At 46.2% G+C, this 288,358-nt stretch overlaps 2 protein-coding genes and 1 pseudogene across 9 annotated transcripts; 2 read left to right on the top strand and 1 right to left on the bottom strand.

Moving 5' to 3' along the window:
• The first annotated feature begins 56,388 nt into the window (after positions 1-56,388).
• Positions 56,389-57,503, top strand: LOC101418640 (acidic leucine-rich nuclear phosphoprotein 32 family member E pseudogene; annotated as a pseudogene).
• A 79,013-nt stretch (positions 57,504-136,516) lies between these two features.
• Positions 136,517-224,476, top strand: TP53BP2 (tumor protein p53 binding protein 2). 7 transcript variants are annotated; one of them, XM_071207765.1, is made up of 20 exons: positions 136,520-136,586; positions 147,499-147,651; positions 148,592-148,678; positions 156,441-156,588; positions 173,299-173,415; positions 177,705-177,787; positions 181,825-181,926; positions 184,038-184,212; positions 184,883-185,064; positions 185,415-185,579; positions 185,894-186,122; positions 187,430-187,540; positions 188,701-188,846; positions 189,415-189,877; positions 191,287-192,059; positions 193,500-193,637; positions 194,349-194,482; positions 199,512-199,678; positions 211,524-211,723; positions 214,066-214,773. In XM_071207765.1, exons 2-20 carry the CDS (start codon positions 147,601-147,603, stop codon positions 214,105-214,107), a joined length of 3,513 nt encoding a protein of 1,170 aa, XP_071063866.1. In that variant the 5' UTR covers positions 136,520-136,586; positions 147,499-147,600; the 3' UTR covers positions 214,108-214,773. The 7 variants fall into 7 exon arrangements, with proteins under 7 accessions (XP_058131252.1, XP_071063866.1, XP_004483967.2 ...); XM_058275267.2 differs by lacking the exon at positions 136,520-136,586 and having other exon boundaries at positions 147,542-147,651; XM_058275268.2 differs by lacking the exons at positions 136,520-136,586; positions 214,066-214,773 and adding an exon at positions 224,369-224,476 and having other exon boundaries at positions 147,558-147,651.
• On the bottom strand, positions 218,195-274,542 carry CAPN2 (calpain 2). 2 transcript variants are annotated; one of them, XM_012521764.4, is made up of 21 exons: positions 274,206-274,542; positions 268,884-268,953; positions 244,301-244,419; positions 240,945-241,078; positions 239,306-239,474; positions 238,264-238,347; positions 237,213-237,298; positions 235,936-236,010; positions 235,063-235,223; positions 233,564-233,733; positions 232,039-232,050; positions 230,373-230,584; positions 228,453-228,489; positions 227,409-227,474; positions 226,190-226,247; positions 224,385-224,449; positions 223,143-223,214; positions 222,425-222,503; positions 221,015-221,131; positions 220,732-220,790; positions 218,195-219,133 (listed from the first exon to the last, which is right to left on the bottom strand). In XM_012521764.4, the coding sequence occupies exons 1-21, from the start codon at positions 274,440-274,442 to the stop codon at positions 219,110-219,112; spliced, it is 2,106 nt and encodes a 701-aa protein (XP_012377218.1). In that variant the 5' UTR covers positions 274,443-274,542; the 3' UTR covers positions 218,195-219,109. The 2 variants fall into 2 exon arrangements, with proteins under 2 accessions (XP_012377218.1, XP_004483964.1); XM_004483907.5 differs by having other exon boundaries at positions 223,143-223,211.
• Positions 274,543-288,358: the final 13,816 nt, after the last annotated feature.

Genomic DNA, 288,358 nt, shown 5'->3' with positions numbered 1-288,358 from the left:
AGTGTCCATCAACTGATGAATGGATAAACAAAATGTGGTATATGCATATGATGGAATACTATACAGCTGTAAGAAGAAATGAAATTGGGACAGATATTACAACATGGATAATTATGCTGAGTGAAATAAGCCAGACACAAAAGGACAAATATTGTATGGTATGACAGGATAATGTGTGAATTTGGCCAGGTAATGGTGCCCAATTGTTTTGTCAAGCAAGAACTGGGCTGATTGTAATTGAAAGGCATTTCATGGATTTTAATCATCAGTGAGTTGCAGTCGACTGAGGAGCTTGCTGGCAGCAATGAGTGATGTCATATCCAGTCAGTTAAAGGCCTTAAAGAGGAAGTGATTTCAGTGTTTAGAGAGAATTCCCATCTCTACTTCAGACAACCAGCATCTCCTGGGGAATTCATTGAGAACCTTCATTGTTCCTGGTTTGTGCCTGCCCTGAAGAACTTGGACTTTGCATCCCCATGGTTGTGTGAGATAATATTATAAAATCTTATACTATTTACAGTTATATCCTGGAGGTACTGTTTTCCCAGAGAACTCTGACTAATACAGCTTGGTAATGGGAGTGGTTTTTGAGAAGCAGAATTTTAGAAATTGGGTTTCTGGCATTGTTCTGGGATTTTTGCAATAGGCTCTCTACTCTGATTAGATTCAAAGACATTAATGCCACTGTTTCCAGTAATCAAGAGGCCACTGACAGTACATGGTGTGAGTTGGCAATAAAGATATACAAAATATCACCACTGTATATGTCTACTTTCATGCTTTTAAGAGGTAAGGATCTGGGTGAGAATTTTTTTTTAACACTTTAACAGAGTTTTGTGGTGTTAAAGGAACAATGATGTTGGATGGCTGTTCCTAAATATGCTGGATAGAGTTAAAAAAGAAATGGATGAGCTGAAGGGTTCAAATTTTCAACTTAAATTTGTCACAAATGTGAAAATATGTATTCTCTGAAAGAAAATCCTGTTTCCTACAGCCACAGACTTGAGAGCCCTGAAAACCAAACTCAGAGTCTTATTATGTAAGTAGCAGCATTACAACAGAAACTAAACTCTCAGTCTTGCAGGGTGTCTTGCTATTAAAGTGAGGGCATTAATTGGAAAGGAGTGAAGTCCTGAGGATTGGAATAAAGACATATGGGCTGATGATGATATTGATGGGGACACTGAAACCCTAAATTCTGCTGAGACTTTGCTAGCTAACCCTGTAATGATCTACTCTGAGGAGACTAGCCAATGTTAAGCTTGCATCTGCCCCAGGGAGTCCAGGCCTCCTCCCTGCCCAGAGGAAACCATCACCCAATATGCCTCCACCCAAAGAGATTAATCCTGACTCACTGTCGCAAATAAATGCCTTGAAGCAATTAAACTGAAAAAGACCTCCAATTCTTCTCCTTACCCACACCCACCACTCCTCATCTCTTCCAAACCTATAATTAGACTAAAATCACAACAAGCCCCCAAAAGTGAAGTACAAATTGTGACCCATGAGGAAGTACACTATACTCTAAAAGAACTGGGGAAGTGGATGTGGCTCAAGTGATTGGGCTCCTGTCTACCACATGGGGAGTCCCAGGTTCAGTTCCCAGGGCAAAGGTGAAGCTGGCCCATGCTGTGGTGAGTTGGCCTGTGCTGTGGACAGCTGGCCGATGCTGTGAACTGATGCAACAAAAAAAGAGAAACAGAGGAAAGACAATGAGAGACAACAAACCAGGGAGCTGAGGTGGCTCAAATGATTGTGTGCCTCTCTCCCATGTTGGAAGTCCCAGAATTGGTTCCCAGTGCTTCCTAAGAGAAGACAAGCAGATACAGAGGAATGTGCAGTGAATGGGCACAGATTGCAGACAGCAAGCACAGGTGGTGATGGTGCAAATAAATAAAAATAAAAATAATAAATTCATAAAAAAAGAACTGTATGAAGTTTTCAATTTATATTGACATCAATCAGGCAAATAAGTGTGGGAATGGATATAAAGGTATGGGATAGTTCTGGAAAGAATAAAAAGTTAGATCAGGATGAATTCATTTATCTAAGCAGAGATTCTGGATTCAATGTTGTAGCTTGAGGGGTTAGAAAGAGCTCTAACCAGTTGTTTGGATGGCTGGCTAAATGTGGATGAAAAGATGCTCTACAATGCCTGAGGCTGAGATGCCCAATTTACCCTGGTCTACTGTAGATGAGGGGATCCAAAGGCTTAGAGAGATTGGAAAGCTAGAATGGATTCACCACTTAAGACCTGCCCAGCCACCCCAGGAATGTCCAGAGGACACAGCTTTTATAGGACTGCGAGGAATAAATTTGTGAGATTAACTCCATCTTCCCTGAAGAGCTCTGTGGTTGCTCTTCTCTGTAGGTCAGATATTACTGTGGGAGCTGCTATCATGGAACTAGCAGCCGTGAGCACTATGGGCATGATCGGATCCCAGGCTAGCAGAAGCCAAGTAGCACTTGCTCACCAAAGACAAGGTGGGCGTGGCTACCACAATGAAAGGCAGACTCAAAGTAGCTATCAAAAAAGACTGAGTCACATAGACCTATGGTGTTGGCTATTAGATCAAGGGGTACATAGCAATAAAATAGATGGGCAGTTTACTAAATTCCTGCTTGATCTATACAAGCAGAGGAGTTCTAGGTCAAGTCACAAAACCTTACCTTGAATTAGAGAAACAAAGAGTCATGGCCCTTTAATCAATTCCCAGACTTTAGACAGTTTACACACATAGAATTCCTTGAATGAGGGGAAGGCAGGTCCCCTTGGGGAAGGATCCTGTTACACTGCCAAAACTTTATACTGTTAATCTTCCTCCCAGATTTACCCAAAGAGACCTATGGCCTTTTAACAGGGTAGCAGTGCACTGTAGAAAAAGAATTGATTAGCATTTCAGGTATTATTAGACACTGGCTCAGAAATGACATTCCAGGAAACCAAAACGTCACTGTGGTCCACCGTTCAGAGTATGGGTTTATGGAAGTCAGGTGATTGATAGTTTTAGCTCAGGTCCATCTCACAGTGGGTCTGATGGATCCTCAGACCCATTCTGTGGTTATTGTCCAAGTTCCAGACTGTATCATTTGAATAGACACACTCAATAACTGGCAGAATACCCACACTGGATCCCTAACTTGTGGAGTGAGGGTTATTATGGTAGGGAAGACCCAAGTAGAAGTCTGTAGAACTGCTCCTGCCTCACAAAATATTAAGTCAAAAGCAATACTGGATTCTTGGAGGGATTGCAGAGATCAGTGTCACCATCAAGGATTTGAAGGATGCAGGGCTGGTGTTTCCCACCTCATCCCCACTCAACACTCTTATTTGGGCCTGTGCAGAAAACAGATGGATCTTAGAGGATGACAGTAGATTATCATAAACTTAACCAGGTGATGCCTCCAATTGTAGCTGTTGCTCCAGATGTGATATCATTGCTTGAGCAAATCAACACATCCCCTGGTACGTGGTATGCAGCTATTGATCTGGCAAATGCTTTTTTCTCAATTGCCATTAGTAAAGACCACCAGAAGCCATTTACTTTCAACTGGCAAGGCCAGCAAAATACTTTCACTGTCCTGTCTCAGGGGTATAACAACTCCCCATCCTTATGTCATAATATTGTTTGCAGGGATATTGATAATCTTTCCCTTACACAAGGGATGACGATATAATGCTGATAAGATTTAGTGAGCAAGAAGTAGCAATGACTCTAGACTTATTGGTAAGGCATTTGCATGAGAGAGGGTGGAACATAAATCCAACTAAAATACAAGGTCCTTCCACCTCAGAGAAATTTCTGGGTGTACAGTGGTGTGGGGCATGTTGATATATCCCCTCTAAAATGAAGGATAAACTGTTCCATCTGGCCCCACCTATGATCAAAAAAGAGGCACACACTTAGTTGGTTTCTTCAGATTTTGAGACAACATATTCCTCATTTGGGTGTGCTACTCTAGCCCATTTACCAAATGACCAGAAATGCTGCTGGTTTTGAATGGGACAAAAGGAACAAGAGGAGGCCCTGTGACAGGTCCAATCTGCTGTGCCAGCTGCACTGCCACTTGGGTCGTATGACCCAGCAGAGCCAATGTTCTGGAAGTGTCAGTGGCCAATAGAGATGCTGTCTGGAGCCTCTGGTAGGCGCTATAGGAGAGTCATAATGCAAACCCTTAGAATTGTGGAGCAAAACCCTGCCACCCTCTGCAGATAACTACTCTTCTTTTGAGAAACAGCTTTTGGCCTGCTACTGGGCCTCAGTAGAGAACGCTTAACCATGCCCCATGCTCTTACAATAAGAGCGGAGTTACCTATCATGAGCTAGGTATTGTCTGACTCACCTGCCATAAAGTTGAGCATGCACAGCAGCACTCCATCATGAAGTGGAAGTGGTGTATATGAGATAGGGCTCAAGCAGGTCCTGAAGGCACAAGGAAGTTAAATAGTAAGTGGCCCAAATGCCCATGGTCACCACTCTTGCCATTACCTTCTCTTTCCCTGCCCACAGCTATGGCTTCTTGGGAGGTTCCTTACAATCAGTTGACTGAGGAAGAGAAAACTTGGCCCTGGTTTAAAGACAGTTCTATATGACATGAAGGTCCTACCTGAAAGTGGACAGCTGCAACACTCCCACCCCTTTCTGGAACATCCCTGAAGGATAGTGTTGAAGGCAAATTCTCCCAGTGGGCAGAACTTCAAGTAGTTCATCTGATTGTTCATTTTGCTTGGAAGGAGAAATGGTTGGAGGTGCTTTTGTACATGGATCCATGGGCTGTTGCCAATGGTTTGGCTGAGGGCCAGGTATTTGGAAGGTGCAAGATTGGAAAATTGGTAACAAAGGGTCTAAAGAAGAGGTATGTGGATAGATGTTTCTGAGTGGGTAAAAAACATTAAAATATTTTTGTTCCATGTGAATGCTCACCAACGGGTGACTTCAGCAGAGGAAGATTTTAATAACCAAGTGGATAAGGAGACCCACTTTGTGGCTAGCATTCAGCTTCTTTCATTAGCCACTCTTGTCATTGCCCAGTGGACTCATAAACAAAGTGGCCATGGAGGTAGGGATGGAGGTTATGCATGGCCTCAGCAACATGGACCTCCCCTCACCAAGGCTGTCCTGGTTACACCATTGCTGAGTGCCCAATCTGCTAGCATCAGAGACCCACACTCAGCCCCCAATATGGCACCATTCCCTGAGGTGATCAGCCAGCTACCCAGTGGCAAGGTTGATTACATTGGACCACTCCGTTATGAAAGGGGCAATGATTTATTCAAAGTGGAATGGACACATACTCTGGATATAAGTTTGCCTTCCCTGAATGCAATCCTTCTCACAAAACTACCATCCATGGACTTACTGAAAGTCTTATTCCACACAGCATTGCTTCTGACCAAGGAACCCAATTCACAGCAAATATTGTGTGGGAATGGACACACGCTCATGGAACTCACTGGTCTTACCCTGGTCCCCATCATCCTTTAGCAGTTGTATAGATAGAACAATGGAATGGCCTTTTGAAGTCTCAATTTTGGTGCCAACTAGGTAGCAATAACTTGCAGGGCTGGGGAAATGTTCCCCAGGAGGTTGTATATGCTGTAAACCAGCATCTGCTCTGTGGTGCTCTTTCTCCCATAGCCAGTATTCAAGGGTCCAGGAATCAATGAGGTGGAAATGGGAATGACACCACTCACTATTAGCCCTAGTTGTCCACCAGGAAAATTTTTGCTTCCAGTCCCTGCAACCATAAGCTCTGCTGCTCTACAGGTCTTAAGTTCCAAAAGGAGGAGTGCTTCTGCCAGGGAACACAACAATGATTCCATTGAACTGAAGTTAAGACTGCCGCTTGGCCACTTTGGGCCTCTCATTCCTCTAAATCAATAGGCAAAGAAGTGAATTACTGTACTGGCTGGGGTGATTGATCCTGATGATCAATAGAAATAAGAGTACTCCTACAAAAATAGAAGTAAAGAAGAATTTGCCTGGAATACAGGTGATCCCCTAAGGCTTCTCTTAGTACTGCCATGCCCTGTGATTAAGGTCAATTGCAACAACCCAACCCAGCAGGACTAACAATGACCCAGAATCTTCAGGAATGACATTTTGGTCATCCCACCAGGCAAAGATGCTTGCTGAAGGTAAAGGGAACATGAAATGGGTACATGGAAGAAGGTAGTGATATATATGAACTTTGACCTCATGACCAGTAACAGAAATGAGGACTATAATGGTCATGAATATTTCTTCCTTGTTTTGTTATGAGTTGTTGTTTGTATATATACATAAAATTTCTTCTCTAACTTTTCCCCTTATCATAAGACATAAGTTGTATTAGTTTAATGTTGTAGTATTTTAGATTGTCAAGTTTTTTGTTTTTTTTTTAGGAAGTACTAGGGATTGAACCCAGGACCTCATACATGAGAAGCAGGAGCTCAACACTGAGCTACATCCACTCCCCAGGATGTAAAAAAAAAAAAAAAAAAGTTTAATACTGAATATTTTCCAAGGACTTACACCTTATTCTGATTCTGGAAGGATTTAGTGTACTCCCAGTTGTATGCAGGACATTTGAATATTGTTTGGTGGTTATGTATAAGTACATCTGTTATTGTTTTTATTTAGAGACTAAGTAGGGTTTAAGGTGATATGTATGGCAGAAATGTTGACAAGGAGTGGATGTGATGGTTAAACTAATGTGTCAACTTGGCCAGGTAGTGGTGCCCATTTGTTTGGTCAAGGAAGCTCTGGGATAATTATAATGCAAGGGCATTTCATGGGCTTTAATCATCAGTGAGTTGATTGCACAGATGACTGGTTACATCTACAATCAACTGAGGAGCTTAGCTGTCAGCAATGAGTGACATCTCATCCAATCAGTTGAGGGCCTTAAACGGGGAAGTAATTTCAGCATTCAGAGAGAATTCCCACCTCTCCTTCACACAGTCAGCATCTCCTGGGGAACTCATGGAAGACCTTCACTGGAATCTCTGGTTTGCAGCCTTCCCAGGGGAACTTGGACTTTTGCTTCCCCACAGCTGTGTGAGACAATTTCACAAAATCTCATACTATTTACAGATATCTCCTGTTGGTTCTGCTTCCATAGAGAACCCTGACTAATACAGCTAGTGATGCTGAACATTTTTCATGTACCTTTTGGCCATTTGTATTTCCTCTTTGTGAAATGTCTATTCAAGTCTTTTGCCCATATTTTAATTGGGTTGTTTGTCTTTTTATCATTGAGTTCTATGATCTCTTTACATAACATGGATAACAAACATTTATCAGAAATATTTGGTTTCCAAATATTTTTACTTTCTTGACAAAATATTTTGAAGAACAAATTGTTTAATTTCTCTCTTTTGTCTTTTGTTACCCCTGCTTTGGGTATAAAGTTTAAAAAACTACCTCTTACCACAAGATCCTGAGGATCTTTCCTTACTTTTTCCTCCAAGTGTTTTATTGTATTGTAGCTTTTATATTTATGTCATTGATCCATTCTGAGTTAGTTTTTTTATATGGTGTGAGATAGGGGTAATCTTTCTTTCTTTTGGATATGGATATACAGTTCTCCCAGCACAATCTGTTGAATAGACTGTTCTGGCCCAGATATGTGGACTTGACAGCTTTGTCAAAAATCACTTGACTATAGATTTGAGGGTATATTTCTGAGTTCTTGATTCAATTCTATTCATCAATCTGTCTATTTTTATGCCAGTTTCATGCTGTTTTTACTACTGTACCTAAGTAATATGGTTTAAAGTCAGAAGTGAGAATCCTCCAACTTCATTTTCTTTATTTAAAGACATTTTTTTGCTATTTGAGGTCCCTTAACCTTCCAAATAAATTTGATAACTGGCTTTTCTGTTTTATTGGGATTTGCATTGGAATTGTGGTGAATCTTTAAATCAGTTTGGGTAGAATTGATGCCTTAATGATATTTGGTCATCCAATCCATGAACAAATAATGTCCTTCCATTTATTTAGGTATTCTTTTCGTTTCTTTTAACAATGTTTGTAGGTTTTGGAATACAGTTCCTTTATGTCTTTGTTTAAGCTTATTCCTAAATATTTGATACTTTAGTAGCTCTTATAAATGGAAAATTGTTGCCATACAGCTGTTAATGGTCCTTTTATGATCTCTCTTATTCTGTGGAGTCAATGGTAATGTTCCCTCTCTTATTTCTGATTTTATTTATTTACATCTTCTCTCTTTTTTCTTTGTCGGTTTAGCTAAGGGTTTGTTGATTTTGTTGATCTTCTCAAAGAACCAACTTTTTGTTCTGTTGATTTTTTTCTATTGTTTTATTTTTCTCAATTTCATGTATTTCTGCTCTGATCTTTACCATTTCTTTCCTTTAAGTTGGTTTGGGATAAGTTTGCTGTTCTTTTTCTAGTTCTTCCAGGTGTGCAGTTAGGTCTTTGGTTTTAAGCTCTTTCTTCTTTTTTAATGGAAGCATTGAGAGATATAAATTTCCCTCTCAGCAATGTCTTTGCTGTACGCTACAGGTTTTGAAATGTGTTCTCATTTTCATTTGTCTCAAGATATTTTCTGATTTCTCTTACAATTTCTTTTTTGATTCACTGATTATTTGAGTGTGTTGTTTAATCTCCATATATTTATGAATTTTCCCATTTTCCATCTATTACTGATTTCTAACTTCATGCCAGTTTGATCAGAGAACATGGGTTGTAGAAACCTTTACAATTTATTGAGACCTGTCTTGTGACCCAAGATATGGTCTCTCCTGGAGAAAGGTAGATGAGCACTTCAAAAGAATATAAATCCTGCTGTTTGGGGCTGCAATGCTCTATAGATGTCTGCTAGGTCTAGTTCATTTATTACATTATTCAAGCTCTCTGTTTCCTTATTTACCCTAAGTGCAGATGTTTTATCCAGTGCTGAGAGTGGTGTTTTGAAGTCTCTAACTATAATTATGGAGACAATTTTTTTCTCCTTTCAGTTTTGCCAGAGTTTGCCTCATTTATCTTGGGGCACCTAGTTTAGGTGCATAAATATTTATTATACTAATTTATTCTTGATGAATTGCCCCTTTCATTAATAGATAATGAACTTCTTTATCCCTTATAAGAGTTTTGAATTTAAAATCTATTTTGTCTAATATTAATGTTGCTACTCCAGTTCTTTTTTGGTTACTAATTGTGTGCAACCTGATTGTGTCCTTACATCTGAGGTAAGTCCCTTGTATACAGCATATAGATGGTTTGTATGTTTTTTTAAATCCATTCTGTCAATCTATGCCTTTTGATTGGGGAATACAATCCATTAATGTTCAATGTTACTATTGTAATGCCTTATTTCCTTCACCCATTTTATCTTTTGGATTTCCATGGTCATATCTTACTATTCTGTCTTTTTACCCTTTAAGTTACCCTACTAATAATCTTCATTGCTACATTCATTTCCAAGTCTCTCATCTTTGATTTTTCCTTTTCTTTTGCTTATAAATCTAGTCTTTTCATACCATACTGGTCTTTTTATAACATAGAAAAGTAGATACCTTCATTCCAAAACACCCGATTATACTGAGCATTTGCTAAGAAATTACCAAGCAAACAAGTGTGGTCTTCTTAGATTTTGTTTGTAAAAGTAGGCCAGACATATCTTTGAAGAGTCACTGGAATGGCTGCCAGATATTAGGCTTGCTTACTTTTATGACAACAATAACCATCATGAATTTTTGAACCCTGGTAATGTGCTCTGTAGAATATAGACTAAGATGCAAAGGAAAGAGGCCTTTCAGTCAATCTATTCTTTAAGCTTTTGGCTCATAAATTACAGTTTGATACTGGCCAACTAAAATCCCTCTGGTTAAAGTATAGGAAGATAATGGATGGCAATTACTTCAGAAGTCTAACTCTAAAGGAAAGCTAATAATCTTTCATAGGAAACAAATTAACAAAATGTAAAGAATGAGAATATTTCCTCTTCCCAAAGGCCTCCACATGCCATCTTTCTGGAAGGGAAGTCAGAGATGAAAGGAGGGAGTTTCAGGAAGATGGCATTGGAGAAGGCATGCAGAGTTCAACTTTCTTGTAAAATTAATGGAGAAAGGGGTGAAAGTTGTCTGAGGAATCTCCTTTGGGGATCAACAGACCAGGATAGTGCTGCCCAACCCACAGGGGGGTGAGGGGCAGAAAATGAAGAACCCAAAATGATGACTGTGAGTTACCAAAAGCCCATGCAGCCAGGAGGGGTACCCAGCCCCCACCCCAAGGGATGCAGGCTGAATAAAACCCCTGGCCCACTGCAGCTGACTGAGAGGGGAACAGAGATCTTTCTCCTTGGGAAAGGGAGGGTACAGCGGAAGGTGGAGAGTGGTCAGTGAATTTGGCTAGCAGAGACTGCTTTGAATCTGGGTGCTGGCCAGACCAAAAAAACACCAGGAAGCAGAGGTCGAAACACCTCTGTGGAAAGGCTTGTGAATGAGTGCCGTCTGCTGGTCAGTCAGAAAACTGAAAGGAGTAAAATTGCTTTGAGATTGCTCTTAGTCCCAACTCCTGGAAAAAAGTCTACAATCACTTAGTGCGTGTGGCCCTATTTTGCTAACTTAAACTCAGCAATTTTTAGACTCTGAAAAAGTTGAACCAAAAACTAAAGAAGAGCTGTGAAACAAAACAAATCAAAACAAAAACCACTGGGCAAGAGAGAGAAATTGACTATCAGAGTAAACTCACCAACATATTCAGATGTCTAGATAGAAGAAAAAAATTACAAGTCATACTAAGAAACAGGAAGAGATTGCCCAGCCAAAGAAACAAACCAAATATCCTGATGAGATACAGGAGTTAAGACAACTAATCAACAATAATCACACAAATCTCCTAGAGCAATTCTAAGAATTGAAGGGAAATATGACTAAAGAGATAAAGGATATTAAGAAGAAACTGGGTGAGTATAAAGAACAGTTTGAAAGCATGCAAAGAAAAGTAACAGAGCTTATGGGAATGAAATATACAATGAATGAGATTTAATATATTAGAGGCACATATTAGCAGATTTGAATTAATGTAAGTCAGAATTAGTAATATTGAGGACAGAACATCTGAACTTGAAAAGACAGAAGAACAGAAAGAGCAAAGAATGGAAATTGAATGACAACATGAAACTCACAAACATGTGCATTATTGGTGTCCCAGAAGGAGAGGAGAGAGGAAAAGGGGCAGAAAGAATATTTGAGGAAATATAGACCAAAACTTCCCAACCCTTAAGAAAGACATAAGGGCTAGAGACATAGAGAAGACTGTAGAAGTGAAGATTATTAGGAAGGTGTATTAGTTGGGGTTCTCCAGGGAAACAATCAATAGGAGATATCTGTAAATAGTAGGAGATTTTATAAAATTCTCTCACATGACCATGGGGATGCACAAGTCCAGATTCTGCAAGCAGTTTGCAAACCAGGGACTCCTATGAAAGTCTGATGAACGTCCTTTATGAATTCCTGGGAGATGTTGGCTGTCCAAAGACAAGCTGGGAAATTCTCCCTGAATGCTGAAATCACTTCCTCTTTTAAGAAGTTCAACTGACTGGGTAAAACATCACTCATTGCTGATGGCAATCTCCCTGGTTGATTATAGATGTAAACAGCCATCTATGTAGTAAACGCACTGATGACTAAAGCCCATCAATGTCCTTGTATGTGATTATCCCAGTGCTTGTTTGACCAAACAACTGGGTTCAATTACCTGGCTGAGTTGACACATTAGCCTAACCATCACAGAAGGGTAAATTAAAAAGTAAAAAGACAGACAATGCTAAGATATAACAAAGGAAAGCGAAAGGATAAAATGGATGAAGTAAGTAATGTCTTTATAGTAATAACATTGAAAATTAATGGCTTGAAATTCCCAATCAAAAGACTTAGACTAATAGAATGTGTTGTGGGAAACTGGCTTACCTGTTCCTTATTGTAAATGTTATACCTGTTCTATTGTAGATGTTGCAGTTGTTCCCTATTATAGATGATGTTGCAGTTCTAATAGCAAACAGTTGCTCAGTAGTTTCCAATAAATACGAGATGGAAACTAGGGTCGAGGCTCTCAGTTCCAGAAGCTGTGAGTCCCCTGGTCCCTTCTTTGTCTCCTCTCTCGTGTCTCTCTCTCTGTCCATTATTTTGTAAAGGTTTGTGTTGCCTTCCCTTCGAACCAACCTATTGTGAGCTGATCGCAGCAAGAATGGATTTTAAAAAATATATATGAGCCATCTATATGCTGTCTGTAAGAGACTCACCTCAGATTTAAGGACACAATTAGGTTGAAAGTGAAAGGTTGGAAAAAGATTTTCCAAGCAACTAATAATATAAAAGATACGGATTAGCTATATTAATATCAGACAAAATAGATTTTAAATGCAAAACTCTTATATAGGATGATGAAGGTCATTAAATATTAATAAAAAGGGCAGTTCACCAGGAAGAAATAAGTATAATAAATATTTATGCACCTCATCCAGGTGCTCCAAAATACATGAGGCACACCCTGGCAAAACTGAAGGGAGAAACAGATGTCTCTACAATAATAGGTGGAGACTTCAATACACCACTCTCAGCATTGAATAGAACACCTGGACAGAGGATAAACAAAGAAACAGAGAACTTGAATAATACGATAAATGAATTAGACTTAGAGATTTTATAGAGCATATCACCCAAAACCAGCAGACTTTACATTCTTTTCAAGTTTTCATGGATTCTTCCCTATGACAGACCATATGTTGGGTCACAAGACAGGTCTTTATGATGTTAAAAAAATTGAAATTATACAAAACAATTTCTCTGATCATATTGAAATGAAAGTGTAAATCAATAATGGATGGAAAAGTGAAAATTCATAAATATATGAAGATTAAAAACACATTCTTAAGTAACCAGTGGGTCAAAGAAGAAATTGCAAGAGAATTCAGTAAATATCTTAAGACAAAAGAAAATGAGAACACAACATATCAAAATCTATGGGACACTAAAAACACTGCTGAGAGGGAAAATTATACCCCTTAATGCTTACATTCAAAATGAAGGAAGAGCTAAAATCGATGACCTAATTGCACACCCGAGGGAACTAGAAAAAGAAGAGCAAACTAATCCTTAACCAAGTTGAAGGAAAGAAATAATAAAGATCAGAGCAGAAATAAATGAATTTGATAACAACAACAACAAAATACTGAGAGAATCAAGAAATCCAAAAGTTGTTTCTTTGAGAAGATCAACAAAACTGACAAACCCTTAGCTACACTGACAAAGATAAAAGAGAGAAGGTACAAATAAATGAGTGGGGGTCATTGCCATTGATGCCACAGAAATAAGGGAGATTATAGAGGATTCTATGAACAACTTGGCAATGTAGATGAAATGGATAAATTCTTAGAAACACACAACCAACACTGACTATAGAAGACATAGAAGATCTGAACAAACAAATCACGTGTAAAGAGATTGAAAATGTCATCAAAAACCTCTTCAAAATGAAATGCCCAACACCAGCTGGCTTCACAGGTATATTCTACTAATCATTCAAAGACAATCTAATACCAATCTTTCTCAAGGTCTTCCAAATATTTGAATAGGAAGGAGTGCTACCAAATATTCTATGAAGCCAACATCACCCTAATACCAAAGCCAGAAAAAATTACTATGAAAAAAGAAAAGACCAATTTCTGTAATGAATGGCGATGCAAAAAATCCTCAACAAAATACTTACACACTGAATCCAAAAACACATTAAAAGAATTAGGTACCACAATCAAGTGGGTTTTATCCCAGGTGGGAAAGCCTCTTTCAACACAAGAAAATCAATTCATATAATAAACCACATTAATTAATTTAAGAAGAAAAATCACATGGTTCTCTTGATCAATGCAGAAAAGGCATTCAACAAAATTCAGCATCCTTTCTTAATAAAAAACATATTGAAAGATGGGAACAAAAGGAAAATTACTCAATATGATAAATGGCCTATATAAAAAACCCATAGTCAACATCATACTCAATGGGGAAAAGTTGAAAACTTTTCCTCTAAGATTAGGAACAAGATGAGAATGCCCACTGTCACCACTGTTATTCAATATTGTGCTAAAAATGCTAGCTAGAACAATTAGACAAGAAAAAAAAAAAGGCATCCAAATAGGAAAAGAGGAAGTAGAACTCTCAATATTTGTAGATGACATGATCCCATATTTAGAAAAATTTGAAATGTCTACAACAAAGCCACTTGAGGTAATGAGTTTGGCAAAGTGGCAGGATACAAGATCAACATACAAAAATCAGTTATGTTTCAGGATACTAGTATTGAACAATCTGAGGAGGAAATCAGAAAAAAAGTCCATTTACAATAGCAGCAAGGAGACTCAAATACCTAGGAATCAATTTAACCAAAGATGTATAGGACCTATATTCAGAAAACTACGAAAAATACTAAAAGAAATTGATGAAGACCTAAACAAATGGAAAGACATTCCATGTTCATGGATTGGAAGACAAAATATCATGCATTTGTCAATTCTACTCAAAATGATTTATAGATTCAATGCAATACCAAGCAAAATTCCAACAGCTGACTTTATAGAAAGAGAAAAGGCAATTACAAATTTATTTGGAAAGGTAAGTTCACCTGGATAGCCAAAAGCATTCTAAAAGGAAGAGTGATGCCAGAGAACTTTCACTGCTTGACCTTGGAAAATATTAAAAAGTTACAGGGAAGTGGACTTGGCCCAGTGGATAGGGCATCCATCTGCCACATGGGAGGTCCGCGGTTCAAACCCCGGGCCTCCTTGACCCGTGTGGAGCTGGCCCACATACAGTGCTGCTGCGCGCAAGGAGTGCCATGCCATGCAGGGGTGTCCCCTGCATAGGGGAGCCCCATGTGCAAGGAGTGCGCCCCATAAGGAGAGCCACCCAGTGCGAAAGAAAGAAAGTGCAGCCTGCCCAGGAATGGCACCACACACATGGAGAGTTGATGCAGCAAGATGATGTAACAAAAAACCTCACAGATTCCTGTGCCACTGACAACAACAGAAGTGGACAAAAACAAGAACACACAGCAAATGGACACAGAGAACAGACAACTGGGGGTGGAGGGGAGAGGGGAGAGAAATAAATAAAAAATGAATCTTTAAAAAAAATTACAATGGTCAAAACAGGTATTGGCATAAAGATAGACACATTGAAAAACGGAATAGAATTAAGAGTCCAGAAATAAACCCTTACCTCTATAACCAACTGATTTTTCACAAATCTACCAAGTCTACATTATTGGGACAAAACAGTTTCTTCAGCAAATGGTGCTGGAAGAACTGGATATCCGTAGCTAAAGAAGGAAAGAGGACCCCTATCTCACTCTCCATAAAAGAATCAACTCAAGTGGATCAAAGACCTAAATACAAAAGCCAGGGCCATAAAACTACTAGAAGAAAATATCAGGGAACATCTTCAAGATCTTATGGTAGGTAGTGGTTTCTTGGATTTTATATCCAAAGCATGAGCAGCAAAAGAAAAAAATAGATAAATGGGACCTCCTCCAAATTAAACACTTTTGTACTTCAAAAGACTTTGCAAAAGGGTGAAAAGTGAGCTGACACAATGGAAGAAAATATATGGAAATCACATATCCGATAAGGGCTTAATATCAACAATATATAAAGAGATGCTACAACTCAACAATAAAAAGACAAACAACCCAATTAAAAAATGGGCAAGAGACTTGATAGACATTTGTCCAAAGAAGAAATCAAATGTGAAAAATACACAAGAAAAAAAAGTTCAACATCACAAGCAATCGCTAGTCAATGCAAATCAAAACTACAATGAGATATCATTTCTCACCTATTGAATGGCCACTATTAAAAACACAGAAAACTACAAGTGTTGGAGAGGATGTGGAAAGACAGGAATGCTTATCTTTGTTGGTGGGAATGTAGAATGGTACAACCATTGTGGAGGACTGTTAGACAGTTCCTAAGAAATTTGAATACAGATTCGTCACATGACCCACAATACCATGACTAGGTATATATCCAGAAGAACTGAATGTAGTGACATGAACAGACATCTGCACACCGATGTTCATAGTGGCATTATTCATGATTGCTAAAAGATGGAAGCAACCCAGGTGTCCATCAAGCAATGAATGCATACACATGATGGAATATTATGTAGCAGTAAGAAGAAATGCAGGCATGGAGCATATGAAAACATGGATGAACCTGGAGGACATTATGATGAGTGAAGCAAGCCAGATGCAGAAGGACAAAGAATGTATGATTGCACTATCATAAACTAAATACATTGTGTAATATAGGTCACCAGAAAATAGAAGGAGAGTAGAGAATGGAAAGCTGAGAGTTAATCTGTGCAGAATAAGTAAAAAAGGTTGTTTGTTAATCTTTGGAAATGAACAGAAAAAGTGAAAGCACACATAGTATTTGTACCTCTTAGTGCTAATACATGGGTATGACAGTGGTTGAAAGTAAAAGTCTAAGGTCATGTATACTACTAGAAGGAAAGCTAAAAACTGTAACATGGAACTGTATGGCATACCAAAGCCTCGTGTGAAATTTGAATATGGGTAATCTTGCATATATAAAACTGCTTTTCTTTGAAACTGAACAAATTTTGTTAATATCACAAGACATTTTTATCAGGCAAAAAACCCATTATGCTCAATGTAAGAAACCAAACACAAAGTACTATTTATTGTATGATTCCATTTATATAAAATGTAAATATAAATCAATTTCTGATGATGGAATTAGACTAGTGATTATATAGGGCTGGGGAAGGATAGAGGGACTGATAGGTGACTGCTAAGGGGTGAGGAGTTTTTATTTTAGTAATAAAATTGTTGTAAAATTTTTGTAGTGATGAATGCACAACACTGATTATACTAAAAGCCATTGATTGTACACTTTGGATAGATTGTATGGTATGTGAATACATCTCAATAAAGCTGCTTTTAAAAAATCAGAAGCACATAAAATCATGTGCAAAAAAAGAAAATCATTTGTGTAATAAACCCCATTAATAAATTGAAGATGAAAAATCACAGAATCCTCTCTATTGATGTAGAAAAGACATTTGACAAAATATAACATCTTTTATTGGTAAAAACACCCAAAAGGTAGGAATAGAAGGAAGCTTTCTCAAAATGGTAAAGAACATTAATGAAAAACCTACAGCTAGCATTGTGCTCAACAGCAAAAGACTGAAATCTTTCCCATCGAGATCAGGAAAGACAATAGTGCTCACTGTCACCATTGTTATTCAGCATTGTGCAAGAGGTTCTAGCTAGAGCAAATAGGCTAGATGAAGAAATAAAAGGCACCCAAATAGGAAAGGAAGAAGTAACATTTCATTATTAGCTGATGATATGAGCCTATATCTAGAAAATCTGAAAAATCCACAACAAAGATACTAGAACCAATAGACAAATTCAGCAAAGTGTTAGGATTCAAGATTAATATGCAAAAATCAGTAGTACTTCTATACACTACTGAATAGCAATCTGAGGAGGAAATCAGAAAAAAAATTTCATTTATAATAGTGACTAAAATATCAAATATTTAGGAATAGACTTAAACAAGGACCTGTACACAGAAAATGGCAAAACATTGCTAAAAGAAACCAAAAAGGATTTAAAATAATTGGAAGGATTTTCTGTGTCCATGGACTGGAGGATTAAATATCATTAAGACGTCAGCTTTACCCAACCTGATTTACAGATTCAACACAATCCCAACAAAAATCCTGGGAGCAGATGTGGCTCAAGTGGTCGCGTACCCACCTTCCACATGAGAGGTCCTGGGGTCAGTTCCAGATGCCTCCTGAAAACACAAAAACAACAAGCAAAACAAATGAGAAAAACCAACTCAGGGAAGCTGATGTGGCTCAGTGGTTGAGCACCAGCTTTCCACACTCGAGGTCCTGGGTTCAATTTCCAGGCCCTGGTACCTCAAAAACAAAAGAAAACAAACAAACAAAAACCAACCAACCAAACAACAAAAACTACAAAACCCAAGAGTCTTTTTTGTAGAAATGAAAAAGCTAGACCTATAAAACTCCTAGAAAAAAAATGTAGGAAAATATCATCAAGATCTTGTGGTGTACAGTAGTTTCTTAAAACTTCCACCCAAAACACAAGCAACAAAAGAAAAAAATAGATAAATGGGATATCTTCAAAATTAAACACTTTTGTTCTTCAAAAGATTTGTCAAGGAAGTAAAATGGCAGCCTACTCAATGGGAAAACATATTTGGACACCACATATCTGATAAAGGGTTTGATAGTCATGTTATATAAAGAGATCATACAACTCAATGATAAAAGCATAAGCAACCCAGTTAAAAGATGGCAAAAGACTTGAATAGACATTTCTCCCAATGGTCAAAATGCACATAAAAAAATGCTTAGCCTCACTAGCTATTAATATTAGGGAAATGCAGATCAAAATCACAAGGAGATACTATTTCACACTTTATAGAATGGCCATTATTTTAAAAATACACAAAACTACAAGTGCTGGAAAGGATGTGGAGAAACAGGAACACTCCTTCACTGTTGGTGGAAATGTAGAATGGTGCATCCTCTGTGGAAGTACATTTGGCAGTAACTCAAGAAGATGAATACAGAATTGCCGTTTGATCCAGTAATCCCCTTACTAGGAATATATTCAGAAGAAATTGAAAGCAAAGATGTAAACTGACATTTTCACATCAATGCTCATAGCAGCATTATTCACAATTGCTAAAATATGGAATCAGCCCAAGTGTCCATCAATCAATGAATGGATAGCAAAATGTGGTATATACACACAATGTAATACCATTCAGCTGTAAGAAGAAATGAAATCAGGATGCATATGACAACATGGATGAACCTAGAGGATATTATGTTGAGTGATATAAACCAGAGACAAAAGGACAAATATTGTTTGGTCTCAATAATATGAACTAAATCTGTTGAGTTAACTCATAGAGGTAAACTCTAGAGCATAGGTTGCTAGAAAATAGAAAGTGGGTTGAGAATGTGAGATGATGCTTAATGTGTGCAGCATTATTAATAAGATTAATTGTAAAAGTGTGTAAGTAAATAGAGTCGAGAGTAACACATTATAGTGAGTATAACTAACCCTGCTGATTTATAAATGTGACTGTGACTGCACGGGGTAGTCTGTGAAAGTAAATGGCAATTGAAAGGAAACTAGAGAATAGTGTAGGGAATGTGTAACAGTGATCTTGGTGGTAGATGAATTGTGGTCAATAGTATAAATAGGGAAGTGGATTTGGCTCAATGGATAGGGCGTCTGCCTACCATGTGGGAGGTCCAAGTTCAAAACCAGGGCCTCCTGAGCCGTGTGGGGCTGGCCCACGCGCAGTGCCGATGCGCGCAAGGAGTGCCCTGCCATGCAGGGGTGTTCCCCGCGTGGGGAAGCCCCACGCACAAGGAATGTGCCCCATAAGGAGAGCCACCCAGCATGAAAAAAGTGCAGCCTGCCCAGGAGTGACACTGCACACAGGGAGAGCTGATGCAAAAAGATGACGCAACAAAAAGAGACATGGACTCCAGGTGCCACTGACAAGAATACAGGTGGACACAGAAGAACATGCAGCAAATGGACACAGAGAGCAGACAACTGGGGGGGGGGGGGAAAGGGGAGAGAAATAAAAAAATAAATCTTAAAAAAATAGTATAAATACAGGAAATCTCTTCTTTCATAAAGTTTTAAGAATATGGTGATATACAGGAAAATAAAAACTGATGTAAATTATGGATGATAGCTAACAGAAATAATGTAATATTTTGCAGCAATGGCAAGAAGATATTTTTTCAATACTAAGAGACAACCATAAGGGGCATAAGAGGGTATGGGATTTTTCCTTTTGGAGTAATGAAAAGTTCTAAAATTGACTGAGGTGATGACAATACAACTTTATGATGAAAATGAGAACCACTGTGTGCACATTTTGAATGGATTGTTCAAACCATGGGACTGAATAATGCAGGAAATCCAGTGGTGCATGATGGACTGTGGTTAACAGGACAAATATGAGAACATTTTCTCCTGAATGATAGCAAATATATAATACAAATATGCACTGTTAATAATTAGGAGGGTTGGGGGGAAATACACCAAATGTAAGCTATGGGTTATAGTTAGCAGTAATATTTTGACAATGTTCTTTCATTGTTTGCAACAAATGTTTCACAACAATGCAAGATGGTGGTGGTGAGGTGTAGCAGTTTGGTATTATTTATGAATTCCAAAAATAGATATTGGATTATGTTTGTAAACTGGTCTGTTCCTTTGGGTATTTTAGATTGTATTGGATTCAGAGGTTTCATTCTTACTTGATTAAACTATGATTAAAGCTTTGATTGGGCCACAGCAGTAGGATGTTGAGTCCCCTCCCTCTTGGTGAGTGGGGACGCAGAGAAAATGACAAAGCAGATGAGTTAGTTGGAGTTTTTAGCTGGAGCCCTGGCAAGTAAACACACAGGAGAACACGGAGGAATAGAGTCAGCTCCATAGACACAGCAGAGGCCCTGGGAAGAGAGATGAGCCTAATACCTATAGCTGCCATTGAGCCCAGAGGGAAATGAGCCACCAGGGAGAGAGGTGAGCCTTATACCAGTCTATAGCTGAGACTGGAAGGAGCTGGGATCACAGAGCCTTCAGAAAAACAAGAAAGAAGGCTGGACCACAGACATTGCCTGCCATCTTGCTCTAGCATGTGGCCAATGATTTTGAGTGAGAAAGTACCTCTTATGGTACCTTGGGCTGGAATCTTTAGGACCTTGTGACTGTAATCTACCCTGTGGCAGTTTGATAAGGTTTATGAATTCCAAAAATAGATATTGGATTATGTTTGTAAACTGGTCTGTACCTGGGCATGATTAAGTTATGATTAGGGCTTTGATTGTGCCATGTCAGTAGGGTGTTGAGTCCCCACCAATATCCCCACCTCTTAGTGGGTAGGGACTCACAAATAAAAGGCATGGCAAAGGACAGAGTTGGAGTTTTGATGCTGGAATTTTTTTTATGATTATTAAAAAATTTTTATTATTGTTTAAAAGCTATTCAATATTTTCTGTATTAACCATTTTCAAGTATACATTCACTGATATTAATTCCATTTCTTGTGGTCAAGGACATCCTGCTGAAGAAATGAGATATGAAAACAAGCTTCAAATGGTTGGCTAGACCTGTGCAGAAGAAGCATCTGGCTGTCCTAGTGTGGAGCTACTTTTCCCTTTTTTAAAAATGTTACATTAAAAAAAAATGAGGTCCCCATATAGCCCCCACCACCCTCACCCCACTCCTCCCACATCAACAACCTCTTTCATCATCGTGGCACATTCATTGCATTTGGTGAATACATTTTGGAGCACTGCTGCACCACAGGGATAGTGGTTTATATTGTAGTTTACACTCTCCCCCAGTCCACCCAGTGGACCATGGCAAAACCTACAATGTCCAGCAACTTCCCTGCAGTACCACCCAGGATAACTCCAAGTCCTCAAAATGCCCCCACATCACATCTCTTCTTCCTTTTCCCTACCCTCAGCAGCTACCATGGCCAATTTCTCCACACTAATGCTACATTTTCTTTCATTACTAATCACAATAGTCCCAGAATAGAATATCAGTAAGTCCACTCTAATCCATACTCTATTTCTCCATCCTGTGGACCCTGGGATGGTTATGTCCTCTCCACCTCTATATCTAGAGGGGGCTTAGATTCCACATGGATGATGGATGCAATTCTCCTGCTTGCAGTTGTAAGCACTTTTGGCTCACTGGTGTGATGGTTGACCTTCTTCATCTCCCTGTTAGCTGACTGGAGGAAGTTCATTAAACCAGAGGGTAGGAGTTGCAGGTCTGTTGAGGCTCAGGGCCTGGCTATCACATGGACAGTCCAGAGATTAAGTCCCCTGAGCATACACCAAACCCCATCGCTAACTACAGGTCTGGTAAAAGTAACAAGAGAGGCTTGTGAGCAAAGATCACATCTGAGTTCTCCATCACACTCAGGAACACAAACTCCAAAGTAGGGCCAACTGACATGGCACTGAACTCCATTTGTCATGACCATAGAAGAACCAAATACCTGGGCTTGTATCTACTTTAGCTATCTCTGGGACCCTGCTGAGGTGTGTGTAAGAGCGACCCCTCTGATGACCTCCTGACTCTTTTTTGGAGACTCATAGCCATATAAACTCATTTGTTCTTTCCATTTCCCCTTTTTATTCAAGGTCAAAAAAGCATTTTTGACGCCTGATATTATATGTAGGCTGAGATATTCTGCTGGTCTGAGTTGACCGTTTTATTCAAGGTCATTTTCTAGTTACATCACCAGCTGGTACTTGGTAGTAATCCCTCAGCACCAGGGAGGCTCATCCCCAGGAGTCATGTCCCATGCTGGGGGGATGGTAATGCATTTACATGCTGAGTTTGGCTTTGAGACTGGCCACATTTGAGCAACATGGAGGCTCTCAGGAGGTCATTCTTAGGCACCCTGCAGCTCTAGGCCTAGTTCTTATTTCAGGTGCACATACTTATTTCATTAGTATCAGAGGCTCATTGTTGGACCATCCTTCTTTATTGGTCTTAGCCATTGCACTTGGGGGATTGTTGCTGTTCCATTGGGGAATGTGATAGAAACCTGCCCCCAGCTAGGAACTCAGCACTCTCTCAGTTGTCGTTTTTAACTGTAACCACTATGAAAATATCCAAACATTTTTATGTACTCTGTATACATGCCCTGGAGAACTCCTTTACAATCATGTGTCCCCTATCAATAACTTCTCACACCAGTATTCCTCCCCTGCCATAGTTGCACCTCTCTGTGATCCAAAACTTCTTCGAAAATGAAACCTAATATATTGCCAGGTTCCATTAATAGTAAAATGGAATATAGTGATGGGTTTAAAGGTTAGATATAGAATACATACTAATTTAGAAAAATTAAAGTAAAAATAAATTGGGGTATCAAAAAATTTAAAAATGAAAAAGTTTCATTTTTGATGTTTTGTCTTTTATCACTGCTATAAGTGTTGTCCTGTATGTACAGTGGAAAGGCAATTTCTTCCATTTCTTTCTCAGTGTCTACATCCTTTCTTTTCTTTTTTTTTCTCTAATTATTAAGTTTGTCTTCACAAAGTTTTAGATCACAGTAATTCATATATACAATATATGGTACTCCCACATATCCAGCATCGAACACTTTGTCCCTTCTCCAACAATGATCTTTTTACATGTTCATATTATTTTTGCTGCAACTAATATACAGATATTGAGACAATAGCTTTCAAACATGGTTACACTTGGGTATACATTATGGTTTACATTTTAGCCTAGATGCTTTTATACATTTTTGGTGTACTTTAACATGTCCTATACCCATCTTTGCATAATCTTGTGGAACACTTCCATTGCCCCACAGTTACACTGATTCCATCTATTCAATACCTCTTTCCCCCTCCCCTCAGGGCCCACAGTGACAATCAATCTTCATTACTTGAAGGACCATATTCAGAGATACTTGCAACGATGTTGAGGGCTTGACATGTTCAACTGCCCTAACCCAGTGGGAGACACCAATTCCATATATCTGAGAACATCAGTCCTCCCCAGGATGTGGGCATACCTTCACTCTCATTGTATGGGTATCCATCCAATGATATAACCCACTATGACAAAAAGAGCACTCACACACTTCCTAGAAGCCTGCCCTGTGTCAAATTCTCCCCTTTAAGTATCTTAAACAGGTAACCTTCTTTATTATATTTTCAAAAAAGTTTTCTCAACATTATACTTTCAACCACATACCTGCCAATCTCTATGTTGAAATATTCCCCTACTCTCCCCCTATTTCTTGAGCCATCTTACCCATCCTCCCATCCTTATCCCCCCTCAGCCTGCAAAACTCCATCAAAGGTATCCCTATGTCCCCATTTTATCCCTTCCCTGTACAAATACTTACCTCCAGTTTATCATAGATTTCACCCAGGTAGGTGTCAACTCGCAACCTTCCTCTATGCCCCAAATTCCTTTAAACCTATCATCCAGTCTCTAGCTCTCTGAGACAGCTTGGTTTACTTATTTCATATCAGTGAGGTAATGTAGTATTTGTCCTTCAATGCCTGGGTTGCTTCACTCAACATAAGGTTCTCAAGATTCATCCATGTTATCACATGTGTTTGTACTGTATTTGTTATTATGGCTGAGTAGTATTCCATTGTACATATATACCACATTTTATTTATCCATTCATCTATTGTTGGGCTTTTGGGTTGATTCAAACTTTTGGCAATAGTGAATAGTGCTGCTATGAACATTAGTGTGCATATATCAGTTTGTGTCCTTGTTTTCAGTTCTACTGGGTATATGCCCAGCAGTGGAATTGCTGGGTCATATGGCAAACCTATAATTAGGTTTTTGAGAAACTACCAAACTGTCCTCCAGAATGGTTGTATCCTTCTGTATTCCCACCAACAATGGGTGAGTTTTCCCATTCCTCCACATCCTCTCCAGCACTTGGAGTCTTCTGATTTTTTCATAGCTGCCAGTCTTATGGGGGTAAGATGGTATCTCATTGTAGTTTTGATTTGCATTTCCCTAATAGCTAATAATTTTGAGCATTTTTTCATGTGCTTTTTAGCCATTTGTATTTCTTCTTTGGAGAAGTGTCTGTTCAAATCTGTTCCCCATTTTTTAAATGGGTCATTTGTCTTTTTATTGTCAAGATATAGGAGTTCTTTATATATGGAAGATATAAGTTTCCTATCAGATATATGGTTACCAAATATTTTCTCCCATTGTCTAGGCTCTCTTTTCACTTTCTTGACAAACTCCTTTGAGGTGCAGAAGGCTTTATTTTTGAGGAATTCCCATTTATCTATTTGTTCTTTTGCTACTCGTGCTTTTGGTGTGAAGTTCATGAAGCCATTTCCTATTACAAGGTCCTTTAGATGCTTCCCTACGCTGCTTTCCAAAGTCTTTAAAGTCTTGGCTCTTATATTTAGGTCTTTGATCCATCTTGAGTTCATTTTTGTATAAGGTGTGAGTTGGTAATCCTCTTTCATTCTTTTACATATGGATATCCAGTTCTCCAGGCACCATTTGTTGAAGAGGACATTCTCTCCCAGTTGAGTGGGTTTGGTGGCCTTGTTGAATATTATGTGACTGTATATATGAGGATCTCTATCAGGACTCTCATTTTGGTTCCATTGGTCTATGCGTCTATCCTTGTGCCAATACCGTGCTGTTTTCACTATTGTTGCTTTGTACTATGTTTTGAAGTCAGGTAGTGTGAATACTCCAATTTCATTTTTCTTTTTCAGTATGGCTTTGGCTATTCAGGGCCTCATTCCTTTCCAAGTAAATTTCATAGCTAGTTTTTCTAGTTCCTTAAGAATGCTGTGTTGATTTTTATTGGGATTGCATTCAAGTGTAGATCAGTTTTGGTAGGATAGACATCTTAATAATATTTAGTCTTCCTATCCATGAACAGGGAATATTCTTCCATTTATTTAAGTCTTCTTTGATTTCCTTGAACAGTGTTGTGTAGTTTTCTGTGTATAAGTTTTTTACATCTTTAGTTAAATTTATTCTTAGGTATTTGATTTTTTAATTTACTATTGTAAATGGTATTTGTTTCTTGATTTCCTCCTGAGATTGCTCATTACTGGTGTACAGAAACGCTATTGATTTTTGTGCATTGATCTTATAATCTGTGACTTTACTGAACTCATTTATGAGTTCTAGAAGCTTTCTTGAAGACTTCTCAGGATTTTCCATGCATAGGATCATGTCATCTGCAAATAATGAAATTTTGACTTCTTCCTTTCCAAGTTGGATGCCTTTTATGTCTGTTTCTTCCCTCAGAGCTCAAGCAAGTACTTCTAAGACAATGTTAAATAGAAGGGGTGATAGTGGGTGTCCTTGTCTTGTTCCTGATCTCAGAGGGAAAGATTTTAGGATTTCACCATTGTAAATGATGTTAGCTATGGTTTTTTCATATATACCCTTTATCATGTTCAGAAAATTTCCTTGTATTCCAATCTTTTGCAGTGTTTTTATCAAGAAAGGGTGCTGTATTTTGTCAAATGCTTTTTCTGCATCTATAGATATGATCATGTGATTTTTTTCCTTCAATCTATTTATATGGTGTATTACATTAATTGATTTTCTTATGTTGAACCATCCTTGCATACCAGAAATGAATCCTACTTGGTCGTGGTGTATAATTCTTTCATTGAGTTGTTGAATATGATTAGCAAGTATTTTGTTGAGGATTTTTGCATCTAGGTTCATTAGAGAGATTGGTCTGTAATTTTCCTTTCTTATGGTGTCTTTGTTTGGCTTTGGTACTAGGGTAATATTGGCATCATAGAATGAGTTAGGCAATGTGCCTTCTGTTTCAATTTTTTGGAAGAGTTTCAGCAAGATTGGTGTTAGTTCTTTCCAGAATGTTTTGTAGAATTCACCTGTGAAGCCATCTGGCCCAGGCTCTTCTTTTTTGGGAGATTTTTAATGACTGAGTCTTTTTCTTTACTCACGATTGGTTTGTTGAGTTTGTCAATTTCTTCTTTCCTCAATGTGGGCTGCTTATGTGTTTCTAGGAATTTGTCCATTTCCTCTAAATTATCCTTCTTGTTGGAATATAGTTTTTCAAAGTATCCTCTTATGATAGTCTTTATTTCTGTGGGGTCAGTGGTGATATCTCCTTTCTTATTTCTTATTTTGTGTATTTGCATCTTCTCTCTTTTTTTCTTTGTTAGTCTAGCTAAGGGTTTGTCAATTTTATTGATCTTCTCAAAGAACCAGCTCTTGGTTTTGTTTATTTTTCAAGTGCTTTCTTATTTTCTATTTTATTTAGTTCTGCTCTTATCTTTGTTATTTCTTTCTTTCTTTTTCCTTTGCGGTTACTTTGTGCTTTGTTTTACTAATTTCTCCAAGTGTGCAGTTAGTTCTTCAATTTTTGCTCTTTCTTCTTTTTTCTTTTTTGATGTATGAATTTATGGCTATAAATTTCCCACTCAGTACTGCTTTTGCTGCATCCCATAAGTTTTGATATGTTGTGTTATCATTTTCATTAGTTTCAAGGTAGTTATTGATTTCTTTTGAGATTTCCTCTTTAACCCACTGTTTTTCTAAGAGTGTGTTGTTTAATTTCCATATCTTGGTGTGAAATCTGGGCCTCTGGCCCTTGCAGATTTCTAGCTTCACTCCACTGTGGTCAGAGAAATTATTTTGTATGCTTTTGATCTTTCTGAATTCATTGAGACTTCCTTTGTGGTCTAGCATATGGTCTATCTTGGAGAATGATCCATGTGCGCTTGAGAAAAATGTATATCCTGCTGTATTTGGGTGTAATGTTCTGTATATATCTATTAGGTCCAGCTCCTCTAATATTCTGTTGAAAGTTTTTGTTTCTTTATTGATTCTCTTTTTAATGTTCTGTCCAAAGTTGATAGTGATGTATTAATTCCCCCATTATAATTGTAGTGGGATCTATTCTTTCACTTAGTTTTTCCAGTGTTTGCCTCATGTATTTGGAGGTGCCCTTATAAGGAGCATAAATGTTTATGATTGTTCATTCTGCTTGAAAGATTATCCCTTTCACTAGTATGTAGTGTCCATCTTTGTCTCTCACAATTGTTTTGCATTTAAAGTCTATTTTGTCTGATATTAATATAGCTACTCCTGCCTTTTTTTGGTTATTGTTTGCTTGTAAGATTGTTTTCCAGCCATTCACTTTCAACCTCCTTGAATCCCTGGGTGTAAGATGTGTTTCTTATAGACAGCATATAGATGGGTCATATTTCCTTATCCAACCTTCCATTCTGAGTCTTTTGACAGGTGGGTTTAATCCATTGCCATTCAGTGTTATTACTTTCAAGGAATTACTTATATTAGCCATATTTTCTTTGGATTTGTGTTTGTCATATTTTGTTTGATTTTTTTTCTCTTTTTGTCTTTTTAGTTGCTCTTGCACTCTTCTCCAACTCTGCCTCTCCTATTTTTTTCTTTCTTCCTGCAGAACTCCCTTTAATATTTCTTGAAGGGCAGGGTTCTTGTTGGCATACTCTCTTAGTTTCTGTTTATCTGTGAATATTTTGAAATCTCCATCATTTTTGAATGCTAGCTTAGCTGGATAGAGTATTCTTGGTTGGAAATTTTTTCTTTTAGAACCTTGACTATGTCATACCACTGCCTTCTTGTATCCATGGTTTCAGAAGAGAAATCAGCACTTAATCTTATGGAGCCCCTTTGTATGTGATGGTTTTCTGTTCTCTTGCTGCTTTTAGAATTTTCTCTTTGTCTTGAGCATTGGATAATTTGACAAGTGTATGTCTTGGGGTAGGCTTGTTGGGATTTATGCTGTTTGGGGTGTGTTGTACTTCCTGGACATGTACATCATCTCTCTCAGTAGATTTGGGAAGTTTTCAGCCATTATTTCCTCCAACATCCCTTCTGTCTCCTTTCCCTTCTTTTCTCCTTCTGGGATGCCTATAATGCGTATGTTTGTGCATTTTGCATTGTCTTTCAGGTCCCTAAGTCCCAGCTGGATTTTTTCTATTTTTTTATTGATCAGTTCTTCTGTCTGTTTGATTTCAGATGTACTGTCTTCCACATCACTAATTCTCTCCTCTGCCTCTTCTAATCTGGTGTTATTTGCTGAGAGTGTATTTTTGATTTCTTGAATTGTGCTGCTCATCACCATCATATCTGTTATCTTTTTTTAATGATTGCAATTTCATCTGTATTCTCTCCAAGTGTTTTCTTCATATTCTTAATCTCTTCCTTCACTTCATCAACTTGGTCACTAATATACGTTTTGAGAGCTTTAATTACTTGTTTGATGTTCTGCTCTTACTGGTTTTTAGTTTGTTCATTGGATTGGGCCCTGTTTTCCTGATTATTGGTTTGGTTTGTAGTTTTTTGTTGCTGTCTGGTCATCATCATTTTATTTTGATGGGTTTAATCAGTTCCTTAGCTTCTTTGTCTAGTCTTGAGGTTTAATCAGTTGTTTTCACATATGTGTTATGTCTTCTCTTTGTCACTTTGTTCTTCTTATCCTATTTTCTTGTTGCTGGTTAAGTTCACTTGAAGGAAAATATGAGGGCCAGGGAAAGCAAAATGAGTAAGAAATGAAAATGTATATTATTAGTTTTGATAGTAAATGTTAACAGAGGAACCATGTGAGATCTAGGAGAATGGATATTAGACTCATGCAAGCTGTGTAGAGTTATAATAGTAAGTAAAGTAGAGTACCTATAATGAGACAGTCAACTGAATATGATGAAGAATATAGTATGAATTAAAAGGCCAGTGTTTTCAGGAGAGAGGGAAAGAGAAAAGAAAGACAATAATATAAAGAGTGAATTAAAGACAGAATACAGAATAAAGGTATTAGAAATAAAAAGCCAGAAAATTTGGGGGCCAAACAAAGAGACATGGAATGTAAGAAAAACAATAAATGATGGAGGATAGAAAGACGTAGAGGAAAGGGGATAGTGTTGGTAGCCAAAATCAATACACAAAGAAAAGAGGAAATGGAGGATGAGGAAATACAGCAAATGTGCAACACTTCCTGCAGCACCTAATATAAAAAATAAAATATAAAGAAGAGAAAGGAAGAAAAAGAAAAAAGGGGGGGGCAGGACAAAAAGGGGGGAGGAGCAAGCAAGAAAAAGAGAAAAAAAGAAAGAAAAGAAAAGAAAAGAAAAAGGTCCTTTTGGGAGTAAAGAGGAAGGAAAAACCAGAAGACAAACCAATGACAACAATAACAAAAAAAAAAAAAAAAAAAAAAAAACCCAAAGTTTCAAGCTAGGAATCCTCTTTGCAGTTAAATAAAATGTTTAGGAATCTAACATTCCCCCTTTCTCCCTTCCTCACTTCCCTCTCTCCCACAGGAGCAGGAAAGCTGCATGAGGGGTCCAATGGCAGATTCAAGAGGGTCCTTGGTGAACCAGCTCAACACAGAAGACAATGACTCTTTATTTAGTGAGGGAGCACCTATACCTCACCAGGAACCCCAGATATGCTATTGGAAGCTTGGAAAGCACGTCCTATGGTCCCTTTCCCTTAAGGTGTGCTAGGGGAGGGCTAATTGATATTCTGACTCCTTCTCCCAGACCAAGTTTCCTATCCCAGGGCATTTAGGTAAACTGGGCTTTTTCAGCAGATTTGCCTCTTCTTTCTTCCCAGGCTCTCCCCAAGCCAGCTGGTATGCTCCATCAAGCTCAAAAAAAAAAAAAAAGGTGGGGGGACCAGAAAATTGAACCCACTCACCTAGCCCCTCTGCATCTCCCACCAAATCTCTCATACTCACAGTGTCAGTCCAAAACTGGAAGGCTAGGGCAATCATGGACCTCAGGGAGTGCTGGATTCAGGAATGGGAAGTCTGGGATACTGCAGACTCAAGATATGTGGGTCTGTGGAGCGTGGGCTATGGGGGCTTAGGGGACACGGACCCCAGAACCATGCATCCAGGAAACACGGGGCTTGGGAATGCTGCCACACAAGCAACAGTTTTCAGGGAATGCCAGGCCTAGGGGAAGGGTCCTGCCCACAACTTCTGATCTCTGTGTCAGAAACCCAAAATTCTACCTCTAGCAAGCACCACTTCTGTCACTGTCTCTCCAAATCGATGTCCAGACACCTCCTGCCCTGCAAGCCCCCCAAACAGCCCACCTGGCAGGACTCTGACCCTACTCAGCTGCTTCTTTGCAGGAGAGATTATGAGGTGCACGCACTCAGATGCCATCTTGCCCCGCCTCCTGATGCTGGAATTTTGAACTGGAGCCGAGGAAGTGAACACACAGGAGAACAGAGGAATAGAGATGGCTCCTTAGACATGGTGGAGGCACTGGGGAGAGAGACAGAGCTATTTGTTTGATAGTCTACAGTTGGCCTTGTGGAGAAGAGCACAGCAGGTGAGCCTGGAGAGAGAGGGAACCCTGGGAAGAGAGGAACCCAAGAAGCCTGAACTTTTGGCAGATGGCAGTGGCCATCTTGCCCCAGCATGTGGCAATAGACTTTGGTGAGGGAAGTAAAGTATGCTTTATGGCCTGGTAACTGTAGGCTTCTACCCCAAATTAATAACCTTTAAACAAGCCAACAGATTTCTGGTATTTTGCATCAGCAACCCTTTGGCTGACTAATACATAGGGAGATACATGGGAACCTTGTATGATGCTATGCATGTTTGTTTTGTAAAGTCACAACTTTTACTCATTTTTTATGTGTGTTCATGTATGAATGATATACTTCAATAAAATTTCATTAAAAATAATCAATACTATAAAATATAAAAATACATTCAATGAAAAGATGAAAGACCATAAGAAGGAAGTTCCAACCTCAGCAAACCACAAAATCATCCCCAAATATAGGCAATTGGTATATGAAAAATTCCATTTCTGTTTGATCATTTTCAAGGATCATTTTCTTTCCTTTTTAACATAATTTTTCAAAGTTAGTTACCCTTTCTCATGAAAGTTCCCTGTAATATAAAAAGTTATCCCAGGAAGTGTACTTGGCCCAATGTATAGGGCGTCCGCCTACCACATGGGAGGTCCGCGGTTCAAACCCCGGGCCTCCTTGACCCGTGTGGAGCTGGCCCATGCACAGTGCTGATGCGCACAAGGAGTGCCCTGCCACGCAGGGGTGTCCCGGTGTAGGGGAGCCCTACGTGCAAGGAGTGCGCCCCGTAAGGAGAGCCGCCCAATGCGAAAGAAAGTGCAGCCTGCCCAGGAATGGCACTGCACACACGGAGAGCTGACACAACAAGATGATGCAACAAAAAAAATCACAGATTCCTGGTGCTGCTGATTAGGATAGAAGCGGTCACAGAAGAACACAGCGAATGGACACAGAGAGCAGACAACTGGGGGGAGGAGGGGAAGGGAGAGAAATAAATAAATAAATAAATCCTTTAAAAAAAAGTTATCCCAAGAAAGGGCATATGTCAAGCACTTCATCACCTTACATCTTAGAGTCTAGTTACTCAGAACAGATGAAAGGTTGATGGGCTCCAGTAGAGCTCACTTTTCACCTGCAAAATTGACTGCCTAGATAAATCTTTACCCAGAGAAGAAGGATCACCTTGTTACAAAAGCAAAATTATTTAATAGAGCATACCAGGGCTCTCTGTACCTCAGTTTCCTCGTCTATCCCTTACAAAATCGCATGAATGCCCTAGTGCTGATTTTAAAGTGTACTAAAAATATTAAGAGAAGCTCCAAAATGAAAAATTGAACACAGCAGAAGTAGCACAACCTGCAGCTGCCCCCTTTAAAATTAATTTCCCTATTAAATCATTTAAAAACTGGATGGGTTCTACAAATTTCCACTGAGCTTAATCCTTTGTACAAGTAAGAAATACAGCAATGAATTTAGGTGTAACCAAATTCTTAAGTACCTGCCTAAGTGTCTAAGATAGTGTTTCAGTTTCCTAGGCTGTTCAAGCAAATATCATGCAATGGTTTGGCTTAAACAATGAGAATTTATTTGCTCACAGTTTTGAGAGTGGGAAAAGGTCCAAATCAAGGCAATTTGTTCTTCCCAAAGACTGTGGTGCTCTGGGGCTGGCTACTAGTGATCCTTGTTTCCTCTGTCACATGGCAAGGCACATGGCAGTGCCTCCTGATCTCTTTGTTCTCTTCCAGCTTCTGTTTCAGCTTCTTGTTTCCTGCGGCTTTCTCTCTATGTGTCTGAATTTCATTCTCTTATAAAGGATCATAGTAACGGATAAACATCCCTCCTGATTAAGATGGGACACAACTTAACCGAAGAACCTCATCGAAACATCCAACTTACACTGAGTTCACACTCACAAGAATGGATTAAATTTAAGAACGTGTTTTTCTGGGGTATGTACAGTTCCAAACCACCACATTCTACCCTCTGGACCCCAAAAAGACATGTTCTTTCTATATGCAAAGTGCATTCATTGCATCACAATATCCAAAATTCTTAAGTCCTCTCAGAAACAATGCTTAGTACAAAGTCTCATAAAAATCAGTTATGGGTGTGGTCTTTCCTGGGGAACAATCCCCCCTCAGGCTGTGGACCTGTGAAACCTAGAGAACAAGTTATCTGCTTTTGATATAAAATGGAGGGACAAGCATAGGATAAACATTCCCATTCCCAAAGGGAGAAACTGGAGGAAAAACAGGGGTCACAAGTTCCAAACCATTCCAAAACCTAACTGGGCATACACCATGAGAGTTCAAGGTCTGAGAGTCATCTGTGGAAGGATGTTTTGTCTTCTTCTAAGCACTTCCTGAGCAACCATGCTCTGCCCGAACACTGGGGAGCAGGTCCCATTCACTCCCAGCATCGAGAAGGTGGCAGGGCTTTTTCAATCACGAGGGCACAGGTTCCACCCTCTCTGAGCACTGGGTGGTAGCCTTCTTCCGTCTGTAAGTGCCAGGAAGACTCACCCTTCCTAGATACATGGGTGGGCCTACTGCTCAGTCCAGACTTCAGCTTCCATGGTTCTGCTCTTGAAGTCATTTTTCCTTCAATTTGTCCCTTTTCTGTCCCTTTTTGTCCAGGCTGGTAGTGGTTCCATTCATACAAATTATGCAAAAAAAAAAACCTTGTTGGTTTTGTATGTATCCACAGGGTCCACACCATCAAACAACAGGACTTTCCATAGCTTCTTCCTGGATAAATGTACCTCCATTCCTGTCTTGCATGGGAATTGCTGACTGGTTCCATGCTCAGTTAAACCCTCCCCTATTCTCTGGTGACTATATTTCTGGAAACTCAGAATTTTTGAATCTATTAATTTCTGGTTTCTTTGTGCCCAGGATTTAGTTCTCAGGTTATCCCTTTCCTATTTCCTTTCACTATAGGCTGCAAGGAGTAACCAGGCTGTCCTTTCCACTTTTAGCTTAGTGTAGAAATCTGCTCCAGTTCAACCCCTTCGAGTTCTGCCTTCCATGTGACGTCAGAACTCAAATTCCCCAAGTCCTCTGCCATTTTAAAACAAGGATCGCCTTCCGTCCAGTTTCCAATAACACGTTCATCATTTCCATCTAAGGCCTCATCAGAAGGATCTTTATCATCCATTTCTATAAACAATCTCTTCAAAGCAATCTAGGCCTTTTCTATCAAGCACCTCACAATTCTTTCAGCCTTTATCCATTACCCAATTCCAAAGCCATTTCCACATTGTTTTGATATTTGCAATATCAACACCCCAGTCTCCCCATACCAAAATCTGTTTTAGTTTTCTAGATTGCTCAAGCAAATACCATGCAATGGGTTAGCTTAAACAATGAGAATTTATTTTTTCATGGTTTTGAGGCTGGGAAAATATCCAAAACAAGGCATCATCAAGGCATGCTTTCCTCCCCAAAACTCCGGCATTCTGGGACTGGCGGCCAGTGATCCTTGGTTCCTCTGTCACATGACAAGGCACAGGGCAGCATCTCCTGATCTCTTTCTCCTCTTTCACGTTCCATTTCAGCTTCTTGCTTCCTCTGCTTCTTTCTCTGTATTGTCATTTCATTCTCTTATAAAGGATTACCTAACATGAAAGACCCATCCCGACTGAGGCGAGCCACACCTTGACTGAAGTAGCCTCATCAGAAGGTCTTACTTACAAGGGCTCACACCCACAGGATTAAATTTAAGAAAAGGTTTTTCTGGGGCACATACAGCTTCAAACCACCACAGATGATAATGAGTTCTGCCTTGAGAATCTTTAAGAAAAGAAAATTCAGTTTCCGAAATAGTCTGGACTTCAAGTGAAGCAGTTACTCAAGAGAGGTAAATTAAATAATTTCTAAAAGTTTTCTTCAGCCATGGGCTTTTGAATTCTCTTGTTTCCTCCCCCGCCCTCATTTCAAAGATAATCAGGAAGCTTCTAAGATAAAGCTATTGCATTCAAGTCCTAGTTGATTGGCTCAAGAGGAACAATTATACCTCCTAAAAATAAAAAGAACCTAAGCTAAGAAAATGAAAAGGTTTATAAAGGTGGTGGTCAGTAGTTCTTTCCTGGTCTCCTTTCATCACTGTGTGATTTACTTTCATAGTAGCCTGTCCCTGCAAACTAGATGACTCAGGGGCCTGATCATGGGTTACAGAACATTTCACTTGTGGTCTCCTGTCTTGCCTATGAAGAAATTGATACTTAGTCACTACAGAGACATGTTACTCACCAGATATTATTCTCCATAGTAACCTCCTGACCCTTGCCCATCAACAAAAAGAAAATTGATGTCATTCTGCTTTTACCTACACAGAAAGAAAAAGAAGAAGGAAAAACAGGATCTTGATTTTAGGGGATTGTAGCTTATTTTCGATGGTCAGGTATGAAAGTTGTTTCATATTTTGCCACATTGGTTTCTAAAACTGCAACATGGGAATTGATAATCATAACTGCCCTTTACCTCCTTCCCAATAATGCAATAATTAGTCCCAATAGAAGTTTAAGGGAATGAATTACTTGGCATCATGGCAGAGTGTTCTATAATTGCAAAGTATTATAAGTATTACCATACAGTTTTTCCCTGAGATGGCTAATTAGGAGAAGTCCAACATTCTCAGAGGCATTCTCTAATTAGGTCAGCTTGTCTTTACCAAGAATCTGATCGTCTGTCCCACCAGTTGTAATCTCAGCGACTTTCACACTAATGCCCACACACTCCTAGATTTCCAACATGCCTCTGAGAGATGTTCTCATCAGTATCCTCAGTACTGACCGCCTTGGCCTGACCTCCCTGTCTTTCTGCATATAGCACATTTTACCTGCCCAATTTGTGACTTGCCCTCCTGATTCCTGATTTAATCTTTTTTTTTATGGTACCAGGGAATGAACCTGGGACCTTGAATGTGGGAAGCCAGTGCTCAACCACTGAGCCACATCAGCTCCCCTGAGTTGGTTTTTTCATTTGTTTACTTGTTGGTTTTTGTTTCTAGGAGGCACTTGGGACTGAACCTAGGACCTCCTATGTGGGAAGCAGGCGCTCAACCGCTTGAACTACATCCACTCCCCGTGACTTATTCTTTTTTTAAAAATCAAATTAATTAATTAATTAATTTTTTAGATTTATTTATTTATTTCTCTCCCCTCCCCCCCACCCCGCTTATCTGTTCTCTGTGTCTATTTGCTGCATGTTCTTTGTCCACTTCTGTTGTTGTCAGCAGCACGGGAATCTGTGTTTCTTTTTGTTGCGTCATTTTGTTGCATCAGCTCTCTGTGTGTGCGGCACCATTCCTGGGCAGGCTGCACTTTCTTTCATGCTGGGCAACTCTCCTTACGGGGCGCGTGGGGCTCCCCTATGTGGGGACACCCCTGCATGGTATGGCACTCCTTGCGCGCATCAGCACTGCACGTGGGCCAGCTCCACACGGGTCAAGGAGGCCCGGAGTTTGAACCCGGGACCTCCCATGTGGTAGACGGACGCCCTAACCACTGGACCAAGTCCCCTGCCCCGTGATTTATTCTTGACCCCTGGTAATAGCAGGCTCCTTAACATTTGCTCTGCTTGCATAGATCCTTGCCTTCTGGCTAATTCTTAACTATGACGACTGGGCTCCTGGACTAGGCCAAGCCTTGAAGTTTGGGGAGGATGGAGACATTCTTAGATTGAAATGGCCCAGCCCAGAATTCATGACTAATTCACAGACAAACCAAGAATTCTGTGACCACACAGATGTCCACACTTATGATTTGTTGTAAAGCCTTAGATATTCCAAACTCAGGTTCATATATCACAGTTTCAGGGCACAAACAAAAGGCAGATGTTTCAAATATAAGCCACAAAACACAGAGGAGAGCCATCACAATGCACACTGGATCACAAAGCAAAAGGTATATAGTCACAGAACTGCTGCTAGGCAGTTCACCCATGGCCCAAGGACAACAAGCTGGCAGACCATTGAACACTAGGGCATGGAGAGGCTACAAGAGGTGTGTGTATTCTGGGAAGGCCTTTATCACTTACAAGCACAAATGCAAAGTATATAAAATTACTTCCATTCCATGAAGAAACTATTATTTTAACTGTTCAGATATGTAAGTGCATTTAAAACAATAAAAGTAATTTTGACAATCAAAAGCTAGTGTGGAATACTGAAAGGAATGCTAGGTGGAGGGTTTGAAGGACTGGTTTGAGAACTTGTTCATGCACTGATCAGCTGGTCTTAAGTTTCTTTGTCTATAAATAATAAGGAAGGCATTTTAAAGCACATTTATAGTCATTCCCACCTCTGAATGCGTCTTTGACTCTGAGGTGGAATCATAGACTGGAAAGGACCTTACAAATACTTAATGCAAATTAATTAATTAAGAAACAAAACAAAGCAAAAAAAAAAAATGACAACGCAACAACTAACCATTCAGGGGCAGAGAACATCGCATCTCCAGAAACAGCCCATGCCCTTTCCAAACAGCTTTTATCATAAGAAAAGTCTTACTTAACTTGAAATGCCACCCTCTTCTCTGCAGTTTCTGCCATTAGTTCAAATTCTAGCTGGACAACATAGTCCAAATTTAATCACCCACGCATAGGACAGCCTATTAAATTTCCCCGCCTATATTCTCTGTCTCAAGAAGAGCAGCATTACAACCGTCATCCATGTGGAATCTAAGCCCCCTCTTGATGTAGAGGGGGACTGGACATAACCATCCAGGGTCCACAGGATGGAGGAATAGAGTATGGATTAGAGTGGACTTACTGGTGTTCTGCTGGGGAACTGTTGTGATTAGTAAGGGAAGAAATTGTAGTAGTGATGTGGAGAGGGTGGCCACGGTGGCTGCTGATGGTAGGGAGAGGGAAGAAGAGATATGGTGTGGGGGCATTTTCAGGATTTGGAGTTGTCCTAGGTGGTGCTGCAGGGACAGATGCTGGACATTGTGTGTCCTGTCGTGGCCCACCGGGTAGACTGAGGGAGAGCGTGGACTACAATGTGGACCACTGTCCATGTGGTGCAGCGGTGCTCCAGAACGTATTCGCCGGGTGCAGTGGATGTGCCGCAGTGATGCAAGAGGTGGTTGATGTGGGAAGGGTGGAGTGGGTGGGGTGGGGGTATATGGGGACTTCATATATTTTGAATGTAACATTTAAAAGAAAATAAAGAATTAAAAAAAAAAGAGCAGCATTAGTTGCTTCTCATATTCCTTACATACCGAAGTTTTCAAGTCCCACCTCCACCCATTTACTCTTGTCTGGTTGTGTTCTATGCTATCACCATTCTTCTTAATACAGGGTGGGGGTACCCACAGACAAATATGAAGTGGAGAAAGACATCACATTCCCTTCTCTGTTCTGAACATTATACTTCTGTTAATGCAGCCCATGTATGTATTAACATTTCTGGACTGTCATATATCATATCATATCATATCATATCATATCATATCATATCATATCATATCATATCATATCATATCATATCATATCATATCATATCATATCATATCACTGAATTACATCAATCTTAACTGCTAGGTACAGTCCATAGGTTTCATTTGTTATATTTTGTCCATACACCTCCCCTATTATTAACACGATGTATTAGTATCATACATTTGTTATAGTTCATGAAAGAACTCTCTTGTATTTGTAGTGGTAACCATAGTCCATAATCCACCACATGGTTTACTGTGTTATATAGTCCCATGCCTTGTACAATGCATCCAAAGTGTACACTCAGTGGCTCTGACATTCATCAGATTTGTGCAGTTATTGCCTCAGTAAGTTTTTGAACATTTTCATTAATCTAAAAAAATCCCATACTCACTATTATTGACTTTTAACATTGATATAGTACCTTCTTTGACACTAATGCAAGAATATCACAATATTGCTGCCATGTTACATTAGTTGTATTTTTCTCATACATCGCCATACTCTTACCACCTTGTAATAGTGACCTACACTTGTTCTAGTTCACAGAAGAACATCTTGTGTTTGTACTATCAACCACAATCCTCAGCCATCACCAGGTTCACTGTTATTCAGTCCCTAGATTATTCTCTAGCTTTCTTTCAATTGGCATTTACATCTCTAAACTACCTCTTTCAGCCACAATCCCATTTACAAATCAGTCATGTTAGTTATACTCACTATAATTTGTTACTATCAACTCCTTCCACTTTTATACTTTCATAGTCAAACTAATTAAAAATTCTACACACAGTAAACATCAATACCCCTTGTCACTATCATCCTATCTCCGGGTAAATGATAATATAGGTTTTAATGCCATGTGTTTATTCTTTGTATTTAGTTCATGTTAGTGAGACCACATGTATTAGTCAGGGTTATCTATGGAAACAGAACTGAGAGGAGATATCTGTAAATAATAAGAGATTTTATAAAATTGTCTCACATGACTGTGGGGATGCACAAGTCCAAATTCTGTAGGGCAGGCTTCAAACCAGGGGCTCCGATGAAGGTCTTTGATGAGTCCTGCAGGAATTGTGGGCTGTCTAAAGTAGAGATGGGAATTCTCTTTCTGAATGCTGTAATCACTTTCCCTATTAAAGCCTTTAAGTGATTGGATGAGATGGCACCCATTGCTGATGGCTGATGGTTGATGGTAGATGTAAGCAGTCATCTAAGCAATCAACTCACTGATGATTAAAGTCCATGAAATGACCTTTTATTACAATTAGTCCAGTGCTTGTTTGACCAAATAATAGGGCACCATTACCTGGCAGAGTTGACACATTAGTCTAACCACCACAGTCCATCCCTTGTCAACTTGAGAGCCATACACATTACCTCAAACCATACTTAGTCTCTAAATAAAAACAATTACAATATTCAACTGTCCTGCATACAATTGGGAACAAACTAAATCCCTCCAGAATAAAGTGTAAATCCTTAAGTAATAATCACTCTTAAACTTGATCTCCTTAAATACTATGACAAAAAAACTAATACAATTTATGTCATATGATATAGGGAAAAATTAGGGAAGACAACAAAGATACTCATTTTATGTACTTATACAAACATACTCTTAACAAAACAAGGAAGAGATATTCTTTGTTTCTTCCTTGTTTTGACAAGGACCATTACAATCCTCTTTTCTGTAACTGTTCATGTGATTGAAATTCTTATTTATCATTACCTTCTTTCACTACCCATTTCATGTTCCCTTTATCCTCAGTAAACACCTCAGCAAGCTGTAGTTCTTTGCCCAGTGGGGTGACCTGAACATCCATTCCTAAAGATTCTGGGCCATTGTTAGTCCTGCCTGGATTGGGTTGTTGCAGTTTTCCATTGACTTTAATCACAGGGCATGGTAGTACTAAGGGAAGCCCTATGGGATCTCCTGTATTCCAGGCAAACTCTTCTTTACCTCCATTATACAGTAACAGTCCCATTCCCCCTTGATCATCAGGACCAATCACCAAGCCATTTCAGTAATTCACTTCTTTACCTGTTGATTCAGAGGCCCAAGAAGCCCAAAAGTGCAGTCTGAACTTCTAGTTCATTGGAAGCATTGTTGTGGTCCTTGGTGGAAGCATTCCTCCTTTTAGAACTAAGACCTATAGACCAGCAGAGCTTGAGGTTGCAGAAACAGGAAGCAAAACTTCTCCTAGTGGATCACTAGGGGTAACAGTGAGTGATTCCACTCCTGTTACCACCCTTTGATTCTTGGGCCTGTGAAACCTGGCTATGGGAGGAATAGCACCATAGAGTAGACACTGATTTAGACCATACACAACCTCCTGGAGAACATTTCCCCAACCCTGCAAGGTATTGCCACCTAGTTGGCCCCAAAATTGAACTTTCAAAAGGTCATTACATTGTTCTATCAATCCAGCTGCTCAGGGCGATGGGGAACATGGTAAGAACAGTGTATTCCATGAGCTTGTGCCCATCTCCATACGTCATTTGCTGTGAAGAGGGTTCCTTGATGAGAAACAATGCTGTGTGGAATACCACAGCAGTGGATAAGACATTCTTTAAGTCCACAGATCGTAGTTTTGGAAGAAGCTTGGCATGCAGGGAACACAAACCCATATCCAGAGTATGTGTCTCTTCCTATTAGAGCAAATTGCTGCCCCTTCCATGGTGAAAGTGGTCCAAAGTAATCAACCTGCCACCAGGTAAGAGGCTGATCATCTTGGGGAATAGTGCCATATCGGGGGCTGAGGGTGGGTCTCTGCTGCTGGAGATTGGGCACTCAGCAGTGACTGTAGCCAGGACAGCTTTGGTGAAGGGAAGTGCATGTTGCTGAGCCCATGCACAGCCTCCATCCCTACCTCCATGACCACTTTGCTCATGAGCCCATTGGGCAATACCAGGAGTGGCTGGGGAGAGGCTGAGTGTTAGCCAGAGTAGGTCATCTTATCTGCTTGTTTATTAAACTCTTTCTCTGTCGAGGTCACCCTCTGGCAAGCATTGAGGTGGGACACAAATATTTTTATGATTTTGCCCACTCAGGTCTATCCACATACTTCTTCCCACACATCTTTGTCACCAAATTCCAATCATTTTCCTTCCACATCCCTGACCATCCAGCAAACCATTGGCAACAGCCCATGAATCAGTGTGAAAATGCACCTCCAGCTATTTTTTCCTTCCAAGCAAAATGAACAACCAGGTGGTGCACTGCTCAAAGTTCTCCCCACTGGGAGGATTTGCCCTCACATTGTCCCCCTTCAGGGACATTCCAGAAAAGGGCTGCGTTGCTTCAGCTGTCCTCTTTCAGGTGGTACCCAATCCAAGTTTTCTCTTCCCCAGTCAACTGACTATAAGGAACTCCCCAAGAAGCCATAGCTGTGGGCAGGGAAAGGGACAGTAATTTTGCAGGAGTAGTTACCATAGGCATTTGGGCCACTTCCTCATGTCACTTATTTGTGCCTTCAGGACCTGCTTGAGCCCTAGCTCGTATATACCACTTCCACTTTATTATGGAGTGCTGCTGTGCCAGCCCAACTTATGCTTTGGTGGGTGAGACAATACCCAGCTCATGATAGGCTCAGGTCTCATGGTACTTGGAGGCCCATGATTGAGTGTTCAGTCTCTCCTAAGGCCCAGTAGCAGACCAAAAGCTGTTTCTCAAAAGGAAAGTAGTTACCTGCAGAGGATGGCAGGGCTTTGCTCCAAAATCCTAAGGGTCTGCATTGTGATTCTCCTATAGGGGCCTGCCAGAGGCTCCAGACAACATCTGTAATTTGCCACTGACACTTCCAGCACCATTGGATCTGCTGGATCATATGGCCCAAGTGGTAGTACAGCTTGCACAGCAGCCTGGACCTGGCACAGAGCCTCCTCTTTTTCTGGTCTCCACTCAAAACTAGCAGCTTTTCTGGTCACTTTGTAAATGGGCCAGAGTAGCACACCCAAGTGAGGAATGTGTTGTCCCCAAAATCTGAAGAAACCAATTTAAGCATTGTGCCTCTATTTTGGTCATAGGAATGGCCAGATTCAACAGCTTATCCTTCACTCTTGAAGGGGTATCTCAACATGTCCCATACCACTGGACACCTAGAAATTTCACTGAGGTGGAAGACCCCTGTATTTTTGTTGGATTTATCTCCCATCCTTTCTCATGCAAATGCCTTACCAGTAAGTCTAGAGTCATTGCTACTTCTTGTTCACTAAGTCCTGTGAGCATAATATCATCAATATAATGGACCAGTGTGATGTCTTGTGGGATGGAGAGAGAATCAAGGTCCCTGCAAGCAGTATTATGACATAGGGCTGGAGAGTTGATATACCCCTGAAGCAGGACACTGAAGGTATATTGTTTCTGGTGGCTGTTACCAATGGCAATTGAGAAAAAAGCATTTGCCAGACCAATAGCTGCATACCAAGTACCAGGGGATGTGGTGATTTGCTCAAGCAATGATACCACATCTGGAACAGCAGCTGCAATTGGAGTCACCACCTGATTAAGTTTACAATAATCCACTCTCATCTTCCAAGATACATCTGTTTTCTGCACCTGCCAATTAGGAGAGCTGAGTGGGGATGTGGTGGGAATGCATTCTGGGACTGGAAAAATAACTGCAGAAGGGGTCTGGGGACCCCCTGGGCTGACTGTTAAATGGACCTGAGCTAAAACTCCATTGATCTTTAGACATCCATAAGCCCCTACTGTGACCTGTGGAACACAGTGATGTTTTGGGTTTCCTGGAATCAATGTCACTTCTGAGCCAGTGTCTAATAATCCCTGAAAAGTCTGATCATTACTTTTCCCCCAATGCGCAGTTACTCTGGTAAAAGTCTGTAGGGCTCTTTGGGGAAAGCCGGGAGGAAGATTAACAGTGTAAATTTTTGACTGTGTAGCAGGATCCTTCCCCAAGGGGACCTGCCTTCCCTTCACTCAGGGGTATCTGGGTCTATAAATTGTCTAAAGTTTGGGACTTGATTAAGGAGCCAGGCCTCTTTGTTTCTCTAATTCAAGTTAGGGTTTTGTTCACTTGACATTATCTTCTGCTTGTAGAGATTATGTAGGAATTTAGTAGACTGCCCATCTATTTCACTTCTAGGTACCCTATGATCTATTAGCCAATGCAACTCAGACTCTTGAGATTGCTACTTTGGGTCTGCCTTTCATTGTGGTAGCCACGCCCACCTTGTCTTTGGTGAGCAAGTGCTACTTGGCTTCTGCTAGCCTGGGGTCCGATCATGCCCATAGTGCTTACGGCTTCTAGTTCCATGATAGCAGCCCCCACAGTAACATCTGACCTACAGAGAAGAGCAACCACAGAGCCCTTCAGGGAAGATGGCATTAATCTCACAAATTTATTCCTCACAGTCCTCTGGACATTCCTGGGGTGGCTGGGCAGGTCTTAAATGGTGAATTCATTCTAGCATTCCAGTCTCTCTAAGTCTTCGAATCCCCTCATCTACAGTTTTCCAGGGTAAATTGGGTTTCCTGACCTCAGGATTGTAGGGCATCTTTTAGTCCATGTTTCAACCACCTACCCGAACAAATGGTTAGAGCTCTTTTTAACCCCTCAAGCTACAACTGAATCTCTGCTTAGTGGGCCCACATCAATAAATTCATCCTGTTACAACTTTACGTTCCTTCTACCATTATCCCATACCCTTAACAATTCCCACACATATTTCCCTGATTTTTGTCTATAAAAATTAGAAAACTCATTTCAGTTCTTTTACAATATAGCGTACTTCCTCATGGGTCACACTTTGCAGTTCACCTTTGGAAGCTTGTTGTGATTTTAGTTGAGTTACAGGTCTGGAAGAGAAGAGGGGTGGTGGGGATGGGTAAGGAGAAGAATTAGAAGTGTTTTTCAAGTTAATTACTTCAGGGCATTCTTTTGTAGTTTCATCTGGTGAGATAGGATTTATCTATTTGGGTGGGAATTGGATGGCAGACATCTCAGGGCAAGGTAGAGGTGGGTGATGCTTTCTTCTGGGCAGGGAGGAGACGAAGAGTTCCTGGTGTGGGCTGGAGATTGGCAGTGCAGGCTTGAGGTTGGTGGTACCTGCCTCAGGAAAGGGAGGAGGTCTGGACTCCCAGGGACAAGCTGGAGGTTGGCTGATGCAAGGCTGGGATTGGGTGGTCTCCACAGGGCAGACCACTACAGGTTTATCTGGAAAAGTCTCAGGAGAATTTAGAGTTTCAGCATCCCCACTGATACTATCATCAGCTCATGTGTCTCCATCCCAATCCTCAGGGTTCCACTCCTTTCTGTTAATGCCTCACTTAAACAGCAGTCACCCTGCAAAGTTGAGATTTTAGTTTCCATTATAATTCTGAGACTCTGCGTCTGGTTTTCAGAGATTTCAAGATTGTGGTTGCACAAAATAAGATTATCTTTTGGAGCACACATAGAAACTTTCACATCACTCATGCCATGCCATACTTAAGTTGCAAATTTGAAGCCTTCAGCTGATCTGTTTATTTTATAACTGTATCCAGCATATTTAGGAACAGTCAACACCTTTACATGTTTTAACTTCAAAAACCTGTTAAGGTGTTGAAACTACTCTCACCCAGATCCTTGTCTCTAATAAGCAAGGAAGTAGTCATATCCAGTGGTGCTATTTTGTGTATCTCTATTGCCAACTCATGCCATGGACTGTCAGTGGCCTCTTGAGTATTGGAAAGAGAGTCATTAGTGCCATTGAATCTAATCAGAGTAGAGAGCCTATTGCAAAATCCCAGAACAATTTCAGAAATCTCATTTTCAAGATTCTCTTTCTCAAGAACCACTCCCAGTACCAAGCTGTATTAGTCAGTGTTCTCTAGGGAAACAGTACCAATAGAAGATATCTATAAATAGCATGAGATTTTATAAAATTTTCTCACATGATCATGGTGAAGCAAAAGTCCAAATTCCATAGGGCAGGCTGCAAACCAGGGGTTCCAGTGAAGGTCCTCCATGAGTTCCCAAGAGATACTGGCTGTGTGCAGTAGAGATGGGCATTCTCTTTGAATGCTGAAGTTACTTTCCCCTTTAAGGCCTGCAAGTAATTGGATAAGACATCATTCCTTGCTCCCAGCAAGCTCTGCAGTTGATTGTAGATGTAACCAGCAACCTAAGCCATTAACTCACTGATGATTAAAGTCCATGAAATGCCCTTTTATTACAGTTAGCTCATCCCTTGCTTAATCAAACAACTGGGCACCATTACTGGCCCGAGTTGACACATTAGCTTAACCATCACACTAGCTATTAGGGAAATGCAGATCAAAACCACAATATCATACCTTTTTGCACCTTATACATTGGCCATACACAAAACAAAACAAAACAAAAAACAGAAAACAAGAATTGAAGAGGATGTGGAGAAATAGGAACATTCCTTCAGTGTTGGTGGGATTGTAGAATGGTGCAGCTTCTGTGGAAGACAGTTTGGCAGTTCCTCAAGAAGCTGAATATAGAACTGCCGTATGATCCAGCAATCCCATTACTAGGAATGTATTCAGAAGAACTGAAAGCAAGGACGTGAGCTGACATTTGCACACCAATGTTTATAGCAGCATTATTCACAACTGTGAAAATATGGAACCAGCCCAACTGTTCATCAAATAATGAAAGAATATGCAAAATGTGGTATATACATAAAATGAAATACTATTCACCTATAAGAAGAAATGAAATCAGGATGCATATGACAACATGGATGACCATAGAAGATATTTTGTTGAGTGAAATAAGCCAGATGCAAAAATATTGTATGGTCTCACTGATATAAGCTAAATATGATGATTAAACTCATGGAGATAAACTCTTAAGTATAGGTTACTAGGAGATAGAATGGGGGCTGAGAATGGGAGCTGATGCTTAATATACATAGAGTTTTTAATAAGGTTTATTGTGAAAGTGTGGAAATGAATAGATTTGATGGTAACACATTACAGTGAGTATAAACAACAGTGCTGATTTACAACATGACTGTGGCTGGAAGTGGTAGTGTGTGGACGTGAACATCAATGGAACGGAAGCTAGGCAATAATCTAGGGAATGTGTAACATCGTGATTTCAGCAGTGGATGAAGATTGCAATTAATGGTGTAAATATAAGAATGCTTTTCTTTCACATAGTGTTAAGAATACGGCCATACATGGGAGAATTACAACTAATATAACTTTGGACAATAGTTAACAGTAATATTGTAATATTTTTGCTGCAATAGCAAAGAAGATATTATATCAGTTCTAAGTGACAACAATTGTTGAGTATAAGGGAGTATGGATTTTTCCTTTTGGAGTAATGAAAACATTCTAAAATTGACTGAGGTGATGGCAGCACAACTGCGTGATGAAAATGAGAGCCACTGAGTGTACACTTTGAATTGACTGTACAAAGCAGGGTACTGTATGACACAGAAAATACAGTTGTGGGAGTTGGATTGTGGTTAATATAACAAATATAAGGACATTCTCTCATGAACTATAACAAATATGTGATACTAATACAGGAAATTAATAATCAGGTGGGTTGGGGGTGGGTAAATACGCCAAATGTAGTTTTTGTTTTGTTGTTTTTTTTTTATGGTGCCGGGGGCCAGGGATTGATCCCAGGACCTTGTATGTGGGAAGCTGGTGCTCAGCCACTGAGCTATATTGACTACCCTGAGCTGGTTTTTTCATTTGTTTTGCTTGTTTTTTGTTGTTTTTTTAGGAGGCACCTGGAACTGCACCTGGGACCTCCCAAGTGGAGAGCAGGTACACAACCACTTAAGCCACATCTGCTCCCTGAAATAATATTTTGATGATGCTCTTTCATAGTTTGTAACAAATATTTCACAACTATGCAAGGTATTGGTGGTGGGAGGATGTATAGGAGCCCTGCATAATGATATGCATGTTTGTTTGTTAACATCTTTGATTATATACTTATTATTTATTGATGTTCAGGTATGAATGATATATGTCAATAAAATTTTATTTAAAAAAAGGAAATTAGCTGGACTCCTATTGATTGGATGAGAGTTTATCCATCTTACAGGGGTGGTATAGGGCAGGTGGACTTTATTTTGTATTGGGTCAAACATAATATACTAGGGACTTGATTGGCTATCTGGGTCAGAAGCCTTGGTGGGGATTTCAAATTTCAAAAGGTCAAGAGGAAACTCTTGAGAGAATTCAAAGGGAAGTAGGGCACACATTTCTTGACTCCGAAGGGTCCCCAGGGATTTCTTTATGTAATTTCATCACATCAATGGATTTGCTGTTTGAATCAGTTACCAAGTACATTTTGTTAGATTGTTTGAAAAAGGAAGGCTTCAAATAACACAAAACCAGAACCAGAAAAACAGCATTTCCCCTTGTCATGTTTAACTCTGCATTGATAGTCAGGTTTACCCAGGGAGATGGGATCCCTGGACATGCCCCCTTTTCCTTCTCCGCTTTCATTCCCCTTTTGTTTTTCTCAGCCATTCAAATAATGGGCTCTCCACAAGACTACTCTTTTCAAAGATTTGGCTCAGAATTCATTGTCTTAACTTGGTTTCCTTATTTACTCCTGCTTTAGGGTTGTCTGTTAATTCTTACATAAATTCTATGATTCCCAAGTCCTAAAAGATCTTTTTTGTCTGTTTCTCATATCACTGGATTTAGAAGAGATCTTTGATCTTTTAGTTCCAGCTCTTATTTCATCTTACAAACAAATTTACTATTTTCTCCTCATATTTGACTGGCCTCTTCTTCAGTGCTGTAATAGGTGTTTGATAAATATTTGTTAAAATTTGAATGGAAATTAAACCAGAAAGCTAGAGTACCATGAGTGCATTATCTATGAGCTGTTGATAATTCTAAAACGACAGCTAAAAAGTGGACATATGAGAGGACCACAAAGAGTCCATTATGTGGTTTTCACAGCCTGGTTCATCTGATTTTGCATGGTATTTAGATTTTGTTTCCCTTGGTAACTACATGTCATACCTATAAAGACCATGTATTTCTAAAATCAGATAGTGAGAGCTTTGCCAGTAATTTTAGAAAATCACATGGCCCATTTAAGAACATTCCAAAGCTCAACTACTGAAAATATGTAATAAAAATATTTTGCTAGTATACTTGTAAAAATGTTTTACAAGTATCCTCTTGAAAGGCAGAATAAAATGACTTCATAAAAATACTGAGGATGATGATACTGATGAGAATGCAACCTTATACCACATCTGTCAGACAATATTCTATTGGTCATTTAGATGTTTAACAAACATGGGGTTTGCATTTGTGGATTTGGAGGGCTGCTCCAGGTGAAAAAGTTGGAGAGTGGTAAAATTCTTTAAAGGAAGATGAAAGCAAAACCTACGAAAATGGAGTATAGAAACAGTTTCCATTCCCTTCAAATCAGAATTGTTCAGAGAACTCATTGTAGCTGCGGTGGTTGCTTCTTGGAATAGCCTTGGGGAAAGTAGCATTCAACACTTTTTATGAGTGATTTTGAGCCCTATTTTCACCCCCTTCTGAATAGGGGGAGGTGGTGGTAGAAATAATGGCCTAATGGACACGAATGCCCTTCAGATTGGATCCTCCTTGTGTCTCTGCCATGCACCAAACTGTTCTGTCCAAACGGACTTTTAAGTGTTCAGAGGGAAGATCAAGATGGAGCTGGAGTAGCTCAGGTAGGGCATAGCTCTCTTGCAAAATAGAGAAGTGGTCCAAACCACCCCAGGGAGTCACTTTGAGGACCTGCAGACCAGGAGAGTGCCACACCTATTGTCCCATCCGGGAGGGACTTGGGGGGAGGGACTGGGGATGGAGAGAGACAGAGGGGTCAAAGGGAAAACTGAGTTGATGTCCTTGCAGCTGGGAATGCCCACCCCTGATGCGAACAGCCTGGGGAAAACCTGTGGCTGAGAAGCCAATGGAGAGGAGAAAGGACAAATTCTTCCCTGGGAGGAGGGACATTGTGGTGGAGGTTGAGTGTGGTTTCTCTTTGGTGAATGTAAGCACCATAACTCCCTGGTTTAGATGAGCTGGAAATTGAAAGCTTCATCTCCATGGAAGGGAATGTCAAGGAGTGCCACCTGCTGGCCAGCTGGGAAAGTGAAAGAAGACAGGCTTATCTCCCCCATTTCTTTCCCAGGAAACGAAGATCTGGGTTGAACCCCATTAGCAGCTCCCTGCCCCTGGTTTGATTACTTAAATAGGGCAATCTTAAAGTTTTAGAAAAAATTAAACTAAAAATCAAAGAACAGCAGTGAAAAAGAAAACTACTAGGCAAGAGAGAGAAATTGATCAACAGAACACAATCATGAACATAATGAGATGTCTAGACATCAACAAAATAACAAGCCACTTTAAGAAACTGGAAGATATCGCCCAGCCAAAGTAACAAACCAAGAATCAAGATGAGACTTTGGATTTAAGACAACCAATCAATGATGTTCACACAAACCTCCTTAATCAATTTAAGGAGAAAAAGGAAAATATGACTAAAGAGATAAAGGATATTAAGGTGACACTGTGTGAGCATAAAGAACAATTTGAAAGCCTGAAAAAAAAATAACCTCTTTTCTGTTTATTATTGATTTCCAGTTTTCCTGATTTGGGATGCAATGTTCTGTATGTCTATTAGTTTTAGCCCATTTATCATACAAGTTCTCTGTTCCCTTGTTAATCTTCTGTCTAGTTGTTTTTCTAATGATGTGAGTGGTGTGTTGAAGTCCCCAACTAGTATTGTAGAGATGTCCATTTCTCCCTTCAGTTTTCCTACAGTTTGCCTTATGTGTTTTGGGGCACCCTAGTTATGTGCATAGATACTTATGACTATTTCTTCCTGACGGATTGTCCCTTATTATTAATACATAATGGGCTTCTGCATCTCTTATGACATTTTTGCATTTAAAGTCTGTTTTGTTCTATATTAGTGTAACTACCCCTGCTTTTTTTTGGTTACTGTTTGCATAGAGTGTCTTTTTACAACTTTTCACTTTCGTGGATTTATATCCCTGGATCTAAGGTGAGTCTCTTGTAGGCATCATATGGATGGCTTATTATTATTTTTTAATGCATTCTGTTAGCCCAGATCTTTTGATTGGGGAGTTTAATCCATTTACATTCAAATATTACTGTAAGTGCATTATTTACTTCCACCACTTTATTCATTGGATTTCATATGCCATATCTTACTTTCATCTGTCTTTTATGCTTTTGTTTATCCTTTCTGCTAATCTTGCATTTTATACTCTCCTCCAAGCCTCTCTTTCCTGTCTTTTTCTTTCAGGCTGTAGGGTTCCTTAATACTTCAGGCAAAGTTGGATCATGAACTCTCTTAGTTTCTGTTTCTTTGTGAATGTTTTAAACTTATCTTTATATTTAAGGATAATTTTGCTGAATAAAAAATTCCTGCCTGGCAATTTTTCTCTTTCAGTGTCCTAATTGTATCATACTTCTGTCTTCTCATCTCCATGATTTCTAATGAGAAATGCACGCCATGTCTTAATGGGCATCCCCTGTATGTGAAGGTATGCTTCTCCCTTGCTGCTTTCAGAATTTTCTCTATCTTTGATGTTTGACTTTCTTAGTAATATGTGTCTTAGGGTAGGTCTATCAACACTTATTCTGATTGGTGTATGCTGCACTTCTTGGGCATGTAAATGCATTTTTTTCCCATGAGAATTAGGAAGTGTTCAGTCATTATTTCCTCAAATACTCTTTCTGCCCCTTTTCCCTTTTCTTCTTCCTCTGGAAGTCCCATGACATGTATGTTGTTGCTCTTTGTATTATTCACTTCCCTTGAGCCCCTGCCCAAATTTTCCCTCTTTTTCTCTCTCTTCCATTTCCACTGTTCTGTCTTCTGTATCGCTTATTCTATCTTCTCTCATTTTGAGTCTGCTGTTGTACGCCTGTCCTATGTTTTTTTTTTATTGACTTTGTAATAATATTACATTAAAAATATATATGTGAGGTCCCATTCAACCCCACTCCCCCACCCCCCCTCTCCCCCCCCCCAACAACACTCATTCCCATCATCATGACACATCCATTGGATTTGGTAAGTACATCTTTGGGCACCTCTGCACCTCATAGACAATGGTTCACATCATGGCCCATACTCTCCTCCATTCCATCCAGTGGGCCCTGTGAGGATTTACAATGTCCGGTGATTACCTCTGAAGCACCATCCAGGGCAGCTCCATGTCCCAAAGACGCCTCCACCGTGTCTTTCATTCCCACAAGCCCTGCTATTTTTCTACTCAGGTTTTCAAATTCTTCTTTCTGCTCACCCAGTGTCCTCTTGGTGTCCTTAGCCATACTGTCTTTCAACTATTTTATTTGCATTAGGGTATTTGTATGAACCTCATTGATTGGTTTTCTTACATCCTGTGTCTCATCTGGGGCTTTGATATATTCCTTTGTTTGGACCATATCTTTCATTTTCTTAGTATAGCTTGTAATTTTTTGCTGATGTAGGCATCTGATTATAAATAGTGAATTTTCTCTGATGCTCAATTTCTCTCTCTTTCATAGAGATTTACTAGTGGAAGCCTGTGTCTTACTAATGTTCTTTGATTCTTGGTTTAACCTCTTCTAGGTCTTTAAAATTTAAGTCCCTGTTAGTTGTGCAAACAGGACCATGGATCCAGTAATGGGTTACAGACCCGTTTCCGAGGGCCTTGGGGAGGGAAGTTATAAAGGCCGGGAAAGCTTCTCTTACTTATTTACGTTTAGTTTACTCTCATGCACTTTCTTGGCCCACCAGAAGATGATGCTCTTTGGCAGCCCTCTCAGTTCAAAGCCTGGCTGGAGTGTGTTTTGATGAGCATAAGGAGTGCCCTGCCACGCAGGGGTGTCCCCGTGTAGGGGAGCCCCACACGCAAGGAGTGCACCCGTAAGGAGAGCTGCCCAGCGCGAAAGAAAGTGCAGCCTGCCCAGGAATGGTGCCACACACACGGAGAGCTGACACAAGATGACGCACCAAAAAGAAATACAGATTCCTGTGCCGCTGACAACAACAGAAGTGGACAAAAGAACATGCAGCAAATAGACACAGAGGGGGGAGGGGGGAGGGGAGAGAAATAAATAAATAATCTTAAAAAAAAAGAATAACGTTCTGCAGAGATTCAATTGCCTTTCATTGAGGAGTTCTCACATAGGGGGACCCCTTCCTAGCTTGGGCCTTTTAAATTGTGAGATCTCAACACTCTTTTCCCACTGACCTTTATGAATGTTGATTTTGGCTTTCTCTCCTCTCTCTAGATTTCTGTTTTTCTGCCTCCTTACAGTTTTTCTTTTTGAAATCTGTCTTTGTCTTTTGTTCACTATTTAATATATATAGGCAGGAATAGGGGGCCTGAAAGGGGAGAGAGAGGTTGACAAGCACCTGGGTAAGCAGGCCTTGCTGCAAAGAGCGGCAAAGTGCTGCCAGCACCACAGCTCTGTCGTCCTCCAGTTCTCAGCGTGGTTGTTCCTCCTCAGTCATAGCAGGATCCGAATAAAAAAGTATTTCAAATACCCGTGATTTCTCCCTGTAATGCAGCCGGACCCAATAATGCTTGTTAGTACCTGCCACCAGATCTGCCAAGTGTCCGCATGCAGCTGGGTTCTCAGACATGTTCAAACAAGACCCTACACTGCAGAGACATTGCGTGAACACGGCAGTGGGGAGAATCAGGAGAAGCCAGGCCTGTCAGCCTCATGGCATCGTCCCTCAGCCTTTATTCCATGTCAGGGAGTGGATGTGGCTCAGTGGCTGAGCACCTGCTTCTCATGTATGAGGGCCTGGGTTCAATCCCCGGTACTTCCTAAAAAAACCACAACATTCCATGTAACTGTAGAGTCCATCTGTTAGTCCATCTGCTTAAATTAGAAAAGAAAAATCCATGCACTGATTTAAAACAAAAAAAGAAAACAACAAAAACTTCCTTTCTGGCTGAACAGAAACATGCAGTTAATTCTTGGCACTTGATAAATGCAGTAGTTTATCTGTATATCTAGTAGCTTTTCCTTGCTTTGTTTTTTCTTTACCAGTATTCTGCCTAACATTTGCTTCTGTGAGGGTTTTATTGCTTAACAAGTACCTGTGGTTGCGAAAATAGTATAGCAAAAAAAGAAAAATCTCTGGTTATTGATGTACTAAATTTGCATATGTCTTTTAAACAGCTCTAGTTTCACATGACCACGGAATTATCAGGAAAAGTGTAAAAATTCAAAAGTGAAGTAAAAAATTTTATCAGTTAAAAAAAAGTTTTCTCCATATTGCCTTTCTCTATTTTCTTTTTACTTCATTACTGAGAAAAGTAGTTTACAGTGTTTGACACATAGCAGGCACTTGGTATTTTTAGAATATTGAATGAATAAAAGTGTGGTAAGGGATCTTCTTTCCTTGAAAAGTAGACATTGAAAAGGAAGGAGGGGGAGAAGCTGTGGCTCAAAAAGTTGAGTGCCCGCCTCCCACACGGGTGGTCCCACCTTCCATTCTCCCTGCCTCCTGAAAAAACAAAAACAAACAAAACGAATGAGGAAAAAACCCAACTCGGAGATGCTGATGTGGCCAGTCCTTTGTGCCCCCTTGTCTTGAAACTGGGCCTGTGACTGCTTGACCAACGGAATGGAGTGGAGGTGAAGTCCCAGCCTCTGGGCCACACCTTGAGAACCAGGCGGCTCCACTTCCTGTGTCTTGGCCGCTCGCTCCTGGAACCCGGCCACCCGTGGTAAGGAAGCCCAGGCCACGGGGAGAGGCATGTCTGAACGTCCCAGACTAAGGTCCCAGCCGACGGCCAGCGTCAGCCACCAGACACTGAGTGAAGATGATGCCAGAGGATCACAGGCCCTTGTCGTTGAATCTTTCCAACGGAGGCTCCAGGCGTTAAGGGGAGAGACAAGCCCTTCCCACCGCGTCCTGCCTGAGTTTCTGACAGAGCTGGTTAGTGCCGTAGGTGTTTTATGACACTGAATTTTGAGATGGTTTGTTACACGGTCTTAGATAACTGGAACTGAACTGTTTTAGCTTATATTCTAATTCCACTTCCCTTTAATCCTGGTCGGCAGTTATTACTTTAAAAAAAAAAATACATTTAAAATTAATTTTAAAGAGATATTTAGATTACATAAAATGTTACATAAAAAATATAGGGGATTCCCATATGCCCTGCTCCCCGCACCACCCACCTTTGCCCCCATTAACAACATCCTTCATTAGTGAGGTGCATTTATTGCAATTGATGAATGCATTTTGGAGCATTGCCACTAAGCATGGATTATAGTTTACAATGTAGTTTACACTCTCTCCTATGCAATTCTGGAGGCTATGGAAGGATATATAATGGCCTGTATCTGTTGTTGCAATGTCATTCAGGACAATTCCATGTCCTGAAAATGCCCCCATATTATACCTCTTTTTCTCTCTCCCTGACTTCAGCGCCTCCAGTGGCCACAGTCTCTACATCAATGACATAATTTCTTCCATTGTTAAAATCACAATAAGTCTAGAGTAGAATACCAGTAAACCCACTGTAGTCCATATGTTATTCCCAATCCTGAGGATTCTGGGATGGTGATGCCCACTCCACCTCTAATTAAGAGGGGGCTTCAGTCCCATATGGCTGATGGATGGTTTTCTCCTGTCCACAGTTATAGATGCTCTTGACTCCCTGGCACAGTGGTTGTCCATTCTCACCTCCTTGTTAGTTGTCCTGGGTGAGTCCAATGAACTGGAGAGTAGGTGTTGTGACTCTTCTGAGATTCAGGGCCCAGCTGGCACATGGACAGCCCAGAGATTCAAGTCTTTTGGACGTGCATTTCCCGACTCCAGCACCAACTGTAGGTTCAAATGGAAGTTATGACTTCCTTAACTTCCCTGTAGTCTTCACACACTCCATATCTTTGGATCAATTTTGGGTCTAGGCAGGAGTCACAAACCCAAATCACCACAGGAATGTATAGGGCAAAGGGCATAAAGGATGTGGACTAGCAAATTCCAATGGAGCTTTCTGAAATGATTGGAAATTTTCCAAATCTGTCACCTGATACACTGTGCAGCATGTGAAATATGGCTAGTACAACTGAGGAACTGAATTTTTAATTTTTTAAATATTATTTAATTTTAATTTTAAGAGCCACATATGGCTAGTGGCTATCATATAGACCAATGCAGTTTTAAGTAGAAGGGGGTAAACTATTTGTATAAAGGATAACATCTGCCTAATTACATTGCCTTAACATTTTTAGATCAATGTTTTACTGCAGACTTCCGGGAAGAAGGTGGACTCTCTTCTCTCCCACAAGAATAGCTAGAGGACAGACAGAAAGAGCCTGGAAAATAATCTTCTAAGGTTTAAGACACAAAAGGAAGGCTGGACACTGCCCAAAAGATATGGGGCAAAGAAAAAGAATCATGACAGCAAAACTGTGAGTTAAAAACCTGCAGCTGCAGCTGTTACCTTCCTTTCCCACCCTATAGAAACTTCTGCATTCTCAGGCCCAGGGGCCAGTGCCTACAGACAAAGGGAGCCCCAGGGATCCGCCTCATCAGGAAAGGTGGGAAAGAGGGACACAGCTAAGGCTGACTCAGCTTCTGACCCACACACTTGATCTGCTGAGTCCCAGGAGCCTTCCGGGCTGGGCGGGGCTGTGCCATTGTTTGCCTTGCGGTCAGCAAGGGACTAAAGATACACGACGCTCTCCGTCTCCCTTCCTACTGACTGCCACTGGTTGTTGAGGAGGCAGAGTGAGGTGGAATTATTTTCTACCTGGGAAAAAGGAGGAGGCTGCCAGCAAAGTCTGGAGAACTGCCCCTGAGAAAGTTTGAAATACAAGCTCTGAGCCTCCAGGCAGGATCCCCTACCTCACTGATCTGGTCTCTGTTGCAGAGACCACACCCCGACCAGGCACTGAATTGAGAGGACTGCCAACAAGCACCATCCACTGGTGGACCAAGGAAGTGCACGTGAGGAAATTCAAAGTAAATATGAGAGTTTCTGAGCAGCCATTGAAGGGGAAGGAACTGCAGGTGTGCGTGCGCGGGTGTGTGGACAAGGAGGTGGGGGCAGCCGAGTTAGAGTCCCAACTCCTTGGACTCCATTTGCTATTCTCTCCTTTCTTCCCACACCTATCTGTTGGTGGTGGGCGTTCTATTTGCGTTTCTTTTCATTCATTCCAGATCTTTTTAAATTTTAGGGTTGGGGGTAGTGGGAAAGACAGGAAAAGGGAAGGGAGGAGAGTAGTGGCAGAAGGGGAGGAGGAGGACATGGAGATGAAGAAGAGGATTAACCTGGAGTTAAGGAACAGAGCTCCGGAAGAGGTCACAGAGTTAGTCCTTGATAATTGCCAGTGTGTCAGTGGGGAAACTGAGGCCTGAATGATACTTTTAAAGAACCAGAGTTCCTGAGTATGGGTAATGTGGAACTGAGTCCACTGGCTCGGCTTCCCAGCTTAAATAAACTTCAAAAGTTGGAACTTAGTGACAATATAATTTCTGGAGGCTTGGAAGTCCTGGCTGAGAAATGTCCAAATCTTACCTACCTCAGTCTGAATGGAAACAAAATCAAAGATCTCAGCACAGTAGAAGCTCTGCAAAATCTTAAAAATTTGAAAAGTCTCGACTTGTTTAACTGTGAGATCACAAACCTGGAAGATTATAGGGAAAGGATTTTTGAACTACTACAGCCAATCACATACTTAGACGGATTTGATCAGGAGGATAATGAAGCTCCAGACTCTGAAGAGGAGGAGGAGGAGGATGGAGATGAAGATGATGAAGAGGAAGAGGAAGATGAGGCTGGTCCTTCTGAAGGGTATGAAGAAGAGGAGGATGAAGATGAGGAGGATGAAGATGAGGATGAAGATGAAGCAGCCTCAGAATTGGGAGAGGGAGAAGAAGAAGCGGGCCTCTCATACTTAATGAAAGAAGAAATTCAGGATGAAGAAGATGATGATGACTATGTTGAAGAAAGAGAAGAAGAGGAAGAAGAGGAAGAAGAAGGTCTTCGAGGAGAGAAGAGGAAACGAGATGCTGAAGATGATGGAGAGGAAGATGACTAGATCATTCTAAGACTAGATTTCCTAATGTTAATGGGTTTGCAATAGAGTGATCACAGCTTCTTTGTTTCTTCATGTACGATAGCTATCCCTACCGAAGATAACGTGTAACTTTTTATAGGAAAAGTATGGTTTTAGTATTTTTGCCTTTTTATCATTCCAAATAAGATTTATTAGTCTGTTCATGATCATATTGTGTGTAGAGAAAAATTTTCATTGACCCCATTGTGAAATTCCCTAGTAATTATTTAGAATCTTAATTTTTCTAATTCAAGTTCATTGTATTAGTCATTTTTAGCCCATAAAATTGTTAGCTTTTGCATAGGTTTAGTTGGTGTATTTCATTCTTTAGGTTCTAAAGTTATTTATAAACTAATTGAAATCACAGTAGGCTTTAATATGAAATGGCAATAGTCTCTTGAATGTTAAGTTGTTAGTTGGTTTTTTTTCCTTAGAGGTGACCCAGAAACCTTTAGTTCAAAAATAATGACTTTTTTTTTTTTTGCTAAGAATAGTTGGATACATTTTGTCACATGTGTAACTTGCTAAGAAGCAGAACCGTAAAGATTCCATTCAGCAATAGAATTCATGGATTTTATGGAGGCTTCTGAAACCTCTGTTCAGCCAGGTAACTGATAAGATTTTATATTTGAAGGAAAAATTGCTTATGCTAAGTTCAGAGACAAGCAGGTGAGTGCTTTTTTCTTCAAGCTGCAGATCATGACATGTCAGGGTTTTGTTTTGTCTTTAGGTGTGTATTCTTTTTCCTCTCTGCAATTCCTTTATGATCACCTTCCTTTCTTATTTCACCCCTCCCTCCATATCTCAAAAATATAGAATAAAAAGGGAAAACTTGTGGATACCAGGAAAACTTTTAGTCTTATACCACAACCACTTTTTCAGACCTATCTCCATTTTAAACAACCAAGCGAAATAAATTGAATCTTTTCTCAGATATGAATATTATCCATTCAGTTTTATGCAACAGGTTCTGCTTCATGGTTAATGTAAATTTCTCTTGGTTGACAACATGTATAAACAGTATACATGCTGAAGAGAAAGAAGTGGGGGAGGCTTTCGGAAGTGGCTTTATTGCTCTTCAAAAGTCAGAACTGCTTGTTGATAATTAATGAGACATTAAAGTCAATATTTTAAAATTGACTTCCTAAAGGATTTGGATACCACTTTGCAAAGTATTTTTAATTTTCAATTTTTCTTTCTATAGTTATAAAGCATTACCAGATAGTATAGCATTTTATTGGAATATAGTAGGCAGTTGGAAAATTATTTGAAGCTAAATCAATATTAAAATTAAGATTTGTTTTCAAATGGATGTCCAGTAAAAACAGAAAAACATTTGGGATGGGATAAGTGTGTGTATGTGTTCCTTGTATGGCTACTAAATGAAGTATAATAAGTAGAGGGAAAAAAAAGTAAATACGAGAGGCTTTTTCTGTACTTTACAGCCTCCCTCCCCAAGGCCCTAAGAAGTGGGTCTGTAACCCATTACTGGGTCTAGAGCCTGGATTTGAGTAACTCACAGAGAAAACCTAAAGACCCAGAACAGGTTGACCAAGAATCAAAAACAACAGTAACACACGTCCTCTGCCAATAAATCCCTAAGAAAAAGAGAGAAATTGAGCATTTGAGTAAATGCACCATCCTAATCAGATGCTTAGACATCAGCAAAAAATTACCAGCCATACTAAGAAAATGGAAGAAATGGACTACCAAAGGAACATATCAAAGTCCCAGAAGAGATACAGGATTAGTGACAACTAATCAAAGAAAAGCACATAAATTTCCAAAATCAAATAAATGAGTAGAAAGACAATATGGCTAAAGAGTTAAAGGGTGGGGAATAGATGTAGCTCAGTGGTTGAGCACTTGCTTCCCATGTATGAGGTCCTGAGTTCAATCCTCAGTACCTCCAAAAATTTTTTTTAATTAAAAAAATTTAAAATGAGATAAAGGACATCAAGACACTGAGCAAGCACAAAGAAGAATTTGAAAACCTGAATAGAAAAGTAACAGAGATCATGGGACTGAAAGACATGATAAGTGAGATTAAAAAAAAAAGCCGTTAGAGGCATACAACAGCAATCTCAAAATGATAGAAGAAAGAATAAGTGATGCAGAAGACAGAACAGCTTAACTAGAAGACGGAATAGAAGAGAGATAAAAGAATGGAAAATATTGAACAGGGGCTCAGGGAATTGAATGACAACATGGAATGCAACAACATACATGTCATGGGAGTTCCAGAAGGAGAAGAGAAAGGAAAAGGGGCAGAAAGAGTATTTGAGGAAATAATGGCTGGAAATTTCCCAACTCTCATGAAAGAAATGAACTTACATGTCCAAGAGGCACAGCATACCCTTATCAGAATAAATGTGAATAGATCTACTCCAAGACACTTACTACTCAGAATGTCAACATCTAAGATAAGGAGAAAATTCTGAGAGCAGCAAAGGAGAAGCAAACCATCACATTCAAGGGATGCCCAGTAAGACTTAGTGTAGATTTATCATCAGAAACCATGGAGGTGAGACAACACCGGTCTGATACAATTAGGACTCTGAAAGAGAAAAACTGCCAGTCAAGAATTCTTTATACAGCAGAAGTGTCCCTCAAATACGAAGGGGTGTTTAAAATAGTAACAAACAAACAGAAACTAAGTGAATTTGTAAAAAAGAATCCACATTTATAGGAAATATTAAAGGAAGCCTTAGAGCCTGAAAGAAAAAGACAGGAAAGAGAGACTTGGAGGAGAATATAGAAGAAAAACTGGCAGAAAGGATAACCAAAAGAGTAAAAAGACCAACAAAAATGAGATATGACATATGAAAACCAAATGATAAAATGTTGGAAGTAAATAACACATTTACAATAATATCATTGAATGTGACTGGATTAAACTCCTCAATCAAAAGATATAGGCTGAGAGAATGAATTTTTAAAAAATGAAACCATGAGCCATCCATATTCTGCCTACAAGAGACACACCTTAGATTCAGGGATACAAACAGACTGTGAGTGAAAGTTTGGAAAAAGCTACTCCACACAAATAGTAATGAACAAAGATCAGGGGGAGATACTAATAATGGACAAAATAGACTTTAAATGCAAAAAGTAATAAGAGATTCAGAAGGCCATTATATATTAATACAAGGGACAATCCACCAGGAAGAAATAACAATCATAAATATCTATGCACCTAACCAGGGTGCCCCAAAATATATGAGGCAAACACTGGTGAAACTGAAAAGAGAAATAGACATCTCTACAATAATATTTGGAGACTTCAACACATCATCCACATCATTAGATAGAACAACTAGACAGAAGATCAAGAAGGAAACAGATAACTTGAACAATATCATAAACACGCTAGACCTAACAGACATATACAGAACGTTGCACCCAGGCTCAGTGGGTTACACATTCTTCTCAAGTGTCCATGGACCTTTCTCCAGGATAGACCACCTATTAGGTCACAGTGCAGGTCTCAATAAATATAAAAAGTTTGAAATTATACAAAGCACCTTCACAGATCATAAAGGAATGAAACTAGAAATCAATAATAGACAGGAAAGAGGTAAATTTGCAAATGTGTGGAGGCTGAACAACACACTCCTGAATAAGCAGTGGGTCAGAGAAGAAACTGCAAGTGAAATCAGTAAATATATTGAGACGAATGAAACAAGAACACAACTTATCAAAACTTATGGGATACAGCAAAGGGAGTCTTTTTTTTTTTTTTTTGCAAAGAATATATGCATTTATTTTTTTTTTATTAATTTTTTTATTTTTTATTGACTTTGTAATAATATTACATTAAAAATATATATGTGAGGTCCCATTCAACCCCACCCCCCCACCCCCCCTCTCCCCCCCCCCAACAACACTCGTTCCCATCATCATGACACATCCATTGGATTTGGTAAGTACATCTTTGGGCACCTCTGCACCTCATATACATTGGTTCACATCATGGCCCATACTCTCCTCTATTCCATCATGTAGGCCCTGTGAGGATTTACAATGTCCGGTGATTACCTCTGAAGCACCATCCAGGGCAGCTCCATGTCCCGAAGACGCCTCCACCTCTCATCTCTTCCTGCCTTTCCCCATACCCTTTGTCCATTATGTCCACTTTTCCCAATCCAATGCCACCTCTTCTATGTGGACACTGGATTGGTTGTGTCCATTGCACCTTTATGTCAAGAGGAGGCTCAGATTCCACCTGGATGCTGGATGCAATCCTCCCATTTTCAGTTGTAATCACTCTAGGCTCCATGGTGTGGTGGTTGTCCTTCTTCACCTCCATCTTAGCTGAGTGTGGTAAGTCCAATAAATCAGATTGTAGGTGCTGGAGTCTGTTGAGGCTCAGGATCTGGCTATCACATTGTCAGTCCAGAGATTCAAATCCCCTAAATATATCTTAAACCCCAACATTAACTGCACCTCCAGCACATTAGCATGAAAGTCTTATGAAGGGAGATCCCATCTGAGTCCAGATTCATCACACATAAACACCATTTCCAAAGAGGGGCCATCTGCCCTGGTAGTTAACCCCATCGGCCATGACCATAACTCCCATGGGTCTCTTTAGCAGCAAAGGGAGTCTTGAGAGGGAAATTTATGGCCCTACACACTTACATTAAAAAAGAAGAAAGAGCTAAAATTAAAGATCTAACTGAACAACTGAAGAAACTAGGAAAAGAACAACAAACCAATCCCAAAGCAACAAAAGGAAAGAAATAATAAAGATTACAGCAGAAATAAATGAAATTGTGAACCGAAAAAGAAATAAAGAAAATCAATAAAACTAAAAGCTAGTTCTTGGAGAAGATCAATAAAATTTACAACCCCCTACATAGACTAACAAAAAAAAAAAGAAAGAAGATGCAAATAAATAAAATCAGAAATGAAAGGGGCAAAGTTACTACTGACCCCATAGAAATAAAAAGTATCATAATAGAATATTAAGAGAATATTCTGTATGCCAACAAACTAGACAACCTACATGAAATGGACAAATTCTTAGAAATGCACAACCTACCCTGATGCTACAAGAAATACAAGAACTTAAAACCAACCACATTTAAAGAGATTGAATCAGTCACTAAACATTTCCCAACAAAGAAAAGTCCAGGACCAGATGGCTTCATGGGAGAATTCTACCAAACATTTCAAGAAGAATTAACACCAATCCTTTAAACTCTTCCAAAAAATTGAAGAGGAGGGAAAGTTACCAAACACATTTTATGAAGCCAGCATTACCCTACGCAAAAGCCAGACAAAGACCCTACAAGGAAAGAAAAATACAGACCAATCTCTCTAATGATCATAGATGCAAAAATTCTCAAGAAAATACTTGCAAATAGAATCTGATGGCATATCAAAAGACTTATACATCACGACCAAGTGGGATTTATTCCTGCTATGCAAGGCTGGTTCAACATGAGAAAATTAATCAACATAATACACTACATTAACAAATTGAAGGAAAAAACCACATGATTTTCTCAATTGATGCAGAAGAGGCATTTGACAAAATTCAGCATCCTTTCTTGAAAAAAACTTCAAAAGATAGGAATAGATGGAAAATTCCTCAATATGGTAAATAGCATATGTGAAAAACCCACAGCCAGCATTGTACTCAATGGGGAAAGGTTGAGAGTTTTCCCTCTAAGATCAGGAACAAGACAAGGATGCCCACTGTCACCAGTATTATTCAACATTTTGCTAAAGTTCTTCCTAGAGCAACTAGGGAAGAAAAAAATAATAAAAGGCATCCAAATAGGAAAAGGGGGAGTAAAACTCTCACTATTTGTGGATGACATGATCCTATAGTTAGAAAACTCTGAAACATCCATGACAAAGCTACTTCAGCTTTGAAAGGAAGCCGACTCAGTGGGCGAAAATATTTGGAAATCACCTCTCTGATAAGGGTTTAATATCCATGATATATAAAGAGATGCTACAACTCAACAATAAAAAGAAAAGCAACTCAATGAAAAAGTGGGCAAAAGACTTGAATAGACATTTGTTCAAAGAAGAAATATAAATGGCAAAAAAAACATGAAAAAATGTTCAACGTTACAAGGGATTAGGGAAACGCAAATCAAAGCTATAATGAGATATCAATTTACACCTATTTGAATGGCCACTATTAAAAAGACAGAGAACTACAAGTTTTGGAGAAGATGTGGAGAAAGGAACACTTATTCACTGTTGGTGGGAATGTAGAATGGTACAGCTACTGTGGAGGACTGTTTGGCAGTTCCTAAAAAGTTGAATATAGATTTGCCACATGACGTGGTGGTACCACTACTGAGTATATACCCAGAAAAACTGAGAGCAGTGACATGAACAGACATCTACACACCATTGTTCATAGTGGCATTATTCACAATTGCCAAAAGTTGGAAACAGTCCAGGTGTCCATCAACTAATGAATGAATAAACATATTGTGGTACGTACACAATGGAATATTATGCAGCAGTAAGAAGAAATGAAGTTGTGAAGTATATGACAACATGGATGAACCTGGAGGACATTAGGTTGAATGAAGCAAGCCAGACACGAAAGGACAAATATGACATAACTGTACTATTATGAACTAAATATATTACGTAAACTCATGGAATTAATAATTAGAGTATGGGTTACCAGGAATTAGAATGAGGGTAGAGAATGGAAAACTGAGGGTTAATCTGTGCAGAATTGGTTAAAAAAGGTTGCTTGTAAATCTTTGGAAATGAATAGAAATGGTGAAAGCACATCATAGTGTGTGTAACTAGCAGAGCTATTACCTGGCTATGACAGCAGTTGAAAGGAAAAGTCTAAGGTCATGGATATTACTAGAACGAAAGCCAAAAAGTATATCATGGGACCGAATAACAGTGAAACCTCATGTAAAATATGAATATGGGTGATATTGTATATTTAAGCCTGTTTTTGCAAAGTATAAATACAAATATACTAGAAAGAAAGAAACAATAGCATCTATGTATGGCAGGAAAAACAGAGAGAGATTGAGAGGTGATAAATTTTGTTTTTTGTTTTATTATTATTATTATTTGGAATAATGAAAATGCTCTAATAATGGTTGAAGTGATGAATGCATAACTATGTGATTATCCCAAATACCATTGATTGTACACTTTGGGTGGATTTATGCTTTATTAATATGTATCAATAAAACTGATTTTTTTGAAGTTTATTAGAAAAAATATATATATATGTATTGCTGTGTTTCTGGAGAAGCATTAGAGAATGAGTTGGAACGAAAGGATGGTTTGCAGTCTTTTAAGTAATGATCTTTCTTTGGCAATTATTCGATAATTTCATTTGATAATCAGCTGTTAGTTTTCATCCACATTGACTGTTGGGTTTGAAAGTGATGACAAGTACACAGGTAACCAAAGTAAAGAGCTTATTTAAAGAATCTTTATCCTCATTGCAGAACACAGGTAAGGTGTGGGATGAACCTCATTCCTTTGTCTGAGACAGTTTTGTTGATCTTGGCAGCAATCCGTACATCTGCTGTTACCATCTCTTTCTTTCTTTTTTTTAAAAAAGACTTCTTTCATTTATTTATTCCTCCCCCCCCCCCTTGCTGTTTGCAGTTGCCGTCTGCTCTGTGTCCACTTGCTATGTGCTCTCAGCGTCCACTCCTCCACTCCTTAGGAGACAGTGGCACCTTCCATGTGGGAGAGAGGTGCTCAGTCGCTTGAGCCGCCTCAGTCCCTTGTTTGTCGTGTCTCTCACTGTCTTTCCTCTTGTTGTCTCTTTTGTTGCATCACCTTGTTGCATCAGCTCGCTGTGCCTGCTTGTCATGCCAGCTTGCCTTCCCCAAGAGGCACCAGGAACCAAAACCAGGACCTCCCATGTTGCAGGCAGAAGCCCAGTTGCTTGAGCCACATCCACTTCCCAGCCATCACTTTCGTGGCAAGTTTCCGGATCTGTCTGAGAGCCCAGGGGGTCTCCTGTAGCCCACTCCACGGATGCACTCGTGAATGTTGACGGTGTACCCTCAGGTCGCCTCTGTGATGGCGAGACGGCCCTTCTTGTCACCCCTCTAGTGGGAGCTATTCTGCTGGGATCAGGTTGGAAAGGAAGAACATGAAGGGTTGCTTTTGTCCTGAATCGTCTTCATTCAGATGCAGTGTTATTTATTATTTTCTGCAATGGCATTTTCAGAGCAAAGATGATAAAGAGAAATATTAAATTGATTGAGGGTGAGAGAAGATGGCATGACCAAGAACCTGGCAAAGATGTAGAGGAAGCAGTAGGGTTCACTGACGTCAGTGAAGAGCCAGATAAGCCAGTGAAGACGCTTTTGTGTGCATCCACTGACGCCGACGCTGGCAACAAACAGTGGGAGTCCAAGTCCCCTTCAGTTTTCCTTCTTGTTTCAGCTGACCTCTGGTAATTGACTGGGGTCTAATTTTCAGATTTGGCCACCAGGTGGCATTTAATTCCCTTGGGTATGCCTGGGACAAGTATAAGTGTCCATTTGGACTGCCCTGGGTGCCAAAAGTGGAACATCAGTATTCCTGCCCTAGCTATTCTTTCCTCTGCCAATACTGACCCATTACTGTGCACATCTCGTCTTCCTCGTTCTGTCGTAATGCCTGCCAGACGGGTAAGCGCTCCTCTGTGAATTAAAACACCCATCCGCATAAAACCTAAGGAGTGTTTGGTTTTAAACTGTTTCCATTCCTCCAGGTTCACTTTTTTGCTTTGATAATGTCTCTCCATAGACTTTACAATTGTAACATTTGTTTATCTACCATTTGGTTCCTGCTTTTAATTCAATGTTATTTCAAATGTTAGAACTGTTTAGTCTACATACTTTCATTTCAGAAAGTAAACTAGTGTTTCAATGTGCTATGCATTTTTCCATTAACTTAAATATGACTGATAAGAATATAAGGTTTTAGAAAGTAGACTTAGAGGTTCAAACAATAAGAATGATTTTATAATTCTTGTTATACATTCCCAGATTGCTTTACAGAAAAAAAATTTAATGGTCACTTTTCCCTAAAATTTCTAACCAGTATCTGCCCCTCACCCCCACAATAAAACAATGAGTTACTGGTTGGTGGTGCTGATGTTCTGATAATATGAAACACCTCTGTCACCCTATGCTCTTCTTGTACCATTGATACCCTTCTCTATTCAATTGATACGTGAACCTGTTCCTTCTAAAAGAGTTGGTAGGATGGGATCTTTATTTCAGTAGATGTGAATCAAGAATGTTTGGGAAAGGTGTCCACATGCCATCCAAATGAGCAGAATCATTTTAAAAGTTCCAGTTTTAACAGTTTTCATTTTTGATAGCATGATATCCTCCCCGCCTCCCCGAGATGGATCCTCGTGTTTGCTCATTGTTTTTGCTCAATGTCTGCTCATTGTTTGTCTGCTTGTTGTCTGCTCGTTTCTTCTTTAGGAGGCACCAGGAACCAAACCTGGGACCTCCCACGTGGGTGGGAGGTGGGTGCCCAACTGTTTGAACCACATCCACTCCCAGGCTGTTTTTGTTTTTGCTCTCTGTCTGCTCGTTGTCTTGCTTGTTGTCTGCTTGTTGTTTTTGCTCATTGTCTGCTTGTTGTTTTTGCTCATTGTTTGTCTTCTTTAGGAGACACTGGGAACCAAACCTGGGACCTCCCATATGAGAAGCAGGTGCCCAACTGTCCGAGCCACATCTGTTTTCCTAGTATAATGTTTTTTGATATTGCCCCAATCTATATTTCTTTCTTTAGTCACAGGCCTCAAGCCCACTTCCACCTCCCCTGGTGATTAACTGTTTGAATTTGCTCATGTGAAAACTATTTAACTCTGACAACTTGTCAAGGGAAATCAGAGATGCGACTTTATCATCTTTAATATTGCATTGGTAGGTTATGTTTTTTGCGCTTATATTTCCAATTTGTTATTTTCATTAAAAAATTGTGAAGAAGCTGTTTTAAAAGTAAATGTTTACTTTAAAATTTGTTTTAAATAGGTTAATAAAATCCAAAAGTTTCAAGAGAGCATAAATGAAAAGTATTCCCCCTTCCCTGAGTCTCTCGGTTCCTTTCCTCAGAGGTAGCTATTGCTATAATTTTTTTCCACATGCTCCCAGACATACTCAATGTATAAACAATGGGTATATTTAATTCCGTGTGTGTGCTTTTGTTTTTAAACACCAAGAGTGACTACGTTTGCACTATTTTAGTATATTGCCTTTTTTTGTTGTTGTTTCTTTTCTTTCTCTCTTTTTTTTTTTGCTTATCAAGATATAGAAACTTTTTCCTTGTTTTTTTTTTTTTTTATATATGTGAGGTCCCATTCAACCCCACCCCCCCAGCAACACTCCCTCCCATCATCATGACACATCCATTGGATTTGTTTTTCCTTGTTTTAACAGTTGTGTAGTATTTCATGGCATAGGTATACCATAATTTATTAAACAGTCCCTTTTAGATGGGATTTAGATTTATTTCTAAACTTCTGTTGGTACAAATAGTAATACAGCAAATGTCCTGGTATATACATCATTGTGTGAATATGTCTGTAGGGTAAATGTCTAGAAGAAGAATTGCTGGCTCAAAGGGTATCAGAATTTGAAATCTGATAGCAATTACAACAGAATTTTTAATTTGCATTTTTAATATTGTAAGTAAGGTTAAGCATTGTTTGACATGGTTGTTTTTGTTTGTTTTTTAAATTTCTCTCCTCTTCCCCCCGCACCAGTTGTCTGCTCTCTGTGTCCATTCGCTGTGTGTTCTTCTGTGTCCGCTGTATTCTTGTCAGTGAGGCAGTGTCATCTTGCGGCTTCAGCTCTCCGTGTGTGCAGCACCACTCCTGGGCAGACTGTACTTTTTTTGTGCGGGTGGCTCTCCTTACGGGGTGCACTCCTTGCATGTGAGGCTCCCCTATGCGGGGACACCCCTGCATGGCATGGCACTCCTTGCACGCATCAGCGCTGCACATGGGCCAGCTCCACACGAGTCAAGGAGACCCGGGGTTTGAACCCTGGACCTCCCATGTGGTAGGTGAACTCTATCCATTGAGCCAAATCCGCTTCCCTGCTTGGTATGTTAAGAAAGCATCTGCTTTTATTTTCTCTTCTGCAAAATGTCTATTGATGTTCATTGTGCTTTGTTGGTTTTTAAAATTGACTTATAGGAATTCTTTTTGTTAAAGAAATAGATCTTTGTCATATGTGTTATAAATACTTTTGGTAGTTTTTCATTTTGTCTTTGCTTATTATATTTTCCTATAGAATTTAAACATATGTAAAATTAAATGTGTGAAATTGAAATACATGCATAATACATATATACCCATGTGCATGGTCTGTGTGTATAATGAGGTTCTTTTTATCATAGTCCCTATTCAAATCCTACATCGAAAATTTCTTCTCACCTCCCACTACCTACGGGGTCTCCTTTCTTCCATAGAAAACCTTGTTCCTTAAAACGTCGATGTATTACACATTGCTCTATCCTACCACACACACAACACCAGTAACAACAACACAGCCACCAAGTAAAGTTCGATGTTTCTTTGCTGTTCTTTTTGTCCTTAGAATATGTCCCACTAATGATACACTGTGCTAGAAAGTTATTTGAATAAGTTATTTTCTCTGTGTGGTCATGGAACCAAATTTTTAAATGTAAATTTAATTTAGCGATCTTTTTAAAAATGGCCTCTGAATTTTGTGTCACATTCAAGGTAGTTTTCCCCACTAGGATCACATAGAACTTTCCCCATGTTTCAAGTACTTTTAGTTTTTTTAACATCCAACTCATGCAAGGACTACAAAATCTCATAGACTAATAACAAAGGGAAAAAATAATTATTAACTATGGCAGATTGAATTATGTATCCCCAAAAAGCTCGTTCTTCACCTTAATTCATTCCTGTGGATGCAAAACCTTTTGATGAGGTTATTTTTAGTTAAATTGTGGCCAGCTGGAACAGGCTGGTTCTGATCCTGTTGTTGGAGGCCTTGTAGAGAAAGCCACAGGGGAAAGCCAGCAGCTGGAAGCCAATGAAACCCAGAAGAGAAAGGGGAGGACATCACAGAGACAGAAAGCCACGGCCCCGCAGGGTCACGGGCAGCCACCCCAAACAGTGCAGGCTCCAGGGAAAGCATCGCCCTGCTGATGCCTCGGTCTTGGATTTCTAGCCTCCCAGGAGTGAGCCCGTTTATTCCTGTCCTTAGGCCGACCCATCGCACATTATTTGTTTCAGCAGCTGGGAAGCTCAAACACTAACCGTTACAGAACAAGAACCAACAAGGCAGGCCTCCAGTCCTGACGGAGGCGGCTGGTGATGGCATTAACAGAGCAGGGATGCAGGGATGGGGAAGTGGAGGGGGTCCCGCTTGGGAGCAGGAGCATGGGGGGTGGGGGTGGGGGCTCCGTCCAGGAATGGGTCAGGAGACAGTGCCAGGCCAGGGGAGGTAAGGACCCAGGGCTCCGGCAGCCTGGGAGGCGCTGCTCCATCGGTCACCTGAGCAGTGCCCCCCTGGCCTGCTTCCCGCGTCTGAAGGCGGGAGCCTGCGGACCCCGCGTCCCCCGGGCAGGGGTTCTAATGCCGTCCTACAGGGAATGAACGAATGACCAGACGCTGGTCTGAGGTGCTCGTGATGCTGCCTTCTTTCTCCACTGAGGCTCTTCCCGCGTGCCAGCCGTGTGGCTTGCTGTCACAGTCCAGACGTGGACTCATGATGTGCTCTGCAGTACCATTATGGTCAGAGAGACGGGTTGAGGAAAAGAAAAGTCCGTCCCTTAAAGGACAGTTTTTGCGGACATTTTAAAAATGTCCATTCCTGTGCTAGCCATACGGCAGATCAGTTTTTACATGTGTGTCTTTGTGTGTATGGTTTTTTTAGTAAAATCTGTGTTGACGTGTAACATACATACAGAAGTGCACAGATCGCGAGTGCGCGCCCTTGGAGGCCCACCCAGGTGAAGAGGGCAGCACCAGCTCCAGAGCCTTCCGTCATGCCCCCCCATCCCGACAGGACGTTCTCTCTGTGTCTGCAGGCTTGTAATCAACATTATGTTGTGGCGTGGGGCAGTAGTTGATCATGCTCATTCCTGCATTACAGCAAGGGAATATTCCATAAAGATTTTTTAATTTTTTCTTCCTTTCTACTGTTGCTGGACATTTGGTCTTTTACAGTTTTTAACTACAAATAGTATTGCTGTGAGTATTCTTATACATGTCTTTTGTGTACAAGATAGAAATTATGTTTGTGTTTCTCTTGGGTATATACCTTGGAGAGGAATTGCTGGGTTTTGGGATTTATATGTGTTCAGATTTGGAAGAAATTATCACAAGTTTTCCTAAGTGTCTGTCAACAGGTGTTCGTTTTTCTTCTAATTCATACTGATAGATGCAGTGAAAATGGTATTGTCAAAAACTGATTATTCCCTGGGAAACACTCTTTTAAAAACTCTTCTAGGTCAAAACCACGGTGGCCGTGTGTTCTGGTTTGGTGCTCTGGGATCTTGCTCGTTCTTTCCACGTGCTGCTGAATTGGCTTCTGGCCGCCGGGGGTCTCCAGCCGCCTCCTCTGCTCGTTCCTGACCTTAATTTCCACCCAGGAATGAAGACAGGCCCTCGCCCTGCGGCTACCAACCTTCTTCTGGGACATGAGTTTTAGGGTTTTTGAAAATCTGGGAGGCAAGTACTGAAATGGGTCTCTTGGACTCGTTAGTCCGACTAAGCAATTATATTTTAAAGAGGCCTACGTTTAAGTGTGTATGAAATACATTTCATTTATGTGAACGATGCACTTCATTTGGTATGGAGAGTGTTTGCTTGGGCTGACAACTGATACCTGTTCAAATGGAGTTCTGGTTTGTGCAAGAAGATTGCAAACAGCATTCTGATGTGCTCACCTAACAAACATATTATTTTTGTGATTAAAATCTTTTTTCTTTAATTGAGTTTAAGTAGCTGGATGATTTATCCATGGACTTATCTCCTAAAAGGCTGATTCTCTGCTCTGACTGGTAACAACTCTCTAAAGACTCTGAAAACTGACACCAAAGTGAGAGGTTCATTGATTCAGCCATCCATTCAACAAAATACTTGGGATTTATTACAGCCCATGTACTGTGCCTCAAGGCAGGTAAGGAAACAAAGTTTTACTCAACTTGAATTCTCCTGTCTAGAAAGGGGTTAAGCCAAGTACAGAGAAAGGAAAACAGAGTTAGAGTGGTAAGTGCCTGCCGAAGAAGAAGCAAGTGCCATGAAGCTCCAGGCGAGGGGGCTGCGGTCGGCTTGGAGAATTGGGAAGGAATTTGTGGAGGAGGTAGCATCTCAGCAGGGTCTGCAAGACTGGGGGAGGATTTATGAAGTTGAGGGAAGGAATTCCTGTCGTACCTCTCGGGGCCAGGAGGTGCTGGGAGCGCCCAGTGCTGAATATCTGATGGGCAGAGCCAAAGACAAGATCAAGGTGGAGCCCGAGCCGAGAACGGGAAAGTCTTCCCCCGGAGGGGAGGCTCGACAAGGGGAGACGAGGACGCTGGCTGGTGGTGGTCAGGGAGAGCCTGCATGGGACTGCCCCCTGGGCAAGAGGCTTCGGGGGCTGTTGTGACCAGCCTGCGGGCTGCACAGAGTCCTAAACACGCGTGAACTCGCTGGCTGACTGCTCGAGGGGAAGGAGAGGGAGGGAACGTGTGAGCCAAGGCCTGGGCTTGCCTGGGGAACCGCAGGTAGACGAGTTTGGTAGCGATGGTGAGAACCGGAAGACAGCACGTGCGGGAGATAACGGGGGTGAGACCGTGCGAGCCCTTGAGCACCAGGCCAAGAACTTCGGGTATTTTTTCCTGAAGGCAATAAGATTCCTTTCATGCTGCACCTGATCTGTGCCAGGAAGACCATTCTGGCAGCTGTGAAACAAATAATGCGCTCTGTCGCCCTGCCTTTGGCTGTTTTGGAAGGGCCTCGTGGCCTTAAGTACTCGCTGTGGCCCCTGCCTGCTGCTGTCACCCCTCTTAGGATGGGCATAGCACGTTTTGTAGCTCCTCGGTGTCTACCCACCAGCCCCAAAGCGAAGGGAGAGGGAGGAAAGGCTGGAGTGTCCAGGGGAAAGAGCTCCCAGGCGCCTGAAGGAAGGCTTGAGCCAGGAGGGGCTTGAGCCACGTCCTGGCTGAGTCGGGAGGCACCAGGGTGTGTTGCTTGGATGTAAGGAAGAGTCATAGAGAAAGCCCAAAGCAGGCCCAGGAAGAAACAGACGGACAGCAAACCCGAAGAGCAAGCCGAGGATGGAAGACCAGGTCTGATGAGACAGTGAGCCTGGGAGGGTGCGGGAGGTGTGGGGAGGGGGCCTATGGAAATCCCTATATTTTTTGTGTAACATTTATTTTATCTAAGTATCTTTTATTTGTTTACTCATTTATTTTTTCAAAGATTTATTTTTTATTTATTTCTCTCCCTTCCCTGTTGTCTTCTCTCTGTGTCCATTCGCTGTGCATTCCTTCCACTTTGTCCACTTGCATTCTTGTCAGTGACACCGGGAATCTGAGTCTCTTTTTTGTTGCGTCATCTTGCTGCATCGGCTCTCTGCGTGTGCGGCACCATTCCTGGGCAGGCTGCACTTTCTTTCGTGCTGGGCGGCTCTCCTTACAGGGCGCACTCCTTGCGCGTGGGGCTTCCCTACGCAGGGGACACCCCTGTGTGGCAGGGCACTCCTTGCGTGCATCAGCACTGCACGTGGGCCAGCTCCACACGGGTCAAGGAGGCCCGGGGTTTGAACCGTGGACCTCCTATGTGGTAGGTGGATGCTCTATCAGTTGAGCCAAATCCGCTTCCCTAAGTATATTTTAAAAAAATAAAAAATATCTATTAAATAAAAAAAGAGTCAGCCTGGTAGGTTGAGTGCAGGGCAGATAAGAGCTGACTTGGACAGCCTGGGATTTTTGTCTGCAACTTTTTGCTTATCCCTGTGCTTTGTTGCAGAGACTATGTTTGATGAACTGAGCCTCCAATTTTGGGTCATGATGCAGAGATATGTAAAGATGGGTGGTAGAGCAGGAGGAGAGAAAGAATGTATGTGTGTGTTGTCATGTAAATTTATTGTTGGTAGAAGGAAAAAAAGCCGATTTTTCCAAGCACGGCCTTCACATTACAGTGTCGTGATAACACCCTGAGTCTTCTAGGCTTCCTGATGGAGGGATGTCACTGCGGGGAAGGTCGAGTAGAGCCCAGGTCACACGCAGGGGCCCATGCGGCATCTCTGAGAGGCTCCTGAGCTCGGGGATGGGTTTGGCTGCTGGTTTTTCAGATCCACACCCTTGATTTTCTCTGCCCACTCAGTGATAGACTTCCGCTTGCTAGGGTGCCAGCAGACTGACACAGTCCTTAGAACCGTAGCAGAATGATCTGCAGTGGGTTTCCCGGCCTCCCACCAGTGCCATCTGGTAGAAAGTCTCCCAACTGACCACATCACTAATCATAAGGTGGTTTCCTAAGCATAGACTCTGGACAAGGAAAGTATTTAGAGCTTCTGTGGGGAATACCTACCTTTTATGGTAGGTCGATCTAGGTACCCTAAAGAAGATACATTCTCACTCTTTTTTTAAAGATTTATTTTATTTATCTCCACGCCAACCCTTGTTGTTTGCGGTCACTGTCTGCTCTCTGGGTTCATTTGCTGTGTGCTCCCTGTGTCTGCTCATCTTCTCTTTAGGAGGCACCAGGAACGGAATCCAAGACCTCCCATGTGGAAGAGAGGTGCTCAATCACCTGAGCCAGCCCAGCTCTCTGGTTTGTTGTGCCTCTTATTGTCTTCCTTTGAGTCTCTTTTGTTGCATCATCAAAGCAGGTGGCTCAAGCTGTTGAGCACCTGCTTGTCACACGGGAGGTCCTTGGTTCGGTTCCTTGTGCCTCCTAAAAACAACAACACAAACCACAAACAAACGACTAAAAAAACAACTCAGGGGGCTGATGTGGCTCAATGGTTGAGCACCAGCTTCCCCCATACGAGGTCCAGGGTTCAATCCCTGGCCCCGTACCTCAAAAAAAAAAAAAAAATTAATGGGAAGAAACTGGTAGTCATGGAACCTGGAGGAGAAAGGAGATGACGTCGTCTTGTGCATTGCCATGTGACAGAAAAGTCTAGGAGCCCCAAGGATGGCAGCAGCCAGCCCCAAGCTGCCGCAGTCTCCTAGGAGAACGCATTGCCTTCCTGATGGCTTGATTTTGGGCTTCTCCTTTCCTCAAACCCATGAGTCAGTTAATTCCCATTGTTTAAGTCGGCCCATTGTGTGGTATTTCTTAGCAGCCAGGAAACTAAGACACCTACGTTCCTGTAAAGCCTGATGAACAATCCCTTCTCATCAGAGGATCATTCTCCAGTTAAGACTATTTGACTGGTGACCCTAGGTACAGGGTCATAGACAGGCCAAACACCATTGACAACTGTGGTCTCCCCAGATCCATTTTTTCTTCCTAGCTCACCTCCTCTATGAAACATACTTTCTTTAGATGTCTTTAAAATCAGTGACTAAAGCTACAATCAAGGGTTATTCCTGTTGGCCTGGCAGGTAAGACAGAGTCAAACTTGCCAATATTTGAGGGGTGGATTACTAGCTCAGCTAATTGTATTTATTAAATCAAGGTGTTGGGAAGGACTCCGAATGTTTTCCAAGTTGACTAGTCTGTTATTTATTTTAGGAAGTCAACATGCTCTCCTTTTCCAGCAACCCTGACTACTCTCTTCTCTACATCTACAGTAAGAAGGGTAAGCTATAGAGATGAAGCACTCTATAGTATCAACAAACTCCTACAACACACCTTGTATTTCACTCCACTGATTCCCAATTTCTTAATCCGCAGAAGGAATAGGTAGGTAGCTTTGATGCAAAGAGTGGGTCAGGACAGTTCCCTTGACCGTTGCTTCCATAGAGAAATTTTTGACTCACATTGCTCTGGTCCTGCTCAGGGGACTCCTGATTAATTATTTACCTCTGAAACTCTACCCCAGCACTCCACCATGTTGCAGGATCTTTTTGTATGTGTGTGGGAATATGTTTTCCTGAGGAAAACTTGAGATGGTAGGGATCCCCTTTTTTTTAGCAAATTTTTTTCGTCTTTAAAAAAAAAAGATCACACAAATCATTACATTAAAAAACATAAAAGGTTCCCATTTACCCCACTCCCCACTCCCTCCCCACCCCCACTCCTCCCACATCAGCATCCCCTCTCATCAGTGTGGCACATTCATTGCATTTGGTGAGTACATCCTGGAGCACTGCCACACTGCATGGACCATAGTTTACATTGTAGGTCACACTCTACCCCAGTCCATCCATTGGGTTATGGCAGGATATACAATGTCCTGCATCTGTCCCTGCAATATCATTCGGGACAATTCCAAGTCCCAAAAATGCCCCCATATTGCACCTCTTCCTCCCTCTCCCTGCCCTCAGCAACTCCCATGGCCACCATCTCCGCATCAAATAATACAGTTTCTTCCATTGCTAGAGTCACAACAGTTCTATAGTAGAATACCAGCAAGTCCACTCCAATCCATATTTTATTCCTCTATCCTGTGGACCCTGGGATGGTGATGTCCACTCCACCTCTAAATCAAAAGCGGGCTTAGATCCCACATGGCTGATAGATGTGATTCTCCTGCTTGCAGTTGTAGACACTCTTGGTTCCCTGGTGTGGTGGTTGACCATTCTCACCTCCCCATCAGCTGACCTGATTGTGATGGAGTTGGACTCAGATGTGACTTCTCTACACATGCCTCTTCTGTCACTTTTACTGAAACTGTGGTTGGTGCTGGGGTTGGTGTTTGCTCAGGAGACTTGAATCTCTGGACTGGCCATGTGCCAGCTGGGCCCTGAGCCTCAGCAGAGTTGCAACACCTACTCTTTAGTTTGGTGAAATTACCCAGGGATCCTCTTTTGATCCCACTTCAAATCCCTCACGGGTGCCAGAGAGTGAAGCTGTGCTGTTTGGAGCCTGAGGCAGATGGTCTTTCAAGTGGAAATCCCAGGGGGGGGAGTAGAGGCAGCTTGTGTGAAGGCCTGGGGGATTGCTAGCAGGTCAGTACAGAGGGCGAGGGCCAGGTAAGATGAGTCCTCTCAGGAGACATAGCACACGAGTGGAGAGGGTAGGTTTTGTCACACAGTGTGTACTTACTTCAGAGTTAACTTGTTAGCATTGATCCACATGATGTAGGCAAAGCATTTGACTCTGGTTTCTGCAAAATAAACATGGAAAACCCCATGTTTACAAGGATGAGGTAAGAGATGAAGGGCCATTGACCCAAGGGGAATAGTGCCAACCTGTCTTTCCCTCGGTGTCGTATCACTTTCCTGCTACCAAGCCCCCAAGCGGGTCAGGATTACATGGCAGAGAGAGTAGGACTTAGAATCTTGCAGACCTGGGTTTTAAATACAGCACCTCCACTTATGTGACTCACATTCCTTTATTTCTTGGAATTTTGTGTTTTTTTCCTCTAATATAGAGACATAATAACTACTTCATAGAATTGTTGTGAGAATTCAATAAAATAATATTGCAAAAGTGCTAAAAAAATTGTTTTGAGTACTCAAATGATAGCCCTCATTATTCGGAGGGCCTAATGATGTTAGCTTGTTCTTTAGTCAGCCAGGAGAAAAGACATCTGACAAGTACTGAGGTTTCATCTTTGGTTCTTGCTATTGAAATCTTGGATCCTAGACTTTTAAAATTTATTATCACATATTGAAATGAAATGATAATACTATAATTTTGTTAGAAGCTCAGAAAATGAATACTTTTTGTTCTTGTTGTTGTTTGTTTAAAGCTTGCATCTTTTTACCCAGGTAGTACACCCTATAGTGGTCCTAGTAGATTGCTAGGTAAATGAGCTTTGCAGAATCCCTCTGGGCAGAGACAGTGGCAACTCCAGACAAAGACCGTGGAGATGATGTGACCACTGGAGGAAAGCCTCCAATGGAGCTTTGTGTACATATGAATTTTTAAAAATTTAAACATTTTAATTTTTGCAATTGTGGTAACATATAAAGCATAAAACTTCCCATTTTCACCACTTTTAAGCATTCAATTCAGTGGCATTAATAACATTCACAGTGTTGGGTAACCATCATTTCCAACAGAAACTCTGTACTCGTTAAATATTAACTCCTTATTCCCCCCCGCGTCCCACAACCTCTAATCTATTTTCTGTGTCTATGAATTTGCATATCCTAGTTATTTCATCTAAGTGAAATCATGCAATATGTGTCCTTTAGTGTGTGGTTTACGTCACACAACCTGCTGTCCTTGAGGTTCATCCACGTCACAGCCTGTACCAGAACTTCCTTTCACGAGTGAATGATACTCCATTGTGGGCACACCGCATTTCGTTTATCCATGCGTCTGTCGGTGGACACCTTTCGGCTGTTGTGAATAATGCTGCTATTATTATACGTGGCGGGCATGTGAAGTTTTAAGAGCTGTTGCTTACCCACTGGGATTTTTTTCTGCACTCCCACTCCTTTACATAAATAACAATTGGCTTATATAACTTAATGTTTTATGACAAAAGGCAATGGGATGTAGGACATAGAATATGAAATTAATGATTACAGTATATGATTCTGTGATTCGTATACATAAATAGTGTTGATGTTCATGTAAATACCGGTCCAAGGATTAAACAAATTACATATTTACCTCTACTTTTCCCTGTTTCTGCTAAGGACTCTTTGAAACCTTGCTTTTCTCTTGTGCTCTTCCCTCTTTGTTCCTTTCACAGTCGAAAGATGCCATCCATTGTCTAATCTCCCCCGGCAGGGTTTCCACCGTTTCCCGTCTCTCGCTGCCAGCCTGAGTGGCGTCCTCTCGCCTCTGTGGATTGGTGTGGATTTTCCCCAAAGCAGAGCCTGAGACAAGGACCCCGGTCAGGTGTGGAAGAGACGAGTAGAGAGAGTGACACAGGAAAGGAGGAAAAGCCAAGGCCGGATGCATTATGAGGCGGTCGTTTGGGCAATGGAGGCGTGATACCACCGGGAGCTTTTAAGAAGGGTAGAGAACGCCTCCCAGAATTGTTTAACTGGAGAGCAGAAGACAGAAACATTTGTTTCACACTCTATCGGTGATTACTGAGGGCAACCCTGAACTTATGAGCTGTACTTGCCCTGGGTCCACAGGCTCTCACAGAATTAGAGAAGGGGCAGTCGGCTGAAAGACCACTCGTCTTATTGCCTGCCTGCTGCGGCAAATAGCCCACACGGGCTGGCTTCGCCAACAGGAATGGAGAGGCATTTCAGAGGCTGGAAGGCTTCTTCCTCCTGGGTCAGTAGCATTCTGGCCAGCCGGCAGTCCTGGGGTTCCTTGGCTCTCCTGCCCACGTCCTTGACTTTCTTGTCTGGGTTCTATTGACTTCTGGCTTCCAACTCCCCCTGACCCTTTTTTTTTTTTAAGTGTAAAAAAGCCCCAGTAATAGGGAGTGTGCCAGTTTGAAATTATTTTATGAATCCTGAAGAGAGAAAGATTATGTTTTTGAACTAGTTTATTCCTGAGGGTGTGATACCCTTTGATTGTATTCAATTCAGTTGAGGGTTCTTTGATTAGATTACTTGATAAGATCCATGTAGGGCTTTTTATTTTTTCATGTTCTTAATTCAGGTATTTAATGCTTTTTTTTTTTTTCATTTTTTAATTTTTAAAAGCTTTGCATATATAAATGACATAAAAATAATGATAATAGGTTGGGTTGGGAGAAAGATACACCAAATGTGAGATACTTTGGTTAGTAGTAATATTTTGAGGATGTTCATTCATCATTAGTTAAAATGTTGCACAACAATCAAGGTATTGGTGGTGGGGTAAGTTATGAGAGACTTGTATGATGTTATGTACGTTTGTTTTGTAAGTACACAACTATTAATATACCCTTATTGTTTATGTATGATTATGTATGAATGATATGTATTAATACATTGTTTTTTAAAAGATACTTTGATTACATAGGTGTTACAGAGAATATATAGGGGATTCCCATATGCCCCACTCCCCACACCTCCCACATTTTCCCACATTAGCAACTTCTTTCATCAGTGTGGTACATTCCTTGCAATTGATAAACTCATTTTGGAGCATTGCCACTAAGCATGGATTATAGTTTACATTGTAGTTTACGCTCTCGCCCGTTCGACTCTGTAGATTATGGCCGGATATATAATGGCCTGTATCTGTTGTTGTAATGTCATTCGGATGATGCCCAAGTCCTGAAAATTCCCCCTATTACACTTGCTTTTCCCCTCTCCCTATCCCAGAACATCCATGGGTCACTGCCTCCACAGCAATGGCATTTCTTACATTGCTAGAATCCCGTAAGTCTATACTAGAACACTAGTAGGTTTATTTCAGTTTTGTTTCTCAATCCTGAGGACTCTGGGATGGGGATGCCCCCTCCACCGTTAACTGAAGGGGGATTCGATCCCATACATCCGAGGGATGGGACTCTCCTGCTTGCAGTTGTAGGTACTCTTGGTTCCTTGGTATGTTGTTTGTCCATCATCTCCTCTCGGTTAGTTTTCCTGGGTGAGTTCATTGAACTAGAGAGTAGGTGTTGCAACTACACTGAGATTCAGGGCTCAGCTGGCACATGGACAGCCCAGATTTAAGTCTCTTGGATGAACACCTACCAACTCTAGTACTAATTATAGGTTCAAATAGAAGGACAGAAGAGTCATGCATAGGGAAACCACTTGAGCCTCATCCACTCCCCCCACCCCAAATTTTTGATTTAACATTTATGCAATCTAAACCTTCTTTAAAAATTTTAAATGCACCTCAAAGGAGTTTGTCAAGAAAGTAAAAAGGGAACCCACACAATGGGAGAAAATATTTGGCAACCATATATCTGATAAGAGACTTATAACTTGCATATATAAAGAACTCATAGATCTCGAAAACAAAAAGATAAACAACCCATTTAAAAAATGGGAAAAAGATTTAAACAGACACTTCTCCAAAGAAGAAATACAAATGGCTAAAAAGCACATGAAAAAATGCTCCAAATCCCTAGCTATCAGGGAAATGCAAATCAAAACTACAATGAGATACCATCTTACTCCCATAAGATTGGCAGCCATGAAAAAAACAGTAGAATACAAATGTTGGAGAGGATGTGAAGAAAGGGGAACACTCATCCATTGCTGGTGGGAATGCAGAAGGATCCAACCATTCTGGAGGACAGTTTGGCAGTTTCTCAAAAAATTATCCATAGATTTGCCATATGACCCAGCAATACCACTGCTGGGTATATACCCATCAGATCTGAAAACAAGGACACAAACCGATATATGTACACCAATGTTCATAGCAGCATTGTTCACCATCGCCAAAAGTTGGAATCAATCCAAAAGTCCATCAACAGATGAGTGGATCAATAAAATGTGGTATATACACACAATGGAATACTACTCAGCTGTAAGAACCAATACACTACAATCGCACGTGATAACATGGATGAACCTTGAGAATCTTATGTTGAGTGAAACAACCCAGGCATTGAAGGACAAATACTATATGACCTCAATGATATGAAATAAGTTAACTGCCTCAGAGAGCTAGAGTCTGGAAAAGTGGCTTACTGGAAATCGGGGGGTGGAGGAAGGATGTGAGTTAATGTCTGTAGGGGTGGAATCTGTGATGAGCTGGGGGTAAGTATGAGCACAAAGAAGGGACAAAATGGGGGCAAGGGGTTACCTTCGGGTGGGGTTTTCTGGGTTTGAGGGGGGCTGGGGATGGGAAGAGGGGTAATATGGTCCAAGAAATAGGTGGGAGGGAGGGGCAACATACAAACATGGGAGAGTGCCAGAAGTTCATTGAGAACTAAATGTTGAGTAAAACGTATCAAAGTATAAGTAGGAAGGTTACCTGGTTAGGACGCTCAGGGGGTATGGTCTGATGCGGGACGGACTCCGGAGGGAATAGCTGAAGGCTCATTTTGCCAAGGTGGGTTCTACCATTGGGTGGGGTGGACCCATATCCTGGGGAAGACTAATGCCGTCGAATAGAGAGAACTGTATCTCTCGTGAGAAAGGACGGCTCCCAGGGCATTAGATTGGCAGGCGTTGTGGGCCCTAAGGGGAGGGGAAAATGGACGTGCAATGGATGGAACAAAGGTAAATAAGGGGGCAAAAGAGGAGTTATGTGAGAGTACACGAGGATGAATATAAAACAGCTAATATTACACCAAAAACATATAGAGGACGACAGACTAATAATGAAAACCATAAGACAAAACATAGGATAACTAAAAAATTTAGAAAACTGTACAACCTAAAGTATGGACCACATAGTAAGCACAAATGTTACCTTGTTTGAAAACTATAGTTTCGGAATCTGTACATCAGTTTCAGGAAATAGGATATGAATAAGTTAAAAGATTATTGCTGTGGAAGGGAAAAGGTTTTATGGTGGATCTGGGGAAATACTGTATATTGTATATATGAATTTTGGTGATCTAAGACTCTTCTGAAGCTGACATTATGTTGGGATTCACTTTACGGGAAGTTTTGGATCACAGAGTGGTTCAACAATGGCAGCGGAGGAATACTGATATGGGATGTTATTGACAGGATATATATGGTTGACAGGGAGTTATACAGGGCATATGCCCAGGGTATATGGTAATGTCTATATATACTCATAGTGGAAACAATTAAAAACAACAGCTGGGGGGGTACTGGGCTCCTGGCCGGGGGGTCACTGTTGTGGGCCCTGGGAGAGCAGCGGCAATCCTCCAGTTGCAACGGCAAGAACCAGGAAGGAAGGAGGGCCCAACAGTGGGCTCTTGATACTAATGGCTACACTTTTGAGCCTATGCACCTGCAATAAGAACAAGGCCTAGAGTAGCATTGTGCCTGGGGGTTTCCTCCTGACAGCCTTCATGTTACTCAAATGTGGCCACTCTCACAGCCAAACTCAGCGTGTAGATGTGATGCATTCCCCCCAGCGTGGGACACGACACCTGGGGATGAGCCTCCCTGGCACCGAGGGATCACTACCACATACCAGCTGAAGAAGCAACTAGAAAATGACCTTGAATTAAAGATTCAATGCGGAACAGCAGAATATACCTGTCTACATATAATAACATGACTTCGGGAAGCGGTTTGACCTAATGTAAGGGGGAAATGGAAAGGAGAAATGAGATTATAAGGCTGTGAGTCTCTAAAAAAGAGTCTGGAGGTTGTCAGAAGGAATAGCCCTATGTACAACTGAACAGAGTCTAAGAGACAGATAAGGTAGATACAACCCCAGGTATTGGTTCTTTTGAGGGATAAAGAGACCCACGGGTTCTATGGTCATGGCAGAAGGGGTTCACTGCCATGACAGATGGCCCTTCTTTGGAGCTGGTGTTTCTGCGTGATGGAAATGGACTCAGAGGGGATCTCTTTTCACAAGACTTGCATGCTACTTTATTGGAATTGTAGTTGGTGCTGGGTTTAAGATATATGTAGGGGATTTGAATCTCTGGACTGATAATATGACACCCAGGCCCAGAGCCTCAACAGACTTCAGCTCCTACACTTTGACTTATTGGACTTACTCCACTCAGCTAACATGGAGTTGAAGAAGGTCAACCACCACAACATGGAGCCTAGAGTGTCTACAACTAGAAGCGGGAAGAGTGCATCCAGTACCCATGTGCAATCTAAGCCCTCACTTGACATAGGTGTGCAATGGACACAACCAATCCAATGTCCACAGAGAAAATGTGGAATGGGTGTGGGAACGGTAGCCATGGGGGCTGCTGGGTGCGGGGAACGGGAGGAAGAGATGAGATGTGGAGGCGTTTTCGGGACGTGGAGTTGTCCTGGATAGTGCTTCACGGACAATTACGGGACACTGTAGATCCCCCCAGGGCCCACTGGATGGAACGTGAGAGAGTCTGGGCTATGATGTGGACCATTGACTATGGGGTGCAGTGATGCTCAGAGATGAACTTACCAGGTGCAATGGATGTATCACGATGATGGGAGAGAGTGTTGCTGTGGGGGGAGTGGGGGGCGGGGGCGGTGGGGTTGAATGGGACCTCATATATTTTTTTAATGTAATTTAAAATAATAATAATAAATAAATATTTAAAAAAAAGAAAAAAAATTTAAAAAAAAATTTTTAAGGAATTTTTAACAAAGATCGTTCAACTGTCAGCTCTATTAGTTTTCTTTTGCTGTATAACAAATTGCCACAGCCTCGGCGGCTTAAACAACAGCCATTTATTACCTCACACGGCTGTAGGTCAGAAGTCAAGAACTCAGCTTGACTGAGTTCTCTGGTCAGGGTCTTATAAAGCAGAGAGCAAGACGACAGCTGGGCTGGGCTGTTCGTTGTCTGGTGGCTGTAGGCAAGAATTGCCTCCAAGCTCGTTCTTACTGTTGGCCAAGCTCAGTTCCCTGCCTTGTAGGAATGCGTTCTTGTTTTCTTGCTGGCTGTTGAATGGGGGCTGCTCTCAGCTTCCAGACGCCACTGTGAAGTGCTTCCACATGCCCCTCCAATTCAGTAACAGAGAACCCCCCCCCCAGCCAAAGCCCCTCACCTTTTAAATCTCCTTGACCTCTTCTACCGCCAGTTAGGGAAAACTCTCAGCTTTAAAAGGCTCGTGTGATTAGAATGGAGCTACCTGTATAATCTCCCTCTTGCCCTGTAGGGTATTTGGGAGAGAGATATCTTATCATAATCACAAGTTCCACCCACACTCCGAGGAGAGGAAGTTCCAAAAGAGTCAGGTCAGTCATTGGGAGTCATTCTTAGAATTTTGCCTACCTTGCTACCTTTTCCAGAAAGCTTCTCGTGATCTCTCTTAATGAGAATTCCGTCCTTCCTCTGAGCCCCATAGCACTTTACTACCATGATCTCATTGTGTGTGTGCTGGAGTTACTGTGCTCTAGTCTTCTTTCCCGTAGAGAATTAGCAGACATTGGCCTGCTTGCTTTCCATTTTTCTTTCTTAGTACTGGCTCCTCAAAGTCCCTGAATTACCTTTTTTTTTAGGTGGTATTGGGGATTGAACCCAGGCCCTTGTACATGTGGAATCAAGTGCTCAAATATTGAGCTACACCCACACCCCTTTATTACTTTTGTGTCAAAAAGACACATAAAGGACAAACTCTAAAAATGTTAAATATTCAGAGCAATGAAATAAATGAATCTCTATAGAAAAGAACGTTCTTGAATATAATTTTTACAAGTGCTCTTCATGACATTTTTCTTCTGTCTTTTTGGTGAGTTAGGTATGAAATATTCCTCTTTGTTCCTTTTATTGCTATATCCTTAAATTCTCTCTAGTGTTAATTGTGGTATCAATTTTCTTTTTATTAGGTGATAAAGTATATGCCTGGAGAGCATTTAGTTGGAATTTTAAAATCCAGTCTAAGAGTTTATCTTTTAATTGGTGTGTTTTATCATTTATTTTAATCATGATTACAAATGTTTACACTTTTTGCTACTATTTAATTTTGTGTTTTCTTTTTTCATGCTTTTACTTTACTTTTTTCTTCTTTCCTGCCTTCTATAATTGATAACTTTTTCTTTCTTCTTCTTCTTACAATGCTGAATGTAGTATTTTGATGGTTACCTTAATTTTAACATGCAAGCCTAATATTTTTCTAACAGAATTTGATCAGTACTTATAACCTCTTCTAAATGAGGCAATAATTTAGTTCTTCAGCTTCCTTATGAATTCCATTCCCATAGCTAGTCTCATTAATCTTTATTTTGGTGGGTTTTTTTAATCTAAACTTTTTATTTTGAAATACTTTAAACTTGTAGGACAGTTGCAAAAATATTACAAACCCTATATGAAGCAGGCTAGTAAGACAGGGAATCAACAGACAGATCTGGAACCTGGCAGAGAGTCCACGTGGACATCAATAACTCCCAAGATGGCTGCTGGAGGACCCTCCCCAAGATTCTGCCACTCAGGAGAAGACTTCCTGCAGAAGCCAGGAGAAGCCCTGGATATGCCCCAAGGACTTGATCATTGGGTCCTCCTGGGAGATTGATGGGAGAAATAAGCAATCAAAACAGTAAACAGCTGGAACTCCTCCCCTGCCATTAGCAAAGGGGTGGGAAAATTAAATAGTTCGAAAAGCCAGGGGCAAGGCCTGAACGAGCTCTCTTGCTCTCCTGTGCTCTCTTGCCTCCGGACCCCCAACTCCAGCTGCCTTCTCCCTCGCTTGAATCACCACGCAAGTAAAACCTGGGCATTTATACCTATAATGGGAAATTGTAGCCTGTACATCAGTCCTCTTTATGACTTTTCAACCCCTTCCTCTCTACCTGGGACCCCTGATCTGTTATTTTCTCCCATTTCTCTTCCTTCCCTACCTAAATAAATTACTGGCCTAATTCACCTATGTGCTCTTGAAATTCATTTCTCCAGCGTAAGTCAAGAACCTAAACGAAATCCAGTAACATATACAGAACCCCAAAATACCTCTATTCCCTCAGATACCCAAATCCACTAATCTTAACATTTTGCTGCATTTCCTGTGTCATTCTCTATATCTATCCATCTCTCAAACCATTTAATAAACACTTCAGAGTAAACTATATACATCACACTTCTTGAACACAATACTGCCACGTACATTTCTGCCATATATGAACAAGGATGTTCACTTATGTATCCTTCAGTACAGTTAACAAGTTAAAGAAATTTAACAGTGATATAAAGCTTACAGTCTATATTTCATTTTTTAATATGTCCCATTAACATCCTTCTGAGTCTTTTCTCCTCCCCTGTTAGATCCCATCCAGGATAATGCATTGCCTTTAATTGTCATCGCCTCTTTTTTTTTTTTGTCTTTATTTATTTTTTTAATGTTACATTCAAGAAATATGAGGTCCCCATATGCCCCCCACCCCCCCTCCCCCCATTCCTCCCCCCATAACAACAAACTCCTCCATCATCATGAGACATTCATTGCACTTGGTGAATACATCTCTGAGCACTGCTGCATCTCATGGTCAATGGTCCACACCATAGCCCACACTCTCCCACAGTCCACCCAGTGGGCCATGGGAGGACATATAATGTCCATTACCTGTTCCTGCAGCACCACCCAGGACAACTCCAGCCCCCGAAAACGCCCCCACATCACATCTCTTCCTCCCACTCCCTACTCCCAGCAGCAACCATAGCCACTTTCTCCACACCAATGCCACATTTTCTTCGATTACTAATCACAATAGTTCATGAATAGAATATTACTAAATCCACTCTAATCCATACTCTATTCCTCCATCCTGTGGATCTTAGAATGGTTGTGTCCACTCCACATCTATATCAAGAGGGGGCTTAGATTCCACATGGATGCTGGATGTAATTCTCCTGCTTTCAGTTGTAGGCACTCCAATAAACCACAGTGTAGGTATTGCAAGTCTGTGGAGGCTCAGGGCCTGGCTATCACATGGTCAGTTCAGAGATTCAGATCCCCTGGAGTCATTGCCTCTTAAATTACTCTTCTCTTATTTTATTTTATTGCAGGACCATATATATTAATACAACATAAACTTTCCCATCTCAACCTCCCAAGTATCCATTCAGTAGGATTAATCACATTCACCATGTTTTGGTACCCTCATGACCTTCCATTAGTAAAACCTTCCCATTTCCCCAAACAGAAACCCTATACCTTTCCCTGACCCCTGCCTTTCCCTGACCCCTGCTACTGGAAAACTGTACTCTAATGTCTTTTTCTCTGAGCTTAAATATTCTGATATTTTCTTTGTAGTTACCATGAGGCTTAAATTTAACATCCTGGAAGCGGATGTGGCTCAAACAGTTGGACCCCTGCCAACCACAAAGGAGGTCCCAGGTTCGATTCCCAGTGGTTCCTAATGAAGACGAACAAGACAGTGAGCTGACTTGATGGGCTGGTGCGGTGAGCTGACACAACAAGATGATGCAACCAAGAGACACAACAAGGAAACACAATGAGAGACACAACAAGCAGGGAATAGAGGTGACTCAAGCCATTGGGCACCTCCCTCCCACATGGAAGGTCCTGGATTCGGTTCCCGGTACCTCCTGAAAGGAAGACAAGCACACAACAAATGGGCACAGAGAACAGACAGTGAGCACAAACAATGAGGGACGGGGAGAAATAAATAAATATTAAATAAAATAAATCTTTTTTAAAAATTTAACATCCTAAATCTATAACAATCTCCTTTGCTTTGAAACCAACTTAACATCAATAGTATGCACAAATTATGTTCCCTATACCCATGAGTCCCCAGCTTTATGTAGTTCTTGTCACAAATTACATGTTTTTATATTATGAGTCCCAAACCACCGACATGTCATTATGTTTTATGCATTTGCCTTTTAGATCCTATAGAAAGTAAAAAGTGAATTTACATATGAAAATATATATACTGGCATTTATATTTACCCATGTCATTGCCTTTACCAAAGCTCTTTATTTCTTAATGCAGCTTTTATCTGTTGTCTATTGTCCTTTTCGTTCAACCTGAGGAATTCTGTTTAATAGCTCTTGTAGGGCCAGTTTAGTGGTGCGAACTCCTTTAGCTTTTGTTTATCTGGGAATGTCTTAACCTCTCCCTCCTTTTTGAAATGGTTTTGCTAAATATAGAATTCTTGATTGGCAGTTTTTTTCTCTTAGCACTTTTAATATGTCCTCCACTGCCTTCTTGCTTCCATGGTTTCCAACAAGAAATCAATATTTAATCTTACTGCGGCTCCCTTTTATGTGACATGTTGCTTCCCTCCTGCAGCTTTCAGACTTCTTTCTTTATCATCAGCATTTGAAAGTTTGATTAAAAGATGCCAAGGAATGGATCTAGTTGCTTTATCCTGTTTGGAGTTCATTGAGCATCTTGAGTATGTATATTCAAGACTTTCGTTAAATTTGGAACATTTTCAGCCATTATTTCTTTGAATATTCTCTCTGTCCCTTTCTCACTTTCTTCTTCTGGGACTCCAATAATATGTATATTGGTATACTTGATGATGATCCACAGGCTCCTCAAGCTCTGATCAATTTTCTTTCTTCTTTCTGCCCCTCACACTAGATGATTTAAATTCTCTTATTTTCAAGTTCATTGATTCTTTTTTCTGCCTGTTCCAATCTGCTGTTGAACCCCTCTAGTGAATTTTAATTTCTGTTAGTGTGGTCCTCAGCTCGTTTGGTTCCTTTTCATGATTTCCACCACTCTATTGATATTCTTTTTGTGTTCATCTATTGTTTTCTTGATTTCCTTCAGTTATTTGTCCCTGTTTTCCTTCAGCTCTTTGAGAATTCTTTTTTTAAAGGAGGTACCAGGGATTGAACCCAGGACCTCGAACATGGGAAACAGGCGCTCAACCACTGAGCTACACCCACTCCCTGAGAATTCTTAGGACCATTTTTAATAAATCTTTGTATGTCCTGCATCTGGTCTTCCTCTTTTGTGGTTTTAATGCTTTCATTTTCTTCTTTGCTTAGGCCATCACTTCCTGTTTTTTGTATGCTTTGCAATTTTTTGTTGAAACTTTGACATTTTAATATTTTAACGATGTGCTGTCACTGTGCTTTAGACTCTGAGGCTCTATTTCTTAAATTTTTTTCCAGCTAGGTTAGGACAGAACTTTTCTTGATTGCCAACAGCTAAGCAAAAATAAAAAAAAGAAGGAAAAAGAGAAAACACCTTTCCACAGTCTTTACAGATCAACCTGGGCAAGTGTCCTCCTGCAGGGCTTATCCACACGATGAGCCTAGAGGACGGCTCGTAGGGGACCAGGACCAGGATCTGCACTGGACGCCTGGGCTGGCTCTGCACTGAGTCAGTAAGGGGTGGCAGGCGGTCTGCCAGGGAGCTACAAGCTCCTACTGCTTTTAAATAGCCTTTTTCTTGATTGGGCACTTGCCTTGTTACTGCAGTTCTTTACCTATTTTCTGGAACTTTAAGAAAGATGTTCCTGCCCGTTCTTGCTGGCTGTTCAAAGTTTCTGGGAGAGGATGGAGCCCTGAAGTATCTCACTCTGCCATCTTGACTGGGACTCAAGGCCTTGCTTTGTTTGCTTTTCAAACATGCAAAAATATTATATTACTATTAATCTTACTGGTCAAAATATCTTTAGATTTAGATATAGTACCATATATTACTAATTTATCTCTTTATTCTTAATTTTCATATTCTACATCTTCCTTTATTTTTTTCCCCAAAGTACATAATTTGTTAAATTTTTAATGAGAGTGTTTGGGCAGTAAAATTTCTAAGTCATTATATATTTGAAATAACTTACTTTAAAAAGTCTTTTTATCATACAAAAGTAGAGAGATTCCCATTTGCAATGACTTTCATGATTCATCACAGCTTTATTAACTATCAGTCCAAGGTCAACATATTTCATCTACACTCTCACCCACTTTTACTCATTACTTTGGTTCACTGATCATTTTGAAGCAAATTATACATACTATTGCAATGAAGACAAACAAAAATTCTTTAGTATCACCAAATATCCAGTTAGTGTTACATTTCCCAATTCTCTTTCTCTCTTTTTACAGTTTGATGTTCAAATCAGGATTCAAATATAGACCATTGCAATTGGTTGGCATGTCTAAGTCTCTTCTAATCTATAGGTTCTTTCTCTTTTCTTTGCAGTTTTTTAAAAGACATTGGGCCGTTTGACCAATAGAATCTCATAGTCTGAATTTTGCTGATTATGTCGCCTGGGGTCGCCTAAGAGTTGTTAGATCAAAGACTTGAGGGAAGCAGATGTAGGTCAGTGATTGAGCACCTGCTTCCCATGTACAAGGTCCTGGGTTCAATCCATGCTACCTCCTAAAAAAAAAACGAAAAACAAAAATGAAGAAAGCAAAAACCCAAAACTCACCAGAAAACATTTAAAAAAGAACTTTCGAGACTAAAAGCCCAATTTAAAAAAATGGGTAAAAGATTTGATCAGACACTTTACCAAAAGCAATAATTAGGAGTAAAATAAACATAAGAAAACATCCTCAATATCATTAATCATTAGTAATTTTTATTTCCATTTTGCAAATTAAAGCCACAATGACATACTAGTACACATCTATTAAAATGGCTAACATGAAAACACTGACTGTACCAAGTGCTGATGGGGATGTGGAGGAAGTGGAACTCTCATACGCTGTTGGTGGGAATGTAAAATCACATAAACACTTTGGAAAGCAGCTTGACAGCTTCTTAAAAAGTTAGACATATTCCTAATCTATGACCCAGCCATTCCATCCCTAGTTATTTACCCAAGAGAAATGAAAACATCGTACACTAATATTCATAACAGCTTATTTGTAATAGTACCAAACTGGAAACTACCTAAGATCCATCAATGGATAAATGCATAAACAGGCTGTGGTATATCCAGACAATGAAATACTTCTTATCAAAAAAAAGTAATGAAATATTAATAGTAAAAATATAGAGGAATCTCAAAATCATTACACTGAATGAAAGAAGCTAGACCCACCTACTGCCAAAAAAGGATACACATTGTTTGATTCCATTTATATAAAATTCTATAAAATACAAATGAATCTATAGTGACAGAGAGTAGACCAGTGGCTGCTGGGGGCGAGGGGGGGTGGAGGGACAGGCAGAAGGTAGGGACTACAAAGGGGCACAAGAAAATTTTGGGGGGTGATGGACATACTCGTTATCTTGATTGTAGTGGCATTTTCACAGGTTCACACCTATGTCAACACATCAAATGTGTACACTTCACGTGTGGTTTGTTGCATGTCAACCGTTGTTGGCCTCTGCTGCGGCACTGCAGGCGGGTCACTGCAGGTGAGTCGCTGCCGGGGATCGGGCCTACGCCACGGCCTGACCGGGGCGGCAGCGGGCGGCTCAAGGCTTGGGGGACGCGCGGTTCGATGGAGGAAAAACCACGGAGACGAGGTCTATGCGCAGGTCTGATTTTATTCGGGAAGTACATGGGGTTTTATAGTGTCATGGAGGCGGGGAGGTTGTGGGAGGGGCATGTCCGCGGGGCAGCTGAGGATTGGCTGCAGAGGCAAGGGCGGACCTGCGGTTTATGACGTAAGCCATTGATGGCAGAGGGGGTTGTTTCCGAGGTTGTGCCGGGGCGGATACGGGATGAGGGCGGTTGAAATGAGGCGGGGAGAACAGCCATCGGCTGGGAGGGGGAAGATAACAGTGGCTGGGAGGAGGGGCGGAGGGAGGCAGCAGCACAAACTGCTGCTGAGAAGGGCCATAATACAGGGAGGTTACGAGGAACAGGCGGGCAAAGTGTAAGGAAGCAAAAGGCAGGGTGGGAGCAGGGGACAATTGCTCCCTCTTTCAAAAATAAGAACGCACAGGTTTTGTGGGATTGACATTTTGTAGGGAGGAAAGATGAGGGGGGTGAGAGGAGGGGAAATAGGAGAGAAAGGAACGAGGAGGGGCTACCGGCAGGGGGCGTGGGGGCACGAGGGGGGCGTGAGCAGAGGGGAGGGCAGCTGAAACGCCCGATTCCCCATGCGGAGGGCAGAGAACCCGTACCCGCAGCTCGAGGCGACCACGATGGGCCCTATCGATGGCCGCCTCCTGCCACCTCCGTGAGCCACACCTGGGCGTGCCGGGCCTCCTCGGGAAGGGGATGGCTTTGGGAGAGGACTAGGACAGCTGTGGAAAGGTTGGTGACGAACTGCAAGGCGTCGAGGGGAATAGGGATGGAGACATTTGGCAACGACGAGGAGACAGGAAGGGCGAGGGGGTCGCAGCTTTCTGGGAGGAAGTCGCAGTTGGGGGAGTACATGGTGGGGAAGGTGGGGGAGTGAGGGGAGAGAAAGAGGAAACCAGGCGGTTGAAGAAGGGCGGCCCAAAGGGGCGTGGCCTGGGCTGAGGAGGCTAAGGAGAGCATAATGATGAGAAGGTGTAGGAGGGGGGGTGGTAGGAGGGCGCGGGGCAGGGGAGGTGCGAGCACGATGGAGAAGCTGGAGAATTTGCTGCTCGATGGAGGCATCTTCGAGGGAGAGACGGCTCAAGCGGCGGACAAGAAGACGACGTCGACGTCGCTCGCGGCGGGAGAGAGCTGGCGTGGTCCCTGCGGGTGATGGCGCAGGAGGGGCAGACTCAGGCGGGCTCGACTGGGCGACTGGAGGCGTCATCTGCAACGACAAGAGGAGAAAGACCTCACGGGGGGGGTGAGGTGCGGAGAGGGGCCATCATTATGGCAGGGGGGAATCATCAGGGGGAAGGGGGTCGGGAGGTGGAAGGTCGGCAGGGCCATGTGGAGTGAAGGGCTTAACAAGACGAGCAGGGATCCAGACAGGCTGGGGTGCGGATTCCGGGAAGACGCAGGCAAATCCTCGCCCTTGGGTGAGAAGGGGCGCTGGTCCGGTCCACTTGCTAGTGAGTGGGTCGCGCCAGAGGACGAGAGGGGCCGGAGTGGGCCGGTAAGAGGGCCCCCAGTGCTTGTGGACGGGCGAAAGCCCCTCAGAGTCAAAGGTCATCAGGTTGTGCTGGATGAGCACTTGCGTGACTGTTTCACGCGGGGTGAGACGGGGTTGAGTCTCTCTAGTCTTCTGGACGAGGATCTTGAGGGTTTGGTGAATTCTTTCAACAAGTCCTTGGCCTTGCGGGTTGTATGCGATGCCGAAGTGGTGGGTGATGTTGTAGAGCTTCACAAAGTCGGCAAAGGCGGCGCTGCGGTAGGCGGGGCCATTATCTGTCTTTATGTCCCAAGGGACTCCCATGAAGAGGATGGCTTCCCGGAGCGCTTGAGTGGCATACTTGGCAGACTCTCCCGGGAGGGCGACGGCGTAGCAGAGGTGCGAAAACGTATCGATGGCAACATGAAGGAACTTCCATCGGCCAAAGGAAGCGACATGTGTGACATCTAATTGCCATCTAGAGTTGGGCCGCAATCCGCGCGGGTTGACACCCTGGGGCTGGAGTGGCCCCAGGGGCAGCAAAGGTGCGCAGGAGCGGCACACACGCACCAGATGTTTGCATGTCTCGATGGGAAGTTCTGGGAGGAGTCGATGGAGGGCGGGCGCACCAAGATGGAAGCGCGCATGCAAGGTCTTTGCCTGGTTGATAATGTCTCCTACGGCAGCTGCGGGGCTGAGGGCATTGATGGAAGCACCTTGGGCGGCCTGGTCAGCGAGATGGTTGCCGTGAGCCAAGGGGCCTGGGAGGCCTGAGTGGCTCCTAACATGGGCAATGAACCAGGGTTGTCGCCGCCTCTCTAAGAGGAGTTGAAGGTCAGCTAAGGCCAGGTTGATGTCCCGGTTGCCGATGCTAGCAGGCGGCAGGAAGGCCGCAAAGGCAAGGATACGAGAGACCTGCAGGCAGTAGAGACTGTCCGTGAAGATATTTACTGGCTGGTCCTGGAGGTATTGGAGAGCCAGAGTGACGGCTTTCAATTCGGCCACTTGGACAGAGCTGCTATGTCGGCGGGTGTGGCAGAGGGGTTGTGTGGAGTTTGGCTTGTAGAGGACTATAGCAAGGCAGTGCTTGGAGGCGTCAGTGAAGGCGATGGCGGCGTTGGGGAGTGGCTTGGAGGATGGGAACGGGAAATGGTCAGGAGCTGCGACGGGGAGCGTGCTGAGGCCTTGTATGAGGCGGTGCTGGGGGAAGTGATTATCGAATGGGCCGGAGAATAGGAGGAACAGTGCCTGCATATCTATGGAGTCCTTTAGCAAGTGAGTGACCTGCTGAGTTGTAAGGGGCCAAATGATGACATCTGGATGACGCCCGTAATGGTGGGTGGAGCGCTCAACAAGGGCGATGGCGAGCTGCGCGAACAGGACGGATTGGGGGGTGATTTTGCGAAGCTTGCTTTTGGCTAAATGGACCCACAGGAGTGGACCGTCCTGCCAGATGAGGCCAGTGGGGGTCCCACGGGTGGGAAGGACGAGTCCTGCAAATGGCTTGTCTGGGTCTATTCGCTGGAGCAAGCAGTCCATTAGGGCAGAGTTGACACAGCTCAGGGCGCACTCTGCTTCATACGACAGGGTGACCCTCTTTGTGGGTGCCTGTGATGGTGGGCCAGTGGTCTGAAGGAGCTGGAACAGAGGCTGCAGCTGATGTGTGGTGACTGGCAGCGACGGGCGCAGCCAGTTGAGCTGGCCACAAAGCTGTTGGAGATCATGGAGCGTCATGGTTTTGGGGACGTTTATAAGCGGCGCCATGGGCGTGACCGTTTCCGAGATTTCAAAGCCCAAGAATTGAAACGGTGGGTGGAAAACGGCTTTCTCTATGTTGATCTGAAGACCGATATCTTTCAGATTGGAGAGAAGACTGGCAACTATAGCTTGTAGTTTTGGCTCGCTCGGATGGGCTACAAGGATGTCATCCATGTAATGCACGATAGTGGCCTCGGAGGTTAAGGGCTCAATAGCAGTAGCCACAAACAGCTGGCAGATGGCAGGGCTGTTCTTCATGCCTTGGGGGAGGACTTTCCACTGATACCGTTTGGCAGGCCGGTGGTGGTTGGGCTGGGGAACAGTAAAGGCGAACCGTGGGCGGTCATCCGGATGCAGGGGGATAGAGAAGAAGCAGTCCTTGATGTCGAGGACTGCCACATACCAATCTCGCGGGAAGGCTGACGGGTGAGGCATGCCGGGCTGAGGAGAGCCCATGGGTTTGATGTGCTTGTTAACCTCTCGCAGGTCGTGGAGGAGACGTGGCTTGCCAGATTTTTTGATGATGAAAAAAATGGGAGTATTGTATGGACTGGTGGAGGGCTCAACATGGCCAGCACGGAGCTGCTCTTCCACGAGGTCCTGAAGAATAGCTAGTTTCGGAGCAGTCATAGGCCATTGCTCCACCCAAATGGGTTCCTCTGTGTCCCATTGCAGAGGAACGGGTGCTGGAGGTCGAACGCGAGCAATGGCCAAAACTATTGGGGGGGCAGCGATGGCTGCGAAGTAAAAAGAACGGCGCCTGACTGGTGAAGAATGTCGCGCCCCCAAAGGACTTGCTTGATATCCCTGAGAACCAGGGGACGGAAGAACCCTGACCGTCCATCGGTGTCATGCCAGGCAAGATCTTCAGCTGCCTGTTGCGAGGAGGACTGGCCTGTGGCGCCTACGATGACGGGTCCGGCTGTGAGTGGGAAGTCACGAGCTTGGGAGAGTGGGATGCAGGAGATTTCGGCGCCGGTGTCAAGAAGGCCGTCCATCCACTTTCCATTGACCTTGATGGTGAGGCGCGGCTGCGAAGCGGGCGACATGGGAACGGACCAGTGGATGCCTATGGGCGGGGCTGGCATGGGGCGATTGGAGCCTCTTGGTGGCGGGGCTGAGGCTTGCCCCGCTGCCCGTTTAAAGGCTGTCTCGGAACACGGCAATCGCGAGCCCAATGATACCCTTTTCCACAGCGCGGGCAGGGGGTGGAGGGCGGCCGGGCGGCAGGAACAGGGCGCGGTGGTGGCACCATAGGCTGGACTACGGGTTGCGGCGGAGCCGGAAGGTTGGGGCACTCGCGAGCGAAGTGGCCCAATTCGCCGCAGCGGAAGCAGGTGTTGGTTGTTTGGACTGCCGCGACAATAGCCGCTGCAAGCGCAGATGCTTGCCCAGAAACTCCGGAGCATGCGAGGACCCAGTCTTGGAGCGGCTTGTCACGAAGGGGACGAATGATGGCTTTGCAAGCTGGGTTAGCCCCCTCCTGCAGGATGTCCTTAACGAAGGACTCGCGGGCTGCATTGCCGACAACTCGCCTCTCTGCAGCGGCCTGCACACGAGCTACGAACTCATTAAACGGCTCCTCAGGTTTTTGGAAAAGCTTCACGAGGGGCTCTGGGGCGGCCGCGGCGCACGAACGGAAGGCTCGGAAAACACAGTCACGGAGCTGGATGAAAAACCCAGGCGGGGTGGCAGTGTAGGCGCTGGGATCGCCGTAAGGGCCGAACCCGAGAAATGCGTTTGCAGGGTAATGCACACCCTGACGAGCATTGTCGGCAATCTGATTGTCGATCAGGACACCGAGATGGGCTCGCCAGTCAATGAATTGCCCGGGGGAGAGAACCGCTCGGGCTAGAGAGATCCAATCGTAGGGGATGCAGCGAGGGATGGTCATACGCTCGAGAAGGTCTTGGGCATGAGGGCTGGCAAGGCCATCCTCTTTTATCGCATTGCGGAGCATTTGGATGTCTTTGGGAGAAAAGGGCACCCACGCTTGTGGGCTCTGCGGAGTGCGAGCGGGATTGAGGGGGAACATCTGAGCCAGAGGCGGAGTGGGGGAGGTGAGAAAGGCGGTGTCGTATGCTGGTGGAGGAGGATTCCCGATGCTCCCGCTATTGCTGGGGCAGGCGGGAGGTGAAGCGGGCCATGGAGGTGAGGCATGGGCGGTGCCACCGGGCGCCGGCCAGGAGGGTGCGGCGGCAACGGTGTTCCTGATTGGCCAAGATGGCGGCACGGTGACGTCACGCCTGACATCACTTCTGGCCTCGGGCCAAGATGGAGGAGTGGCCACGTCATTTCCAGGTACAGGCCAAGATGGCACCGGAGGCTCTGCCGGTTTAGCCGAAAATGGCGATCGGCAGGCATCCGGGACGGGACCGGATGGCAACGAGACAGGAAGAGGTAGGTAAAGGCGGGAAGAGGGCGCCGAGGAAGAAGAAGGAGGAGGTGCGCCATGTTGGCATTGTTTGCAGGACGCGGTGGGGGGGGGAGAAGGCGGGGGGTCGCCATGTTGGTTGGGGTCCGGATCGGAGGCTGTGGGGGGATCCAGTTCGAGCGCGGCCTCTAGCTGGGCGGACAGAGAACGAGCATCGTCGTCTCCATCAGGATCGCAGGTGAGAGGGTGGCTAGGCTCACAGGCGAGAGCGGAGGCAGGGGAGGGCACACCTTGGAGACAGGCGCGGATAGCGACGAGGGTCGGGATAAGGCCGGGGGGAAACTGCTTGCGATCGTGCTCCATAGCGGACGTCACCCGCTGAATTAAATGTTCATAGGTCTCTGGGCTCCAGAGAGCACAGGTGACGAGCCAAGGGTTAAAGGGTAGGAGAAGGTCCCAATACCGCTGTAGCTGACGGAGAGAGACCTTCACGTGGTGAGTCTCTAAGAGGGCAGCGAGCAGGCGGACTTGAGGAACCTGACGGGATGAGAGGGGGGCCCCCATCGCGGCAGAGGGCTCAGGAGGGGGGTGAAGGGAGCAACGCCGGAGAGTCCCTACCTTGAGCGGCGGCACGGGAGGACGGCGATGGGTCCCGTGCGAGGGGTCAGCAGCGGGCTGGCCAGACAAGGGGCCGTAGCTGGGGTCCCTGTTCGGGCGCCACCTGTTGGCCTCCGCTGCGGCACTGCAGGCGGGTCACTGCAGGCGAGTCGCTGCCGGGGATCGGGCCTACGCCACGGCCTGACGGGGCGGCAGCGGGCGGCTCAAGGCTTGGGGGACGCGCGGTTCGATGGAGGAAAAACCACGGAGACGAGGTCTATGCGCAGGTCTGATTTTATTCGGGAAGTACATGGGGTTTTATAGTGTCATGGAGGCGGGGAGGTTGTGGGAGGGGCATGTCCGCGGGGCAGCTGAGGATTGGCTGCAGAGGCAAGGGCGGACCTGCGGTTTATGACGTAAGCCATTGATGGCAGAGGGGGTTGTTTCCGAGGTTGTGCCGGGGCGGATACGGGATGAGGGCGTTTGGAATGAGGCGGGGAGAACAGCGATCGGCTGGGAGGGGGAAGATAGCAGTGGCTGGGAGGAGGGGCGGAGGGAGGCAGCAGCACAAACTGCTGCTGAGAAGGGCCATAATACAGGGAGGTTACGAGGAACAGGCGGGCAAAGTGTAAGGAAGCGAAAGGCAGGGTGGGAGCAGGGGACAAACCGTGCTTCAGTGTGGTAGGCAGAATCATGAGGTCCCCAAAGTTGCCCACATCCGTATCCTTGAGACCCATGACTGTGTTACTTTCCATGGCAAATGAATTAAGGCTGCAGACGGAGTTACGGTGGCCAATCACTTGACCTTAACAGAAGGAAATTAGCCTGGATCGCCTGGCCGGGCCCGATGTAGTCACAAAGGCCCTTAATAGTGGAGGAGGAGGCAGAAGAGGGGAGCAGTGCGAAGCCACTGGAGAGGGCGTTGACCTGGCTTTGAAGATGGAGGCCACTAGCCAAGGAACACAGTGGCCTCGAGAAGTCAGGGGGAGCCCTCATTTCACAGCCAGAAAGAAAGCAGGAGCCTTAGTCCTGCCCCTGCAAAGAACTGAATTCTGCCGGCAGCCTGAACGAGCCAGGAGATGGATTCTCCCCTAGAACGGCCAAAAAGGAACACAGCCTGTCAAAACCTTGACTTCAGTCCTGTGAGACCTATACTGAACTTCTGATGCACAGGACTTTTGTTTTTCAGGTACTGGGGATTGAACCCGGGACCTCGTGCGTGGGAAGCTGGCACTCAACCATGGAGCCACATTGGCTCCCCTGGATTGGTTTTTTCATTTGTTTGGCTCATTGTTTATTTTTAGGCGACAAGGGGAACAGAACCTGGGACCTCCTGTGTGGGAAGTGGGAGCTCAACTGCTGGAGCACATCCGCTCCCCAAATTTTAAAAATAATAAATTTGTGTTGCTTTCAGCTATGCAGTTGATAACATCTGGTAAGGCAACAATAGGAAACTAATCCATTCGGAAAAGCTGTTAAAAAACAATACAATGCTTCACAGATAATGCTGCCTGCTGTGTCAGGAGGCGCGGTGCCTGGTTGTCTCTCTGGTCTGGGATGCAGGCGCTCACCAGTGATCACGCCGGAGTCCACGAAGGCCTCACCAGTGTCTAGCAAGGGCCGCCCGAGCCCGGCAGCTCTCTCTCGGCCAACTCACAGACTCCTCCTCCTGAGGTTCCTTTCATTGACTCTAAGCCCTCTTCTGCTTAGCACTCCTTTAAATATTTGAAGATGTGCTTTTTTTTTTAAAGACATGTTTTTAATTTTATTTTTTCACATTTTATTAAGGAAAATTTTAAACATATACAAAAGTAGAAAGAATAGTATAATGAATCCCCACGTACCCATCACTCATTTTCAACGTTATCAAGGCCAGGACATCTCATTTCATCTTTGCTCTCACCCGTTTCCCCTATCCTTTATTATTTTGAGGCAAATCCCAGGTATCACATCATTCCATCCATATATATTGCAGTATATATCACCAGAAGATAAGGACTTTTAAAAAACATAACCACAATACCATTATCACTTTTAAATTTACAGTAATGTCATTATATCACCAACTTTCCAATGACTTACTCTTCAGTGACAGTTTGGCTGTACATATGACCTTTTTTGGGGGGAAAATACACATAAAGAGAATTTTCTGACTTTTTTAAACATGAGACACTCATGAGGGAAATATGCTTTCACCTATGCATTGCATATGCGGCAATTCTTGAGCATGTAATTATAGAAACAAGCTCACTTGGAAAGCTGAGGAAATGTGCACTTTGGCATATGGTGAAAACTTTATTCAGATCTGCAAAACAATAACAGTAACATTTTAAAACGCCATTACAGAGTTCACCATTACATGAAATGTGTCACTTTCAGTCTGAGGGTTTATTTTCGCAAATGTTTTATTAAATAAGTTGTAACTCAGTATGTGTTAGTTCAATTTTTTTATAACCTAATTTAAACAATTGGTACGATCTTTCACAGATTACGAAGTGTTCTCACGTATGGAGCAGGTCTTTCCCTGGGCACCTCAGCCTCTGGGGCAGGCAGACGCTGGGACAATCAGCCGGCCATGCCCCGGGGCCAGCTCTCACACTGTACTGCCCTTTAGCCGCCAGGGCTCCGGGGTTGCGCCAGTTGCCCCAGCTTCTCTTGGTACGTAGTGCTGTGACGGCTGCTCAGAGCCTCTGGGGGGGGGGGGCGCATATTTGCAGTTACTTCTAACCCTGGAGATTCCGCCTGCCCCCTTTCTAGCCCCTTTGTTGTGGCAAGCACACTCTGCCGTGAAGCACAGAGAATGAGCTGCTGGTTCATCCCATTCCATTTCTAGGGAGCTGTTTGGGTGCTGGCACAGAGCGGACCACACCCTACACATCCTGTCCTGGATTGGGGCCATTTCAGTGGTTGGGAAGTGGGCCCTGTTCTCTTCCAGAACGGGGGCAGGGGGCCAGCGCCTCTGTTGCTCATTCACGTCTGTCTTCTGAAAAGCACGCTTTCACTCTTTCCCACACCTCTCCAGCCACTGGTTCTAGAGTCGTCAGCCTTTTTTTTTTTTTTTTTAGGAGGAACCAGGAATTGAACCTGGGACCTCATAATGGGAGGCAGGCGCTCAGCCATGGAGCTACATCTACTCCCCTAAGCCAGCCGTTTTGACCAAGTCTCATGTTTCTCATAGGTCGTATTTGACACATGTGATGGCATTTGATCCCACAGCCATCCCGTGGGGTAGAAAAGACAGGCATTATTTCTTCCATTTAAAGACAAGAAAACTGGCACTTAGAGTCAAGGCGAGCCCTGAGGTAACATAAACCTGCGTAGGAATGACCTGAATCAAAGACGGTTGGGGTAAGCCAGCCACCTATTTGGCTTGGGGAACGAAGGACCTAAAGAAGAAAATCACAAGGGCTGAGTTTCTGAGCCAGGGGAGACTGGGAGCCCAGACAGAGACTCTGGCTTTCCCAGAAGGTTTACTCCATAACTCCGACAGAGAGGGTCACAGGGTCTGCCTTGGTGCTGTGTGAAAATAACCGCAGCCAGCCCTTACTGAACGCTCGCTCACGTTAGGTTCTGGGCTAAGAGTTTTCTATAGACTACTTCCCATAATTTTTTTTTTTAACACATCAGTTTATTTTAAACTTACCAATTATATTTCAAACAAATACATTTGTACATATTAATAAAACATACATTCATCCAAATCCCTTAATTCTTCTAATAACTTGAGAATTAACAAAATCGAGGCTCAGAGGGATTAAATAAATTGCCCAAGGCCACACAGCCAGTAAATAGCAGAGGTGGCTTGCAATAGAGTTTTGGTTTTTTTTAAAGATTTGCTTTCTGTGTCCATTCTCTGTGTGTTCTTCTGTGTCTGCTTGCATTCTTGTCAGTGGCACTGGGAATCTATGTCTCTTTTTGTTACCTCATCTTGCTGCGTCAGCTCTCTGTGTGTGCAGCACCACTCCTGGGCAGGCTGCACTTTTTTTGCATGGGGTGGCACTCCTTGCGCGTGGGGCTCCCCTACACGGGGGACACCCGTGCGTGGCACTTCACTCCTTGCGCACATCAGCACTGTGCATGGGTCAGCTCCACACGGGTCACACTGGGTTTGAACAGTGGACCTCCCATGTGGTAGGGGGATGCTCTATCAGTTGAGCCAAATCTGCTTCCCATCAATACAGTTTTGTATAACACTGAGTCTGTGATTTTGAAAGATTCTTGAAGATCAAAGGGACTTTATTTCAGGGGCAGAGCTAGACAAGTTGACTCAGGTTGTTTCTAGTTAAAGAAACTAACTTTCCCCCTGCTTGTGTCATGAAATATTTATTAACAGAGACTCAGTGGGTCTTTGACCCCTGGGCAGATCAATCTGTTGCCCCCTTGAAGTTCTTGGGTACCTCTAACATACTTGGGAGAAGTTTCATTCCAGCCTGTTGAAAGATCTTTCTATTGATCGCCTCTCTTTTTCCGGGGAGCGGGGTGGTGGTTATTGAGACTGACTGTACATTATCCAGAAGGAGCTGCTGACCTCGTCACAGTCCACCAAGATCTGCAAGCACCTCTCGCCGTCGTCAGGTTCAGCCAATGTTAGATCAGCAGGTACAACTTACAACTTAGTTTCGTGTCTGGATTTGGCATGCCTCAGTTCCCCACTCTCATAAACTATCAGTCAAGATTGTCTTCTCCAAACCCAAATCCAGAGAGGAGGGGACCAACTTGCCCACTGCTCTGTAGGGTGTTCTGTGGCCTGAGCACCTTCTCAGCCTTGTCTGGGAGCAGCCAGGCTGTCACCTGGTTCAACAAGTTCTATCTATTTTTTTTTTAAAAGGACTAAATTCTCAGACATTCCCAAATCACTTCTGTTCCTTATTTTGAGGTCATTGTTAATTACACATGATATCTACCTTGCCCCTCCAATTACCTTACCACCAGTGTTTATGTGGTTGTTTTCTGATTCCAGGAAGCCTTTCTTAAGCTAATGCCTTTTATTAAAGATTTATTTTATTTATTTCTCTCCCCTTCCCCCACCCCCCAGTTGTCTGCTCTCTGTGTCCATTTGCTGTGTGTTCTTCTGTGTCGGCTTGCCTTCTCGGTAGCACTGGGAATGTGTCTCTTTTTGTTGCATCATCTTGCTGCGTCAGCTCTCCGTGTGTGCGGCACCACTCCTGGACAGGTTGCTCTTTTTTTGTTGGGGATGGCTCTCCTTATGGGGCGCACTCTTTGCGCATGGGGCTCCCCTACGTGGGGGGCTCCCCTGCGTGGCACGGCACTCTTCGAGCACATCAGAATTGCTCATGGGCCAGCTCATCGCATGGATCAGGAGACCCTGGGTTTGAACCACAGACCTCCCATGTGGTAGGCGGACGCCCTATCAGTTGAACCACATCCGCTTCCCAAGTCCTACCTACTCACCCTCAGTCCTTGTCGGGACTGTTCAGACCCTCGTGATGTACTTGAGCTCTGCCGCAGGGCACTTTGGCTTACAGCCCTCCCTACCGCCACCTAGGGCTTCTGATAGACTTGACTGGGGCGTTGGTGTGGGGGGCAGATCTGCCCTTAGTGGACACCTGTGCATTGTGTCCACATACGGAGCCCACTAAGCAGACCAAAAAGGCCTCTCCGGGTGCTCCTGTTACCCTGAGAGGTGACGAGGCCCTGCCTGTGGGTTTTTAACGCACCCACCCACCCTCAGCGCACACTTCCCTTTTTGCTGCCTCGGCCATGCTGATGAGAGCGGGCCACCGAGCCGGAGCTGCCACCGCTGCTGCTGCGTCGCCGCTCGGCGTGGCTTCACGCTTCCCTCCGGCCTTAGAGGCAAGGTATTAACAGTCGGGGGCATCAGCTTTCAGTTCCCTTTCTGGCTAAAACCGAGTTAATCGGACTAGTCTTCCTGCCATAAAGTATCAAAATAAATAAATGACAGGTGACGACTGTTTCAGGCCTTTGACGAGAGGCCGTACCAGGCTGAGCCTTGAGGAGCAGGGAACGCAGAAGGTGAGGCCCTCTTGGCCCTGGCTGTCCCTCTCTGGGGTCAACTGCTAAACTGTGGCGTTAGTAGGCAGGGTCCAAATAGAGCGTGGGCCCCGGGGAAGCCGCAGGCAGACAGCAGAGTTTGGGGCAGGGTCCTGGACAGGAGAGAGCAGTGCAGGCTGGAGCAGGGACACTGTGAGACCAAGAAGCCGATGACACAGCGTGGCGAGTCCACCAAGAGACCCGCACACCCGCGGCCAGGGGATTTTAGCAAGGGGGCCAATGTATGTCAAGCTGTTCTACGAATTGTCCTGGGAAAACTGGATATCCGTGTAGGAAAAACCAAAACACCTTCCATCCTTATTTCATCACAAATACAAAAAAATAACCTGTAATGAGTTGTGGGCCTAAACACAAACAGGAAAGCTATGAAAGTTCTAGAAGAAAAGATAGGAGCAAACCTTGGAATAAGCCAGATTTCTTAGATAAGACACAAAAAGCACAAAACCAAACAAATACCATAAATTAAACTTCGTTAAAATTAAAACTCTTTGAAAGACACCACTAAGAAAATGAAAAGGTAAGCCATTTATTGAGAGAAAATAGTTTCAATACACTGTTGAAACTAGTCTGTCAAAGGATTTTATGCAGAATATATCAAAAACTCTGACGACTCAAAAATAAGACAACTCAATTAACGATAGGCAAAGGGCTTGGACAGTCACTTCACAAAGAAAATACACAAATGGCCAAGAAGCACATGACATATCTACAGCTGCAAGCAAGACAGTTCCATCCGCCTGCCCCCTGGGATCTAAGCCCCCTCTCTATCAGAAACAGAGTGGGCGTCACCATCCAAGAACCCTCAAATCGAGGAATGAACAGTGAACTAAAGTAGACTCATTATTATTCTGGTAACGAACTTTTATCACTGATATAAAGGCAGTGCCACCAGAGTTTCTGAGAGGAGAGAGAGGGAAGAATAGGTGTAACATGAAGGCATTTTTGGGACATCGTAATTTTCCTGCATGGCATTGCAATGATGGATACAGGCCATTGTACATTTTGTCGAAACCTATAAAATTGTGCATGGCAAAGTGTAAAGAATAATGTAAACTGTAGTCCATTGTTAGCAGCAATGCTTCAATATGTGTTCATCAATCATAACAAATGTACCACACTTACAAAAGATGTTGTTAATGTGGGCGAGTGGGAGGGGGAGGGGATGGGCTATATGGGAATCTCCTATATATATGCATGTATATATTTGTGTTTGGTTTGTTTTTGAGGTGCCAGGGCAGGATTGAACCCAGGACCTCATATGTGTGAAGCTGGCGCTCAACCACTGAGCCACACTAGTTCCCCTGAGCTGGCTTCCTTGTTTGTTTGCATGTTGCTTGTTTTTTTGTTTTTTTTTTTAATTATTTATTTATTTATTTTTAATTACCTTATGAAAAATATGAGGTCCCATTCAACCCCACCGCCCCCGCCCCCCACTCCCCCCACAGCAACACTCTCTCCCATCATCAGGACACATCCATTGCACCTGGTAAGTTCATCTCTGAGCATCACTGCACCCCATAGTCAATGGTCCACATCATAGCCCAGACTCTCTCACGTTCCATCCAGTGGGCCCTGGGGGGATCTACAGTGTCCGGTAATTGTCCGTGAAGCACTATCCAGGACAACTCCACGTCCCGAAAACGCCTCCACATCTCATCTCTTCCTCCCGTTCCCCACACCCAGCAGCCACCATGGCTACCGTTCCCACACCCATTCCACATTTTCTCTGTGGACATTGGATTGGTTGTGTCCATTGCACATCTATGTCAAGTGAGGGCTTAGATTCCACATGGGTACTGGATGCACTCCTCCCGCTTCTAGTTGTAGACACTCTAGGCTCCATGGTGTGGTGGTTGTCCTTCTTCAACTCCATGTTAGCTGAGTGGAGTAAGTCCAATAAATCAAAGTGTAGGAGCTGAAGTCTGTTGAGGCTCTGGGCCTGGGTGTCATATTATCAGTCCAGAGATTCAAATCCCCTACATATATCTTAAACCCAGCACCGACTACAATTCCAATAAAGTAGCATGCAAGTCTTGTGAAAAGAGATCCCCTCTGAGTCCAATTCAATCACATGTTGCTTGTTTTTAGGAGGCACTGGGGACTGACCCCGGGACCTCCCTCGTGGGAAGCAGGTGCTCAACTGCTTGAGCCGCATTTGCTCCCTTCCTGTATTTTTTTTCCTTTTTAAAATTCTTTTATTTTTTTAATGTTACATTCAAAAAATATGAGGTCCCCATACACCCCCCACCCCCCTCATCCCACTCCTCCCCCCACAACAACAACCTCCTCCATCATCATGAGACATTCATTGCACCTGGTGAATACATCTCTGAGCACCGCTGCACCTCATGGTCAATGGTCCACATCATAGCCCACACTCTCCCACAGTCCACCCAGTGGGCCCTGGGAAAACATACAATGTCCAGTAACTGTCCCTGCAGCACCACCCAGTCTTCCTGTATTTTTGATGTAACATTTATATAATCTAAAGCTTCTTTAAAAATAAAAAATGTAAATTAAAACCATGAGATACTGCTTCACTATTAGAATTACTAAAGTAAACAGACTGACAGTACCAAGTGTTCTAGTAGATGCTGATCAGGTAGAGCCCTCATGCATTGCAGGTAAAAGTGTAAAATGGTACAACCATTTTGGAGACAGTTTGACAATTCTTCCTACAAGTAAATATACATGTACCAAATGACCCAGAAATTTTATTCCTAGATATTTATCCAAGAGAAATGAAAACATATGTTCATAAACAAGACATGTACAGCATGAACAATAAAAGAAAACAGATAAATGGGACTTCATCAAAATTAAAAACATTTGCACCTCAATGGACTTTAACAAGAAAGGAAAAAGACAACCTACGGAATGTGAGAAAACATTTGGAAACCACATAGCCAAAAAAGGCTTACTATCCAGAATATATAAATAAATCTTACAACTCAACATCAAAAATACAAACAACCCAATTTAAAAATGGGCAAAGGTCTTGAACAGATATTTTGCTAAAGAAGATACAAATGGCCAATAAGCAGATGAAAAGATGCTCAGGGAAATGCGAATCAAAAGCACAATGAGATGACATCTTACACACATTAGAATGGCTGCTATTAAAAAAATGGAAAATAACAAGTGTTAGAGAGAATGTGGAGAAAGAGTAATGTTTGTACGTTGTTGTGAGAATGTGAAACGGTATAGAAAACATTTGGTAATTTCTCAGAAAGTTAAGTATAGAATTACCATATGACCTGGCAACCCCACTTCTAGGTATATAACCCAAAGACTTGAAAGCAGGACCTTGAAGAGGTATTTGCACATCAATGTTCATAGCAACATTACTCATAATGGCCAAAAGATGGAAGCAACCCAGGGTTTCTTGTGAGATAAATGGATAACCAAAATGTGGTGTGTGTGTGTGTATACATTGGAATTTGACTGTAAAAAAGAATGAACTTTGGTACATGCTACAGTATAAAGTTTGAAGACATCATATTGAGTGATATACGTCTGATACAAAAAGACAAATACTCTATGATCTCACTTACCTGAAGTAATCAGAATACGCAAATTCATGGAGTCAGAAACTAGAATACAGGTTTCCGGAGGTTGGGTAGGGGTAGGAAATGGGAAGTTAATGCTTAATTGGTACAGAGTTTCTGTTTGGAATGATGGAATAGTTTTGGATGGTGGTGAAGGTAGTACAATGTTGTGAAAGTAATTAACACCAGTGAATTGTATATTTGAAAGTGGTTAAATGGGAAATTTTAAGTTGTATATACATTACCAGCATAAAAAGTTTTTTTAAAAAACAACATAGAACTGTGCAACACTAACAGCGAGCCCTAATAGGCTACAGTTAATAGTATAAGTATAATAATATCTTTTCTTCAGTTGTAACAAAAGTACCACACTAAATGCTAAGTGTTAATAATAGGGAAAACCGTGATGTAAGGGGGTTAGAGGGGAACCCTGTCTTTTTGCGTGGTTTTTCTGTAAATCTATAACTTCTCTAAAAAAAAAAAAAGACATGCACACAAATGTACATAAGAATAAATGTATTTATTCTTAATAGAAACTAGAAACAAACAACCTGAATATCTATTAATAGATGAATGGATAGACAGTATTTAAACACTGGAATGCTATTCAGCGATAAAAAGGAACAAATTTCTGATGTTTCCAATAACATGGATGAATCTTAACTCCATTATGCTGAGCAAAAGAAACCAAACATAAAATAGTTTATTAAAAAAAAAAAAACCATGACATTCTAAAACAGGTAAAAGTACTCTCTAGTGTCAGAAAGTAGGTAATGGTTGCAGGGGTAGGGAGGATATTAATAGATACAAAGATCTTGGCTGTGGGTTTTTCATATATGCCTTTTAGCATATTGAGAAATTTTCCTTCTATTCCTTTCTTTCAAATGTTTTTATCAAGAAAGGAGGCTGAATTTTGTCAATGCCTTTTCTGCTTCAATTGAGATGACCATGTGGTTTTTTCCCTTGAATTTGTTCATGTGGTGTAGTACGTTGATTGATTTTCTTATGTTGAACCACCCTTGCGTAGCAGGAATAAGTTCTACTTGGTCATGGTGTATACGTTTTTTGATATGCCATCAGATTCTACTTGCAAGTATTTTTTTGAGATTTTTGCATCTATGTTCATTTCGAGAGATTGGTCTGTAATTTTCTCTTCTTGTAGTATTTTTATCTGGCTTGGTATTAGGGTGATGTTGGCGTCATAAAATGTGTTGGGTAGTTTTCCCTCCTTGTCAATTTTTTGAAAGAGTTTAAAAGAATTGGTGTTAATTCTTGAAATCCTTGGTAGAATTCACCTGTGGAGCCATCTGGACTTTTCTTTGCTGGGAGTTGTTGTTTTTGTTTTTGTTTTTTTTTTTTTGGTAGGTATAGATAGATTTATTTATTTATTTTATTATTACCTTTTTTTCCCTTAAAGATACATAGATCACACAAAATGCTGGGGGATTTTTTAAAATTAATTTATTGAAGTATATCACTCATACATACATAAACAATAAATGTATAGTAATAGTTGTGAACTTACAGAACAAACGTATATAACGTCATACAGGACTCTCATACCTCACCCTACCACCAATAACTTGCATTGTTGTTAAACCTTTTAAACTAATGATTAAAGAGCATTGTCAATATATTACTACTAACCAAAGTATTTTCCCCCCAACCAACCTTATTATTATCTCTATATCGTTTATGTAAGAACTACATGAACAATGAAGTGTATAGTAAGAGTGGTGAACTTACAAAGCAAACATGCATAACATCACACAGGGCTCCCATACATCAGCCCTCCACCAACACCTTGCACTGTTGTGAGACGTTTGTCACAAATTATGAAAGAATTTTGTCAAAATCTTACTACTAATAATAGTCCTTATCTTACATTTGGTGTGTGTTCCCCCCAACTGACCCTATTATTATTATTATTATTATTTTAAAGATTTATTTTATTTCTCTCCCCTTCTCCCTCCCCCCCCACTGTCTGCTCTCTGAGTCCATTCGCTGGGGGTTCTTCTGCATCCGCTTGCATTATCAAGTGGCACTGGGAAATTGCATCTCTTTTTGTTGCATCATCTTGTTGTATCAGCTCTTGATGTGTGCAGCACCATTCCTGGGCAAGCTGTGCTTTTTGCACATGGGGCGGCTCTCCTTGCGGGGCACACTCCTTGTGTGTGGCACACCCCTACAGGGGATACCCCTGCGTGGCACGGCACTCCTTGCACGCATTAGCACTGCATGTGAGCCAGCTCACCACACAGGTCAGGAGGCCCTGGGTATCGAACCCTGGACCCTCCATATGGTAGGCGGATGCTCTCTCAGTTGAACTAGGTTGCATCCCCCATTATTATATTTTTAATATTTTTTTTATGACAGAAGTTGTAGACTTATGAAACAATTATGCTCATGTGCAGAATTCCCAAACAACAACCCTCCATCAACATACCACACTGTAGTGAAACATTTGCTAAAGATAATTTCATCTGATTGTTACCACATCCATAGTGTACATTTGGCTCACATTTTTCATACTGCCTCATTATCAACACAGTATGTCTTTCACATAGATGCAAGAATATTATGTTATTACTGCTAATCACAGTCCACAGGTTGTGTTTTTCCCATGCTTCTCCACATTCCCAGCATCCTGCAGTAGTGATGTATATTTGCTCGAGCTCACAAAGGACACTCTTGCATCTGACCCATCAACCACAATTCTCATCCACCTCTTGGTTTATTGTGCTATTCAGCTCCTAGATTATTCTCTAGAATTCTGTCAACTGGCATTTACATCCCTAGACTACCATTTTCAGCCACATCCCCATTTATAAACTAGCTGTTACTCACTGTGTGTTACCATCCACTCTATATATTTCCACACTTTTATAGTAAAGCTAATTAAAACTTCTACATACATTAAATATCAGTGGTCCATCTCAGTCCTCCTCTTATCTCCTTTAAGAATCCACCACCTACCACAAGGTCTTGAAGATATTTTCCTACAATTTCTTCTGGAAGCTTTATGCTTCTTGTTTTTATTTTGAGTTAATTTTTGGAGTTAATTTTCGAAAAGTTCTCAAGGAACTAAAGTTTTGAGTTAATTTTTGGAAAAGATGTGAGATAGGGCTCCTCTTTCCTTCTTTTGGCTATGGAAATCTAATTCTTTCAGCACATTCATTGAATGGACTGTTCTGCCTGAGCTGTGTGGGTTTGACAGGCTAGTCAAAAATTACTTTATCATAGATGTGAGGGTCTGTTTCTGAACCATAAATTTAGTTCCATTGGGCTATGTGTCTGTCTTTATGCCAGTACCATGCTGTTTTTACCACTATAGCTTGGTAGTATGATTTAAAATCTGGAGATGAGGGTTTGCTTTTCCTTTTTATGATGTTTCTGGCTATTCAGGACCCCTTACCCTTCCAAATAAATTTGATGATTATGTTGTCAATTTTTTTTTAATGCTAGTGGGAGTTTTATTGGGATTGCATTGAAACTGTATATCAATCTGAGTAGAATTGACATCTTAATGATATTTAGTCTTTAATCCATGAGCATGGAATATTCTTCCAGTTATTTGGGCCTTTTTTAATTTCTTTTAACACTGAGTTGCAGTTTTCTGAATACAAGTGCTTTACATCGTTGGTTAAGTTTATTCCTGACTATCTGAGTGTTATCTGTCATATTTTATTTTCACCATTCTTTGGACACTTTTAGTTACTTTTATTGATATACTCTTCATCTCTAGTTTCTCTTCCAGGCCTCTCTCTCCTGTCTTTTCTTTTCAGGCTCCAGCACACCCTTTAGTATTTTCTAAAAATCTGGGCTCTTGCTAAGAAATTTTCTCAGTTTCTGTTTATCTGTGAATATTCTAATCTCACCCTCATTTTTGAGAGACAGTAAGGCTGATATAAGATTCTTGGCTGGAAAATTTTCTCTTGTATTATCTTAAATCTATCAAACCACTGTCTTCTTGCCTCCATGATTTCTGGTGAGAAATCAGCACTTCATCTTATTGGGTATCCCTTATATGTTATGCATTGCTTTTCTCTAGCTGTTCTCAGAATTCTCTCTTTGTCCTTGGCATTTAACATTCTGATGAGTATGTGTCTCAGAGTTGGTCTATTTGGATTTTTTTGCATGGGAGTACGTTGTGCTTCTTGGACAGGGATATTGATGTCCTTCAATAGGGTTAGGAAATTTTCGACCAGTATTTCTTCAAATATTCCTTCTGTCCCTTTTCCCTTCTCCCCTCCTTCTGGGACACCCATGACACATATGTTTGCACATGTCTGACTGACCTTTAGTTCCCTGAGACCTTGTTCAATTTTTTCCATTCTTTTCTTCATCTGTCCTTTTGTATGTTCACTTTCAGAGGCCACTTTTTCAAGCTCACCAATCCTTTCTTCTGCCTCCTCAAATCTGCTATTATGATTCCAAAGTTTTTAAAATTTCATTTATTGCGCCTTTCATTCCCATAAGATCTGCTATTTTTCTAAGCACGCGTTCAAATTCTTTTTTTAAAAGATATGTATCTACATATTTATTTCTCTCCCCTTCCCCCCGCCTTCAGTTGTCTACTCTCTGTGTCCATTCCCTGCGTGTTCTTCTGTGTCTGCCTGTATTCTTGTCAGCGGCACCCAGAATCTGTGTCTCTTTTTGTTATGTCATCTTGCTGCATCAGTTCTCCATGCATGCGGTGCCATTCCTGTGCAGGCTGCACTTTTTTCACGCTGGGCAGCTCTCCTTATGAGGTGCACTCCTTGCACGTGGGGCTACCCTAAGTGGGGGACACCCCTGTGTGGCACGGCACTCTTTGTGCACATCAGCACTGCCTGCGGGCCAGCTTATCACATGGGTCAGGAGGCCCTGGGTTTGAACCTTGGACCTCCCATGTGGTAGGTGGACGCCCTATCTGTTGGGCCAAATCCACTTCCCTCAAATTCTTCTTTGTGCTCATCCAGTATCTTCTTAATAACCTTAATCTCTTTAGTCATCTCATTGAATTTATTAAGGAGATTTGTTTGAACATCTGTAATTAGTTGTCTCAACTCCTTTATGTCATCCGGAGGCTTATCTTGTTCCTTTAACTGGACCATAGTTTCCTGTTTCTTGTTGTGGATTGTAATTTTTCGTTGGTGTCTTGGCATCTGGCTTACTAGAGTATTTATTCTGGGTGCAGTTTTTCTCTTTAGTTTAGGGCTTCCTGCCCTTTCTCCCTTGCTGGTTGTGCAGTAGGAGCCAAGGTTGTAGTTGGTGCTGTAAACTGTGGAGGCTCAAGCTGCCCTCATTGCACCAGGGACCAGTGAAGCTTCTCCCAACTTTCTCCTTTGCCAGGGGTAGGGACAGAGTCACAGCTGTGTGGAATAATCCAAGTCATGCAGGCCTAGACTGCAGTTGCTCAGATAGACTGATGAGGCTTCACACCCCTTTCACCCCTGCCTGGGGCAGGGATGGAGCTGCAGGTGTGGGCAGCAATCTATGCAGTGCAGGTCCAAGATGACTGCAGTTGCCCTGGTAGACTTCCGATTCTTCAGTCTGTGCCAGCCAAAGGTATCTGTTACCTGGATAGGCTGGGGCAGGGCTCGCCAGCCTCCTCCCTGCCAGAGTTGAGGCTAAAGCCTAGACTGGGGCTACAGGCCAATCTGGGTGAAAGAAAATGGTTCCTACTGTCACTGTGATTTTCGCTCAGCCCGGCTTCCCCTCAGACTGAGGGAGGAGTCAAATGGTGGCCACTGACCTCTTCTGACTCGGGCAGATTCACACCCAGCTGTTCCCAGGGTTATATCTTAGCCAGCCAAGTCTACCAATCAGTAGCCGAAATTGGCAGCCAACTGTCCCCTTCTCCCCTGTTTTTGGGAAATGGAGCTTCCAATTCCAGCCACAGAATAACTCCTGTGACTCATGCTGCCAGAGTAGGATAATCACCGGCCTCTGCGGCTTGGCTGGTAATTTCCCAGAGAGGCTGGTGCAGGTTCCCCAATTTCCTCCCTGCCTGAGGTGAGGCTGAGACCTAGGCTAGAGCTGCCATCTGACCTGGATGGAAAGAAGCCGGTCTCCACTAGCACTGTGATTTTCAGTCTACGCCGCTTCCCCTCGTGCCAGGCGTGGAGTTAAGATGGCGGCTCCCGGCCTCTTTCTGACTTGGACAGGCTCAAACTTTAGCTATTCTCAGGATTATACTTTAGCCTGCTGAATTTACTCATCAGTAGGTGAAGTTGGTTCCCAGCCATCTCCTCCTCCCTTGTTTTTGGGAAGTGGAGCTTCCAATTCCAGCCGTGGAACAGCTCCCAAGGCAGCTTGTGCCTCCATGGAGGATGGGCACTGGCCTCCAGGGCATGGAGTGCTCTATTTATGAGTCTTCTCTGCAAATGGGCAGTCTCCTCCTTCCATTCCTTCAAGGATGTGGTGGGATGCTCTTCTGGTCTCCTGGAGCCCCCAAACAGGTGCTTCAGCAGCTCCAGAGAGCTCTGGGTGCTTGCTAACTGCCCTGTGGCAGAAGCTGACTCTAGGAGCTCCTTGCTCCACCGCCATCTTGCTAGTTGTTCATGCTGAGAGATTTTTGATGACAGATTCAATCTCTTTTAAATGCAATTGGTTTGTTAAGTTCTTGATTTCTTTTAGCATCTGTGTACATTATATGTGCATTTAATTAATTAATTAATTAATTTCTCCCCACTCCTTTGTTGTTTATACTTGCTGTGTCTGTTGTCTCCCTTGTTTCTTTAGGAGGCATGGGAAACTGAACCTGGCATCTCCAATGTGGGAAAGAGGTGCCTAATTGCTTAAGCCACCTCTGTTCCCTGCTTTTGTTGTGTCTCTCATGTTTTTTCTTCTTGTATCTCTTGTTTGCCATCTTGTTGTGTCAGATTGTCATGCCTGCCCATCACATCAGCTTGCTGTCTTGCTCGTTTTCTTTAGGAGGCACTGGGAACCTCTGTTCCCTGCTTTGTTGTGTCTCTCATTATGTTTTTCTTCTTGTGTTTCTTGTTGCATCAACTTTTTGTGTCAACTTTCCACAACTGCTAATTTGTGCCAGCTTGCTATCTTCTTTAGGAGGCACTGGGAACCGAACCAGGGACCTCTCATATGGTAAGCGGGAATTCAGTCACTTGAACCACATCTGCTTCCCCTCCTTTCATTTCTAATTGTCTTTATTTGCATCTTATCTCATTTCTTCTCTATTAGTCTACCTAAGAGTTTGTCAATTTTATTATCTTCTCAAAGAACCAACACTTGATTTTGTTGATTCTCTTTTTAGATTTTTTGTTTTCAGTTTCATTTATTTCTGCTCTAATCTTTATTATTTCTTTCCTTCTGCTTGCTTTGGGATTGGTTTGCTGTTCTATTTCTAGTTTCTCTAGTTGTTCTGTTAAATCTTTGATTTTAGCTCTTCTTTTTTTTAAATATAGGCGTTTAGGGCTATATACTTCCTTCTCGGAACTGCTCTTGCTGTATCCCATAAGTTTTTTTAGGGGGGGAAGGAGTTGTTTATTTTAGGAGGTACTGGGGGTTGAACCCAGGAACTTGTACATGGGAAACAGGTGTCAACCACGGAGCTACATCAACTCCCTTCCCATAAGTTTTGATAAGCTGTGGTCTTGTTTTCATTTATCTCAATATATTTACTAATTTCACTTACAATTTCTTCTTTGACCCACAGATTGTTTAGGAATATGTTGTTGAGTTTCCACAAATTTGTGAATTTACCTCTTTCTTGCCTATCATTGATTTCTGATTTCATTCCATTATAATCTGAGAAGGTGCTTTGTATAATTTCAAAATTTTTATATTTATTGAGATCTGCTTTGTGATCTAATATGTGGTCTATCCTGAAGAAAGATCCATGGACACTTAAGAAGAATGTGCAACCCACTGAGACTGGGTGCAATGTTCTGTAGACGTCTGTAAGGTCTAAATCATTTATTGTATTGCTCAAGTTTTCTGTTTCCTTCTTGATGTTCTGTCTAGTTGTTCTATCTAGTGATGTGAGAAGTGTGTTGAAGTATCCAAGTATTATTATAGAGAATTTATCTTCCCCTTCAGTTTTGCCAGCTTGTCTCATGTGTTTTGGGGCATCCTGGTTAGGTGTATGAATATTTAGACTATTTTTTCTTGCTGGTGGATTGTCCCTTTTGTTTGTATATAAAAGTCTTCTGTATCTCTTACAACTTTTTTGCATTTAAAGTCTGTTTTGTCTGATATTAGTATAGCTACCCTTCTCTTTTTAAATTACTATTTGCATACATTATCTTTTTCCAACCTTTCACTTTCAGTCGGTTTTTATCCCTGGGTCTAAGGTAGACAGCATATGGATGGCTCATGTTTTTTTTATCCATTCCATCAACCTATATCTTTTGATTGGGGAGTTTAATCCATTCACATTCAATGATCATTATGGTAAATTCATAAATCCCTTCCACTATTTTATTCTTTGGTTTTCACATGTCATATCTTATTTTCATCTGTCTTTTTACTCTTTTGTTTATTCTTTCTGCTATTCTTTCTTCTATACTCTCCTCCAAGGCTTTCCTCCTATCTTTTTCTTTCAGGCTGTAAGATTCCTTTTAATATTTCCTGCAAAGTTGTATTCTCTTTTATGAACTCTCTCCATTTATTTGCAAATATTTTAAGCTCATCTTCATATTTGAAGAACAATTTTTCTGGATAAAGACTTCTCAGGTAGGGGGGTGTTGAGGTAGGCTAGATTAGGAATCAATAGATGGGTCTGGAACCTGGCAGGAAAAGAGTTGCTATTGAACATGGGGCCACAATACCCCACAAGAGGGCTGCCAGAAGAACTGTGAGAACTCCCATTCAGAGTGAGATTTCTGCCAGGATCAGGGAGAAGCCCTGGATATTCCTGGGGGGGGGGGCGCTTATCATTGGGTCCTCCCTGGGGATTGATGGGTGCAGTAAGCAATCAAAACAGCAAACAGCTGGGATTCTTCCCCCTACATTAGCAAAGGGGTAGAATAATTATTGGTTTTAAAAGCAAGAGCAAAGGTCAGACAGTCCCTGTGCTTGCCTTCTCCCTGCGCCCCCCCCCCCCCCCCCCCCCCGGAACAGCACCCAATTGAAACCTGGCCATTTGTAATCTGTAACTGGAAATTTCAGTGTGTAAACCAGCCCTCTTTATCTCTTTTCAGCCCCTTCCTCTCTACCTGGCACCCATAATCTGTTATTTTCTCCCATTTCTCTTTCCTCCCTTCCTTAATAACAACAACAAAAACAAAAAGACTCCTTGGCTGGCAGTTTTCCTCTGTTAGTATCCTAATTGTATCATACCACTGTCTTCTCTCCTCCACTGTTTGTGATGATAATCCATGCTAGTTCTTACTGGGCATCCCTTGTATGTGATGATTTTCTTCCCCATTGCTGCTCTCAGAATTTTCTCTTTCTCTTTTTTTTAAAGATTTATTTTTCTCCCCCCCCCCCCCCACCTGTTGTCTGCTCTCTGAGTCCATTCGCTGTACGTTCTTCTGTGTCCACTTGCTTTCTTGTCAGTGCCACCGGGAATCTGTGCCTCTTTTCGTTGCGTCATCTAGTTGTGTCAACTCTCTGTGTGTGCAGCACCATTCCTGGCCAGGCTGCACTTTTTTTCACAGGGCAGCTCTCCTTGCAGGCCCACTCATGGCTCATGGGGGACACCCCTGTGTGGCAGGGCACTCCTTGCACGCATCAGCACTGTGCATGGCTCACCACATGGGTCAGGAGGCCCTGGGTTTGAACCCTGGACTTTCTATATGGTAGGCGGACGCTCTATCAGTTGGGCCACATCTGCTTTCCTCTCTTTTATCTTTGATGTTTGACATTCTGAGTAGTATGTGTCTTGTAGCAGGTCTATTCAGATTTATTCTGCGTGGGGTACACTGCACTCCTTGAACATGTAAGTTTATTTCTTTTCTGAGATTAGGCAAATTTTCAGTCTTCATTTCCTTAAACACTCTTTCTGCCCCTTTTCCCTTCTCTTCTGCTGGAACGCCCTTGACCCATGTTGCATTTCGTGCTATTAATATTATTCAACTCCCTGAACCCCTGCTCTATTTTTTCCATTCTTTCCTCTCTCTGTTCTTTTGTCTCTTCAATTTCAGCTCTTCTGGCTTCTGAATCACTTATTCTTTCTTTTCTCATTTCATGTCTGCTGTTGTATGCAGTTAATATGTTTTTTTATCTCAACTGTCATGTCTTTCATTCCCATGAGCCCTGTTAGTTTTCTAATCAGGTTTTCAACTTCTTCTTTGCGCTTATTCAGTGTTCTTGATGTCTTTTATCTCTTTAGCCATATTTGTCTCCCAACACATCAATTTGATTTTGGAAATTTGCATGCATCTTGTTGATTAGTTGTCACAAACCTTGCGTCTCTGCTGGGACTTTGATACACTTATTTTCTTTGGCCATTTCTTGCATTTTCTTGGTGTGGCTTGTAATTTTTTACTAATCTTTAGGTATCTGATTATGATGGTGAGTTTACTCAGATGCTCAAGTTCTCTCTCTCTTTCGTAGGAATTTAGTAGTGGGAGGCTGTGTGTTATTGTTGTTCTTTGATTCTTGGTTCAACCTGTTCTGAGTCTTCAGGATTTTCTTGGTCAGTTGCTCAAACTGGACCCTGGACCCAGTAATGGGTTACAGATCCTCTTTCATGGGCCTTGGGGAGGGGGGCTGTAAAGGCTGGCAAAAGCCTCTCTTACTTATTTACTTTCAATTTCTTCACATACATTTCCTTGCTCTGCCAGCAGATGGTGATCTTTGGCAGCCCTCTGCGTTTGAAGCCTGGTTGGAGTGTGTTAGCTGCCAGGGAAGGGATCACTGCAAAAGAGGAGAGTGCCTGAAGGCTAAGAATGGTAATTCAAACTTTCTCAGAGTCGGTGCTACAACCTTTGCTGGCAGTCCCCTCCCTTGTCCCCGGTGGGAAATAATTCCACTCCCCTCTGCATCCTCAACAAGTCCCTGTCAGTAGAGAGGGAGACTGAAAGGGTTGGATCTCGTTAGTCCCTTGCCAACTCCCAAGGCCAACATTGGTGTCTCCCTTCCCCCAGCCTAGAAGGGCTCATGGGGCGCAGCAGACCAAAAATGTGGGTCAAAAGCTGTCAGCCTTCGCTGTGTCCCTCTCTCTCCCCTTTCCTGGGGAGGTGGATCCCTGGGGTCCCTTTGTTTGTAGTCACTGGCCCTGAGGCTTGAGAATTCAAAAGTGTCTATAGGGTGGGGGAGGGTACCAGCAGTTGCTGTGGTTTTTAACTCACAGCTTTGCCAAAACAATGATTTTTCTTTGCCCCTCTCCTCTGTGAGCAGTGTATATCCTTCCCCTGGTGTCCTAAATCCTAGCAGATTTTTTTTACAGGCAGTTTCTGCCTGTCCTCTAGCTACTTTGCTGGGAGAGGAGAGAGTCCCTTGTCTTTCTAACCTACCGTCTTCCCAGATATCTTGGGTTCTTCTTTTTGGACTAATGAAAGTGTTCTGAAAAATATATATTTTTAAAGAAACTTAGGTTACAAAGTTGCATAAAAAATAGAGGGGATTCCCATATGGCCTGCTCCTCACACATCCTACATTTTTCTACATTAACAACATCCTCCATTAGTGTGGTAATTCATTGCAATTGATGAGAACATTTTGAAGCATTGTCACTAAGCATGGATTAAAGTTTACATTGTAGTTTACACTCTCTCTCACACAATTTTATAGGTTACGGCAAAATATAAAATGACCTGTATCTGTCATTGCAATGTCATTCAGGACAATTCCCAAGTCCTGAAAATGCCCCTACATTATACCTGTTTTTCCCTCTCCCTGCTCTCAGAACTTCCAGTGGTCAGTGCCTCCACATCAATGATATAATTTCTTCCATTGCTAAAATCACAATTACCCTATGGTAGAATATGAATAAATCTACTTTAGTCCATAGTTCATTCCCCAATCTTGAGGATTCTGGATTCCACTCCACCTCTCATTGCGAGGGGGCTGTGAGCCCACGGAGCTGAAGGATGGAACCCTCTTGCTTGCAGTTGTAGGCTCTCTCGGTTCCTTGATATGGTAGTTGTCCATCATCACCTCCTTATTAGTTGTCTGGATGAAACCAATGAACTGTGGAGTAGATGTTGCAACTCCGTTGAGATTCAGGGCCCAGCTGGTATATGGACAGCCCAAAGATTTAAGTCTCTTGGATGTATACCTACCACCTCTACTACTGATTATAAGTTCAAATAGAAAGACAGAAGGGCTGTGTGTAGGGAAACCACAACTGAGTCCAACTCTGTCACACTGAGGAGCATAAATTCCAAAGTTGAGCCCACTAGCAAGGCAACAAACTCCTGAGCTCTCTGCCCTACCTATAGTGTCTGGATGTCTCCAGAGCTCAGGGGCCCTCTTATCTGGGATAGTATTTACTTTGGCAGTCAATTAGATCCTGCTGAGATGTGCATAAACGTAACATCTGGAATGACCTCCTGACTCACTTTGAAGTCTCTTAGCCATGTAAACTCATTTGTCTTTACCTCCCCCCCCCCCTTGGTCTTTTTCCAGGCACGTTGCTAGTTGCAATCCCTCAGAGCCAGGGAGGTTCATCCCTGGGAATCATAGCCCACCACTGGGGGGCAGGTAATGTATTTATATGCTGAGTTTGGCTTAGAGTGAGGCCCCATTTGAGCAACAAGGAGGCTCCCAGGAGATAAATCTTAGGCCCCCTATAATACTAGGCTAAGTTTACGTTTCAAGAGTAAAGGTTCATAAGGACAGTCATCAATATCAAGGGCCTGTCAATGGACCATCCTCCTTCACTAGTCATTGCCCCTGTACTCGGGGGATTATTGCTGTGCCAGTAGATAATGTGGCAGAACTTCCAGGATGGGAATTTGATATTCCTTTGGTTATTGTGTGAATCTCCACCCTCCATGACAATGCCCCATGAAAATTTGAACAGTTATATGCCTTATATGTTTGCCCAGGTGAGCTTCCTCCAATGTATCTCCCATCCCTGACACCCACATCAATGATCCTCCCCTGCCACAATTGTAACCCTTCTGTGATCCAAAACTTCTTCAAAAATGAGGCCAAAAAAATAGTCAAGTACAATTAATAAGAAAATGAAATAATAATTATAGTTAAAAAATAAGAAATAAAAATACAAAAAAAATTTTTAAAGAAATTTGGGATAATAAAAAATAATGAAAGAAAGTAAAAAAAAAATTTTTGACATTTTGCCTTTCATCACTGCTTACAGTTGATCTGTTGTCCTATATGTATGGTGACATTTTCTTCCATTTATCCCCCCAGTGTCTTACTTTTTTCATTTTGTTTTTCAAAGAAGTTCTAGGTTACAGAAAAGTCACATATCGAATACAGGGGACTCCCATATATCCATCATCCTCTCTCCCTCTTTTCCCCTTCCCCTATTAATAACATTTTATATGTGGATGGTATGTTTGTTACAACTGAAGTAGAAATATTGAAACACAGCTACTAACCATGGTCAATGGTTTACATAATTTTTTGTGGTGATGAATGCACAGCTGTGATTATACTAAAAACCGTTTGTTATAAACTTTGGATACATTGTATCAATTGGTACATTGTATGTGAATATATCTCAATAAAACTACTTAAAACCACAAAAATAAAATAAAATAAAGGGCAAAGGTTTTCTCACTAGAACGACTGTCCTTGCTTCTCAATAATATATAACCTTGCACAAATCACTGAATATCTCTCTAAATCCCAGTATCTTTATCTGTACATTGTTGTCAGAATTTAATATTTTGAGCACTTTCAGAGCCTGGCATGGAACTTAAAATCAAAGATAGTATTATTACTATTCATGGATGACTCCTAAACAAATCAAGACAGTTTGTGGTTCATTATTCATCTCATTCTCAGAGGCAATGCTTCTAGAGAACTCAGAAGAGAGGTACACTTTTGTCTACCATCTTCATATCATGTAGGCAGAAGGTACAAATCTCACCTTTTTTTTTTTTTCCATTTCTCAATTAAATATTTAATGTACTGGGTACATATAATTTTTTTAAAAATTACACAGTATGCCACACAATACATTTGGAATACAGTAACACAGCCGTACAGTGTTCGTCCTTTTGTGTCTGGCCTGCTTCACTCAACATAATGTCCTCCAGGATCACCCATGTTTCCACATGCTTTACAACTTCATTTCTTCTTACAGCTGCATAATATTCCATCATGTGACTATGGCAGTTTTGTTTATCCTTTCATCTGTTGTTGGACATCTGGGTTGTTTCCAAAATTTGGCAATTGTGAATACTGCCTCTATGAACATTGGTGTGTAGATGTCTGTTCATGTCACTGCTGTCAGTTCTTCTGGGTATATACCTGGTAGTGGTATTGCAGGGTCACATGGCAAGTCTACATTCAACTTCTTTAGGAACTGCCGAACAGTCCTCCACAGTGGCTGTACCAATCTGCATTCCCACCAACAGTTAATAAGTATTCCTCTCTTCCACATCCTCTCCAACACTTGCAGTTCTCTGTCTTTTTAATAGTGGCCATTCTGATAGGTGTGAAATGATGTCCCATTGTAGTTTTGATTTGCACTTCACTAATCATTAGTGATGTTGAGCATTTCTTCCTGTGTTTTTGGCCATTTGTATTTCTTCTTTGGACAAATGTCTATTCAAGTCCTTTGCCCATTTTTTAATTGGGTCATTCATCTTTTTATTGTTGAGTTGTAACATCTCTTTATACATCCTGGATATTAAGCCCTTATCAGATACGTGATTTCCAAATATTTTCTCCCATTGAGTTGGCTGCCTTTTTACCCTTTTGACAAAGTCCTGTGAGGTGCAAAAGTGTTTAATTTTGAGGAGGTTCCATTTACATATTTTTTCTTTTGTTGCATGTGCTTTGGGCATAAGGTCCAAGAAACCACCACCTACTACAAGGTCTTGAAGATGTTTCCCTACATTTTCTTCTAGTAGTTTTATGGTCCTGGATTTTATATTTCGGTTTTGATACATTTTGGATTGATTCTTGCATAGGGAGTGAGATAGGGATCCTCTTTCATTTTTTTGGTCATATAGATATTCAGTCCTCCCAGCACCATTTGTTGAAGATACTGTTTTGTCCATTTAACATTAAGTTGGTATGTTTGTCAAAAACTAGCTGACTCTATAGGTGAGGGTTTATTTCTGGATTCTCAATTCTATTCCACTGATTGATGAGTCTATATGCCAGTAACATACTGTTTTGATCCCTATAGCTTCATAATATATTTCAGGATCAGGCACTGAAATTCCTCCCATGTTGCTCTTCTTTTTTAGAATGCTTTTGGCTATTCGGGTGCAATTTCCCTTCCAAATGAATTTGGTAATTGTCTTTTCTAATTCTGTAAACTAAGCTGTTGGGATTTTTATTGGTATTGCATTGAATCTATAAATCAGTTTGGGTAGGATTGACATCTTCATGACATTTATTCTTCCAATCCATGATCATGAAATGTCTTTCCATTTCTTTAGGTCTTTTAAAATTTCTCTTAGCTTTGTTTTATAGTTTTCTGCATATACATACTGTACTTCTTTGGTTAAATTAATTCCTAAGTATTTGAGTCTTTTTGTCGCTATTGTAAATGGAATTTCACCCCCCTGATTTCCACCACAGATTGTTCCATACTAGTGTACAAAAACATTACTGAATTTTGTGTGTTGATCTTGTATCCAGCCACTTTGCTGAACTCATTTATTAGCTTAAGTAGCTTTGTTGTGCATACTTCAGAATTTTCTAAGTACAGGATCATGTCATCTGCAAACAGTGGGAGTTTTACTTCCTCTTTTCCTATTTGGATGTCTTTAAATTTTTTTTTCTTGTCTAATTGTCTAGCTAGAACTTCTAGTACAATATTGAATAACAACAGTGACAGTGGGCATCCTTGTCTTGTTCCTGATCTTAGAGGGAAAGCTTTCAAACTTTCCCCATTGAGTACAATGTTGGCTGTGGAGTTTTTTTTATATGCCTCTTATCATATTGAGGAATTTTCCTTCTATTCCTATCTTTGAAGTGTTTTATGAAAAAAGGATGTTGGACTTTGTCTAATGCCTTTTCTGCGTTGATTGAGATTATTGTGGTTTTTTTTTCCTTCATTTTGTTAATGGTGCATTATGTTGATTGATTTTCTTATGTTGAACCAGTCTTGCATACCAGGAATAAATCCCACTTGGTCATGATGTGTAAGACTTTTGATATGCCATTGGATTTGATTTGAAAGTATTTTGTTGAAAATTTTTGTCTCTATGTTCATTAGAGAGATTGGTGTGTAATTTTCTTTCCTTGTAGCATCTTTATCTGGCTTTGGTATTATGGTGATGTTGGCTTCATAAAATGTATTGGGTAATTTTCCCTCTTCAATTTTTTTGAAAGAGTTTAGACAGGACTGGTGTTGATTCTTTTCAAAATGCTTGGTAGAATTCAACTGCGAAGCCATCTGGTCCTGGACTTTCCTTTGCTGTGAGATTTTTGATTATGGATTCAATCTCTTTAAATGTAATTGATTTGTTAAGTTCTTGTAGTTCTTTTAGCGTTCCTGTAGGTTGTGCATTTCTAGGACTTTGTCCATTTCCTCTTGGCTGTCTAGTTTGTTGGCATACAGTTTCTCATAATATCCTCTCATGATTCTTTTTACTTTATAATTTTATAATCAATCACCTTCTTTTATGTCAACTATCAGCAGGGCAATTGGGCTGAACTTTGAGCTGGAGTCCAATAGTCTGTGTACCTGGGTAGAGGAAAGAGGTCCGTTTAAGACTAAATGAAATTTCTTTGGGTCAGAGCTATCCAGTTGAATCCAGGGCTACTTGAGTTAACACAGGCTCCTTTGACCTAGCGAGGTGTCAGAACAACACATCTCTGAAATGCAGTGTGGGTTTCGTTCTTGTTAAGGTTTCCTGCCCTCCTTGTCTTTGACAGCTTGCCCGGCAGCATGAGCCTGCCCTGCCCACCATCTGGCCTCTGCACCTAAGTCGTGATGACTCTCTCAGTAACAACTCCTGACTGAACTTTCGCCTGCCCCATCCCTCACCAGTTTCATCACAGCCTGACCAGCCAGCCCCGAGCTGTTTTCCTGCAGAACCTCTGGCCCAGATGGTTCCTGCGTGCTCAGGACCCTTCCCTGGGAGCCCCCACTAGTCCAGGCCCTGCAGACCAAAGAGTTTTCAACTGAGATCTGTGGGAAACTGCAAGGATTTTGTAAAAGCAGTTTTATGGAGATATAGTCACAGACCATACAATCCATCCAAAGTGTACAATCAAATGCTTTTAGAGTAATCAGTGTTGTGCCTTCATCACCACAAGAAAGTTTAGAAAGATTTCATTCCTCCTAAAAGAAAAACTCCACACCCCTTAGCAGTCACCTCTCATTCCCTCTATCCTTCCCCAGACCTGCATAACCCCTATCTAATTTCGTCGTTATAAATTATTGTATTTCCATTTTCTATGAATGGAATCATACAATACGTAGTCCTTTGTGTCTGGTCTCTTTCACTTAGCATAATTTTTTTTGGCCTTGTAACGTTAATATTCGTTTGTTCAATTTCAGAGAAACAGTCTTACCCATTTTCATAGCTCACGTGAGGATGAGGTTTTACTATGCCACACAGTTCCAGGCTGCTTTTTCTACCTTGCCTTTTCCCTTGCAGCCACTGTCGTCCTAGTTATGGTGTGATGTGCTTTCCCCTTTTCTATTCATTTCCAAAGATTAGCAAACAACCTTTTTACCAAATCTGTGCAGAATTGATAAAAACGGTGGTTTGGAAGAATTTTTGACATTAAGCTTATCTGAGCCTAATCTGAAGTATCAAAGCTGCATTCTACCAGCCCAGAAAAGGATTTCAGTCCGAGATAAGGACCTAGGATGCATCTCGGGTGAGGTTAAGAGCAGGTTCGCTGAAGCTGGGTTTGATACGGCGTGTGCAATTCAAGGCTGTTTATTTGTCTTCGTCTCTCCCAGTTTAGAGCAAGGCTTTCTGCTTGCAAAGCTTTTCAGCTCCTTCTACTTTTGATTCCATATATTCTCTTTTCTGTAGATTTTACTCAAATTAATTTAAAAGTTTGCTGCCTGCCAAACTCACTTTTCCCTCAGGGTCTTTGCATCTGCTATTCCCTCTGCCTGGGACCCTGTTCATCCAAGTTTTAGGAGATTAGTTTCTTCGTGTCATTCAGATCTCAGTTCCATTGTCTTCTCTTCAGAAAGGACTTTCCTGACCACCATTTTTAAAATACCCCATTCGTGTCCATTACATTCATTCATTCATTCATTTCTCTCCCTTCCCCACCCCCCCAGCTGTCTGCTCTCTGTGTCCATTCACGGCATGTTCTTCTGTCTCCACTTATATTCTTGTCAGTGGCACCCAGAATCCGTGTCTCTTTTTGTTGCATATTCTTGCTGCATCAGCTCTCTGTGTGTGTGGTGCCACTCCTGGGCAGGCTGCGCTTTTTTTGCACTGGGGGACTCTCCTTATGGGGGGGCGCACTCTTTGTGTGTGGGGCTCCCCTATGTGGGGGACACCCCTGTACGGCACGGCACTCCTTGCACGCATCAGCACTGTGTGCGGGCCAGCTCATCACACAGGTCAGGAAGCCTGGGGTTTGAACCTGGACCTCCCATGTGGTAGGTGGACATTCTATCCATTGAGCCAGATCCACTTCCCACCATTACCTTTTTTCTTTTAGTTTTTCATAGCATTGCTCATCACTTGTTCATCATCTGTTATCTCTAGTTAGAATAAAGCTTCTAGGAAGCAGGTAGGACCATATCTGTCTTTTCAAGCACCGTGCTTTCCCTAGCACTTGGAATTTTACCAGGCACAGGGTAAGTTCTCAGTAAACATTTACTCTACCAACCAATGAATTAGCATCTTGTAGCTTTAGTTTCTCCACTGGTGGCCTGGATGTAATAGCACCTTCCTATGGGATGAGTGAAGATTGAATGAGAGGATGTCTGTAAAGTGCTTGCCGTGATCCTTGGCGTATGGTAAGTGTACTATAAACAGTAGCTCTGGTTATTATTCCTACCTGTGTTTCCCACCTCCCAAGTTTATCATCTTCTCTCAGGCACAGGTGGTATCTTCTTGGTCTCTTCCATATTGCTACGCGTATAGTAGATGCTTAATATGACTTCAGTTAAATGGAATAGAATTTCTTCCTGGCAAATCAAGACTTCAACTATGTGAAATAGAAACAGCACACCCACGTGAGGCAAGCTCACCTTTTAAACTCCGCTCAAGGCCTCCCTTCCTGCCTGCCGTGGAGGGGCCGGGGATTCGGTGGCAAGTCCCTGCTCTGACTTCACCCCGCACCTGCACGTCTGATTTCACTCCTCGCTTCCAGGTGCGTTGTCCTCTACTGGTCTGCAGGTGCCTCGGGGCTTACCTTTTGTCCCTCCTGCCGGGAAGTCGGGCTCTCTCAGTGGCCATCTCCCAGCGTCTCGCCTGCCCCTGCCTCCTCTTCTCCTGAGCCACGTCGCGTCCGTCTGTTTCCATTCCACAACCTGAGGGAGCTGTAAAGTCTAATGAAAAGGCCTAACCCGACCTTAAACCCTGGAAATGGGACCAAGCAGCACCAGATGCTAATGAAGCAGGAATTCCAGGGGGCAGAGCCTCCTCTCCCCAAGACAGACAGACACTGCACCCGACAGCAGAGACCCCGCTCCTGTCCCCTGGGACGCAGGGCACATGGAGCTGCTGTCCACCAGCCCCGGCCCGAGCAGTAGGGGCCACCCCGGGAGCCCGGCTGTGCTCTCTTCCCTGCTTTTTGGCCCCTCTGTGCCCTGTAGCAGTAAAGCGGTCATTTGCTGGAAGTTTCTGTTGCACCCTATGGCAACCCGCTGCACAGCCACTGGCCCAGGGCCTCCCAGCAGCAGCACTGAAGGGTGGGATGGCAGTGAAGGGACAAGGGCAGAGTGATGAGCAGAATGCCTGGGCCGAAAGCACTGCGTGCACATCCCAGCCTGTGCCACGCACGAACTGAGGCCTCAGACAAGTTCCTTATCTGCTAGGGCCTCGGGGCCTCCTTTCCAGAACGAGGGTGACCGAAGGACTAACCTTGGAATTACTGTGAAGATCCAATATTTCATGGACAGAGCGTTCTTAAAATAGTCTTCAACTCCTTAAAAGTGTGTCTCTCTTCACAAAGGCGTGCCCCAGGCAGCATCTGGCTGGTAGTTGACCTTGAGAACTGTTTATTGAATACAATGGAAAAGTTGTGTGTAAGTTGAAATTTTTGGTAAATAAAAGTGTATTTAAATATACAGGAAAACCTATAGTTGATACTTTTGTAATATGTATAGCCTGCCTTGATTGTTTTTTCCCCCCAGTATCTATTTATTACACTAGATTTGGTAAACTGAAGTATATTTGAGAATAGATTTCTCCACGAATCAATTTATAAACATTTTCAGAGAACAAATGACTTCAAGGGGAAAGAAAATCTGTAATGGTTACAGCTTGAGGATTCATCAATTTGAAGTGAAAATTCTCCAAACATATAATACTTTCCTTTTTTAGTTTCGTAAACTTCTAAGTTTACTTCTCTGTGGACCTTCTTTAAACTCCTCTGGGCTTTGAGGAGAGCAATAAAACTCAGTGCATTCAAGTTTCAGCTATGTTACTACTTCTCAATTAGTCTACATTTGGCAACAATGGAGGGTCAATTAATAAGTAACTTAAGTGTAACATACAACAGTTACTAGAAGTGAATTGTGGACACTGTGTTACTGGAGTTTAAATGACAGCATAGAAAATGGGATTAGATTTTCCTTTTCTCATTGTTTCTCTTTAGCTATGGCAGGGAGGTGGATTTAAAGCAGCAACATGATTTCATTCATTTAATAATTAATTGATAGTAAAACATTGTGTGCTAGGCTAAAGGGAATATCAAGAATTGTAACAACTAGGGAGTGGCTGTAGCTCAAGTGGCTGAACGCTTGCTTCCCATGTACAAGGTCCTGGTTCAATCCCTGGTACCTCCAAAAAAAAAAAAAAAAAAAGAAAGGACTTGTAAGAATTAAGTATTTCCCCCAAATAAACTTTGCAATTTATCTGTAAAATCAGTATGTTTTTCACAGGTACTCTTGAAAAACAGCTTTAATAAACTCCAAACTGTGGTTTAAAAATGACTAGAACTCAGTTCCTTCTGATCTAACATAACGAACGTGTTTTAATAGAGACCAGGAAGAAGTACAGTCCGGGTTTGAAGGGGTACGCCCGCCCGAGTGGAGTCAGACCCTTTAGAGTGGGAACAGAAGCCAGGGAGCCTCCCCTGGGGCGACGGGCCTTTGGGAAGCCGGAGCTCTAGAAGTGTCTGTTTTCAGTATTTCAGGCTAGCCCTATTTAACTTCCTTCCGAAACCTCATCAAGCAGATTTTTTTTTTTCTTTTCATATGTAGTTATTTACGGATGATGGCGTTGTTGACCAATGACCAGAAGAGCAAGTACTTTAGGTTTTACTTCAGCAATGGGTTTGAAATCCATGAGTCCTTTCACCTTTGTTCAACTGAACTTCTTCTTATTATTATTTTTAAAGATTTATTATTTATTTATTTTTCTCCCCTTCCCTCCTCCCCTTCCCCTTGCCCCCCGCCCCAATTGTCCGTTCTCTTTGTCGATTTGCTGTGTGTTCTTCTGTGTCCGCTTGTATCTTGTCAGCAGCACCAGGAATCTGTGTTTCTTTTTGTTGCGTCATCTTGTTGTGTCAGCTCTCCGTGTGTGTGGTGCCATTCCTGGAGAGGCTGCACTTTGTTCCATGCTGGGCCGCTCTCCTTAAAGGACACATTCCTTGAGCGTGGGGCTCCCGTACACGGGGACACCCCTGCGTGGCGCGGCACTCCTTGCGCGCATCAGCACTGCGCATGGGCCAGCTGCACACGGGTCAAGGAGGCCCGGGGTTTGAACTGCGGACCTCCCATGTGGTAGACGGACGCCCTCACCACTGGGCCAAGTCTGCTTCCCAACTTGGACCTCTTATAAGCATTTTTGAGATGGGGTTGGGGTTAAGAGTATAATCTATGGTCAGAGGTTAGGGAAAAGTACATATTTTGACCTAAGAAACACTGCCTTTAACCACATGAGCTGCCAACAAATGATCAGTTCATTTTTCTACTACATGTACTAGGCCCTATTTTAGGTACTAAGGAATAAATTGCAAACAAAGACGAGAAGTCCCTATTCTCGTGCGCTTACAGTCTAGTGGAGGTAGACAGACATTACTCGAGTAGCATTAATAACACAAATCAGGGAATGGTGTGGCTCAAGCAGTTGAGTGCCCTCCTCCCACAGGGGAGGTCCCGGGTTTGGTTCCTGGCACTTCCTAAAGAAAACAAACAATGAGCAGAAAACAAGCAGACAACGAGCAAAAACGAGTAAACGATGAGCTAACAGATGAGGGAGCCAACTCAGGAGACCCAATGTGGCTCAGTGGTTGAGGGCCAGCCTCCTGTATATAAGGTCCCAGGTTCAATCTGCAATCCTGATATCTCAAAAACAACAACAACAGCAACAACAAAAACCCCACACAAACCGGTGTCAATATGCAGTGGTGACACGTGGTGTGAAGGTGAGGTCCTTGAAGTTATGTTGCAGCATGTTGCTGGAAAGAGCATGGCGGGTAAAAAGAGCTGAAAAAAAATGTGGTGGCTGAGGCTCAGAGGAAGGGAGCTATGGTACCTGGTCAGGCTGAAAGATGGGCAGGGGCTTAGGGCAGAAGGAAGGAAGGGCTGTGCTACCTCAGCTCTGGGAGAGATGACAGTAGCCTGAACAAGGTGGTGGTGGTGCTGATGGAGATGGACGACGGGGATTTGAGGAGATACTTAGGAGACACTAAGGACAGGGCTGAGTGGATGTTAGGGATGAGGGAGAAATAAGGTCAAGCATGAGCCCTGGATTTCTGGCTTGAGAAACTGGATGAATGCTTAGGCCATTTGTTGAGATAGGAAATACTAGGAAAGGGGTATTTCCTATCTCAGGAGGAAAGACTGTGCATTTGGTTTTAGACAAGTTGAGTTTGCAATCCCTTTGAGACAACCAAGAGGAAATGTCAAGCGGGCAGTTGGATATGACTCTAGAGCAGCAGGGTTCAACAGAACTTTTGTGGTGATAGAAATATTCTATATCTACACTATCTAGTGGCCACTACTCACATGCGTTCATTTAAATTTAAATGTAATTAAGTTAAATAAAAGTTTTACTTTCTCATTTATACCAGGCACATTTTAAGTACTCAGTAGGTATATATAGCTAGTGGCTTTTGTATTAGACAGCATAGTTCTAGGGCCCAGAGAAATGGTCTGTGTTGGAGAATAAAATCTTGAGCCATGTGTAGATGAAGTTTAAGGCTGTGGATAAGACTGTCTAGGAAGAGGGTAGTCAGTGGAAAGAGGAAATAGCCAGCGCTGAGCCTTGAGCGCCTTAGGCATTTATAGACTGGTAAAGAGAGTAAGCGTTCAAGACACAAAAGAAGCAGTCCTGGTGGTAGGAGGAGAACCGAGAGAGCACGGCCATGAAAGTGAAGGGAAAGGAGTACTTCAAGAGGGAGAGAATGAGCACTGGTTCAGTGTTGCCAAAAGGTCACGTAAGATGAAGACTGACAAATGAAATTAAAATCTTAGTTTCTCGTTGTACTAGCTACCATTTATTGAATCACTGAAAAAGAGTCCACTAGTGACTTCGGCAAGAGTTGTGTCAAGGAGGGATAGGGCTGGAAGCAGACTAGATCGGTGAGGAGGAGGTGAGGCAATGGAGAGAGAGCCGACAAGAGAAGAAAAGAAATAATGCGCTCCTTGCTCAAAGTTACCAATAAAGCAGGGAAGTACTTAAACAAACTAAGCAATTAAAGGCTTTTGTTTTTATGTCTCTTAAACATTTTATTATATAGAATTCAGAGCAAACACAAGAAGATAGAGAAGCATAATAAAACTTCCTATACGGCCTTAACACGCCCCAACTTTCAGTCCCCCCGCCCCTTACACCCCACTCACTTCCACTGAAGGGTTTTAAGCAGGAGAATGACTTGATTACATTTGTGTTAAAAAGATCATGCTTATGAAGTTCTGATACACGCTATAAGGTGGATGGACCTGAAAAACATTATGCTAAGTGAAAGAAGCCGAACACAAAAGGTCACATATTGTGTCATTCCATTTATTGGAAATATGCAGGAGAGGTAAATCCCTAAGAATGCAGACTGGCGTTTGCCAGGGCTGGGGCAGGGAGGGAGGGGCAACAGCCGCTTGATGGGCGAGGGGTTTTCTTTTGGGGTGATGAGAATATTTTGGAACCAGGGAGAGGCGATATTTGAGTAACAATGTGAATGGGCTAAATGCCACTGTGCTGGGTATGCTTTAAAACAGGTAATTTTGTGTTATGTGGATTTCACCTCAATCAGAACAAACCAAGGATCATTCTTGCTGCTGGATAGAGCAGGAGTCTGCAAACTTTCTCTGTAAAGGGCCAGACAGTAAGTATTTTAGGGATGGGGGATCCTATGGTTTCTGTCACAATATTCAACTCTGTTGTTGTCATGTGAAAGCAGTCATAGACATTACTTAAATGCATAAACGTGACCGTTTTCCAATAAAATTTTTATGTGTGGTCACTGAAATATGAATTTCATATAATTTTCAGGCATCACAATATATTATTCTTCTTTTGATTCCCAACCTCCCACCCCTGCCAACCATTTAAAACATGGTAAAAAACCATTTTAGCTCATGGGCAGCACAAAAATAGGAGGGCCAAATTTGGCCGGTGGGGTTGTAGTTTGCCAACTCCTGGGGCACAAGGAGCAAGAGGAACTGTAGGGAGTACCCACCTGAGGTTACCGCAGGAGTCACGAGCAACATTTCTCTATATCTAGCAAAGAGAAGAGACAGCAGGGCAAACATTATTAAGACCCATCAAATCTATGTTTATTGAATAACTGCTATGCCCTAGGCACAGGGTTAGGACTGAAGGTACTTGAAGGAATAAGAAATAGTTTCTGTCATCGAGTCTAATTGTGGAGACAGATGAGTTATTTTTATAGCATGTGGTAAATACACATATGTTAGTTTTATAGCATGTGGTAAACATATATATTTATGATTAATTTTGCCTGAGAAATATCAAACATGACCTCTTCCCGGAGTGGCATTTAGGCAGGGACTGGAAGGATGAGTAGAAGCTCATCATACAGGTAAGGGGGCAGAGAAATGCATGAACAGGTGCAAGGAGTTCTTTTTTTTTTTTTTCCTGTGTGACAAGCACATTTATTTCCTTTAATTTACAGATGCAAGAACTGTGGTTCAGGAGGTGAGGTGAAAGGCTGAGCGGTATCCCAACCGCCGCAGGCTCGCTTTGGTGGTCCCTGGTTTCGCTGTGACCCCTTACTGCCTTCGGGGGTCCTTTAGCGTTCTGACATCGCTGTGTGCAAGGAATCTCGAAACTCAAGTTTCTGCCTGTCTCTCTCTTTCAGATCACTGCGATCCAGGATAACAGATGCAACAATAAGTGGCCCTACGTGACCCAGCCCTAACCACGTCTTCCATCTTTTACCCCTTCTCTCCTTGCTCACTCTTCTCCAGGTACACTGGCCCTTTTGCTGTTCCTTAGAGACGCCGAGCACACACCTGCGCAGACCCTCTGCCCTTGCTGCTCCCACTGCCTGGAGCCCGATCCTCTCCCTCACTTCTCTCCTCCGCGGCCTTCCCTGAGCCCCTACCTAAAATAGCATGCCACTCTCTTAGGTTTCTCTAGTTGCTTTTTTTTTTTTTTTCCTAATAGCATTTACTGTTACTTAATTTATTTATTGTCTAGCTCTCCAACTAGAAAGTAAGCTCCAAAGGCAAAGTCTTTGTTATATTGGCTGGCAAAATATAGGTGCACAAGAGTCATGGTAAAATGGATGAACAAAAGGGAGGAGAATAGGGAAGGACACATGGATGGGCTGGAAGTGGAAGGATTGATAGTGTAGAGCATTTTCTTGGCTAAGGCAGATGGGAGTTCATCTTCTGAAAAGAGAGAGGGATGCATGGCCTGGAGCCTTTTGGAGTTGAATACAGAATTACAGAGCAGGCTACATTTAGCAGGAGAAATAGAGAGATTGTGAAGTGAAGGATTTTCTTGTTTGTCTGTTTTTTGGGTTTTTTATTATTATTGAAAGAATGAAAATGCTCAAATAATGATTGAAATGGTGAATGTACAACTACGTGATTATACAAAATATCATTGATTGTACACTTTGGACGGATAGTATGCTTTATTAATATGTATTGCTAAAATTGATTGTTTAAAAAAAATTATATGGGGTGGAGAGACTCAATGAAAGACAGGATGGGGGTGAAGAAAGAAAATGAAGTCTGGAAGGGAGAAAATGACTCAAGAGCCAAACATGAGTGGTACAGAGTTTGAGGGAATGGAGCCAAAGCATAGGTGCACGGACAAGCTTCTTTGGTTTCATGTGTTTGTGATTGAAAAAAATAAAAATTAAAAAAGCTCTTAACATAAACATACCTGCTATTTGGCAGCAGGGAATTCTCATTTGGCTAAAAGGGAGTTTCAGGACATTTTGCCAGCTGCTGTCCCTTTCCCCCTCCCTCCCTCCAGCAGGGCATTTTTGAAAACTGTCAGGAAAGAAAGAAACTGGACCATCTTACTCCTAGTCTTCTCTCCTTGCTTCTCTTTCCATTGACTCATTTTATTAATAAACCAGGGTTGCCAAGGCTTATGGTAGATAAAATTATGTGCAGCTGTTTCCAGGTGGCAACAAGACAGGAGTTCGTTCATTGGTTTACTGACCAATATCCAGGAATCCAGGATTCTTTTTCTAGATGGCTGTGGGTCATACTTTAGGTTGTTTCTGAGATTTCTCTCTGTGCAAGAAAATAATGAAAGCCAGTGGACCATGAGATAGGGTTTTTTTTTTTTTTTTTTTTTTTTTTTGGTGTGCTTTTGTGCAAAATAGTTCCTTTATGAGGTACAGGTTGCTGAAAAAGGACTCTTGCTTTCCACATATGTTCTTAATTTCAGGATTATAATTTCATTTATTTTTATTAAAATACTCAGAGTTAACATTTTCCAAACTGATCTCTTCCTGCAGCTTGATTCACGTATGGTCTTCTCCATCCTTTAGGACAAAAGCCTTGGAATTACCCTTGACTCCTCTCCTCTTATACTCCACATCTAATCTGTGAGGAAATTCTGTGGGTTCAGCCTTCGAAATAGATCCAGAATCTGACCACTCTTTTTTTTTTTTTTTTTTTTTTTTACCACATCCACTATTTACTTCCCTTGCCCAAGTCACTTTCATCTGTTGCCTGAATTATTGCAAAACCTTCCTAGAGTTCCTCTGCTAACCCTTCAGTCTATTTTCAGAGCAGCCAGAGCCACCCCAAGAAAATCTGAGTCAGATATTACTCCTTTCGAAACCTTTTCACCCAGAGTAAAAGCCAAAGTCCTCACAGCAGCCCACAGGTCCCTGCATTATCTGGCCTAATGTCATTCTGCCCACATCTCCTTTATTTTTATTTTATTTTTAATTTATTTCTCTCCCCTTCCCCCGTTGTCTGCTCTCTGTGTCCATTCGCTGCGTGTTCCTCTGTGTCTGCTTGCATTCCTGCCAGCAGCACGGGGAATCTGTCTCTTTTTTTTTGCACCATCTTGCTGTGTCACCTCTCCGTGGGCGGGGCACCACTCCTGGGTGGGCTGCGCTTTATTCGCAAGGGGCGGCTCTCCTTGTGGGGTGCACCCCTTGTGCATGGGGCATCCCTAAACGGGGGACGCCCCTGTGTGGCAGGGCACTCCTTGAGCGCCGCAGCCCTGCGCGTGGGCCAGCTCACCACGTGGGCCGGGAGGCCCTGGGTTTGAACCCTGGACCTCCCATGGGGTAGGCGGGCGCTCTGTCAGTTGAGCCACAGCCAGCCCCATGCCCTCACCTCCTTCCACCGGGCCCTCCGCGGGGCTACCCCCTTGCGGGTGCTCAGATGCCCGGGGCGTGCTGCGGCCGCAGGCTCAGCGCGGCTCCCCCACCGTCCGGCACGTGGCTCACCCCTTCCTCTCCTTCCTGGGGGTGTGCTCATCTCCCCTCAGGACGCCTGCCTAGACCGCCCTGTACAGCCGCACGCCCCCCCTCCTCGTCCCTGCACCCTCTTCTACTTTTCCCTATATTGAGTAGTAGCTGTAATTACTCACAGTAGAATATTCAGGTTTTGGTTTTATTATCATCCAATTTTTGTCCTGTTCATTAATGCGTCCTCAGCACTGAGAATACTCGGCCTGTGGTGGGTGCTTGAGGAATGCTTTCTGGACAGGTGAGGGGATGAATTCTCATTACTTAACTCCGGATAATCCTCTTAAAAGAGCCAGACGTTAAGGCCGATTTCTTGGAGAACTTTAAATTCTAATGGAATTCACCGTAGCTTGGTATTTACAGATACCATAAAGCAGGATTATGCAATGCGGAGTTTGAGGAAGATTCTGGAAAGGGGTCTGTGGGAGGGTGACCGAGCGCCTCCCCCGGGTCGGAGGCCCGGAAGCCGCGGGTGCCTGCAGAAGGGAGCAGGAGAGAGGAGGGAGCCGACGCCGAGGAACGCGCGCCAGCGGGCAAGAGCGCGGGCGCGAGCGCGGGCGCGTGGGCGAAGGAGGAGATAAGACAAATCTTTAAAACCCTAAAAAAAGAAGGCGCTTGCACTGGTGACCTGTTGGGAGCCTCCTGGAGCTGGGTTCTGGCGCGGGTGTCTCCTCGGAGGTGCAGAGGCTGCGGGGCGCGCTGCAGGCCTCGGCTTCCCTCCTGCCGGGGAGGGCAGCGGAGACTGCCCCAGGGCTCAGCGCCCTTCAGAGGCGAAGGCCGGGGCACCGCCGGGCGGCGGAAACGAGCTTGAAATGCTGCGCCACACGCTCTTCATCTTTAAAAAATGTCATTATATAAAGTAACACAGGAGTTTTAAATCCCAAGTAGGGCAGAGGCTAACAACTCGAGAGTCCCTCAACCCCGGAACTCGGCGAGGGCGCTGCAGGTGGAAACTCCACCACCAAGAGCTCCGTGTTGCCGGGGCTGAGCCTGGGGGCCCGGGGGGCACGGGGATCCGCGGACTCGGGGGGCAGGGGGGCCGAACCCCGCGGCCAGGCTCGGGCAGCCCCGTGCCGCCCGCGCGCCTGCTTTTTCGTCACCTTTCGGCTCGCAGGCGCTCACCCGAGAGCGAAGCCGGGCTCGCCGGGCACCCGCCCCAGGCGCGCTCCCGACACCTCCCCTGCGAGCTCGCGCCCTCCCCTCTTCAGGTGCGCCGCGCACCCGCGGGGCGGGGCTCGGCGCGGGGCGGGGCTCGGCGCGGGGCGGGGCTCGGCGCGGGGCGGGGCTCGGCGCGGGGCGGGGCTCGGCGCGGGGCGGGGCCGCGGGGCCAGTCGGCGTCAGCGCGGAGGAGCGAGCCGCGGCGGTCGCGAGCGCGGAGCGGACAAAGCGGCGTCGGGGGCCGGCGGGGGGCTTCGCCCGGGCTAGGCCAGGGCTCGGAGGCGCCGCAGGCCGCGGGCAGGGGCTCCTCGGCCCCGGGTGCAGCTCGGCGCCCCGTCGCCCCGCAACAGGTCCGCGGCCTCCGGGCGGCCCCGCCCCGCCCCCCGCGCGCGGCCCCCGGGTGGCCTCCCCTGGGCCTGGGGCTGCGGTCCGGCCCGCGCCGGTGCGCTTCGGGTCCAAGATGATGCCGGTAAGCGGCGGGCCGGGCGGGGCCGGGCCTGCGCCGGGAGGAGCGCGTCGGGCCGTCGAGCGCCGCCCGCGGCCGAGTTAGGGAGGGCGGCTGCCCCCGGCCCCCGGCCCCGACTCTCCGGCCCCCGGCGCGGGAGCAGGCCCGGGCTGCCGGGGTGCGGGCGGCGGGCCCGGGTCTCCGGCCGGCTCCGGAGCGCCTGCTGGGAGGTGGGCGCGGGGGCTGCCCGCTCCCTTGGGCTTTCCGCGGGGAGGCGCGCGCCGCCCCCCGCCGCCCCCCGCCGCCCCCCGCGCCTCCGTCCCGCCCGCCGCGGCGCCCTGCCGAAGCGGGCGCTGGTAGGAAACTCCAGAAGTTGTGGGTGCGGGCCGTGGCTGCGAGCGGGCGCTGGGCGGGCTCGCGGGGCGCCGCGGGGACCCCGGCCGCGGCGGGGAGGGTCTGCCCCGGCCCGCGCGCGGCGCAGCGCCGTCTGCAGACGCGAGCCCCGCCGTGCTGCTGCTGCCCCCGGGCGGCTCCTGCAGGCCTCCCGCGTCTTCCCGGGTTTCGCGTGCTCACACTGTTGTACTTTATGAAAACCTGTGGAGCAGGGGCGGGCGAGTTGGGTTCCTTTGCAGTCACAGACACTGGGGATAATGGGCTGCTCTCTGGCCCTCTTCTCGTTCGTCGGAGGGCCTCCTGAACTTCCACAAACACACTTAAAAATATTTTTTTAAAAGAGGATATTTAGATCACGTAAATGTTGCATAAAGGCACATGCACTCTTAATCTATCTGAGTTGGTAGACTGGGTTCAGGTAGTTCGAAAGCGTCAGGGACATATATTCTACTTAGTTATTAGAATGGATAGTATGGAGAAGGGGACAAGATTTTGCTGTTAAACTTTTTGTTGGGCTTTAAATTTCCTTCACATCACCTTTGTAGGTAGTCTGTGGCGTTTTCCTAGAAATAGGCGGCGGAGAGCAGGTGCTGCTTGCTGCAGAATGGTTTCTCCCTCAAGATGCCTTCAGTGCGGAGGTGCCCTTTAGGCTTTCTCGCAGCCTACCGACCCCCAGCGCGGGGTGGTGGCACCCGCACCAGCTCCCAAGCCGCAGGGATTCCTCAGGATTTGCTCAGCTTCTGTTGCCGTAGACTTTTTTTTTGAATAATGATTTGTCTCTGTGTTTCATCTTTAAAATGGGGGTGGTAGTGCCAGTTTCTTAGGCTGGCTGTGAGAATTAGCGTTACTGTTTAAAAGAAGTAGTCCAGTGTCTCCCTTGGAGTAAGCAGGTGGTAGACAGGGACCTCCTGAATTTGGGTAAGCTGGATATTCTTAGGCCTGTTACACAAAAATGGAAGCAATTTTTCACGTTGTGACTACGTGTTTTATGAGTCTTTATCTTGTGAACTTTTGAGTACTTGAAAAAAAACTGTTTTCTTAAATGCAGTTCACAGCCTTAGCTTTTAATGTGCTTGGGTTTTTATTCCAATATGAGTGAGGTTGTGTTGTGTTTTTTTATTTTATGATATTCAAACAATTTATCAGGAAGAGAGCTAGGCTTAAAATGAAAAAATGAATAGTCTCAGAATGTAGAGAGTTGCCTAGGTTTACTTTTTAAGGCATTTTAAAGGAAAGAGTTTGCTATTTAAACTGCATTATGTTAAAAGTGTGCAAATAAATTGTGTTCATGGTTTTTTCCCACCAAGTGACAGCAGATCGAGTGATTTCTCTTTCATTTGGAACACGAAGTGATAATTGGACCCAGATCCAGAAGTGGTAGATGCGTTTTAGTAGGCTAACTAAAAATAGGTAGACTAGCACTGGGGATCACTATAGAGGTAATGACAGGGTACTGCAGAAATGGGTGTGATAATTACACTCATCTTCAGATACCTGCCATGGTTAGTGTCTCTAGGTCTAAGATATTTGTACAACTTGATGAGGAGAAGCTGATTAATCTTTCATACTTGGCTCCTTTTTATTTTTATTTTTTAAAGGAGGAGTCATTTGCAATTTGCGGCTTTTAGTGAGCCATTGTCAGTGTATTTGATTAGCAAATATAGGGAAGTAATTATTACAAGCAAAAATTTCCAGCCATTTAAAAATTATACCAGATATCTTTATTCATTGCTTTCATTTTGTGAATTGTTATATTCAAACAAAAATGTATTTTTGTGAAAGAGCTTATTAGCTAACTCTAGAAGCATTCACTGCTCTTTTCACATACAGTTTTATAAAAATTTCTGTTTGTACGAACTGCCAAAATGGTAAGTTTAAAAAGTCTTACCCAAAACACACGGTGCTTGGCCGTGGCCTGTGACAGGCCAGAGGGCTTGAATTTGCCTGTCTTGGGGGAAGCCCACGTTGGCTCCTGTGCTGGGCTGTGACGGGCGCGTACCGGATCTATGCTCTTCAGTCTGGAGCCACCAGCGCATGCGCCCCTGCGCTTGAGATGCGGCTATGGGACTGGGCTGAATTTTAGGATACTGTAGTTTTAACTGAAGTTCGGTAGCCACATGTGCCTGGTAGCTACTGTACTGACCATATGGTCAGTTTGACAGAGTAGGACAAAGAATAACTTTACTTTTGAACTGCCTATTTTCAGCTTCATGTTTACATTCACAGTCTAAAAATGAAATAGCAGTGGAGTGTTTATCTAAAATGTTTTGGAGGGTGGGTTTTCTGATGAATTTAGCATTCTTTTTAACCGAATGTCATCATATAACCCTTATACAGATAATATTTTCAAGACAATAATAGCTTATTTAAAGTTAAATTGAACTGATTATGCGTTAATTTTTAAACTTGTGACATTTTGTCTTTCCAGTTTTTCCATGATGCTGTAAAATAACATCTGACTGTTTGGGCTTCTAGTTTTGGGAGTCTAGGACTAAAAGTGGGATATTACATTATCTCTAAAGAAGCTTGACACCTGGTCAGTAGGGTTTATATCTTTCTAAAGGTAACTGTGCATCTCCACAGACTCACAGCTTAGATCTGCCTAAATACTTGTATTTTTTTTCATGTAAAAGTATGTTTTTGCACTTTCTCCCAACTGAAATTGTTTTGAAATAAAAAACTCTTCAAGTTACAGTTTTGGAACATGAGGTTTATATCATTATACCATATGCTAAAAGAATTCTTTCTTGTTAAGTACTAATGTAGCGAGCAAGTTAGCTTAGGTCAGTTTTTATTCCTGTGTAAAATTTAGGGTAGATTCTCTGTATATCTTTTCTCACTTCAAAAATGTGCAAAATATCTCACATTTTATGTGTTGTAGAGAGGTTTGTTGCCTTGTGATTCTTTAAAGAAAATTAAAACAAGTATACACCTGTTTACATTAAAAAATTAAAGAGAATGTATTTATCTGGAAGGGACGTTGAGGGTCATTTATTCATACACTGCTGCTGGGAAGAATGTTTTCACTCCCTTCCCCCAACCCTTCCCCTCCATCAGCAACCAGCGAAACCCAAACCAAACCTTTCTTTTCTGGAGCTTTTAAGGAATGCTGTAGACCCCTATCTCTCATGGTAGGCTGCTGCTGTGTGGCGCTCCTTAAAAAAGCCTTTGGATAATACTTTTGAAGCAGGTCAGATCTTTCTGTGATTTCAGTAGCTTTCCTGCCTTTCTGTTGCCTTCCATCCTAGCCGTTTCATCACCGTGTCCAGTGGATCCTCTCCAGCCCCTCGGGCCCTCCTCCTGATTTACTCTTCTCTCGCCTGGGCGGTTGTAATCCTCTCCTTATTTATTTTCCTCTTTACTGTTCCCAGCCCCTTTGATCCATTCAACCTAGCGCTTCCATCGTGGTCTTTCTGAAATACAAATCCGTCTCGTCCCCCTCTAGAATTCTCTAAGACTGACTTCTGTTACTACAGCATAAATTATAAACCCTTAGTCAGATAGAAAGTTTGTTTGTTGTCTAGCTCAGTGGATTTCAGTCTTTCTGTGTCAGTGATACGCTTTCATTCCAGAACTTTTAACCAGACTGGAATGGTTCAAAAGACTCAAAACCTGAAGTAAGTCGGCGTTTAAACCCAGCCCCCGCTGTGAGTGCTGGTCACCGCTGGGCGGGCCGGGTGAAAGCACCCAGCGGGGAAACGCAGCTCCCGGGCTCCTGGGCAGGCCGCAGGGGCTCGGGGCCCGGGGCCCGGGGCCCGGGACGGCCCTCTCGGCTCGCGGCTCCTTCCACCCGTCACCCGCTGTGTGCCGTCGACCCGGCCGTGGCTGCTCGCCGCGACTTGCAGGAAACCAGTTTTCCCAGCTGGAAGTTTCTGTGGCACGCGTGGCTCACGGGTTGAGAATTGCACTGCTGCTCCTTGCTTGGCCAGCCTTTGCGCCCAGCCCGCCCGGGACGCAGTTGCAGCCCCCAGGGCTTTCTCAGGCCTCCTGCCCTCCTCACGGAGGGCTCTGCAGCTGCGGGCTCTACCTCCTCCTGCTGGGCTCGCTCGCCTTTCGGTTTCGCCCGCTTGGTTTCTCTCGGGTGGTAACCCTCTGAGGCCCTTCCTGCTCCTGTTTTCCTGTTCTCTCTGGACGCCACGTGCACCTCCACGAGGAAGTTCTCGCAGTGACTGTGATTAGTGCCTCTGCCACGTCTGGTAAGCTCTGTGAGGGTGTCACCGTGCCTTTTCATTTCCTCCTTGTTCTGGCACTTAACAGGTTTGACACGTAGTAGGGATTAGTAATTCTGTTTTGGTGAATAAGTGAATATTCTTATTTTTGATGTTTTTTGGTGTGTGGGTGAGGATAGGTTTTGGCCATTTAAATCCAGGCCCATTACTGACTATGAGCTCTCAAAGACTTGCACAAGGGAGGAGCACTCCTTAAAATGGAGGAGAACGTCTGTAGCCAAGTACAAGGCAAAAGGAAAGAACTGAAAGCAGTGGATTAGTTGTCCTCACATCATCATCAGTGAATCATAAAAATATTGCGAATAAAAGTAAAAAAGTGAAATATGTAATAGTGTCTTCATATACAGTAAAACACGTTCACACAAAGCAACAGTGCTCATGTTAGAAGACATAGCCAGCGTTAAACATATAGAATGGTTTGAAAGGAGGAGAAAGGAATTAGCGTGTTAATATATATATTTTTTAGTTCTTTTATTTATCATTTATTTATGATAGATATTGAAAGTAGCGTAGCCTCAGGTGGATTGCTTTGGAGGATGTTTCGGAGTTTCAAACATATCTAGATTAGGCCTTATGCATAGGTGAAAAGAAAGATTTCCTAAGTTAACCCCAAATAAGCAGAATGTTTTGTTTTCTTCTGAGACATTGTCTGGCTTTGAGAAAGCTTAAAGTAATATTGTGTGTTTATGCATTAATAATTCTTTTTTTTTTAAGATTTCTTTCTCTCCCCTTCTGCCTGTTTTCTGCTCTCTGTGTCCATTCACTGTGTGTTCTGCGTCTGCTTGCATTATCCGTTGGCACTGGGGAATCGTGTCTCTTTTTTGTTGCATCATCTTGCTGCATCATCTCTCTGTGTGTACGGCACCACTCCTGGGCAGGCTGCACTTTTTTCACGCTCCTTACGGGGTGCACTCCTTGCATGTGGGGCTCCCCTACCCGGGGGCGCCCCTGCGCGGCAGGGCACTCCTTGTGTGCTGCAGCACTGCACATGGGCCAGCTCACCATATGGGCCAGGAGGCCTGGGGTTTGAACCCTAGACCCTCCATATGGTAGATGGATGCTCTGTCAGTTGAGCCACATCCACTTCCCCATAAACATTTCTTGATGCCTCACCAAGTGCATGCTGTTTGTCAAGTTCTAGTCTGTTCATTTCCCCTCTTCCATGGAACTTTGAATATCTGAATCACAGTAGTAGTTCAGTTGATCAAATATGTATGGAAGATGTGCTATGTGTAAGATACCGAACTAAGATTTTTGAGGGGTTGGGATATGATGGAAGTGAAAAACTGGGAGGAATCATTTAAGGACCAAAAGCCCTTGCCCAAAGGAATTTTTAGATAAGTAAGATAAGAGAGATATAAACAGCTACAGTGTGAGCAGTTGTAGAAGAGGCAAAGCAAAAGTTTACTTTTGACTGGAGATGGGGATGATGAAAGTGAGAATGGAGGATGTTTTATGGTCTTTATTCTAGAAGGAGGAGGATGATTTCAACAGTAAAGGACGTGGTGTGGGGAGCAGGAGAGCTACTCCAGGGAGAGGAGGGAGGAAGGTGTGAGTATTTTACATTTCTTAATTTGGTGATTTGAGGCTGTAACTCTGGAGTAGATGATTTAAAGTAAGCTTTAGCTCTTTATCATAATTGAATGGAAATTCTCTGAAATTAAAGAATATGCAAAAATTAAGTACCAGTGTGTACAGATCAATACTGTTTTGATGATTTCATTGGGTTAACTTGGTGTGATAATGGCTGATACATATACTGTATTTAATTGTATGACTGTATACCGTTGCTGTCTGTTAGTGAAACAGGTCCTGCTGTGCGTTATTGGCAGCACAGTGCTCAGAACCCCAGCTGCGCGTTTCCTCTCGGTGTAGAACTCTAGTGCAGCAGGCCTCCAGCTGCAGTGTGCGTGCTGGGCCCCCTGCAGGGCTTTGGATCCAGGAGGGGCCCAGACCTCCTGTCTCTGAGGAGGTCCCCGGTGACGCTGACAGTGGTGGCCTGGGGACCACCTGAGAGCCGTCCTCGTGACTTTTCCCTTACAGTAGAGCCCACACTTGTTCTTGACCCCCCAGGCCCTGTGTCAGCCAGGCCCGGTCACCCCTCGCCGCCCGCCTTCCCGACGCCCTGGGCCTTTCTGGTCAGAGGAGGCCGACTCTTGCTTGCAGGCTTTGCCTGGCACGTTCCTCCTTGGTGCTCAAGGAGCGCCTTCGTCCCCAGCTCAGATGCCCCTTTCTCCAGAGACGGCTTTCCTCACTGTGATGGCCGTCTTCCCCTGGTCACCTTCATATTCTCTGCCTCATCACTTTCTGTGGTCATTTGTGTATTGTCAGTTTCTTCTCCCTGCTGAAAAGAATGTAGGCTTTTTCACTACAAAAGCTGTAGTCCAATACCTGTTTGCGTGGCTGTGACTAAAGACTAGTTTTAAGCCCTGGGGAGGACTTATGCCGCTCATTTTACAGATTGCTCCTTTTTCTTTAAGGAAACCTTTTTTTTCATACTTTTTTTCTCTTTGGGAAACATAAGGGATTTGAGTTTTTATAAACAAACACTTAAGTGAAGGTGTTACTGCAAAGCTTAATTTTCTTCCTATGGGAAGGACATCTTATACTCTTGGTTCCTTTTTTTCCTGTGTAGAACTTCACATGATTTTTTTTAATCAAAAAATGAATTTTGGCCTTTGTCACAAAATAAATTTCTCATAAGTGCCCTAGTTACTTCTTTGTATTTCTTCTTGAAAAAGTCTTCCAAATTTTAATTTGAAATAATTCCTCTTTGAAAAATGAATTATTCTTAGGTCAATAATACAGTGACTACAAGTCCTTTACTATAAATGGAACTCTTAAAAATTTTTTTTATAATATTTACTTTTTTATTACCCACTATTTTTTAAATAAAAATTATCTGTGGCTTTGGATCTTGGAAGGGCAAGGCTTCATTCAGATATGACTTTAGTATAGATTTCTTTGCAGTGTTTAGAGGTTCTCTGACACCACTTAATATAAAGTGATTTCACTTTGTATGAACCTTATTTATCTTCAGATTAATCACATTTACCATTTTTAAATTTTTTAAAAAGATTCATTTATTCATTTATTTCTCTCCCCCCCCCCCAGTTGTCTGCTCTCTGTGTCCATTTGCTGTGTGTTTTTCTGTGACTGCTTCTATCCTTATCAGCGGCACCAGGAATCTGTTTCTTTTTGTTGCGTCACCTTGTTGTGTCAGCTCTCTGTGCTTGCGGCACCATTCCTGGGCAGGCTGCACTTTCTTTCGCGCTGGGCGGCTCTCCTTACGGGGCGCACTCCTTGCGCGTGGGGCTCCCCTATGCGGGGGACACTCCTGCGTGGCAGGGCACTCCTTGCGTGCATCAGCACTGTGCATGGGCCAGCTCCACACCGGTCAAGGAGGCCCAGGGTTTGAACCGCGGACCTCCCATGTGGTAGACGGACACCCTAACCACTGGGCCAAGTCCATGTCCCACATTTACCATTTTTAGTGAAATATTTTTTCACATTCTTTATAGTTTATATTTGCTAAGTGTACTTTTAATTGTACATTATTGTGAAAGTATGTTAATATTGAGGGTCTAAAAATTTAGGTGTTCTCTCTACTCTCAATACCTCTGATTTCCTTTCTTTTGTATCCCATTCAAGTCAGTTCATATGAACCTATGTGTTAAGTGGTTATAGCCTGCAACTTAGTATTATTCTGTTTTATAAGTTATTCTTAGTTTTTTTCTAACACGCTACCCTTGCAATGGTTAACATACTGTACTTATTTAGTTGATAGCTGGGTCATTGTTCTTTCAACACATGTGTCAGAACTTAGGCACTTACTTTTAACTGTTCTTTGCTGCTAGATCTTGATTTTTCCATTTCTTGCTATTTATAGATCTAAAACTGTAGTGAAAATTTTCTGGCATTTGGGGTTTTCCTTAAGTTCAGCTAATTCTTTGGGATAAATTCCTAAAAGTAAGGTCATGAAATACAGATAATTTTTCTGGCATTTGATATATGGTCCATTTTACTTTCCAAACAGGATTTTTAACAATTTAAAGTACCTCTGTCTTTTCTGTCATTAAGTGACTCACATCTGTGTTGCAGCTTATCTTTTAATAGAAGACCAATTTAATTATAACTCTCTTGTTTGTTTGCATAAAGAATTTGTTGTGATAAAATACATATAACGTAAAATTGGCCATTTAACCTCATTTAAATTTACATTTATTTCCTCCATGTGTTACCATTTGTATTCACTTGTATGGTCTTTTATATCCTCTTCTCTTAAATATGCTTTAGAGCTTAGTCTATTGTTTATTGATTATTCTCTCTCTCTTATTTGTTTACCATTGTTTTAAGGCATGTGTGGCTCATGCCTTAAAACAATGAAGTTCCTGATTTACCAGTTGGAAAGAAGTTAACATTTGATCACTGCGAAGGGCTGATATATTTTTCTATCAAGGGAATAAAAGGCATGTACTCTGTCGCCATTAAAGCTAAACGTGAGCATTTCCAGAGGCCCCAGTTTTTATTTTCCTTGTAGTATGGGTGCATCTGTAAAGGCTTAGGTGTTATTTTAATCTGATTATTGTTACACTCTTTTTGGTGAAAATAATTTACCTCAGAGAATCCCAGGAACACATTTCCATCTTGAGTCAGTGAGAATAATCGTTTCTCACAGTAGTGTCCCAGAGAATTAAAAAAAATTAATTTCATTATTTTTTTGGTTAGAGAAGTTGAAGGTTTACAGAAATAACGTGCATTAAATACATAAAATGCAGGGTTCCCAGATATCACCCTATTATTAAACCTTTCATTAGTGAGGTGCGTTTTTTATAATTCACAAAAGAACATTTATATGGCTACTCTTTACTCTAGTCCACTGTTTACAACAGGGTTCTAAAATTTCCCCTTTTCACCACATCCACATACATAAATTCAGTGCTGTTAAATACATTCACAATGTTTTGCTGCTATCACCACTCTTCCCTACCAAAACTTTTCCATCCTCTGCAATAGAAATGCTGTACGGGTCTATTTCTGAACTCTGGTTCCATAGTCTGTCTTTTCTTGTGTCAGTACCACACTGCTTTGATTGCTGTAGCTTTGTAGTACGTATTAAAATTGGCAAGTGTGAGTCCTCCAACTCTGTTCTTCTTTTTCAAGATAGTTTTTAATGACATTTAGTTCACTGCTGTGCTTGCAATCCCCCAGTAGCCTTCTTTCCTTTCTTTGTTTAAAATTGAGATATGATTCACATCACCATTTTAAAGTATGCAGTTGAGGGGTTTTGGCATTCACAGCCATCAGCACTAATTTCAGAACATTTTCATCACCCCCAAAAGAAACTTTGTATCTCTTAGCAGCCCTTCTCCACTGCCCTTCTTCCCAGCCCCTGGCAACCTTGGCTGTTTCTGGGTTTGCCTTCAGTGGCCCCTGAGATTAAAATGCACAGTCCTTGCTGTGGCCTGGTGGTTCTCAGCATCTGGCTTCTGGATCAGCCGAATCTGCCTCAGTCGTGTGGGAGCTTGTGAGAAAAGCAAGTTCTCAGCGCATCCCAGATCTCCTGAGTCCACTGGAGCAGCCCGTGTTTGGGAATCACTGGCCTGTGGAGTCGTGTACGCTGTGCCTTCGTTTGCCTCTTCACATAGTCTCCTGTTGTCTTCTCCCCGTGCTCCCTCCGCAGCGGGGGTTTGGAACCTCTCTCCCCGCAGACTGGTCCTAAGTCCACACTCTACCGTCTTATTCAGTAAACACACCCCACCCACACCAACACGTCCCCCAGCAGTAATGTAGTTTTGAATTTTCAGTTCAAGCTCCCGGACCCCCTGACGGCTCCGGGCTCTGTGGCCCGTTAAGGTCCCCCACTCTACAGGACCTTACTCTTCCGCAGGTGGGACAGCCTCGTTCCCTCCTCAGCCTTTGTGTTTGCTCCCTCCGTTTGGGGCATTCTCTTAGACCTTAGACTGAAATGGGGCCGAGCCTCATTTTATTTAGATCCTTGCTCTGACCACTGCACATCTAAAAGACTGCCTCTACTCTCTGTCTTCCTCAGATGAACCCCAAATCGATCCCTCGCCCGCAGCGGGGCCTGCGCCCGCGAGCCCCGGCCTGCAGCAGGGCCTGACTGGGAAGCAGCTGATAAGTGTGTGTTGAACGAGGCGTTGAAGTGCTGTTTGGAACAGCGGGGTGGGCGACACTACCTGATGGGCAGTGGCGCTTGTGGGCTGAAGAGAAAGGAAAAAGAGCTTATTAAGGTTGGTCTGCCGGGAGGCCAAGGGCTCTTGGGAATCTTGGGGTGACAATGAGGGTGTTATTAGAGCAATTCCATTTCTTCAGCCCCCCTTTCTAACGTTGTAGTCTTCATCCTCCCTCCCCATATCCTTTTATTTTTCTTTATGGAATGGTAGAACGTATTCTCCCTGACCTCGTGTTCTGTGCATCCGTCTGTTGTTTGTCTCCGTTAGACTCGAGGCCCGGGAGGGTGGGGATTTGCAGTGCCCACCCCTACATCCGCACTGCCTGGCCGTGGTAGGCACTTGGCAGGCACCTGCCCAGCGAGCGCCAGGTCTTGGCCTCCAGCTCCCTGCTGATTACTTGTACTTGCAAGTTTTTCATAGCCTCCCAGTCTCAGCACCCACAGCTGAGCATGCTATTTTCCAAACCTATTTCTTTCTCATTGTTCCCTGCCTCAGGAAACGCTCCTCTCATCCATCCTTGGTTAAGCTGAGGACCTGGAGGCATCTTTGATTTTTCTTCTTTACCTCCTATACACAGTTAATCACTGGATCCTTTAGATTTTGCTTCTTACCCCTCTCCTTCCTCAGTCTGTCTTCTTTCCACTCTTTTCTGCCTGCCTTGTTTTGGCTTGGATTACCTTCTTGGCCTCTTAAATGGTCTTCTTGCTTCCAGTCTTTCAATCTTGAATCCATTCTCTTCACTCTAGCAAGAGTGAACCTAGGGAAGCAGATGTGGCTCAAGCAATTGGGCTCCCGCCTACCATATGGGAAGTCCAGGGTTTGATTCCTGGGGCCTCCTGGTGAGGGCAAGCTGGCCTGCGCAGGAGTGCTGGCCTGCGTGGAGATCTGGCGTGGCAAGATGGTGCAACAAAGAGACACAGAGGAGAGACAATAAGAGACGCCACAGACCAAGGAGCTGAGGTGGCAGAAGAGATTGAGCACCTCTCTTCCACTCCAGAAGGTCCCAGAGATCTGTTCCTGGAGCCCCCTAAAGAGAAGACAAGCAGACACAGAACACACAGCCAATAGTCACAGAGAGCAGATGGTGAGCATAAAACAATGGGGGGAGGGGAGAAATAAATCTTTTTTTTTTTTTTTTTTTTTCAAAGAATGAGCCTAAAAAGTATAAATCATTTTCCTAGGAAAAAGTAAAAAACTTTGTGTCTTGGGGAACAAATGTGGCTTGAGCAGTTGAGTGCCTGCCTCCCACATGGGAAGTCCCAGATTTGGTTCCCGGTGCCTCCTAAAGAAGACAAACAACGAACAGACATCAAGCAAAAACAACGATCATACAACAAGCAAAAAAAAAGCTAACATGAAGCAATGAGCAAAAACAATGAGCAGGGAGCAGATATGGCCCAGGGAATTGAGTACCAGCCTCCTACAAGGGAGGTGCCAGGTTTGGTTCCTGGTGCCTCCTAAAGAAAAACAGACAGTGAGCAGACAACAAGCAAGAACAGTGAGGAGAGAAGCAAACAGATGAGGGAGCCATCTTGGGGGAAGGATGAGGTAACAGTCTAGTGAAGAATTAGTTAAAAACATAAAAACAGACCAAAAAACCCTTTGTGTCTTATAGAACTGCAGGTTTGACCCAGGCTCATTCCCTATTTCAACTCTTGCCTCTCTAGTTATGCAGGACTTCTTTTCGTTTTTTGAAACTGATTCCTTGCCCTGGACTTTCATATATGTCTACTTCCCTCTAAAACATTCCCTCCGTCATTCACTCTCCTTTTCCACAAACCTGGCAGACATTGCCTGTCCTGTTAGCCAGGGGTCCTCTGACACCTTACCAGAGTTAGTGTGTTGCATTTCCCATTTTAGTAGTGCTCTTCAAATTGCCAGTTCAATGTCTGTCTTAACCTCTATTAATCAGTCAGCCAAAGGGGTGCTGGTGCCAAGTGCCAGCGGTCTGTTGGCATCTATAAAGGGTACTTGGGGTAGAAGTGTGCAGTTAGAAGGCCGTCAGAGTCCAGCCCGAGGTACGGTAGGAGGTCCTTCCTCCCAAATGGCTGCTGCCTCCGAGCGCCGCCCTCCTCCCGCTAGAGGCTCTGTGGCCCGGCTCACTCTTCCCAGCTGCAGGCTGGCGTACAGCGCGTCTCCTCGCGGGCCCCTGGATCCTCTGTTGTGTCTCGGGAGCGCGCTCTCTTTTCTGTGTATCTGCTTCACTCCAGTGAATGTCTGTTTATGTAGCCCTCCACGGGGGCAGGACTACTCCACCCTGCTCACTGGCTGAATCATAATTTAATCAGAGAATCTCGGCTGAATCTAATACAAAGGGTATCACACCCAGAGGAACAGACCAGTTTATCGACATAATCAAGTATCTTTTTTGGAATTCATAAATAGTATCAAACTGCCACAACCACTGTATTGTGACGCTTTATGAAGCAGGACCCTCTATTTTATTCACCATTGTCTCCCTGTGATTTTTTTTTTTTGAGGTACCGGGGCTGGGGATTGAACCTGGGACATAGTATGTGGGAAGCTGGCACTAAACCCACTGAGCCACATAGGCTCCCCTCCCTGTGCTTATCACAGTTTTTGGTTCAGAGAAGGTACTCAAATATTTGTTTAATGAATGAATTGAATAATTTGTTGAATTGAGTTGGAATGAAAAATGGCTGGTCGTTGAATGTGGTATGAAGCTTAGAAAAACCAGGGGGGGATAGGGAGGGATCAGGAAACTGGAGGTGTCATTGAGGACACTGAAGTCTTAAAGACAAATGAGAAGATGAAGGGAATGTGTGGAAGCAGGAATTTTAGTGAGGCAGCTCCAGCGAATGGCACTCATTTTGTCTGTCGTGGAGGAGGGCAGAACAGAAGCAGGATGTTGAAAGACTCAGCACTGAGTCTGAGTAGGGAGAGCGCTGGGGAGCTGCGCCTCCAGGTTCACCCGCCTTGCCGCACCCTGCGTGGTCCGCTGGCTGACTTCTTTAACCTCTGGGAGCAGCTCCTTTGCCTCTGGCAGCTGGCTGAGTCTGTCCAGTGGAAAGTAGTGGAGTATGTAGTAGGTTGGGATGTGCATTCCCCTGCTCCCGCCCTGGGGGGTCGTTGTGGGTGACCGTTTCTAACAGCTCCTCTCGCCTTCGCACCGGCTGTTGCTGCTGGGTCCCCTGCCGCTTTCAGTCCTCGGGTGGGAAAGGCACTCTCTGTGACTGGCCCCAGGATGCTGCGCTAAACCTTGTGACTTCATGCGTCTTACCTTAAACCTTTAAAAAAAATACCCAGTTTGACTTCCTACCAGATATGTTTGTTAAGCAGAAGCTAGATTAATAGGGGAGGTAGATAAGAGTGTCTTGAAAGTCAAGAGAGTTTTCTAGTTTCAAATTCAGATTACCATATGGTTTTTCTTTGTGAACCTGGGCAGATAGGGTGAAGTAAATCTAGGGAAATCAAGAAAGTGGGATTGGGGAAATGAATGGAGATTTATTATAGATGAAAATATGATTATTTTCTCTATCAAAAAGTTATTTTTATTAAAAATGTTACACCAGTCAGCTACACAGTTGCAAATACAAATTTATCTCAGTAAATGTCTATGAAAATTTGTTCTTCAGTTTCCAGACTGTATTTTTATATCACTGGTGGGTAATAAAAAGAAAATAAAATTGAGTTAATTTGAAAAGTTCTAATAAGGAGACTGTCTGTCTTTCCTAATAAGGTAACAGCTGATTCACTGCGTTTGAAAGTAGAGGGAGGACTCCCCACAGCGGGAGAGGCAGTTGAACTTCATCACTTCAACTCTGGAACCTCAGATTTCTATCCACTGATAAACTTTGGGACTCGTTTTTAAAATCGATTTCCTTGGTTTTACTGATGAATAACTTAATAAGGTTCTAAAATGTAGTCAGTCTCCCGATTTTGAAGCAATGCCTTATGCAGCTTGTATTTGCATATTAGATATACATATATAAAACATAAAGACAATGTTTCCCTGTGTTTGGTAATAGTGCGGAGACTAAAATTTGGTACAACTTACATGAAGAGTTATTTAAAAATATATCAGAATTATAAATATGCATATCCTTTGGCCCAACAGATCCACCCCTAGAATTTGTCTTGTAAATGTAATCAGTTAGCAAGAGTATTTTGTATGTACGAGAACAGTCATCATAACTTTGATATTACACTAAAAGATTGCAAACAGTCCAAAAGTTTGTCAATAGGGTACTAACTCAATAAATTATAATACAGCCATACAGGAGAATATGCTGCAGCTCTATATGTACAGATAACGGCATGATTTCTAAGATATTTAGGAGAAACAGACTAGGGGAGGGATATACAAGCATATCTAACTGTGTTGGCAGGGTTTTATTTCTCACACGGAGTGAACACTTTTTTTGGTATTATTTATGCTTTTTAATGTCTTAAATGGTGCATAATAAAAAAAGAAAAGATAAGAATGCAGTATGCTGTTGGCATAAAAACATAGAAAGGTATGCTATATGCTTATGTAGTTAAATGGTTTAAGTAAAAATAATACCTTGTGTATTTAGTGATCAATGCCAAGGAGAAGAGTAAAGCAGGGAAGTTAGGAAATGCGGCTGTGTGGTGGGGTGGGGAAGCATTGGCATTTTAGATAGGATCGCAAGGAAGCGCTCCCTGAGAGGGGGCGTTTGGGTAAAGGCCTGAGGGAGTGGGCAGTGCTGGCACACAGAGGAGAGTGTTTATTCCTCGCGGGGGGCGGGGCAGCCGGGCAGAGGCTCCGAGGCGCTCATGCTGGCGGGTTTGAGGAACTGCAAGGAAGACACTGGTAGAGCAGAGAGAACGGGGGATTAGGAGGAGCCAAAGGCTGGAAGGATGACGGGCAGGTACTGGTATGGGCACCTCACAAGCAGCCTTGGAGAAAGTTGTAAAGGTGTTGGCTTTTGCTGTACAGCACCAAGTAAACACTGAGGCCGAGATCCAGCCCGGCGACAGTGCCTCCCAAAGGTAGGATAATTAATCATTAACGAATCTGGGTTAGAGCCCACATCTCTTGGTAATCCACAGCACTACCACATCGCTGGCCTGGTAAGGAGGATGCCAGTGAAGTACACTTAGTAAAATCGTCCCAGGGCTCGTCTTCACGCGCGAAAGGAAGGCAGAAGTGGGTGGGTCAACTCATGTGCTCACCTTTCATACAGGGTTAGTCCTGTGGTTTCATACAGAGTTAGTCCTGTGGTTTCATACAGGGTTAGTCCTGTGGTTTCATACAGGGTTAGTCCTGTGGTTTCATACAGGGTTAGTCCTGTGGTTTCATACAGTGTTAGTCCTGTGGTTTCATACAGGGTTAGTCCTGTGGTTTCATACAGGGTTAGTCCTGTGGTTTCATACAGGGTTAGTCCTGTGGTTTCATATAGGGTTAGTCCTGTGGTTTCATATAGGGTTAGTCCTGTGGTTTCATGTAGTGTTAGTCCTGTGGTTTCATACAGTGTTAGTCCTGTGGTTTCATGCAGGGTTAGTCCTGTGGTTTCATATAGGGTTAGTCCTGTGGTTTCATATAGGGTTAGTCCTGTGGTTTCATACAGTGTTAGTCCTGTGGTTTCATACAGGGTTAGTACTGTGGTTTTTCTGGGGGGAAAGTGACCTTAAACAGAACACATCTGTCACTATTCTTACTTGTTGTTACACTTTTTTATTTTAAAAGGTTTATTTATTATTTTTACTTATTTATCCCCCTCTTGCCACTTGCTTGCTGTCTGTTCTCTGTGTCCATTTGCTGTGCGTTCTTCTGTGTCTGCTTGTCTCCCTTTTTTGCATCATCTTGCTGCGCCAGCTCTCCACGGGTCCAGGCCAGCCTGCCTTCGCAAGGAGGCCCTGGGACGCGAACCCAGGGCCTCCCAAATGGTAGACAGGAGCCCAATCAGTTGAACCACGGCCGCTTCCCTGTTGTTAAAAAGAAAGAAGCTTCTGGTTTTATAGAAAGCAAAAGACCGGATTTCTATTCAAGTTTTGGGTTATTGTGGTTAAATAGAGTATTTCCTAATATTTTCTTGCCGTAAGTCACAGCTCAAAGAGTAGATCAGAAGAAAAGAATTGTACCTTGACCACCTCATTTTTGTAACCAAGTAGGTCACTTCTCTGAGTCTTTTTCTTCATCTATAAAGAGAAAATGATACCTGCTTTGCTTACCTGAGAGTTGATGTAGATTCCTGAGATAGTGTGTGAATGTTCTTTGAAAGGTGAAGTTTATACAAAGGTGAAGTGCTATTGTCTTACCTAATTGCCTTTTATTTGTTAACACAGTGTGTTTATTATGTATACTCTTTATCAGGTGTATCAGTAATTTATCAAACACCTCTAAGTCTGATATTTCCAAGGAAAACAGTTGCCATTTTTGAACTTGAGGAAGTTTTGGTGATGAGGGGTATGGAGGAGAGAAGTACTGTTTAATGCTGACGTGTAAATTCATTATGTGTCTCATTAAATATGCTATATATTTTGGCCAGAGCAAGTAGTAAGGTGAAATTCTGTGAACTTTTTACTCTTTTTTTTTTAGGTACTGGGGACTGGGAATTGAACCAGGACCTTGTATGTGGGAAGCAGGCACTTGACCACTGAGCCACACGGGCCTCTCTGAATAGGTTTTCTTCATTTGTTCGCTTGTTGTTTGGTTTTTGTTTTTTTTTTCAGGAGGCACGGGGAACTGAAGCTGGGGCATCCTATGTGGGAGGTGGGAGCTAGACCACTTGAGCCACGTCCACTCCCTTAATTTTAATCTTTGTTATTTTCTCAAGTGATTTTGCCAGGAGGTTCTGATTTTTGTGTAACAATTTAAAATGCTGTCTCGTTGGCTAAGTTCAGACCCGTAACTCTGTATTTTTGTGTAGTATAATTTATCAGAATGTGAAAATCCTGATATAATTTGCTTGAAAGCTTTTGAGTTCATTTTTGTAAACTACAGTTCCCTCCGCCCCGCGTTTTATTTATAGTTTCCGTAGTACCCACTGTTAGTTTGTGGGTCGTCTTCTGGTTCTGGTCTGTGTCGTCCATGCGTCTGAGTTAAGAGCTCTTGGTTATAAGGTGAGCCTTGGACCAACTTAAGAACCCCTGGTTTTGGGGCGAGGAGGCGCTTTGAGGGCGCTCCCAGGCCAGCCTGCTGTGGAGGGGCTGCTTGTTGTCTGGTGCAGGCCTTCTCTTACCCTGGCCATCCTCGAGGACCCAGTTTCCATCATCATCCCTAATTGCACACCGCCTTTTTACAGAGCAGGTCTAGTGCAGCTTCCTCCGTTCTGGAGTGGTGACAGAAGCTGAAGCCGTGTGACTGTCTCCGTGATAACAGTACTCATTCTGCATTTTTCAGTAGTCTGAAAACCCACACGTTTCCCAGTGTTTAACATGGCGTCATCAGTTACTTTTTATAAAAAGACAGCCGACTGCTTGATTAAGTTTACGGTCCGTAGCTTTCGCATTTTTTCTTTGACCAGAATTATTTTCACAGGATAAATTCTCACAGTGGGATTACTCTTCCAGATTATTTGATATTTACAAAATCCTGATACATATTGACTTGTATCAAGTAGGTTACTCATCGAATTGAATGAACAAAGAGGTTTGCTCATTTATATTGCCATCAACAACTTGTTTGCATTTTCACTCAGTTTTGCCATTGGGATTTAACAAATATTTTTTGTAATTTAACAGGTGGGAAACTTGGATTCTTTATTAGCAATGTTTTTAAGATACACTTTCTATCTTTACTAGGACAAAAACTTTAAATTTTCTACTTATTGACTGGGTTGATGAGTTCTTATGCTTTAAAGTAGGCATTTACTTTAAAATACTTTTGATTTTTATGGGCCATGATGTGAACCAATGTATATGAGGTGCAGAGGTGCCCAAAGATGTACTTACCAAATCCAATGGATGTGTCATGATGATGGGAACGAGTGTTGTTGGGGGGGCGGAGAGGGGGGGTGGGGGGGTGGGGTTGAATGGGACCTCACATATATATTTTTAATGTAATATTATTACAAAGTCAATAAAAAATAAAAAAATTAAAAAAAAATACTTTTGATTTTAAAATATATTTTTTATATATATTTTTTAGACTTATTTATTTATTTATCCCACCCCCACCGCAGATGGTTCTCTTGTCTATCTGCTCATTGCTCACCTTCTCCAGGAGGCACTGGGAACTGAACCCGGGACCTCCCACATGGGAGGCAAGTGCCCAGTGGACTGAGCCACACCCGCTCCCTGCGACTGTGGCATCGGTGGGCTTGTGGCATCCGTTCTTTCCAGCAGGGGCGGTGTCTGCTTGTCTTCTTTTAGGAGGCACCGGGACCTGAGCACAGAACCTTCCATGTGGTTGAGCCACATCTGCTTCCCAAAATATATATTTTTTGAGTAGGGAATGTATGCACATGGTATAAAAATTAGATTTCCCTCCAAATCCTGCCTCCTGCTGTATTGCACACCACCCTCCCTCTAACAAGCAGTACGTGTTATGTTCTCATGTGTCTTTCCAACTAGGGGCTTTGTATAACCCTCATGGAGTAGATAGGAAGATTTGTAGCATGGGTCTGGCATATACTGAAAACTAGTAAGTATTTGGTAAATAACTTGATAAAACTGGACTGGAGGTATTTAATTTGAGTTTTGAGGGACCTGGTGTGACTCTGCTCCAGGGAGAGGGGAAGGGCATCGTGGGAGACTCCAGATCCTTCGTCCCCGCTTGGGCCAGAAGAAAGCCAAGCTGTTGGGTTCTACATTTGGGCTCTTAATGAGCTTTTGTTTGGAGAAGGGACTCTAGGACGAATAAAAAGTGAAAGCCGCTAGTTCCGGTGGTATTGCTAACTGTTGGTTTCTCTTTGTTTCAGATGTTTCTTACGGTGTACCTCAGTAACAGCGAGCAGCACTTCACGGAAGTCCCAGTGACGCCTGAAACCATCTGCAGAGACGTGGTGGACCTGTGCAAAGAGCCTGGCGAGAGCGAGTGCCACTTGGCCGAAGTGTGGTGCGGCTCCGGTATGCGGGCGCCCAGCCTCTGCGGTAGCGAGGCTGTCCTTTGTTCTTGGTTTGTAGAAGTGGCACTATGCGTGAACGCTCAAGTTTCTCCACAGAGGAACTGTAGACTGACATGTCCGTCAGGAGATGGTACTTTCCTTTCAGCTTTGTTGAGACTTACGAGGCCATTTGCTGGATTCTTTTTTTGGAATAAAATGAAGACACCATGGCATAAAAGGTCATGGTGGCTTATGTACCAGGTAGAAGTTTCTGGATGGAAGGATACATGAGGTCAAATGTATCGTACTCCAAAGTATTTTTTGTATGTTTAGGCTTCATTTAATTAGAAATTTGAGACATCCTGTTTTGCTGTCTCTGAGTGTGTGCAGGGTTTGGGAGAACGATTTAAGGCTGGAGGGCTCTAGCAGCGGGAGGCTGTGGTGCATTTACGGCTTATTTTAAGCCTTGGAGTTATTAATCCCTTAGTGCGGTTCTTTGGCACTCTAAAATGAGAAAGGTTGGCTTATCTTTGGCCCGCTAGGAGTTTGTAGATGTGGGAGTAATTTGCATCATTTCTGCCTTGTTCCTACACTGCTTGGGTAAACCCCCACTGTTTCCTTTTTCTCCTGAGGCTGTGAAATGTCCCAGAGCAAGTTACACACTGTGGTAATTGTGTTCACATCGTTCACGATATCTGGCTTCAGCTGAATGAGCCCTCCCTGGGCAGATCCCACCCTTTTATTCACCTTTGATTGACTTTCCTACAATTGCATGTTCCAGAAGGTCTTCTGTACGCTTTCTGCTTTACTTCCTTCTTTTTCCATCCTTACAGGAGCCAGATTAGACCGTTTGTATAAAGCCCAAATGATGTTTTTAAAATAAAAGTTGGGTAACTTCACTTTCTTGCTTAGGAGCCTCTAGGGGCTTTCTCTTCCACTTAGAAAAAAGTCCAAATCTTAGGTCTTGAAGTCCTATAGGTTCATAGTCTTTGTGTCACCCGGTACCATTTCCACAGTTCTGCCCTGGTCCCGCAGCTCTTTCTTTTCCTCAGTGCCCGAAGCTCTCTGCCACCTTGGTGCCTTTGCACTCGCCGCGCCCACAGCCTCTGTTGCTCTCCTTCTCCCTCTTTCCGTTGGTGGCTTCTTCTGCTCATTTGGATTTCATCTAGAATGTGTCTGCTTTGGGAGGCTTGCCCTGAACTCCTTGCTAAAAGCCACCATGTTCTCTGTCATGCCATCACTATGACACATCCCTGTCTGAGGTTTTGTATTTACTAGTTTATTGCCCTTTTAATCCCTCTAGCCTCCAACACACACACTGGAATATAAACTCCCTAAGAATAGGGACCTTGTCTGTCTTGCTTATTGCTCAAGGAGAGTGCTGATGCCGAGCAGGTGCTTCATAAATATTTACCAAATGACTAAATAAACAGACAGGTCCCTCCTTCCTGCCATGAATTACCTATTTTCATGTTTTACTTAGGTAATTGAAACTGTCTGCAGTGAGCTGCCTCAGCCTCCTTTCTCTCTGAATGCATACCTGCTCTTTTTTCTTACATTTTCTTAGCAGAAGTGCTCGTTCCCTTTGCCAAGGCTTACGTGCCTCCTTGAAATGCTGATTCCACCTGGAGCTCATACAGAGAGGCCTGGGCTAGAGAACTCCCTGCATACTGACTTTGCTCCCAGTACTGAGGCCTGGCCTCGAGAAACCAGGTCTGACTTTTATCTTCCTTGAGCTTTTCGCAGCAGTTCACTCTGACCCTTTGCTCTATGAGAGGTGATCTGGTTCTCTAACATGTTTTGAGTCCTTTATGTAGGGTGTATGTGTAAAAGTTCTAGTACTTTCATTTGATAATAATATCACCATGCCCGCTTCCTTTTGTTAGAATTTGCATGGCATACATTTTTCCATCTTTTCACTTTCAGCCTTTCTGTATCTTCATGTTTTAGGTGTGCCTTTTGAAAATAGCACATATTTGAATTTTTAAAAATCCAGTCTGCTAATGCATGTTAAATCTGGAGCATTTACTCTAATTACATGTAATGTGAATGGTGCTATATTTGAGTGTATATCTACCATTATTTAAAACTTGTATTTTGCAAATGATTATAGAGTCACAGGAAGTTGTGAAAGTAAAGAGGTCCTGTTATCCTTCATCAGGTTTCCTCCCATGGTTACATTTTACACAATTATAGTACAATATCAAATCCAGGAATTTTGTATTAAACAAATGAAAATGTCACTTTATTGCATGCAAGGATTTGTGTAATCACCATAGCAGTTGATAGAGAACTATTCCTCCTGCTGTGCCCATATACTTATACCTGTTTGCCTCTCCCTGAACATCCGTGATCCCTGGCAACCACTGATTTGTACTCCATCTCTCTAGTTTTGCTGTTTTGAGAAAGTTTTGCAAATGAAATCATGCGGTACTTCCTTAAAAACTCAACCATATCGATGCTTATGTATACAATCAATGGTATTTGGTGTAATCACACAGTTGTGCATTCATCACTTCAGTTATTAGAGCATTTGCATTATTCCAATAGTAAAACAGAAAAAACGGGTGGACAGCAAAAGAACGCTACCCCTTAATAGTCACCTCTCAGACTCTCTATGCTAGCCCCTGCTGTACATAGCTGCTATGCTGTTTCTCTCTCTCTAACTTATTTGTCTGTATCTTTTGTATTGGTGGAGTCAAACAATATGTAGTACCTTTTGTCTAGTTCTTTCACTTACTATATTTCCTTTTTTAAAATTTTACACTTAATGGAAGATTATTAATATATTACCATAAACTACTGTCCATATTTTGTTTTGGTTGGTATTTTTTGTTGTTGTTGTTGTTAAAGATTTGTTTACTACACTCCTCCTCCCCTGTTGTCTGCTCTCTGTGTCCATTTGCCGTGTGTTCTTCTGTGTCTGCTTGTATTCTCATTAGGTGGCTCCAGGAACCAATCCTGGGACCTTCCGGAGTGGGAGAGAGGCCCTCATTCTCTTGCGCCTCCTCAGGTTCCTGGTCTGCTGTGTCTCTTATTGCCTCTCCTCTGTGTTTCTTTTTGTTATGTTATCTTGCTGTGCCAGCTCTCCACGTGGGCCTGCATTCTGCTTGGGCCGGCACTCCTGCATGGGCCAGCTCGCCACAAGGGCCAGCTTGCCTTCCCCAGGAGGCCCGGGGTATCGAACCCTGGATCTCCCATGTGGTAGACGGGAGCCCAATTACTTGAGCCGCTTCCGCTTCCGCTTCTGCTTCCTGGTTTGGTTGGCTGTTGGTTTTTTTTTTTTGTAATTTATTGAAGTATATCACTCATACATAAACATAAACAATAAGTGCATAGTAATAGTTGTGAACTTAGGAAACAAATATATATAACATCATACAGGACTCTCATACCTCACCCTACCACCAATAACTTGCATTGTTATTAAACCTTTTTAACTAATGATTAAAGAGAATTGTCAAAATAGTACTACTAACCAAAGTATTTTCCCCCAGCCCACCCTATTATTATTATCTTTATATCATTTATATATGAACATACATAAACAATAAGTGTATAATGAAAGTTGTGAACTTACAAAGCAAACATGCATAACGTCATACAGGAGCCCCACACATCAGCCCTCCACCAACACCTTGCAATGTCGTGCGATGTTTGTTACAAATTATGAAAGAATATTGTCAAAATCTTACTACTAATTATAGTCCTTATCTTACATTTGGTGTATTTTCCCCCCAACCCATCCTATTATTATATTTTAAATATGTTTTTATGACAAAAGTTGTAAACTTATAAAAAAGCATGCACATGTGCAGAATTCCCAAACAACATCCCTCTACCAACGCACCACACTGTGGTGGAACATTTGTTACAGATAAGGCAGTATTATCTGATTATTACCAGGTCCAAAGCATACATTTGGCACACATTTTCCATACTGCCCCATTATCAACACAGTACATCTTTGGCATAGATGCAAGAATATCATATTATTACTGCGAACCACAATCCACAGGTCACTCCAGTTGTATTTTTCTCATCTCCTCCACATTCCCACCACCCTGCAGTAGTGATGTACATTTGCTCTAGCTCACAAAGGACACTCTTGCATCTGTACCATCAACCACAGTTCTCATCCATGTCTTGTTTTATTGTGCTATTCAGTCCCTAGATTATTCTCTAGCATTCTGTCAATTGGCATTTACATCCCTAGACTACCATTTTCAGCCACATCCCTATTTATAAACTAGTTATTACTATTTTTACCATCCACTCTATATTTTTCCACACTATTACAGTAAAGTCAATTAAAACTTCTACATACATTAAACATCAGTAGTCCATCTCAGTCCTCCTCTTATCTCCTTTAAGAATCCACCACCTGCCACCAGGTCTGAAGATATTTTCCTATGATTTCTTCAAAAGCTTTATGGTTCTTGCTTTTACTTTTAGGTTTTTGATCCATTTTGAGTTAATTTTTGGATAAGGTGTGAGATACGGGTCCTTTTTCCTTTTTTTGGCTATGAATATCCAGTTCTTTCAGCACCATTTGTTGAATGGAATGTTCTGCCCGAGCTGTGTGAGTTTGACAGCCTAGTCAAAAATCACTTGACCAAACATGGGAGGGTCTGTTTCTAAATCATCAGTTTACTTCCATTGGTCTATGTGCCTGTCTTTATGCCAGTACCATGCTGTTTTTACAACTATAGCTAGGTAATATGATTTAAAGTTTGGAGATAAGGGTTTGCTTTTTCTTTTTATGATGTTTCTGGCTATTCAGAACCCCTTACCCTTCCAAATAAATTAGATGATTGTGTTTCCAATTTTTTTTTTTTTTAAATGCTGGTGGAATTTTTATCGAATCTGTATATCAATTTGAGTAGAATTGACATCTTAATGATATTTAGCCTCCCAATCCATGAGCATGGAATGTTCTTCCAGTTATTTAGACCTTTTAAAATTTCTTTTAACATTGAATTGCAGTTTTCTGAATACAAACAAGTGCTTTACATCATTGTATAAGTTTATTCCTGATTGAGTTTTATCGGTCATTTTATTTTTACCACTCTTTTGACACTTTTAGTTACTTTTATTGATACAGTCTTCATTTCTAGACTGTCTTCCGTGTCTCTCTCTTCTTTTCAGCGCTAGCACATCCTTTAGTATTTCCAGAAATAATCAATAAACTACTAAAAGCGTCTTCATGAAAGCATTGAGGAACTGACCAGACTGTGAGGAATTGCTAGGCCAAATACTGCATGGCAGCAGGAGTCTGGGAAGATTACATAGGAGGCCCTGTCCTGACTGAGGGCATTTAGTGCACCTGGCAAACCTGAGCTGCACTTCTGCAGTCTGGCTGGACCCAGGGGACAGAAACCAAAATTTAGGGCTTGTCCACAGAGGAGGGGCTGATAAGACTTCCTGTGTCCTTCAGGGTAGAACCCAGGGTAGAACCTATCCTCAGGAAAGGGTGAAACAGAAGCCAGCTTCTAAGATGCAACAAGTAAGGCAGACTGTCCTGCTACGAAAGAGGAGAAGACAACTACCCAACAACAAAATCCCTACAAGCAGTTCTTGTACAGATGTGCAGCAAAAATTCACATCATATGGGATTTTTTATAAAGTAGTCCCTGACTAGTAGTAACCCTAGGTAAAAGAAAAGGCAAGTCTCTCTAGAGGACAGTACCTTCATTTTGGCTCTCAAGGAATCTGTACAAACAACTTTCTGCAAAAAATGAGCAGTAAAACATGTAAACATGATCAAGCATGCAAGGAAGCAAGGACCAAAGCAGAAACTGAAATAGAGACAGACCTACAAAGACTTCAGATGAAAAAATTGTTAGACACAGATTTCAAACAATTCCGTTTCTGTGTTTGAAGAACTAAGACAGACTTGAAAATATCCACACAGAAAAGAAACTAAAGAAAGTGCCCAGGAAATAAGAAAAAGAACCAAATAGAAATGAAAAATTAATACTAACAGATAAAAATTCAGTGTATGGATAAACTGTAGAATAGACAGAATTGCAGAGAAAATTAGTGGAGATTAAGAGCTAGGAAAAATCTGCAAAAAGAGGAGCTATAAAGGAAAAGGTAACAAGGTTAAACTTCTTAACCTAAACCTCACAGTTTATTCAAAAGTTCTTAGATATGGCACAAAAACAAAAACCAGAACATTCCCGAAAGAACCCAGGAGAAAGGGGAGCGGGCCAGTAGAAGACGGGGCGCTGGCACCGGGGCTCTGCCCTGGGGCTGCCCGGAGCACTGCTGCCCACGGCTTGGCCAGGGGACCAGGGCAGCTGGGGGCGGCACCGCGCATCCCCGCCACCAGGGTCCGGGCAGTCGCGCACCTGCTCTGCGTGCTCTGCGTGCTGGGCCTCAGGCTGCGGTGGTGAAACAGCCGGTCCTCAGGCTTGCCACAGGCCACCTGCTTAGAATTACCAAAGAGAAAAGCCCTGGAGCCGGTGAGTTCCAATAGAAGACAGAGGATAGCCTGAAAAGTTTCAGGTCATGTCCATTACCCTGCTCTGGAAATCTTATCTCTTGGTCAGTTCCTGTGTTCAAAGCAAAGTCAAGGAACGCATTCTGGGATGAACCAGGCTGCTTGGAAAACCCCATGACTATTTAACCTCTTGTGGAACATGTCTGTATTGAATAACCTTGTGATTCATCAATGGGAAAAAAACCCATAATCCATAAAAGGAAAAATGGATAAAATTGAACTTCACTAAAATAAAAAACTTGCTCTGTTAGGAGGATGAAAGAAGCTACAGACTGGGAGAAAATATTTGCAAACCATATCACAAAGGACTGGCTCTCTAAACTATATAAAGAGCCCTCAAAATTCAACAGTTTAAAAAATCAATTTTAATAGTGGGCAAAGATCAGAAGGAGACATTTCACTAAAAAGGATATAAAGATATCAAATAAGCACATACAAAGATTTTCAACATCACTAGCCATTATAGAAATGCAAACTAAGACCATGATGAGCTATCACTAGACACCTATCAGAGAGCTAAAATAAAAGATAGTGGAAGTAGATATAGCTCAAGTGAAATAAAAAAACAACAAGCAAAATAAAGGAAAAATCCCAACTCAGGGGAGCCAATGTGGCTCAGTGATTAAGTACCGGCTTCCCACACGTGAGGTCCCAGGTTCAATCCCCAGCCCCTAGTACTTAAAAATAAGATTGTGACACTAAAAAAGGATGTGGAGAAAATGGATCTCTTATACAATGGTGGTGGGAAAGTAAATTAGTGTAGTCACTCTGGAAGAGTTTGGAAGTTTTCAAAAAGAAAAAAAAAAATTTAAACAGACTCTAACCATTTATATCCAGCAATTATACCCTTATACCAGGAAAATGAACATTTATATTCACACAAAAGCCAATCTACAGTTGTTCAGGGCAGCTGTATTCACACTAGTCAAAACTGGAAACAACCAGAATGCCCTTCAAAAGGAGAAAGCACAAGCGAACACTGGCACATCCATACATGGACTCAGCAGTTACAAGGAGTACGCGGCTGACACACACAACTTACATGGGACTCAAGAGCAAGACATTGCAGGAGAAAAGGCAGCCTCAACCTGTGTGGAGCTGGCCCACGCGCAGTGCTGATGCGCGCAAGGAGTGCCGTGCCACGCAGGGGTATCCCCCGCGTAAGGGAGCCCCACGCGCAAGGAGTGCACCCTGTAAGGAGAGCCGCCCAGCGTGAAAGAAAGTGCAGCCTGCCCAGGAATGGTGCCGCCCACACGGAATGCTGACACAGCAAGATGACGCCACAAAAAGAAACACAGATTCCCGTGCCGCTGACAACAGAAGCGGACAAAGAAGACGCAGTGAATAGACACAGAGAACAGACAACTGGGGGGAGGGGGGAAGGGGAGAGAAATAAATAAAAATAAAATCTAAAAAAAAAGGCAGTCTCAAAAGGCTACATAGTGCTGGAGGCTTAAGATGGAGAGTTACAGAACTCACAACTCATTTCTCTCCCAGAAAAGAAGTTAAGGACAGGCAGAAAGGGCCTGAGAACAATGAGGGTTTGGGGCACCAGGGGAGGGCTGGACACCACCCAGGGAGAGGGCAAAGGACAGGAGTCTCCTCAGGAAACGCTGAGTGAAGGTTGCAGCTGGAGCCGCCGGCACCGCTCCCTGCTCTCAGAACAGACAGCCTGGAATCCTCGTTTGGGACAGCGGGGAGAGAGGGGCACAGCCAAGGCTGCCTCGGCTCTGGCCAGCAGGTCCGGCCTGCTGTGTCCCCGGAGCCCTTCCAGGCCGGGTGGACCACACTGTGTTTGTCCTGGAGCCTGGAGGGGGTGAAAGAGATCCCACCCTCACAGACACCTGGGAAAAGGGAGGGGGCTGCAGGCCAAGGTTGGAGACAAGCCTCAGGAAATCTGAAGGAGAGGCTTGGAGTAGCCTCCGGGCAGGATGGTCTAACACGGTGATTCGGGCCCTGTTGCTACAAACTCTCTCCAACCGGGCACTGAACTGAGAGGGCTGCCAGAGAGCACTATCCGCTGGCGGACCAAGGAAGTGCATGTGAGGAAATTAGCAAGTAAGAGGATTTTTACGGGCTTTGCAGCCTCATCTCCAAGGCTCCTGGAAGCAGTCTGCAACCCATTACTGGGTCCATGACCAGATTTGAGCCACTAAACAGGAATCCTAAAGAGCTGCAAGAGACTGAACCAAGAATGAAAGAATGGCAGTAACAGCCTCCTGCTACGAAATCCCCATACAAGAGAGAGAAATTGAGCGTCAGCGTAAACTCACCATCATAATCAGAACCCTAGAGATCAGCAAAAAATTACAAGCCATACTAAGAAAATGGAAGAAATGGCCCTAGCAAAGGAATATATCAAAGCCTTAGAAGAGACGTAAGATTTGAGTCAGCTAATCAAGGAGGTTCATTCCAATCCACTAAATCAAATCAGTGAGTTCAGAGACAATATGACTAAAGAGATAAGGGACATCAAGAGCACACTGGGCGAGCACAAAGAAGAAAAACCTGAATTGAAAAATAGCAGAGGGAAGCGGATGTGGCTCAAGCAGTTGGGCTCCCGTCTACCCTACAGAAGGTCCAGGGAGCAATACCCAGGGCCTCCTGGTGAAGGCAAGCTGGCCCAGGTGGAGTGCTGCCCTGCACAGGAGAGCTGGCTCAGCAAGATGACACAATGAAAAGAGACACAGAGGAGAGAGAATAAGAGACACAGCAGACCAGGGAGCTGAGGTGGAGCAAGAGAATGATCAGCTCTCTCTCACTCTGGAAGGTCCCAGGATCAGTTCCTGGAGCCGCCTAATGAAAATACAAGCAGACACAGAAGAACACACAGCAAATGGACACAGCGCAGACAATGGAGGGAGGGTGGAGGGAGAAATAAATAAATCTTTAAAAAAGAGCAACAGCAGTGTTTATGTGAATGAAAAACAATAGATCAAAAAACACATAAAAGACATACAACAGCAGACTCAAAATGACAATAAATAAGTGATGCAGAAGAGAGAACAGCTGAAATGGAAGAGAGAAAATAATGGAAAATAATGAGCAGGGACTCAGGGAGTTGAAAAATAATAGGAAAAGCAAAAACATCAAGTGTCGTGGGAGTTCTAGAAGGAGTAGAAAAGGGAAAAGGGGCAGAAAATTTCCCACATCTCCTATAAGAAGCAGTGTACCCCAATCAGAATAAATCCAAATAGACCTACTCTGAGACACATACTACTCAATATGTCAAATGCCAAAGAAAGGAGAAAATTCTGAGAGCAGCATGGGAGAAGCAAACCATCATGTAAAAGGGATGTCCAGTAAGACTTAGAGTGGATTTCTCAACAGAAACCATGGAGGCGAGAAGACAGTAGTATGACATAATTATGTACTGAAAAACTGCCAGCCAAAAACTCTTTAACAATCTAAACTGCCCTTCAAATATGAAGGTAAAGTTTAAAATATTCACAAATAAACAGAAACTAAGATTTTGTAAAAAATAATCCAGCTTTACAGGAAGTATTTAAGGGAGACTTGCAGCCTGAAAGAAAAAGACAGGAGAGACAAGTTTGGAGGAGTGTGTAGAGGAGAAGACCAGCAGAAAGGATAACCAAAAGAGGAAAAAGATATTCCATGCAATCACTAACCAAAAAGGAACAAGGGTAGCTATACTAATATGAGACAAAACAAACTTTAAATGCAAAAAAGTTACAAGAGATACAGGGAGTCATTATCTATTAATAAAAGGGACAATTGACCAGGAAGAAATAATAATCCTGTAAGAGTATGATTTAATTTATTTACTCCAAAAAAAGATATTTGATTATGTTTGTAAACTAGTGGTTTCCTCTGGGTGTGATACCCTTTGATTGTATTAGATTCAGCTGAGATGCCTTTGATTAAATAATGTTATGATTAGGGCTTTGATTCAACCACATCATTAGGGTGGCTCAGTGTGAGCCCCCGACCTCGCTGTCGGCTGCACAAGTGGACTCTCAGTGAAGGAGACACAGAAGTAGACGCAGAAGCGGATACGTGGGAAAAGAGAGGAAAGAGAACTCCGTAGACACGGCAGAGGACTTTGATCCCCTTGAGCCCCAAGGAGAGATGAACCATTTGCCTGGTAGTTTGCAGCTGAAGAGAAGTGAGCAGCAGAGCCCTCTGCCAGCCCACAGCTGAGATGGGCAGAAGCTGGGCCCACGGAGCCTCCAGAGGAAGAGGAAGGCTGAACTGCAGACATCAGCAATCATCTCTCTCCAACATGTCGCAGCAGACTTTGGTGAGGAAGTACCTCTTCTGGTTCCTTGAGTTGGGCTCTCTAGGGCCTTGTAACTGTAAACTTTTACCCCAAATAAATACCCTTTGTAAAAGCCAACAGATTTCTGGTACTTTGCCTCAGCACCCCTTTGGCTGACTAATACAAAATTTGGTGTGGCAAAGTGAGATTGTGCTTTTGCAGTTACCAAAATGCTGGAGTGGTTTTATAAATGAGTAAGGCATTTTTGGGAGGAATTGTGAGATGCTTGATAGAAAAGGCCTAAATTGCTTTGCAGAGACTTGGCAGGAATATGGACACTAAAGAGACTTTTGAAAGGCCTTAGAAGCAATCGATGGCACTGTTACTGGAAACTGGAGGAAAGGTGATCCGTGTTTTAAAGTGACAGAGAACTTAGCAAGGTTGGCTCCTGATGTTGTATGGAAGGCAGAATTTGAAAACTATAAGCTTGGACATTTAGCCAAGGAAGTTTCCAAACTAAATGTGGAAAATGCAGCCTGGCTTCTCCTTGAAGCTTATAGCAAAATGTTAGAGGAAAGAGATAAGCTGATAACTGAATTGTTGGGCACAAAGAAACCAGAAACTGCTTCTGGAAACTCCAAGACTCTAGAAATCAAGGCCCCAGACAATGGTGCCCCACTTGAGGAATTAACTAAATTTAGAACCTGTAAGTCAGAATTGAAAATGAATTCCACAAGTTAACTTGTGGAAAATCTTACTGTCTGATGGCTTCGACCCCTGCTTCCTACATGCTAAACCAACAAGCTTTTTGCGAGAGCTGTATGAACAAAACTACTGTAAGCCTGGACTAAAAGGTATGTGGAGGGGAGAGATGGAAGGCAAGACAGTTTTAAGAGGAAAACCATGGAAGCTGAGATCTGGAATTAAGACGTCTTCTTGGGCAAAGAAAAGAACTCCACCCCTGTGTATGGAGAGGGCGAGTTGGCCCCAGCAGTTCAAGAGGGTGGATGCTCCAGCCTACTGTTCAGGGAGAGTTTTGCCACCCCAGGCTACAGAGAGAGTGGAGCACAGTCCCCAGGGCTTGGGGAGTGTGAGGCCAGCACCCCAGTGCTCTGCGAGGGATGGACGTGTTCTCCATAGGTCGGGGCAAGTGCGGCTGTCACCCCAGTGTTCTTGGAAGGTGAGGTCTGGAGCTCAGGCACCACGCAGATGCCTGGTGAGGGTGGAACCAAGAAAATGGTCTTTGGGCAAGCCTGTAGAAAGGGTGAGCCCCCATTAAGCCCCAAGGGGGAAAAGAAACCATCATCTTAAGAGTCGCTCTCAGGATGTGGAGAGATAGGAACACTTTTTCACTGTTGGTGGGAGTGCAGAATGGTACGGTCACTGTGGAGGACGATTTGGCAGTTCCTAAAGAAGTTGAGTATAGACTTGCCACGTGACCCTGCAATACCACTACTGGGTGTACACCCAGAAGATCTGAGCGGTGACGTGAACTACATCTGCACACTGATGTTCATAGCGGTGTTATTCACGGTTGCCAAAAGGTGGAAACAACCCAGGTGTCCATCAGTGGATGAATAGATAAGCCGTGGTGTATCACACGATGGAATATTATGCAGCTGTAAGAAGGAATTAAGTTGTGAAGCATATGACACCGTGGATGAACCTGGAGGACATTAACGTTGAGTGAAGCAAGCCGGACACAAAAAGACAAATACTGGAGGTCTGCGATTCAAACCCTGGGCCTCCTTGACCTGTGTGGAGCTGGCCCATGCACAGTGCTGATGAGCACAAGCAGTGCCATGCCACGCAGGGGTGTCCCCCGCGTAGGGGAGCCCCACGCGCAAGGAGTGTGCCCTGTAAGGAGAGCCGCCCCATGCAACAAAAGTGCAGCCTGCCCAGGAATGGTGCCACACACACGGAGAGATGACACAACAAAAAGAAACACAGATTCCTGGTGCTGCTGATAAGGATAGAAGCAGTCACAGAAGAACACACAGCAAATGGACACAGAGAGCAGACAACTGGGGGGGGGGGAGGGGGGAAGGGAGAGAAATAAATAAAAAATAAATCTTTAAAAAAAAAAAAAGAAATACTGTAGGAACCAAATATATTGTGTAACATGTTGTATGATTTAAAAGAATTTTATATGTATCCAGTATTAAAAAAAAGAATGACTCTCGGACTTTGAAATCTAATGAAGTGTACCCTGCAGGTTTTCAGAACTGTAGGGGACCAGTGACTCATGTTTCCCTCCATAATTCTCCTGCCGGTAATGCAGTGTTTATCCTTTGTCTGTCTCTTTCTGTACTGGAAGCAGATAAATTGTTTTATAAGTGTCACAGATCTACAGCCAAAGGGGACTTTGCCCCAAGACAAACTATATTTCTATAAACTGATTATGATATGATTTTGTACGTAACATTGCTAACTGAAAGGATTTAAGGTTTTTCGAATATTGTAATGTCATTTTTGTGATTCAGAGGGTGGACTGTAGCCGTTTGATATTATTTATGAATTCTAAAAAACACATAATCCAATATCTATTTTTGGAATTCATAACTATATCAAACTGCTGCAGAAGACTTTGGGCCGACTAATATAAGACCTAAATATCTATGCACATGACCAGGGTACCCCAAAATACCTGAGGCAAATTCTGGCAAAACTGAAGAGAGAAACAGACATCTCAACAATAACAGTTGGAAACTTCAACACACCATTCATGTTATAAGATAGAACTAGACAGATGATCAAAAAGGAAACAGAAAACCTGAACAATACGATAAATGAGCTAGACCTAACAGACATATACAGAGACTTGAATACAGATTTGCCATAAGACCTTGCAATTCCACTACTATGTATATACCTAGAAAAACTGAGAGCAGGAACACAGACATCTGCACCCATGTTCACAGTGGCTTTATTCACAATTGCCAAAAGATGGAAGCAATGCAGGTGTCCATCAGCCAATGACTGGAGAAACAAACTGTGGTGTGTGCACCTGGTGGAATGTTATGCAGCTACAACAAGAAATGAAGACGTGCAGTGTATGACAGCATAGCTGAACGTGGAAGACATTATGTAGAGTGAAGCAAGCCAGACACAAGAGGACAAATACGTAGGATTGTGCTATTATGAACAATAAATATATTGTGTAAACTCATGGAGTTAATAACTAGAATGTAGGTTACCAGGAAACAGAAAATAGAATGAGGTTAGAGAATGGAAAGCTGAGGGTTAATCTGTGCAGAAATGGTAAAAAGGTTGTAAATCTTTGGAAATGGTGCAAGCATATGACAGCGTTTGTACCTAGCAGTGCTAACTTACGTGTATGACAGTAGATGGAATGTCGAAGGTCATGAATATTACTAGAAGGAAAACTAAAAAATGTAACATGGGACTGTATAGCATAGCAAAGCCTCATGTAAAATATGAATGTGTGATCTTGCATATTTAAGACTGTTTTCTTTGAAACTGAACAAATTTAGGTTAGTGTTACAAGTTGTTAATATCAGGCAAAAAAGCCCAAAAACCATTATGCTAAGTGAAAGAAACCAAACACAGAGTACTACATATTGTATGATTTCGTTTACATAAAATGTAACTATAAATCAGTTTATAAAGATGGAATTAGATTAATGGTTATGTAGGGCTGGGGAAGAAGAGAGGGATTGAAAGGTGACTGCTAAGGGTTGGGGAGTTTTTCTTTTTGGAGAAAAGAAATTGTTCTAAAATTTTTTGTGGTAATGAATGCACAACACTGATTATACTAAAAACCACTGATTGCACACTTTGCATGGATTGTATGATATGTGAGTATATCTCAGTAAAACTCTTAAAAAGAAATATGAGTATGGGTAATATTCCATATAAAAGACTGTTTTTATTTGAAACTGAACAAGTATACATTAATATTACAAGATGTTAATATCAGTCAAAAATAAACCAACCGGGGACAACCAGCAAGATGGCGTGGAGCAAGGAGCTCCCAGAGTCAGCTCCTGCCTCAGGGCAGTCAGCAAGCACCCAGGGCTCTCTGCAGCAGCTGAAGCACCTGTCTGAGGCCTCCGGGAGGCCAGAAGAGCATCCTGCCACATCCTTGAAGGGGAATGGAAGGAGGAGGCTTCCCATCTGCAAAGAAGACTCCTGAGTAGAGGCTCCACGCCCTGGAGGCTGGTGCTCATCCTCCACAGGAGGCACAAGCCGCCTCGGGAGCTGTTCCATGGCTGGAATTGGAAGCTCCACTTCCCAGAAACGGGAGGAAGGGACGGTTGGGCACCAACTTCAGCTACTGATGAGTAAATTCGGTGGGCTAAAGTATAATCCTGAGAACAGCTAAAGTTTGAGCCTGTCCAAGCCAGAAAGAGGCCGGGAGCCGCCATCTTAACTCCACGCCTGGCACGAGGGGAAGTGGGGGTGACTGAGGATCCCAGTGCTGGTGGGGACCGGCTTCTTTCCATCCAGATCAGATGGCAGCTCCAGCCTAGGCCCCAGCCCCACCACTGACGGAGAAAGCTGGGGGCCCTTGTCCTGAGCGCTCTGTACCTCGTATCACTGTCTCTCCATATTTTAACCCTGGGATGTAAGCTCTGCATAGTCAGTCCCATATGCCATCATGTAGCCTTAATTGTTTACATGACCAGTCTACTCCACAAATCCTCCAACTATTGTGCTCCACCCTAACAAAGAGAAACCCCAGAGTGTGTTTTTTGTGGTATTTGGGTGGGATTTCTATTTATATTAGCTTTGACATACAGATGGGTTGGGATGCAGAGCTTTATAATGGCAAAGCCCATTTTTTTGTACCCTCTCTAGTCTAAATACAAGTAAAGGAATTTAATGATGTAACAGTCACGCACTGCTTTAAAAAGGAAAGTGTGATCTTTAGTGGAATCCTGGCCACGTGGTGTTGTGTGAGTAAATGGATTGTACCTGAGGTCCGCAGTGCCACAAAGTCAGATTTTGACGCTCACCTGTGAGAACACTGCCGTTTTTACTGTAGACAGGGTCTGGCATGAATTCGATGCTTGCTTCTAGAAAGACACAATCTAAATGTAAGCTGCTGGCAACAACCACATATCATAAGGTGCCAAGTAAAAGTGTTAAAACAGCCTATGCGCTACCCCGTGATGCATGTTCTCCCCGCAGACCAGTAGAGAGAGCACTTCAGGGACGTGGAGAAAGTGGGGCCAGAAGAGTGGGAGCAGCACGTGCCTATTTCATTTTTCTTACATTTAAAAACTGTGGTAACTTTGAGTTTCTCTGATTTTCAGCAGTGGCATCCACAGATAGTATGTTGGGATTTTATATCCTGGGTCCTTCGAGTTTGAAAGATTTTCCTAGCTCTCTAGGGGAGCTCAAGACACGTCATTTCTCCTGAAGTGCTTATTTATTAGGGTGCTTAGCTGTGCCCTTTTTGTCTTGGAAAAGTTCTGAAAACTGGCAGTCTGTTGGAAGAGGAGGCAGGTGGATACATGTGTCCACTGTAATAAATAGCCTTTTGTTGGAAATGAATGTCTGATTTTTTAATAGTTTGCTTTTGAAAGTATTAATGGCCTACTGGATAGTAAGAATAGGATATTTAGAGACTTGTTTTGATTTTTCTACCTGTATATTTGTTTCTCTGTGTATATTTACAGAGTCATAAAACATTGGAGTTAGAAGGAACCTGAGAGACTAATCTGATTAGAAACTTGAAACCCAGAGAATTTAAATGGCATGCCTGTGGCTGTCCAGCTAGTTAAAGGTCCACTGGATTGGAATCTTGAGCTCTCTATTGCTGGCCCAGATCCATTCCTCTTTCCAGTACTCTGGCTTGACACTGATTCCATGTGTGGAAAATCTGTGATACTTCATTTTCTGAGTTCTTTAATGAAAAAAAAAATCTCAGAGTCTAAGTGTTTCCTACACTCGTAATGCAGTTTGCGTGAAGTATAGACAGTAAATATGTTAACTCTTTTCTTTCACCTACAGATAATGTGATCTCAATTCATTTCTTTTAGAACGTCCAGTTGCTGATAATGAGCGAATGTTTGATGTTCTGCAACGATTTGGAAGTCAGAGAAATGAAGTTCGTTTTTTCCTTCGTCATGAACGCCGCCCTCCTAGCAGGGACACTGGTAGGTGGTATTTTATGAATCATAACAAAAATTTGAGCTTTTGTTTTGTGCAGTGGAATAGTTGGGAGGAGGTGGCGCATGACCAGGAGCCAGGTACTTTGAGAGGTGAATGAGTGTTAAGGAAGTTGAACAGTGAGGATAGACTCTTCTTTTTAAGACCTGGCTCTCGGAGGAGAGAAAGGGTGATGGTTTTGTTTGCTTTGTTTTGAAGACGGGAGAAGTTCGACCATAGTTTTTCAGTGTGGGTGGAAGGGAGGCAGTAGAGCAAGAGGTTGAAAATATAAGGCAGAGGGAATAATTGATTTGGCAAGATCCCTGAGAAGGTGTGGCCACAGCCCTGGTGGAGAGATTGCTCTTAGACAAGAAGACAGAAAGAATAGAAAGAAAACTGCTGCAGACGCAAGTAAATCTGTGCGTTTTGTGGGAGCAGGCTGAGGGATTTTTCACCTGAAAACGTGTTTTCTGTGAGGTGAAGAGGGCAGAGTCACGTGATGGTGCTGACGCTGGGAGAGGGGTTGCGAGGGTGCGCTGTTGTGAAGAGGAGGAGTGCGTGCTTTCCAGGGGAGCCAGCTTGCGGGGAACTGCGCAGGCCAGTGGTGGCTGGAGGCCCTGAGAGACTGATTTCCTCCAGCATGCTCCGCAGCCCGGGGCGGGGGGGTTTGTAAATGGAGAAGCTGGCGGTTGGATTGATCCAGGGTTCGCTGCTCTTGTGGAAGACAGATTCGTTGGCGGGTCCGTGGAGAGGAGAGGGTGGATGTCGGCAGGACAGGGGTTCAAGGCACAGCCGTGCCATTCAGGCTGCTGGGGAAGACGTGGGGCTGGGAGTGGGCTGTGGGAGCATGGACAGGACGGAGAGCCTGGAAGTCCTCGACTACAGGCCAGGTGCAGGGCAAGGAGGTACGCAAAGGAGACGGACTGAGACGTGTCCATTGAAAAACAATGTTCGTATTTTAAGATTTCAGAGGCAGAGCACGTCTATTTTAAGATTTCAGAGGCAGAGCACTTCTGTGTTTTAAGATTTCAGAGGCAGAGCACTGCTGGCAGTAGGATCCTGTATTTGGCCATGAAACGAGCCTGGGTTGGAATGGAGCAGAGGTGCCACAGAACTAGCTTTTGGGTGGATCGTTCCGTGGGAAAGGTGGTCATCAGAGTGAAGGCAGACCTTGGAGGTGGAGAGACAGAGGAGTTAGGTGGTCCCTTGTATGACTGATGGTCGTGAGACGTTTATAGGTGGCAATAGGGGAGGGTAGAAGGCACTGCGAAGGGTGGAAGCCGCACCAGGCGGCGAGGATGCCATTGGTGTGGCCCTGGAGGTCTTTTGGGTGCGAGAGAAATAAGCAGCTTCGACTCTGAGATTGAGGGGAAACCGTGTTCCCAGCGGGAAGGATTGCTGTGTGTTTCTGTAAATGCTGGAACCTTTAAAATGGAGAGTTTAGCGTAATTTGTGACTTCAGTGTTAATTATTGGGAGTAAGAACGGAAGTAATATGTTAATTATTGGGTGTCATAAAATCTCAATTTTGTTACTAAGTATTGCTTTAATACAAATGTCCATATGGTACCAAGCAATTAGAAAATATTAAATTTAGAGTGTTTGGGGCCCTAGAATTGACATAGTTTGGCCTCTTCCACACTACAGATAAGACACACTAATCCTTAGGGGGTAAGTGGCTTGTCAGAGGCCACACACCTGGAGGCAGAGCCAGGAGTGGAACCTGAATCACCTGAAGGAGGCTGGATTACAGGGCTGTCGACAGTGCTGGTGTCTGTAATTTTATTTCAAGTAAACATTTTTTCCCCTAAGCCTTCTTTTTTTGTAGTTGTAAATTGGTATTTGCATTTTATTTTATTTTGTTCTTTGTGTTATTGCTTACATCTTCTGATGAATGGATTGAATTTTATGCTTCATCTATGGCTCAATTATCTTCTTGATTGTCCTGGATAAATTATTAAATAGCCTCTCAATAGTACAGTATGCAGTTTCAGCGTGTCTGTAATGTGAGAAATACAATCTGAAGATAAAGGGACTGTTTTCACGTGGTTGCAGAACACTGGGGTCGCACAGCATTTACCCTGTGACAAGACAGTCCTGCTTTTCAGTCTAGAATTCCTACGTTAGGGATTAGGAGGCTGTTAGCATGGTTTTTGTTTTTAGTGGTTTTTTTGTTGTCGTTTTTTTCCCAGTTTTATCTGTGGCCCAGAATGTACATGAAATAATTTTTAAAACACTTGCTTTTTACTCTTTAACCAAATTATATAACTGAACATCTGAAGAGATATTAGTTAAGTGCTGCTGCCCCTTTGATGCAGCAAAGAAAGCAGCTATTCTTAAATTTTAGATGTTTTTTATTTCCTTGCAGAATTACTGTGACAGATTACCTGATCTATTTTGTTTGAGAAAAAAGTATTTTAAAAATAAAGTGTGGGAAGCAGATGTGGCTCAAGTGATAGGGCTTCTGCCTACCATATGGGAGGACCTGGGTTCGATCTCTGGGCCTCCTGGTAAAAAAGAAGAGAAAGAGTGCCCACATGGCGAGCCAGTGCCCTGCACAAGTGAGTCATGCAGCAAGATGATGACGAATTTGAAGAGAGACAAGGGAAGAGTCAAGGTGAAGCACAGCAGAGACCAGGAACTGAGGCGGTGCAGTTGACAAGGAACCTCTCTCCCATCAGAGGTCTCCAGGATCGAATCCCAGTGACTCCTAGAGGAGAAAAAATGAGAAGAGAAGACAACACAGACAGCAAAAACAGCAGGGCAGGAGGAGGAGAAGGGGGGGGGGAGGGAATAAATCAATCTAAAGGGGAAAATAAATAAAGCGAAGGGAACATGTGGCTCAAGTGGTTGAGTGCCTGCCTCCCACATGGGAGGTCCCAGGTTTGGTTCCTGGTGCCTCCTGAAAAAACAAGAACAACAAGCAAAATGAATGAAAAAATCAACTCTGGGAAGCCAGTGTGGCTCAGGAGTTGAGTGCTGGCTTCCCACATACAAGGTCCCGGGTACCTAAAAAAAATAAAATGAAATAAAAATAAAATAAATAAATAAAAATATAGCTAAGAGGAGCAGATGTAGCTTAAATGGTTGCTTACTTATTTCCCATGTACACGGTGCCAGGTATGATCCCCAGTACCTCCTAAAAACAAAACAAATGCAAAAAAAAGAAGCTCTCATTGGGAAGCAGATGTAGCTCAGTGGTTGAGCGTCTGCTTCCCATGCCTTCAATCCCTGGTATTGCCTAAAAAAAAAAAAGCTAATACCTTAGGGTTGGTTTTAAGTATGTTACCTGATAATTGGCTCTGAGGATTGATATGTCTGTTTATTTATCGGCATAGGAATATTAGCACATATTCACATTAGGTTCAGTAGACATTTGATTCCAAAGAAATTTTAACCTAAAATTGCTTGGGAGGTAATTTAATAATTTTCTAATTTCTGGAAAGTATGGTATAAGTTTAATGTATTTTTAAAATTCTCTTTGTTGATATTATTTATTTCTTGTAATGTATTAGTTTAAAGGAAGACTAAGTTTCCTCGTACGATGCATTAAGTGGGACTGATAGACCCTTATGGGCCTGAAAAATTCTTTTCTGCCACAGTGTTTGTTTTTCTGTTTGTTTTTTAAGGGGGTACCAGGGATTGGGGATTGAACCCTGGACCTGGTAAGTGGGAGGCAGGTGCTCAGCCACTTTGCTACACCCACTCCCCCTGCCACAGTGTTTTCCAGCTAATACTTTTTCAAACTTTTTTTTCACTTAACTAAATGGGGAGGTACTCGAAGTGCTTATGAATTCCCACAGAATAACCTCAGGACCAAATAGTCAAGATACCACTTGCTCTTTTTCAGTTGCCTCCTTCCCTTATTAGTTACGCACACTGTAAATGAGGCCAAGGATGGGCTGATTCAGTTTTCACTTATTTTGATGAAGCTATTCTTGAATTCATGTCTGTATAGCTAAATAGACAACCAGGAGAAGCAGCTCTAAGCAAATGGTGTAAATTACCCCCATTAATTGAAGTGTATTATTTTGTTAATTTTCCTCTTTGGTTTCTGAGTCATGCAGCTTTCCTAGTACATCGTTAGCATGTGGTATTTCTTAGTGCTAACTAGTCACCATACAAGTAATTGACTTTCCAAAGTAGACTGAACTGTAGGACCTGAATGCCTTGGCTTTTAGAAAATACTTTGTTTTAAAGTATCAAACAGCAGTAATGACAGGATTCGGAAATGAACTGATGTGTACAATATTTGTCCTCTTCAGTGCTAATGCCTAGTTTTTTAATTTTGTGCTTAGTGAGTGGACCAAGGTCTCAGGATCCAGGTTTAAAAAGAAATGGTGTAAAAGTTCCTGGTGAACATCGGAGAAAGGAGAATGGTGTAAGTGATTGTTTTTTTACTGTACTTTATAAACCGTAATAATGTTGCTTTTTTAACCTTTAAATCACTTTTATAATTACTTTGTTATTCAGTGGATTGAGGATGGGATTCTTAAAAAGGTTATTTAGAAAATTATTTCATAATAAGCATTATTTCATGGAAACATTCAGTATTTAATGGTTGCTATGTGACTGACTATTGTAAGAAGTTGGATGCTAAATGTACCAATTCAGGGCAAAATAATGTTGAGTAAGTGTGAGGAAGTATCCGTTATTTTGTGATTTTTATTTGTTGTTATTTCTTTTAGGAAAAAAGTACCGTCATAGTAATGTGCTGTTAATGCATATGAATTGCAAGTGTCCTCGATGTAGGTACTTTATAGACACTTTCTTGTCAGACTCAAAACTTTTAATACTATTAGGGTTTAGCTAAATTACCTTTTTTCAATCTGTGGTAAATATATGTAGAATTCATATTATCTAAGGTACCAGTTGCTCTTACTCTGCCTTTCCTCATTCTTTGATCTTAGAGTTATCTTGCAGTGGTGAAAGGATGATGTAAAGATGACCAAAATGGTCACAGCTGCTGCCAGGCTTTGAGTGCATCTTGATCCAATGTATCTTTTTTTCCACTGAGATATAATTATCTACAAAAAGCTACATGCGTTTAAAGAATACAGTTTGATAAATTTTGACATGTATATATCTCCATGAAACCATCACCATAATCAGGATAATGGAAATATCCATCATTCGCCCAAAGTTTCCTTGTGTTTCTTTGTAGTCCCTCCCTTTCTGTCCTCTCCACTCACCCTCAAGGAACTACAGGTCCATTTTCTGTTGATAGGTATTTGACTCATCTCCAGTGTTCGGCTGTTCCATATTAAGCTGCTTTGAACATTGGGATATAAGTTTTTGTATGGACATATGCTTTCATTTCTCTTGGGAAAATACTTAGGAATGGAATGGCTGGGTCATATGGCAGGTGTGTGTTTAACTTTTTAAGAAACTTAAGAAGCTGCTATAAACTTCCACAGTAGTCATATTATTTTACATTTCCACTGGAGAGTTCCAGGTCCTCTACATCCTTGCCAACATTTGTTATTTTTAATTTTAGTCATTTTAATAGGTGGGTAGTGCTATGTCAATGTGGTTTTAATTTATTTATTTATTTAAAGATTTATTTTATTTATTTATCTTCCCTCCCCTCCTGGTTGTCTGCTCTCTGTCCACTCACTGTGTGTTCTTCTGTGTCTGCTTGCACTCCCGGTGGCACCAGGAAACTGTGTCTCTTTTTTATTATGTCATCTTGCTGCATCAGCTCTCTGTGTGTGCAGCGCCACTCCTGGGCGGACTGTGCTTTTTTTCACGGGGGGTGGCTCTCCTTGCAGGGCGCACTCCACACAGGGGCATCCCTGTGTGGCACAGCACTCCTTGCACGTGGCAGTTCTGCACGTGGGCCAGCTCCACACGGGTCAGGAGGCCCTGGGTATTGAACCCTGGACCCTCCCATATGGTAGGCCACGTCCGCTTCCCTCTTTTTCTTTTTATTAACATTTCTCATTTGTACATCCTTAAATTTTTTTAGAAGATTTATTTTATTTATTCTCCACCCCTCACCCCATTGTTTCATTCTGTGGCAGAATTAAAAAAAAAAAGTGGGAAGCGGATGTGGCTTAAGTGTGAGCACTGCCGCCTCTCCTGTGGGAGGACCTGGGTTTGATCCCTGGGGCCTCCTGGAGAAGAGAAAAGGAGAAGAGAAAGCGTGGCCGCCGGGCAAGCCAGTGCCCACGTGAGCCCCCGCGTGGTGAGCCAGTGCTGCCCTCACGCGAGTCATGCAGCAAGACGTTGACGCATGGGGTGGTGGGGGTGGGAAGCAGTCAAGGTGAAGTGCCGCAGAATCCAGGAGCTGAGGGGGTGCGATTGACAGGACACCTCTTTCCTAATCAGAGGTCTCCAGGCTTGAGACCGGGGAATCCTGGAGGAGAGAAAATGAGAAGAGAAGACAACACAGACAGCAAAAACAGCAGGCAGAAGGAGGGGAAGGGGGGAAATAAATAAATACAAATCTTTTTTTTTTTTTTAAGATTTATTTATTTAATTTCCCCCCTTTCCCGGTTGTCTGTTCTCTGTGTCTATTTGCTGCGTCTTGTTTCTTTGTCGGCTTCTGTTGTCGTCAGCGGCATGGGAAGTGTGGGCGGAGCCATTCCTGGGCAGGCTGCACTTTCTTTCGCGCTGGGCGGCTCTCCTTACGGGGCGCACTCCTTGTGTGTAGGGCTCCCCTCCACGGGGGACACCCCTGCGTGGCGCGGCACTCCTTGCGCACATCAGCACTGCGCATGGGCCAGCTGCACACGGGTCAAGGAGGCCCGGGGTTTTGAACCGTGGACCTCCCATGTGGTAGACGGACACCCTAACCACTGGGCCAAGTCCATTTCCCAAATACAAATCTTAAAAAAAAAAAAATTTACAAGTAGCTAGAGTGGAACAGAAAATTACAGAGTGGAAAACAGAAATGAATCAAAACAGCGCTGGAAGTTCAGCAGTATTGCATGAGGCTAGGAAATCAGTTATCTTTGAAAGCCCTAGCAAACGATCACTTCTGTTTATAAACCACCTGTTTATCTTAGGACCACACTCTGAATGAATCCTTTTGTGCCCCCGCGTACTGAAGAATTCTACCTTCAGCCTTTAAGCACTCTGCATTTCTTCGCCAGGCTTGCTCCAGTCAGTCTGGGTGCGGGTAGCTGGGAGCTGCCGGTGAGCCCTGCCTGTGCTGGCATTGCTGTCAGCTCCTTGGCAGTTGCTTCATCCGAAGCGGATGTCGAGTCCTGTGCCTTCATGGCGAACGTCGGAGTGTTGCCGTCTTCACCGCGGCAAGCCTGCGTCGTAAGCGCTCCAGCCACCTGGGCTGCCGGTGGTGCGAGGAGAACATCCACGCTCCTCTCCAGCGACCACGCCAGTGTCTGCGCTGAGACGGGGGCTCTCAGTACCTGAGTGATAGCCTGTGACCCTTCTGTGGTTTAGTATAAACAGGACAGAAGCCATTGGAATAGTGATTTCCCCGTAGGCCCTCAAGCACTGTCGCAGGATTCTCTCCACGACTTCAGACAGACCTCCGGCTACTTGGTCTGACTGGGGTCACTTGCTTTTTTCCATAAGTGATCCAACTTAAAGGAAATTTTGTTTTTTGGATCTGAAAATCTGTTATTACCCAGGTTACCATGTTCTGTAAGTAAGACCTGATTGTTTTCACAGGTGTGAACTGACCCATGCTATATTGGGCAGATGCATGTGCTGCCCCTGCCCTGAGAAGGTCGGCATTGTTAAGTCGTAGCGCGACATCACTGAACACTTCATTCAGTTCCCCCGCGGTGCACGAGGGATGGATTTAGCAGCTGTACATACCTTCTTTTCCTCTGGCACCCCATCCTCCAAGTCAGCTCTCTGAGGCTCCCCTAATATGTTCAACATGACCAGACACTACTCTCCAATATAAATCAACTTCAGGACAAGATATTCTGAGTTGTTCTGGTCATATCTCTGATTGTCAAAACTATTTAATTTTACGTTTACAATTTAAAGTAAAAGATTCTTGGTCTGTATATTCTGTTTTACATCCTAATAAATTTCTTCGTTACCTGTGGAATGAGATAAGTATTAAGATAAAAAAATTAATGGTGTGTTTAATATTGTGAAAGAGAGGTGGAGAAATAATTCTGCCATTGTTTGTTCAGATGAAATTTTAAACTTTTTTCTTTTTTGAGGGGCTGGAGATTGTACCCTGGGACCTGTTTGGGAAGCTAGTACTCAACCACTAAGCCACCTGGGCTCCCCGGATTTGTTTTTTTCATTTGTTTTGCATGTGTTCTTTTGTGCTTGTTTTAGGAGGCACTGGGAACTGAACCCAGGACCGCCATGTGGCAGCAGGTGCTCAACCGCTTGAGCCACCTCCACTCCCATAAGTAGACCTTGGAAGGAAGCATCCCGGTGGTCGCTTTATCAGCTGGAGTATGTTTGTTTGTTTTCTATCTGTAGGTTAATAGTCCCCGGATGGATCTGACACTTGCTGAACTTCAGGAGATGGCGTCTCGCCAGCAGCAGCAGATCGAAGCCCAGCAGCAAATGCTGGCCACTAAGGTGACGTCCCGTTTTGAAAGACCTAGTGGGCCGCTCTTGGTAATGTCCATGCACAGTGCTGTGTCTTCTGCCTTCGTCATAGCCAGTTACCACAGACATGCGCTGGTATCATCTTCCCAGAGTCGCCAGCTGCATGTGCTTTCTTCCCCTCGTTACAGCCTTTTGGAGAAACTTCAGCGTGAAAAGTAAAATCCTTAAATCATCCCAGTTACTCAAGCTCTCCCTGGCCCCTGATTCTGGTCCACATTAACCATGCTACCATGGTATCAATAAAACAGGAAAGACGCAAAGAAACTCAGTTCTGCTACTATAATTACCCTGGGTTAATAACTTTGTCCTGACTGATTACTATAGCAAGAGCAGCTTTTAAGTTTGCTAATGCTAATGCTGTCCCCTTCTCCTGCTTGGCACCAGTAATGTCTGCTTGCTTATTTTATTTAATTCTAATTTTAATTTTATTTTTTTAGGAGGTACCAAGGATTTGAACCAGGGCCTCACACATGGGAAGCAGACGCTCAAACCACTGAGCCACACCTGCTTGCCTACTTGCTTTTATTTGGGAACATTTCCACCCACAAACAAATGCTAGTCCTGGCCTTGAACAAGAGAAATATAAGAAGCCTCTCTATTACTATCAAAACCATTCTCACTGCTGACTCCTGCCAGTCTTAGGCCTCTAATTTTTTTTCTGTACGGGGCCACCTAGTAAATATTATGGGCTTTGAAAACTGTGCTGTATCTGTTGTAACTATTCAACTCTGCTGCTTTAGTGCAAATACCAGGCCACGCTGTGCTGACTACTAACATGTAATACCAAGATACTACGCCTACGACATAAATGAATGGGCATAGTTGGGTTTCGGAGAAACTTCTCTTTCTAAACAGGTAGCGGCCTGGATTTGGCCTCTGGCTGTGGTTTGCTGACCTGTGGTCTAGGTACTAAGTATCCGTGTCTGACGGGTCTTTCAGGGGTTACACGTTCACTGAGGCTGGGGTAGACATAGCACGTTTCCCAGAAGAGCTGTGAAGTGGCCAGGAATTCTCAGGGCAGTTTTTAACATGCACTGTGGCCTTCCATATAGCACTTCCTGGGGATTCTGTGCAGCCATTCCTATCTGTGTTGCCAGGTACCAGCTTTTTCAAAATCATTTATACCATTGCTTTACATAATTTAGTATGTGTGTGAATCACCTCGGGAATTAGTTAGAAATGTACATTCTGATTCTGTGGAGTGGTTTGGGATCTGAGATTGTGCTTTTCTAACAATCTCCCAGGTGATGCCCATGCATTGAGTAGCAAAGGACGTGCATTGGAATAAAAACATTTTTGCAGAGTAAATCTCTAGCCTTGGGGTCCTTATTTTGAAGTTATTTCTCTGTTGTTTATATGTTTGAGGCATAATAATCTGAGAAAAAGTTTACCTTTGATTATAAATCAAGTGGCTGTCTTGCTCAGTTTTAGTTAGATTTTTAAAAATGTAACAGGAATAAAATTTTTAATTGCACTTTTTAAAAGGTGTTAAAGTGTTTAGCTATTTTTCAGTTATCATTTATTGAGTGTATACCATGTAAGGTACTTCTGTTCAAGGAACTTTATATTTCACATTTCATTTAATTCTCTCTACAGCTCCAAGAGGTGGTTAGGATTTACCATCCCCATTTTATAGATGAGGAAACATATATCCATACTTGGTGAGGTTGTGTAACTTGTCCAAAGTCTCATAGCTAGTAAGTAGCAGAGGTTGGGTTTGAGTCCAAATTTTGTTCAAAGCTTGAGCATCTGAAACCTTTCTTATACTGCCCTCTTACACGAGCTCTTTCTTAAAACTGTAGCAGCAGCACATGGAAGCTAGTGCAAGGATCACTGCTTGCTGCACAAGAACCGTTTGGGTTAAAATTACTGACACCTTGGCTCTTACCTAAGAGACTGATTTCTTAAGTTTGGAGTATGTTTTTAGTAAAATTCTGATGGCAGTGTGTCAGAAAGATGGTTGAGACCAGCATTGTCTTCTGGTGCACCTCGATCTTGACGTCTAAGGGCCCCTTTAGGCTAGTTCGGCTTAGTGGTGTGCCTGTTTAGAGTGGTGTCTCTGTTGATGGCTTTTCTCTTAGGAGCAGCGCTTAAAGTTTCTGCAGCAACAAGATCAGCGTCAGCAGCAGCAAGCTACGGAGCAGGAGAAACTGAAGAGGCTGCAAGACACAGCTGAGACTCAGGAAGCGAAGCTGAAGAGAGTGAGAGCACTGAAAGGCCACGTGGAACAGAAGAGGCTGAGCAATGGGAAACTGGGTGCGTGCGTTTACTCCAGTGCCGACGGTGGCCTGCTACAGGGTCCTGGCACGGGAAAACACGTCGGTGTAGGAAGTTTATGTAAATTTGTAATAAGAAGATGAGACTTTGTCTATAACTTTATAAGAATTTTTTTTAAAAGTATAATTCAGGTTTTTTGGGTTTTGTTTTTTTTAGGAGGTACCAGGAATTGAACCTAGGACCTTGTATGTAAGAAGCAGGTGCTCAACCACTGGGGTACATCTGCTCCCAATAATTCAGTTTTGATTCTGCTGCTTTCTGTGAACTGGATTCAGATCTTGAATGTTTTGGAAAAAGTTTCTAAGTTATCTTTGGAAAATGTGATTTTTTTTTTCCTGACCATTTTTTGAGAGTTGGAGCAAGGCAGGGATTTTTATTCATATACTAGTTCCATCTATTACAATACCATTATAACTAAAATTTTAGTGATTTAATAGCTCCATCTACCACTATAACATTGAGATAAAATTTTAAGGAAATTTCATTGTTTCTAAGGTTTAGAGTTTAATAATTTTCATGATACAAATTCTGCTAATGAGACAGTGGCATAGACCTTTAGAGATGCCTTGTAGTGATTTCATTTGCTCCTAGAGAAATAGGTCGGTTAGGACATTTCACTTTTGTTACTGTTCTCTCTCTCTTATTCTAGTGGAGGAAATTGAACACATGAATAGTTTGTTCCAGCAAAAACAGAAAGAGCTCGTTCTGGCTGTGTCAAAAGTAGAGGAGCTTACAAGGCAGCTGGAGATGCTCAAGAACGGCAGGATAGAGGGCCACCATGACGGCCAGTCTGCGGTGGCCGAGCTGGATCGCCTCTACAGGGAACTGCAGGTGACACTCAGCCGCTTACCTGCAACCGTGCCACCTCCTCTTCAGGGACGGGCTTGTTCGTATCCGTGGCAGGAAGTACCGGGTTTTGGGTGTTTTTCCTTAAAGGGGGAGAGGAGCCTAAATGCCAGAGAGTCCAGAATAAACCTCAAACAGGAAACGGAGGCATTCCTCCTGACCGCAGCCACCGGTCCGCCACAGGTGTCACTGAATTCTAAACCAGAAGTGTGCAGGGGTGGAGGGAACCTTACGTTTTTAGAAATTATGTAATAGATATCCATGGGATTCTCTGAGAACGTTTTCTTCCTACCACTTGGCTGCCTTTTTCTTCTTTTTTTTTTCATTTTATTTAGTTAAGAAACAAGTTGAATCAAGAGCAGAATGCCAAGCTGCAACAACAGAGGGAGTGTTTGAAGAAGCGCAATTCAGAAGTGGCAGTCATGGATAAGCGTGTGAATGAGCTGAGGGACAGGCTGTGGAAGAAGAAGGCAGCGCTGCAGCAGAAGGAAGGTCTGCCAGTAAGTGCGCCTGTGCGCCACAGGCGGGAGGCGCGGGGAGGGCGGCCAGCCCAGCGAGGCCGGCCGGGGAGCAGCCTCTGCAGAAGAGGACAGGCTCCTGGACCCGCCCCAAGAGATCCACTTGGCTTTACTCTCTGTATAGTGCTCCTGTTCTTTCCAGCATTGCAGCCAAGACTGGGCAAGAGTGTTTGTGTTTGGGGACATTTCTGGTAGACGCTTTTGTTAGATCCTGAAAGTGCTCATTTAAAAAATTTTTCTGAGTTCGATTATCCAGGGTGGCTTGTACTTTTGAAGAACTCGTGCTGCTTTCTCAGGTTTCGTCTGACGGAAATGTTCCGCAGCAAGCTGTGACAGCACCGAGTCGAGTGGCTGCAGTTGGCCCTTATATCCAGTCCTCTACTATGCCACGGATTCCCTCCAGGCCTGAGCTTCTGGTGAAACCAGCCCAGCTGGACGGTGCCTTGACGATGCAAGTTCCAGAGGGGCCCATGAAAACGCAGACCCTGCCCAATATGAGAACCGGGGCTGCTTCACAGGCTAAAGGTGAAAACGAGTAATTTCCCAGGCCTTTCGTAACTTAGTTTCTTTACATTCCCACTGTTATTTTTCCTGTTTGATTTTTTTTTTCTTTTCTTTCTTTGGTCTTCATATTTCTTTTTCCTATTTAAAATTTTAAGGGAACAGGTATAGCTTACTGGTTGAGCACCTGCTTCTTATGTATGAGGTCCCGGGTTCAGTTTCCAGTACCTCCTTAAAAAAAGAGAAGAAAATTAAGAATCCCCTTTTATCCTTTGCTAGTGCAATATGTTTTAAAATCCTAAATGATAAATTATATTCAAGAAATGAAGTAAAATTTGATACTTTAAGAAGTCGGAAAATTGTTTTGAAAAGTTCTTTCTTGTTAATAGGAAACTGCTCTGATGTTAACTTGAGAGCTTTTCCTTTTGGGTAAAAACACATATATAAGTGTTAGTGGCGTCATCTTTACAGAGTGTGAGGTTGTGAATCTATTATATGAATGGTGTTAAATATTCATATGTACTTATGCATGAGAATTTGCCTGCTGATAATTCTTAGAATAAAGATAAAAACGTTTGCGCTTTGTATAGTCCTCAGATAAGTGGGGAGCTGTATTGTAAGAGAAAGGAAGGGAGAGGTTTGGGAAAAGCAGGGTGAAACCATCTTTTAGTGGCCTGATCATTCAGATCCCTGGAAGAAGAGAGTAATAGTATTGTTGTTTTTCCTAACCACTGACATGTGCAAAAAATAACTAATTTTAAAATTATTCATGATTTCGACATAATTACTACTTTGAAGAAAGTGTCACGTAGTCTGAATTTTGTTTGTTTCATTTATATAAAGAAAAGTAAAAGCCATAGCTTTGAAATTTAACTTCCAGCATAGAAACTAACCTAGACACACCGGTTTGTGGAAGACGTGGTAGAAGTCATGGCTTGAAAGGCCGCGTTTTTTTTGCCTTTGGTTGTGTACGCAGAGCTTACGGTGGTGTTGCTGGAAGATGTCGGTACCTCAGTGTGAGCCAACTGAGCATGCCTGGGTGTGCGCGTTGGAAGATGTTTTCTGTGTATGCCGGTGGTGTTTGCTTACACAGGGAAGAGTAATGTGCGCTGGTTGGTTCAAGCAGACTTTCTATTTGCTATGTCTCATCTTCAGTTGCACCAGTAAGGGTGGAAAATCTTCAGTTAGAATTAGGAAATCGAATAGTTCTTTCTAAATCATTTTCCCAGGATGATGTTGTGAATCTGAATTGAAATCTGTTTTTAGAGATTAAAATTCTTAGCAGGAAATCGAAAAAGTAGGTTCTTTCTAACTGCTTTTCTGCATTCTAGGCTCTAAAATCCATCCGGTGGGCCCTGATTGGAGTCATTCAAATGCAGATCTTTTCCCCAGCCACGCCTCCGGGCCGCTGCTTAAAAGTGCTGGGAACGCCCTGGAACCAGGTGGGGTTTGTCTCTGCGGCTCCTGAGCTTGGTATTGGGTCCTCTGAGAGGTGCTGTGTGTGCCTTCTTGGGTAGTTTATTTTCTAGTATGTGAAAATTAGGGGTAATGTTTAATAGTGTTCAGTTTATTTCTACAATACCTTCATTTAGCTGTGGAACTAAGGTACTATTGTAGAACTTGGGTTTTTAAATTTTCATTTATTTTATTTTTTTATTGTCTTTTTTTTAAAAGATAAATAGATCACAAAAATGTTACATTAAAAAATATAAGAGCGGGAAGTGGATTTGGCTCAACTGATAGAACATCCGCCTACCATATAAACCTGGGCCTCCTTGACCCGTGTGGAGCTGGCCCACGTGCAGTGTTGATGCGCGCAAGGAGTGCCCTGCCACGCAGGGGTGTCCCCGCGTAGGGGAGCCCCACGTGCAAGGAGTGCGCCCTGTAAGGAGAGCCGCCCAGCGTGAAAGAAAGTGCAGCCTGCCCAGGAGTGGCGCTGCACACACGGAGAGCTGATGCAGCAAAATGACACAACAAAAAGAAACACAGATTCCTGGTGCCATTGATAAGGATAGAAGCAGTTACAGAAGAACATACAGCAAATGGACACAGAGAGCAGACAACTGGGGGGTGGTGGGGAAGGGGAGAGAAATAAATAAAAAATAAATCTTTAAAAAAATAAAAAAACATAAGAGGGGAAGTGGCTGTGGCTCAATCAGCTGGGCTCCTGTCTACCATATGGGAAGCCCTGGGTTTGCGTCCCAGGCCTCCTTGTGAAGGTGAGCTGGCCCACGTGCCATGGGAAGCTGACGGCCCATGTGCCACGGAGAGATGGCGCAGCAAGATGACGCAACAAGGGGAGACAAGCAGGTGCAGAAAAAATGCACAGCAAATGGACACAGAGAAGAGACAGCACAAAGAAAGGAACAAGCCACAAGGGGGGAGTAAATAAGTAAATTAATTAAAATCTTAAAAAAAAACATAAGAGGTTCCCATATACCCCATTCCCCCCCACACACATTTGGGTTATTTTATCAACTTAATTTAAAAATATGAAGGCCTTTGGTGGATATAGGATTTCAGACAGGTTTAGGAGAGAGAACTTACAAGTGAGTAAGAAATGGCAGAGTTTGTCAACCTGCTTTTCCTCTGTCGGCTTCAGCTGATGACGCGGAGGTGCTGCCGAGGGAGAAGGAGAAGAAGGTGCGCCCCTTTTCCATGCTGGACGCAGGGGACCAGTCCGCCCCGCCCTCGTTTGGTCCTTTGAGGAAGAACCAGAGCAGCGAGGACATCTTACGAGATGCTCAGGTACTGCGCAGCTGGTTTTAAAACGGAACAGTTACTTTCATTTCTGCTTCACAACAACCTGGAGAACAGGTGATATCCTTGTTTCTGGGCCATATTTCGTGTTATTCTCTGAAATATACTAAGTTCATTGAAGAACATCATAGTTGAGCTGTTGAAAAATCTTGTGTCTTCAAAATTTGGAGTCGAGGTTATGTCGAACGATTTGATGGGGAATCTTTATACTCTTAACCTTTGACAGCCAGGCTATGAGCGAATGCTTGAAGCTAATCTTCATTTATTGCTGGCAGCTGTGAATCTTAAAGATGGCAATGAACAGTTTTCAAGTAAGCACATGGAGTTGCCTAAGTTGGCACAGAGGGAAGACTTAGGGGAGGGGAATTGTGTTGTTTTACTGAAGTCCATTATTAAAAGTGATTAAATCCGGAGATTTAAAACTTTCTAAGGATTTAAAGTGTTTGCGCTAATACTTTTATAGCCCGTACTTACATTTGTGAAATTAGGTTATCTGGAACATCCTGTGTACCTGGTTATGCAGTATCTTAACTGGCTTTTTGTATTTACGTTAAAGGCTGCAAATAAAAACGTGACTAAAGTACCACCTCCTGTTCCTTCAAAACCAAAGCAGATTAATTTGCCTTATTTTGGACAAAGTAGTCAGTCCTCATCAGACGTGAAGCCAGATGGAAACCCTCCGCAGTTGTCAACAGCTGCTCCATCCGTGGGAAATAAGGTGAAAACAGCAGGGCAGCAGCCGAGGGTCCTGTCGTCTCCCGGCGTGCCTTCAGCTGGCCAAGACCCGACCCTCCCTCCAGGCACCAAGCAAGAAAGTCCACCTGCTGCCGCCATCCGGCCCTTCACGCCCCAGCCTTCCAAGGACTCCCTGCTCCCACCCTTCCGAAAGCCGCAGACGGTGGCCGCAAGCTCCATCTATTCCATGTACACGCAGCACCAGGCTCCCGGGAAGAGCTTCCAGCAGGCGGTGCAGAGTGCGCTGACCAAGGCCCATGCCCGAGGGCCCCACTTCCCAAGCGGTAAGCTTCTGTCCTCCTTCCACGCGCGCAGGCCATGGGTTAAAGGCCTGCCCAGCCACCGTCTGCCTATAAATGGCAAAACGACGAGACTGATGCTTCTGTTCCAAGAGTTTTCTTTAACTGTGGCTCTGTCTTAATCGGGCATGTACAAGAGTTCCTGCTGAATGTCAGCTACTGCACTAGGTGCTAAAGATGTAGACGAATAAAATGTGGCTCCAGTGATGGCACCACTGGTGAGTGGGAAACAAACGCTGTCCACACTGCAGGCTGGACCAGGTGTTGATGGAGCAGAGAGGATTGGACAACTTTTATATAGGCTTTTAAAAATGACGCTTTCTATTGTATTAGAGGATTGGACAACTTTTATATAGGCTTTTAAAAATGACGCTTTCTATTATATTAGAGGATTGGACAACTTTTATATAGGCTTTTAAAAATGACGCTTTCTATTATATTAGAGGATTGGACAACTTTTATATAGGCTTTTAAAAATGACGCTTTCTATTGTATTAGAGGATTGGACAACTTTTATATAGGCTTTTAAAAGTGACGCTTTCTATTGTATTTTCAGTTGTTCTAACGAAGACATAGCCATTCATTAAATGTAAAAACTATAAAAGTTGGTTTCTGTTAAATATACAAAATCTCATAATTTGAGAATACTAAGAGTTATTAGCTTGGCTATAGGACAAGAATAAAATCTACCATTTTAATTGAATGAAAATGTCTTTCTAATCATCAAATAAGCATGTAATTGTGGCCTAAAATGTCATAAAGGAAATTAAACAGCAAAGACTCAGTTCATATGCTGTTCCCTGTCTTTCTTTCCCTCCCTCCCTTTCATGGGTCTTGTGGTGGAAACTGCTAATAACTAATTTGGGAATTAGACAATTTTGATATAATAAGAGTATTAAGGGGAACACCTTTGGTAAATTTAAGTGGGCCTCAATAATCTTATGGGCCAAATATGATTTCTTACATTGATTGACTTTTGAAAAGTGAAAGCTTGGATATTGCGTGTTTAATTTCAATCTGGACGTGGGAGCATTACCAGTTTCCTGTATAAGTTATTTTCCTTATTTTGACATCTGAAATCCAGGTGTATTTTACAGTTTGTGATTTCTTGTAATTACGACTGACAGTGTCTTCTTTCTTGCTGGCACATGTTCGTAAAGTAGTGGTGCATGCTACGATCAGTACGGGTTTGGATTCTGCAATGAGCTTGTCGCGCAACAGTGGAAGCCTTGTTTTGTTATCTTTTAAATTATTATTTTAAAAAATTGATTGTATTGAAGGGCATTCTGTAGTAATTGCAAAATCAAAGGAAGCTCTAGCTCTTGTTAGCTGTATGTGTTACTTGCAGTTTGGTTTAATCAGTACTAATCAGGGCTGCTTTTCTCTCTGATTAGTGTACGGCAAGCCTGTGATTGCTGCCCAGAATCCACAGCAGCTCCCAGAGAACATTTACTGCAGTGGCCAGGGCAAGCCTGGCAGCCCGGAGCCTGAAGCGGAGCCTGTCTCTGCAGCTCAGGAGAACCATGAAAACGAGAGGATCCCGCGTCCACTCAGCCCAACCAAGTTGCTGCCTTTCTTATCTAACCCTTACCGAAACCAGAGTGACGCTGACCTAGAGGCCCTACGGAGAAAGCTGTCCAATGCGCCAAGGCCGCTGAAAAAACGCAGCTCTATTACAGAGCCTGAGGGTCCTAACGGGCCAAACCTTCAGAAACTCCTGTATCAGAGAACCACCATCGCTGCCATGGAGACCATCTCCATCCCCTCGTACCCGCCAAAGCCCCCACCGGCGACAGTCAGCCCGGAAAGCCCAACAGAAATCCACAACCCTTACCTGCCTGTGGAACCAGAGGAGGCGGAGGTCCCCCTGGCGCCTGAGCCAGTGTCCCCAGAGAAAGTGGGGAGCGCTGGTGCAGAGAAAAGTGACATGCCAGCGCCTCCGCTGGGCCTCGAGTACGTGCCTGAAGAAGCCCCCGCGAGCAGCCCGAGCCTGCAGAATATCGTGGAAGAGCCGAGCCCGGAGGCTCCCTCGCTGCTCGAAGTGTACCTGGAGGAGTATCCCCCATACCCGCCCCCGCCATACCCGTCCGGAGAGCCCGAGGGGCCAGGGGAGGACTCCGTGAGCATGTGCCCACCTGAAATCACCGGGCAGTTTTCTCTGCCTCCTGTAAGTCACGTGGGCTCTCTTGGTCATTTCAGGCGTCTTTTACCTTGCCACATAATCTAGGTGGTGATTGTCAGAAATCAGTGAAACACCAACAAGGAATTCGACCATTTGTAAAAGGCGGTTTTGTTCAAATTGTGTTCTGTAGCTGGCGTTTTTATTTTTAAATTCCTTTGGTACATAGTGGATCTTTTAAACCTTACCACAATTTAGTATATCGAGTATAAGGAACACTTTTTGTTCTTTTAGGAAGAACCCATTGTTTTGTGTAGGAAACAGAATTTTGTTGTATGCTTATGAATGCACATTTTCTGTTTCTTCTCTAACTAGTGCCACATATTAGGGAAGCAACACTAGGCTGGGAATGAAGAGGCCTGGATTTGAAACTTCTGTCACTAGCGTAGCTCTGAAATCAGGCAGATGGCAGCATTTCTCTTATCAGTGATACTGCTCTTTTCACACTTTTCTTTTTCTAGCAATGAAATTTATTTTTAATGAACTGTTAGATGGAACCTCATAAACAGTGATAAAATTGGAAGTGTTCTGGATGAATTGGGGGCGGGGATAGGTAACTGGGGCAGAGGTTGGAGTGGGTACCTATTTAGCCTCTGCCTCACCTTCAGTATAGTGTGAAAATCTCTGGATAACTCAGTGAGCCCAGCGGTTCCTTTGTGTCCCAACATTAGTATTCTAAAACTTCTGTGCTCGACTTGGGCATGCCTTCCACACTCCTACCAAATACTAAGCTTTTCTTCTGAAGTTTAGCATGTCACCCTAAATAGGTGAGAGAAAAAATCTTAGAGTGTCTTTGAATAAAAATCCTTTTTCAGAGTCTAATTTAAGTCATTTTGTTTTAGTAATATACAAAGAGGAAGGATGCTGAATTGTGACATTTTAAACCTAGTCAAAAGCAAAACTGCATGTAATTTACATGCTTGATCCTTTATATTTTTTAGATGTGATTGTATTCAAAGGTAATGATTGCTCAAAGTTGCTTCAACTTTGTGATTATAGTAAGCAATAAATACGCAATAAATGTTAGCTCTTCTTAGTTGTGCCCTGGATCAATTTGGAGTGTGGGATTTGCTATGCTGTATCAAATAGGTCATTTAAATTTAGCCAATCTGGGCTAATTTTGATTCTTGACAGAAAATCAGCACATCAGGTTATGTGCTTAGTTTATACTGTATTGTAAAGAACAGAAGCCCTGATTAGTATTAAACGTGATTTCACCAGGTTTTACAAAGTTAACGTTCCTCTCACTTCATTACACGTGTTATTCACCTTGTGAAAATTCATTGTGCTGTATGTTACGCTCATGACCTCTTCTGAATGCTATACTTCAGCAGAATGTTTTTAGAGTTCCTTTCGCCAGCGTAGCTGGACGTTGCTCCTCTCCTGCTTACACCACGATTCTTTGTTCTCTGTGTATCTACTCTGCAGGGCAAAAGGACAAACCTGCGCAAAACGGGTTCCGAGCGGATTGCTCATGGGATGAGGGTGAAATTCAACCCCCTCGCTTTACTTCTAGATTCATCCTTGGAGGGAGAATTTGACCTTGTACAGAGAATTATTTATGAGGTATGAATATAATTAGTGAATTTCTTAAATAGAACTTTGCATTTTGTTTTAAATCTCTAATCTGAAAACTATGCTAGAGAAATTTCGATTTTTTATTGTTTTCTTTTGGGGGAGGTGAGGTGGTGAAGGGGAACTCTTGAGCATGTTCAGAATAGGCTGTGTTATTTTAAAGATGTGACTATAAAATTTCTGACAATGCAGAAGTTAAATTTTCATTTAGGCTACTCTAGAGTACTTTTCTTTCTTAGGGAAATCATTGCCCCCATTTAAAAATTGCTCATGTGGATGTGTACTATACAGTATTAAATTACAGATGTAATTTAATCCTTACAGAAGCCTGCAGTTTAAAATATTTTCAGTTGACCTGTTTTCACATTCCTCGTCCAATGTAACTTCTACTTGGAAACTAATTTGTGGTGGGAAGTTGGAAGGATAAACAAAACGACTATAAAAATATAGTTCCTGGTATTTCTTCAATTTTTAAAAAAACTTTTTATAGTGAGCCACCTACTTAATGTGGTTATTCCGTCTGTCTTATTTCTAGAGTTTTTCTCAGGATTGTTTTCCTGGCTCTTGTAGGTTTCAATTATGCTTTTTAAAAAAAGCGCGCAAGGCCCTTCCTGCTGCCTTGAGCCTAAGGAGCCGGTTGATAGTGACAGACGAGGCGGCAGGGCATTTTGAGCAGGTCTTGCTTTCTCACTGGTCTCCCAGGTCGATGACCCAAGCCTGCCCAATGACGAGGGCATCACGGCGCTGCACAACGCCGTGTGCGCAGGGCACACGGAGATCGTCAAGTTCCTGGTGCAGTTTGGGGTCAATGTCAACGCCGCCGACAGCGACGGATGGTAAGGGGTCCTCTCCACTCCCGCCAGGCTTCAGTCGTGGTGTTGCAGGGCTGTGGGCGCCGCCGAAAGGCCGGGAGGCGCCCGCGTGTCTCAGGCTGCTCCAACCCAGCTGCAGAAACAGCCTGCACATGTCTGAGGAGTCGCTGTGTTACCACGTAGCGCAAGTAGGCGGAGTAAATAATAAAAACGGAAAAGCCAGGCCATGGCACGGTGTTTTAGTTAAGATGCTTAAACAAGTTGGTAAGTGCTGATTTAGGTGTTTAGCTTCCTTGGCTACTTAAGGAAATACCGTGCCATAGGATGGTTTAAACAAATGGGGATTTATTTGCCCATGGTTTTGGGGTTAGGAAAATCACAGCGTCGTTGAGATGATGTTCTGCCCAAAGAACGGTGCTCCGGGGCTCGCCGCTGGCCTTCCTCGGCCCTTAGCTGGAGTGGCCCTCCGGCCCCCGGACCCCCGGCCATGTGCTCAGCTTCCGGCCACTCCCTCGGGCTCTCTGTGTCTGAATTTCCTTCTCTTGTGAGGGACTCCAGGAACAGGACCGAGACCCACCGTGGACGAGGGGGGCCGCACTGCCACTGCAGGGCCTCGTCAAAAGGCCTCCTCCCCCTGGACCCACACACCTCCCAAAACTTCTCAGGTTCTTTAGCACATGAGTGTCTGCTGTGTGTCTCCAAGAGGAGATTCTCATTTGCAGCATGTCCCAATGTATTTGACCATGGAATCCGGTTTTCATGGAGCATCTTTTGGAACTGCCGTTGTGCATGAAACGGAGTATTGTAAAGATGAGTATTGTTCGCTAGATAATGCCAGTCTTAGTCTACATTAAATGATAATGATAATAGTCCCAGTAAGTTAGCATCAGCCCAAATAAAGGTAAGTGTGGGTGGTAAATTCTATATTTAGCTTTACTTTTTGAAAAAACTTTATTTCAACTTCAAAAAATAAAGTAACAGACAAAGGGCAGCTTAACTAATTATGGAAGTGTTAGTTTAAAAAATCCGGTCCAGGGAAACGGACTTGGCCCAGTGGTTGGGGCGTCCGTCTACTACATGGGAGGTCCGCGGTTCAAACCCCGGGCCTCCTTGACCCGTGTGGAGCTGGCCCATGCGCAGTGCTGATGCGCGCAAGGAGTGCCCTGCCATGCAGGGGTGACCCCGCGTAGGGGAGCCCCACATGCAAAGAGTGTGCCCCGTAATGAGAGCCGCCCAGCGCGAAAGAAAGTGCAGCCTGCCCAGGAATGGCACCGCCTACACAGAGAGCTGACACAACAAGATGATGCAACAACAAAAAAAGAAACGCAGATTCCCGTGCCACTGACAACAGAAGCGGACATAAAAAAGAACATGCAGCAAATGGATACAGAGAATAGACAACTGGGGCAGCGGGGGGGGGGGAAGGGGAGAGAAATAAATAAAATAAATCTTAAAAAAAAAATGCTTGATTATATTCATATCTCATAAAACTAAATCCCATATTCTTTTTTTTACCCTTAACATTGATATAATATCTTCTTTCCCTTTGCTACAAAAATATTACAATATTAGTATTAACTGTAGTCTATAAACTTATTAGTAGTATTTTCCCATGTCTCACCGTAATCTTAGCACCTTGTAATAGAAGAACATTTTTGTATTTGTATTATTAACCACAATCCTTCTCTTTCACTGAAATCAGTATATTATACAGTCCCTAGAAGAGGAGTTCTTTACTTTTTTGTTCCATGGCCTCTTGCCAGTCAGGTGCAATGAACACTACTGTAATTTATTTATTGCATACATTTGTAAGTGTAGGAAACGCTAGATTTCACTTAGAGGTCAGAGAAGATAAGTTGATATTTTTCAATTCAAGCTGAGGGGTTCTGTGGACCCCTGGTTAAGAACCCCTACCCTAGATTATCCTCTAGCAGTTTTTCAATTAACGTTAACCTCCCTAGACCACACCTTTCAACTATAATCACATTTATAGATCAGCAGTGATAGTTATACTAATTATAATGTGTTACCATCAACTCTGCATTTCCATAGTTTCAGTAAAACTTATTAAACATTGTACATACGTTCAGCTTTAGCTCCCCCTTCTCAGCCCACATCTGTCTCCCGCTAACCTGTCAGTGCTCATTTAACTCCATAAGCTCACTCATCATGTTTAGTTCATAGCAGTAGAAACCTTAAAATATTTGTCCTTTTGTTTCTGACTGCACTCAATATCCTCAAGGTTCATCCATATTGTCATATGCTTCACTTTTTTTAAAAAAAGAGAACTTTAGAAGTATAATATGCTCCCTTTGTAGAAGAATACAGAAAACTGAATTTTTTCTCTGTAAGTTTATTTTTTTTAAGTCGTAATCACACTGTATCTTCTCTATAATTTTATGGCCTGTTTTTCTCTTAACATGGAAACAATTACGATACATCACATTCTCGTATATACATATATAAATTACATATACACAAATTTAAAGTAGTCTTATATTCTATCAAGTGGCTAAATATCATTTTTTATGAACTTTTTCTTCTTGCTAGACATTTGGATTGTTCCCTCCTCCCCCCCTTTTTTGGTTGTGTATAATGCTTAGAGAAGCATTTTGATGCAGTGTTAAAAAGTTTGTCAAAATAATGTGTGCCCGCTGTGGGAAATGTACAAAATAAAAAGAGGAAAATAAGGCATCTGTATGTACAACCATAATCTAGAGGTAAACACCATTTAGTATTTTAATATATTTCCTTTAAGCTCCTTTTTAAATGCTTTTATATCAAGTGAGCTCATAATATATAATTTTGTAGCCTGTTATTTTCATTTAATATAGCATAAGCAAAACAAATTCTCAATGTGTCATAGTGTCCTTGTTTTTCTAAAGTTGGGAGTATAGGTTGATTATTATTTTTCACTATTGAAAACCATGTAGTTAAAAAATGTATAGTAAATATTCACCAAACTATTAATAATAGTATTTTGAAACAGAGGATAGGGAATTACGGCGCACCTTTATTTCATGCACTTCTGTGACTTTTGGATTTTTTATAGTGGACATGCTTACAGGAACGGTTATAGAGGAAAAAAGTAATGATGCTGTTTGAGCATCTTTGTAAATGAAACCTTTTCAGTGGTTAGACTTTTTCTCTGGATGTGTTAAAGGACTTGACAGTGTGGAATCTCTGTATAACATATTACACCCTGCTACCTGCATCTTTTTCTTGGATTCCACAGTTTTGAGGAAAGGGAAATTATATTTTGTTGCTAGATTTATTGTGAACACACAAAATGTAATAGGAGTTAAGAATAAACAGGTATAAGAACCTCTCAGGTGGCAGTTGCTAGCGTCGCTTGGAAGTGCAGTGACCTTCGCGTTGCAGTTAGAACGTGTCGGTGACATTGCGCCAGCCCACAGTGAGGTCGGACAGGAATTCGGCACCAGTCGTAGGGTTGGGAGATGTAGTCTGAATGAGCTTCGGCTGGGATGCAGTGGACTAGGGTTATCCTTGAGGTTGTGCTCTACAAGGCAGGCCTGGGCTCCAGTGTTCTTTGAAGACTTTGCTTTTTCTTTTATTAAAAAACACTCATTGGTTTTTAAGTTCCTTCCACCCTTCTTCCTTCTCTCCTTTCCCCTTCCTTTCTTTCTGTATCCCATGGAAAGGAAGAGAAGAAAAGAAGAAAGAAACTGAGTCTTGGGAAGCAGATTTGGCTCAACTGATAGGGCGTCCGCCTACTACTTAGGAGGACCAGGGTTCAAACCCCGGGCCTCCTTGACCCATGTGGAGCTGGCCCATGTGCAGTGCTGATGCGCACGAGGAATGCTGTGCCACGCAGGGGTGTCCCCACGTCGGGGAGCCCCACGCGCAAGGAGTGCGCCCCGTAAGGAGAGCCGCCCAGCGCGAAAGAAAGTGCAGCCTGCCCAGGAATGGTGCTGCCCACATGGAGAGCTGACACAGCAAGATGATGCAACCAAAAGAAACACAGATTCCCATGCCGCTGACAAGATACAAGCAGACACAAAACACACAGCGAATGGACACAGAGAACAGACAATGGGGGGGGGGGTAGGGGGAGGAAAGGGGAGAGAAATTTTTTAAAAATCTTAAAAATGAAACAGTCTTCTGTGCTCTGGGGCTTGATGAACATTCTGAAGCCCGTCTTCCACCATTACTGCTGCTTCAAGGGCATTTATCATACTGTTCATTTACAAAACATTTGAAATGCTGGCGAGGATTCTCTTCAGCGGCATTAGTAAGTTCCTGTCCCCACTTGCCTAAAACAGATTGAAATGTGTGTATCTCAAAGTCACTTTTCTAATTGGAATTTCCAAATAAAGTCACATTCGTGGTATCAGGAGTTAGGGCTTCAGCGTATCTTTTTGTGGAGCAAAATTCAACCAACTTGACTTTTTTTTTTTTTTTTGATGACCGGGACTGGGGATTGAACCTGAGGCCTTATATGTAGTAGACCCGTGCCCAGCCGCTGAGCCACACTGGCTCCATTTGTTGGCTTCTTGTTTGTTTACGAGGCCCTGGGAACCAAATCCGGGACCTCCCGTGTGGGAGGCGGGAGCGCAACTGCTCAAGCCACTTCCACTCCCAACAGCTTCAGTTTAATACCTTCAGAATTGGTGGCGATTCAAGGAATGTTAAAGGCACCTGGTTCGAGTGCAGGCCTGTAGTTTAAGGGCTGTTAGGTCCTCTGCTTCCTTATGCAGAGATTGACCTGGGCGTGCCAGAATGCAGGCCTAAGTATATTTTAGTGTATTTTGTTTTTATTGGATTATTAAAGAAATTTCATTTTATCTCACCCATTTCCTTGATCGCACTCACCAGTACTGTGTAACATTTTCCTTTGTAGCTGGTTTGATGGGTTCAATTCTGTGTTTAACTTTTGCTTTTTTAAATTATTATCGTTGTTTAAGAAGTTTTCAGAAGAAGGGACTTCCTAGGTGGTAGACTCAAGAAAGAATTTCCTTTACAGATATCTTAGCAGAGTAGGTTTCATTCAGTTAGGAAAACCTTGCTAGCCCTTGATGTGTTTTATTTGCAGGACTCCCTTACACTGTGCAGCCTCGTGTAACAATGTTCAAGTGTGCAAGTTTTTGGTGGAGTCTGGAGCGGCCGTGTTTGCCATGACCTACAGCGACATGCAGACTGCTGCGGATAAGTGCGAGGAGATGGAGGAAGGCTACACACAGTGCTCTCAGTTTCTTTATGGTATGTAGTGTTAGCATTGAGCGTGCCGAGTACTTCATCAGGTCACCTGATACCTAGGGTATAATTTAAGTATTTTGTTTTTGGAAAAAATCTTTTGTGTTGTATATAGTTCTGTGCATTGAAAATAGAGCAATTTCAGCCACAAATATAAATGCAGCTTTGTGTGCATCCTTGAGGAACAGCTATTTATAGGGACGTCTTCAGCTATAAAAAACAGTGATGCATCATCTGACCTAGTGGTGTTAATGGCCTTTTTTTTCTTTTTTTTACTTAATATGTTTTTTTTTTTATTTTTTGCATTTTAAAAAAGTTATGAAATATGTCACTCATACATAAACAAGTGTATAGTAATAGTTGCAAACTTACGAAACAAACATATATAACATCATATAGGGCTCTTATACCTCACCCTACCACCAATACCTTGCATTGTTGTGAAACATTTTTAATAATTAACAAGTATCTTTAAAATATTATTACTAACCAAAGTATCTTACATTTGGTGTATTTTCCCCCCAACCAAACCTATTACTATTATTTTACTACTACTACTATATCATTTATATATGAACATACATAAACAATAAGTGTTTAGTAAAAGTTGTGACTGTACAAAGCAAACATGCATAACTTCATACAGGATCCCATACATAGCCCACACCAACACCACGCGTTGTTATAAGACATTTATTATAAATTATGAAGGAGTAGTGTCAAAAAGTTACTACTAACTGTAGTCCTTATCTTACATTTTGTGTATTTTTGCCTCAACTCCCACTCTATTTTTTTCTTAATATATTTTTTTGACAAAAGTTGTAAACTTATAAAAATCACACGTGCAGAATTCCTATACAGCACCCCTCTATCAACACACCACATCATGGTAGAACATTGTTACAGATTAAGAGATAATATCTTGGGAAGTGCATTTTGCCCAATGGATAGGGTGTCCACCTACCACATGGGAGGTCCACGGTTCAAACCCCAGGCCTCCTTGACTCGTGTGGAGCTGGCCCATGCGCAGTGCTGATGCGCGCAAGGAGTGCCGTGCCACGCAGGGGTGTCCCTCACGTAGGGGGTCCCCACGCACAAGGAGTGCGCCCCGTAAGGAGAGCCGCCCAGCGCAAAAGAAAGTGCAGCGTGCCCAGGAATGGTGCCGCACACACGGAGAGCTGATGCAGCAAGATGATGCAACAAAAAGAAACACAGATTCCCGTGCTGCTGATAACAACAGAAGCAGACAAAGAAGAACACGTAGCAAATGGACACAGAACAGACAGCTGAGGTGGCGGTGGTGGGGGGAAGGGGGGGGAGGGAGGGGAGAGAAACAAATGAAAAATAAATAAATCTTAAAAAAAGAGAGATAAAATCTCAGACTATTCCCAGGTCCGTAGTGTACATTTGGCACACCTTTTCCATGCTCCCCCATTATCAACATAGTACGTCTTTGGCATAGATGCATGAATATTACATTATTACTTTAACTACAGTCCATAGATCACTCCAGTTGTATTTCTCCCCTGCTTCTCCACATTCCTACCACCCTGCAATAGTGATGTACATTTGCTCTAGCTCACAAAGGACACTTACATCTGTACCATCAACCACAATTCTTATCCACCTCTTGGTTTTCTGTGCTATTCAGTCCCTAGATTATTCTCTAGCTTTCTTTCAAATGGCATTTACATCCCTAGACTACACTTTTCAGCCACATTCCTATTTATAAGCCAGCTGTTACCCTCTATAATGTATTACCATCCATGCTATACATTTCCACACTTTTACAGTAACGTTATTTAGAATTTCTACAGACATTAAACTTCAGTAGTGCATCTCAGTCCTCCTCTTAATCCTTTAAGAGTCCACCACCCACCACAGGTCTTGAAGATGTTTTCATACATTCTCTTCTAGAAGCTTTATGGTTCTTATTTTTATATTTAGGTTTTTGATCCATTTCGAGTTAAATTTTGGACAAGGTGTGAGATAGGGGCCCTCTTTCCTTCTTCTGGGTATGGATAACTAGTTCTTTCAGTACCATTTGTGTAATGGACTGTTCTGCTTAAGCTGGGTGGGTTTGACAGGCTTGTCAAAAATCACTTGACCGTAGATGTGAGGGTCTGTTTCTGAACCATTAGTTCAGTTCCATTGATCTGTGTGTCTATCTTTATGCCAGTACCATGCTGTTTTAACCACTGTAGCTAGGTAATATGGTTTAAAGTCCAGAAGTAAGAGTCCTCCAACTTTCCTTTTCCTTTTTAAGATGTTTCTGGCTATTCAGGACCCCTTACCCTTCCAGATAAATTTGATAATCATGTTATCCATTTATTTTTTAAATGCTGCTGGAATTTTTATCGGGATTGCATTGAATCTGAATATCAATTTGAGTAGAATTGACAACTTAATGATATTTAATCTTCCAATCTTTGAGCATGCAATGTTCTTCCAATTAGGTCTTTTTAAATTTCTTTTAACAATGAGTTGTAGTTTTCTGAATACAAGTGCTTTATTTTGTTCATTATGTTTATTCTAAAATATTTGAATTTTGTCTATTGTATTTTATATTTACCACTTTTTAGACACTTTTAGTTATTTTTACTGTTAAAGTCTTCATTTCTAGAATCTCTTCCAAGCCTTTCTCCTGTCCTTTCTTTTCAGACTGTAGTATACCCTTTGGTATTTCCTGCAAAGCCGGTCTCTTGGTTAAAAATTCTCTCAGTTTCTGTTTATCTGTGAAATTTCTAAACTCACCCTCATTTTTTTAAAGAAAATCTTGCTGGATATAAGATTCTTGGCTGGAAGTTTTTCTCTTGCTGTATCTTAAATCTATCACACCTCTGTCTTCTTGCCTCCATGGTTTCAGATGAGAAATTGGCACTTAACCATCTGGTTTCCCTTATCTGTTATGCATTGCTTTTCTCTTGCTGCTCTCAGAATTCTCTTTGGCAGTTGACATTCTGATGAGTATGTGTCTTGGGGTTGGTCTGTTCGGGTTCATTTGGATAGGAGTACATTGTTCTTCTTGGACCCAGATATCTATGTCCTTCAATAGGGTTGGGAAATTTTCTACCATTATTTCTTCAGATATTCTTTCTCTCCCTTTTCCCTTCTCTTCTCCTTCTGGGACACCCATGACACGTATGTTTGCATGTCTCTTGCTGTCATTTAGTTCCCTGAGAACTTGTTCAATTTTTTCCATTCTTTTCTTCATCTGTTCTTTTGTATGTTCACTTTCAGAGGCCATTTCTTCAAACTCATTAGTCCTTTTCTTCTGCCTCCCCAAACCTACTATTATATGATTCCAGTGTATTTTTTATTTCATTTATTGCACCTTTCATTCCCATAAGATCTGCTATCTTTCTATGTATGCTTTCAAATTCTCCTTTGTGTTCTTCTTCTTAATATGCTTCATCTCTTTAGCCATCTCATTGAGGTTATTAAGGAGATTTGTTTGAACATCCATGATTAGTTGTCTCAACTCCTTTATGTCATCTGGAGGCTTTTCATGTTCCTTTACTGGGCCATAGCTTCCTGTTTCTTGTTGTGGATTGTAATTTTTGGTTGATGTCTTGGCATCTGGATTACTAGGATATTTATTCTGTGTTCAATTTTTCTCTTTAGTTTAGGGCTTCCTGCCCTTTCTCCCTTGCTGGTTGTGTAGTAGGAGCCAAGGATGTAGTTGGTGCTCTAAGCTGTGGAGGCTCAAGCTGCCCTCATTGCCCTAGGAACTGATGAAGCTTCTCCCAACTTTCTCCTTTGCCAGGGGTAGGGACAGAGTCACAGCTCTGTGGAGTAATTCAAGTTGTGCAGGCCTAGACTGTTGTTGCCCAGAGAGACTGATGAAGCTTCATGCCCCATTCTCCCCTGCCTGGGGGGGGATGGAGCTGCAGGTGTGGGCAGCAGTCCATGCAGTGTGGGTCCAAGATGACCACAGCTGCCCCGGTAGACTTCTGGTTATTCAGATTGTGCTAACCAAAGGTGCCTGCAGTTACCTGGATAGGCTGGTGTGTGTGTGTGTGTGGGGGGTCTGCCAGCCTCCCCCCTGCCCGAGGTGGGGCTGAAGCCTAGTCTAGGGCTGCAGGCCGATCTGGGTGAAAGAAACTGGTGTCTACCGTCACTGTGATTTTTGGTCAGCCTGGCTTCCCCTCAGGCTGGGAGTGGAGTCAAAATGGTGGCCCCCAGCCTCTTTCCAACTTGGACAAATTCAAACTTAAGCTGTTCTTAGGGTTATACTTTAGCCAGCTGAATTTACTCATCAGTAGCTAAAATCAGTGACCAACCATCTCTTCCTCCCCTGTTTTTGGGAAACGGAGCTTCCAATTTCAGCCACAGAATAGCTCTTGGGGCAGCCTGTATTACCAAAGTAGGATGATCACCAGCCTCGGCAGCATGGCCTGTAATTTCCTGGCTTCCTCCCTGCCGGAGGTGTTGCTGGGGCCTAGGCTAGGCCTGTAATCTGACCTGGGTGGAAAGAAGCCGGTCCCCACCAGCCCTGGGATCCTCAGTCACCCCCGCTTCCCCTCGTGCCAGGCGTGGAGTTAAGATGGCGGCTCCCGGCCTCTTTCTGACTTGGACAGGCTCAAACTTTAGCTGATCTCAGGATTATACTGTAGCTCCTGAATTTGCTCCTCAGTAGCTGAAGTTGGTGCCCAACCGTCCCTTCCTCCCCTGTTTCTGGAAAGTGGAGCTTCCAATTCCAGCCGTGGAACAGCTCCCGGGCAGCTTGTGCCTCCATGGAGGATGGGTACTGGCCTCGAGTCTTCTCTGCAGATGGGCATCTCCTCCTTCCACTCCTTCAACGATGTGGCAGGATGCTCTTCTGGCCTCCAGGAGCCCCCAGACAGGTGCTTCAGCTGCTCCAGAGAGCTCTGGGTGCTTGCTAACTGCCCTGTGGCAGGAGCTGACTCTAGGAGCTCCTTGCTCTGCCACCATGTTGCTGGTTGTTGTATTAATGGCTTTTTACCATCAAAAGATCTTCTAAGGCTCTTGCACTTAATGAGTGATGGTTTTACTTTGCAAATAAGTAAATAGAACCACCTCTGTGGCAGTTTGAGATTTTACGAATCCCAAAAAGAGAAAGATTATGTTTTTAAACATACCCATTCCTCTGGGTGTGATACCCTTTGATTGTATTACTTGATAAGATCACCTTGGGTTTTGATTGGACTGTGTAAGTGGGACGGTTCATGTTGAGTCTCTGCCCTCTTGCTGGGTCTGATAAAAAGAGACAGGGGAGCGGATGTGGCTCAAGTGATAAGACCTCTGCGTACCATATGGGAGGACCTTGGTTCGATCTCTGGGGCCTCTTGGTGAAAAAAGAGAAGAGAAAAGCATGTCTTCGCAGCAAGCCAGTGCTTGTGCTGAATCCCTGTGTCGTGAGCCAGTGCCTGCACAAGTGATTCATATAGCAAGTTGATGATGCAACAAAAGAGAGACAAGGGGAGAGTCAAGGTGAAGGGCAGCAGAGACCAGGAGCTGAGGTGGCACGATTGACAGGGACCCTCTCTCCACATCAGAGGTCTCCAGGATCGAATCCTGGTGAATCCTAGAGGAGAAAGATGAGAAGACAAAAAAGAGAAGTAGATACAGAAGATCACACAGCAAATGGACACAGAAAAAACAGCAGGGGTGAGAGGGTGAGGGGGGGAAATAAATAAATAAATGTTTAAAAAACAAAACAAAACCGGAGTCAGAGAAAGACAGACACAGGAAAAGAAAACCGCCGTATTTGATCCTGCCATGTGAGAGAAAGGACGGCAGGTTCACGCATAGCTGAGCCGCAAGGAGAGCAGCCCCCGGGAGGCTCAGAGCTGAGGCCCGGGAGAGGTGAGCCCTGAGTCTGAGAGCCCCCAGCTGACGTGGGGAGGCAGGAGCTGCCCGCCTGAGTGGGGAGCCGGGTCAGGCGCCAGCCCTGTCTGGGCTCTCCTGCGGCTGCCGAGAGGCCGGACCTCGCAGACGCGGACAGCCGACCCGCTCCCCCAGGGGGCGGCTAACTTTGGGGAGAAAGCGCATCAGGTGGTGCCCTAACTGGGACTTCTCACAGTCTTGGGACTGTGAGCTTTTACCCCAGGTGAATCCCCTTTAGAAGAGCCAGCTCGTTTCTGGAACTTTGCTTCTGCAACCCCTTCCACGATGGTTTAAGAGGAACTGTCAGTTTAAGACCAGGTGACCCAAGTTTTCCTGCTAAAACAAACGTGCCAATTAAAGGCAGCATATATTGGCGCTCATTGTTTTGCTCTTTTGATTCATTGATTTTTTTTTTTCTTATTTGATTGTATTTAACTTTTATTTATTTTATTTTTTAAAAAATATTTATTTATTATTATTTTTTTAAATTACATTAAAAAAATATATGAGGTCCCATTCAACCCCACCGCCCCCGCCCCCCACTCCCCCCACAGCAACACTCTATCCCATCATCGTGATACATCCATTGCACCTGGTAAGTTCATCTCTGAGCATCACTGCACCCCATAGTCAATGGTCCACATCATAGCCCAGACTCTCTCACGTTCCATCCAGTGGGCCCTGGGGGGATCTACAGTGTCCCGTAATTGTCCGTGAAGCACTATCCAGGACAACTCCACGTCCCGAAAACGCCTCCACATCTCATCTCTTCCTCCCGTTCCCCACACCCAGCAGCCCCCATGGCTACCGTTCCCACACCCATTCCACATTTTCTCTGTGGACATTGGATTGGTTGTGTCCATTGCACACCTATGTCAAGTGAGGGCTTAGATTCCACATGGGTACTGGATGCACTCCTCCCGCTTCTAGTTGTAGACACTCTAGGCTCCATGTTGTGGTGGTTGACCTTCTTCAACTCCATGTTAGCTGAGTGGAATAAGTCCAATAAGTCAAAGTGTAGGAGCTGAAGTCTGTTGAGGCTCTGGGCCTGGGTGTCATATTATCAGTCCAGAGATTCAAATCCCCTACATATATCTTAAACTCAGCACCAACTACAATTCCAATAAAGTAGCATGCAAGACTTGTGAAAAGAGATCCCCTCTGAGTCCATTTCCATCACGCAGAAACACCAGCTCCAAAGAAGGGCCATCTGTCATGGCAGTGAACCCCTTCTGCCATGACCATAGAACCCGTGGGTCTCTTTATCCCTCAAAAGAACCAATACCTGGGGTTGTATCTACCTTATCTGTCTCTTAGACTCTGTTCAGTTGTACATAGGGCTATTCCTTCTGACAACCTCCAGACTCTTTTTTAGAGACTCACAGCCTTATAATCTCATTTCTCCTTTCCATTTCCCCCTTACATTAGGTCAAACCGCTTCCCGAAGTCATGTTATTATATGTAGACAGGTATATTCTGCTGTTCCGCATTGAATCTTTAATTCAAGGTCATTTTCTAGTTGCTTCTTCAGCTGGTATGTGGTAGTGATCCCTCGGTGCCAGGGAGGCTCATCCCCGGGTGTCGTGTCCCACGCTGGGGGGAATGCATCACATCTACACGCTGAGTTTGGCTGTGAGAGTGGCCACATTTGAGTAACATGAAGGCTGTCAGGAGGAAACCCCCAGGCACAATGCTACTCTAGGCCTTGTTCTTATTGCAGGTGCATAGGCTCAAAAGTGTAGCCATTAGTATCAAGAGCCCACTGTTGGGCCCTTCTTCCTTCCCGGTTCTTGCCGTTGCAACTGGAGGATTGCCGCTGCTCTCCCAGGGCCCACAACAGTGACCCCCCAGCCAGGAGCCCAGTACCCCCCAGCTGTTGTTTTTAATTGTTTCCACTATGAGTATATATAGACATTACCATATACCCTGGGCATATGCCCTGTATAACTCCCTGTCAACCATATATATCCTGTCAATAACATCCCATATCAGTATTCCTCCGCTGCCATTGTTGAACCACTCTGTGATCCAAAACTTCCCGTAAAGTGAATCCCAACATAATGTCAGCTTCAGAAGAGCCTTAGATCACCAAAATTCATATATACAATATACAGTATTTCCCCAGATCCACCATAAAACCTTTTCCCTTCCACAGCAATAATCTTTTAACTTATTCATATCATATTTCCTGAAACTGATGTACAGATTCCGAAACTATAGTTTTCAAACAAGGTAACATTTGTGCTTACTATGTGGTCCATACTTTAGGTTGTACAGTTTTCTAAATTTTCTAGTTATCCTATGTTTTGTCTTATGGTTTTCATTATTAGTCTGTCGTCCCCTATATGTTTTTGGTGTAATATTAGCTGTTTTATATTCATCCTCGTGTACTCTCACATAACTCCTCTTTTGCCCCCTTATTTACCTTTGTTCTATCCATTGCACGTCCATTTTCCCCTCCCCTTAGGGCTCACAACGCCTGCCAATCTAATGCCCTGGGAGCCGTCCTTTCTCACGAGAGATACAGTTCTCTCTATTCGATGGCATTAGTCTTCCCCAGGATATGGGTCCACCCCACCCAATGGTAGAACCCACCTTGGCAAAATGAGCCTTCAGCTATTCCCTCCGGAGTCCGTCCCGCATCAGACCATACCCCCTGAGCGTCCTAACCAGGTGACCCTCCTACTTATACTTTGATACGTTTTACTCAACATTTAGTTCTCAGCGAACTCTGGCACTCTCCCATGTTTGTATGTTGCCCCTCCCTCCCACCTATTTCTTGGACCATATTACCCCTCTTCCCATCCCCAGCCCCCCTCAAACCCAGAAAACCCCACCTGAAGGTAACCCCTTGCCCCCATTTTGTCCCTTCTTTGTGCTCATACTTACCCCCAGCTCATCACAGATTCCACCCCTACAGACATTAACTCACATCCTTCCTCCACCCCCCGATTTCCAGTAAGCCACTTTTCCAGACTCTAGCTCTCTGAGGCAGTTAACTTATTTCATATCATTGAGGTCATATAGTATTTGTCCTTCAATGCCTGGGTTGCTTCACTTAACATAAGATTCTCAAGGTTCATCCATGTCATCACGTGCGATTGTAGTGTATTGGTTCTTACAGCTGAGTAGTATTCCATTGTGTGTATATACCACATTTTATTGATCCACTCATCTGTTGATGGACTTTTGGATTGATTCCAACTTTTGGCGATGGTGAACAATGCTGCTATGAACATTGGTGTACATATATCAGTTTGTGTCCTTGTTTTCAGATCTGATGGGTATATACCCAGCAGTGGTATTGCTGGGTCATATGGCAAATCTATGGATAATTTTTTGAGAAACTGCCAAACTGTCCTCCAGAATGGTTGGATCCTTCTGCATTCCCACCAGCAATGGATGAGTGTTCCCCTTTCTTCACATCCTCTCCAGCATTTGTATTCTACTGTTTTTTTCATGGCTGCCAATCTTATGGGAGTAAGATGGTATCTCATTGTAGTTTTGATTTGCATTTCCCTGATAGCTAGGGATTTGGAGCATTTTTTCATGTGCTTTTTAGCCATTTGTATTTCTTCTTTGGAGAAGTGTCTGTTTAAATCTTTTTCCCATTTTTTAAATGGGTTGTTTATCTTTTTATTTTCGAGATATATGAGTCTGTTATTTTTTTGCGCATGTCTGCAATTTACCCTCCAAGTGTTGTCTTCACGCTGTTAACCTCTTTCATTACTTCATCAAATTTGTCGGTGATAAATGTTCTGAGATCTTTCATTGCTTGTGCGAAGTCCTGCCCCCCTTCCTGATTTTCAGTTTGTTGATTGGATTCAGCCATGTTTTCCTGATTACTGGTTTGGTTTGTAGATTTTTGTTGCTGTCTTGTCAACATTTTTTCTTGACGGGTTTAATCAGTTCCTTAGCTTCTTTGTCTAGTCTTGGAGATTAATTAGCTGTTGTTTTTGCGTAAGTGTTATATCTTCTTTTTGTCACTTTGTTCTTCTTATTCCAATTTCTTATTGCTAGTTAAGCTCACTTTAAAGGAAAGTATTAGTGCTGGGGAAAGTCAATTGTGTAAGGAAGGAAAAAGTGTGAAGTAGTATTGGTGATATATGTTTACAAAGCAACAATATGAGTTCTGGGAGGATGGAGGTTAGATCATGTAAATTGTGTAGTGTTATAGTAGTAGGAAAGTACCTATAATGAGGTAGACGACTGATTATGGGAGGAATGTGGTACGTACTAAGAGGCTATTGTTTTCGTGAGAGAGGGAAAGAGAAAAGAAAGGTAATAGTTTCAGGGACGAATACCAGATGGAAAACTAAGCAAAGGTATTAGAAATTAAGAGTTAGACACTTTGTGGATCAAAGAAAGGGAGATGGAATATAGGAGAGATAGCAGATGGTGGAGGATATCAAGTTGTAGGGGAAAGGGGATAGTGTAGATAGGCTAAATCTATTCACAGAGAAATGAGGCAGTGGAGGGTGAGGAAACCCAGCAAATGTGAAGTATTTCCTGTAGGACCTATTGTATTGTTAAGGTAAAATAGTATAAGAAGAATATTGGGGACAAGAAAGAGAGGACTGAAAAAAAAAAAAACAACAAGAACAACAACAATAACAAAAAATAAAAAAATAAAGAAAACAAAACAAACAAACAAACAAAAAACCCAAAGAACAGAAACCCCGCCGCCAGGCTCGGCTGGGCTCGGCTGGGCTCAGCCGGGCCCCGGTCCCCCGCCCGCCGCCCGCCGCGGCTCAGCTGGTCTCGGCTGGGCCCGGCTGGGCTCGGGTCCCCCGCCTGCTGCCCGCCACGGCTCGGCTGGGCTCGGCTTCCCCTCCCGCCGCGGCTCGGCTGGGCTCAGCTGGGCTCGGCTTTCCCGCCCGCCGCCCGGCGCGGCGCAGCGTGGCTCGGCTCTCCCGCCCGCCACCCGCCGCAGCGCGGCTAGGCTCGGCTGGGCTCGGCCCCTTCGCCCGCCGCCCGCCGCGGCACAGCGCGGCTCGGCTCTCCCGCCTGCCACCCGCCGCAGTGCTAGCTGCCTCGGCTTTGCCTACCCAAGGAGGGAGTCCTCCACTCGTAGCTGGGATCTCCGTGTATATTTCACAGATGGATCCTCTCTGTTACCTTCCCTCCAAATCGATGTCCAGATACCTCCGGACCAGGAAAAATCCCGAAACAGCCGGTCCCAAAGAGTCTCCGACGCCTCCCAGCCGATTCCCCCCAGGAGCTAGTAACCGGGAAGTTTACTCAGCTGCCATCTTGCCTCCCCCTCCTGAAAAGTCCCAAATTATATCTTATAGACCAATCCTTTCCATTACCTTCCCACCAAATCGATGTCCAGACACTTCCTGCCCTGAAAAAATCCTGAAAAAGCCTGGTCCCGGAGAACCTCCAGCGGTGCCCAGCTGCCTCTTCCCAGGAGAGACGGCAAGGCAAGCTCACTCAGCCACCATCTTGCCGGAAGTCTCTGATTCATTGATTTTGAGTTTATGATAACATCAAATCTGTACTTAGAAATGGGCTTGAAGTTTGGAATAGACGTATGTTGGTTGGTATTTTTATTTGCAGGGAAAACAGTTCCTTGGTTATCAAACTTGAGTAGGTTGAAATTTGACAGTCATGTTATTCACTTTTTTTTTGTTTTAATACTCTAGACTCAGCATGGTTCTGCTTTTAGTTTTTGGGTTTGCAAAAATTTCTGTTCTCTGAGAAAAACCAGTTTTGAGAGATGGTTATACTGTAACGTGGCCATGAGCTATCAGAGCTGTTTTAGTGTTGATGGCTTATGTAGCATGTCTTTTGTGTATTCCCTGTACGTTGTCGGCCCTCCACTCTTGCCCTTCCCCCATGGAAATTTATTTATTTAATCCTTAATGTAGTAATTCTAACACTGTAGCATGTACCTATTTCTGTTTTTTCCCATTTGTTTTTAGATAGTTAAAAGTTCTTAAGAGTGGTATACTTTGAGTTACCTATTCTGTGCTGTATCTTCCTGTCGTGATTTTAGGAGTTCAGGAGAAAATGGGCATAATGAATAAAGGAGTCATTTATGCGCTTTGGGACTACGAGCCGCAGCATGATGACGAGCTGCCCTTGAAAGAGGGAGACTGCATGGCCGTGGTCCGCCGGGAGGACGAGGACGAGGTGGAGTGGTGGTGGGCGCGCCTGAACGAGCGGGAGGGCTACGTGCCACGCAACTTGCTGGGGGTAAGTTCTTCTGACGCGTACGATGAGCTTACGACTGTCGGAGAGGAGGAACGTTACAAAAACTGCGCTCTTCCAGATACAGGGCAGCTTCCTGCCCTTGTTAAACAGAGTAAAGATAACTGGGTAATGGGATGGGAATTGAGTTTGTGACATTTGCAGTAGATTTTAACTGTCCAAATCAGTATTTGATACACCTGGGTGTGTGGGAGGTGAACAGGGCATTAAAAACAAATTTCTTGACTTCATTCTTTCTCTGCTATTTGATTTTGTAAAATCAAGAGAAGAAGAAATTTGTAATTCATACCAGCACATACAACATAACCAACAACAATTCTACGTTAGCATGAAGGACTGCTGTCATCAGGGGAAAGGCTAGAATGTGGAGGGAGGGAGAGGGCGAGAAGCTCTTTCTTAAAGTTCAGTGGGTTTATAAGATTGGGTCCATGAAAGTGAGAGAAATGACGATAATTGAGAGATTGAGATAAAATTCCAGGGATAAACATGTTTGCAAAATCTGCCTCCTGTTGGTGAGAAGTGAGGAGGGTTTGCGGGAAGGAAGAGCTGCTCATAGCCCAGTCTCGGCCCGCTGGGCAGGAGTGCTGGCTCGGGCAGCACCGGAGGCCACCTGCAGCCCTGCTGGCTGGCAACCAGGAAGTGGGCGGGGAGAGCTGGAGAGGCCCGCCTCCAGGGTTGTTGCGAGGGTGGAGCAGTGCCTGCTAGAGAGCGAGTGGCATTTCTATCAGGTGTCAGGCAGGCACGGTCCCTTCCCACAAAGCGCTCCTCCGGCTTCCGGGCCGTGAACCGGGAGTGTCTATGCGCTTAGCCCCCTGGCCTTATGAATCGGCTCCAGTGTTGGGAGCTGGCAGCCTGCGCGCCTTCCAGCATCCCGCCTCCTGACGCCGCTTTCTCCATTGTCGTTTAGCTCATGCGTAGGATAGATGACATTACACATCTTGACTGCTGCCTTTCTGGTAAGATTTATTCCAGAAGCCTTCGAGGCTGAGGTGGTATTCTTTTTTGTGATCAGAATGTAAATTACAAAGAATAGTGAAAGGGGAAAAAAACTAGGCCATGTAACAATAACAAACTTTCAGATTAGCAGAAGAAAGTAGAAATATAAAGGTTGTACACTTAGAAGCACACCCCAGTTTCCTTCTGCCAAGTCCGTCGAAGCTGAGAAGTACAGTATCTGGCATGCCACCACTTTACTTCTCTAAGAGACTTCACTAGTAAAGAAGCACCATTACTTTTCACAATTGCTTACCTGGAAAAAGCCCTCCTAGAACCCGTTGTTCTGTAGGTAATGGAGTGCTCTGTTTTGTGAAGAGGCTCTGTGGTTAATGAAACGTGGAGAGAATGGTTCTCGGCGGAGGCGGTCAGCGTCGGGGAGCGTCCCACCTGGTGTGACTGTCACTGGTTCTGAAATGAGCACACTGAACTGCAGAGTTCATCTGAGTCCCGCACTGAAGTTTTGTTCTTTTGGAAATCTCTGTGTGGAGGTGGCTTCTACACAACTGTTTGTTGTAACTGTTTGTTGTTCTTTCGAAGTTGAAAGAAAATGAAATTGCACGAATATTGAATTTTTGGCCAGAGGCTCAGATATGAATGTAGAAAATTATATTGACTAAATATTTTTTTCTCAGAGGGAAAATAATCTTTTATATAAAACAATAATCCATCAGTTAGGTTTTCAGTTATGACTGGAAGTCGAACTTTCTTTTTTCTATTTCAGAAACTTTTCTTCCAGGCGGGTGGGGCGGGGGAGGAAGCTTTCTCTTCAGTTTGCCTTACTGGTGTGAGGAGCGCCTGGCTTCAGAGACCCTCTAAGCACCATTCCTTCCAGCCCTCCTTATGGAAAGTAACAGAAGTCCTAAATATAAAACCCTGCCTCTCCTTCCTTAAATATGTAGACTTTAGCCTGTGGTGTTTCATTCCTCACAGTCTCAGTATGAAAGCTCTGAGGGCTGGCATTCATAGCACTTAGCAAAGTGCGCTTAGCCGTTCGCATTCCTTATTAGCTTTGATTTATTGTTCAGCGAGCTGTGCAAATTGAGTAATGCTTAGAATTGCCATGGAGTGGGTAGCCTGTTACCTTTATGTTGCTGCGCCATGCTGTTGCCACGGTTGGCAGGTCCCTGTGACCTCTGAATGTCTTTGGCAGAACGGACGGCTGGAGGACTTGCTAACTGTGGTATTTTTTGTACCCCAGCAGTTGTGGGTCCTTCATGCAGCCCAAGTCCTTTTGCTTAGTTTGACTTACTTCCTCTGACATCTCCCCACCCAGTAATGCTTGAAAAATTGTTTCTCTATAGTTCATGAACAATTTCTAAATTCTCTTACAGCTGTACCCAAGAATTAAACCAAGACAAAGGAGCTTGGCCTGAACTTTACAGAACTTTAATTAATGAAGAACTAATTTCTGGTATCACTAAGAAGAAATGATACAATAGTTTTTGGCAAAAAAAATTTCACGACTTACTCTTTCAATGACAACATAACCTGAAAGTGATGAAGAATGTGCTCTAAAAGAAAATGAAGGATTGAAAGCTCCCCGTTGGTGGGGACATCCAGCCCGGTGAACTGGGGCGCCCGGGCCAGCGCCTGTGCCGCGGGGAAGGGGCTTCCGTGGAGCCGCAGGAAGATGGCCGCCGTCGGCCCTGTGGCCGCAGCAACCGCGCCACTTGTTCTGCTGCTCTGAAGTTGACGTAGCCTGCCGCCCCAAAGGCCTGGGCCAGGCTGCGGTGGCCCTGGGGGACTGGGCGGGGCCGGGGCCTGTGAAGAACTGCTAGCTAGCTGTCAGCGAGCAATACCTTTTTTACCTAATTTCTTGTAGCATCTTAGGAATTATTCATATATTTGGAATACTGAAATTAAGCTACACTACAGGTCATTAAATTTAGAATATTGTTTTTAGTTGGAACCTGAATCTATATTTATTGTCTTTTTGTATCTTGGAAATTAGAAACTTGCTATAGACTTACCTATAATGTTTGTCAAAATCATAACTGACTTTAAAACAATTGTAATAAAATTAAACTTTTTGTCTCTAAGCTTTTTAGTGATTTTAGTTCTTGATGCCATACACAGCATTTGTTCAAAAGTCACGAGTCTCTGGAGTCTCTTACCCGCTGAAAGCAGCGACTTGCTTAATGCCTCTATGCTTGCTGTAATGAGTTTCCTGCCAGCCATGTGGTTTAATGTAGGAAGTAGTTCTCACATTTTAAAAATTCTCATGTTTGCAATTCATGGATTTTGGAGGGGTCTTTGCTATAGAATTGAAGTTTTTGTTTTGTTTTTAGATCTTAGAGATCATAGTTATGGAGCTTACTTGTACTGTTTACTTTGAGCCTCCAAAAGACTATTTCAGTGTCTTCATTTTATTTCAAGCTTTTCATACTTTATATAAATAGATTTATGGACAAAAGCTTATATAGACAAATTCTCCACCTTGTTTTATTGTTACCAAGTCTGTCAATTGTGTTGGAACCCATTTTGCTTAGTGTAACTATTTTATTTAATAGATGACATAAATGAAAAAAACCAATGGTCACTTTCCTTAAACATTTGAATGAGTGACTTATAGCAGGGAAGGGAGATGAAAGAAAATACCATACCTTCAGAGTAATGTAGATTAGTGACAACATGAACTAAGTGTCAGAGGCTTGTGTGGGAGGCAGGACCGGAAGCACTGCCCACCTCGATTCCCGTCTCCTGGCTCTTCAATCCAGTGCTAACCTAGGTACTGCTGTGAGGGGACTTTCAGGTGTAATTTAGGTTACTAATCAGGCACTCTTAAAATAGGGAGATTTTATGGGTGGGCCCATTATAATTACACGAGCCTTAACAGGAGGGTGGTAGGAGAGATGAGGTCAGAGAGATTCAGAGTGTAAAGAGGACTCAGCCCACAGATGGGGGGAGAGGTGTGAAAGTTAAGGAAACCTGGTGATGGTTGCGTATTCCTTAAGCTTGGGACGTCATTTGTTTTTGTTTGCCCCTTTTTTTCCACTTACTTGCTCTATTATGGAAATAATACCGCTCTTTATAGAAATATTGAAAGGTACAGAGAAGGGTTCTGGAGCAGGGGTAAGAGAGCACTCCAGAGTCAGCCGCTGTTAACATTTGGGCGTATTTTTCTATTCTCATGCCGCCTTCTTTCATAGTTAAGTGCATTCTATTTAAGCAATACTATATTCTCCTTCCATTCCTCACATTGTATCAAATGTTTGTTTACATGATTTTTAATGGCTGTACAATAGTCCATCATGTAATTTCCCCAATCATTTATCTAACGTTGAACTTATGCCTTAATGTTTTCCAGTTTTAGGTATTAAAATTGATGCTGTAGTCACATCGATTTTAATATAATGGTAGCAGAGCTTTTGGTGTTTGAAAAATAAGGGGGGAAAGCAGCTGGAGCATAGTCCATGCTGAAGAGGGCAGTGTGTAAATCTTAGCTGTGCTTAGTTTTTAAAGGCAGCGGAGCCACAGGGGGCTTTTAACTATGGAAACAGGAAGAGGGACCCCTGAAAGAGGAGCCTCAGGAGTTAGCAAGAGAACAGGTTCTCCCTGGAGGGAGCGGGAGGAGCAGGTGGTGCTGAAGGCCGCAGGAAGGCACTGGCTGGTGCCTGCTTGTTGACTTGGCTTTAGGAAGTAATTGGTGATGGAAGCAGCAGCACTTTGAGGAGAGAGGGAGGGCCATAGCGAGACCGGAGCGGGCTGGAGTCTTCGGGGAATGGGGTTTGGAGATCTGTGTGGCCTGCGTCTCAGGAAGCTCAGGCAGGGAAGAGGGCGGTGTGAGTACTAAGAGTGCTTCAGGGTGTGGTGAGCACGGAGGTATGTTTAAATGCTGTGGAAAAGAAGAGTGGAACGAGAAATTAGAAGGTAGCAAAGAGAAAGGGCCTAAGTGATGGCTGAGATGCAGGAGGGCCTTTCGGGTGGTGAGTCGCGCAGAGCCAGGGAGTCGAGGGGATCTGCTCTAGCATCTTCCCTTCCCTGTGAAGTGAAGCAGGCACTGGCAAATGGCATGGGGGAAATGCCGCGTGCTTAATTACATACACAGAATGTGCGATTGTAAGTACTTAAAAATATGCATGGGAAAAGTCCTGGAAAGGACGCTCCCTCTGACCGCTCTGGCTGCAGTTGTGTGTTCCCATACTCCAGCCATCCAGTCGCTGCCCTCGCCCTCTCCTCTGCTCCTTCGGCCGCCCGGCCCACGCCCGCCTTCCATCCTGAATCTCAGCTAACTGTTGACCCAGCGCTGCTGAGCAGTGGAAACTCGTGCAGGGCGGGCTGGGGTCACTGCTCAAGGTCTCCAGCCTTCGCTGGGCCCTCAACTTAAACTCATTTGAGGGGAGCTTGGGAAATCCCTATACTTTACTTTTTATGGAAAACTAGGATTGCATTTGTCTCCAATCCTATGGATAAACAAACTGGTGTATTCACACGATGGAATACTAGGCAGTGGTAAGAAGAGATGAAGTCGTAAAGCATCTGACAGCATGGATGAGCCGGGAGGACATGTTGAGGGAAGCAAGCCAGACACAAAAGGACAAATACTGTATGACTGTGCTACTATGAACTGAAAATATTGTGTAACATTAAAACAAAGCAAAAATCTAGATCTCCAATTCTCTCCAGTCGTATTGCATCTTTCCCATTTTCTAGGATTCCTCAAGGATCACCCTGAGCAGACCAGTGATTTCCCTGCATGTTTCTCAGCGCCTTGTGGTTCCTACAGAAGGGGGAGTCAACTAACGTGACATTTAGGTGGCAGATAAAGCAGGCAACCTCCTCAGGAGCACCCGAGTCTTTGCCTGGGCCTCCTTAAAAAAGACCAACAAGCAAGAGAAATTAATTAGAGCTGCAATCACTTTATTTGGGCTTCTGAACTGGATTTTTAAGAATACTATAGTTCTAAATTTTAATTTCAGGTAAAATTTTAAAAAACCTGCCTTTCCCCCTCTGTGAATTTGCAGAAGTCTGCTACCTTGTTAAAGTGGAAACAAGTGGGAAACGGACTTTGGCCCAGTGGTTAGGGCGTCCGTCTACCATATGGGAGGTCCGCGGTTCAAACCCCGGGCCTCCTTGACCCGTGTGGAGCTGGCCATGCGCAGTGCTGATGCGCGCAAGGAGTGCCGTGCCACGCAAGGGTGTCCCCCGCGTGGGGGAGCCCCACGCGCAAGGAGTGCGCCCGTGAGGAAAGCCGCCCAGCGTGAAAAGAAAGAGCAGCCTGCCCAGGAATGGCGCCGCCCACACTTCCCGTGCCGCTGACGACAACAGAAGCGGACAAAGAAACAAGACGCAGCAAATAGACACCAAGAACAGACAACCAGGGGAGGGGGGGAAATTAAATAAATAAATAAATCTTTAAAAAAAAATAAAATAAAATAAAGTGGAAACAAGTTATAATCGTGTGTGCTTACACACCACCGTGCCGATGTCGCCCTTCAGGAAAAAAGCCACACGGTGCGCTTGCGTAAGGCTGTTTATTTAACAGTACATTCGGAAGAAGATAAGGCAACAAGGCATGATTTTTATAGTTAGCGTTTTCCCAAGGGAAAGCCAGGACACAACTCTGCTGTTTCCGTAAGAACTAGGCGGCACCTCCCTGATTGCATGCACGAACCCTGGCCATGGCGAGGCCGGGGCGCTCCGAGGCGGCGGGCCGCTCCTCCGGCCCCTCGTAAACGGCCTGCGAACGGGATGCCTGCTTTCGCTGTACTGCTCGCGTCGCTGCATCAGCGTGGAACCCTTCGGTATTCATAGCACTGAATGCGTAAGGCCAGGCACGCTCAAGGACTTGAGCGTGAGGATGTTTTACTCTTGCCAATCGATAACTAAAACCTGCCCCTAGTCACCCAATGATGGCGGTAGGACCTCTCACCTTGACAGAGTTATGATGATGCATCATATTTCCCGTCTTGTGCAAGTGAAATAGTAATTACTTGACTGCTGCTTGGTAGCTGCCAAAGCATTTGTAAACTTGAAGTTGCTTCATATATTCCTAGCTAGTATCTACTGCCCTTTGAGATTGACTTAATGTTTACTCAGCTGTTAAATACCTCCCTGCATTTTTCTTGATTTGATATTGCTATAAACAGGGAAATGTGTAAAAGTAAAAAGTGTATACTATTTACAGACTGAAAGCTTTCTTTGAGCTTATGAAGGGTTAAGTGACTCACGTTTGCATTATTATAATGATATGCAAATCTTTTACTTTGATATGTGAAAGTTCTATTATCTCAGATAGACAGTATTATTATTTTCAGCTATAATTAAGCAGATGTTCCCATAATTTCAAGCTCTAGATACAAAGTGTTTCCCTGTGGAAACAGTCCTCGGCTGATTTTCTTTCATGGGAAGTCTTCAGGCAGATTAGTTATAACTTCAAAGTACTGAAAAACAGAGCCACTGTGAGGGAAAAGAGAAAAGTCCATTCAGTGAACATTGTAAAAGCAAAGGCTATTTAAAGTACCTCTAAGTTTTCCTGAAAGTTCAAGGAAACTGACCAAAGGCTAAGATTGAAGTACACAACTCAAGTGCTTCCTGCCGAATTTCTGGAGTCCAGCATTTTACCCCAGGACAGTGACCATGTGTCACTTGTATCATATCACAGGGTTGACTGAACTCATGGAACAGGAAATTCAGACGCCATGCAAAGGGACATTTGCACTTACCTCTGCCTCGAAATAGTCCCATCAATAGTTAAGGCATAATTAGCCTTTAACCCGTGGTTTTCAACCTTGGTTCTGATAAGAATGACCTGGGGAACTTTAAATCAGGTTCTGATTTTCAGTGGACTGCGTTTGGGAAAAAAAAAAAACTCCCCGGGTGATTCAATATGCTGCCAAGGTGGAAAATCCCCCAGCGGAAGGGGAGATTGTCCTGTCACTGCTGCTCCTCAGCAAAGACTGACGAGCGCGGGACTCCAGGAACCTGTGAACGGGGACGCTCGGGGAGGAGGGAAAGCCAGGGTAGGCGACTCGCAGAGGAAGCGGGTGCGAGTGGCCTGGCAGGCAGCGGTGTAGACAGGGATGGAGGCTGGGCTGGAATTGGCTGTCTAGCGATGATGACAAAGAGGCTCGCGTTCCCAGAACTTAGTGGCGTGGCGTGTTTTATGTCACCGTTGTACTGACTCTACTCTGCCTTACCGTCTCTGCAGGGAGATTTCCTAGGCTCCATAGAGCATTAATCAAATTAAAGTTGTAACCAGAAAAAATATATTTTCAGCTGGCCAGAGGTTTATGTCCCACTTCACAGGAGCAGCCTTTTTGGTTGCTCACTTTCTCTGGAGTTCAAAATTCAAGGAGAAGAGGTGCCGGGCCCTGGGCCTTGCCGCCTTGCTCCCCGTTTTTCTGGGGGCGGGGCTGAGTACTTGGCCATTCTCCCCGCCGGGCGCATGTGAAGCAGGAGCCCTTTCCTTCGCGACCAGAGAGCATGTGCACCTGGCTGGGTGTGAAACTGGTAGGCGACTTAATTTGGATGGATGATTATGTTGGATATGGGCGTTGCTGGGATTCCAGACACACGCGCACCTGATTATACGTGGCAAGCTTATTTACTACGGCCAGTTTTACTTTAAAGGGGGAAGAGAAAAGTACTTGGCTCAGAAAGTATTTAGATCTGTTCTAAGAATGACAGATCTTTCCAGAACGCGAGTTGAATTTAATCCAGCGGGTTTCTTTATATAAGCGCCTTCTCGCATGCTAATTAGCAGTTCATTTTTTCTAGCAGTGACCCGCCCTTTCCTTATTTAACCTTATTCCACACTCAAGGAAAGCTCTTGGGAGGGCAGAGCCAGGACTTGAGAATCAGTCGGTGGGAAACTGCAAGAAAAGGTGCATTGTGGCACCATGGAGCCATTTATAGACCTATCCTCGACAGACCCGAAGATTTTTAAAGCGAAGTTTTTAAAAGGTCAGCAATCCATAGCCTGTCACTCAGATAACAGCCCTTCTCCCCCGCGACCCTGTAGGGGTGAGGTGGGTGGTGTGAAGAGGCTGACTTACAGAGAGAAGGTCCAGCTCTATGGTTCCCGTGTTCTCGGGATCCAGCTGCTTAAATATCTCTGCGGAGGAAGAAAAAGAGACAGCCCCAAGCAAGTTAGCCGACCGTGGATCCCACTACCCTCCTCCCCTATTTGGCAGGTGATTTCACTGAATGTCACAAGCCACTATTTCTCCCTCCTTCCCAAGTTAATACTGAGTTTCAGATCATTTCCCCCATGCTGAAAGCTAGTCTGCTGTAATACCCAGAAAATGGAAATGGGCCTTTCTCCAAATATCCACTTACTGAACAGTGTTTCCAGTCGAACTAAGCACCGAACAAAATTATCAAAATCGATGATGAGCTGGTCATCTGCAAACCGAGCAACGATGACCTGGTGGAGCTGACAGGGCAGCTTGAAACCTGGATTACAAAGGAACAGGCAAACTGATTGTGCAGCATCAAGACATGGGCACCCCGTGGCAACCTCAGCGGCCAGTGCAACTGCTCTCATCTCTTGGCTGCTGTTCCGCGAGACTTGTTCCTTTGCACAGCCAGTGCCTTCTGTGGCTTTTTTGTTTTCCCACTGTCTGCCTGTTCCCTTAGGGTTTTTCCCACTGACTCAGCTCCCTCGGCTTTGCACAAACCTCACTCCCGCTTCCCAAGACGTTTCTCGCCTGATGCTCTTTCCGTGGTCCTGCTGCTTCGTGATGTACCACTGCTGCTTATTTTACTTATTTGTTTAGCTCAGAATCATCTCAAAGACTAGATTCTACCTCCTATCTGTGACGGAAACTGTGGTGCCCCAGTATTAATGTGCCCTCTTTCCACAGTAATAAAGAAAATTTTTTTCAGGGACCAGGGGTCGGGGATTGAACCCAGGACCTCGTATGTGGGAAGCCGGTGCTCAACCACTAAGCCGCACCGGCTCCCTGAGTTGGTTGCTTCCTTCGTTCTGCTTGTTGTTTTGTTTTTTCAGGAGGCACCAGGGACGGAACCCGGGACCTCCACTGTGGAAGGCTGGAGCCACATCCGCTCCCAGGAGGAGAATTTTAAGTAGGCCCCGGCTGCCTAAGGAAGCCCCGGGTGCCCAGCCTCCCTTGCAGCGCCGTGCCGCCTGGGACCGCGCTCTGCAGCGGGATGCGAGCGGGCGGCGTGCGCGCCTTACGGCCCGGGTGGCGTGCCCTTCTCCCTGCAGCCTGTTGCTGGGATGTGGCTGCAGCAGCAAGCCACAGCTCCCGGCGAGCGCAGCACTCGGGGACGGTGAGGCCAGGGGCCGGAGGGGCGCGGCCGCCTTGCGCTGCCGAGCTCCAGCGTTAGGCGAGGCTGTTGGCCGTGTCTCTGCAACGGCGCCACCTCCGCTCAGGGTGACCAGCCCTGCTCTGGGGGTCCACCACGGGCTCGTGTCCCTTCCACTGACATCCCGTTCTCTCCAGCCAGCCCTGCAGCTGAAAGGAGCGCGGGGACATCTGAGCACTGGCTCCAGGCTTGGCCCGCCAGGCTCCTCAGAAGGAAGCTGGGGTTCGGAGGGCAGCAGAGGACAGGGCATGGCGGGCCGTGCCGGGCTTTACCAAGGAGCCTTTAAAAGGGGGATGAAAAGAACGCGCCTGCATTAAGCCAGCACCTACTTTGTTCTATAGCTTAACAAGCTTTATATTGCACTGTACAGACTAAGCTGCCACTTATTCTAGAGATAAAATAGTTAGGGAGTGTTACCTGCTTCTTCTAGTGCTTTCCGCATCTCATAGGAATTCATGGTACCAGACTTGTCAACGTCGATTTCCCGGTAAATTTTCTGGAACAGGAAAAATAGTTATGAGAACCGTGCTCTAAAGAACAGCGGGTGGCGAGCCGCTGTTGAGCCTGTGCTGAGTGGGGTGAGCTTTTCTCGCTCTGCAGCTTGGCTTGGGAGGAATCACCCCCGTTTCTGCCTTAATGCCTAATAGTAGTATGCTTCTCTCTGTGAGCTGGTTTGTAAATATTTCCAGCATTACATGGTGGCTGCCTGAGAAAACCTTCTAACTTTATTTATTTTTTTGCAAGTCCCACTGCTCAGCAGACTTTCTCCCAGAAATCCTCACCGCTCTGCTCCTCAGTCAACTAGCCAAATGGCACGGGCCCATGTGCTGCTGTCTTGTATTCATTTTTAGGCTTGAGCTGTGAAATATCCAAACCGCAAGGGGCCATATAACCTTTCCGGGCAGCCTCACGGTGGCTTTTAGATGTCTCCATTTCTGGTCAATAACCGGGAGAAGGCAGAGAATAGGCCACCGGACGCGGAAGCCCCTGGTTTTCTTTAGGAGGCGGGCCGCATCTGAGCTCCATCGTGGCTGAGGCCTTGGGCCCTGTGGCTGTGCCTCGCCTCCGGAGTCGCTGGCCCTAGAGGATGTGCACCGAGGCCCCCGCCCCTCCCACCTGCCCTCCCGGGGCGCACCTGGTACTTCTGGATCTTCTTCCAGAGAATGTAGAACTCCTTCAGCCCCAGCTTGCCGCTCCCGTCCGACTGCTGTCAGTTAAGGAAAGCTCCTTGGGTCTAGGTTCATTTGGGCACCCTGTCACCGGTTGGTTCTTTCAACAGATACTTCTGGTAGTCACAGCATGTCCACAAGGAGGTTTTGCGGAACTCTTTTCTTGCTGTTCTCATTGCCCAAAACGCATTTAGGGGAGGAGATGTGGCTCAGGCAGTTGAGCGCCTGCTTCCCACAGAGGTCCCAGGTTTGGTTCCCAGTGCCTCCTAAAAACAACACAACAAAAAAAACAAACAGCAAGCAAACAAACAAAAAAACCAAGGAGCCGATGCAGCTCAGGGGTTGAGCGCCAGCTTCCTGCATAGGAGGTCCCGGGTTCAGTGCCTGGCCCGGGACCTCAAAAGCAAAAATAAAACAAACAAAAACAAAAAACAAAAACCTCCATTTCAAGGGTCAGAGTAAGGCAAACTATACACCTGGTTCCCTGCTGATTAACGTTAGTTTTGTCTGGGGATGCTGGGAGGTCCCAGATTCTGCTAAAAATGAGCCGTAGAATGGCAGAGGGTTTCCCGGGACGCCTAACAGTTAGGGCCTGTCACTTTTCGGAGTATTTGAGACCTTTTGAGAGGGACGCCGCACGATGGGCGCACACCTCAGATAAGGAGCCTTAGACAGCCTTCCACTAAGCATCTGGAGCAAGGGGGGAGGATGGCGCGCTGCCTCAGGGCAGGCGGGCGCGTGGACCTCGCCAGCGGCCTTGGCGGGAGCTAGGGAGCAAGGAGAATGACCGCCAGGGCAGGGCGCCTTACCGACAAATGAGGAGGAGATCTTGACAAAGAACAGACTCGCATCAGAAAGCGTGCGGTTCAGGGGATGTTTTCTAGGGGAAGTAGTGGAAACACTCAGGAAACACTAAAGCTGCCCTGGGCAGAGGTGGGAGGCGCTGGGGGTTGCCGGCGCCGGCTGGGGAGTGGGCCGGCCGCCCTGCAGTCAGCCTGTGCAGGAGGCAGGGGGGGACCTCTCTTCCCCGTCTGAGGTCTCTGTTCACCTCAGGAAGGGAGGTCGAGCCGACAACGACCCCACAGCAATCGGGCGGGGGAGCAAAGCTGGCCGTTCCGAAGGGGAGGGGGCAACGTGCTTGACCCTTCTCACCACGCCAGGGTTTAAATGCCCTGACTTTTTGTTTCTGCAGCAACATTAAAGGATACATCCAGCATGTCGACCATGATTTTGCAGGTCTCGATGCTGAAGCCGTCTGACTTGATATCTTGGTCTGGAAGGCAAAGTACGGATGAAGGAGACTCTCCTAGAGCAGCCCCGCCCAAGGGTGTCCCTCATCCGCACTCCCCATCGCCGCAGCCGCCGGCCGCCGTGCCCACCGAGCGCTCGGAATGTGTCTCACTCAATTTTAATTAAGTTAAATCACTTTACACCACCACAAATCCCCTGAGAGTACAGGTGATGAGTTACGCTTGTCTGACTTCCTGCATATTTTAAGTTTAAAAAGCACTTATTAAATAAATGAAAAAATGGTAAATGAATGTGCTAACGGAGTGCAAATCGCCTGTGGTTGTCAGGTAAGGAAAAGGGAAACAGCGCACGTGTATTCATTTTAGGCCCCGTCCTGCGGAGAAAGAAGCGTCTGCATTTGCGGAGGGTTTATGTGTCCCCAGACGCCTCCTGGGAGGTGCAGTCCAGCTGCTGAGAGCCTCGTCTCACAGGCTGCCGGGTCCCGCGGGCCTCGCCGTGCCCTGCCCGGGCTCGGGGCCGCCCTGCTGGGGGAAGGCTGAGCTCTTCCTGGAACTCCAGCCCACCGCTGCGATTATCCCCTCCCGACTGCAAGCCCCCGCTCCCTGGGTCGCTGTCTTATCTGAAGCAGCACGGCTTGTCCTGATTTGAGGACACATGTATTTCCACCAGGGGGGCCCAGTGCTGCGGGGCCCGGACAACTTGTGGATATTTTTAAGAAATAGTCACGGGGAGCAGATGTGGCTCAGTGGCTGAGCACCTGCCTTCCACATGGGAGGTCCCGGGTTCGGTCCCCGGTGCCTCCTAAAAACAAAACAACAATCAACACGGAAACAAGAGGAAACCAACTCGGGCTTCCCATATACGAGGTCCCAGGCTCAATCCCTGGCCCTGGAACCTCAAAATAAACACAAACCAAACAAATTACAGACTGAAAAGGGTTCCTAGAACCACGTGTCCAGCCCATTGCTCAAGCCTCTCCAGTGTTTTTTTTTCCAGGGGGTACCAGAGCTTGAACCCGGGACCTCCTGCCTGTGAAGCAGGCGCTCAGCCCTGCGCTGCGCCCGCCCTGCTGTGTTCGTCCCGTGTGAAGCCCTGCAGCCTGGCTGACACAGCCCCTTCTGGAGTCGTGCACTGCCCGCTTGGGCCAGCGGCTCGAATGAAGTGACAGTTCTCTCAGTAAGCACTAGTCGGACAGGGCTCGTTTATCCACGTTGGGAGGTGAGACCTTTTCTCGCTCTCTCCCTTAGCTTGAGCACAAGTCTCAGATGGCCCCGTTATTTTCCACGCTGACTCATCACGTCCCGCAGTGCTGCTTCCCGCTAAGTGCAGCCAGGGCGTTCGGGGACTCAGGAATGCATCCTGGCGCCCAGGACCGAGCCGGCTCGGCTCTCCATTACCAGTCAGTCGTCCTAACAGCGGCCACCTGTTGAGCTCAGGCGCGGTGTTAGGCAGTTTCCACACTGAAGGCTTTCGCCCCCTCTAAGAGCTCACTAAACACGCCTATTTTGCAGATAAAGAAACAGAGCAGCCGGGGAACTTGGTCTAGGCCACAGAGCTAGTAAGGAGAGACACTCGATCTTCAGCCTCTGCACTCTGGACACTCCTCTTTCCGGCACATCCTGGAGGAGCCTCCTTCCCCCGTGTCTCTGGTGGTGGCGGCGCAGGGAGGAGCCAGGAGGGGTGCTGCCCGCAGGGGGCGGGGCGGCGCCGCACCTGCCGTGCACCTGCCGGCGCACGCGGGCAGAGGCTCGCGGGTACTCACGCTTGGCCAGGACTCTCCTCAGGATGGTCTGCAGCTCAAAGGCAGAGATCTCGGCGTCCTGCGGGAGAGCAAACAGGCTGTCAGGCCCTCCCGGCGAGCTGGAGGGAGCGGCCCCGGGCTCGTGGGAGGGCTGGGGAGGCCTGCTCACGGCCGGCCGTGAATGTGCATTTCTACCTGCCCAGGGGACGCTGACGCAGCGGTCCCAGGACACCCCTGGGGCGGCACCGCGGCCTACCGTCCGGCTTTACCCTACAGCGCTCTGCCTAGAGAAGGTGAAATCCTGCACTCTACCCACCGGCGGGCTGAGTCCTCTCACACCATCCCCTCACGCTGCTGAGCTCCTCATCCTTCCCAAGATCTCCGCTTTCTGTAAGGCTTTCTGTAAGGCGGCTAAAGCCTGCTGCCTGAGGGGACAGCCCAGCCCCTTCTCTGTGGTGTCTCAGAACCCGCTCAGGTGCCTCATTCACATCCGCATATCAGGGGAATCGAGGGCAAAACGCACGGTCTAGCCAGGGCTGGGGTTTGCTCTGGTTTTTGCTCTGGGGGATGCGCCTGTGTGTGATTCTTATCAGCAGGGAAATAAATCTCGAGAATGCCCCTTCCCTTGAGATGGGAGGGGAGGAGCGCTTGGCGCCTGGCTTGCCCCTTGAGCTGTGCCTGAGCACGGGGAGGCCCAGGTGAGCTGGGTGCTGGAGGGGGCTGCATCTCTCCGCATGGTGAAGGATGACCCTTTTTTTTTGGGTTTCCAGGAAGAAAGAGGGCTGCATAACTTTGTAGGAGACTGCAGTCTAAATGGCTAAGGGATCTTCTAATACTTGGTTGTAAGCTGTTTGCATTTTTGTGATTTGAAACCCTTCCCCTCCCCACATGGTTATACCGAAAAGGCGTGATTTTGTGGAAATAAGGACAGGGGGCTGAGTTCCACGTCTCAGGTGGCAGGGGTCAGCGGAAGGACGACAGCCATGAGGTGAGACCAAGAACCCCTGGACGGAGATCCCCGAGCCCAGCCGGCCAGGAAACGGACGCTGCTGGCAATGGGCAGGGGCCCTGGGGAGGACCCGGGCAAGCGGAGCTGAAATCTGGGTCACATTTGCAATTCCTCTTTGCTTTTGTTCAGTTTGTTTTTTCTCCTCTTTAAACGGAAGTCTCCTTGGGGACAAAGACTGTCTTTTCCTTTGCATCACCCAGAGCGCACGGCCGAGTTTCTCGGAACACCCACCTCCCCTGCCAGCTGGGCAAACAGCTTTCGGAATCCGCCATCAATGTCGTCCTCGCTGACGTCGATCTGGAAGCGAAGGGGCGGAAATCGGGAAAAAATGGGCCAGCGCGGAGAATGCTCATACGGTTCTCCCCGCATGGCACCAGCCCACCGTCTCCCCAGTTCCCCAGTTCCGTCCTGCCTCTGGAGTTCTCGTGGGCCTGAATGCTAAGGTTACTGGGTTTGAGATAAAGGAGAGGGAGCGGAATTAATGACAGAATTTTTTTCTAGGAAAACAACGGGAGGGAATCCAAACTCCGAGGGACGGAGTGGTTCTCGAGCTTCTTCTGACAGGTCTCTTCTCTAACATCCACCAACGTCACCTTTCAGGATCCGCCCCACCAGGCACCTGCAGGCTTCATGCCCGACTGCAGCGCCCCTGAGGAGCTGCAGGCGCGAGGGGGCACCGCCCACGCCCGCCTCGCACGCTTCAGGCTCTTCAACCCACGGGACCAGCCGAGCTTCCGCAGCTGGCGCCGAGGATGACCGGGCGACCCCGGGTCCCGGGACAGCCGAGGAGGACGTGCCTCACGGGACCCCAAGGCTCTTCGGGTGTGTGGGGCTTCCCTGCCTTGGTTGGGCAGAGCTTGATATTCCTAAGTTGTTTCCCTAAAAGCCCTCTGGGATTTGTCACTGAGTTTTTGGAACTCTCGGGAATCTGGGAAATCAGGCCATTCATCTCATTTCAGAGGAGGAAACGCAGGCCCAGGAGGGGAAATGACAGGAACCTCACTCCCCCGGGCTCAGCGCTGCAGGAGGTGCCGCCCTTCCCCGCCACCAGCCCCTGCGCCCGCCCCGCCTCCCGTGCGGGGGCACGAGCTCTGCCCTAACCGGCAAGGCACTGGCCCAGGCTCCAGTCAAGGAGCCAGCGGGCTGTACCCTTAGTTTCAAGCTGTGCTCATGCATCTTGGTGTGGGGCCTCCTAAACCCTTGGAACTACTTCTTGTTCCTCTGTACTCCGGGTTGTCCATGATGGAAAGGGTGAATTCCAGGAGTTACAAGTACCTCTTCAAGGTTGGCCTCAATTTCATCATCTACAACCCTGGAAATAGAAGGAAAGACTGTTAGTGGAAGGCACCCTACAGCAAAAGCAAAGGGTTGCAGAAGTCACCGCCAGCAAGGAAGCACAACATTGCAATCCAGCACGAGGAGGGGGCCTGGGGTGCCTCTGCACCCCAAGGTCACATGATAACAGGTCCTCTAAGCAGCAGAAATTAAGGCATAAATGATCCACGGGAAGTGTCATGGCTCAAGTAACTTGGGCAGTTGGGGATTTTTATTTGCTAGTTTTTGGTCTTTATTAAATGGCGCAGTCTTCCCATGTGGTGTGGTGCTGGAATCCCAGACACCATGCGGTGCTGTCCTGAAGGTGCAACTCTGCGGTTCCGCCTGGAAGACCCTTTACCATGGAAGCCCTACCGCCTCCTCGTTCTGCTTAGGGCTGGAGAGAGCAGGCAGTGTGGAGGCCTAGTGCTGCTAGTGTCTCAGCGGAAGACGGGCTGATCCCCACACACAGCCCTTGTACAGGGGTGGCTTCTTGTGCTTTGCGGTGAGGGAAGTTAAGCTTAGGGGGCTCTTCCTTGCTCCCCTGGATCAGAGCGTCCTCACAGAAGAAAAGAGGAGGACACCTCTTTGGGCTGATAGAATCCAGAACAGATACTATCTTGAGGCAGGGGAGTTAGACAGCTTTATGGGGGGAGGGCTGTCCTCCTGGGGTGGCGAGAGCACGAGGTGAGGGGCCTGCGGCTTCCCCTGGACAGTGCCGTGTGGCGGCTAGGGAGGAGCAGTGCTGAGTGACACAGGACAGTGCCGTCCAGATGCCACTGACTCAAGCCCCCATTTCCGTGGGGACCATGAGTTGAACCATGAGGCTTCCTCCAAGTCCTAACAACAGCTTAGAGGGAGGACGCCTTCCGGGGGCAAGCTCAGAGGCAGAAGAGCACCTGTTGGTGGCAGGAAGCTGCGGCCGCCGTGCAGAGACATGGATTGGTTGGCAGCTGCCCAGTACTGTTTTCTCCCCGTAATAGCGCACAGATTCCTCTGTCACGTATCGTCTTGGAGCAAGACCACCGCCCTCATCCCTCCACGGAACCGGAAGGCCAGGGGGCTGGCGGAGCCCAGGCCACCAGGCACTCCCTCCTGGGTCGCTGGATCTGAACAAGTGGCACGGGTCCTAGCAGAGCGACACAGCAGCTGCTCCGTCCCCTGCTTCCAGGCCCTGGAACCTCCAGCACTTCCCTGGCTCCCGCCTCTCCCATCCCACATCCCAGCCTCCCCTCAGTTCCGCAGTCCCCAAAGCCTTTCACTGAACTGCCTTCTGCTTACGTTGCTCCAAGACTGGTGCCGACTCTTAGAGTCAAGTGCCCGACTGAATATACACGGCTGAGCCCACCGTGAACGGAGGCCACTGAGCAGTGGGATAGAGGCAGCCCTGACGTGGCAGGAGACTGACGCTGGCCACAGAGGGTTCTCTAATAGCTGGGATCCACTGAAGAAGGCGAGGGAATGGAGACCTCAGGACTGTGAGAGGGCGTCACTCACACCCCCGCTGGCCTGGGAAAGTAAGCCTTAGACCAGCACTGCCCATTCTCCCCAGTGATGGCAGTGGGTTCAGGGAGAGTCTAATACAGGTCATTCAAATGAAAATAACTTGACAATTTAGGCACACCAGATTCTACAATCCACTCTACAACGGGCCAACCTCCCCTTTCCAGCCAAAGTATCCTTGAGTGACTTTTTTCTTTGCCTTCCTGAGTACGATACTAAAAATTCTTCAATCCATCAAATCCCCACACTAACCCTTTGAAACAGACAGGGATTATGGATAAAGAAATTAAGGTTCAGAGAGCTATTTTCGGGTCAAGGAACCGACAAGCAGCTAGGAAAAAGAAGGGCGGAGAGGAAGAAGGGGGCAGAGCAACCCACTGGTAGTCGGCTTTCTTTTCAGAGAAGATCCGGATGCAGAAGTCCCCGTCCTTGTTGGGCTCGAAGGTGGACGGCACTAGGATGTACTCGCCCGCGGGCAGCTTGAAGCGGTTGAGCACTTCCCGGAGATTGATGAAGGTGTCCGACCGCTCCCGCGCTCTGTGCGTCAGGAAGAAGTTTTTGCTGAGGTGGACGTTGGTCTGCCCGGTGAACTGATGGATAAACAGAGAACAGGCGGGACTAGAGGGCAGAGAAGGCTCCAGGCATACGTCATTTTCCCTCATCGAGATAAAAGGATTAGAGGGACGATGTCTGGGTCATTTAGACATGAAGCAAGCTTTCTAGCAAAAATAAATGCCCACAGAGGAACGCGTCGGCACCTGCAACGGGGGCCCACGTCCACTCAGCTCAGTCTGCAGAGATGCCCCATCTCCCACTTCTGTAAGTGAGTCTCAGCCAAGTTTAGAGTCCACAGGGAAATCTGGTTCAGTTGTTTGTGCTGCACAATATGTTACTACGAACAAAGGCAGGACCAGGGCCCAGAGGGCCCAGCTTCCAGCAAGTGTGGCCAGTGCTGGCTAGGGGGTGTCTTCACTCAGTAACAATTGTGACCTTTACCTCTACACGATTACCACGCTTCCAGTGTGGCTCAGTTAACACTGACTGTGTGCACACCGAGTGCCCGCGCATACTTTATTTAGTCCCTACCACAGTCCGGTGAGGTGGATGATTGACCAGTTTTACTGAAAGAGAAACTGAAGTTCACAGAGAACTTGTCCAAGGTCCCAGAGCTGTCACTAGTAGAGCCCCAGGCCTCTTCCTCTGCACTCCCAACACTGTCTGATGAGACAATCGGCAGGGTTCATCCTTTCCCTAAAGAGCTACAGGGACCTCTCAAGAGGTCCTGAAACCACTGCGATTGTGTTGTGGGCCAGACTGTGACACTCTGAAGTCCTAGCCCTGGTCTAGGTGAAGTGTCCTGATTTGGAAACAGTGTCTTTGCCGATGTAACTGAAGATGAGGTCACACTGGAGTAGGTTGGGCCCTAAACCCAGTAGGACTGTTGTCCTTTTAAGAGGTGGAGAGGACACAGGGACACAGAAGACATCTAAGAAGAAGGCCCGTGACAACAGAGGCAGAGATTGGAGGCTATATTAACAGCTGCAAGCCGAGAAATGCCAGGGTTGTCAGCAACCACCAGAAGTTAGGAAGAGAAAGGAACGAGTCTTCCTCTTCTTCCTTGTTTTAAAAAACTTTTACTTTCACACACACACAGTCCCCGGAGGAAGGATTCTTCCCTCGAGCCTCTTAAGGGAGCATGGCCTGGTGGACACCTTGATTTCAGACTTTGGGCCCACTGGCCGTGAAAGAACGGTTTTAAGCCACCCAGTTTGTGGTGCTTTGTTACACCACAGCTGTGGGGAACTAATGCAGGTTACCTACCTGGAACTAAACCATGTGGGCTCTGCCAAGCCGCTGGGACGCAGCAAGCTGCACAGGGAGACCCCAGGTACCTTGCTCTGAGCTCAAACCAGCGGGATCTAGAACCCGAGGAGACTCCTCCTTCCAGCCACCAGCCCTGCCCCAGCTTCCTGCGACACCCAGAGCTCCAGCAGCAGCCTGAGCCTGATCTTCAGGACCAGCAGCTAACACAGGCCAGACGTACCTCCTCCGGGACCTGCGAAGGTAAAGGAGAACCACGCTTAATTTGGATTCCGGGAAAGCCGCGTAAAAAAAGCCATCACTGCCTCTTTTGCTATCCCCTTTTCTTTGTAGCTTTAGCAGTATTAACCAAACCAACAGAAAAATTATTTTCCAATGAACTCCAAGTATTTCCACATTAAAAACAAATTGATTACCTGGCAATTTATTTTAACCTGTTAAATTCCAAATTTATAGAGCCTAAAAGCAAGGCATGCAGACGTGAAGTGGCCTGCTAAGGTCGCCCGGCAGGAGAAGCGGGGCTGTGTCCAGAAGCACGGTGCGCTCCTCACTCGGGGCTGGGAGCAGGTGGCAGTTCTAGCTCCGGCTGCCACCAGCCCGTACTTCCTCCTTTCTCTGTACTCAGTTTCCTAATCTCTAAAGTGGGGGCAGGGTGTTCCCAGCTCTGAGAGCCCACCGGCGCCCATGGGCGGGGCGGCGGACTGTCTCACAACGCAGTCTGCATTGTCCTTGGCGCTATTCTGTCCTGGGACTGACGTCCTCACCTCTCTCAGAGCCTGAGGGGTTTGGAATTGCGTGTTTTTAGAACCTTTGGTGCTCGCCCAGCTCTTCCCAAGTCCCTTCCTCAGGTGCACGGGGAAGAGGCCAGTGTCCTGCGGTGAGGACATTCTCCCGCCCGGCTTCCACCAGAGAGGGCTGGTGGCATTTGGGAGCCCTGATTTGTAGCACTGGCCAGTTTCCGCAGTGGAGGCAGTCGAGGCAGGTGGTCTCCGCATGCAGGGGCTGGGGGAGCAGCTCTGGCCCCTCGGACCCCGCCGGCAGCCAGAGCGCAGCCCCTCCAGCCGCTCTCAGGCTTCCCCGCGTCCTTCCTCTTCACTGCCCACCCCCCCCCCACTCATCCCCCACCCCCCGAGCCCCAGAAGCTCCATGCTGTGTTGCACAAAGGGGCAGGGAGTGGGCCAGTGCGATACGCCCTTCTCTGCCCGGCCCCAGCCCTCGGCCTGCAGGGGCCACGCCAAGACTGGGCTCCCCTCCGGTGGCCACAAGGGGGGCTTCTCTTAAACTGGGAACAGGAAGACGGAAGGACAAGTGGGCAGGATGTGTCCGCATGGGGAACGGGGGTCCAGCCACAGCGCTCCGGGCGGGGCGCAGGGCTGACGGCTCGCCTGTGCTCCAAGCCCTCTGCCAGCCACCTGGTGACCCTGCCGGCTCGGCCCCTGCCTCCCCAGCCCTCCGGTGGGGTCCAGGAGCACAGCTCAAGTCTCCTCCGTGCTCGGGGACGAGCAGGCCAAGCAGAAAGCCAGGGCTGGGGGCCGCGAGAAGGCAGGCGGAGGCCCTTTTAGAGAGGGCTGAGTCCCGGGCGGCGGGCACAGGCTGGCCACAGCCTGGCAGCCCCGGGGACACGGCACAGGGACACGGCCTGGGGCCTCCCTGTGGCTCTCTGAGGCTCCCCGGGCGTCTCCGGCCCCGGCCGGCCCGTGGCCTCGCCTTTGGGGCCGAGCTCCCTGCGGGGCCCGCGCTGCCCGCACCTCGTAGATGCCGAAGCCGATGGTGTGCATGTCCTCGCCCATCTTGCGCTGCCGCCGCCGGTGCTTCTGGATGAGGCCCACCAGGAAGGTGCAGCCGCTCTCCCCGTCCTCGTCGTCCTCGTCCTCCTCCTCCAGCTTGACCAGGTACTGGGGGTTCATCCAGAAAGTGTCTGCAGCGAGGGGAGGGGCAGGGCGTCGGCGCCAGCCGGGCGGCTGGAAGGGGGGACGGCGGGGGTGCGGCCCTGCGGGGGGGTGGGGCGCGGGGCTGCGGCGCCCTGCATGGGTGCCCCACGGGCACCTCGACTGGGGACTCCCTGCTGCGGGCTTGTCACCTGGGGGCAGGTGCCAGGGCACCGGGCCGCTCTCCTGCGCTCAGCCCATGGCGCCCCCAGTGGTACTCTCCGTCATCACGCCCTGGGGGTCCTGGGGCCTGGCCAGGCTGGCTCGGCTGGGGAGATCAGGGTGGCCCTCCCCGCTCGGCGGCGCCCTCAGCGCCCCAGGGGCCGGGCAGCCGTGCTCAGAGCCAGCCTTTCGTTCCCGCGTCCTCCCGGCCCTGCTTGCCCCGTCGTGGGGGGCACTCCCCGCACCTGTTTTGGGGGGGACCCGGTATTCTCTTGTGCTTAAGGGTAATTAAGCCGATTGCCTTCCCTTCCCTAGTGGGCACCCGCCAACTGTGGCATTAACGGCATCATCTGTCGTGGGGGTTGGCAAACTCCAGCCCCCACGGCTGCAGCCTGTCTTTGTAAATAAAGTTTTATTGGGACACGCCCATTCGATGGACTGTGATTGTCTGTGGACAGCAGGAGAGCTGGGCAGTTCCAGTAGAGACTGAACGGCCCTCAAAGCTGAAAGTTACCCTCCGGCCCTCTAGAGGGTTTGGTCTCATGGGTAGGGTGGCAGAGGGCCTCCTAGCACCTCTAGACCCACCCCTGGGGCTGCACAAGGAAGATTCCCCATCTAGAGCACCGACCGGCTGCCTCCAGGGAGACCGCTTGCTCTGTGGCCCAGGGAGCCACTCAGAACCTCAGTTCCGTCATCTGTAGCAGAGCACCGATGCTGGCCCAGACCTACCCACTGTGGTACGCGAAGACTCAGGCTTACTAATATGTTTACTAAGCTGCAAGGCCACGGGCCGCCACGCAGCCTGCCGGCCTCAGGTGCGCTTAGGGAGCGAGGCGAGGGGAGGCCGAGCCGTGGGCGCAGAGGGTGGGTCCTGAGAAATCCCCGCCCTCCCCCAAGAAGGGGTCCTACGGTGCTGGGCAGCCGGGTGTGCGCGGGGCCTGGCGAGGCAGGGGTCCCGGCAGGGTGGGCAGGGGGGTCCTGGGCGTGAGGTGGGCTGAGCACAGCAGCAGGTCCCGGGTGCCGGGAAGGGACACCCCGGAAACAGCGAGTCGGGGCGCCTGCCTGGGTCGGGAGGCGGGAAGGCAGGCGGCAGTGGGGCTGAGAAGCGGGGCGGGGGGACGACAGCGGGGCGGGCTCGGGGAGGGGGCCAGCCTCACTGGGGTAGTTGCGGCAGCCCCCCGCAGTGGAGCCCCGCCGCCAGCTCCCGTCCTGCTTGGTGAGTTTCCACTTCTTGTAGGACTCGCTGGTGAGCGTGTCGGGCGTCAGGTTGCAGATCTCCAGGCGGGAATAGTGCCTCAGGAAGTCGCTGAAAGACATCCTGGCAAGGCAGACACAGGGGCGCGGCGGGGTTATGGGGGCCCCCCGGGAAGCCCTGACCTTCCCAGGCCCCGGCGGGAGCCTCGGGGGACGGCCCTGCCCCTCTCCAGCCGGGTGGCCTGAGCCTCTCGGGGGCTCAGGATTCCCAGCACGGAAATGGGAGCAGGAGTAGCGAGCGAGCCGCGCCTCGGAGGCGCTGGGAAACCGCGAGGGCTGTGCGGGCGAGAGGGGCCCTGCTGCCCACCCAGGCGCGGCCTCTCGGGACCGGCTGAGCCAGCGGCGGGCTGGGGGAAAGCCCCACCTTTCCGCGTGTTTTCTCTTGGATCTGAGCATTAATCCGGGAATTCCTGGACTAACAGAGCTGCCCGGTGTTAAAGCCCTTTCTTGACACGGCCAAACTGGAGTCAATGAGGTCTAAGCACTTCTCCAGCCAAGGTCACCCAGTGAGTCAGCAGAAGGGATTTACAACAGCTCGGGGGAGCGGGGGAGCTCAAGTGGGCGAGCACCTGCTTCCCGGGTAGGAGTCCCGCGGTCAGTCCCTGGCCGCTGCTTGAAAAACTAAACTAGGATGCCGTGCCCCCTCTCTGTTGGAGTGATGATCTCATTTCTGGCTGACGCTTTTTTCTAGTTAAAAACATCTTTCTTTACTGCAAATTTCTAGTAGAGAACACTGGGGCAGATGCCTCTTTCCACGAAGCCTCTTCTGATCTTACCAGAATTCCCCGTCTTCATGCCGATTGGTGAGTGTTTCTCTGACCTCTGGGTCTATAGTGTTCCAGTTTGGGCAGCTGGAAATAAAGTAGGGGAGAGTGATGAAAAGCCTGGGCGCAGTGAGGGCTTCCCCCAGGCGAGGAGCAGCGCCGCCTGCTGGGGCAGCTTGAGCCTGTGCACCTGAGAAAGGATGGGGTCCTTGGAGCTGCCCCCCGCCTGCGGGCCTGACCCTATTGTAAGTGGGGCCCTTTGATAGATTGCTTCCTGAGGGGACCCCACGTGCGTCTTGACCTCCTTCTGGAGTCCTGCATAGACGGGATGAGCACAGCAAGAAGACGCAGGAGGCTGCCAGAGGCGGAGAAGCCAGGGGCGCAGGACGCAGCGGCGCCCCGCGGGGAGAGCCCCAGGAGAGCAGGCGGCGGCGGGGAGACGCCACCCCCGGGCCCTGCCTGTGAGCCCAGGACCGCCCGCGACCCGCAGGGAGAGAGCGCGGCCGAGGAGGCCTTGATGTGGACGTTTTTCTTGGCCTCGAAACTGTCGGCTTTTAAACTAATGAACCTCCGCCTGGAGAGCCAGCCCTGTCGGGTGTGTTGCCTGGGCAGCCTTTGACAACCCAAAACGCCCACGCTCACGTCCGGCGGCCCCGGCTCCAGCGCCGGCTGAGAGCCCCCGGCGAGGGGACAAGAGGGTGGTCCATCCCGGAAGATGTTGGCAAGGAAGAGCCCAGGAAAGAAACGCAACCAGGAGGAGCCGAGCTGGCATCGGCTGCGCAGCCGGGACGGGCCGCCCTCTCTTTTGGGGCTACGACAATCTGACGAGGCGCGTTTGGCCCCTGCAGCTGACCTGGCAGCCTCGCCGCGTCTCCCGGCTGCGGCCGAGGTCACCCGGGAGAGGGCGGGGGAAGTGGAAGAACTGCAGGTGCTCTGCCGCGGAGGAGGAGCGACAGAGGAGCAGGAGGGAGGGGGAAGCTCAGACTGGAGTTTACCCAACTAGCTGACGCTGCGGCAGGCCCGCGAGAAAGCGCCAGAGCTCAAGAGGAACTCGGCTCTGGTCTTTGGGAGAACACTCACAGCCCTGAACTAGAACACGTGCTTGGTGTGTGTGGGGGGCACTGTTTTCCCGGAGGCTCACGAGAAGGGTGAGTCAGCTAGAGAGGGCGTTCACCCTGAGATGCACAAGGAGCGAGCACCACAGGAGCCACACTGCTGCAAGGAGAGCCCTGCGGAAAAGACCCTCAGGGGCGACCCTCCCTGGCCCCCGACCTGGGGCCCCCACTCACTTGTCACTCCACTTCCCGGTCCACTCGACTTCCCCCCAGGGGTTCCGGATGCGGACCAGCTTCTGCAGGCTCCCTCTACTCTCAACCTGAAGGATTACGAGAGGAGAGGCTGAGCTCAAGCCAGACCCCGAATTCCTCGGCCCGAAGCCTCCTTCCGCACGAGCCAGGGGAGGTTTGGGGTTGGGGGGCGGGTAGGGAGGGGTTGTGGCGCTCACAGAAGGCAGAAGGAGCTGCTGCTCAGCTCTGGAAAGTGAAATCACAGCTCCACGACCGCGCGACTGACGGGTGAACAGGCTTGTTCTAGGCTGTGCTTGGGCCCGTCCCCCCCGACCCTCAGGAGAACTGGCTGCATATGTTAGGTGCACTTTTCTCACAGGAGCTCAGCCAGGCCACTTGTCAAAACAACACTGGTGATAACAAGCCAACAGGTCTTGGCTGATTTCTGGATTGGGGGATGGCCCATAAAGGACATTTGGGGGCAACTGGGAATATTTAAAGTATCTTAGATGATGTTGGTTCATTTCCTTGGGTGTGGAAACGGTGTTGTGAGCGTGTAGGAGAATGTCCTGTTCTTAGGAGAGAAATGCTCTAGTGTTTAGGAGAAAGTGCCATGACGTCCACAACTTTCAAATGGCTCAGAAGAGGAACGCACAGACAGAGCGAGCTGATCGGGCGAAACGTTAGCAGTGCTTTCTGGAGGAACAGTGTATGGGTTTGATTATTCTTTCTCTAGACTTTAAATTATTCAAAAGAAAAGTTGGCCGCAGTGGGGCGAGGAAATTAAAATTTAAACCCTGGACAGGCCGGAAGACCTCAGGTCTCATCGGGGTTTTGTAATTACAGGGCACTTGGGCTGCTGGTGCTAGCTGGTCATCAGCGCGGCGGGAGGCAGGAGGCCCGCGGGACAGCCACCAGCGCGGCCACCAGAGGGTGGCCTGGGAGGGACCGCGCAGGCCGGTGTGGGCAGAGGGCCGCCAACATCACGGGCGAGGATGGGCTTCGGGCCCAGGGCTGGGGAGAGGAAACCCCGGACACCCTCGCTGGGCCCTACCTCCTCGGCCCCGGTGACCGAGTACGCGTGCCCCTTGACCAGCTTCTGGAAGGTCACCGCCTCCGAGTCCGCAGCGCTGGTGATCTGCAGACAGGCAGGGTCAGCCCGGGCCGCCCCCCTCCTCCCCCTCCCCGTCCCCCTCCCCCCTGTCCCCTTGTCCAGCCTCCAGCCCACAGGTAAGTGCTCTAAGGGCGGGCCTGGACCCGGGGCGCCCCATCTGGGGAGGGGGCTTCGCTGCACCCGAGGACCTCGGCCTGCGCTTTCAGATGCCGCAGCACCACTAACAGCCCTGGAAAGGCTCACTGGGGCGGCCCTCTGAGAGCACAGCCTGGAGGCCTGCGGTTCCCGCGGGACGCTGCGGTCACAATCTCCGCAAGCGGGCGAGTGGCCGGGTGGGTGCCGAGCGGCCGGCCGGGGGGCGGCACAGCCGGGCTCAGAAGGGACTCCCGGGATGGGCCGCCGCCCGCGAGCCCCGGCAGCAGTCAGCGCAGCCTGCGCCTGCCTTCAGAGCACGCTCCTGCCGCCTGGGCACTGCCTCCACCCGCTGCCCGCTGCCCGCTCTTCTGAGGACGGCCGTTGGGCCGCGGCTGGGGGAGGAAGGCTGAGAGCAGAGGCTCTCCAGCTTCTGCACGGTCTGCAGAAAAAGCCCGCGAGCAGGGCTTCCGGTCTGCGCCTGCGTGGCCCGTGGCGGCAGCAGGCTGGCGGGGTGGCCGGCTCGAGGCTCGAGGCTCGAGGGACAGCACCGCCTGCCGCCACCCGTCCTTTCCTGCCGCCGCCTGCGGGCACGGTGCCCTCCTGTGCCCTCACCCCGGAACGCCTGAGGAGAGGGCTGCTGGCCCCAGGAAGTCCTGCCCCGCAGCTCCGGGGGCGGGTTCCGGGGAGGCTGGCGAGGAACGGGCGCAGCACCCTCACCCCGCGCCCTGCACCCAGGCAGCCTGGCTGCGGCTGGCACCCCGGGCTCTGCTGACGGGCAGGGAGGTGGACACGGGTGGGCGCCGGGCGCCCCCGAGCCGCCTCCTAGGGGGCAGAGGGCCCGACTCACGTCGATGGAGCAGCCGAGGAGCGAGCCCTTCTGCAGCGCCTTCTGGATGATCCTGAACAGGTCGGGGGGCGCCTTCCGCAGCTCGTACCACTCGGCGATGCCCCCCGTGAAGTCCTCGAAGCCCTCGGTGGTGGCGCCCCCCGAGAGCGCCTCGTAGCAGCCGTTGACCCTGCGGGAGGGGGCGGTGCCAGGCGCGCTCGGGGCCCAGCAGGGCCCAGGCCCTCTGCATGAACCCTCCCCGGCTGCCTCAGCGCGGGCGGGGGCCACCAAGGCAAGCGGCCCTCGCCAGGTCACCGCTCCCTGGAACTCGGTGATGCTGTTTGAAAAACTCAGAGAGCCCGAGAGCTGGGAGGACCCCGGGGTTATCGGTTCCCGCTGTCAGGCGTGCCTGTGGGCTCCTTCCACATCTGGCAGGAAAGGGTCGTCGGGCACTTATGGCTTAAAAGAAAAAGGCCAGAGTTCCCGGCCACAGCCCTTGACCCGAGAAGCGGGCCCTGCGCGGCGTGGGCGCAGTGCTGCAGCGTGGGGCCTCCCTCAGCCCGCTGGGCACGGATTCCTGGGGAGCTTGGCCCCGGCTGGCCCTGCGGACACGGGCCCTCCTCCCTGGCCCACGGCTGTGAACACAAGTCCACCTCCTGGCTCAGAGGGCGCCCCGGCTGGAGGAGGGGCCAAGGCCGCGTGGCCGGGATGAGGTGCCCCTGGAGAGGGGCTGGCGCGGGGTGTCCTGTGAGAACGGGAGCTCTGAGCTGGACACACTCGGCTCTGGGCCACCTGTGGGGTGCGGCTGGGCGGGAGATGGGAGCCATCTCCAATCAGGGACAACACATCCTGCCACGTGTCTGCACTTTCCGTCCACCCGCAATGGGTCGATCTTGCCCATTGGTGGTCAGTTTTTGCTGTCATTAATTGAAAAAAAAAAAAAAAAGGGTATGACCTGCCAAGAAAGGTGCGCGTTCCTCCACAAGGCCCTACCTTGTCCCTGCGCACTGGGCTAAAAACAGCCGTGGCACGACGTGGGCCAGGCACCCCGCCTGCACGCCCTCGAACTCAGAGCCCAGTTTTGGCCAAAGTCGTCCTTCTATGGCACAGGAATTCTACTCACAGCAGTCCTGCTGCTTGGGGGCAGGGTTGGGCTGTGGGCGGCTGTCAGGGAGGGGCCTGCCGCTGTCACTCACTTGGGGACCGGCCTGGCCACCGTCACTCACTTGGGGACCAGCCTGGCCGCGGTCACTCACTTGGGGCCCAGGGTCGGGCTGTGGGCGGCCGTGGGCAGGGGCCTGCCGTGGTCACTCACGGGACCGGCCTGGCCATGGTCACTCACTCAGGGCCCAGGGTCGGGCTGTGGGTGGCTGTCGGAGGGGCCTGCTGCAGTCACTCACTTGGGGACTGGCCTGGCCGCGGTCACTCACTTGGGGCCCAGGGTCGGGCTGTGGGCGGCCGTGGGCAGGGGCCTGCCGTGGTCACTCACGGGACCGGCCTGGCCATGGTCACTCACTCAGGGCCCAGGGTCGGGCTGTGGGTGGCTGTCGGAGGGGCCTGCTGCAGTCACTCACTTGGGGACTGGCCTGGCCGCGGTCACTCCCTTGGGGCCCGGGGTGGGGCTGTGGGTGGCTATGGGCAGGGCCTGGCGGTCACTCACTTGGCGTAGGCTTTCTCCAGCAGGGCGCTCCAGAACTCACTGCCCTCTGCCGAGTGCACGAAGAGCAGCTCCCCGTTCTTGGTTGGCAGCCTGTCGTCCACCACCACCTCCACCCACTCGCCGTACTGCCAGAACTGCAGGACCAAGGGGCGAAGGGGTGCCCTGAGTGCTAGAAAAGGAGCGGGACCCCCGGAGCCTCTGCCCCCGCCCTCGCCCTCGGGTTGGTGCCAGGAGCCCCGTCCTGGGAGGGGCTCCCTCCAGAGCCACACGCACTTCTTTCATCCTGCACCTCCGACTTTTAAATGTATTATTTCCCATTCATCAGGATGAAAAGAGGAGGGTGAGGAGATCCTCGACATTGTGTCTCAGGTCGCAAATAATAAATTTTTTTTTAAACTCGCGAACTACTTCCCGAGCACCCACCTCTGCGTCCCTCTCCAGCACCCCAGGGGCTTCCCTCCCTGTGCCCTTGGGGTCCCCGAGAGGGTGGGCCAGGGGCTCCCCCGCTGTGCCCTCAGGGTCCCTGAGAGGGTGGGCCAGGGGCTCCCCCGCTGTGCCCTCGGGGTCCCTGAGAGGGTGGGCCAGGGGCTCCCCCGCTGTGCCCTCAGGGTCCCTGAGAGGGTGGGCCAGGGGCTCCCCCGCTGTGCCCTCGGGGCCCCGTTAGGTGGGCAGGGGCTCCCCCGCTGTGCCCTCGGGGTCCCTGAGAGGGTGGGCAGGGGCTCCCCCGCTGTGCCCTCAGGGTCCCTGAGAGGGTGAGCCAGGGGCTCCCCCGCTGTGCCCTCGGGGTCCCTGAGAGGGTGGGCCAGGGGCTACCCCGCTGTGCCCTCGGGGACCCTGAGAGGGTGGGCAGGGGCCCCCCCGCTGTGCCCTCGGGGTCCCTGAGAGGGTGGGCAGGGGCTCCCCCACTGTGCCCTCGGGGTCCCTGAGAGGGTGGGCCAGGGGCTCCCCCGCTGTGCCCTCGGGGCCCCGTTAGGTGAGCAGGGGCTCCCCCGCTGTGCCCTCGGGGTCCCTGAGAGGGTGGGCAGGGGCTCCCCCGCTGTGCCCTCGGGGTCCCTGAGAGGGTGGGCCAGGGGCTCCCCCGCTGTGCCCTCGGGGTCCCGTGAGGTGGGCAGGGCCCCCCCGCTGTGCCCTCGGGGCCCCATGACGTGGCCAGGGGCCCCCCGCTGTGCCCTCGGGGTCCCCGAGAGGGTGGGCCAGGGGCTCCCCCGCTGTGCGCTCGGGGTCCCTGAGAGGGTGGGCCAGGGGCTCCCCCGCTGTGCCCTCGGGGTCCCTGAGAGGGTGGGCAGGGGCTCCCCCGCTGTGCCCTCGGGGCCCCGTGACGTGGCCAGGGGCTCCCCCGCTGTGCCCTCGGGGCCCCGTGATGTGGCCAGGGGCCCCCCACTGTGCCCTCGGGGTCCCGTGAGGTGGGCAGGGGCTCCCCCGCTGTGCCCTCGGGGTCCCTGAGAGGGTGGGCCAGGGGCTCCCCCGCTGTGCCCTCGGGGTCCCTGAGAGGGTGGGCCAGGGGCTCCCCCGCTGTGCCCTCGGGTCCCTGAGAGGGTGGGCAGGGGCTCCCCCGCTGTGCCCTCGGGGCCCCGTGACGTGGCCAGGGGCTCCCCCGCTGTGCCCTCGGGGCCCCGTGACGTGGCCAGGGGCCCCCCGCTGTGCCCTCGGGGTCCCGTGAGGTGGGCAGGGGCTCCCCCGCTGTGCCCTCGGGGTCCCTGAGAGGGTGGGCCAGGGGCTCCCCCGCTGTGCCCTCGGGGTCCCTGAGAGGGTGGGCCAGGGGCTCCCCCGCTGTGCCCTCGGGGTCCCTGAGAGGGTGGGCCAGGGGCTCCCCCGCTGTGCCCTCGGGGCCCCGTGAGGTGGGCAGGGGCTCCCCCGCTGTGCCCTCGGGGCCCTGTGAGGTGGGCAGGGGCTCCCCGCTGTGCCCTGGGGGCCCCATGAGGTGGGCAGGGGCCCCCCTGCTGTGCCCTCAGGGTCCTGTGAGGTGGGCAGGGGCCCCCCGCTGTGCCCTCGGGCTCCCGTGAGGTGGGCAGGGGCTCCCCCGCTGTGCCCTCGGGGCCCCGTGAGGTGGGCAGGGGCCCCCCCGCTGTGCCCTCGGGGTTCCTGAGAGGGTGGGCCAGGGGCTCCCCCACTGTGCCCTCGGGGTCCCTGAGAGGGTGGGCCAGGGGCTCCCCCGCTGTGCCCTCGGGGTCCTGTGAGGTGGGCAGGGGCCCCCCCCGCTGTGCCCTCGGGGCCCCATGACGTGGCCAGGGGCCCCCCGCTGTGCCCTCGGGGTCCCGTGAGGTGGGCAGGGGCTCCCCCGCTGTGCCCTCGGGGTCCCTGAGAGGGTGGGCAGGAGCTCCCCCGCTGTGCCCTGGGGGCCCCATGAGGTGGGCAGGGGCCCCCCCCCGCTGTGCCCTGGGCCCTGTGAGGTGGGCAGGGGCTCCCCCACTGTGCCCTGGGGGCCCCATGAGGTGGGCAGGGGCTCCCCACTGTGCCCTGGGGGCCCCATGAGGTGGGCAGGGGCCCCCCTGCTGTGCCCTCAGGGTCCTGTGAGGTGGGCAGGGGCCCCCCCGCTGTGCCCTCGGGCTCCCGTGAGGTGGGCAGGGGCTCCCCCGCTGTGCCCTCGGGGCCCCGTGAGGTGGGCAGGGGCCCCCCCCGCTGTGCCCTCGGGGTCCCTGAGAGGGTGGGCCAGGGGCTCCCCCGCTGTGCCCTCGGGGCCCCGTGAGGTGGGCAGGGGCTCCCCCGCTGTGCCTTCGGGGCCCCGTGAGGTGGGCAGGGGCTCCCCGCTGTGCCCTCGGGGTCCCGTGAGGTGGGCAGGGGCTCCCCCGCTGTGCCCTCGGGGTCCCTGAGAGGGTGGGCCAGGGGCTCCCCCCGCTGTGCCCTCGGGGCCCCGTGAGGTGGGCAGGGGCTCCCCCGCTGTGCCCTGGGGGCCCCATGAGGTGGGCAGGGGCTCCCCCGCTGTGCCCTGGGGCCCCATGAGGTGGGCAGGGGCTCACCGCTGCGCCCTCGGGGCCCCGTGAGGTGGGCAGGGGCTCCCCGCTGTGCCCTGGGGGCCCCATGAGGTGGGCAGGGGCTCCCCCGCTGTGCCCTGGGGGCCCCATGAGGTGGGCAGGGGCCCCCCCGCTGTGCCCTCGGGGCCCCGTGAGGTGGCCAGGGGCTCCCCGCTGTGCCCTCAGGGTCCCTGAGAGGGTGGGCAGGGGCCCCCCCGCTGTGCCCTGGGGCCCCGTGGGGTGGGCAGGGGCTCCCCACTCTCAGCGGCCTTTGTGGAGCACCTCCGCACACTTGTGGGCAGCGTCGGTCCTGGGCGTCTGCAGGCCCCAGAGACTGAGAAACGGCCAGGCGGGGGAGGGACGCCGCCGCCTCGCCCCGCCGCAGCAGCCCGAGGCGCCCCGCACCTGGAAGCGGAAGATGCCTGCGTAGTCCTCCTGGAAGCTCTGGTTTAAAGGGACGACCCGGGCCAGCACCTCTTCGTTCAGGGTGAGGGAGGCGATGGCCGCCAGCAGCCAGCAGTCGCCTGCGGACACAGCAAGGGGTCGTCAGGTCGCGGGGCCTCCGGGCGGGAGGACGCGCAAACCCCGCCCTGGCCCGGGCGCCGGACCCTAGGACAGCCCCGAAACCAGGGCGGCGCGGCAGCCCCTTCCCCCTAGGGCGAGGAAGGGGGGCTGGGTGGTGTTTTGAGGGGACACCACGGGAGAAGGGTCTTGTGCGGGTGGCTGGGTGGAGTGGGCGAGCCACTCTCTGGAAGACGCAGACTCTAACGGCTGCACTGTGTGCGCAGAGAGCGTTTGCAGAGGGAAGGGTCTAAGTCACCAGTGTCGGCTTCTGAGAACACAGGGTTTAAAGGTGAGGTTTGAGTGACAGGAAGAAAATGTACTGATAGAGGAGTGAGGCCAAATGTCTCACATGGCCATGGTGAAGTTCATGTGTCAGCTTGAGGTTATGGCGTCCAGTCGTTGGGCCAAGCAAGCACTGGCCCGACTGCTTACCTGAGGGTATTTCAAGGATTTAAATCAGCAGTAAGTTGGCTGCATCGACGCTAATCCTATCTACAGTTAGCAAGGGAGGTTGCCTTCAACAGCCAAGCCTCATCCTAGGAGCTGAAGGGCCTCAGAGGAGAAGGGAGCACTTCCGCAGTCGCAGTGAGGGGCTCCCGCCTCCACGTCAGCCAGCCAGCTTCCCCCGTGGACGTCACCCACACCTTCCCTGGAGTCCAGGTGTCAGCTGCCCCACGAAACCTGGCCAGTCCCCACGGCCACGTGCGCCACCCCCCGTCGTCCAGCTCCCTCTCTCTAAATCCCCCAGTTCTTTCTCTGGACAGCGCTGGCTAACACAACATCCAAGTAAGAGTCCCGGGGACAGGGGCGCGGGGACAGGACAAGAGACCGGCAGGACAATTCCCGGACGTGCAAAGGCAGCGCACATGGGACACGCACGAGGCCGAGGAGAAGGGGTGGCCGGTGGCAGGCGCCCCCGTGGGGGACACGCGGGCGAAGGTCACTTGTGGGACGCGGGTGCTGTGTGGGGCTGGCGAGGCTGGGCGCCATCAGGTCGGCAGCTGGCCGGAGGCCTGGCCCCCCCAGCCCCTGCCCGCCTGTGAAACGAGGACAAGCACGTGAGGCACGACGAGAGCACGCGTGTGAAGCCCCTGCGCCCACCCGGGCTCAGCAAGGAGCAGGTGTCAGGATCCTCTCCTGTGGGGAGAGGCCAGCTGGTGGCGGCCACAGCACACAGCCTATACGGGAGAGGTTGTGTTTACTCACAGAACACAAAGCCTGGACAGAAGGAAGCGCTGGAGAGGGGGAGGAAGCTGACTGCACCCTTCAGGAATGTGCGCTTGCCTGCTGTGTCCCGAGGCAGGAAGAGAAAAGGGACTTCAGATCCGCTTGATCTTCATCGATTGACTTTTTGCTACTTGGCGTTATTTTTATAGATAAAAATGTCACTTTTTAAACGATTTATGTATTTTGCTTTATTTTTAATTGAACCCCCCCAGGTGGTTCTCTCCTCTGTCTGCTCGGTGTTTGCTCGCCTCCCCCAGGAGGCCGCAGGAATCCGCAGGAAGTGAAGCCAGGACCCTTCGCAGGGAGGCACGTCCAGCAGCCTGCGCCCCACCCGCTTCCTGGTGAGACGCCCTTGACCTTCGCAGAGTTAGGTGAACTCTGCTCGGCTTCTCAGCATCCTGATCCTTCTTGAACTGCCTTCTTAGCACAGAAATGGCTGTGTACAGCTCTGGGGAGGCCTGCTAATGAAAAGCCTGTGTCGGGAGATAAACATCCCTCCTTAGAGCAAATCCTTTTGTTCTTAGTTGGGGCACCTGTGGGGGACATGGAGCTGTGGAGCTGCGGATTCAAACATCCCTGGTTTTTCACAATGTTGCCATTTGCCCTCCTCTTGGTAACAAGGCTCAGAGAGGTTAAGAACATTTCTAACAGTTAAACAGCCACAAGTAAAAGTATAAAAAGCAGGGAATTAATGGCTGTTGGAGATCTCTGGGACAACCTTTTTGCTAACTAGGCCTCTATATATTGCAAACTTGAGACTTTTAAAAATTCCCCTCGTCGTCTGCTCATTGTTTTTGCTTGCCGTTTTTGGTTGATGTCTGCCCGTTGTTTGTCTTCTTTAGGAGGCACTGAGAACTGACCCTGGGACCTCCCAGGTGGGAGGCAGGCACTCAACTGCTCGAGCCACATCCACTCCCACGGAGACTCTTTTTGACATGTTGAAAACAAGGAGTTGGGAGAGAATTTTTTTTTTGTCAAGGAGGTTCAGGGGATCAAACCCAGGACCTCGTGCATGGGAAGCACGCGCTCAACCACCGAGCTGCATCTTCCCAGAGCGCGTTTTTATCTTTGGCCGGGGTGGGAAGGAGCTGAGAAGAACCCCTGACAACCAGCGGTTCAGAAATCTTCCGCAGAGTGTTTCTCCGCCCGACCCCACCTGGTGCGGGCAGGGCCGCCCTGCGGGCTCGGCTGAGCGTCCGCTGTCACGCCTGGCCCTTACTGCCCGCCCCTGTGGGCAGCCGGTCCAGCACCAGCTCAGCCGCCCTGCATCAGGAGGTCTCCTCTCCCATCCACTTCTCCTTCTCTAACGCCGCCTCTTCGCACTGCTTTGTTCCGTCTGGGGGATCTGCAGATGCCTCTGGAGTCTTTCTTCTTGAGTTTGTTTTAGGTTTTCTAGGAATCCTGCAGAATGCTTCGACTGGGCACTGTCGACACCCGGGGCAGCAAAGGCTTGTGGGTAAGGCCCACAGGTGGGGATTCCAGGACAGGAGGCTGAGCCCTCACCCCCGCTGCTCCGTGCGTGGCCCGTCAGGTCCCCGGGCTTCCCAGAAGAGCGGCTGGGTCTGCGGGCTCCAGGGGCGGCCGTGCCCAGAGCCGACGTCCTCGCGCCTCGTGCGTGTTGGGACCGCACAGCCTGCAGGGCGGCAGGTGCGCCCGGGCCCCGGAGGCCACAGCTGCCCGTGCTGCCGCTCAGGGGCAAGGGCGTGGGGCTGAGGGCGTGAAGCCCTGGCTTGGGCGGGGGCGCTACTGTTCTGTGGGTCACGCACTAGGTCACTGCTGGACGTGCACCTGCCTCAGGTTACTGCTCTCCAGCAGGCCTGGGCGCTGCTGCCACACCCCGGAAATCAGCCGCCGTGCTCAGGGGCCTCCAGCTCCGCTCCTTCACGTCCTGAAGCATTTCTCCTGCTCGACCCGGTGGCAGCCAGGCCTCCTGTCCCCTGCACTTTGAAAGGATGTGCTTTTTAATCCCTTGTTCTTCCAAACTAACTTGCTTCCCCTGAATAGACTGATCATCCTAGGAGGTTTCCTCAATGACAAAACTCTGGTTCTAAAAGATAAAGTTACTTGCTCGAGGTCACACATCTGGTGAGGGGCAGAGCCAGGAGCAGATCCTGAGCCTTTCCACTTCTACTCGTGTGCTCTTTCCACCAGCAGGAATAAAAAAAGAAAACCTAACACGTAGCTAACATTTGCATAATACTTTGCAGTTTGCAGAGAACATTTTATACATCTTATTTGATCCTCACTGAAATCTTATGAGTTGACTATCACTTTTTTTAAAGTTCATTTTATTTTATTTCTCCCCACTCCCTCATTGTTGGCATTTGCTGTGTCTGTTCATTGTGTGCTCTTCTTCCTTTTAGGAGGCACTGGAAACCAAACCCAGGATGTCTTGTGTGGGAGGGAGATGCCTAATTGCTTGAGCCACCTCTGTTACCTGCTTCATTGCATCTCTCATTATGTTTTCCTCCTTGTGTCCCTTACTATGTCATCTTGGTATGTCAGCTCGCTGCGCCAGCCTGACATGTCAGCTCACTTTCTTGCTTGTCTTCTTTAGGAGGCACCAGGAACTGAAAGCGGGACCTCTCATGTGGTAGGCAGGAACTCAATTATTTGAGCCACATCTGTTTCTCAGACTATTATTATTATTATTTTTTTTATTTATTGACTTTGTAATAATATTACATTAAAAATATATATGTGAGGTCCCATTCAACCCCACCCCCCCACCCCCCTCTCCCCCCCCCCCAACAACACTCGTTCCCATCATCATGACACATCCATTGGATTTGGTAAGTACATCTTTGGGCACCTCTGCACCTCATAGACAATGGTTCACATCATGGCCCATACTCTCCTCCATTCCATCCAGTGGGCCCTGTGAGGATTTACAATGTCCGGTGATTACCTCTGAAGCACCATCCAGGGCAGCTCCATGAACCAAAGACGCCTCCACCTCTCATCTCTTCCTGCTCCAAGACTATTATTATTGTCACTTTTTTTGTGATGAAGAAACCAAAGCCCAGGAAGTTTATGTAGTAGATAATTGGCAGGTCTTGCAGGCAAATCCTCTGAAATCCAAATCCTGGGTTGTTTTTTTTTTTTAAACTGTATCCTTTTTTTTTTAGGTACCAGGGCCAGGGACTGAACCCGGACCTCATGTGTGAGAAGCAGGCGCTTAATCCCTTGAGCCACATCCGCTCCCCTGAAAACTCTATCTTGACGAAGATTTCTTTTGGTTGAGAGTATCTGAGGGAAGCGGACTTGGCCCAGTGGTTAGGGCGTCCGTCTACCACATGGGAGGTCTGCGTTCAAGCCCCAGGTCTCCTTGACCCGTGTGGAGCTGGCCCACGTGCAGTGCTGATGCGCGCAAGGAGTGCCCTGCCACACAGGGGTGTCCCCGTGCAGGGGAGCCCCATGCGCAAGGAGTGCACCCCTTAAGGAGAGCCGCCCAGCGCGAAAGAAAGTGCAGCCTGCCCAGGAATGGTGCCTCACACATGGAGAGCTGACACAAGATGATGTAACAAAAAGAAACACAGATTCCCATGCCACTGATAATGATAGAAGCAGTCACAGAAGAACACACAGTGAATGCACACAGAGAGCAGACGACTGAGGGGAAGGGGAGAGAAATAAATAAAAAAACACATCTTTAAAGAAAAAAGAAATAAAGCTAAGGGGAACAAGCTGGCAGCTTCCTTACATTCTATATTGTATTTTAATAACCATCGCTCTTAAATATGAAAACACACTATCTATTCAATGCCAGGAAATTCACTAATGCTATGGGAGCATCTGCCACTGCAAAGGAGGACCACAACACCGAAATCAGGAACGGCAAGAGGGGACGAGAATTCCATGCGCCTACAGCCAGTGATTCTCAAGGGGGCTCATCACTTCTCGGAATTCTGGAGCAGAGGGAGACGTAGGTCACTAGAAGAATGTCTTGATGTCTTGTAAGGTAGAGACATTTGAAATCCTGTTTATTGTTCTGATTCCTTAACTCTCCCTTGGTTCAAAACATCTGCAAAATGTTTCGAGCCGAGGCGGGCGGCCAGCTTACCCAGGCGGCGCCTTGTCCTTGCTGACCCTCAGGAGCGAGTCTGAACAGCGATGAGAAGGCTGAGCTCACCGAGGCTTACTCTGCGCCGGCAGGGCTAGAGGCCGCACAATCCCGTTCCCACCTGACGGCGTTTCCTTCTCACTCAATATGGGGCGTGCCCTATTATCATCACCCTGAGTCACGGTTGCGGGAAACTGAGGCTCGAGGAGGCTGAGGGCTTCTGCAGAGGTCCCAGCTAAGAAGCGGCAGTCCGGGCTGTCTCGGCAAAGCACGTGCCTTTAAATTGCTGACCTAACGCGCCTTCAAGCAGGGGCTGGTGTCAATTCCCAGCTCACCTAGGAGGACACTGCCTTGGGGAACTTCTCCTGGACTTGAACTTCTCGATTCAGCGTCCCCGCCTCGTCCTGGTCTCTTGCAAACTTCCTGCCCACCCACCTGCCTGGCCCGCGCCCCAGTGAGGAGTTTCCCCCCAGCTCGGGACCTCTCCCGGGGCTCCCGGGCTCGAGCCCCCCCAGTCCAGCCCTCCTGGCACAGAGCCTCCGTCCCCCGCCAATGACGGGGTCTACCGCCCCTCAGATAACTCAGGAAGCCCTTTCTCTCCTGGACAGGTCCGCAGTAAGTTGCTGCTGCAGAGTGAGCTGGGTGGGGACGCCAACGCGCTTGTCAAGCACCGTGTGGGTCAGGTACGAGCTGGACGGCACGGGGCGGCTTGTTCAGACAGGCCAGGCGACCAGTCTGCCTGTGTGTGGCTTCCTGCTTCCAGCTCCGTGAGGCCCCGCGTGAGCCTTCCCGGGGCCAGGGTCAGCCGGAAGTCACCGCAGCGAGGGGGCTTCAAAAGGCAAGCCCTGGGTAGGCAGTTTCTACAGGTTTTGAAATGACCTGAAAGTATTTCATGTTATCCGTTACTTTTAAATATTTCCCCTCATGCTCCTTTTTCTGGCTCCGCTCCCCAGCGTACAAGGAGAACTTTCGGCAGAGGTGAGGGCGGGTGGCCGCCAGACCTTGGTCCACCCGGGACTCTGTCGCCGGACGCTTCGCCCTGCACGATGGAATGCATCCTTTCTTTTCCCGGCGTGTTTCCAGCGTCGCGTGCTGCCGGCCTTCCCGTCCAGCGCTGGACCTCTTTATATCTGCTTACGCTCCGGCAAGCCTTCGCTCTTGATGCACCCTTCATCGCCGAGCACACACCGTTCTCTTAGGCCCGACGCCTGGGTGGTGGTGGGCTGCAGCCGAGCACCCGGCCCGTCCGCCTGTCTCCCACGGCCGGTCCATACCCTCCTCCCAGCCCTCTGTGTCGCGGTGACGGGAGCACACCTGTCTGGAGGGTGCCTGAGTTCCCGGGAGACCAGGGTGGAAGGAGAGAGGCTGGGTGCTTCTCCCCGGCCCCTCTGCGAGCATGCTCCAGCTGGCGCGGGACACTGCTGAGGGCGGCCAGCCGGCCACGAGCCTCGGACGGTTCTAGGATCCCGACGGCCGCCCCGACCCCGCCAGGCCCTCCTCTGGGAGGGGGCGGCTCGCGCTCCCCATTCGATTACCCCAGGCTTCAGAACCAAGCTGTTCATCTTCCAGCGCCCACGCCTCCCTGCCCTGCGTGCTCCCGCCCGCTCGCCACTTCCTGCTGTGGCCCGCGTTCCGGGCTACAGAGATTCATGATCACGAAAAGGTCTCTTCTTCCTGAGTTAGTCTATAGATTTAACGCCATCCCAATAAAAACAGCAATGTTCTAAAAATGTTTGGAGGGGAGCAGGTGAAGCTCAGTGGTTGAGCGCCCGCTTCCCATGTATGAGGTCTCAGGTTCAATCCCCAGTACTTCCTTGGAAAAAAAAAGATTTTATATATATATATATATATATATATATATATATATATATATATATATATTTGGAATTTAACTGACTCTAAAGTTTATATGGAAAAGTGAACACGAAGCAAAGTCTGAAAAAGAAAATCTACAAGGAAAGGAGGGTCTTTCATATATGAAACATCTATCAAGGGGGAGTGGTTAGAGCGCCACTGGTTGAGCACCTGCTTCCCACATATGAGGTCCTGGGTTCAATCTTGGTACCGCCTAAAAAAACAAATAAATGAAAAGCCCATCTCTCATTGGGGAGCAGATCTAGCTCAGTGGTTGAGCACCTACTTCCCATGTATGAGGTCTTGGGTTCAATCTCCTGTACCTCCTAAATAAATAAATAGAAAGAAAATAAAAATAAATATCTATCAGGTATTAAAACACATACAAAGCTATAATAATTAAAATAGTACAACCCTTGTGCATGAGTACACAGATAGGTAAATGACACAGACAAAAAGTCCAGAAACAGTTCCAAATGTATGAAGTTGGTAAAAATGGATTATTCATATATGGAATTGGAACAATTGAGTAGCCATCTAGGAAAAAATCAAGTCGTAGCTCATCTTCTCACAAGGATAAATTCAAAATTTATATTTAAATATAAACATTTAATATTAAAAATGGTAAATAATATTTTACTATGAATATTATTTATACATTCATACATGGGTATGATAAACTAGCCATTTGTATTATTTGAGTATTTACTGATTATTTATGTTTTTACATCATACAGTTTTATATATTCACATTATGATATAATATAAATAAGGCTATCTGATTATAATCAGGAAGCATAATATTTTAAAACGATATATTTAACTTCATGAAAGTAAAAAAAAAAAGTCCACATGGTAAAAATCACAGTAAGAAAAGTCAAGAAATAACTGGGAAAAATGTTATTCATATCCCAGACAAAAGGTTAATTTTTCTAGAATGTAAAGAGAAAAAGAATGCAATAGAAAACTGAACAGTTTACAGCAAAGGAAATACGAATGGGTCATAAGCCTATTAAAAGGTACCCGCCCTCACTCATCATAAAGGAAACAGCGTGAGCAGTTGGCAAGCCTGCGGGGAAATGAGCCCTCAGACGCTGTCAGCGTGTGTGCAGAGCCATCTCTAAAGACCATCTGACGATCCGTTTCTAGTAGTCTAAAGTGACAGACATACTCGCAGAGGACCCGCACATGTATGAGGTTACAAGTAAATAACCTTGGTATTCACAGCAAGACTGCGAAATAATCTACACGTCCATCAGTAGAAGGCCAGGGAAATAAATGACGGCAGCGCTAGAAGATGAAATGCTGGGCAGTCACAAAAAAGAGCGAAGATGTTCTCTGTTGATAAGAGATGATCTCCAAGACACGCCAAGTGTGATATGCCACTATTTTTTTAAAGAATTAAAAACGGGAAAACACAGTGTATTGGCCCCTTTTTGCAATGTATCTTAATATTGGATGCTCTGTTATATAGAATGTGATTAGTTGTGGTTTCATTACCAGAAACCCCAGTTAACTGCTGTCAGGAGAATTTGGTTACTGTCAAAAAGAATAGTATAATACTAGTTATTCTAAATGAAAGTTATTTTTGGTAGAGGTCCTCCATTAAAAATCGTCTAACAAGCTCAATAGCTAATTAATTTACTTATTCCAGCCCTCCCCAAAGTGTGTTTTGTGCAGCTAATTCTTCAAAAAGTTAACAGGAATTCCTTGAGGCAAGAGTTCCACGGTCAGTTCAGTTTGGGACATGGGAAGAAAACCAGGGTAAGTGCAGGGACTTTTCAAATGCTGAAAAAATACATATATTCCCAGGAGGGAGAGTGAGGCACAGTGTGCGTGTTGGCCAAACTTATTTGACCTTGGGAACTGTCAGTGGACACCTTGCAGAGCCAGCGCCCTGCTGGGCTAGTTGGTGCCGGGTGGCAGCCAGGGTTCCCGGGAAGCTGGCTGCTCAGAGGCCGCCTCGCCTGGGGAGCCCTGAGGATGTCTTAGGGCATCAGCGGTGAGTGCAGGGCCCCTCGCCAAGCCCTGGGAGCCTTTGACAGCACCCACGCCTTTTCACTTCTGTCCAGGTTTTAACACCCTCTTCTTTCTGCTTTGCTTTTCTTTGGAACGGATCGTTATTCTCACAGTACATGGTTTTAGTGTGTGCACTTTTTTTAACCTAGGCCTGAAATTTTCCGTGGAATGAAGCGAGGGGTATGTAAATAGTAAGGAATTCTGCCTCGCGGCTCTGGCTGCACAGGACATGGCCAGCCTCCCTGTGTGTCCCCGGGGAAGGGAGGTGACTACAGGAACGTCTCCCTCCAGCTGAGCTCCGGGGTCACCCAGGAGAGACTGCCCGCAGGCCCCTCCCACGCCGCCCGGCCCCTCCTGGGCACACCTGGCCCCTTCGGGGCACGCCCTGTCCCCTGCTTCCCTCCTGGAAATCCCTCCACTTGCTGCGCCTCCAGCTTTCTTGAGGAGGGGCTGCCTTCAGGGTGCGATTCAGGGGCGTCGCGCCCCCTCCTCCCCAAACCTCCACCACGTCCAGCCTTAATTTCTGCGGCAGAACCGAGAGCCCCTCTCCCCACAATCAGAGGTCCAGCCCAGAAGCTCAACACCTGTGGGAAAGGACCTGTGGACTGAAGTGCCCCAAAGTGGAAATGAACGTGTGCGGGTCTCGTGGGGGCAACGGGAGAGGGAAGGTTCTGGAGTCTGAGCCCGCTCCGGTGGTGGGAAGCCAGCCTGTTGAGAGGGAGTCACCGAGGGGGTGGTCCCGGGCCTCGGAGCCAGCCCCCGCCTTCACCCCTTACTCGGGTGGGCCCCGAGCAGTGGGCCCGTGGACCCCAGCCAAGCCCCTGGAGGCTGCGACCACGCAGACCTGCCGGCCGCCCTCTCCAGGCCCCTCCCTTCCGGCACCTGCTCCCCTGCAGCTCCGCTGGCCAGGGGCGCTCAGCAGCGAGGTTCAGCCGCCCTGGGGCCAGCCCTGTAGGGCACAAGCCGAAGGCAGGGGGGCCCCGCCGGTCCCACCCGCACGGCCGGGAGGACTGAGAAGCCCAGAGGCCGGAGGCCCAGGCCAGCCGGGGACGCCGGCAGGCACAGCGCCTTCGGCGTCGCGGGACCCCTCAAGACCAGGAAGGAGCAGCGCGGCTGGGGAGGGGCTGGAGGGCCGAGGCTACCGCCCCGGCTGCGGGGCCTGAATACTCTTTATTTAGGAGGTGCCGGGGGCGGAACCCAGGACTCGCCCGTGGGAAGCAGGCGCTCAGCCACGGAGCTACGCCTGCTCCGCACTGAAAGTTGGTGTTTTCATTTGTTTTTAGGAGGTACCGGGGATCGAACCACTGGAGCTACATCCGCTCCCTGAATACGTTTCTTTACTTCTCTGAACCTGCACTGGCTCTGATCAGGTGTAACCCGAGAAGGCTGCTAGGAGCAGATGAAGCAGGTAAACCGAGGCCCAGGGGCGCGCTCCACTGGGGGGGGCCTCGGGCTGTGCCAGTTTCCCTGTATGTGAACGCCAGCGTTTTCCAGCCAGGGGAGCCGGGATTCTCTCCCGCCCTCGCCCCAGGTGCTAAGAAACAAAAGGCAGGACGAGTTCCAGCCCCACCGCTGCCCTGAGCCAGCTACTCACTCTTCTGTGCCTCGGTTGCCTCTTTCATTAAACCGGTTGCCTCTTTCATTAAACCGGGAGAATCACCGGAAACTGCCTCACAGTTGAGAATTCAAGGGCAGAGAATTCGCACAGCACTTAGAGCCGTGTCTGTGTTTGCTGTCACTATTTTCTAATTTTGTAGGGGATGAAAGTGAGACCCAGGCGAGGTGACGTCTCACAGAGGGTACATCTTGTTCCAAACAGTGGTGGCACGGGGCAAGGCCGAGGGCTGGCGGGGAGGGGCGCCGCGGTGGGAGGGCCGCCCCTGAGTGCATGTCTATGGTGGTCTGTCTCATCACCTCGAGGCTCCTCAAACCCTTGGGAAGTAAGAGGGGTCCAAAGAGTGAGTAAATAAATGTCGTGCGTGGGCACTGGGGCTATAGCTGCAGGCACATTTACCCAATTCCCAGCTGCGAGCGTGGTCGTGGGGACCCCGCACCTCCCCCAGCGGCGCAGCTCGGTGGGGTCTGGGGGTTCCTGCGGTGCTGGATCAACAGGCTGAGGCCCACAGGTCTGATAACAAGAAGCGGGAGGGTCCCGTAGGAACCAAAAGACGCCCTGCCCCTGGGCTGCAGGGGAGTGGGCTCCCGCCCTGGGCCTCCCCGGGAATTCCTGAAGGCCTCTGCGCCACCTGCAGAGTGGAATCACGCAGAAGGGAATTACGCGAGTGGAATCGTGCGTGTACTCCCTCCCTCAGCGCCTCCTGGGCAGCTGCTCTCTGGGGCCCCAGGGAAGCCCCTCGAGCTCAGATTTCCACTCCTCTGATCTGGGAAAAGGAGGTGTGCTAGAGAAGGCAAGCCAGAGGGGCGTGAACAGACCGGGGCCGCAGGGGTCCAGGAGGGGCGGGAGGGGAGCCCCGGCATTGCAGGATGGGGACACTCTTCCGTACTGTCCCGTAGGGGCTGCACAGCACGACCCAGGGACACAGCCTCCGGCCCGCACCCACAAGCGGGAGTCCACGTCGGCTCAGGACTTAGCGACTAATGCGCCAAGCTCGTTCATGTGTTGGGACAAATGCGCCACACGAACGCAACGTAACAACAGAGGAAACTGCGTGTGTGCGTGGGTACGAGGAAACTGCGGATTTTCTGTAAACCTGAAACTGCTCTAAAATCACAGCTTAGCAGTATTTTTTAAGAGGCGATTTGAGCCTGATTTTTGGAGCGTTAAGCCGCTGCCGGGCGCGGTCCTGCCTTCCCGGCTGGCCGGGGGAAGGGGGCAGCGCTCCGCCAAGCGCACCCCTCCCCTGCCTCCTCCGCGCCCACCCGCCAGCACAGGCCCCCGCCCAGCGCCCGCTCGCCGCCCTGCGCCCGGCGGCCGCCTGGCTGTCCCCACGAGGCCCCTGAACGCTGTCCCTGGTGGCCTCCTCCCACCAGGACACGGCGCCCTGGTTTTAGTCCCTGGGCCCGCCCGTGCAGGTGGGGGGAGGACGGTGGGCTCGCGGGGGCGCAGGGGCTGGTGGGGCGGCTGGAGGGGCACCGGGCGGGCACTGGGTGGGCGGGCAGGAGGCCGGGCATGGCCTGGAGGAGGCCAGTGTGGGGACAGAGGGCAGGGTGAGGCGGAGGGCAGGGCTGTGAGCCCCCCGAAGGCCCGTGGGGAGGCTGCTACCAGGATCAAAGCCGGAAAGACCCGCTACGACCTGGCCAGGAGGTCCCGTTGGAACTCTTCTGGAAAACTCCACCCAGGCCTCCCCTTTGGGCCCCGAGAGCTGCAGGCAGGGATCCTAAGGCCACACTCAGAGTGGCAAACAGTGGACCCCTGCCCGGCAGCAGGAAGGGGAGGGGCCGGTAAGGCCGGACCTGGGCCCGCGAGCCGTCCCCCCTGCAGCCCCCCTGCAGCCACCTCTCGGGCCTGTCCTGCTCTTCTTGTTTCTTCATAACCTCCTCGCCCGCTGCCTGCCCTAAGGCGTGGCCTTCTGTGCTCAGGTTAACAGGAGTATTTTCCCGACTAGGCCTGGTGAGGCGCTGACCCAGGGCAGGCAGGACGGAGAGGGTGGGGGCTGGGGGCGGGGGACCAGCCCACTTCCTGGTCGGGATTTAGGGACGCCCCTGGGAAAGGAAACGGAGCTTAGTCCTCAGCTTTCCCTTCTGCACCAGCCACCCCGGGCACACAAACGCTTTCCCTTTCCTGCCTGAGCTTCTCTTTGCTGGGGAGCTGCCCACACCCCTTCCTCCCCCTCCTCCCCCCCACCTCCTGCTCCCTCTCCCCTCCTCCCCCTCTCCCCTCCTCCTGCTCCTCCCTCCCCGTCCTCTCCCTTCCTCCCCCTCCTCCCTTCTCCTCCCCCCTCCCGGTGCTCCTCCCTCCAGTGTGCTCACTCTGCACCCCCCTGAGCCCATCACACGTGTCCAAACGCAGCTCTCACTGGCCCACGTGGGCCGCGGCTCCCACCACTGGGCCCTCTGCTTCCTGAGGACAGGGCCTCTGGCAGTAATGCCCAAAACCAGGGGTGACAGGGGCACCTGAGCAGGGGTCCAGGGGAGAAGGAGAGTCTGCTCTAGGGAAGTGGCTGGAGGGGCAGGAGGAGAACGGACGAGGAGTCAGGACCTAGAGGAAGGCTGGGCCGGGGGGGGGGGCAGGCGCAGTGGTCAGGGAAAGCCTGTGCTTTGGTGCTTTCCTTGGCCTGCCCGGCCGGCCCATCCTCTTCCTAGAGGAGGCACACACGAGCTGGCTGGAGGAAGCAGACACAGCTGGAGCGCTCCTGCCCCCAGCAATGCTCTCCAGAATGCTTGGCTGGTGAGCGGAGACCTGAGCTGTCAGGACCCCAGCGCGCACAGCCTGGAGGCCAGAGAACACGAGGCCCCTCCCCAGCCAGGGCGGGCTGCCGTCCCAGCGTTGGCATCGGTGATGGGCAAGAAGGCTGTATCCCAGGAGGATGGAGGGAAAATGGCCTCAGCCACACCACTGGTTTCACAGAGCCTTGCCACTCCCTGTCCAGAGGTGTCTCTCTTGTTCTCTTGCTCGCTCTCTCCCCATACCCACTCTCTCTCTCTCTTAACTTTGGGTTAAGACTCTAACCCAAAGACTGGGAAAGGTGTGGCAAGCACCCCAACACTCTTGGAGAGTGAGGTCTGGAGCTTGGTTGACACCCAGATGCTTGATGAGGGTAGAACCAAGAGAATGGATGTTGGGCAAGACTGTGGAAATCATCTTAAGAATGACTCCCAGATTTTGAAATTGAACAGAGCATGCCCTGCAGGTCTAATGAACTGTAGAGAAACCATACTCCTGTTTCCCTCCATTTCTCCTTATTGTAATGAAAATGTTTATGCAAATGAATTGTTTTCTAAGTTTCAGGAGTCTATAGCAGCCAGGACTTTGCCCCAAGACAAACTGTATTTCTTTAAATTGGTTGTGATATGATTTAGTACTTGCATTGTTATTGATTTAAGGATTTAAAAAAAAATACTGTAATGTCTTTTTGGAACTCAGAGGGTGGAGTGTAGAAGTTTGATATTATTGATGAATTCCAAAAAGAAATATTGGATTATGTTCGTAAACTGGTCTTTTCCTCTGGGCTTATTAGATTATACTGGATTCTGAGGTTTACTCGATTAAGTAATCAGGTAAACCTCTTGTGCCAGTAGGGCGTTGAGTCCTCGCCCCTTGGTGGGTGGGGACTCACAGATAAAAGGCATGGCAAAGGACAGAGTGAGGGTTTTTGATGTTGGGGTTTGATGCTGAAGCCTTAAGCTGGAGCCCTGGGAAGTAAGCTGGCAGAGGAAAGAGAAGCAAGCCCCAGGAAGAAGAAGCCTGAGGAAGGAGGAACCCAGGAAGCCTGAACCCTCACAGATGTCGGCAGCCATCTTGCTCCAACATGTGGAAATAGACTTTGGTGAGGGAAGTAACTTACGCTTTATGGCCTGGTATCTGTAAGCTCCTACCCCAGATAAATACCCTTTATAAATACCAACCAGCTTCTGGTCTTTTGCATCAGCACCCCTTTGGCTGACTAATACAGAATTTGGTGAGTACAGGCCAAGGATGATGCTAAACACCCTACAAAGCAGAGGGACAACCCCCTCCCAACCTCCCACCCCTCAATAAAGAATTGACCAGACTCAACGTCAGCGCCTCTATCTCCAATCGTGCTTGGCCTGTTCCCCTTCCACTAGAAAGCTGTTCCTTTGTTTTCCATGGGGACAGCTGGGTTCGTGTGGGGAGCAGGCGCTCAACGCCTGAGCCACCTCGCTCCCCTGCTCTGGTTAAGTTACCCTTCCCCACACAAGGCATTTTCACAGGCCCTGGCTGACCTGCTACCAGCCTCCAGGGATGAGCCTCTCGGCGTGGAACTCAGCCTCAGGCCGCCCTGGGAGAGGGAGCCACACGCTCAGGCAGCCGCCTTTTAGTTTTGGCAGGGAGCGGAAGGACTGATCTACTAGAGCCAGTGGGGACGCCCCTGGGCGCTGGGCGGGGAGGGGGCTCCCCAGAGGAAGTGCACGCCCTGTGGCGGGTGAGCAGGCCTGAGGCTGCGGGTGAGTCACACTGGGGAGTCCGCCCTGCTACTCCTTTCACGGCCTCCAGCAGCCTGAGCCCCGCCTCCCCCACGCACGCCACTTCTCACTTCCAGCAGGGGCTCGGAGGGGGGCAAGGGACCTCCAGTGCCACCTCACCCCAGGCCCTGCGGGCACCAAGGCCTCCCGCCTCCCGCGGCAAGCGCCTTCAGAGCGGGAGCACATCCCTGCAAGGAGCTGCTCTGCTTCCCTTCCCCTGCTTCTCCCGCAGGAGGCGGGGGCAGGCAGGGCGCTGGGGCCTGGGGCTCTGGTGGCCGCACTGGGCCCTGGGCAGGGCGTGTCTGCGGGGCTGACCCACCTCCTTCCCCCGCGGCAGCCTGTCGCAGGGCAGTCGGCGCCCGGCTCCCCATGCCCAGCGGCCCCAGGGTCCCGCCTGCTGCTTCCCCTCCAGGCTCAGCAGGTGGCTCCTCCGGGCTGCCTTCCCTCCGCTGCCTCCCCCGCCAAGCCCGGCGCCTAATGCCCCGTCCCCCAGAGCTCGCCTGGGGGCTGGAGGAGGCAGACCCACTGTCCCTGGCTTTCGGGGGCATCGACAGCGCTGACTAAAGGAGAAAGTCTCATGGGGCACGGGCAGCAAAATGCAGGGGGAAGCGCGTGTGCTGAGAGGAGGTGGCCGAGCTGCGGGGCTATGGTGCCCTGCCCCCGGGGGGACAGCAGGAAGCAAGGCCCACGGGCGGCCCCTGAAGTCGGGCGGAAGGCGCACCAAGCTTCTTGGACTCTCCCCACCTCTGCCTGCTAGGGTGCACGCTCTCCACAACGGCAGTGGTGGTCCCTGCTAACTGCAAACACCGGGACCCGGGCAGGCCTTCCAGACCCTCCATGCCCTGGCTCCAGCTCCCCCTCCCAAACTCATTTCATAGCTCCCTCCTCCCGCAACCTCCTCTCCCCAGATGACTTCCACGGGCGGTTATCAAACCCACACGCGGGCCGGCCTCTGGGTGCTGAGCTCTCCACGCACCGCTTGATTTCACCCTCACAGAGCCCAGAGCCACAGACCGGCAGAGGCAGAGGGCCGGAGCAAGAGCCGAGCGACCCTCTTGTCTGGGACTCGAGATCACCGCGGCCACGCAGGGCCCGCCTCCTGCCCGCTGGAGGCCAGTGGGAAGCCTGGCCAGCACCCCGATGGCGGAGAGCCTTACCCACAGGCCCTCGGGCAGGAGGCCGGAGCCCCGGCCAGCCCCTCTGGGCCTGCTGTGGCTTCAGAGGACAGTGCAGGGGAGAGAGGGGAAATTCCTACCGGCATGTTCCCAAAGCGGGAGCAGCCAGGGCGAGACCTGTCCCTCGGGCGTCCGTGGGGCTGGAACCCTGGTGTGGTCGCCAGGGCCGGGGCCAGCCGGGCAAGGACAGCAGGTTAGAGCTTATCCCTGCCCTGCTGGTGGAACCGTCTAGACACAGCAGGGGAGGGGGGCTGGGAGAGGGGCAGCAGCCACCGCGAAGCAGCGAAGCAGCGCTGTGAGAAACCATTCTTTTGTCACCAGAAGAGCAGCTGAGGGGAAGTGATGAGTCACCGGCACCTAACATCTGCCCCGGGAGGCGGTGGGGGCTGGGGTGGTGAGGTGGCACTGCAACTAGAGATGAGGCAAGATTTTTAAGAAAAAGAATGGCTTCACTGTCTCAATCAAAGCAACTGATACCTATTTCCTAGTCCTTTTTTTTTTTTTTTGACTATTTTTTAAAAAAGATACTTGCAAATTCTAACTGCCCTGATCAAAATGGCGCAGTGAGATGCTTCAGGGCTCTGTCACCCAACAGAAGCTTTGAACAGCAAGAACTGGCAGAAACATCTTTCTCAAAGCTCCAGAAAACAGTCAATGGACTGCAGTCACAGGGCGAGCGCCGAATCAAGAAAGGCCTACTTCGAGTGGCAGTACCTGCCCTGGCCGGCCCCTCCCCACCCCCGCTGTGTGGAGCTGGCCATGCTTCCAGGAGGGGCAGCAGAGTAACCCCCATGCGTACACTGCAGCGTGTGCATCTAGCCCAATCTCCCTGGTGGCGCCTGCCCCAGAACCTGCCCTGTGTGTAGAAGGCGGCCCCGCGCGCTCCCCTGGAACACGGCGGGAAGGCAGTCCAGCAGCTGTCTGGGGCAAGGGACTGTTGGCTGCGGGACACACAGGGCAGTGCCCAGGCCTGTGAGGAAACCATTTCCTAGGGAAGAGAGGACCTGCGTGTTTACGTAAATGGGGACTTCCTAGGGCTACATGGTGTATCCAAGAAAAGATGATTGTTCAGAAGGTCCAGGGAAGCACCTATGCTCCGATAGGAACCTACTCTCTAAACTCAATGTACGGATATGTTCTGAAATGCTTGACCAGGACAATCTTCAAAGACTAAGAAAGGTATTTTCTTTTTATTTCCACCACTCCCCTTTTTTTCTTTTCTGTTAGCTCCTGCTATTCAAGGAAAGCTGTCATAACAGTAGCTAGATACACGTTTAAGGAAAAGATGACTCTGCATCTGAATTCCAACAATGACATTCTAAAAATATCAAAATTTCCAGGTTTCAACAAAAAAAGTTTACAAAACATGCAAAAACAGGAAGTGGTAGCCAAGGGAAAGGAGAAAATTAAAGGATTAGAAATGATCAATGAGGAGGGCCAGACCTGAGACATCCCAGACAAAAATGTTAAAAGAGTAGTCCTAAATATTCTCATAGAACTAAAGGAAAACATGGACAAACAATTCAAGGAAATCAGGAAAACAAGAGATAAACACAAACAACGTATCAATAGAGAGATGGAAATTATTAAAAGGAACCAAATAGAGCTGAAGACCACAGTAACAGAAATTAGAAATTCCCTAGTGGTGGTCAACAGCAAATTGGAGCTGGCAGAAGAAAGAATCAGCAAACTCAAAGGTAAGATCATTGAAATCACCTAGACTGAGGAGCAGAAAGAAGAAAGAATGAACAAAAGTGAACAGAGCCTGAGGAACCTGTTGGATATCATCAGGTATAACAATGGAGACACTGTTGGAGCCCTAGAATGAGAAGAGAGTACATTCAAACAAATAATGGTTGAAAACATCCCAAATTTAACTTATGACATAAATATACACATCTCAGTTGCTCAATGATCTCCAAACAGGATTAACCCAAATAGACCCACAACACAACATACTATAATCAAACTGTCAAATGCAAAAGATAAAGAGAGAATTCTGAAAGCTTTAAGAGAGAGGCAACATGTCACATATCAGGGATCCTTGATAAGCTTAAGTGCTGGTTTCTCGTGGGAAACTATGGGGGCAGGAGACAGTGGGATGATATATTATAAAAGTGCTGAAAGCGAAAAACTGCCAACCAAGAATTCTGTATCTGGCAAAACTTGCAAAAATCAGGGAGAGGTTAAAACATTCCCAGATAAACAAAAGCGAAGGGAGTTCACTACCACTAAACCAACCTTACAAAAGATGCTAAAGAGAGCTCTGCAGGTTAAAAGGAAAGGACACTAGAGAATAGATCAAAGTCACATGAAGAAATAAAGATCTCTGGCAAGGGTTACAACATGGGTAAATATAAGTACCAGTATTTATATATGTGTTTTTGGTTTGTAATTCCCCTTTCTACTTCCTACAGGATCTAAAAGGCAAATGCATGAAGTGTCATGATAGATTAATGATTTTGGACTCATGATGTATAACATGTAATCTGTGATAAGAACTACATGAAGATGGGGGGTGGGGGGTGCAGGAACATAGTTTGTGTATGCTACTGAAGTTAACCCGCTATCTAAGTAAACAAGAATGTTATTGATTTAGGATGTTAAATTTAAGCCCCATGGTAATGACAAATAAGGTATCAGAGAATGTGCAAGCTCATAGAGAAGGAAATTAGAGTGCAGCTTTCCAGGGGCAGGGGGCAGGGGAAGGAGCAGTTAATACAAAATGAGTACAGGGCTTCTGCTGGGGAAATGGGAAAGTTTTACTAACGGATGGTGGTGAGGGTACCACAACTTGGTGAATGTGATTAATCCTACTGAATGGTATACTTGGGAGGGGCTGAGATGGGGAATTTTCATTATATATATGTTCCCACAACTAAAAAAAAAAATTAAAAAAGCAGAAGAAGCAACCTAAGAGACAATGATGATTAAATGCAACACACGATCCTGGATAGGATGTAATAAGGGAGAAGAAAAGGTCCAGAAGGACATTTTTGAGACATGAAAAAATTGGAATATGGACTGTAAATTTATATTAAATTATTATATTAAATTTCTTGAACTTGAAAACTGCAGTAAAGTGGTTATTACGTGAATATCCTTGTTCTTAGGAAATGTGCATGACAGTATTAAGTGTTCAAGGAGTTTGATGTATTATATACAACCCACACTTATGTGTTCAGCAAATGGACAGATGGAGATAGATATATGGATTGAAAGATTAATGGATGGATAGAATGATACAGCAAGTGTGGCAAAATGTTAAAATTGCTGGATCTGGGGTATGCTGAAGTTTTCTGTATGGGGTTTGTATTACTTTTGTAACTGTCCTTGTAGGAAATTTTTTTTGTTTTTTGTTTTAGGTACTGGGGATTGGAGAATAAACCCAGGACCTCGTGTGTGAGAAGACAGCACTCAATCACTGAGCTACATCAGCTTCCCTTAGTTTTTCTTTTTTTGGCTGTTGTTTTGCTTGTTGTTTTATCAGGATGCACTGGGAATGAAACCAAGGACCTCCTGTGTGGGAGGCAGGGGCTCAACCATTTGAGCCACATCCACTCCCAGAGGGGAATCTGCATATACAAAATACAAAATGCCTGACCAGTACACCTCAAAATTGTCAAACCCATCAAAAACAAGGGCAGTCTGGGAAGCGAACTTGGCCCAGTGGATAAGGCATCCGCCTACCACATGGGAGGTCCATGGTTCAAACCCCGGGCCTCCTTGACCCGTGTGAAGTTGGCCCATGTGCAGTGATGATGCGTGCAAGGAGTGCCGTGCCATGCAAGGGTGTCCCCCACGTAGGGGAGCCCCATGAGCAAGGAGTGCACCCCGTAAGGAGAGCCGCCCAGCGCGAAAGAAAGTGCAGCCTGCTCAGGAATGGCGCCACACACACAGAGAGCTGACACAACAAGGTGACGCAACAAAAAGAAACACAGAGTCCCATGCCACTGACAACAACAGAAGCAGACAAAAACAAGAACACGCAGGAAATGGACACAGAGAACAGACAACTGAGGGGGGGAAAGGGGAGAGAAATAAAAAATAAATCTTAAAAAAAAAACAAAAAACAAGGGCAGTCTGAGACCCTCTCCTAGTCAGGGGAGCCACGGAGGCACAATGGCAGCTAAATGGAAAGTCCTAACCTGGGTGGGCTCTTGAGCAGAACAGGGACATGAGTGAAAACTAAAGAAATCTAAGTATGGATTTTAGCTAATAACAATGTATCAAAATTGGCTCATTAATTGTAACAAAAGTATCCTACTAAAGAAAGATGTTAATAGTACGGGGAGGAGAGCGATGCAGCTCAAGTGGTTGAGTGCCTGCTTCTCACGTACAAGGTCCCAGGTTCCATCTCTCCCAGGTTTGGTCTCTCCCCAAAAAACAAAAACAAAACAAACAAACAAACGAAAAGAAAAAAAAAACAACTCTCACTGGAGAACAGGTGCAGCTCAGTGCCTGAGCGCCTGCTTCCCAGGTACAAAACCCTGGGTTCAATCCCCCGTACCGGCTAAAGAAATGGCAGGGGAGAGGGCTGCCAACGCCCCAGCGGGGAAGCCGAGGTCTACATCGACTTTCGAATATTTAAAGTGTACACAAAAGCGTTTCAGCAGCGGGGACAATTAAGGGCCTTGCTGGGGCTGATGGCGCTGCTGGTGAAACGAGTCTCGTGACACCCTCCACAGCACACATATCTCCACCTGCTTTTGACAGCTCTGCGGCCACCGCGGTGACGGGTGGAGAGCCGCGAGCCCCAGGATGTTTTGGTGTTTTGGTTTATTTTTTGATCCGCAGGGCAAAAGGGTTATGACAGATTCCTACCACTGAGTTATCCACACACAGATGTACTTCTAGTCTGTTTCTCAGTGTTCTCTACATCCTCCTTTGAAAATTGTAAAAGAAAAGTGGATTCCCGAGGTAACTTACCACCGTCCAAAGACTCCCTTCTCGCTAGTTGGGACAGTGGATAGTAGAGATGACCCCTCCACTAGTGACAGACGCGACAACAAACGGACACCCCAAGGACACCACCGCCGGGGCTCACGGCGACCCGAGCCAGTCTCGGTGGAGAGACAAGCAGGTACGGACCAGGAATTTTGCTCTGAGAAGTCCACCTCCACGTTTCTCAGTACACAGCCTATTGGTAACGGCGAGTGAGCACGGGGTTACGGAAAGGGCAGGGGATTTAAAATTGGATCGGCGCTTCCCAGCAGTGTGGCTTTCCGTGTAACCGCCCCTCTCTGTGCCTCAGTTTTCCTCGCCTGCACAGTGGGGTGAAGGGAGTGGCATTGGCTGTGCTGATTCCTGGGAAGGGATGAGGTGGCCCAGGAGATGCTCCTTACACGGCATCACTGTCCTATTCCATCCTAAGGTAAAGCTGCTTGGAGACCAGCGCCAGGAATGAGGACCGCCTCCGCCAGCTGAACGCCACGGCCCAGGGGATCCCGAGGCCACCTCGGTCACCCTCCTTCCTCATTCTTTTTAAGGAGGTACCAGGGATTGAACCCGGGACCTCATACCTGGAAGCAGGCACTGGAACACGTGAGCTATCTCTGCTCCCCCTCCTCTTTTCCAGAAGAAACGGAGGCGCTGGGAGGTGAAAAGCCCTTCCCACCGCCTCCCCCTCGTCGCTAACAGAGCCGAGCCTCAGCTCATATGTCCAGCCACACGGGCAGGTGCTGCTGCCACGGGCCCTGCTGGACGCTCCCGAGCCTGTGGGACTCGGTGACAGTCGCCACCCCCTACCTGGGAGACAGAACTAGGGTGAGAATTCAGCAAACTGCATTTCAAGGCCAGCTAACCAGGATCCTCCAAAATACAAAGGTGAAGAGAACAAAGAGGCCAACGTGGTATAAAACACCACCGAGATTATAGACCATTTACTGAGAAACTTTTGTTTTTTTCGAGGTACGCGGGGCTGGGGCTTGACCCTGAGACCGCGTGTGACGGTAGCGGGCACTCAACCGCGGAGCCACACCGGCTTCCCCGGGGCGACCTATCGTTCATTTTGCTTGCTTTTGTTTTTTCAGGAGGCACCGAAGCCGAACCTGGGACCTCCATGTGGGACGTGGATGCTCAAGTGCTTGAGCCATGTCCACTCCCCTCACCAAGACACTTTTTAAAGGCTGACATTTCACCTGGTGTTTATAAGATTTGGCGCAGGTGGCGGGGAATTTCTCCCCAGGAATGTGGTATTGCCTGCCTCCTCTCCAGAGGGCCTGCTAGCGTTCACACTGCACTCAAATCGTGGATTTGTGACGGGCAATTGCTCTTAAGACGCTAAGCCTTGAAGGAGCTGTTTGGCCCAGGCGTGGCAGCTGTGCCATCCATCTCTGACTCCCTAAAGCCCCCACGACCGCTCGAGGTCTCCATCGCCTTCCGGCCCAGCTCACTTCCCTTTTCTCTAATCAGTTTCCCCAGAGCACCCACAGCAGACGCCCAGGGACCCCTGCTTTGGAGGAAGAGGGGGCAGCGGGGGGCTGGAGGGCGGGAAGCGCAGGCATGCTTTCTGCAGGTGAGAATGCGCTCTGGCATCTCAGGAATCTGTGCACGGGCTGGGTCCCGTTTCTCCCACAGCTGCACTTCCTGGGGCACTTCCCAGGCCACTGACCTAAGAGGCACAGCTTGCTTTTTTTTTTTTTTAACTTTTTTTTTTTCTTTTAGGTAGTGGAGTTGGGGATTGATTTATTGAACCCTGGACTTCGTATGTGGGAAGCTGGTGCTCAAACACTGAGCCACATCGGCTCCAGAGTTAGTTGTTTTTTTTGCTTGTTTTGCATATTGTTCATTTATTTTCTTTTTAGGAGGTTCGGGGGACTGAACTTGGGACCTCCCATGTGGGAGGCAGGCTCTCAACTGCTTCAGCCACATCAGCTCCCCTCACACAGTTTTCCAGACCCTCTCCCAGGGAGTCTGGCTCAGGGGCTCAGGGCCCAGGCTCTGGGTTGGCCTGCTGGCATCTGTGCCCTGGGTCGCCCCTGCAGCCGTGGGAGCTCCCGGGCCTAGGACCCCAGCACCCTCACCCATGAAATGGGATAATCGGGATACCTTAGCGTGTGCTCAAGCACAGTTTAGTTTCTGGCACATTGTAAATGCTCAATAAACTTAGTTGTTGTATCAGATCCTCTGCTAGGTGAGTAAAGAAAGGGGGTACAATTCAAGTGGATGGCCTCATTTGGGGAGTTAGTTGAAACTGATGGCAGGAAAAACGACTTTTTGGTTGACCAGAGCAAAGCATCTGCTTATATTTATTACCAATGAAAATAAGGGTTGTGGATTCACGAGAATTTTAAACACTATCCCCAGGTCCCATGCGGGCCTTCACTGAAGAGTGGGAGATGTCCCGCTAAAATCCAAGGACGAGGGCTCAAACCCGCAGAGAGCGCTTAGCCAGAGGCAAACCAGAGCTCGCCCCGGGGAGCAGCCGCCACCGCCCGCTCAGCGGCTCCAGCGGTTTCCCTTATGAACGCACAGCTGCCTTTACAGCAAACAAGCTTCCCTCCGCTGCTGTGAAACCATGGTGAGCCAGTCCTGCAAACACGGCCAGCTCCGCCCGGGCACTTCCCCCCACACAGCACCGGGGTTTCCTCTCGGCTCATGGCCGAGTCACCTCCCAAGCCCTGGGGCTCAGGGAACCCCTCCGGCCCGGGCCTCCCACCTCACCCTCGGCCCCACCGCTTCACGCACCCGCTGGTAACGCCGAACCCAGGAGGTTCAGAGACCGGGTAGAGGCTGAAACCAGAGCCCCTCAGCCCCCTGGGGGGAGCCCCTGGGTGCCCCAGCACCGAGCAGCCAGCCAGCCCTGGGCGCGGGGGCCGCCGCCTGCAAGTGCATCTGTGCGCTGGAGCACGAGGCTGGGGTAGATCTACCCTCGGGACAAGGAATTCCAGGAGCTTGGGGGCTCCCGGAAATCGGGAAGGGAGAGAAGCCGCCCCCAGACCTGGCCACCGCGGCCTCGTGGGCGCGACCCGCGACTTACCCAGGGCTCCTTGGCAGATGTCTGTGCGGGTGGCTCCTCCAACAATAAACTGGGGGTCATCGCAGAGCTCCTGGGAACGAGAGCCCGCCCCAGGGAGGTCAGTCCACCGAGCGGTCAGCCCCCCAGCGGTCAGCCCCCCGAGCGGTCAGCCCCCCCAGGGGTCAGCCCCCCGAGCGGTCAGCCCCCCCAGCGGTCAGCCCCCCCAGCAGTCAGCCCTCCGAGCGGTCAGCCCACCGAGCGGTCAGCCCCCCCAGCGGTCAGCCCCCCCAGGGGTCAGCCCCCCAGCGGTCAGCTGACCCAGCAGTCAGCCCACCTGGCGGTCAGTCCCCCAAGCGGTCAGTCCCCCGAGCGGTCAGCCCCCCCAGCATGCCCTTTTGCAGTGAGGGTGCCCCGTTCCTGGTGGGGCGTGGGACCCCTTCTCCCCCTTTCCTCGTCCTCGAGTGGAGCCTCTGTCCCGCAGGCATGGCCAGAGCCCGGGCGGGGGTCCCGGGGGTGAGCAGGGCAGTAGCTGGAGCACTCCCCGTCCAAGCAGGCCGGGGGCCGGGCAGCAGCAGGCCCCGGCTCCTCTGCCAGGCCCCGAGACCCTCTGAAACCTGCCCCGCCTGCCACGCGCACACCCTCCCCTGTCCCTGCAAGTATGTTTTTTCTCTTAATTAAATTTTTAAAAATATGGTAATATGTAAAATTTGCCACTTTAACCATTTTTAGGCATACACTTCCGTGACATTAGTATCATTTGTGATGTGATGCTACCACCACCTGCAGTACCAAAGCTTTCTCATCGCCCCTGACTGAAATGCCGTGTCTCCCACGCAGTCGCCCCCTTCCTCCATCCTCCGGGCCCCGGGAGCCTCTCACTTACTTTCTGTCAAACAAGAGAAGGCTTTCACCTTACTTTTTATAACACGTCACAGTTTAAAAAGTCTGAAGGGGAGCCAATGTGGCTCAACTGGTTGAGCACCTGCTTCCCACCTGAGGTCCCAGGTCTGATCCCCATGTACCTCCTCAAAACAGAACAAATGAATTATAAGACAACTCTCATTGGGGAGCAGATGTAGCTCAGTGGTTGAGCCCCTGCTTCCCCTGTACAAGGTCCTGGGTTCAATCTCTGGTACCTCCTAAGAAAAAGTGAATTCAAAAAAGAAAAGAGTAACTACAACAAGTCGGGCAGTGGGGAGAGGGCTGGGGGCCTGGGCCTGGGGTTCAGACGAGGTGCCTGGTGCTTTATCTCAGGACCCAGGAGGGCGGTTATCCGCAGTTCACAGATGAGGAAGCGACTGGAAGAGGAGAGCAGGGAGTTCCGCGGCTTGCGGTACCGGCGCTCACGGCTCCCTCTCCCGCGCTCGCTCTGCTCTCCCGCACAGCTTCTCACTGCTTGCACTCCAAGGGTGCCGAGACCTCAGGGACGACCGTCCTGCAAGCAGCTGGACGAAGCCGGCTTGACCACTCTGGCCCAGGCTCACTGTCCCGTCTGAGCGTTTCCTGATTCTTAAGCGCTCCACCCCAAAGCCGCAGAGGAAGCCAGCGCAGAAATCTGGGCTGCTCCTGGCCTGAACGACCTTGCTTTGTGCGAGCTGCTCCCACACCTCCTGTGTGCTGCGAGCGCCCCACATCCCCGGGCGTACCCCTCCTTCCGGGGCGAGGCCTGCGCAGCCCCTGACGGAGCCGCTGACGCGGTGGGGGGGCTCTGCCCCGCCGCCCTCCTCCGCAGCGGAGCAGGGCGCTCTGAGCCCCTGCCGGGCTCCGTCCCTGCTCGGGCCAGCCTGTGCTCGGGCGCCAGGGCCGAGGAGGATGCTCTTCTGCTGAGCCAGAAGGAAGCAGCACCGCCGGGACGTGCCAGCAAAGCACTTAGCCGGCTGCTGGGCACGAAGGCCACCGCTGGGAGCCTCTTCATTATGAGGGATCGTATCGGTGATCCTCGGGGGCCAGGCACCCCCCAGGAGGACTTTTCCATTACATTTCGAAACATTCTCCTGCCTCTGGCAGGCTTTCCAGAAAAAGTTACGTTTCAGAGTGGCATTAGAGAGGGTTCAGAAAGCTGAACCTCGCGACCGCATTAGGGCGCGGAATTAAATTCAGTCGGGGAGAGGGGTCGGGGCTCGGGCTTGGGCGTCAGGTACCCTGGGCTTGAATCCTGGCTCTGCCACCGATGTGTGGGCCTGCGGTGCTGGGCGAGTTGCTTAACCTTTTAAGCCTCAGTTTCTTCATCTGTAAAATGGTCTTAAGCGTATCTACCGTGTAGGTTCGTTTTCAGGATTCAATGAAATAAATATGAAAATGTGCCTTGGAGAGCAATCAGTACACGTGACCTATCCCTGGCATTATTACTAGAGAATTTGTTATAACAGCCGCTGAGCTTGGGAGGCAGGAGATGCGGGTTTGAGGCCAGGGTCAGCCAGCTCAAAATAAGTAAGTCATAAACCTCTCAGAGGCTTGGTTCCCTCAGGGAGGAACGGGGAAGAGCAGTGCCTGCCTCTGCCCCCACCTGACGTCACTGGGGGCTCACCACAGCTCCTTTCCCTCTCTGTGCCTCCTGCGCAGCCCTGGGAGCTCACGCAGAGGCTAGCCACTTCCTGCTGTCCCCCTTCCCGCCCCTGGAGCCCGCTCCTGCCAACACTGCGCTATCCCTGTTTCCCTGCCCGCCCGGGTCACCGATCCCTGAGGCAGCCCCTCTCACTCCCAGGCTAACCAGCCCCCCTCTTTCAGGATGCGATGCCCTGACTTCCCCAAGGATCCTGTCTGTGGACAGTCGCCTGTCCCCTTTATCTTCAATCCCTTCCTCTGCACACCGTCCAGCACATTCCAGCTGCTCTCACCTGGAAAAGCCTCTCCCGCCCACCCCACCTACCATTCCCTCCGCCTCTCCGCCTTCCCCCGTCCTTCCTTTGGAGATTTACTCCTCGGTCTACAGCAGCCTGGCTCCTGCGACCACCCTTCCACTGACACTGCTCTGCTCAAGGCACCGAGGACCTGGTGTTGTCCAGTGGGAAGTCTCCTTCCTTCTCGCCTGAGCCCGCAGTGTTTGGCAGAGGAACGACGGACAAGGCAGGGAGGGCTGCCGCCAGGCTGAGGACACGCCCAGGCTGGAAGCTGTCTGGGCTCCCGCAGGTGCACCTGGAGCTTCCATCCCTTCCACTGCCTGATGGGGTACACTAGCCACACTCCCCCTTGGCTGGGGAGTGCATGCACTGCCCCGCCCTGCGCGGTGGTCCCAGAGGGCGATGGGGTCGAAAGCCACAACTTCCTCCAGACCTCTGGATCTCTAGCTCCTTACCCAGAAGTCCCATTGTAGATTGCTGGGTCACTTGTCTCCTCTCACTAAGCTCTACAGCCTTCAGAAGCAGACACTGTATGTACTGCGTCTGGCCTATAGGAGGTGTTTAATAAATGCTTTTTGAACGAATGAAAAGTGAATTCACTTTGGTTTTTTTTCTTTCTTTTTATTATTTTGTTTTTTGTTGTTATAGCTACTCTTTTCTTTTTTGAATTCACTTTTTTTTTAAGGAGGTACCAGAGATTGAACCCAAGACCTTGTACATGGGAAGCAGGTCCTCAACCACTGAGCTACACTGGCTTCCTAACGAGAGTTGTTTTATCATTCATTTGTTCGTTTTGTTTTGAGGAGGTACACGGGGATCGAACCTGGGGACCTCATAGGTGGGAAGCAGGCGCTCAACCAGTTGAGCTACATTGGCTCTGCTGAATTAACTTTTTAAACTGTGAAATGTTATAAAAAGTAAGGTGAAAGCCTTCTCTTGTTTGTATATCACTTTCAGAACCAGAATTTCATTTAATACTCATTACACTCTCATTCATTCGTTCCATCAACAGTCCCTGTCTCTTTTTGCTCGCTGATATAACCCCAAGCCCTTAGGACAGTGGCTAGTATATAAGAGGCATTCCATGAATACTGCTGAGCAAGCGAGTGAATGAACCAGTACTGTGCAAGGCACTGCCTGTGCGAGGCACTAGAGAGATATCGGTGAATAATACACACCTGGTCCCTACAGGTCAGAAGGAAGGACAAATGTATGTGATTATGTTTTATAAACTGCCAAAATGCCCTGAAGGAAAATGCCTTGCAGGACAAAACGGGGAGGGGGTACTAAGAACAGCCAGGAAAGCCTCTTTGGGAGGGGAGACTTAACTAAGTCCCAGTGAATGACAGTGAGCCACGCCCCAGAAAGTCAGGGGAGGAGTGTCCCTGGCTCCCCAAAAGGCTTGGGGGGGGGGGCTGGGGAGTGAGAGAAACGAGCAAAATATTTAGGCATCACTCCCTCTTCTAGATGAAGGAATTTCAGCACAGAGATGAAATGACCCACTCAGGGTCAGCTAGAAGGCCCGCAGGCACGAGGCCCAACTGCTGGGGCCAGCCTTGGCTCCGGCCCGTGGCGCCCGCTGCTGGTGGGCTCGGTTTACTGAGTAACAGGAGAGTGAGGTGACTGGGAGACTGAGAGGACTGAAGTGGGGCAGGGACGCTCACCCCTCAGGAACCTAGAGGTTGGGTTTCCCGGGAAGCCTGGTTTAGGTGAGGGAGGGGAAGCTGGGTGGCCTCCGCAGGACAGGGCACGAGCCCGCGGCGGTTTCTTGGGAAACTGAATGCACGTCTAGGTTGGGAGGTGGGACATTCAGGCGTCAGGGCTGGAAAGGTTGGGCCGGGCCAGCAGGGGGGTACGGGAGCTTGGAGGAGGCCCAGTTCTCTGGCTGAGGGCTCTGGGGCCTTGGAATGGTGACAGACTTGCTCTTTGCAGCATCCCCCATGTCTTTCCTTAGTCACCAAGGTAAACATTCGAGGCAGGTTCCACTAGGCCCGCTTGGAAAAACAAACGTGAAACAGCCATCCATCCAACCAACCCGGCGACTGCGTGCCACAGCGCTTACTCAGAGGGACCGGGGCTCAAGCGGACAAAAGCCGGGTCAGCCTCCGTCAGGTCCTGCCTCCACCTCCCACCCGCTCCCCACTAGGGTCCAGTAAAAGTGTCCCCAGCCCCTCCTCCCGGTGTCACCCTGAGTTTCTGCCATGTGGTGTGAAGTCCGGAGGTGGCCCCCCTAGCGGGCCTGCAGGTGGATTCAGGGGCAGTGGCCCACCTCCACTCGCCCTGGGTGTCGCGAGTGGAAGAGGGGACCGAGCCCCACTGCGGACGGCAGAGCCCCCGAAACCCACGCTGCCCTCGGGGCGCCTCCCTCCCGTCCTGGGCCCCGAGTAGCGGGCGCAGGCAGCACGGTGCGGGTCCGCGGAAAGCGCCCTCCGCGGCCAACCCCCTCGTCCGCGCCGTCCCCCGCGGGGTCCCTGGGCCCGCGCCCCGCGCCCCGCCCGCCTACCGTGGGCCTCTTCCACTCGATGCCGTGCGTCTTGCTGGAGTAGGGCCCCAGCTCCTTGAAGCCGAGCGCGGCGGGGACGGCGGGGAAGGAGGGGTCCTGGAAGAGCGCGCCCGCCTCCAGGCACGCGGCCCGCAGCGCCTCGTAGTCCTGGTTCAGGTACTTGACGGCCCGCTCGTGCGAGCCCAGCCCCTCGGCCGCCTCGCGGTCCTTGGCCAGCCTGGCCGCCACGCCCGCCATGGTGCCGTCCCGGGCGCACGAACGGCCGCGGCGGGCAGGGCGCACGGCGAGGGGCGCGGGCGCGGCCGTGAGTCACGGCGGGGGAGGCGCCTCCGCCCGCGCTGGGAGGGGCCTCGCCGCGGGCGGCTCCGGGGGCTGGGCCAGGAGCGCGGGGCGGGCGCACCCCGCTGCGGGCCCTGCGGGCGCCGGACGCGGGCGGGCGGCGGGGCGGCGGGGCGGCGGGGCGGGCCTGGCGTGGCCCCGGGCAAACCGGCTCCCGGCTCCCCACTTTCCAGAGAGGAAGGCTGGGCGAAACCCGAGGCTGGGGCAGTCGTGACGCTCCCGGAAACAAGGCGTGAGTCAGGAGGAGACGCGGGGTGAGGTCAGACTAGACCAGCCGCTTCGCGCCGGCCGCGGCACCGACGCCTCCAGTGTCCTCATTTAGTCCTGCAGCAGCCGCGGAGCACGGTGCTGCTCCTGCCCCTCACAGACGAGCGCCCGAGGATCAGGGAGCTGGCCACCGGCAGCAGGCCTCACTGCCTGGAGCAGGGATTCCAGGTCGCCAAGACCTGGACTGGTGCAGTCGCGGTACTACCCTGTTCCTGACCCTATGCACATCACGCAGGGAGTTGCCAGATTTGGCAAACACTAGTATAGGATGCCCAGCTAAATTTGAATTTCAGGCAAACAAGGAATACTTTTTAAAATATGACTACTTCCCCAATATTGCACAGAACATATTTTAAAAAATCAGTCCTTGTTCATCTGAAGTTGGAACTTCACTGGGAGTGCTGTTGTCCATCTGGCAACCCTCATCATGGATTCGCGGTGGCCTAACGCTGCAGCACCCACCCCACCTTAGGAGGCTCAGGGTTAGACAGTTACAGCACAAACTGCTTGATTCCTTCCTTGAACACACGTCTTTCAGCACTTGTGTCAGGCTCTGCTGGGCTCGGAGTGGGGGCTTCTGGTTAAAAGTCCAGATGTTAGAGCTAGCCCACCCGGTTTGAATCCTGACTCCACTACTTAGTGGCACTGTTCTTGGGCAAGTTACCTAACTTTTCAGTGGCTTGGTTTCCCCATTCGTAAAATGAGAATAACAACAGTTCTGCCCTCCTTGGGTTGTTGGGGGAATTAATCGGGCTAATCGTGGAGGAGCACTTAGACCAGCGCCTGTGTTAGACACTAGGACCACTCTGCTGGAGATAGAGATGTGATTCGGTTCACACAGGTAGAAGTGGGTGTGTGCTTAGGGAGGATGGATTGCCACATGTTACCTTTTCTTTGTATGGGGAAGACTTTGTTTTTCAATGGAAAACTGTGTTGGCTAGAGCAGTGGTTCTAACTGCAGGTAATTTTGTCCCCCACCCCCATCCCAAAGGACATTTGACTATGTCTGGAGACGGTTTTGATTGTCGTGGCTTCATGGCTTGTGGGATTCGTCTTTATTGGGTAGAAGTCAGGATGCTGCTAAACCTTACAGTGCCCAGGACAGCTCCACAATAAAGAATGATCTGACCCCAAACGGCAGTAATGCTGAGGCTGAGAAACTCTGGTGGAGGACATCTCCTTCCATATTACCTGATTCTAGTCTTTCCTTGTTTTTGACTTATCTTACTATTCAAAGTTGCACATAAATGTAGCAATGCAAAATCATTCTCCTCTCTAGGTATGTAAATGAATTCTGTCCAATGGAGGAACTACCCTTCCCTCTGTGGGAAAAACTAGTTTTACGACCATTTGCACATTTATTTCAATATTCCTTTATTTCAGATGCATTTTTAACAAACTTTCTTTTTTAGTTATAGGTTTACAGAAAAACTGAGTGCAAAGTACAGCGAGTTTCCATATATCTTGTTGCTTCCCCTGCTTTCCCCTATTATCAACATCTTGCATTGGTGTGGTACATTTGCTGTAATTGATGAACTTAAATTGGTACATTATTATTAACTAAAATCCATAGTTTGCATTTAGGGTTTCCTCTTTGCATTGTATAGTTTCGTGGTTGTTGTTTGTTTTTTAGGAATGTGTGTCCTTTTATGGTATCATATAGAATAGTTTCATTGACCTAAAAATGCCCTGTGCGCCACCTACTAATCCTTCTCCTTCCCTTGAACTCTTGGCAACCCCAACTCATTTTTCCTGTCTCTATTGCTTTGCCTTTTCTAGAATGCCATGCAGTTGGAAACATACAGTCTGTAGCCTTTTCAGATAGGGTTCTTTCACTCCACAATATGCATTTAAGTTTCCTCCATGTCTTTTTGTGGTTTGATAACTCTTTTTTTTTTTAATTGCTGAATAATATTCTATTTCTAGATATGCTGCAGTTGTGTTTATCCATTAACCTATGGGAAGGGCATCTTGGTTGCTCTCCATTTTTGGCAATTATGAATAAAGCTGCCATACAGATTCATGTGCAGGTTTTTGTGTGGATATAGGTTTTCAACTCTTTTGGATAGTTACATACAAGTGCGGTTGCTGGAGAGTTTGGTAAGCCCATGTTTAGCTTTGTAAGAAAATGCTGTCTTCCAAAGGGGCTGTATCATTTTGAATTCCCACCAGCAATGACTGATGGTTCCTGTTGCTCTGCATCCTTGTCAACATTTGGTGTTGTCAGTGTTTTGGATTTCAGCCATTCTAATAGTTACATCATGATATGTCATTGTTGTTTTAATTTCAATTCCCTAATGACAAATGATGTTGAACATCTTTTCACATATTCGTTTGCCATCCATATATCTTTTTTGGTGAGGTGTCCATTCAGGTTTTCCCATTTTTAATTGAGATGTTTGTTTTATTATTGTTGAGTTTTGAGTTCTTTGTGTTTTTTTTAAAAGATTTATTTTATTTATTTATCCTCCCCCCTCCCCTTGTTATTTACAGTAGCTCTCTGCTCTCTGTCCATTTGCTGTGTGCTCTCTGTGTCTTCTTGTCTTCTCTTTAGGAGGCACCAGGAACACCCTGGGGTCTCCATGTGGAAGAGAGGGGCTCAATCACCTGAGCCACTTCAGCTCCCTGGTTGTTGTGTCTCTCATTGTCTTTCCTCTTTGTGTCTCTTTTGTTGTATCATCTTCTTTGAGCCAGCTTGCCTTCTCCAGGAGGCACTGGGAACTGAACCTGGGACTTCCCATGTGGTAGGTGGAAGCCTAATTGCTTAAGCCACATCTCCTTCCCTCTTTGTATGTTTTTGATACAGGCCTTTATCAGATATGTATTTTAGGTATTTTCTCCCAGATCCTAACTTCTCTTTTCATTCTCTTAATAGTGTATTTTGCAGAGCAGTTTTTATTTTTTAATTTCAATGAAGTCCAACATTAATTATTTTCATGGATCTAAAAAAGTCAGCACCAAACCCAGGATCATCTAGATTTTCTCCTTTATTTTCTAGGTTTATAGTTTCACATTTTACACTTAGGTCTATGAATCATTTTGAGTTAATTTTTATGAGAAGTGTAAGGTCTGTGTCTATATTCATATATATATTTATTTTTAATTTATTTTTAAAAGATACATAGATCACACAAAATGTCACATTAAAAAATATAGGAGGTTCCCATATGCCTCACTCTCCACATCCCCCACTTTTCCCATATCAACAACCTCTTTCATGATTGTAGCACATTCATTGCAATTGGTGCATACATTTAGGAGCACTGCTGCACAGCATGGATTATAGTTTACACTCTCCCTCAGTCCATTCAGTGGGTTATGGCAGGATATATGCTGTCCATCATCTGTCCCTTCAACATCATTCAGGACAACTCCAAGTCCCGAAAATGCCCCCATATCACACCTCCTTTTCCCTCTCCCTGCCCTCAGTGACTCCAGTGGCCACTGTCTCCACATCAGTGATACAGTTTCTTCCAGTGCTAAAGTCACAATAATTCTATAGTAGAATACCAGTAAGCCCACTCTAGTCCATATTTTATTCCTCCATCCTGAGGCCCGTGGGTGGCGATGCCCACTCCACCTTTAAATCAAGAGGGGGCTTTGATCCCACACGACTGGTATATTCATATAGTTTTAGCATATAGATGTTCCATTACAAAAACTGCTGAAAAGACTATTCTTTCTCCATTCAGTTGTCTTTGCTCTCTTGTCAAAGTTTAGTTGACTATATTTGTGTAAGTCTATTTCTGGGCCCTCTATTCTAGCCATTGATCTATTTGTTTATTCTTTTGCCAATACTGCACTGTCTTTTTTCTATTTTATTATTTTTTAAAAATTTTAACTTTATTTTATACATTTAATAATTGAAAATATAAACAATTAGCAAAAAACACAGTTGAATAAAAACATACATTTCTCAATTAAATGTACTGGATACAGACAAATTTTTTAAAAATTCGATATGTTACACAACATATTTGATTCATAGTAATGCAATCATACAATATGTGTCTTTTGTGTCTGCCTTGCTTCACTCAACATAATGTCCTCCAGGTTCATCCATGTTTCCATATGCTTTCCAACTTCATTTTTTCTTACAGATGCTTAAGATTCCATCGTGTGAATCCACCACAGTTTGTTTATCCATTCCTGCACTGTCTTGATCACTATAACTTTATAGTACGTTTTGAAGTCAGGTAACCTAAGTCTCTGACTTTGTTCTTCTTCAGTATTGTGTTGGCTATTCTGGGTCTTTTGCTTTTCCATATAAACTTTAGAATCAGTTTGTCGGAATCCATAAAATAACTTGCAGGGATTTTGATTGAGATTGTGTGAAATCTATAAGTCTGGCAGTGAACCTACAGAAGAGGTTCTGCAAAGTTTGATGGGTGCTGAACTTTGAAAAATGATACAGACCATTCCATATAGCAAAATTGTAGTAGCTGATTAGGGAACTTGCAGACACGAAAGCTGGCCGTGGGTGGCCGCAGGATGTTCTGAATAGTTCTCCTTGTCCCTGGAGGGCTACAGGGGGTGAATACAGGGTAAAAGCAGGGAAGGCACAGAGCCAACTCAGGACTTGCGAGATTGCCAACATTTCTCTTTGAAGTTACTGATACATAGCAGGAGTGGTTCTAGTGCAGATAGAAATCTGCTTGGAATGTGCATGGTGTGTCCTTACGGTGGAGTGTGTTTGTCTTGGCGAAGAATTTATGACTTCCCTCATTTATTGCCTCACACTAAAGATCAAGGCAGGGAAAACTGACATCTTCATTATACTGAATCTTCCTAAGTATCAACATAGAATATCTCTCCATTTATTTAGATCTTCCTTGGTTTCTTTCATCAAAATTTTGTAGTTTTCCTCGCAAAGATCTTACACATATTTTGTTAGATTTATACCTAAGTATTTCTTTGTCTTTTCTTTTTTATGCTAATAGTGTTGTATTTTTAATTTAATTTCAAATTTCAGTTGTTCATTGCTGGTATTTAGGAAAACAATTGACTTTTATATATTAACCTGGTATTCTCCAAACTTGCTATAATCACTTATTAGTTCCATGCTTCATATATATTTGTGCTTCTTTGAGCCAGTTATAACATTTACCTGGTTCTCTCATTTAATTAATGAGTTAAATGAAGTCTTTAACAGGTGTTGATTTTTATATCTATAAGAGAGTATTCATTTTACCTTTCTTTTTTGGAAAAAAAAAAGAAAAGCTCTGTGAAAGCAGCATTTGAATTTGTCTTGAAAAATAGTTCGAGATTTGAATATGCAGGATTATTGAGAAAAATTGTTAATGTCTTTAAAATTACAAAAAAAAAAAAATTCCTAGATGTCCTATGAATACTGGGTTAAGTCTAGTTCATTCTTCCAGACTATCAGATTCTATAGTGATCTGTGCCTTTAATAGGCTTTCCAGCTATTTTACAACTCTGTAAATTACAGATGACTGATAGTAATGCAAATGATTCTTGTTCTTATATAGGCAAACAAGTGTTCTGAGATGGAAATGCAATCAACTCTGAAACTCCTTCCTGCTCAGACCAGGTTTGCCTCTGTTCAAATTCAGAGTTCCTGATTGCCTCTGTATGGGTCTGCTGATTTGGACTCTCCTTTGAACCTTTTTAAAAAATTTTATATCTGTTTTTTTACCTTATTGATTCCCTTATTCATTAACGAATTAGTAAAATCTTCAACGTGTTCATTTTTCATTTGTGTGAAAGTCATTATTTTACCTTTTTAAAAAGGTATCTTTCAACAGACACTTTGAGATAGGCCTTGTGCCTTATCCTTTGTTATGTGTTGTGCACTTTATAGGTTCTTAATGAATTATGGTCGTGGTGACTTTGAGTGATATAGCCCAGAAAAACATGTTCTTCCCTTCCTGTGGGTGTGAGCTGATCACAGTTAGGACGTTCTGAAGAGGGTACTTCAGTAAAGGTGCGGCCCAGCCAGTCAGGGTGGGTCTTGATCCTTCCACTGGAGGCCTTTCTGAGCAGAATGAAATTCACACGGAGAAAGAGGTCCCAGCCACGTGCATGGCCATGTTGTTTTTGGATTTCGTTTAGGTTCTTGACTTATGCTGGAGAAATGAATTTCGAGAGCACATTGGGTGAGTTAGGTCAGTAATTTATTTAGGTAGGGAGGGAACTGAAATGGGACAAAATAACAGATCAGGGGTCCCAGGTAGAGAGGAAGGGGCTGAAAAGTGGTAAAGAGGGCTGATTTACAGAGTACAATTTCCCATTATAGGTTATACATGTCCAGGTTTTACTTGTGTGGGGATCCAAGACAGGGAGAAGGCAGCTGGAGTTGGGGGTCCGGAGGCAAGAGAGCACAGGAGAGCAAGAGAGCTCGTTCAGGCCTTGCCCCTGGCTTTTGAACTGTTAATTATCCCACCCCTTTGCTAATGGCAGGGGAGGAGTTCCAGCTGTTTACTGTTTTGATTGCTTATTTCTCCCATCAGTCTCCCAGGAGGACCCAATGATAAAGTCCTTGGGGAATATCTGGGCTTCTCTTGGCTTCTGGAGGGAGTCTTCTTCTGAGTGGCAGAATCTCGGGGAGGGTCTTCCAGCAGCCATCTTGGGGGTTGCTGATGTCCACGTGGACTTCTTGCCAGGTTCCAGATCCATCTTTTTTTTTTTTTTTAAAGATTTATTTATTTATTTATTTCTCTCCCCTTCCCTCTCCCACCCTGGTTGTCTGTTCTCTGTGTCTATTTGCTACGTCTTCTTTGTCAGCTTCTGTTGTTGTCAGCAGCACGGGAATCTGTGTTTCTTTTTGTTGCGTCATCTTGTTGTGTCAGCTCTCCGTGTGTGTGGCGCCATTCTTGGGCAGGCTGCACTTTCTTTCATGCTGGGCGGCTCTCCTTACCGGGCTCACTCCTTGTGCGTGGGGCTCCCCTACGCGGGGGATACCCCTGTGTGGCAGGGCACTCCTTGCGTGCATCAGCACTGCACATGAGCCACACGGGTCAAGGAGGCCGGGGGTTTGAACTGCCGACCTCCCATGTGGTAGACGGACGCCCTAACCACTGGGCCAAGTCCGCCGCCCACATCCATCTTTTGGTTCCCTATCTTACTGGCCTGCTTCAGTGTGCCAGGAAAGCCAAGGACCAAGGACTGCCGGCAGCCAGCCCCACAAGGCCACAGTCTTTCAGGAGAAAGCATTGCCTGGATGATGCCTTGGTTTTGGACTTCTGCAGGCTTCAAAACCATGGGCCAATAAATTTCCATTGTTTAAGCAAACCCATTGCATGGTATTTGATTTAACAGCCAGAAATGAAAACAAAGGTTAAATAAATAAAATGGATGACAAGCATTAAAAGATAATGGAGTCATTTTGCTTGGGTAAGAGAATTTGATGCTAATTTCAAGTTATTTACAGGATTTTCTTGGCGATTATGGAATGTATTCATTATCCAGAGGGAGAACTGGGACTAGCAGATGGACTTTAAAGGGAGGTAGGTTTTACTTGAACATACGAGATGGTTTTGTAGTGGCCTGAGCAGTGTAGTGTGGAACGGGCTGTCTGATGATACAGAGCACTAGCCACCAGGGGTGTTCAAGAAGTGCTGATTCTGGGCAGGAGTCCTCACCTTGACTGATCATCAGAATCTCTTGGGGAGCTGGTTGAAATGCAGATTCCAGGCCTCACACCTGAGATGCTGATGCAGTGGATCAAGAAGTCTCGTCTTTGATGTGGCCAGGCAAGTTGGCAACGACTGCTGGAGAGCCCTGTGGAGCTGGAGGCTGATGACTTTGGAGTCCTTTCCTAGCCAGAGAGTCCATAATCCGAGGGTTTGCTGGCAGGTGGCATAAGCCAACTCCGTAGTACTTTTCCACACTGCCTGGGTGCCAGCTCCTATTTAGCTTTAAAGTCAGCACTGGCCTTGTCCTCGAGTGGCCACATACCCGTTTAATAAGGGCCCATTACATTTTGAAGGAACTATTCTTTGCCCCCTAAAATCTTTTGGGGACTGCCTATTGTTCCCATTTTCCAAAATTCATGTAAGGTAGGAGAGTCCTAGGATATGTGAATTGCATTCTACCACTATGGTTATTAATTCGGCTTTAAGAACTGGGTCCCTTGCACTAAATGCTTCATGAGTGGAGCGTTCGCGAGTGCCATTATATTTCTGTGTAAATCCACCACTATTCCGGCCCCTCCTTGCCTCCCCTCTAGTCTTGTCCTGCATCTCAGTGTGCCAGCCTGGCCTGCTGCCTGATGGACAGCCACCTCTGCCCACTGTTGGCCTCTGCTCTCTCTACTCTTGGCTGTGATGGGGCCATGAGCATTTACTTCTAGCTCCTGGGTTTCTGGTAAAAGGGTCTTTATGAAATGATCCCAGCTGGGAACAGAGCAAGGAGCCCTTCCCTGGAGCTGCTCGTTCCCCGGGGGGGGGGGGAAGGGATTTTTTCCGGGTGCTGGCCTTTGGGCTTGGGAAGGAGGCTTACCTTCTGCCCGTGTGGCAGAGGGTCCAGGCGTGCGTGGGGCGGTTCTGCGCTCCCCGTGGGCCCAGTCCCTCCCCTGAAGGCAGTGTCTCCTGCCTGGTGGGTGGGCGTGGGCTCCACCCCCCCCCCCCCCACGTCCCCCAGGCAGCAAAGGTGCCAGAAGACCAGACGTGGTCAGAGGCCGCACACAGCCCCCCGGGCGCAGAGCCTCCTGGCCCCCCCTTGAACTTCCTCTCCCGCCCGCTCCGGGGCAGGAGCCGCCCCCCAGCTGGTCTCCTGTGCCCGGCCCTGCCAAGTGGGCCTTCCGCCGGGGAGAGCTCTGAAATGTGTGCAAGCACGGCACAACCGTGGCCGCTGCCACCGCGCGGGCAGGGCCCGGCTTTGGCGCCTGCATCAGCTCTGCTCTCGGCACCTCTCAAGGCCTCGCACACAATCTTACCTCACCAGGCCCGGCACACACCTGGGCAAAGCCTCGTGTTTCTCTCACCACGCAGCCCCTTTCAGGCGATTGCACCAGGGCAGGCAGACGCGCACTCCGGGAACCCTCCTGGGGTGACTGCCCCCCGCGCGGCGAGCTGGTGGGAGCCGCGGGGATGACCCGGGGCTGGCCACCCCCCGCGCGGCGAGCTGGAGGGGGCCGCGGGGATGACCCGGGGCTGGCCACCCCCCGCGTGGCGAGCTGGAGGGGGCCGCGGGGATGACCCGGGGCTGCCGGGGGCTGGCCCCAGCGGGTGCGCGCAGTCTCTTCTTTGCAGTGCTGTTCTTCAGATTACTTTTTTCCTAAGTGAAAAGGAGAGGAAATGAGACCTCTAGGCCTTATTCACACGTGGCCTGGGTGTTCGAGGTGCTCAGGGGCACCGCCTGCAGGCCTTAGAGGCAACAACGACGCCTGCTTTCCCTGAGGCCCTCCCGGCATCCTGAACTCTCGCGGAGTCGTGAACTCTCGCGGAGTCGTGAACTCTCGCGGTGCTTCACACTCGTTTGCTCACTTAAGCTTCACAGATGGCTGTCCTTTCCGCAGAAGGGGAAGGTCAGCGCTTTTGTACTCGAGGCTCTCCTGCCCTGAGCGGCCCCTCGGGCTCTCCTCCCTGTTTAGGGCGGCAGGACACGGCAGGTTCGGCTGCCGCTGAGGAAAAGCCGGCTCCTGCTGCCCCCCCTTCAGGCCTGTGGCCCGAATCCAGAGGAGAGTATGAATTTAACAGCGGTGTAAGAAATGACGGTTGTGTTTTTTTTTTTTTAAGATTTATTTATTTAGAAATGCTCCTGTTTTAAAGTAGCGTTACTTCCCTTTCGGCGCAGCGGCAGGGTTTATTCCCTCTGTGGGTCCAGCGCGGAGGCTGGTGGGCCTGGCCGCGTGGGGCTGCCGGGCGTTCCGGGCTGAAGAGGGGGCGGGCCGGGCTTCCCCAGGCGCTGCGGAGGCCGGGGGTCAGGAGACGAGAACACTCGGCAGCCCAGCCCCTCGCCGGGGCCTCCTCAGGGCGTCCAGCGGAGCTCCAGGGCCCAGCCCGCCCGGCCTGGGGCCCCTCACCCAGCGCGGTCTCTGGAAGGTGTTCACAGCGGAACTGTCCTCACGAAGCTATGAGAATGACTCGGGCCTTTTTTTTTCCTTATTGATTTGTCTAGGTTTCTTTGTAAATTAAAAAACAAGCCTTTGTCATCTCTTATCTCAGTGAAAAACCATTTTTGTTGGTGGTAGTTTATCATAAAAAATTTTTTAAAGCGAAACAAAAGAATTGTCTTACTGATAACTGTGCTAATAATACATTATATCTGTATTTGTGAGCCCTTTGCAATTTTCAAAGTTCAAATCACCAGCTTTCTTTCTCTTTACAGATTTATCTTTATTTATTTCTCTCCCCTTCCCCACCGTTGTCTGCTCTCTGTGTCCATTCGCTGTGTGTCCTTCTGCATCCCCTTGTGTTATCCAGTGGCACTGGGAAACGGCGTCTCTTTGTGTTGCGTCATCTTGCTGTATCAGCGCTCCATGTGTGCGGCACCACTCCTGGGTTGGCTGCACTTTCTTTTTCATGCGGGCAGCTCTCCTTGTGGGGCGCACTCCTTGCACATTGGCACCCCTGCATGGGGGCGACCCTGCGTGGCACGGCACTCCTTGTGCATGGCAGCACTACCTGTGGGCCAGCTCCACAAGGGTCAGGAGGCCCTGGGGATCGAACCCTGGACCCTCCATATGGTACACAGATACTCTGTCGATTGAGCCACGTCCGCTTCCCTTTCTTATCTCTTAAAGAGTGGCGATAATATTTCTTTTGCCTAGTTCAAAGGGTGGTTAACAGGTGTCACATTGGTTTTCTACGTGGAGTCGCTTTGGGACCTGTGCAACCTTAGGTGCTGTTAAGGTTCTCGTCATCACCCACGGCACTTTGCTTCTGAAGGCACGTGGGAGGCTGGGTGGGCCCACCCCCGGGGCGTGAGCCCACTGGAAGGAGGAGCTTTGGTGTGGCTCCTCCAGCCGAGGTGGGCCCACCCCTCAGGATGGCTCTATCCTGTTGCTGGAGGCCTTTCTGAGTGGAAGGAACTCAGAGCAAGCCTCAGGGCCAGAAGCTGAATCTGGAGGAGAAGGGAGAGGCCAGGAGGACGGTGTGCCTTGCCCTGTGCTGAGCTAAGGACCCGATGGCCTGCTGCCAGCCCCAGAAAGCCCCAGGCTTTTCGGAGAAAATATCCCCTTGATGTCTTTTTAAATTAAATTAAATTTTATTTTATTTTTCTCTCCCGCCCCCACCCCATTCCCCCCATTGTCTGCTCTCTGTGTCCATTCACTGTATGTTCTTCTGTGTCTGCTTGTATTCTCATTAGGAGGATCCAGGAACCCATCCTGGGACCTTCCAGAGTGGGAGAGAGACGATTACTCTCTTACACCACCTCTGCTCCCTGCTCTGCTATGTCTTTTTATTTTCTTTCCTCTGTGTCTCTTGTTGCATCATCTTGCTGCACCAGCTCTCTGCGTCAGCCGGCACTCCTGCGTGGGGCAGCTTTTCCGTATGGGGCGGCATTCCCACGTGGGCCGGAATTCCACGTGGGCCAGCTTGCCCTCACCAAGAGGCCCTGGGCATTGAACCCTGAACCTCCTATATGGTGGACGGGAGCCCAAATGGTTGAGCCACATCTGCTTCCTTGATGATGCTTTAATTTGGATTTTCTTTCTGCTTAAAAAGCCGTAAGCTGATAAATCCCCATCGTTTAAGCAAACCCATTTCAATGTATTTACTTAAGCAGCCTAGGAAACTAAAATATTATAATAGCATGTGAGAGCCTGGTATGTGGTAAGCAAATCCTCCATGTGCACATTCCCCGATGGTAGGGAGCAAGTATAAAGAGGCACCCCCTGCCCCAGCGCTAAGGGGAAAGCTCAGTGTCTGCACCATGGGGCGCTGGGAGAGGCCTTGTTCCCACCCATGATTTCCATCCCCTGGAGGGACTCAGGACCCCAAATCTCCCAAATAAATGTTTCTAAACGAGACAGGGTGTTTACTAAGCAAAAGTATCTTCAATACAAGCCCAGTGCACCCCGACTCCACCTACATTTTCATCTCTAAATCCCTCCCACGTAGACATTCCACAGCTGCCGCAGAGGTATGCTGACGTCAGAAGGCCCAGGACAGGGCCTGGGCTCACCAGCCACTCTGCCCATTTAGCCATCCTATCTGCAGCCCGGTGGTCATTTTAAAATTTCCCCAATGGCCCAGCTGTGGCAGAAACCAGTTTCCCCAGTTCTGTTGAGCAGCGGTTCTCAAAGTGGCTTTTCTCAGTCAATTAAAAGGCTTGTTGCCAGGGAGTGATATTAAAAATATTTAATAACCATAGGGTCCCAGGCACTGACCCATTGGAAGGGAACTGGGTATTGGCTCTAGGGGGGTGGGATCCCTCTGCTGTGTGGATGGATTGGAGGTGGGTGGGTGGAATCTGGAAATTGTAGGGACAGTGGCGGGGGGCTGTAGACAGCCAACTCCCATCCCTACTTGTTACATTTGGTAGCCACCCAGCTGGCACCTTGCTCGCCTGGGGTCTCCACATTGCCCCTGTACTCGGCTGCATTTGTTCCATGACAGTTTAGACCTGCTGCATGCTCCTACTTCTATTCAGTGTTATGCTGACCCTCCCTGAGGCCAAGAGCGTTTTCTCATTTGGCTCCTCTCCCTTCCTGTTCAGGCACAGGCTCAGCCAGTGACAGCCCGTTATCACTGGGGCACAACTTATTCTGGGTCTAGTTTCCAAGCCCTCAGTTTCCCCTTTGTGACCCCCTTTGGCCCTTCGTCAAAGCATCATGTCAAGTGACCATGGCTTTGTAGCAATACCCAGAAACTGAGTGTGGATCCAAGGCAAGCATCTTAACTTTCCTAAGCCTCAGTTTCTCTGTCTGTGAAATAGGTATGATGACATGAAAGGTGTCAACAAAGTGTTCTTTAATTCCCAGAGGGGAGTCTTGTAAATGTAGCTCCAATTGTTGATAAAAAATCAGGCGGGTCCTTGGAACTTTCCCCCTGTAGAATAAGGACATGGATACATGGTAATTACTGAGGGGATTCACTGTTTTGAGATCCATGTGATGGAACTCCAGGGTTGGATGGAACTTTATTTACTTTATCCCTCCCCCAACCCCCCTCATTGTCTGCTTTCTGTGTCCATTTGCCGTGTGTTCTTCTGTGTCTGCTTGTATTCTCATTAGGTGGCACAGGGAACCGATCCTGGGACATTCTGGAGTGGGAGAGAGGTCCTCATTCTCTTGTGCTACCTCAGCTCCCTGGTCTGCTGTGTCTCTTATTGTCTCTCCTCTGTGTCTCTTTTTGTTGAGTCATCTTACTGCACTAGCTCTCCTCTAGGGCCAGCTTGCTGTGTGGGCCAGCACTCTACATGGGCCAGCTCTCTGTTCGGGCCAGCTTGCCTTCACTAGGAGGCCCTGGGACTCGAACCCTGGACCTCCCATATGGTAGATGGGAGCCCAGTAGCTTGAGCCACTCTGATTCCCCGTGGATGGAATTTTAGAGGTCTTCCAGTTCAGTGTTTACCTAACTTTATCAGCAGTACGTAAGTGCAAGAAGATGTTGATGGATGTTCTGTATTGGGTGTGAGTG

This window comes from Dasypus novemcinctus, chromosome 13, assembly GCF_030445035.2.
Source record: "Dasypus novemcinctus isolate mDasNov1 chromosome 13, mDasNov1.1.hap2, whole genome shotgun sequence".
NCBI classification, from domain to species: Eukaryota; Metazoa; Chordata; class Mammalia; order Cingulata; family Dasypodidae; genus Dasypus; species Dasypus novemcinctus.
Note: the sequence above shows the minus strand (reverse complement) of the source record. Positions and strands in the feature narration are given on the sequence as shown.

Excerpts from the sequence above, each read along its gene's own strand:
- CAPN2 (XM_012521764.4), bottom strand. The coding sequence starts at position 274,442 with ATGGCGGGCGTGGCGGCCAGGCTGGCCAAGGACCGCGAGGCGGCCGAG. Across the intron at positions 268,954-274,205 it reads TCGAGTGGAAGAGGCCCACG|GAGCTCTGCGATGACCCCCA; the intron begins GTAGGCGGGCGG and ends TCTCGTTCCCAG. Across the intron at positions 244,420-268,883 it reads CATCTGCCAAGGAGCCCTGG|GCGACTGCTGGCTGCTGGCG; the intron begins GTAAGTCGCGGG and ends CTGTGTCCGCAG.
- TP53BP2 (XM_071207765.1), top strand. The coding sequence starts at position 147,601 with ATGGGCAGTGGCGCTTGTGGGCTGAAGAGAAAGGAAAAAGAGCTTATT. Across the intron at positions 192,060-193,499 it reads GGCAGTTTTCTCTGCCTCCT|GGCAAAAGGACAAACCTGCG; the intron begins GTAAGTCACGTG and ends TCTACTCTGCAG. Across the intron at positions 193,638-194,348 it reads TACAGAGAATTATTTATGAG|GTCGATGACCCAAGCCTGCC; the intron begins GTATGAATATAA and ends CTGGTCTCCCAG.